This window comes from Jaculus jaculus, chromosome 14, assembly GCF_020740685.1.
Source record: "Jaculus jaculus isolate mJacJac1 chromosome 14, mJacJac1.mat.Y.cur, whole genome shotgun sequence".
Classification (NCBI taxonomy): domain Eukaryota; kingdom Metazoa; phylum Chordata; class Mammalia; order Rodentia; family Dipodidae; genus Jaculus; species Jaculus jaculus.
Genome location: NC_059115.1, coordinates 67888834 through 68150348, shown reverse-complemented (window position 1 = coordinate 68150348; position 261515 = coordinate 67888834). Strand labels below are relative to the sequence as shown.

Here is a 261515-nt window from a genome sequence, read left to right as displayed (position 1 = left end):
GTGCAAGAGAGGCAGGGCGGGGGGATTCCTCATGTCCCCTGGCTAGCCAGTCTGACCTAATGGGTGAGTTCCACAGCAGTGGCTCCTATCCCAAAGAAGGTAGATAGATGGCTCTTCAGGAGTAACATCCAGGGTTGTCCTCTGGCCTTCACATGCATGCACACACATAAGCCTCTACACATACATGAATGCACACACACACACATGCACAAAAATGTGTACAGATATGTATATGCTGAAATTTAAAATAATCTTCTTTACCACAGAAATTTTAAAACTAGGCTCTGATGGGCTGGAGAGATGGATTAGCGGTTAAGCGCTTGCCTGTGAAGCCTAAGGACCCCGGTTTGAGGCTCGGTTCCCCAGGTCCCACGTTAGCCAGATGCACAAGGGGGTGCACGCGTCTGGAGTTCGTTTGCAGAGGCTGGAAACCCTGGCACGCCCATTCTCTCTCTCCCTCTATCTGTCTTTCTCTCTGTGTCTGTCACTCTCAAATAAATAAATAAATAAATAAATAAATAAATAAATAAACAACTAGGCTCTGATATCCTAACAACTTCAGATGGTTTCTTAGCTCTTTCTGAATAGTTAATGAGCCTTGTGATATTATCATTGATGGATTTTTAATGAGCAATTAATTTCATCTTTATTCCTGGCAATGAATGTGGCAAAAGATGTCAGGTACATATCATAAAACAAATTCCAAATCTCTTGTTTCCAATGAGCACTGCCTTCCTTGCCATCAATTCAGAGCTTTGGCTAGAACTTAATAAATTTAACTAAATGTAAGTACTATCATCAATACTGTCTGAAGGGGTCAGGTATGTTCAAGGCAAAATAGCATTTGTTTATAATAGAAATAAAAATTTGTTGACATTGGGGCTCAAGAAATGGCTCAGCAGTTAAGGCTCTTGTCTGAAAAGTCTAACAACCCAGGTTCGATTCTCCAGTGCCCACATAAAGCCAGATGCACAAAGTGGCGCATGCATCTGGAGTTTGTTTGCAGTGGCTGGAGGCCTTGGTGCTCTCTTACACTCTTCCTCTCTCATTCTCACTCTTCTTGCAAATAAATAATTAAAAATTTTTGTTAGCACTCTCCAAAAGTATGCACTGCAAATTGAATAAAAACTTACTGGATTTTAAATTCTACCTTCATGAAATGCTGAATCTCTGGTGTCATCAAAGAGGCAATCAATATTCTATTTTCAAGGTACTGACAAGAAAAATACATTCTAATCATGAGTTTTTCACAATGTATGTAATCTTCCTATTAGCAAAGTATATGTGCTTGTTCATGTTTTTTTTAAACTTTTTAAAATTTATATTTGAGGCAAAAAGAGGTAGAGAGAGAAAGGCAGATAAAGAGAGTGAGAGAATGGGCACACCAGGGCCTTCAGCCACTGCAAACGAACTCCAGAAGCATGCACCACCTTGTACACCTGGCTTACGTGGGTTCTGGGGAAGTGAACCTGAGTCCTTTGGCTTTGCAGCCTAGTGAGTTAACCACTAAGCCATCTCTCCAGCTCTGTTTGTCTTTTATTTTTCTTTTTTCTTTTTTTTAAAGGAAGATATTGACAGAGGTGCTTACAAAAGGTTGGCTTCAGGGCTCCTAATTTCCATGAACAAGCAGAAGTGCTTTCAAATGATATACCAAAATGCAGAGGTTTAAGAATGCCTGTAAAACCAAACATTCATTTAAGGTACTTGGTATATGCTTTCTTTTGTTAGCAGTATCCTCAAAACTTCAATGTTTGCTAGCAACTCACAGTGATTTATATAAACTATGGGATGGATATAAAGCAGTCTTGAAAAAAAACACTTTTCCTTATATATCTATATAATATCTATATAACCAGAAGAAAATATTGTCAATATCCCCTTAAAAGTTAAAAAGACCATTTTATTAATAAAAAGGTTCTGCAACATTATAATATTGTATATGTCTAGAAAATGGACTTTCCCAAATAATGAAGATAGGTGAATAAGATAAAATCAATATTTCTGTGTTTCATTAAGCTATAAAGTGAAATTAAAGGAAACTGTTTTACGTGAAAATATTGGCTAAGCATGTGTTTTTAAGAAGTGACAGAGTCTAAGGAAGACATCTTAAGTTATTTATTTTTAGTTCTCAAACCACCACATTCAATAGATGTAAAAAATAGACTTGTGAGTACAATTGTGTTTGGGCTCTTGGGTGACCCTCCAGAAGGTTCACGTGTTAAAGGCTTGTTCACAGTTGGTAGTGTGACGGCGAGGTGATTCTCGATGGTAAGGGCTCTTCTTACCGGCGGATTGTGTTCCTTCATTCACTGAGGAGTTCATAGTTAAATGTCCTGTATTAATAGGTAGGTCCATGTTGGAGGAAGTGAGTCAGTGGAAGTATGATGCTGGTACAGTATGCCTGGACCCATCCTATCTTCATTCTTTGCTTTTTTGACCACACAATGGAGTAAAAAGAACCCCTACCCTCAGCCACATCCTACAGTGTCCACGATGTTATACCTGACCACAGGGCCCTAATAACTGAGCCAGTTGATTCCTGACTGAAACATCTGCTAAAGTAAAGCCTTCCTGCTTTCAAGCTGGTTTTCTAGGTATCTTGTTAGACCAATGAAAGGCTAACACAACTTTTGTACCCCCATCACTCTATCCTATGATGTACTGCAGAAGCATATCTTCACATTCTTCATAAGGATATCTTTTCTTTTTTTTGAGGTAGGGTCTCACTCTAGTGGAATTCACTGTGTAGTCTCAGGGAGGCCCCGAATTCATGGTGATACTCCCACCTCTGCCTCCCGAGTGCTGGGATTAAAGGTATGTGCCACCATGCCCGGCAAGGATATCTTCATTTATTTAAATGTATGCCATACACTGAAAATCTTGGCTAAGACTTCAAAACAGGATATATATTCTTAAATTCATAAGCGCACATCCTTCCAATTTCACAATATTTTATCACCTATTGGTGACTCTGCAATGACTTCTTGGCAGAAATCGGCAATGGTGAGGCAGAGGTAGGAGGATAGCTATGAGTTCGAGGCCACCCTGGAACTAAGTGGTAAATTCCAGGTCAGCCTGAGCTAAAGGGAGACCCTACCTTGAAAAAAAACAAAAACAAAAAAAAATTGGCAATATTGAGTCATTTATGGATTAAAGAGCAGCCAAATGAAGAGATGAGAGAGAAAACATCCCCTACATGCCTGGGGATTCATGGTTCTCCAGTACAACTTAAAATGAAGGTATTTTGGATATAGACCTGATCAGTTTGCTCTTTCAGAAGAGACAGTCCAGACAAGTTCCCAAAGGAATAGGTAACACTCAAATTAGATTTATCTGAGATGGGCTCTACATGATTTTTTAAATTTTATTTACTTAAGAGAGGGAAAGAGGCAGAGTGAAAGAGATAGAGAGAGAAAGAGAATGGGCACACCAGGGCCTCTGGCCACTGCAAACGAACTCCAGACACGTGCGCCACCTTGTGCATCTGGCTTACGTGAGTTCTGGGGAATCAAACCTAGGTCCTTTGGCTTTGCAGGCAAACGCCTTAACCGCTAAGCCATCTGTCCAGCCCTGATTATTTTGTTGTTGTTGTTGTTGTTACAATGGTTCCAGGCTAGGTGTAAAGGAAACACAATACTGCCACGATTGATGCCATCAGCTTTCTGTTACGGCCCTAGTCCTGGTGCATGCTAGGAAAGTGTTAGCAGAGCCCAGAGAGAGACTTGCCATGGACTGTGGGCAGAAGAGTCATCTCCCAGGAACTAAGATTTCCAGTGGAGACCAGCCTGAGGCTGGCCACATGGGAACAAATAAATCCCTTCACGTGTTTCTTGGCTGTGCTAGCTCTGCAAGGCAGGCAGAAGCTGGGAAGAGAAGGCGGTGGACAGCGGGCCTGACCGCTCTAGCAGCCCTGTTCTGGCTCAGCTATTGATCCAACCTCACCATCCAAAGTCTTGGGGAGACACTGATGGAAGAACTGCTTATGAACGACAGCTTGCGGGCACATTGATGGAGCTGCTCATGAACGACAGGGGTTTCTGTACTGCAGGGCTGAAGCGCAAGAGATAAAATGCATGTGGGACCCAGCACCCGGCTAACATGCAGGGCAACACCTGCCAGTGGAAAGAATAACAGCCTATCTCTTTATAGAAGTGGTCAAACGCAGTCAGGTGAAAAGACGGGTCTTCAAGGGCGGGGGGGGGGGGCATCAAATCAACTGTCTTTAGTTTGGAGATACTCAAATTGAACAAGATTTTGGCGACGATACAGCACCAGGAACTTGGCCAGAAACTGTCACGGCAGTCCAAGGTTTTCACTTTGCAGCCAGATTCTGATTTTATCAAAATTCTTGTCCATCCAACGGATGTTTTCCTCGATGGTTTCGATCGTTTGTTGAACACAACGGAGCTGAGAACCATTTTCTTTCAAAGAGCTGAAGAATTCTTTTACCTTGTGAAGAAAAATAGGTGGCTTTTTTAAAACATTGATTTTGTTGCATTAAGCAAATGGTAACAGGCTCATTAAAATAAAAACCGAAACCAGGATTCTAGTATTTGTCAAAATTATATAGAAGGTTGTCCCAGGTGCCTGGATGTGATTACGCATAAATCCTAAGCTCCGTGGAATGAGCTCACGCCCCATGATGTCAGGGTGGGTGTTTTTCTCTGAGACTCTTATTTATTCACAGTTGCCAGGCTTTGAAAGGCTTCACTGTTTATCATTTCATAATTAAAGTTTAATTGAGTGTGTCTATTTAATATGGATTCTGTTATGTACACACAGATGCAGACTTGAGTTTTTAAAATATGATATCTCAAAAAGAGTGTCTTCCTTGCCAAGCCAAACAGTATTAGCCATTTAAGCGCAGCCTTTCCCTATGGGGCTGGCCTGGTGTGTTATTTCAGGTACACTATAGGGAATGGCGCTCTTAGCAAGCAGTGGTTATAAGAACCCCCCAAGCCTTGCCAATAGTTTTTACCCTAATCCACAATTCCTGTAGTTTTGACCCAAGATAAAAATCTACATAGATTTTTTTTCCCATGGTTTTAAAGAGATAAGAGTTTTCGCTTTCTCCTGAAAAAAAAAAAACTTTGTTCTTGTTTCAGCTCTAGGTATCTGAGCCCCTTAAGCTCATGAGACATAGGCTGGTTTTGCCCTAGCACTGAAAATTGTGCTATTTCCTATCACCTTAAAGACTTAGTAATCCTTGCCCATAAATTTCCACAGCATTAACCCACCAAGTTTTAATTTTATAGTCAGGAAACAAGCATAGGCCAAGATGTATTATTTATTTAGCATGAATTCCAAATGGCTAATTCCTTAAAACTCCATATCATAATAACATGTTATGAGTTTGAGAATAAGAATAGGTTTTAGAAGGATCAAATTCCAGTGGGCAATGATGCAAAACTGTTCTAAAATTACATGTGAGAACAGTTCCCTTTGGCTGGCCACATGGGGTCCTGCTGCAGTGACCAAGGGAACATCCCTCCACCCTGCCTGCTGGCCCATCCTGAACTGAAGCTGTGTCTACTGGGCCCCCCAACCCAAGATCAATTCCTGTCAATTAGAAATTATTTTGGGCCGGGCGTCATGGTGCCCACCCTTAATCCCAGCACTTAGGAGGCAGAGGTAGGAGGATCTCTGTGAGTTTGAGACCACCCTGAGATTGTATAGTGAATTTGAGGTCAGCCTGGGCTAGAATGAGACCCTACCTCAAGAAAAAAAAATTATTTGGATTGGGGAGCGCTAGAGAGATGGCTCTATGGTTAAGGTGTTTGCCTTGGAAGCCTAAGGACCCAGGCTAGACTCCCCAGAACTCATATAAGCCAGATGCACAAGGTGGTACACACATCTGGAGTTTGTTTGCAGTGGATGGAGGCCTAAGTGTGCCTATTTTCATTATCTCTCTCTGCCTCTTTCTCTCTCAAATAAATAAATAAAATATTTAAAACATTTTAAAATCACTTTGGGAGCTGGAGAGATAGCTAGCAAGTAAGGCATTTGCCTGCAAAGCCAAAGTACCCAGGTTCCATTCTCCACATAAACCAGATGCACAAGGTTGCCATGAGGCTGGATTTCATTTGCAGAGACTGAAAGTGTTGGCACGCCCCCTCCTCTCTCTGTCTGTCTCTCTCTCTCTCTCTCTCCATATATATATATATATATATACACACACACACACACACACACACACACACACACACACATATATATATATATATAATTTGCCTCTCCCCACCCTTCAAATAAATAAAAATATTAAAAGAAAATATATTTTAAAAAATCACTTTGGGGGGGTGGAGAGCTTGCTCAGAGGTTAAGGCACTTGCTGCAAAACCAAAGGACCTAGGTTCAATTCCCCAGGACCCACGTAAGCCAGATGCACAAGAGGGTACATGCGTCTGGAACTCATTTGCAATGGCTAGAAGCCCTGGCACGCCCATTCTCTCTCTCTCTCTCTCTCTCTCTCTCTGCCTGCCTCTTTTTGTCTGTCTATAATAAATAAATAATTTTTAAAACTCACTTTGGGCTCTCTTTATGAATTGACATTCAAGAGCTCACTAGATGGCTGAAATGTTTCATTCATCCTAAAGGAGGCCATGATGGCCCACTAAAACGCAAGAGTTCTACATGACGGGAGCAAAGCCAGCTATCACCCTAAACTGCCGCTTCTGCCCTCATCTGCCTCAGGCCTGCAGCAGCTCAAACCTGCCTCTCGAAGACATTCCTGTGCAGCAGGCCCTTCGGGACTGAGGAAAGGCTGCCCTCGTGCCCTTAGGTGAGCTCCGCCTGCGCCTTCTCACCAGACCACGGCAGGGCCGCCCAGCAAGTTCTCAGCTGTGCCGCCACTAGGAAGCTCTGTGATGTTTAGGGCACCATTGTAATAACTGTGCCGCTGTGGCTCCCTCAAGCAGTTATCTCCTGCAGCTCTGTACTCTTGAACACTTATTTTATAGGTGGATTTAAAAGGGTCCTAAAATTCTTTTTATTTATTTATTTGACAGAGAAAGAGGTGTGCGGGACCTCCAGCCACTGCAGACAAATTCCAGACATCACGTGGGTCCTGGGGAATCAAACCTGGGTCCTTTGGCTTCACAGGCAAATGCCTTAACCACTAAGCCATCTCTCCAGCCCCTAAAATTCTTTAATAGAGTAGATTATATATATAGTAATCTACTTCACTAAAGAATTTTATACATATATAGTAATCTCTTTCATATATATATGTGTGTGTGTGTGTGTGTGTGTGTGTGTGTGTGTGTGTGTGAAAGAGAAGATTATATATATATCTCAGGAAAAACGTGACTTTAGACCTGTACCCGCAGAGAACCACTTTCAAAACAGCTGGGTGGTCACCTCAGTCACCTGCCCATCCAGTGCTCTTTCAATATACTTACATCAGGAATAATTGTGCCAAATAGCTTTTTATATCCTAAAGTTTAAAATGCAGAGAAAAGGCCTTTCGTCATGTCTAGGAGGCACACACAGTTTGCACTAGCTTATCTGCAATATTCTTGTGTCAATAACATGGGGTTAAAAACAATGCTTTTAAATGACAAGATCCATTTCTAACATGTCACACTTTTATCCTGCCCCATATTTTTTTTGGCTAATTGTCACTAAAGTTTAAAAGAAAGGGAATATATATATATATAATTTTACCTCTTCAAGACGGTTTCTTGTAGAAAATTGATTTGTTGTTCCCATTACCATTTGAGATAAGGAAGCTGAGCCAAGTCCAAACCTAGAAAGGGAAATTGTCAAAATGGACTTTGAAATATTTATGAACTCAACATATTTAAGTGTGTCACATACGCTATAGTATCTAAAGGCTGGTGAGGCATAAGATACACAAGCTGATCTCTTCCCTCAGTTAGACAGAGGCACAGTTGTACAATACGATCCATGCCAACTGCTTCATTAAAGGTTAAGAATCAAAAAAGCCGAGCTGGAGAGATGGGTTAGTAATTAAGGCACTTGACCCACGTTAGATCCCCCAGTACCCACATAAAACCAGATGCACAAAGAGGCACACGCATCTGGAGTTTGTTTGCAGTGGCAGGAGGCCCTGGTGTGCCTATTCTCTCTCTCTCTCTCTCTCATATATAAAAGATAATAATTTTTTAAAAAAAGATTCAAAAAGCAATGGTAGCAGCAGCAGTGCTGTAAGAGTTGGACAAAGGCAGACCTGGGAGAGAGAGGCTCCCCACAAACCCGAGGTACAGGAAGGAGCAAAAGGAATTAGAAACAACGCCATTGAGGTGCACAGGCTAGCACTGAACTTGGGTTGTTTTTTATGTCTTATGAGGGTATTTTAATTTAAAATAGTTTCTTCAACTTAAGAAATCTTTTTTGATGGGGCTGGAGAGATGGCTTAGCGGTTAAGCGCTTGCCTGTGAAGCCTAAGGACCCTGGTTCGAGGCTCGGTTCCCCAGGTCCCACGTTAGCCAGATGTACAAGGGGGCGCACGCGTCTGGAGTTCGTTTGCAGAGGCTGGAAGCCCTGACGTGCCCATTCTCTCTCTCTCCCTCTATCTGTCTTTCTCTCTGTGTCTGTCGCTCTCAAATAAATAAATAAACAAAAAATATTAAATAAAAAAATAAAAAGAAATCTTTTTTGATTATTATTATGCTTATGCAAACAACAAAGCCAAAACACAGCAAGGCAAAAACTCAGTCCCTGCACAATTTCTGGCACTACTTACTTTTGTATGAGCTTATTCCAATTTTCTCTGAGAAACTGCCAGGCTAATTCATAGCCCATCGGGTTTCTGCCAACGAATAGAAGAATATGTGGAAACTCCTGAGTTTTTATTATATCTCCCTTTAAACTTTGGTCTAAGAGCCTGCAATGAGGAAGAAGAAAAATAGTAGCAATGAAATATAGGTGATAAGAAAGTTATTTTTTTTTTATGTGACAACATAAAAGGGGAAAAAAATCAGTTTGCCAGCAATGAAAACCACAAAGGTAAATTGGCAATGAGAGTCCTGATAAATAAACCCATGACTGCTACATAATAATACAAACGTCATATAATGTTGTAAGATTGATTTTATATGTTCTCTCATTTCCTCAAAGAGAGTTAAAAGGGTATCTCCGGTAAATATTTCAAGTATGCTATTGCTTTAAGGCTACACAATGCATACTCATTTACATATTTTCCCAACACTTGGCTCTCTCCCCAACCTTTTGCTGTCCTCATTAGATATGTGCCCACTTGTACATCATGCCCAGCTGAACATGTGACTCAAGGCCAGGCGAACCAAAACAGGTGCCAGAAGGATGTGTGTGCTCTAATGTGGTTTCACCTGGCCACCAGAACGCCATGAATGACTCACCACTGAAGTTTCTCCTTCTGTTGGCTGGTGCAGAGGGCAAATTCAATTTGGCTTTTCTCAGTACTGGACAAAGAAGTCTGATATTTACTGTAAAGAAAATCCCAGCCTTCGGGGTCCTGGGCCCCCACCACAAACACTGCCAAAGTCACGTCACTAGGCAAGCTGTGGGAGAAACCGTGCCGTGAGCCTCCGGCTGGACCCAGCGCTCCTCCCGCACCGTGGTCACCAACCCCGCCCTGTCCTGCCCAGAGAGCCTGCCTGGAAACAGAACCGACCTCTGCGGCCCTCCTGTTGTGCTTTATGAAAAGAGGCAAGAGAAACTAGCTCCCTCCAGGTTTTAAATAGCCTCAGAAACATAACAAATATTACTCCTATAAATACTTATGTATAGACTTTAAAAAAATAATGCTGAGTGACTCCCTAGATGGTCGCTTTTCAAGCACAGAAAAAATTCAAATGACTTAGAAGCTACTTTATGAAGACACCAGGAACTCCACTAGAGCACTGCTAGTATTAATACACGTTTCTTTTCTTTTCTGTTAATGCAAGAGTGGCGGGGGGGGGGGGGGAGAAAATTGGCACGCCAGGGCCTCCGGCAACTGCAATCAGACTCCAGACTCATGCGTCCCCTTGTGCACATGGGTGACTTTTTACCCTTGTGGCACTGTGCGTCTGGCTTACGTGGGATCTGGAGAGTAGAACATGAGTCCTTAGGCTTTGCAGGCCAGTGCCTTAACCACTAATCCATCTCTCCAGCCCTGGTAGGCATTTCTTTAAGTGGAAGCACGTACCAGGCTAGCTCAAGTGTTTCCTCGGTGGGATTTAAGTTCCAAATACATAAGGACTGAAGGAGAGCAGGAGTAGAGATTTCCAGACGTGGCTGGATCCTGTCTTCCCGGACACCGTGAGCAATCACTCAGCATCCTGAGAAGCTTCTGTAAGGGGCATTGTTCTCAATCTAGCGCTGCCATCTCAGTCCAGTGAGGCTTTGTACTGGCTCTACAAAATGAGAATTATTATCCCGTTCCAACTCCCCAGACACTCAATGCTTAGACCCAGAAGTTCTCTCTAAGCATTTTCTTTGAAAACAAACAGTTGAGAACTATTGGGCTGGAGAGATGGCTTAGCAGTTAAGCGCTTGCCTGTGAAGCCTAAGGACCCTGGTTCGAGGCTCGGTTCCCCAGGTCCCACGTTAGCCAGATGCATAAGGGGGCACACGCGTCTGGAGTTCGTTTGCAGTGGCTGGTAGCCCTGGCGCGCCCATTCTCTCTCCCTCTATCTGTCTTTCTCTCTGTGTCTGTTGCTCTCAATAAATAAATAAATAAACATTTTTTAAAAAAGTTGAGAACTATATAGATAAATTTTTAAAAAGAATTCTCAGCCAGGCTCGGTGGCGCACACCTTTAATGCCAACACTCGGGAGGCAGAGGTAGGAGGATCGCCGTGAGTTTGAAGCCACCTTGAGACTACATAGTGAATTCCAGGTCAGCCTGAGCTAGCGCAGGACCCTACCTTGAAAAACAAAAACAGTTCCCCTCCCATAGAAAGAGAATTTTCTAGCCCAAGAGGCACAGCGTATTTGTTGTTCCACCCAGTGGTTAGCACCGGTGATGGGAAAGAGAAAAGGTATCCTTCGCACCAGGGACTTGGTTATTTGGCAGGGACTGACCTGAGGTTTCCGCCAGACTCCTTCCACTTTCTGAAATAGCCTTGTGCTCTCTGCACACAGGGCTCATAGTTGCGCACACAGGCAAGGAGGAGGAGCCGGCTCCTCAGCATCCTCTCTGACATGGAGCCCTCATTGGCCCACACCTGCTTATCAATGAGCTTCTTCAGCAGCCTGAGGAGGAAGGCCTGGAGTACAGGATCAGGACAATGACACAGGTCATGAGTATTGTCACAAATCATTTCATACTCCTATAATCCAGCACTCCTTTGGGTGATAGGGAGTACACTTTAAAGCTTAATCTAACTCCTTTTCAATTTTGCAGCTCCGTATTTATCAAAATGTTCAAAACCAAGAAATAATGATGAACGGTTTCAGTGTGTGCATAATAATCTTTCCTAAAACTATCATGTTTACTTAAAATCAGGATAACTTCAACTCAAACTAATAGACAGTTCATAAATAATTTAGGAGCAGAGCCAGGTGTGGTGGTGCACACCTTTATCCCAGCACTTGGGAGACAGAGGTAGGAGGATTGCTGTGGGTTCGAGGCCACCCTGAGACTACATAGTGAATTCCAAGTCAGCCTAGGCTAGAGTGAAACCCTACCTACCTCAGACAAAAGCCAAAAAATCAAACAAACAATAACTTTGGAGCAAATTGTGTAATAAAGTTTTTTGGTATTTTGTCAAAACTACCAGTCCTATGCCTCCTCCTCAAGTACCAGTAAGAGTCCTAGGAAAAGCTTAATTTTAGTCATCATGATAAAAAAAAAAGTTTAATAACATAAAAGATTTGTGGAGAGCCTAGCGTGGTGGCACACGCCTTTAATCCCAACACTTGGGAGGCAGAGGTAGGAGGATCAAATTGAGTTTGAGGCCATCCTGAGACTACACAGTGAAATCCAGGTCAGTCGGAGCTACAGTGAGACTCTACCTTGAAAAAACAAAAGAAAACAAAACCAAAAAATAAAAAAAGATTTGTGGGAAAATATCTGTGATTTCTTTGTTAAAAGTACAGAATCTAATATTAACAAGCCTATTGGGAATGCCAAATAAAACTCAAATCTATGCTATTCGAAAAGCAAACTGAAATTGCACTTTATTTTACTTAATGTATATGAACACACACACACAATCTAAGCACACTTTTCCACCTACAAGAAAAACAAATATATATATATATATATATATATATATATATATATATATATATATATATACATATATATATATATATATATATATTTCAGCCTTTTACCTTGAATGCAGTTTCCACCTCCTTCATATCTCTTTTCTCCATTAACTTATACATAGGTATGAGCTCATTCAATCCCTGGAACACGGGCATTATTTCAGTTTCATGTTCCAAGTACAGGGTTAAATCCAAGGCTTTCTCAATCGACAGCTTTCCAATGCTGAGCAAGACACACCATGGTTATACATTTACAAGAAAACCCAGGAGATTGCCTCTTTTGCATACATAAATTGTAACAATATTCTAGCAAAGCAGATATGTTCTTTTTTATTATTAATTTTTTGTTTATCTTTATTTATTTATTTGAGAGCAATGGGCAGACAGAGAGAGAGAGAGAGAGAATGGGCGCACCAGGGCTTCAAGCCACTGCAAAAGAACTCCAGATGCATGTGCCCCCTTGTGCATCTGGCTAACATGGGTCCTGGGGAATCGAGCCTCGAACTGGGGTCCTCAGGCTTCACGGGCAAGCGCTTAACCTCTAAGCCATCTCTCCAGCCCAGATATGTTCTTTTTAACAATGTCTTTTACACGATAATCTTTTCTTATGCATACCTTGCCAGGCAAGATTACACAGGGGAAGATATTTCTCAACCACAGAGCAAGGTCTCACTTCTGGTAACAATGAAATGGAGTTCGTTAGTGCCTCCCATCTAAGGTATATGCCAAATTGTGGAATAAGAGAGGATTTTGATTCCAAGTCAGAGACACTGGCATTCAGCAGACGTATGAGTCCCTGATGTAAACTTGTCTCCTCTGCTAAAGAAGAGCTGATATGTGCAGAAACTGCTCATGACAGAGAGCTGGTGTAAAAACCTCAGTGGTAGGATCTATATGCAGACTCCTTCGTGAACACAGACTCCCTGATTCAAACAGCAACAGGCCATCAGAGGTTATGTGTCAGGAAGAAACAACTAACTAGATAAGCAACCTTTAATTTCCTCCCATTGCTTTTTGCGACCTTGGAAGGCTTGGTGTGGTGGCCAAAGACGCAGAAGACAGCGATCCGGGTAGAAGGGTGAGATCTTCAGAGCTGCCTCGCCCTACCTAACACACACCTTTGGGACTTCAATTCTGCCTAAATGCTGAAGAACTTTACATTTTAGGCTTGGAAAGTATTTCTTTTCCCCCCCGGTAATGGGAGAAAAATGAATAGTGTTTACTCTCTCCTTAATCACTGAGAGATCATTTGGACAGGCTAAAATTTAAGACCTATATTCCCTAAAGATGCTGTCAAATTCAAATATCTTTCTATTTTTTTAAAAAAATGTCTCCATCAGGACAAGAGATGCAATGCAAACAATTGCCGTGGGTGAGGCTCCTAGAAGAGCTTCGACGTGGCTAAAAAGACTTGGAACGAGAGGAACGCCATGTGCTATCAGGGCAGGAAAAAGCTGCAAGACACAGCTTTCGCAATGGGCCAGGCGGCTCAGTAGGATGCTGTCTCTGGGTTTTCCACACATTGACCTTGGTGCTGTTTTATTTCTTAATGAAAAGATTAAAATGCACATTTTGCACTTCCAATTTTCTAGTAATCACAGACAGGTTAATCACAAGGCTGAAAGCAATGTTACGTTGGTAGAAGAAGATGGGGGGAAATCCCATGCAATTTCTCTTTTATCAGTCGATCAATCACTCACTTGCACCTCCAGAAATCAAGGCCTGAATGGTGACCGCTTCTCGTGTAAATAAGCCACAGCTTTGAGCCACCCGTGATTACCTGACAAGCTGAAATGCATTGTTAATGAGACTCGCCCGATCATTACTGCTGATGGCGGTGTGTGCTCCTTTTAAAAGGTCAGTCAAGGAATCCCATCCATTGTCCTCATAATGCACAATGTAATAGCCGTTCATGCCCACGTTAAATTTGATCCATTCCACCTCTTCTGGGAGGATGAGCACATCTAGGGCAAATAAGGTCAATTATAGTTCCATTTGCTCTTGACAGATAAAAGCCTTCTTAACCAGAGACCACAGCAGGAAAGTATTGTAAGACTTTAGTGCTGAACAATGGAAATCACTTATTTCTTTTAGAAAGCAGACGATAACACAATGGAGAAACAGCTTAAGGCACCATTCTTTTTTTTTTGAGGTTGGTAAAACTATGAAAACAATGCAACCACATTTCTGACCATTCATATGGTATTCCCTAGTCATGTTAACAATTAATGAGAATTTGCATTGTTAATCCCTCCTTTTCAGCAATAGATATTTCAGCTGTTTGAATTTTTATTTGGCATTATATCGGACTATAAAAAGTATTAGAAATTTTTGTTTGTTTTTGTTTTTTGAGGTAGAGTCTCACTAGCTCAGGCTGACCTGGAATTCACTATGTAGTTTCAGAGTGGCCTCGAACTCACGGTGATCCTCCTGCCTCTGCCTCCCGAGTGCCTCCCAAGTGCTGGGATTAAAGGTGTGCGCCACCACACCTGGCCCAGGTTTGTGTGTGTGTGTGTGTGTGTGTGTGTGTGTGTGTGTGTGTGTGTATGTGTGGTTTTTTTCTTTTTAAACTTTATTTTTATTTATTTATTTGAGGGGGGAGCAGAGAGAGAGAGAATGGGTGCACCAGGGCCTCCAGCCACTGCAAATAAACTCCAGACATATGTGCCCCCTTGTGCATCTGGCTTATGTGGGTCCTAGAGAATCAAACCAAGGTCCTTTGGATTTGCAGGCAAATGCCTTAACTGCTAAGCCATCTCTCGAACCCATGTGTGTGTGTGTGTGTTTTAAGGTAGGGTCTCACTCTAGCTCAGGCTGACTTGGAATGCACTATGTAGTCTCAGGGTGGCCTCTGACTCATGGCAATCCTCCTACCTCTGCCTCCCAAGTGCTGGGATTAAAGGTGTGTGCCACCATACCAGGCCCCAGGTATTATTTTTAATCTAGTCCCTTTTACTTTAACCAAGATAAAATGGAAAAAGAAAGGCGGTTTTTAAGTCCTATGCATTTCCACACTTCTTCCACGAATTAAACTGTTATTTCAACAATAAATTACCTGTCTTTGTCTTCAGCAAAAATCTCTGAACTGAGTCAGACTTGCTAGTAATGTATGTCAATGGAACATGCCACAGGTACCTAAAAGAAAAAGAGGCATTGCTCATTTTTCTAAAATATTTTTTTTATTTATTTGAAGGAGAGAGTATGGGCACGCCAGGACCCATTACCACTGCAAATAAACTCCAGACGCATGTGCCTCTTTGTGCATCTAGCTTTACACTGGTACTAGGGAATCAAACCCAGACCATCAGGTTTTTAAGCAAGTGCCTTTAATTGCTGAGCCATCTTTTTTTAATTCATTCAATATGCAGCTATTAAATCATCATCGTGTGCCAGGCCCTGGCTGGTTCAGAGCAGGATGTACTGAGACTGCTATAGTGAAGATCTCAAGTCATCCAGCCTGTTTTCCAGCCCAGCTACTATTGATCCTTCTTGGGTTCTCAGTACAGGAGTTGGAATTTAGGTTCAAGTGACTGATGACTGGGAGGCAGAGATCTGACTACAAACAGTGGTCACAAACAATGGCACATGTCCTTCTTAAATCATGCCCCAAAGGGTACTTCCTCCCATGATGTGCCACCAGAATCTAACCAGGAAGAAACAGTAGAACACACAAAGTGAAGGATATTCTATACAAATAACTGGCCTAGCTAAATCTCTAAAAATGTCAAGAAACACAAAGAGAGATGAAAGAATTGCTTCAGAAAAAAAAAAAAAGTGAAACCAAAGCTATGTGGTATTTAAGTATGACACATGACATTATTGAATCTTGAATCAGAATTTTCTGTTTTGACATAATGTTATTACTGTTATCATTGTTATTATTATTATTTGGTTTTTCGAGGTAGGGTCTCACTCTAGACCAGGATGACCTGGAATTCACTCTGTAGTCTCAGGGTGGCCTCAGACTCACAGCAATCCTCCTACCTCTGTCTCCTGAGTGCTAGGATTATAGGTTCATAATGTCATTTTTAAGACAACTGGAAATGCTGACCAGGTTTTATAGATTAAATAATGGTACTGTATCATTGATTTCTGAGCTTCTTTGGTAGTAGTATAAGTATACTAATGAATGTGCTTGTTTGCTTTTTTTTATTTGCAAGCAGAGAGAGATAGAGATAAGAGAGAGAGAGAGAGAGAGAGAGAATAGGCACACCAGGGCCTCCAGTCACTGCAAATGAACTCCAGACACATGTGCCCCTTGTGCATCTGGCTTATGTGGGTCCTGGGGAATCAAACCGAGGTCCTTTGGCTTTGCAGGCAAACACCTTAACTGCTAAGCCATCTCTCCAGCCCCCTTGTTTATTTTTTGAAAATGCATCCTCTCTCTGTCTCTCCTCCCATTCTCTCTGTATATGTATGTACACAGAATATGTATAATACATATATTGTATATTTCTTTATTTATTTTTAATTTTTTATTTATTTTTATTTATTTATTTGAGAGCAACAGACAGAAAAAGATGCAGATAGACAGAGAGAGAGAGAGAGAATGGGCACGCCAAGGCCTCCAGCCACTGCAAACGAACTCCAGACTCATGTGACCCCTTGTGCATCTGGCTAACGTGGGTCCTGGGGAATCGAGCCTTAGGCTTCACAGGCAAGCGCTTAAACGCTAACCCATCTCTCCAGCCCCACATTGTATATTTCGATGCAAGATCTATATTATGCATACAATGCAATGCTTTCCATATATGTACTCATATAGAAATATAAGGCAAATGGAGTACAGAGTGAGCATATATATCTGAGTAGAGCATATATGGAAATTCTTTTCACTATTATTGAAACAACTTCAAGAGTCCGAAAATAGTTTAAGACAAAACAAATGTTTTCACATGGAGTCCAACCAGTACCAATCAAGTTTCACATCTCATCCCAAATGTCCCTCTTTTGAAGATTAAGCTGACCATTTCCAGTGTGGAACTCACACTTCCAAGGCTCAGAAGTGAGTCTCTCTTAATTCCCAGAAATTACATAAATTCTTCTGTCAACTCCAAACTAAATGCCAGCCACGGCTTTAATTTTATAGCAGCTGCTTAGGTTGGAACTGATTTTTAAGCCAACAACTAGAAATTACATCCTTTTAAACCACATAATATTAGAATGTGAAAATAAGTAGAGATCACCAGCTTTTCCAAGATGACCAAAGCTTCAAAGCCCCCTTAATCCTTCAGGGAACAGACGTCAGCTACATAGAGGTAAGTACGCTAAATCAAAACATTCTAGGGACTGAGGTGAGGGCGTGACTTCAAAAGGGCGATCTTATCCCATCAGGCAGCTGGCTTTCACTGTGAACATTACCCGGACTCGGAGGCGCCGTCAGACCCCTTCATGAAGCGCTCCTGCTTCATGAGCACGCTGCGTCCTCTCACGGTGACGGTAATCAGGGGGAAGCCCTTCTGCAGCGTCCACGTGCCCATCATGGTTTTCACATCCACAGCATCCTGACGCCAGTGCTGGTTCATACACACACACAGAAGCAGATGTGTCACCTTGGACTCACCTCCAAGACAGGAAAGGTCAGCCTGGACTCTGCGGCTTCCTGGCTCCCTCCCTTCTCTGTCCCCAAACACTGCACCCTGACTGTCTGCCTTCTAACCAACTCCCCTACACGTGTTTCAAAAGGCAGTGCATCTGGATCCACTGAGCAGAGCCAATGGCCTGAAGTAGCCCTGGTCACCAAGCAGGGATGCTTGCAAGTGAACGAGGGGACAGAAAGGAGAGAAAGTTGCCAGATTTTTAGCACATGCATGACTATACCGCCTCTCACATCTAAGGCAGGAAAAGTGTTCAGTGAGGAGCCTGGGCTTCTAAAGTAACAACAGACAGTTCATACTTGATGAGTGGAGGTAAATGCAAAGGAAGGCCTGTTCCTTGATGCTGCAAAAGTATTTAGGAAAAGATTGAAGAGAGAGTAAAAGAATAAAATATGCCATAGGATAAACTAGAGACTACTGAACAATTTCTGAAAAAGGAAAAAGAAAAAAGAAAGAAGTCACGGGGCTCAGTGGGCAAAGTGCGTGCTGTGTAAGCATAAAGACTGAGATCTGATCCCCAGAGCCCACATGAAAGCTCACGGGGGAGGAGCGTGCCCATAAGCCCAGGCAGGGAGCTTCAGGATTGGGAAACGATCGTGTATCATCATCCACTAAGGGGAAGAGCAGCCAAGGACGGCACACAAAGTCAGCCTCTGTCCTCCACAAGCGTGCATGTACACCTGCACTCACACCTGCCCACACACCTGCCCACACACCTGCCCACACACCTGCCCACACACCTGCACTCACACCTGCACTCACACCTGCACACACTCCTGCACTCACACTTGCACTCACACCTGCACTCACACCTGCACTCATACCTGCCCACACACCTGCACTCACACCTGCACTCACACCTGCACACATACCTGCACTCACACCTGCACACACACCTGCACTCACACCTGCACACACACCGGCACACACACCTGCACTCACACCTGCACTCACACCTGCACTCACACCTGCACACACACCTGCACACACACCGGCACACACACCTGCACACACTCCTGCACACACTCCTGCACTCAAACTTGCACTCACACCTGCACACACACCTGCACACACACCGGCACACACACCTGCACACACTCCTGCACTCACACCTGCACTCACACCTGCACACACACCTGCACACACACCGGCACACACACCTGCACACACACCTGCACTCACACCTGCACTCACACCTGCACTCACACCTGCACACACACCTGCACACACACCGGCACACACACCTGCACACACTCCTGCACACACTCCTGCACTCAAACTTGCACTCACACCTGCACTCACACCTGCACTCACACCTGCAGACTCACCTTCATGCACACCTGCACATGCACCTGCACACACATCTGCATGCACACCTGCAATCATACCTGCATTCATACCTGCATGAACACCTGCATGCACTCCTGCACACACACCTGCACACACTCCTGCACTCACACTTGCACTCACACCTGCACTCACACCTGCACTCATACCTGCCCACACACCTGCACTCACACCTGCACTCACACCTGCACACATACCTGCACTCACACCTGCCCACACACCTGCCCACACACCTGCACTCACACCTGCACTCACACCTGCACACACTCCTGCACTCACACTTGCACTCACACCTGCACTCACACCTGCACTCATACCTGCCCACACACCTGCACTCACACCTGCACTCACACCTGCACACATACCTGCACTCACACCTGCACACACACCTGCACTCACACCTGCACACACACCGGCACACACACCTGCACTCACACCTGCACTCACACCTGCACTCACACCTGCACACACACCTGCACACACACCGGCACACACACCTGCACACACTCCTGCACACACTCCTGCACTCAAACTTGCACTCACACCTGCACACACACCTGCACACACACCGGCACACACACCTGCACACACTCCTGCACTCACACCTGCACTCACACCTGCACACACACCTGCACACACACCGGCACACACACCTGCACACACACCTGCACTCACACCTGCACTCACACCTGCACTCACACCTGCACACACACCTGCACACACACCGGCACACACACCTGCACACACTCCTGCACACACTCCTGCACTCAAACTTGCACTCACACCTGCACTCACACCTGCACTCACACCTGCAGACTCACCTTCATGCACACCTGCACATGCACCTGCACACACATCTGCATGCACACCTGCAATCATACCTGCATTCATACCTGCATGAACACCTGCATGCACTCCTGCACACACACCTGCACACACACCTGCACGCACACCTGCATACACACCTACATGCACTCCTGCATGCACACCTGCAAGCACACCTGCACGCACACCACAAACACAATAAATAGCAAAATCACCAAGAATTAAGACACGGAGGATAAAGCTCTGTTGTGTGCAGACTGGCTGCTGGCTGTCCACAAGCCCAGCGGAGCAGTGACTCGGATGGTCCGTGTCCCTTACGGCTGAACAGGAGCTCGAGCTAAATTTAAATCGCCAGTCTGCAGTTTGCCAACCACGCGCTTTCGGCTCTCAGAGCTGCGGGGCTGCAGGTAAAGTCGGGGACAGCAAGAGCACCCGACTGGCAGGTTTGTGGAGACGTTGCACGGTGAGCTTAGCAGGGGCAAGCGCATGCTTTCTCCCACCTGCAGACTCTGGAAATGCCTGCCGTGTCTCAGGAGCTCGTCTTACATGCTCTGCATTAGAGAACCGAGCGGAAGGAATGGTGTCTGCAGGAAGGACTGTGGCAGGCAGCCGCGCCGTCTTCATAGACACACTTAAAGAAAAACTGTACGAGGCGGTGGGGCTGCGATTGTCTGAATGCAGACTTCTTAATTTTTATTTTTTGGAGTGAGGGTGAGACGATCCAGGACCTTATAAAGTCTGGCACAGAAGCACCCTGCAAAGCATACGTAATAAAAGAAATGTGTGTGCTGGAGAGATGGCTTAGCAGTTAAGCGCTTGCCTGTGAAGCCTAAGGACCCCAGTTCGAGGCTCGATTCCCCAGGATCCACATTAGCCTGATGCACAAGGGGGTGCACGCGTCTGGAGCTTGTTTGCAGTAGCTGGAAACCCTGGGGCGTCCATCCTCTGTCTCTCTCTATCTGCCTCTTTCTCTGTCTGTCACTCTCAAATAAATAAATAAAAATAAAAAATTATTTTAAAAAAGAATGCGCTTGGGGGTGTGGGTGCAGAGGGAGAGAGTTACCGAGGATGAAGACGAGTGTTGGCTTCTAGAGCAAAAGCCCTCTACCATTTCCATGCCATCTGTGGGGCAAATCTAAAACACACAGACAAATCAATCAATACACAAGCGCATCGCCCTCATTTCTGTAACGAGCACTTATGGTTCTCAGAAAAACAAAACGAAACAATTAATGTGTCAGTCCCACGTGCAGACACACAGTCATACTCACACTGGCTATGCTGTTCCACAGGTCCTCATTTTTTGCATTTTTATAGCTGTACTGACGGAGATACTGCACAATGCCACTTTTAAATGCATCGGCACTCAGATAATCTCTTAGCATATTCAGAATACAAGCTCCCTGGAGGGACAATGGAAAGAATTCTTACTTATCGTTTTGTCACACACCTCACTTCATTTTGCAGTGATCATGCAGCTGCATTGCATTTTGAATGTTCAACCCAAGAAAGAGGAAATAACGAGTTGGCCATACATAGTCTTTAGGGCCATGAACCACACGGCAAGGCTGACGTGAAAGAACTCAAATTGACCAGCACGCTCAGCAGTGAAATCATCATTCGATCTGGATTACCTCTGGTGGAGGGAAAACCGCTCCACGATCTTACCTATAATCTCTCCATTCCAGTATTGATCAAATTAGTACCCAAGCTACATGATTGCAATCCACTTTTACCTTTTCATAAGAAACCTCATCAAACATCTCCCGAATCTGAGTAGGATTCTCCACAGGTGAGGACACAGGATGTGAGGAATTCAATGCATCGACCTCCATCGCATTAAAACACTTGCCAAAGAAATACTCTTCCTGTTGACAGTGGAAAGAAAGGAAGGAAGGAAGGAAGGAACACACGCATCATTTCTAGCCTACACTTGGACAGGAAGCATAAAAGGAGGACAGACTGGTCTGGGCTAACAGACCTGTATTTCCTGTGTCAACCTATTTTCTTATTTCCAACACTTGCTTTCCAGAGAACAGTAAAGAAACGATATATTTAATTTTTTTTCTTTATTTAATTGAGAGATAGAAATAGGCAGGGGGAGGGAGAGAGAAAAAAAAATGGGAGCACCAGGGCTCCCAGCCACTGCAAATGAACTCCAGATGTATGCACCCCCTTGTGCATCTGGCTTATGTGGTTCTTGGGGAATCGAACCTGGATCCTTTGGCTTTGTAGACAAGTGTCTTAACCACTAAGCCATTTCTTCAGCCCAAGAAACAATGATTTTAAGAGAGCATCTTAGATCATATTTATCTTGGCTACTTACTATTTAGAATAAATAAAGTTTTATATTAGCCTAAAAGCAGGATCATTTCACCTGTAGCCAAACCAAGCAGGAAAATAAGATGAATAGATTTTAGCTTTTCTACTCATGCTTTGCAGTATTTCTAACAAACAAACAAACAAACAACAACAACAAAAAAAAAAAACTATGGGGCTGGAGAGATGGCTTAGCGGTTAAGCACTTGCCTGTGAAGCCTAAGGACCCCGGTTCGAGGCTCGGTTCCCCAGGTCCCACGTTAGCCAGATGCACAAGGGGGCGCACGCATCTGGAGTTCATTTGCAGAGGCTGGAAGCCCTGGCGCGCCCATTCTCTCTCTCTCCCTCTATCTGTCTTTCTCTCTGTGTCTGTCGCTCTCAAATAAATAAATAAATAAATAAATAAATAAATAAATAAAAAGAACTATGTTGCTCTATGAACATGTCATGAAAAAAAAGAACAGGTTTCAATCTCAACTTCCTTTCTTTGAACAATTGAATTATAATATGCATCTACAATCCTTTTCATTAGAGGTTATGTAGAAATAGGAAATATCTTCGAGGCATTCTATTATAATAATGTATATCCTATACTCATAACTATATATAAATAAATTTGGATACAAGCAGGTAAAATGGGAAATAATTGTACATAAATGTAAAGAATCACAGTAGACAGACTGGAGAGATGGCTTAGTGGTTAAGGCTCTTGCCTACAAAGCCTAAGGACTCAGGTTCGATTACCCAGTGCCCACATAAGCCAGATAGATGCACAAGGTGAAGCAAATGTCTGGAGTTTGTTTTCAGTGGTTGAAGGCCCTGGTGTGCCCATTCTCCCCCTCTTTCTATCTGCCTCTCTTGTGTGCACTTTCAAAGGAAGTAAATAAATAAATAAGATTTTTAAAAAAGGATTACAATAAAACAAAGGATTGCCTTTTCACATTGATTTTTTTTTATTTTGTTGTTTGCAATTTTCTCAAGATTAACGTGATTTTAAGTAAATAGATGAGTTCTAAAGTGTGAAATTTGTGCTCCATGGGTCTAGGTTGATAGACAATGTAATGTGCAGTTGCCTTAATTATAATTAACATGATTTGTCATTATGTTTTATTGAGATAGTAGCAATCTGCACCCAATGCCAGTGATGAACAGCTTAAAGGTTGGAAAAATGGTATATCACATTCAGGCAACTGGCATTTCTCTAATGCTAGGGCAAGATACAATTTAATAAGTAATTTCACAGCAATCAGATTCATACTTCAGTCTGGAAATAAGTTTTTATAATATATCTTAAAGCATTTATTTTGTTTTTTTTTTTCAAGGTAGGGATTCACCCTAGCCCAGGCTTGAACTCACTTCAGTCCCGGGCCAGCCTCAAACCCACAGTGATTTTTATACCTCTGCCTCCCCAGTGCTGGGATTAGAGGCATGCACCACCATGCCCAGCTGGAAAACATTTGTGAAATATGATTCATCTGTAAGCTTATGGGTTACCTGTGAAATTTTTCTATATACTCTATATAATAAAAGATTGCTGAGTATATTCCAACAACATTGAAGAAAACAATAACTCAAACTGAAGCAAAATAAATAGCAACTTACAACTTTGAGTTCGGGATGGGTCACACTGACAGACACGAACTCCATAAACTTGGCAAACCCTTCATTGAGCCAAAGGTCATTCCACCATTCCATGGTGACCAGATTCCCAAACCACTGGAAGGAAAGCATGATTGTTTATTCCCACATTTCCAGGGAGATTGAATTACCTTTTATCCATAATGTCAGGCAAACCCCGGCACACTCAGAAGGAAACTTGTAAAATGACTATTACCAGTTTATGAATGTGAGAATATGTTTCATACAATGAATATTTTACCAGGAAAAGTGAAACCTTAGCTGAGCGCGGTGGCACACGCCTCTAATCCCAGCACTCGGGAGGCAGAGGTAGGAGGATCGCTATGAGTTCAAGGCCACCCTGAGACTCCATACTGAATTCCAGGTCAGCCTGGGCTAGAGTGAGACACTCCCTTGGAAAACCAAAAAAAAAAAAAAGAAGAAGAAGAAGAAAGAAAGAAAACTTTTCAAAATAAATTATAAAAATGAAATTCAATGCTTTCGGTAAATAACAAAAAGGCAAAGAAAATTCAATAAATACCCTTATATATCTCCCAAAGTGAAATGACCAGAAATTTAACCTCACTTGAAAAGCATGACTGGGATGGAATACCTGGTGGGCGAGTTCATGGGACACAGTCATCGTGATGCCTAGCTTACTGGACGCAGAAGCCTCCTCTTTGTCAAACAACAGAGCGGATTCTCGGTATGTGGTCAGGCCCCAGTTCTCCATAGCACCAGACTGAAAATCGGGAATTGCAGCAAGATCTTGGGAAGAAAGTAGTACCGTTTGTTGAATCTCAGAGCTACACATTTTCCTAAACATCAGAATGGCTGGGCATTAGGATCAAGCCAATGCTAAGTAAGTATGCAGGGTCAGAGAGGTTCAGAGGCAGAGCTTTCCCCATGGAGAAGAGAGGACTGAGTCACTTGGAGTCATCTTGCTACCCGCGTGACCAAGTCAGACTTGGGTCTCAGGCCTTGACTCCATCCTTGGTGTTCTTTTTTTTTTTTTTTTTTTACTTTTCATTCCCTTATTTCTTTTTCAGTACTAAAGATTGAACCTAGAGCCTTTTGCATACTAGACAAGAGCTCTATCACTGAGCTGTATGCCTACCCCCCTTGGTACTGCTTATTTTGAATTGGGGTCTCACGAGCTAACCAGGCTGACTGTGTATTTACTCCATAGCTCAAGCAGGCCTTGAGCTTGCAGGCCTCCAGCCTCAGCCTCCAAGTATGTGGGATTACAAGCCTAAACCACCAGGCTTGATTCCGTCTCAAGTTTTCTGACCTTCAGTTTGCAGACTGGACAACAAGTACAGTGACCTCAGTATCCCACTGTATCTTGGATTCCTATGACCCCCATGTACCTAAAAACTCAAGTATGCAACAGGTTCAAGGGCTCAGATGAAAATCTCCATTTTTTCTTATGCTAGGTAAATTAATTAATTACAGAAGTTTATTGCTGGGCTGGGGAGCTAACAGTTAGGAGCAATGCTTGCCTAGCCCTGAGTTTGACCTCCAGCATTGCATAAAAACAAACAGGGATTGGTGGCTCATGACTGAAATCCCAGCTCCTGGAAAGCAGAGGCAGAAGGATCAATTCAAGTTTGAGACCAGCCTGGTCTGCCTGAACCAAGTTTATTGAACACTTCCTATGTCCTGACCAATCATGTGCCAATAATGAAAAACATGGCACCCTCTGCTCTGCTGCTTGCCTGCCTGCCCGCTATTACAAGCAGCCAAAAATCTTCCCAGGCCAAGTGTCTCGGGAAGCGCATCATTATTAGAAGGTCACTGTGTAGAGCAGAGGTGATGAGCTGCTCATAAGAATCAACCTGATGCTTGACCCTAACTGGGTTTTTAGGACATGAGGGATGACTCAGGGAACCTTAGTGCTGTGTCAACTACGAGGATATGATCTATGACCAGGGTCATCAAATACCGCCTCATAATACTCGCAGTATTTCTACCTTGTTTGGGTAAAGGATATGGGATGCTGAAATAATCCTCGTAAAACTCCAGAAGAGTCACTGCGGCATCCAGAGCATAGTCTGCTTGGTTTAATTTATCTGGCACAGCATACACGGAAATCTAAAGAGGAAGGCATAGAAGAAAATTCAAATGTCACAGTGGCTCCTCCCCAAAACTGGCCTCTCACTGTGGGAAACTGAGGCCCACATTAAAGACGACAGTGATGGGGTGGAACCACCCTGTCATACCTCAAAAGGGCCTCAGCTGAAAGTAAGAATAATTGGCGAAACTGTAGAAAGTTTTAACCAGATGCAAACTTAGAAACTATTGCCCAACTTAGACACTTGAGAGAAACATGGCCTAGGGTCCAGAGGGAACGGTGTCAAAGTCAGACAGCCAGTTAGCAGTGAAGTCAAGTGGATCATGACAGAGGCAAGGGCAGGCTCTCGTCATGCTTTTTTTTTTTTTTTGAGATTTATTTTTATTTATTAGAGACAGAGAAAAGGAGGGAGGGAGGGAGAGAGAGAATAGGCGCACCAGGGCCTCCAGCCACTGCAAATGAACTCCAGACACATGCACCACTATTGTATCTGGCTTACATGCGTCCTGGGGAATCAAGCCTGGGTCCTTAGGTTTCGCAGGCATGAGCCTTAACCTCTAAGCCATCTCTCCAGCCCTCTGCATTTTATTTATTCATTTATTATTTTTATTTTATTTTATTTTAATTTTTTGTTTATTTATTTATTTAAGAGCGACAGACAGAGAAAGAGGCAGATAGAGACAGACAGAGAATGGGTGCGCCAGGGCTTCCAGCCATTGCAAACGAACTCCAGATGCGTGCACCCCCTTGTGCATCTGGCTAACATGGGTCCTGGGGAATCGAGCCTTGAACCGAGGTCCTTAGGCTTCACAGGCCAGTGCTTAACCACTAAGCCATCTCTCCAGCCCTTTTTATTTTTTTTTTGTTATTAGAACCTCACTATAAAATTTAGCATCTGCAACAACAGAGCCACTGACTATCCTCTCAAGATTTGGAAGGGTCCCAGGACGTAAGGTCTCCATTGTAAAACCAGGACAGGTTGGTCACCCTAGGAGTCAATCACAAGTTCACCTTGACTCCGCTCTTAGTCATCTTGCTGACAGACTCAAAGTCAGAAATGATGAAGGCCACCAGGTAAGTGCTCATCTTCACAGTCACATCAAAGTGGTCTTCTAGGAGCCCTTCAGCGACAGCCACTGATTTCACCTGCAGTCAGAGGAGCTCAAATTACCAAGTAATCCAAGGATCAATGATAACGCATGTGACAGAGAAATTTCCCTAAGTGCCAGGCATGACATTTCTATAATTACTTTAAAATGTCTTTATTGAATATTGCTTTTTTATTAAGACATAATTCACAAAGCACAAAACGCTCCTCTTTAAAACATGCAACCTGGGAAAGTGTTTGACAGCACCAATAATAAAACCCTTAAACTTATGTTCAGGTATACGACCCACGGGGTTTAGAATAGTCACAAAGGAATAAAATCACGAACAAGTTCTTCTAAATACTCCCGGTGACTGCAAACTGACTCACATTTGGTAAGTGTACATTGATGTGGGTGTAACAAAGCAAAACTGGTTTTGCTTGTTTTATCTTTAAATCCAGATTTAAGAATTATCTAGAAAATGCAATGTTTGGACAAATATATAACTACAAACTACCAAAAAAAAAAAAAGAACATTTTCTTTCTACACAGTTGGAAGTGCCCTGGGCCTGGGGATAAAACCACCCTGAAATTCAGCCTTGCTTCTTTGGAATCAGATTTTAAGCGGAGTAGCCTTGCAGATGGGGTGGTGTGTTTAGGGTGCAGTGTAAGAGCTCTGCTTCAAGGAGGGGTGCAGGGCATCTAACACCTCAGCAAGAGGAAGCACTAAGGTAGATCTTGAAGATGGAACCGGCCTAGGGAAAAGCCATGTGAACAGACATGCTTTTTGCCATCCCACATCTGTTTCTGAGCCCTTGTCCTTAATGCCCACTAGCCACTAGCCATGGTGTTTGCTGGTCACCTTTTGGTCATTTAAATTTAAAACCTGCTAAACCATCTAAATTTACTCTTAAGGGATCTTAAATTTTATTTTCTTTTTCAATGCCTCTACTTACTCCCAACCAAAATCTTTTCACTTTTGATGCGCTATTTAATAGGAAACTAGCCTACAATTTACATTATATTAGTTTAAATTAAAATATACTTAATTCCTGCCCACTATCTGAACTTGTTCCAGTGGCATGCAGTACCTGACTTGCTAGTCTCGTAAATTATACCATTGTCCTTTCTCTCATCTCCTCATCTGTGTGGGCGGTCAGGCCATTCCTATTAGATTCTGCCAGTGGGAGGCTTCCTGTCTGAGAGGCAGATGGTATTGGAGGATTCCCTGTGCTCCACTGATGGGTGCTGGAGATCCATGGATATAGATCCATGGATATAGGACACTGTGGAGTGTCCAGAGCTCGTTGCCCTCCCTCTATGGATTTCTCCATAAATCCCACCTGGTTCTTCAGTGGCACCATACCAATCTGTTCTTTCACCCTCCCAGAGCGGAGCCATGACTCGCTAATGAGAAAGCTCACTCCTGTGCCAGCCAGCAATAACACAACCTTGCTCGATGGAAGGGTAGGTGGTTCAAAAAGCATCTTTTCTACCTCAGATTTATATCAGGAAGACAGCATAATTGTTTCTTGTCTTTCCATATACAATAAATGGCAGCAAATAAAAGTTCTTGGCTAGTGTGGGCTTGCAGAAGAACAGAGCACTTTAATTTTGGTGGGCAGAATTTCGCTTGCGGGAGGGAATGGTTAAAAGTGCTCTGAGGCAGGAACAGAGTTTTAGGTTTGAGAAGTTGGTTTGAGGTGCTGTGTCCCTTGATGCCAAGATAATGCTCCCATGGTCATCATATGGAACAGCTGAATACACTTTAAAATTCTGGCTTAAAGACCACCTTGCCCTTTTTCACTCCATCTCACCCAGGTAAAGGTGTTAGGAACAATGACAAAACTACGGGCTTCCTGGAGTTGATTTACACCATCTACAGGACACCTCACTGATGCTTTTTTAAAATATTGTTTCTCCTTTTCTAATACATTTCCAGACTCTTATCTGTTTATTTTATTTATTTATTTATTATGTTTTTATTTATTTCTTTGAGAGAGAGAAAAAAAGAAACGGATAGTCAGAGACAATGGATGTGCCAGGGCCTCTAGCCCTGTAAACGAACTCAAGACGCATGTGCCACCTTGTGCAGCTGGCTTACATGGGTCCTGGGGAATTGAACCTGGGTCCTTTGGCTTTGCAGGCAAGCGTCTTAACCACTTAAGCCATCTCTCCAGCCCACTGAAGCTTATTTAGTCATGAGATAATGGCACCTGATGACTGGTTTTATTTCTTTAGCATGGCCATCTTCCCGCCACTCTTAGGAATCAGAGGGAATACTGTCCACTTAAGTTTGGGAATGAAGAGTAAAACAGCATCTACTGAGAGACCTGACCTGTCATTACTCACCTTCAAAATGTTTAGGACAAAAGCACTTTTCTTTTTGATGCCTGACCAGTTTTGTACATCCAGTCATGAATTGTATAATTATAGAAGGAACTTATCTTTAAAACTATATAATAGGACTACAGCTGTATTTGACCAGTCATCCTCTTACAGGATCATGTGAGAAAAGGAGGGTGAACGTGCTCTGCGAAGGGCCCTATCATTTAAACCCAGCTGGTCTTTGGATATCTTCCTCCTTAGCCTTATCGATAACCTGAAATGTCATTTTAATTGAATTTTTTAGGGGGCATGTTTTCTTTGATTACCAGTAAATTGTGGCATTAAACAAAAGCATCAGTTGGAAATGAGCAAGGAAAGTTAGCAACCACCTGTCAAAAAAATTAAACAAGCTTAACAGGTGAGGTAAATGTTACTGGGAACTGGATATCACAGAGAAGGACAGGTCTTCCCTGAAAGAGAAGCCGGTTCAGACTCACCAGGGGCATGTTGGAGATGGCTGTGTGCCTTGGCTCCCTTCTGATCTTGATTGAGAAAGTCGCCTTCAGGGCAGGCTCATCAAAGCAGGGGAAGGCGGTTCTAGCAGCCGTGGGTTCAAACTGTGTCGATGCAAGTATCCTGTCGGCACAGGGAGGGAAAGGCAACTGAGCATAAGGCACAAGGGACTCCGAAGTAGGAGTTTGGCTTTTAATTCCTGGGGTTAATGTAAGATCTTTGGACTTCACTACTAAATAAATATGAAAGAAAAGATAAGAAGAGAAAGGAAAGGATGGAGGGAAAGAGGAAGCAAAAAGAGGGAAGAAGAAATGAAGGAAAGAAGGAAGGAAGGAAGGAAGGAAGGAAGGAAGGAAGGAAGGAAGGAAGGAAGAAAGGAAAAAGGAAGGGAGGAAGGACTGTATCTATGATAAACTTTACTTCAAAAACATTCTTTTGAGTTGTGGCTCTTAGCCCTAGCATCTACGAACATGACCTTCCTTGGAAGTAGTTTTTGCAAATGTAATAAAATTAAGATGTGGCCACCCTTATCTGGACACTAACCCAATGTAACGGGCGTTTTGACTGGGTGATGGAAACTGGACACAGGGGGGCACGGCAGCAGGGGTGAGGACACAGGACAGCTACACAGCTGTGACAAAGCTACGCAGCAGAGTGACAAGGATCAGTGCCTCCAGAAGATATGGGCGGGCGGACGAGGGAGGACTGCCCCCACACTCCCAGGGAGCACGGAGCATGGGCTTGGTGACCGCTGGGGTTCAGAGTGCTAGCCTCCAGCTGGGGGGAAAAGAATGGTTATTTTTTTAAGACGCCTAGCTTGTGGTACCTACCTCAAGGGAATAAATGCATTGTCAAAAAATTAAGTATTCGTGATAGTTCAGCAATCTACTTAGACAACATATTCACTGGCCTAGAGCTGAAGGAAAATAATTTAATAGAATAGAAAAGTGCGCTTTCAAAAGCAAATGGGAAAGCTAGCCATTTTATTACTGTTTTGCTTTTCTTAAAAAAATATTTTATTCGCACACAAAAAAAATAGATTGTATTATGTTGTATTTCAAACAAATTTTATTTTTTATTTCTGGAATTTTCCCCTGCTCTGGCCCCGCCCCCTGCACGCTCCTCCACCATATCCTCTCTTTTGCAGCATGCTTCACTTTGTTTTCCACCCCACCCTTCTCACCACTTCCTGTTCCTCTCTCGTGGTCTCCCATCTTTGTTCATAGTGGTCACCCATCTTGGCTCATAGTCTACACTCACCCTCATATCTCTTCATTTGCTTACACACAGGCATTAAAAGTTAGGATCTGGGCTGGAGAGATAGCTTGATGGTTAAGGCACTTGCCTGAAAAGCTTAAGGACCCACGTTTGATTCCCCAGTACCCACATAAGCCAGATACGCAAGGTGGCACATGAGTCTGGAGTTTGCCTGCAGTGACTAGAGGCCCTGGTGTGCCCATTCTCCTTCTCTCTCTCTCAAATAAATAACTAAATAAATGAAATATTTTCTTTAAAAAGTTAGGATCTACACATGAGCAAGAGCATTTGATGTTTGTCTTTCGGGGCCTGGGTTACCTCCACTACAAAAATGTAAAGTGTACCTCTAAAGAGTTCAACAATACAGGGAATTTCAAAACAAACAAACAAAAAGAGCCAAAAACCAATTCATTTAAATACATTCTTAATCTGGGCATGGTGGTGCTTGCCTTTAATTTCAGCACTTGGGAGGGAGGCAGAGGTAGGAAGATTGCTATGAGTTCGAGGCCACCCCGAGACTACAAAGTTAATCCCAGGTCAACCTGGGCCAGAGTGAGACCCTACCTTGAAAAGCCATAAATAAATAAATAAAATACAGGTGCTTTTTTTTTTTTTTTTTTTGCGGGGAGGTGGCAGCCTTCGAGTTTAAAACATTTTAGATTACCTCACTTCCCCGTCCTTGCTCCTGTAGGTGCTTTTGTAAAACCCGTGGAAGTTTTCGGACAGGTTGGCAGCGTAGTGGATGACAACGGTGTACAGGGCCCCAGCTAGGAGTGGCTCGGGAGTCAGCAGCGCGACCTGCTCCCGAGGGGCGTTCTCCAGGACCGTCAGCGCCTCTTCAGCCAGCCCTGCGCCGGCTCCTCTCCTGAGGGTGGCCTTGGTTATCTGCAGGTGGTGACTGTGCATGATGATGGCACTGGTGGGCTGGCTGGCCATGATGTCCACTTCCGTGGTTCCCCAGAAAGTCAGAGTGCTGAGGTTGGCATGGATCGTGAGATCATAATGAACTGGGGTGACATGCTCAGGAAGTCGCATTTTATCCCAAGGGAATGGAGTCCCACGACTAGCTTTTGGAGATGCGGCTTCACCGCGCCAACACCATGAAGGAGAAGACACAGCTAAGACGGTCACCAGCGAGAAAACGAGAGACAACATGCTTGCAAATGGCAGAGGTTCCATCTTCTGGCTGCAGCTACCTACGGGTCCAATGAAAGCACGGTGTGTAAAAGCCGGTGGAAGGTCACTAACAAGTCATCGAGGCAGCAGAATATCAGCATTCATCTACCCGGCACGAACAGATACAGATGTCATCTTACTAAAGTATCAGGTGGTTCCTTGAAAATAAAATTGCCTCTCTCTTACTAATTCACAGAGTAAAGAAGTTGCCATTTGGTAGCACTCTTTCTGTTCCCTTCCCTTTTCTTTCCCTTGCCTTTCTTCCCTCCTATTTCTCTATTCCCCTGTCTTCTGAGACGATCTCACTATGTAGCCCCACATGGCCTAGAGTCCACTACAGGCTGGCTTTGAACTTGTGATCCTCTTGCCACTGTCTTCTAAGTGCTGAGATTAGAGGCATGAGACACTACCCGGGGCTAGAAGCACCCTGTACACCTACTAGAAAGCATAAGTTCCCCTCTCTTAGCTGGGGTTCTTGGTTGAAGGTAAAAGAACAGGTCTGGCTAGAAAGAGAAATACTAGTGTATATACAGTATTGCTCACTAATCAAATGTCCAGAGTCACAGTATATTTGAGAAAATAGGCTCATGAAACAGGCAAAGATAGTCAGGCAAAGACAAAGTGGAGAAGCATGAGATCAATGTACCTCTCCCCATCAACTCTGAGCCTTGGAAGAAGCTACTGGTCTTCGCTGGGGCGGGGAGTGGGGGGCAGGGGCGCTAAAGGCTGGGCTGCTGCAGCCATAACTACAATTGTGTCTTGCTGCCCCGTCACTCTCTATGACTTCTTTCATTCCAGTTGTCCCAGTTGAGATGAGGTGTCCACAACACCAAGCAGCCGGGAGAAAAATCAAGCATCTAGACTGTTCAGCTTCCTCAGGCGATGGGCCTTGCATCCCAGCAAGCCTCATAAGGTAGCACGCAGGGCGACTGGGAGGAGACTCAGATGCTGAGCAGAGGTCATGGCAAGAGGCAACGGTCCAAAGCACTACCCTTGAGTCGCATCAGTGCCACTGGCAAATGATCATGCCAAAACTTTGCGTTAGGGTTGGGGAGATGGCTCAGTGGATAAAGACCTTGCCGCGTAAATGTCAGTACCCGAGTCCAGATCCCCGGCACCCACACAAAAGCCTGGGGCAGCAGTGCTAGCATGTGCAATCCCAACATGTCCAGGACGGGGAGCGTGGCAGAAGCAGAAGAAGTGATCAGAAGCACCTGCACCAGCTAACGCAGTTAAGGAGAAATCCTGCCTCAAACAAGGTAGACGACAAGGACCGGCCAGACACCTTGGATCTCCACATGCATGCGTGGTATGTGTGCACCCACGCTCCCACATATGCGCACATCACATTCTCACACACGCATACCAAAACAGCTAAAAGTTCTAAGTGGCCCTGAGTTCAGAGAAAGGCTTGCAAGCAGATATCTGAAAGAGTGGATGGTGGGGCTTCACTTTAATCATTTCACAAGGCCAGCTCCACATCAGGGCTGAGAGAACAGAGCTGTATCTTGAGGTTTCAGCGTTATGAAATAAAAATGGGAAGTAATACAAACAGCTAAAATATCAACATTCATTCATGCACAGTCAGTGGATAAAATGAGGCAAGCTTCCATAAGCCCTGAGTCTTGTCTAAAAGGGAAATTACCTACCTGATACCCTTGACATAAGTTGGAAAGTTTGAAACTAGCAAAAGGCATTTAAGAGCCAATAAACTTCCTGTTGCATTGAGTCCAGGGCAGAATTCTGTCTTAGAACTGGTAACATTTTTATTTATTTATTTATTTATTTATTTATTTATTTATTTATTTATTTATTTGAGAGCAACAGACACAGAGAGAAAGACAGATAGAGGGAAAGAGAGAGAATGGGCGCGCCAGGGCTTCCAGCCTCTGCAAACAAATTCCAGATGCGTGTGCCCCCTTGTGCATCTGGCTAACGTGGGACCTGGGGAACCGAGCCTCGAACCAGGGTCCTTAGGCTTCACAGGCAAGCGCTTAACCACTAAGCCATCTCTCCAGCCCACTGGTAACATTTTAATGGCCTAAATGTTTACTTGTCTGTTTCTTGTTATTGAAGTGTCCTGTGTCTTATTGATCTGGTATACCATAGACATTCACAGGAAGTTTGAAAGTGAGATGCAAACTACTCTCCTAAATTGCCACACAGAGCAAATTCCATCAGCTGACTTTTCCAGAGGCTCCTCGTCACCTTACACTGCTCCTACGTCCCTGATTCTGGGAAACCAAGGCAGCTCTAGACCCACTACATTCATCTTAGACTTTGACTATTACCACACCATGCCCGGCAACTTTCTTTCTATTCAGTTCTCTGTTCAGCGACTCTCTCCCTCCAACTGAACATCTTTCTCCTGTCTTTCAAAGTCTGAATCAAATAAGGCATCCTTTGGAACCCTTTCTGGAATATTCCAGACACAAAAGTAACTTTCTGCTTTGATGCTCAGCACTTTCTTGGTTCTTCTCATGGCAACTTACCACACCCTGCCTTATAATTCTATGACTAATGCACTTATAATACCTTCCCTACTGAAATGGAAACTCCCACAGAGTGGCAATAGAATTATGTCTGAATTTTCATCAGCACCTAAAAGTCTATCTTGTACCCAAGAGCAATTCTACACTACTCAAATGTAGTATAAAGATGTAGTATAGTGAAAAAAAAGGGGGGGTTCTTTCTGGTGAACTTCCTTGGTTAACCCATAACAATCTATAATCGTGTTATAGTGTATTTGGCTTTTCCCTTGACAACACAGATTTGCCTGGGCTGGAGAGATGGCTCAGTGGTTGAGTGTACTTCCTGTATAAGCATGATGCCCTAAGGGCAGGGGAGGGGGGTGGTTCTGAGATCACCTGAGTTCCAATCTCTAGGACCTATGTAAACAGCTAGATATGGCCACACATATGCGTAACCCTATTCTTGTGGGGAACAGACGCCAGAGAATTCCAGGCTTGCGAAAAGCAGGTATGGAATCAGTAAGAGACTCCACTGCAATGAGAAACAGGCAGATAAGTGACGGAGGGGGGATGTCTGGCATTCTCCCCCAGCTGCTGGTGAGTGCCCAGGTCACCCCATCAGCACATACATGTGCATACACCACACCCACCACACACAGAGCACACACACTTTACATAACTAAATTAATTAATAAAAGCCAGAAATATTAGTGCTTTCCATCTGTCTTCGCTTTTGTTGTGTGTTCCAAGTTCAAACCCAGCGTTTCATAGTGCTGCCCGATTTCCTAGGACCTAACCTTATTGACCATTCTCTAAGAGGGATGCAGGGAAGGGTAGCTCTCTAACAGCAGTCTTGGCAATATATGTACCCCCTTCACTAACACCTAAAGGGACAGAAGCTGAAGAGAAAAAAGAACTGGCATCTTTTGAGTGGCTACAAAGTGTCACTTTGCACTTGTACCTCTCTCCAATAATTTATAATTCCCAGTTTTTCTCCACAATCACAGACACATTCATGTACCTTAGTCAAGTTCACAGTAGAGTACAACCAACCCAAGGCTGCGTGATTGTTGACCGCCTTTGTACTTCACCCAGTTCCTCTTATTTTCTGATTTACAATGTGATACAATGTCATTCCCCCATTGTATATTGTCTAGAAGAACAATGCAATTTTATTGAAGAATTCAAACACACGTACACACACACACACACACACACAGTTTCGGGCACGTAAAGCTTATGTGGCTGAGAAAGGGACAAAATGTGGCTCTTAGTTCTTGCTCCACTACCTACTGTGTGACCGTGGACAGGTCACTTAATTTCCATTTCTTTATGGGTGAAATGAAAAAAGCAACCACCACTTCCCTGGCACATGTGGTTGGAGTTTGTTTGCAGTGTCGGGAGGCTCTGGAGCGGCCACTCTCTTTCTGTTTCTCTCAAAAATAAACATAGTTAAAAATATATATATATAAAGGAGAAGGTGGGTTAGAGGGATGACTTAGCAGTTAAGGAGTTTGCCAGTAAAGCCAAAGGACCCAGGTTCGATTCCCCAGGACTCACATAAGCTAGATGCACAAGGTGGCACATGTATCCGGAGTTTGTTTGCAGTGGCTGAAGGGCCTGGTCTCACTCTCTCTCTCTCTCTCTCTCTCTCATAAATAAATAAATAAATAAATAAATAAATACATACATACATACATACATAAAGGAGAGCGGGTCTAGTGGTTAGTTGTTACTTTTTTTTTTTTTTTTTTTTTTTGGTTTTCTGAGGTAGGGTCTCACTCTAGCCCAAGCTGACCTGGAATTCACTAAGGAGTCTCAGGGTGGCCTCGAACTCACGACGATCCTCCTACCTCTGCCTCCCGAATGCCAGGATTAAAGGCGTGTGCCACCATGCCCCGCTTAAAGTGTTACTTAATAACACTTTAATTCAAGATGTCTATGAGATATCCAAGGAGAAATTTCAAGCAGGCAGCTGGGACACAAATATAAGGATATTAAAGGACTTTCCTGTACTTCACCATAATCCTAAAGTATTTTCCCGCAACACCTATTGAAACAAAAGTGCCATCCATGTTTAATGTGTGGCAGGCTCTGTCACCTGCCTGCTTCAAGCCAGGAAGAGTACAATATTCCAATATTCTGTGAGTCTTCTGCCAGGTGTCTTTGGTCATTTTGACTGCCTGCTCACCAAGCAAGTCAGAGGCAACAGGTTGAATGACATCCCACTTCCCTTCATCTTATGAGACACTATGGAATGCAAAATTGATTAAATGCCAGCAGCATGCTCACTTCCAAAATGTATTCAACCATGAATTTAGCCAGCACTGAAAATAGCTTGTCATCATTACTGGCAAATTATTGAAAATTTGTTTTTCAGTTGTGGACCATGTCCTTAAGTTGACAGTCATACTAGGGGCATTTACTAGAAAATAGGGTATTTCTTTATGAACCAGCTCCCCCCAACAGAAATTTTAAGGCCATGTGTCCTCTTTTCTTTATTCCTACAAAACTAATCCCCAGCAGGCCTAACTTGAGGACAAGAAACTTAATGTGCTCAAATAGGAGAGCGTTAGCAGAACCAAGCCCTGGTAGAACTGAAGCAATGTGAGGTGGGAGAAATGCTGGCACGAAGTTCAGGAGAGAGGGCTTAGGGGTTGGAGCGCTTGTTTGCAAAGCTTTAAGGAGCCAGGTTCGATTCCCCAAGAGTGCCCATGCAAGCCAGTGGCTTGGGGCCCTGGTGCATCCATTCTCTTTCTTTTTCTCTCTCTCTCTCTCTCTCTCTCTCTCTCTCTCTCTCTCTCTCACACACACACACACACACACACACACACAATAAAAACAAAAATTAAAATTAAAAAGAAGTTCAGGAGGGCAGAGAGGGAACTCAGGGCCCAGTAATTCTCTCACCCCCAATAGCCCCCCCCCAGAACCACCAGCAGAGGCAAATTCTCCTCTCTGGCCACAGCAGCAAGACCAGGCGCCCTCCTAGGCCGTCCCCGAGGTCCATCCCTGTCCTCCGTCCTTGGAGTCCAGCGGGGAGTCGGGTGGCAGCGAGGCGAGGCGGGCGGAGCAAGAGCGCGCGCGCCAGGCCGACCGCGCGGACACTCCGCGGGCTCCCAACGGCCTTGGCCTTGACCTTGGCCTTGACCTTGGCCTTGGCCGGGACCAAACGAGCCGGAGCTGCCGCCCACCGCGGGGACCCCAGCCCGCCCCGACCCCGGGCCCAGCTCAGCGGCTCCCCCGTCCCACGCCGCGCCCTCCTCCTCCTCCTCCTCCGGGCGCGGCGCGCGCTGAGGTCCGGCCGGTGCGACCCGTGCGCTCTACCTGCACTGCCGGGAAGACCCGGGCCCGCCTCTCCTCCGCGCCGCCGCCGGCCTCGCGCCGCGCCCGGGACCCAAAGTGAAAGTGAAGCTGAGCCCCGCGGGCGGCGTCGCGGCCGAGGCCCGGGCTTTCCCGGCCCAGGGCAACCGCGCACCGGGGCCTGCCTGGGGGTCCCCCCCGCCGCGGCCCCGGGACCCGAACCGGTGGATGCACTGCAGGCCCAGGACCGGGATTTGCTTATCAACAAGGGACCTGACATGGAGGAGCACCCTGTCAACGCTTCTTTATTTTTTCTTTTTTTCTCTGTGTCTTTTGAGGTTTTTCAATATCGTTCTGTTTTGTTTGCCAGCAGGTAAAGAGTGTGCACAGCTCGGAGTTTCAGTAAGGAATTAAGGCTGGCCTGTCCTCGGCGCCTAGAAGAAAATCTATTGCACGCAGGTGGTGTTTTTCATCATCTGGCCTCTGCAAATGGACTGAGCGCTCTAGGCCCCAGACACCAGAGAAACAAGAACCTAAGATTTTAGGGAAATTGAAGCCCTTGGGGTTTCAAGGTAGTGTGGGGACGACTGGGTGATGCGATCATAGAGCACGAGGTTTAAAGACGGTCCAGAATGTTCCTGCCCTTAGCAATCCTTAAGCACGGCCGGCTTCCTGCGTTGTAATGTCCCTTGGTTTTGTTTCAAAGCCCATGACAATTTCTTCAGTGTTCTTAAGAATGCCAAGAGTGCGCGGAGTGTCCAAAGTGTCAAAAATAAATTCACATTCACTAAAGAGTTGATGTGCATCCGGGCCCTGTCCAGGCAGGACCCTTCTCATTCTGTTCTGAGGTTTTGACTGCTACAGCCTCCTTCCCTTGCAGAACTCAGGGGTCCAAGTCACTGAAAAGTATTTACCAGCTTTTCTTTTTCAGTCTCCTGCCTCCTGAAAAATATATTTATCCTGCATATTCTCTTCAGGCAGATACATTTTGCCATATGAAAATTAGAAGCGTTCTGTGCCATCTATAAACAAAGTGGCATCAAGGGAAGTGTTTTCACTGAAATCCAGCACGATGTGGAGACTTGGGGATCTGGTAATCTCTGTGTGTTCATTGCATGGCGGTAGGTATCACTGGATACCTTTGGCTCTGAGGCCTCCAGGCATCTCTCTGATCACTCCCAACTGACTTAGGGCAGAGGGTTCTTCAGAACTCATGCATTGCCTCGCTTCCTTTTGTGGGGAGGTGGGTGGGAAGGTAAAGGTTTCCCTTTTGGTTCTAGTTTCTTTTAAAATAAATCCGCTCCCTTCTCCTCTTCCTTCCTGTGTGGGTGGAAGTCTTTGCACAAGCTAAGCAAGTGATCTATGGCTGTGCTATGACCCCAGCCATAAAAATATTTCTTTTTTAAAAAATACTTTTATTTATTTATTTGAGAGCGACAGAGAGAAAGAGGCAGAGAAAGAGAGAGAAAGAGGGAATGGGCACGCCAGGGCCTCCAGCCACTGCAAACGAACTCCAGATGCGTATGCCTCCTTGTGCATTTGGCTAACGTGGGTCCTGGGGAATCAAGCCTTGAACCGGGGTCCTTAGGCTTCACAGGCAAACGCTTAACTGCTCAGCCATCTCTCCAGCCCCATAAAAATATTTCATGACAAACAGAAGGGTAGGAGCAAATGAACCAACAGACTACAGACTGTGGGCTAGAAGACAGCTAAAAAAGTAAGAAGAGATCGGTGCCTCTGTGTGAACTTGGGCAGAAATGAGCTGACCAGTGGGCAAGGAGAAATATGATAACGCAACCCACCCACCTGGGCTCAGACTTACATTCAGGAACAGTGGCTGCGATGTCCTCTTCAGTGTCCACACGCACTGCAAACAGTAGCAAGAGAAAGGATTCGGAAGCCAGTACTGGGGCTCCCAGTACTAGCTGGACTGTAGGAAAGGCCAATATTGGAATGAAGACTCTTAGTTTCAAGGAGGCCCATTGTAGTCTGTCAAATCAAAACTTAGGCCTGGCATGGTGGCGCACGCCTTTAATCCCAGCACTCGGGAGGCAGAGGTAGGAGGATTGCCGTGAGTTCGAGGCCACCCTCGAACACATAGTGAATTCCAGGTCAGGCTGGGCTAGAGTGAGACCCTATCTCAAAAAAAAAAAACAACTTAGTAAACTCTCAAGCTCAAAAGCGGTAGAGGGAAGCGGGCAGAGAGACGACCAGTGGGTTTTTATGTTATTGTCTGGTTCTGTGTGGTGAATGTAAGGGGGTGTGTGCACATGTATGTGATATTTACTCTTTCTGGTTACCCTTTGATCCATGCATTGTATTTTATAGTTGAAAAGAATAAGAGAGATTGGCAGTTGGCTCAAAGTGAAAGAGAAAATAATGAAACCTAGTTGGGTCATAGGCAGGTCTCTTTGACCCCAAGGTCCATATGGTTACCGCCACATCGGTTTCCTTCACTGGTCGTTATTCCCCTCCTCCCCCCGTTCACCCTGCTTCCTCTTCACCCAGTGTCTCTAGCTTTGCTCCTACAGCCGGCCCCTGTGAATTGCCCACCCTGGAAATTCCCACTGGTCTTCAGTGAACCCTAGTATGTTCCCTGTTAATTTTTTTTTTTTTAGGGTAGATTGTACTTAATTTTTTTTATTAATTTTTTGTTTTATTTGTATTTATTTATTTGAGAGCAACAGACAGAGAGAGAAAGAGGCAGAGAGAGAGAGAATGTGCGCATCAGGGCCTCCAGGCACTGCAAATGAACTCCAGATGCATGTACCACATTGTGCATCTGGCTTACGTGGGTCCTGGGGAATCGAGCCTCGAACTGGGGTCCGTAGGCTTCACAGGCAAGTGCTTAACCACTATGCCATCTCTCCAGCCCCCCTGTTAATTTTTGCTATTGTAAAAGGTAAAATACTTAGCTTAAACACAAAGCTAGCTGACAATCATTGTACACAGTCATTATAGTTAGACAGTGTCCTCTACACTGGGCAGTTGCCCAGGCCTCAAGGACAAGGGCTCTTCATCTTTCGATACATCACCTGAACCCTGGCCTGGATCCAAATGGCAACAAAGAGGAAATGAAAAGAATTGTACAACTTTCTATAACAGGGTTTTGGGGGTTCAGGAATAGTCTTTGAACTCCAAACCCTGAGTTCATATCTGTTTTTAACTAGAGATAAACCAGACTGAGGATACTTTATAAAACATCACATGGTATTCAGGAATATACCCAGGAAGAGGGAGGGTTCTCGAACACAGGAAGAGAGAATGGATACACCCACACAATCCATGAGCTCATCTGGGAGAATAAACATAGACCCTGGAAATATGAAAAGGAAGCTTTTTTTTTTTTCTCTAAAAAAGGCATATGCTTTCAGAGAAGCTAAGAGACTATAAAAATTGTAACAAATAAACATGCCTTCCCAATAACATCAAGCTGTCAGAATAAGAAGGACATACTACAGGTCTGGAGGTGTGAGCTGTCAAGGAGCCAGAAAGGACATTTCCTTCTGTTAGCCCAAGTAAGATATTTGGAATCAGGGCTCTGGAGGAGATTGGCACGCCTGTGTCAGGTGATTGGCCTGGGCTCACAGAAGGGGTCCACCCACACCTGGGTGGAGTGTGCATGAGAGACAGAGTGAGCAAGAGAGAGAGAGAGAGAGAGAGAGGGAGGGAGAGAAAGAGAGAGAGAGGTGGGGGGAGAGATTGGATGAGATAAGCAGAGGAGGAGTTCAGTGCTGAGGCAGGCAGGTAGAGAGGGCTCAGAAGACACAGGCTGAGATTTGAACACCCATATAAGCCTTCCCCCAGCTTCTACCTAATTATCATGTGATCTGACTAGTTCTGTCTCACGTATTCCCTCTCATGAGGAGACACTCTAACTGCTGTTAGAGGGAAGAGGGCCATGGTGTCAGTCTTAAACTGCTTTCAGCTGAACGGGGGCATAGAAATATGGTGGTTAATGTCTGGGTGGGAGGGGGGAACTATCTGAAGGCCCAAAAGAGTCATAAAGCCATAGAGTCTAGGAAGGCCATTAGAGCCTATTGTTTCTGGGGCTTTGCAGTGTCCTTAGTCCCATATGATGAAGGAGGGATGTCCTTCTCAGCCTTAAGTTATTGAAACATGTACACATTTGGACGATTACTGATCCTTTTTTTTTTTTTTTCAGAATTGGACTCCAAATATTAGCAAGTGGTGTTCAGCTGTTTGCTAACTGATGAAGTCACTTTTGCCTTCGTTAGTTTTCAGTCAATTAATGGCAGCTTTTGGCTCATTTCTTCTGTTCAGTTGCCAAAGCTGTAGTTATTTTAATCATATCACAACTGGCCTTTTGCAAGTAAAATCTTACCAGAATCGTGGAACAGAAGACAGGTAAGAGGAGGGTTTCCCTGGTTAATGAGGACAGCCCCGCCCACTGGTCCCCTCTGTCCCCTGTCTCCTGCCGCCGCCTCCTGCCGCGTGGGCGCATACATGCCAGCAACTCCACCGGCTCCCGGGGGCTCCAGAATTCAACTTGTAAAATGTGAATTTAAAAGGGAATAGCAATATGCTTCATTCTTGATAGTCTCTAACAAAAAGGATAACACTTTTTTCTTATAAGGCAAATTGCAGGGCAGGACTGCCAAACAAAATCCATACCATCCTATGTATAATTTTATCACCAAATTAAAAGGCTACTCCAAAGCCCACTGAGCCTAACAGTAAGTTCCTCTGCACTGTGGCCCTCTCACGCCCTCACGTACTGATAGAAGATAGAAATTGGCTAGGCAGTCAGGGTAACAGAACCCCCAAAGTGATTTTTTTTCCCTTGACCTAAAGCAGGAAATGGCACTAACCTTGCAGAAACCTGGATGTTAACATCCTCTAAGAAAGATTTCTAAATTAAGCCTTTACCCTTGCTAGATGATAAAAGCTCTGATCCTTCCCTTAGATTACTGGAAAAGCTGTAAAATCTGGTCTTTGTCCATAGTAACCTGTAAACCTGGGCTTCCTCACACAGCCACTCCTCATTAAAAAACCCAGATCTGGGCTGGAGAGATGGCTTAGCGGTTAAGCGCTTGCCTGTGAAGCCTAAGGACCCCGGTTCGAGGCTCAGTTCCCCAAGTCCCACGTTAGCCAGATGCACAAGGGGGCGCACACGTCTGGAGTTCGTTTGCAGAGGCTGGAAGCTCTGGCGCGCCCATTCTCTCTCTCTCCCTCTATCTGTCTTTCTCTCTGTGTCTGTCACTCTCAAATAAATAAATAAAAAATATTAAAAAAAAAAAAACAACCCAGATCTGAGTCTCGAGGTGGGCTTCTCAAATCCCTTCTTGCCTTCCTGGGCAAGAGCTCTGCTTTCTTCCCTCATGAAGCTTCTCAACCCCCTTTTGCCTCCCTGGGCAAGAGTCCACATTGCCTCCTTCTCTTATGTTCTAGGCTTAAGCCCCAAACCCTCTATTCTTCCTCCGAAAGTTTCAAGCCACTATACAGTATTTCTGAACCTTATCCTCTTGTCTGTACATCTCATTCTTTGAATTCATAGGACAAGGATCCAGGATCACCACAAATTATGTGTGGGATGTATACAAAGAACCCAAAGTTTCTGTATCAATACGTTCTATGTCAATAGATCCTCACTGTGGACTTGCGCAGATAGCTAGAATCGACATTTTTCTAGAATGAGGAAAATGAGGGTGTAAGATGGCAGGTCACCTGCCAGGGGTCACCACATACAGTGGGAGCTAGCTTCAAAGTGAAGCCAATTCAAAGCAACGAAGAGCTGGCAGACAGAGCACAAAGCCCTGGAAAGGCCTCTGTGACGGCTGGTTTTGTCCACTTGACTAGGCTGAGGATTGGAGAGATTAGTAAAGCACACTCCTCGGTGTGTCTATAAGGGTGGGGCGACTTTAAGAGGGGACTAACTAAATGGGGATTACCTATCCTGACTGTGTTGGCACTATGCCTTGGCTGGCATCCAGGATGGACAGAAAAGGGAAAAGGAGAGAACTTAAGTGCACAGGCTCCCGAGCAGTTCCTGGCTGTCACAGTGAACTATTTCCTTCCATCAGACAGAAAAAGATGCAGATAGACAGAAAGAGAGAGAATGGGCACGCCAGGGCCTCCAGCCACTGCAAACGAACTCCAGACTCATGCGCCCCCTTGTGCATCTGGGTAACATGGGTCCTGGGGAATCAAGCCTCGAACTGGTGTCCTTAGGCTTCAAAGGCAAGCGTTTAAGTGCTAACCCACCTCTCCAGCCCCACATTGTATATTTCTATGCAGGATCTATATTATGCATACAATGCAATGCTTTCCATATATGTACTCATATAGAAATATAAGGCAAATGGAGTACAGAGTGAGCATATATATCTGACTAGAGTATTGCCAATCTGAGCACATTGAACCTGACAACCAAGCTTCGTATTGGAGACAGCTCCCACTACCACAGCAGTTGCTCAGAGAATGAGTTTCCAGACAGCAGTGGGCATATTATTTGCATATGACTAAAGCAATGATAAAACATATTGAAATCACAAAAATAGGGTTTTGTTCTCCTTTTGTTTCTGGAGAATTATAATCTTGTACTGCTAAACAGGTCTTACATCTTTGTTATACCAAATGTATGTGGTAATAATTACATATGGGAAAAGATAAACTTTCTTAAAGTTTAGTTTCTGGATGGTTAATGGCTTTTATTACATTGAAGTATTATGAAGTATGATATAAAAAGAAACTAATAACCTTCTAAATGAAGTCTTGTAAGTACCTGTACATGCAGTGCCTGAAAATAGAAACTGTGGTTACCACAAGGCACAGTGAAGTTGACTTGCATCTGGCTTTGAGGACTCTGGTTTTAGCAATGCTTGCAGCCTAATTAAACATCATTCTGGGGCTGGAAAGAGTGCTTAGTGGTTAAGGCATTTGCCTGCAAAGCCTAAGGACCCAGGTTTGATTCTTCAGGTCCCAAGTCAGCCAGATGCACAAAGTAGCACATGTGTCTGGAGTTCATTTGCAGTAGCTAGAGGCCCTGGCATGCCATTCTTTCTGTCTCTCTCTCTCTCTCCCCCTCCCTCTCTCAGTCTCTAATAAATAAATTAAAAAATAAATCTTTAAAAAATATTCTGATTAAAGAGGAGATGCTGAAGTAGTCTCAAACATCCAGCTACACTACCCCTTTCTCTCCTTTTCCCCTTTCCCAACACTTCCTATGAGGCAGGTCGCCTTACTCTATTTAAGCTCATGGATTTGAACTAAGAGGAGGGAAGTAGAAAAAAGACCTCTTACTCCAGAAATTCCAGAGTAAGTCCCAGTTCTTCTGATGGCCCACAGACCACTTCCTTTACTTGGGTGGGGTGGGATGGCTTGTTTCATTTGCAAAGGTGTCTAATGGATGAATAAGCCAGGTATTTAGAGAAGCATTGGCTCTAATACTACAGAGAAGGGCATCAAAATGAAAGAAGCAAAATAGTAAACTTAGAATAACTATTCAGGAGGGTTAGATTAAAAATATATTAATTAGCCTGTATGCTAACTTGATCACTCATTTGTCCTTCTTTGCCTACAAGGGTTACTCTGTAAGTTTTATTCCAAGCAGAGACTTCGTTCAGCTTAACGACTACAGTGGCAGACACTCTTAGCTACCTACTCCATTCCATTCCCCTTCATTTCATCACTAGTAGGCTTGAGTGTACTTCAGTGAAGAACCCAAATAAAACTCTAGGATTTGGATAGTCTGTGTTCTTGAGGTGGAAGAGACATATACCAGAAGGGCCAATCTATTTGTAGTTTTTGATGTACAAGCTCCCAAGTACATAACAAAATGGAGAATCAATAACTATTAACTGATTAGAAAATAAAAACTCTATGAGAAAGATGACCCAAAGATCAGATTACATCATAGCACTTACTAAAGAGAAAGTGAATGGCAACTGAATGGAGGGCTGAGGTTTAGGCAACCTGCATGAAATTAAGTTTTCCCACAGTATTCTAAAATTGTCTATGTGATGTTGATGCTCTCTAAAACATTGTTCTTAATTATTTTTAAATTTTTATTTATTTGATAGAGAGAAAGAGAGGGAGAGAATGGACACACCAGGGCCTCAAGCCACTGCAAATGAACTCCAGGCTCATGCACCCCTGTGTGCATCTGGCTTACATGGGTCCTGGGGAATTGAACCTGGGTCCTTTGGCTTTGCAGGAAAATGCCTTAACTGCTAAGCCATCCCTCCAGACCCCCCCACACACACAAAGCATTTTTTAAAAGACTGAACACTTAACATACTTTGAAGTTGTAACATCCTCACTGAATGACCCAAACAAGTTGATTAATAGAACACACTACTGAAGAACAAGGAAGGCTGTAACTTCTGGTCAGTGCCAAGGCATACAAGAGGAGAGAGAAGGGTAGAGGATGGAGATGGCAGGGTAAATGAAAGACCCTGGCCCAGGCATGTAGACACAGGTGGCCCCCATGTGTCTGACTGACCACATATCAGTTTGAAACTGTAAATAATCTTCTTATCTACCTACTCATTAAAGACAACAAATAATGCCAATCTCATTTTATGATTGGGGTTCATGCAATAACACAGAAGGAAGAAAAACAGTCAAAACCCGCCAATTTTTTTTTATTAATTTTTATTTTCTATCACTCAAGGTTCAATCACAGAAAACATCATCCATTCAAACCACTTAATCCAAAGAGAATTTACTCTAGGTTATTTCACAACCTGTGTAACGTTTTATAAGGTTTATGATACTGGAGCTTCCAGAAACAAATTCCAAAGCCACAGGACAGAAGTTGGCCACCAATGCGGCTGATTCACTTGCCACGATTCGGAGGCCATCTGCTGGGCCGGGCGACTGCCGCCGACATCGAACATTCCAGAACCAGGTCACGTGTGCTTCAATCTGTTGTAGCAAAATGAATACCTCCCAGCCGCCTCCCTCCCCACTGAACTCAGTTCCAAGGGCTTCCACCAATGCTTCTGTTTGGCACATCGAGAACCAAGGAGCAAAATGGCTGGGGGGAAAAAAATGCTTATTTTCAAGCCTACACCGTGCTGGGAAGAATTTAGAGAGTTTGAAATAGATTCAGAGACTCCAGTTCCCGTATCTGCGTGCCACAAATGTAAAACTGTTTTGTGATTGAACAAAAAGAATCAGCAAGCAATTAGGTGGCAGCCTCAAGAAATTTTGGATTCTGATATAAGCAAAAATATAATTACAGTTGGAAAACAACTGTACACTGAGACTCTGCAATGCATGGGACATTGAGATGAATCTTTATGACATAATCCTAGTATCAAAAAATGAGTTATCACCAGGGGTGGTGGTGCACGCCTTTAATCCCAGCACTGGGGAGGCAGAGGTAGGAGGATCACCATAAGTTCAAGGCCACCCTGAGACTACATAGTTAATTCCAGGTCAGCCTGAGCCAGAGTGAGATCCTACCTTGAAAAACAAAAACAAAAAATAAAAGAGTTATCATTTGGAATTTCTCTGGGGTCTCTATATTTTCTTTTGGCTGCTATATCTCCTCTTTCCTTCCTGATAAGTGAGTAATAGTAAACTTATTCAGTCTCAATCTGGGATGAACATTGCACCTTTATTCCCTGACCACAGTAATTGGCCAAGAGTTTACACAGAGCCCAAATCAAGCCAGAATCGTTGCCCAGGACTGTTCTTGCCCCAGTGGCCAAGTTCCTGTGTTGGCAACAGCTGAGAGAACAAAGCCAACACCAATGAAGAAAGGACACATGACAGAGCACAAGAGACTCCCTCTTGGACAAACTCTCTCATTCCACCCTTCAGACCTGCAGCTGCCTCTGTCCTCCAGCGGTCTCTGGAGTTCTGTGAGCTGTCTGGATCATTCAAATAAGTCCTCCGTTATGAACGGAGATGATCCGATTAGGTTGAGGATCAGGGGGATTCAATATTTAGAGGCCATAACAAATTTCAGCCTTGGTTCCATATATGACTCTGCACTGAATGAATAGGGTGTCCATCTTTGTCCCCAGTAAAAAGGGAGAATCTTTTCTTCTTCGCTTTCCCATACATTGGTGATCCATCTCAATTGCAGAGAAGCATAAACTTGGACTGCTCGTTAGTCAGCCACTTTCATTTGCATAATGACTTATATATATTACTTGAGAAAGAGAAAGGAGAGGACGTGAAAGAGGGAAAAAGGAGAGAGAACAAGCACTTCAGGGTGTATGGCACTTTGTGCATCTGCCTCTAGGTGGGTACTGAGGAATCAAACCCAGGCTGTCAGGTTTTGCACGCAAGTGCCTTTAACCACTTAGCAATCTCTCCAACCCCTAGGAGTTTTGTTCTTCTTGCTTACGATACTCTGCATGGCTTCTCTTGGTCTTTTTTGAGATTTATAAGACCCAACTGAACAATCTCTGCCCATCCTTCCAAACAGCTCACGCATTCACACATCTCTTATTATTTTGGCTGTTGGTATTATAGTTACATTTCAATTCCACAAGTGTGCGCAACAATTTTCTGCCTCACATCTGCTATTCTTACAGGCTGGGAAGGTTTTTTTCCTGTTGAGAATCAAATTACAACTTAAATGAAAGCACTATATCAAAATTAGTTAGTAAAACTAATATATTCAGGTCTAGTCATATTTTTATTTTTATTTATTTATTTGAGAGGGGGAGAGAGAGAAAGGGAGAGAATAGTCATGTTTTGTTTTGGTTTGGTTTGGTTTTTGAGGTAGGGTCTCTCTGTAGCCCAGGCTGACCCGGAATTCACTATGTCATCTCAGGGTGGCCTTGAACTCATGGCGATCCTCCTACCTCAGCTTCCCAAGTGCTGGGATTAAAAGTGTGTGCCACCATGTCAGGTTAGTCATGGTTTTTTGATGTTGTACCATTACACTTGTTTTCTATTTACCTGGTCATTGTTCCGTATCCTCCGCTAGCTTGTTGTGGTAGTTTGAATGGATGTCCCCCAATACATTCAGCAGTTTATTAAAGTTTGTAGCTTAGATCTCCAGAGGCCTGGCTGGAAGAGACGTCACTGTGGGCAGACCCCAGGGTCCAGCCCTAAGCGTGGGGGTGGACTTGGAATTGCAATCTAAATCAATGCAAAGTGCCGGAGCTTTATCTGGGGCTCCTGCAGTGTGTTTGCGTGCTGACGGTGTTGGTGGCTCTGCTCTCTCTCTCTCTCTCTCTCTCTCTCTCTCTCTCTCTCTCTCTCTCTCTCTCTGCTTGGGTCTGTGAAAAGGGGGCCAACCTCTTCTGCCATCATGGATCTTCCTCTCTATCCTAAGGTTCAATAAATCCCTTCATCCTCCCATGAACTGCGTCTGGTCCAGAGGTTCATCTCAGCAATGTGAGGCTGACTGCTACACTTGTAAATTCCATAAGATCAGAACTTGGGTGTTTTCTGTGCTCTACAAATTGGATAGGTTGTATTTTCATTTTCATTTCATTCTAAATACTTTGCAATTTCTTGAAATATCTTCTTTGAACTGTGTGTTACTTACCAAGTTATTGTTCAGTCTTCAAATATTTTGGGAGCTTCCAGCCATCTTTTCTGACTGACTTCTTGTTTAAGGCCACTAATCTAAAAGCATACTTTGTGAAAGAACCACTTTTAAATTTGTCAAGGTGAGTTTTATGGTCCAGAATGCAGTCTGTCTTGGCAAATGTTCTATGTGTACTAATGAAGAATGTGGATTCTGTTGTTGTTGGATAAAGTAGTCTATAAATGTCAATTAAATCCAGTTGATTAATGATTTTTGTCTCCCTTTTTCATCTTCAAATTCCTATGATCTAATGAAGAACTTGGCTGATGAGATGCACTCCATAAATTTGCATTGAAAACTGGTAAAAACTAAGGACAAGAGGAAAGAAAGAATGGACACAGACATATTGCATGTCACTCCCCTGATTAAAACCTTTCAATAGTTCACTCTTATCTACAAGATATTTTAACCATTGTTCCTTCTACCTAGTGCTAATATTTCATGTCTGTTTACTTTATTTCCTCTGTTGCAATGCACAGTTTTTTTGTTTTTATTTTTTCAAGGTAGGGTCTCGCTCTATCTCAGGCTGACCTGGAATTCACTCCGTAGTCTCAGGGTGGCCTCGAACTCTCAGTGATCCTCTTACCTCTGCCTCCTGAGTGCTGGCATTGAAGGTGTGCACCACCACATCCGGCTCTTGCACAATTATTTTTATGTAGCAGTATACAAGGACGAACAAATGCTGCTAATTTCAAATGTGCTGAAACGTGGAAATTTGCTGAGAATTGAATGTGGAACTCAGTAGTAGCACGCATGACTGCCATGCACAGGGCATTCAAGATTGTGACGAGTCATGCAGAGCTGAAGCATGACCTACCTGACGTACGGATCTGTGCTTGTTTATCCTTGTGTTGCCAGCCCCTGTCACGGCAGCTGCCACACGAGATCAGCGATGTCAGTCTAGGGTTCTTTATCTGTTTGTTCTGCACCACCAGACAAGTGACTTCCCTTCGATCTCCAGCCCAAGTGCAACCTGTTGGCATCTGATACTGACCAAAAATTTTACTTTCTTAGGCCGGGCATGGTGGCGCACGCCTTTAATCCCAGCACTCGGGAGGCAGAGGTAGGAGGATTGCTGTGAGTTCGAGGCCACCCTGAGACTACAGAGTGAATTCCAGGTCAGCCTCGGATACAGTAAGACCCTACCTTGGCAAACCAAAAAAAAAAAAAAAAAAAAAAAAATTTACTTTCTTTTGATATGTTTTTGCTCCATAAAAATCTTTTTTATTTATTTATTTTTAACCTTTGCCTCACTTTGTCATAGGCTGCCAGATGCACCCTCAATATGTGGCAAGCGTATTCTCGATGTTCTGCTTGTACTGTTCTGGTTCCTCTGACAATTACATTGAGTTTAGTCATTTTACGAGTGTAGGTTCTGTTGCTGGACAAGCCAGAGAGGACCAGAACTGGAGCTGAGACAACGCTGAGAGTTTCAAGTGAATTGCTAATTACCACTGCCTAGTCACAGGAATTTCCTTTTGTTCAGGTTTGTTTCTATATTTATTTATGCCTTTGTTCAGCTGTTCATTTTGCAGGGCTGGGAATGGAACCATGGCCTTAGGAATGCCAGGCAAGAATTCTACCGTGTCGGGCTGGAGAGATGGCTTAGCGGTTAAGCGCTTGCCTGTGAAGCCTATGGACCCCGGTTCGAGGCTCGGTTCCCCAGGTCCCACGTTAGCCAGATGCACAAGGGGGCGCACGTGTCTGGAGTTTGTTTGCAGAGGCTGGAAGCCCTGGCGCACCCATTCTCTCTCTCTCCCTCTGTCTTTCTCTCTGTGTCTGTCACTCTCAAATAAAAATAAATTAAAAATTTAAAAAAAAAAAAAAAAAAAAGAATTCTACCGTGTCCCCAGTGAGTGTCACGGTGGATGAATTCAGCCAATGAGGTCTTAATCTAAACACGTGAACTGGCCACACACTCGGTCTCCCTTTTGACTAGCACATCATTCTACAACCATGTCACTGAAGACTCACACGCACCCCCACTTTCCTGCTGGACCCTTGATGCTACCTGAAGTTTTGGTTGTTTTCTTGTAGAATATTTTGGTTATTTATTTGCAAGCAGAGAGATACAGGGAGAGAGTGTGGATGCACCAGGGCCTCAAAACCACTGCAAATGAACTCCAGATGCATGCACCACCTTATATATCTGGCTTATGTGGGTACTGGGGGATCAGACCCGTGTCATTAGGCTTTACAGGCAAGCGCCCTAACCACTAAGCAATCTCTCCAACCTGCTACCTGAATTTTTGACCCCTGTCTTTAATGTTGCCATTGTCTGTCTCCAGGAGAAATTCCAGCTCTCTAGTTTTTTCCCTTAATTTTGTTCCCCTAGTTTTAAAATTAATTGCCCATTAGAGATAGATCAGTTCTTCTTAACAGCGGGATAAACTGTCCAGTAAATCTAAAATAAGCCGGACATAGAAATGTTTATTAGGTCTCTTTATTGGTGTAGGGAATAGTCATAAAAATAATCTTTGCTTCTAGTCCCATGGGATCAAATCTCCATGGCATTTATGAGGCAGTGTGAGGAAGGGAATATTTTTTCTTAAGCAGTAATCTCAACATTTAAGGTTGCATCAAGAGTGCTGAGATCTGAGACACTCTAACAAATCTCTCTAAAACGATCCTGCTGATGTTTCTGCCTTGCTGTTAGCAAAGTGAAGGCAGAGGTGTCAGTACGGGAGGAAACCACAAAATCAGAAACCAGGGTCAGTGAGTGAGGGCTGTGAGTCATAGCCACACGGGTGGCCAGAAAGCAGTAGATATCATTTAAAAATTAAAAATAAAATCGAAATGCATCTTTCTAGTTAAAAACGTGGAAGTATTTTTCTTGGATCTGCTGGGGGTAAGGGGTTGTTTGTTATTTAATAGTCATTTTCAGTTCAAATTCTTTTTCTGCCTCAACTCTACCTTCACCTCCCCCTCCCGAGTGCTACCCTAACCCTCCTGGAAAAAAAATATGGACATCCCCAATGCTTATCTGGGGAATATCTTCATGTTGACTAAAATTCCATGGGAAGAATCGATAATAAGTGAGCTCAAAAACACAATTATTGGGCTGGAGGGATGGCTTAGTGATTAAGGCGCTTGCCTGCAAAGCAAAAGGATCCAGGTCCTAATCTCCAGGACCCATGTAAGCCAGATGCACAAAATGGCACCTGCATGTGGAGTTCATTTGCAGTGGCTGGAAGCCCTGGTATTCCCATCCCGCCCCCGCCTTCTTCTTTTTTTTTTTTTTTTTCCTCTCTCTCTCTCTCTCTGCATCTTTCTCTCTCAAATAAATAAATGAAATATTAAAAAAGAAATACTATTACTTTTTTTTCCTACTATGCCAATTTAATGTCAGATTCATTAGGCTTCATTATGACTTTGCAAGGAAGACTTCTAATCCCCACAGTAACCTACTTAAAGCTACTGTGGTAAACTATGCCTGTTAAAAATGAACCACGGGGGCTGGAGAGATGGCTTAGTGGTTAAGCGCTTGCCTGTGAAGCCTAAGGACCCCGGTTGGAGGCTCGGTTCCCCAGGTCCCACGTTAGCCAGATGCACAAGGGGGCGCACATGCGTCTGGAGTTCGTTTGCAGAGGCTGGAAGCCCTGGCGCGCCCATCATTCTCTCTCTCTCCCTCTATCTGTCTTTCTCTCTGTGTCTGTCGCTCTCAAATAAATAAATAAAATAAAAAAATTTTAAAAAAATGAACCACGGTAATCCTGTAAATAATTTTAAATTTTAGTCTGGAATTCCCTGAGCACTTCCAAAAAAGTTAAAATGGTCCAATTAGTGGACAAAGAATGGAACCAAAGAAAACACGGCTTAGTAGAGGAAAGAATTTACTTCAGGCTCAGTTTCCAGGGGAAGCTTAATCACGGAAGAAGCAGCTGGCTCCAATCATCACACGTCCGCAGCAGAGAGACAACAGCGCCCATTGGCTCTGAATATATAGGACTGGACTCAGCCCCAAGGCCCAACCCTGGCGGCACACTTCTCCCAGCAGGTCTCCCCAGCTCGGTGCTCTAGTAAGTGAGGGTTAATTAGGAAGCTTAATCACAAACACCTGAGCTTATGGGGGCATCACATTCAAAACCACCATATTGGACTGCCTAGCCCACGTCTTATAAGCTTTTCTAATAAATCCCTTTGTAACACACATTCATTCTATCAGTTCAATTCCTCTAGAGAACCCTGACTAACACAGAGGTTATTTACAAGATTGCATCTGACAGAAGTCCATACTTTTGGCATTCTATTCTATTCCGATTTGATTTCTTTTTCTTTCTAAACCTCAGAATGCCCTTGGAAGGAAGGAACTGAAACCATCATTTCCCCACAGCAACAAATGAACGAATCGTTTCTCTAACTTACACTAGTACTCCCTGACTGAGTTCTTCCCAACCCTGTGATCTTTGATTCTGCTAATCTGGTGAACAGAATTGTTTTGGAATCATCTGTGCATATAGACATCATCATCCATAAACATTTTTCTAGGCTGGCATGGCAGTCAGACAATAACAAATCCAAGAGCCCACAAGGAAAATGACTAAAGCAATGACAACGTGTGCCTTCATTTCTTGAGGACAAGTTGTCAATCAAATTCATTTTTTTTAATTTTTAATGGTTTATATGCATTTTAAAATGCATAATATATGCCAAGAACATGAAAGGCCAAGTGCAATAAAGGGTATGTGCAGGAAAGTAGATCTCTGTCACTGGACAGGCTACATAAAATGTGATCAATGCAATTGTAAACTGCTTCACAATGCAACCAAATCTTGATTCCATAGGTTTGAAAGCATGCTTATTATATACTTATACATATTATTATATTCACTGGACATGCATATACCCAGTAAGCTTTCTGGGCGGCAAATTGGTACTAGCTATTAAGGTTGACAGTGGAGCTTCCATTTCTGATGTGTTAGACCAGGTAAGTTGAACCAGTTTTTCCCACTGACAATTAATAAAGCTCAAAAGACTATAACGGAATCTGCTCAAAAACATCAAAAGAGCCGACAAGATGTTGAGGAATGCCATCTGGGATTACTCTGAAAGAAAGTTCAGAAAAGCTGTAGCTCATGGCCACTCCAAGGAAGGGTTCTGTAAAGCCTGTGTTGCTGTATTCTAGGAACGAGGCTCACCTAGAAGGGCGGGAGCCTCTCTATGGACCCCAGACATGACCAAGTCCTCCAGGAGTCTATGGGCGATTCTCTGAATGGCTGCTGCTTCCAGGTCATGCGTAGAAGGGAGGGCAAAGTCCATCCTGGAAGAAAATAGCATCATCCTAGTCTCAAATGGTCTCTAAGAAATAAGAAGACATGCACAAGAATGGCAGACATAGTATCACGATTACTAAAACCTGGAAACAACCACAGTTTTCATCAAGACTGAATATATAATTTAAAAAGAGCAAGAAAAAAATGAACAGCTAATGCAAGTAATAATACAGAACTCACAAATATCATATTCAACACAGGTCGAGTCAAAGATATAAAGCATAGTGCCAATAATACAAAAAAAATGCCAAAATGAGTAAAATAATAAGAATATACATATATCTAGGTCAAACTTTTAAAGAAAGGGAGGACTGGGGAGATGGCTCAGTGAATAAGGTCCTTGCTATACAATCATGGATTGCCAGAATCAGCATAAAAAGCCAGATGCTATATAGCAGGCACCTGTCATTCCAATATGCACGTGGTGAGAAGAGAGGCAGAGACAGGAGACTCCACCAGAAACCAAAGGAGGTGGAAGGTCATGACCGACACCCAAAACTTGTTCTCTGACCTCTACATACACACTTCACATACATACACAAAAAGGAGGGAAGTAAATATAAAATACAGCATTCTTGTTGGCCCTGTTATGTTCCATATCATTTCCTCTGCTGCGCATGTTCCTTACCATGATGCACCTGATTTTTCCCCCTCTCAGGCCCGGCCCGAAGAGAGGGCAGCACCACCACCCCACTATTGAGCAATCAGAGATGCATCGGATTTTAACTGGATGGATGCCCAGTTATGCATAAGACAGAAGATAGGAGTTTCTCCCTAAAAGTTCACTTATAGGACACATCATACCTTAATGTACCCCAAAAACCAATCCAAGCTGTTGTGATCCTGGAACCATCTAAGAATAGAATTCAGCGGGTGCCGATCACAGAAGAACAATAGCCAAGAGGAGGAAAACACCAGCTCATTGTAGATAGAGGGGTGTATGTGCAGCTTGGTACAGGTGGGGATCCCAGGTTCCCAACAGGTTGCTAGGTGCATTGTTTAGGAAAAGGGTGTGTGTATTGCTCATCCTAGCAGGGGCTCAGGTGATTAACCTATTCCCTATGTATGCCTGCCTCGATAATACATATTATCATGATTAATGATGTAATTAGTGTACAACAAGTCCATTCTTTCAGAAGAGTTACCCTGCTATTTCCAATTTAGGAATTTTAAATTAGTTCCTAAAGTTTGGCATAACAATTAACAGTTCTGGATTTCTATCATGTAAATCTATACTGAAGCAAAACTTAAGTTTAACCTGATTCACACTACAGAATACTTGGAAAATACAAAACGCTTTAGGATTATAATCACAATGAAACCAACCCAAATATTTGGTAGCTTCTATTTACTGAGTTTTCTCAGTAAAGAACATAGACAGTAAACCAGAGAATGTGATCTTTGCAAGTGTTCGATGCTATGTGAAGGAATAGCTTTCTGGTTTCACTATGACTAAATCATTGCTGCATTGTTTTGCCCAGAGTGTAAATTATTGACTATGACTCCATCTCTGCCATGTTATTATTTTAGACATGACTGTTGATAGCACAAAGAAACATGGAACAGTCTATAATAAGCTCTTCTTCAAGCCTATGGCATCACAAGTTGATTGCATTGTAAAGCAGTTGCATTGATCACGTTGTAAAGAAACGTTCACTTGATTCTTACGCACACAACTAGTTTGAACCCTCCAGGATAAGGGCTTTCAGTAATTGCTATGTGCTGAACCCTCCCAGATCTTAAGGAATCCCAAGGACTTATCAGAACTGTCGGGACTGAACCCTCCCCCTTTATTGGTGGTTATATCTAGTAGAATGCCAGCCAGAATGGGGGTTTCCATGGAGCTGATTCCTGTAGTTTCGTGTAATTTCCTCCCCACCGCCCTGCCCATCACTCTAAGCCCGCCCACCTCCAATGCTCTGCCCCTCCCTAACCTGTCAGGTAACTCTTCTCCTCTCTCCTTTATTTCTCTGTAATTAACATTTTAAAGTGTTGAGGTCATACATAGTTTATCAAAATTATTTTTAAGACACAGGAAGAGACTCCTGGAGGATCCAATTTCCAAATTGCCACCAGTTGCTGGGATGTCAGGAGTTATTTAATGCCTGTAAATGCCAGCGTTGTCAAGAGGATTGTCAAGAGCTGGAGAGATGGCTTAGTGGTTAAGACCCTTCCTGGCAAAGCCAAAGGTCCCAAGTGCAATTTTCCAGGACCCACGTAAACCAGACGTACAAGGTGATGCATGCAGTGGGTAGAGGCCCTGGCGCAGCTATTTTGTCTCTGTGTGTCTCCCTTTCTCTGGCTCTGTTTTTCTCTCTCTCCCTCTCTGTTATTTCTCTCAAGTAAATAAATGAAAATAATTTTTAATGTTTACTAGTATTATTATTATTATTAACAAGATGTTTCATATGGACAGTTGGTACCCGCTTTTCCCTCATCCCTGCTCCCACTCCATCAGGGACCCTCCTCAGTGGGGAGGATTATCAAGACTGCTAATGCCCAGCACTTAGTTCTACCAGAGTGTGGAATGGCATAGCGTAAAGATGGACCAAAGTCCTGGAAGGGACCAGTGCCCCTCAGGGGAGTTCTGATTCCAGTAATCCAAGGACTACACTTGAGATGTGCAACACTTTGATCTTTAATCTGGGTCTTCTTCCACCTGAGTTTGGAAATATTCTGTAAATTTAGCTATACAAGTGGTACAGTAGTAATATTTTAGTATTTACCTTGTAACTTAAATTCTTAAACTTGTGGGATAATTTTGAATACTTGGTAACTAGATGTGGGTAATTTGGAAAGGTGTGGACCCTTGGAAAGGTAAAGTCTTGCTGGAAGAGGTGTGCAACTGGGGGTGGAACCTTGAGGTGTATTATTCCAGCCCACTGGGTGTTCACAGATAGCCCACTCAGACTACTTCCTTTCCAGTTGATGTGGAGATAAACTTTTTTTTTGCGGGGGGGGGGGTTGCTTGGATGTTTTATCCTGGCAACAAAAAGGTAACTATAACTCATAGGATGCACAAAACCTCTAGGTTTAATCTCCAGAACCACATGAACTTGGCATGGTAACACAGACTATAATCCCAGCACTCACTAGGGAGGTAGAAGCAGGATGTTCAGAAGTTCATTGTTAATCTCAGCTGCATAGCAAGTTGCAGTTGAGCCCCAGCCTGGGCTACAGGAAAGCCTGACTCAAAAATAATAATAAAACAAAGATGAGCATAAGAAAGAAGCATCTGGGAGAAAGACTGGATACCTCTTTCCACAAGTGCTACATGTAAAAGACTATGTGAGAGCAAAGCCCAAGGTATACAAATGCAGGAGAAGGCAGGTAATGATACGGGAATAACCTGTCAAGGACCAGAAGTTATGTGGAATGGGGCTTCCGAGGATGGGTCTTCCCAACTGCTAGTTCACGTCCACGCTTGGGAGCACCTCTTTTCTTTTCTAACAAACTGCCTCTATTTCTATCCCTGTCCATGTGTCCCTGGTCCAATTTACTGTTCCAGGACACAAAACCCAGAATCTTCAGCAGGTAAGCTCTGGACTCAAATCTGTGTCTACAACACTACCATGCAGTTAATTCCTCCCAAAGTCCACAAGATGACCACATCTTGAAGCCATGTGAAGTCAGAAAAGCTTCACAGAGAGTGAGTAACAAAGCTAAGTTTGAGCTCCAAAGTGCAACATGGAAGAGGAAATGAGATCACTCATCACTACACACACACACACACACACACACACACTCCAACTTGCAATGCATTTCTAATGTCAGTGACTCAAAATTATAATCAGAACCTCCTATATGGATTGGCCTTACTTCAGACACAGGTTGGGTCTCCTATAACATCACCTTCACTTTAGACACCAGTGCCAAGCTTAGGGGTTCCTCAGTCTACCCCAACTTTAGACAAATTGTAAATTCAGAGATTTCCATAGGCCTGTTACATTTGATCATTTGCTAGAATTACTCACTCTGGAAAGTAATCCACTCAGTACTAACTGATATTTATGACACACCTTCCAAGGCTCAGGGATGATTGAGGATAAGGGAGTAGAAAGAATTGAAGAGTCACAACATGAGAAGGTGAACTTTGAGGCATTGCCCCCCACAGAGACCAGTGCATACATGACCCCACAGTGAATAATGATAAGGTCACTGAGGAGGACCCTCAGTGTAGTGGGGGTGGGGGAGAGGGACCCTAAGAGTATAAGCAGAAGGGACTATAACCAATCTGTAATATATTTAGGTATTGAAGTTTTCAATTAAAAACATGAAGATTCCATAATAAAGGACATAAAATAATCGATGTCCAAGTTGCTAGATGCAAAAGGTGAAGTTTGAGAGTTCCTGAAATGGAAGATTTGTGCCCAGAGCATTCATCTCCACCCTTTGGGCATAACAGCTTCTGTCACCAACGGAAAGCTCACCCAAGCATCAGATATCTAGAGCCTTTACTGGCGTTTTACTATCTAAGTATAACTGGCTTAATCACTGGCTACATGGCTGAACCCCTTGCCCTCCACAGAGATAGAGCTACTACATGGCTCAAAGCCTCAACTGTCAAATTATGTGACTAGCTAGGACTGGCTACATCAGAATCATCTCATTATCACACAGTCCAGTGTGGCCCTAGGGTGAGTGATCTTACTAAGTTTTTCCCAGAGTCACTGGTCCCTCACCACGAGTAACTAAGAAACTCCTATTACAAAGAAAAATCCAAGGATACAGAGGCTATGACACAGGAACAAGAAACAAGCACGGGCCAGATTATCACGTGACACTGTGCTCAAAACTTCTTCATTATTTCTTATTACCCTACTTGGCCCCACATGATCTTTTTTTTTTTTTTTTTTTTTTTTTTTTTTTTTTTTTTTTTTTTTTTTTGGTTTTTCGAGGTAGGGTCTCACTCTGGTCCAGGCTGACCTGGAATTAACTCTGTAGTCTCAGGGTGGCCTTGAACTCACAGTGATCCTCCTACCTCTGCCTCCTAAGTGCTGGGATTAAAGGCATGCGCCACCACACCCGGCTCCACATGATCATTTTTAATGCCTTCTTCCCATTCTGATTTTCCCTGCCTCTTGGCCAGCAGATACCCTGGGCTTCCTTAAATTCCTCAAGTATATTATTTTCCTTCCTGTCAAATGTCCCTATTTATATAATATTTTATCTTCATAAAACAATCTCTACATACAAATTTTCTTCTCTTTTCTTTTTTAAGTAATATTTTTACTTTTTAAATATTTATTTATTTAATTTTTTGACACACAGAGAGAGAATGGATGCACCAGGGCCTCTAGCCATTGCAAATGAATTCCAGATGCATGCACCACCACACGTACCTGGCTTGTGTGGGATCTGGGGAATCGAACCTGGGTCCTTAGGCTTCACAGGCAAGCACCTTAATCACTAAGCAATCAGCCCTACATTCAGATTTTCTTAATAAGCCCCACAACTATTCACATCATAGTAGATATAATGCTTCTAAAAGTTTCCTATTTCATCTGAATTCCCAAAATAAGCCTCAGGTCTTCCTCCTGTTATACAGTCCATTAAAATCTGTACTATATCAAAACACTACTTACATCTATAATTAAATGATTAAACTTACAATTAGTCATTTATTGCTTTTCCCCTCTACTGGGATGCAGAGTTCATAAAATCAGGTATAACATATACCAGGAGCCTTATCCAATGTTTTGCATACAATAATTTCTCAGTAAATAATTGTTAGATGAAAGAATGAAATCAATGATAAAAAATGTTTTTAGCTATTCCTAAAAACTCTCATTTTTCTAATAGTAAAATCTTCCTAGATTTGTACTATCTGTCTTAAAACATTTTTAAAGAAGGTGGCTCAGGCTGGTCTGGAGCACAGGTCTGCCTGCCTCCACCCCTCACGTGCCACGATTACAGACTTGAACCAGAATGTAGAGCTGCAAAACTTTGGAAGACTTCTAAGTCAGAACTACATGACTCAGTGACCCCAGTGGGGTGCCTGAAACAGTATTGCCAAGTCACTATGGTCATTTCCATCACTTCATCAGACCCAAATTACACTCTCCAAAGAGCGAGCTTGCCCCTGAACCTGGAGAAAATGCCAGCTGCTTTAATTTCACCTCCTAGCCAGTAAATCAAGTCCCAATCTAATGTGTATAATATAAAATTTAAGTCTTTCCCAGTCATTTGTCTATAGATAAAAGTTTGTAAGAACCATTTTGTAAGAACAATTATGTCTGATTCCACATCCCTGGCTGTGGCACCAAGACAATAAATGACAAATATGTAAAAATATCACTGCCCTAAACCCCTTGATGATGTAAATTTATAACTTTGGTTGTTCTTAATGCTAGTTACATGTTAAAAATTTCTGAGTATTTTTAAAAATAAAGTAATGCGACTTCCGGTTAAGATGGCGGCGTAGGTACCACGCCAAAGCAGCCTAGGGGGGGAAAAGACCAAAAAAAACTCAGCAAAATACACACTTTTACTAAAAAGTGAGGTGTATAGGAAGTTGAGGCGGCAGCGGAGAAGTGGAAGAGTTATAGAGCATCCAGAGCCTGCACAGGCGGGAACAGCGGCTCCGAGGCGGCTCGGCTACCCGCCGCAACCGCGGAGCGGCAGAAAACCGCCGGACTCTCGGCTCGAGCCGCAGGACAAGCCAGGTGCAGGATTTTCCCTCACACCGCGTTCTCCGCAACTCGGGAAACGTGAGGGGAGAGCGGCAGCGAGCAACGGAGGGAGGAGCAGACCGCGAGGTAAAAGCACACGTGGAGAAGCGATACAACCAGAGCAGCCGCGGCTCCCTCCCCTCCCCCGCCACCTGAACCCAGCTCCAGCGAACACAGCAGCGGCCCGGGACCCGGCCACGCCAACTTGGGCTGACAGTGGGACCCAAGCAGGAGCAGAATTCAGCAGCAACTTCAGCGGCTCCAGCACCGGTACCAGTGGCCCCAGCAGCAGCGGACCCAGGAGCGGCAGCGGTGGCAGATCCCGCAGCAGCGGCTTCGGGGTGAGCAGCAGCAGTGGACACGGCAACGGCAGCTTCAGCAGCGGTGGTGGCTCCGGGGGTGGCAGCTACAACAGCTGCAGAGGCGGCAGCAGCGGCTCAGTTTGCCCCGTAGGAAAAGCAAGTGCCCAGCTCCAGAAATCAGAACAGCAGCCCGACGACCCAGGCAGCAACTTGACTGAGACCACAATCACCCAAGGTAACTGGGATTGCACCAGGGAAGGGTCTCACTTGGTCACAAGCTGACTTGGATACCTCAACAGACCAGAAATCTAAACCTCTTTGTTGATAGAGGATCTGGTCATTATAATAACTACTCTTGCATACATACTCGGGGCTGTTTTTGATGGAATGGGTACAGTGTTTAGTTAAATTTTAGAATCTACCAGTATATTATTCCACTCAGCCTGCTTGAATACTCCTATAGCAGGGAAACTCAACCCCTAAGAACATCTTTGTAGATACTCTGAGAGTCTTAAGAGCCACACCTAATACCTTAAGGTCCTACCCTGAAAATATATTACATCAAATCAATTGATACAGCTAAGAATACACAGCTAGCTAGAAAATCCAAGCATTAACTTAATCCAAGATGCAAAAATATATACATTATAACACAAGAAACACTAAAAAGCAAGACGATATAAATCCACCTAAAAGTATTAATGCATCAGAAATGTCCTCCAGTGAGAAAGAGTTAGAGGAAATGCCTGAGAAAGAGTTCAAAAGAATAATTATAAATATGTTCAAAGAGGTCAAAGAACACATGAAAACAATCAAAGAAGAAATCAAAGAGGAAATCAAAGAGGAAATCAAAGGAATCAGAGAAGAGGCAGGACACCAATTTAATGAAATAAAGAAGGCAATACAAGACATAAATAGAGAAATAGAAATAATAAAGAAAAACCAGTCAGAATTACTAGCAATGAAGAACACAGTTAATGAAATAAAAAACTCTGTAGAAAATCTCACCAGTAGGATGGATGAGGGAGAGGACAGAATATCTAAACTAGAAGATCAGGTGGCAGACCTAATGCAGTCCAACAAAGAGAAAGACAAACTTATAGAAAAGTATGAGTGGGAATTTCAAGATATTCGGGACACTATGAAAAGATCCAATATAAGAATTCAGGGCATAGTAGAAGGAGAAGAACTCCACTCCAGAGGCATAGTAGGCATCTTCAACAAAATCATAGAGGAAAATTTTCCCCAAATTGGGAAAGAGGTGCCAATACAGATACAGGAAGCCTTTAGAACCCCAGCCAGACAAAACCCAGAAAGAAACTCTCCTCGCCACATTATACTCAAACTTCCAAACACACAAACCAAAGAAAAAATATTGAAAGCAGTTAGAGAGAAAAATCAAGTTACCTACAAAAGCAAGCCCATCAGGATTACAGCAGATTATTCAACACAAACTTTTAAAGCCAGAAGGGCCTGGAGTGATATATTCCAAGTTCTGAAAGATAACAACTGTCAACCAAGGTTACTTTATCCTGCAAAGTTATCCATCCAAATAGATGGAGAAATAAAGACATTCCATGACAAAAGCAGGTTAAAGGAATATCTGAAGACAAAACCAGCTCTACAGAAAATACTTGATAGAATCCTCCATGCTGAACAAAAGGAAAAGCACACATATAAGGAACCTAGAAAAAACCAGCCATACTCAAATACCAGTTAACAGAAGAGAGCACAGGTAGAACAAGTAACACACACACACACACACACAAATGGCAAACATAAATACACACCTTTCAATAATATCTCTTAATATCAACGGTCTCAATGCCCCAACGAAAAGACATAGATTTGCAGACTGGGTTAAAAAGCAGGATCCTACAATTTGTTGTCTCCAAGAAACTCACCTTTCTACAAAGGATAGACATTATCTTAGGGTGAAAGGTTGGAAGACGGTGTTTCAAGCAAATGGGCCTAGAAAACAAGCAGGGGTTGCTATCCTAATATCAGACAGGGTGGACTTTAGTCCGAAGTTAGTCAAAAAAGATAAGGAAGGTCACTTTATATTGATTAAGGGCACACTACAACAGGAGGACATTACAATCCTAAACATATATGCACCTAACATGGGGGCTCCCAAATTCGTCAAACAAACACTATTAGAACTAAGGTCACAGATAACACCAAACACGGTGGTGGTGGGTGACTTTAACACCCCACTCTCATCAATTGACAGGTCATCCAGGGAAAGAATAAACAGAGAGGCATCTGGACTAAATGAGGTCATAGAAGGAATGGACCTAACAGATATATACAGGACATTTCATCCAAAGGCTGAAGAATATACATTCTTTTCAGCAGCACATGGAACATTCTCTAAAATAGACCATATATTAGGACACAAAGCAAATCTTAACAAATTCAAGAAAATTGAAATAATTCCTTGCATTCTATCTGACCACAATGGAATTAAACTACAAATCAGTAGCAAGAAAGGCTATAGAGCATACACAAAATCATGGAAACTAAACAATACACTACTAAATGATGAGTGGGTCAATGAAGAAATCAAAAAGGAAATCAAAAAATTTATAGAGTCAAATGATAATGAGAACACAACATACCAAAATCTCTGGGACACAATGAAGGCAGTTCTAAGAGGTAAATTTATAGCCTTAAGTGCCTATATTAAGAAATTAGAAAGGTCGCAAGTAAACGACCTAATGCTTCGCCTTAAAGCCTTGGAAAAAGAAGAACAAGGCAAACCAAAAAGTAGTAGACGGGAAGAAATAATAAAGATTAGGGCAGAAATTAATGAAATAGAAACAAAAAGAACAATCCAAAGAATTAATGAAACAAAGAGTTGGTTCTTTGAAAGGATAAACAAGATTGATAAACCCTTAGCAAATCTGACCAAAAGAAGAGAGAAGAGACACAAATTAATAAAATCAGAGATGAACAAGGTAACATCACAACAGATTCCAGAGAAATTCAAAAAATTATAGGGACATACTATAAAAGCATATACTCCACAAAGCATGAAAATCTGAAAGAAATGGATGATTTCCTTGATCTATATGACCTACCTAAATTAAAGCAAAATGAGATTAATCACTTAAATAGACCTATAACAAACATGGAGATCCGAGCAGTTATCAATAATCTCCCAACTAAAAAAAGCCCAGGCCCGGATGGATTCACTGCTGAATTTTACCAGACTTTTAAGGAAGAGCTAACACCATTGCTTCTTAAGCTTTTCCAGGAAATAGAAAAAGAAGGAATCATACCAAACTCCTTCTATGAGGCCAGCATCACCCTGATACCAAAACCAGGCAAAGATAGAACAAAAAAAGAAAATTACAGACCAATCTCCCTCATGAACATAGATGCAAAAATTCTCAACAAAATATTGGCAAACAGAATACAAGAGTATATCAAAAAGATCATTCACCCTGACCAAGTAGGCTTTATCCCAGAGATGCAGGGATGCTTCAACATACGCAAATCTATAAATGTAATACATTACATAAATGGGTTGAAGGACAAAAATCACATGATCATCTCATTAGATGCAGAGAAAGCATTTGACAAAATCCAACATCCCTTCATGATAAAAGTCCTACAGAGACTGGGAATAGAAGGAACATATCTCAATATAATAAAGGCTATTTATGACAAGCCTACAGCCAACATATTACTAAATGGGGAAAAACTGGAAGCTTTTCCACTAAAATCAGGAACAAGACAAGGGTGTCCACTGTCTCCACTTCTATTTAATATAGTTTTGGAAGTCTTAGCCATAGCAATAAGGCAAGAGACACACATAAAAGGGATACAAATTGGAAAGGAAGAAATCAAGTTATCATTATTTGCAGATGACATGATTCTATACATAAAGGACCCTAAAGACTCTACTAGCAAGCTGTTACAGCTGATCAAAACCTACAGCAATGTAGCAGGATACAAAATAAATACACAGAAATCAGTAGCCTTCGTATATGCTAACAACAAACACACAGAGGATGAAATCAGAGAATCACTCCCATTCACAATTGCATCAAAAAAAATAAAATACCTTGGAATAAACCTAACTAAGGAAGTAAAGAATCTATACAATGAGAACTTTAAGACACTCAAGCGAGAAATTGCAGAAGACACTAGAAAGTGGAGAAACATCCCTTGTTCCTGGCTTGGAAGAATCAATATTGTGAAAATGGCAATCTTACCTAAAGCAATCTACACATTTAATGCAATCCCTATCAAAATTCCAAAGGCTTTCTTCATGGAAATAGAAAAAACAATCCAAAAATTCATTTGGAATCATAAAAAACCTCGAATATCTAAAATAATACTGAGCAACAAAAAAGAGGCTGGTGGTATCACCATACCTGATTTTAACCTATACTACAGAGCCATAGTAACAAAAACAGCATGGTACTGGCACAAAAACAGACATGTAGATCAGTGGAACAGAATAGAGGACCCAGATGTAAGCCCAAGTAGCTATAGCCACCTGATATTCGATAAAAATGCCAAAAATACTCATTGGAGAAGAGACAGCCTCTTCAGCAAATGGTGTTTTGAAAACTGGATAAATATCTGCAGAAGGATGAAAATAGATTCTTCTCTCTCGCCATGCACAAGAATTAAGTCCAAATGGATTAAAGACCTTAACATCAGACCGGAAACTTTGAAACTGCTAGAGGAAAAAGTAGGGGAAACCCTTCAACATATTGGTCTTGGCAAAGACTTTCTGAATACAACCCCAATTGCTCAGGCAATAAAACCACAGATTAACCACTGGGACCTAATGAAATTACAAAGATTTTGCACCGCAAAGGACACAGTGAAAAAAGCAAAGAGGCAACCTACAGAATGGGAAAAAATCTTCGCCAGCTATATATCTGATAGAGGATTAATATCTAGGATATACAAAGAACTCAAAAAGTTAACTAATAAGGAATCAAACAAGCCAATCAAAAAATGGGCTAAGGAGCTAAATAGAGAGTTCTCAAAGGAAGAAATACGAATGGCATATAAGCACCTAAAAAAATGTTCTACGTCACTAGTCATCAGGGAAATGCAGATTAAAACTACATTGAGATTCCATCTCACTCCTGTCAGATTGGCCACCATCATGAAAACAAATGATCATAAATGTTGGCGGGGATGTGGAAAAAAAGGAACCCTTCTGCACTGCTGGTGGGAATGCAATCTGGTCCAGCCATTGTGGAAAACAGTGTGGAGGTTCCTAAAGCAGCTAGAGATTGATCTACCATATGACCCAGCTATAGCACTCCTAGGCATATATCCAAAGGACTCATCTCATTTCCTTAGAAGTACATGCTCAACCATGTTTATTGCTGCTCAATTTATAATAGCTGGGAAATGGAACCAGCCTAGATGTCCCTCAACAGATGAGTGGATAATGAAGATGTGGTACATTTATACAATGGAGTTCTACTCAGCGGTAAAGAAAAATGAAGTTATGAAATTTGCAGAAAAATGGATGGACCTGGAAAGTATTATACTAAGTCAGGTAACCCAGGCCCAGAAAGCCAAGCGCCACATGTTCTCCCTCATATGGGGATCCTAGCTACAGATGACTGGGCTTCTGTGTGAGAATGAAAATACTTAGTAGCAGAGGCCAGTAAGTTGAAAAGGAGACATAAAGGGTGGAGAAAGGAAGGGAGGAGGATACTTAATAGGTTGATATTGTATATATGTAATTACAATGATTGTAATGGGGAGGTAATATGATTGAGAATGGAATTTCAAACGGGAAAGTGTGGGGGTGGGGAGGGAGGGAATTACCATGGGATATATTTTATAATCATGGAAAATGTTAATAAATATTAAAATAAATAAATAAATAAATAAATAAATAAATAAAGTAATGCTCCATTAAAGAAGAATCTGTCTATGGAACTCAGTTATTTGTTTCTTTTTCCAAGATCTTGGGTCATTAGAATGGGCAATGCAGTGAGACCCAGCATGGTTGTGGGGGCATCAGTTCACGGGTTATGCAAATGCCAATGCCTTCCTTATCATTGCTTAGCCCCATTTAGGACATACATGTATTATCTGGAAAGATAAAGTGACCAAACTAAAAGCTCTTGAGTGGCTACCCAGGTCACCAAAATCCCCTTTCCTGAAGATACCCCTGATTACTGGGCTGGTACATGTCTACATAATAATCCTGTGCTGCTCTCATTCAAAACTAACTTAGAAGCAACACTTGGGCTGAGTCATTCCCATACTCTCTTTGGAATCTGATGTTTACAGCAAAGTCAGACATGAAAAGGCATGGAGGACTGCTCTTTGCGGTGCTTCCTAATTTTCTTGGTGTAAATATAACACGTATTTCTTTCAGAAAAGTAAGAGGGAAAACTTTATGGCTAGGTATACAGCTCCGCAGCAGAGTGGATGCTTAGAACGCACAAGATCCTGGGTTGGCTTTCCAGTGCCCAACTGAGAGGGCAAAGCCAACAGGAGAGCCCCCAGTAGGGGATTTCTGAGCAGCCGTAGAGTTTGAAGGCTCTGCACCTTGAAGAGACATAGAAAGAAGAGGGCCCCAAGTGGACCAGGAGGACAATAGAATGACAAAAACAAACAACATGCAAGCCCTCCTCTTTCAGACTTCTGCTCAGCATGGTTTCCAGCACTTTCTACCTCCTTTGGAGAGAACTGTTAGTGCACTCTGAAATCCAAACACTAGGGAAGCGAACATTATTGATTTTCAAGCACTAACTAGATTCTTTAAAGCTGAGATAGTGAAGCATTGAGGAGTTGAAAAGAAAGGCAGAAAGAGAGGTCAGGGACAAGAAGCTGGGTAAGGAAAATTATGTCTCCAGAGAATCTGTGGTACTAAAACATTATGTCTTTCCAAGTTTGCAAAGTTATATATAGAATGATGTGGGCATTAAATAAAAACTATATTTGTTACTGGACAGAAATTTATTTTTAACGTTGATCATATATATATGAGTTAAAGTGGAAACAGAAAAATTAAGAATAGGGATATTGGTATAAAAGATATATAAAAATAGCCCGGGCATGGTAGCGCATGCCTTTAATCCCAGCACTCAGGAGGCAGAGGTAGGAGGAGCACCATGAGTTCAAGGCCACCCTGAGACTCCATAGTGAGTTCCAGGTCAGCCTGGGCTAGAGTGAGACCCGACCTCAAAAAAAAAAAAAAAAAAAAGATATATAAAAATATATATTAATCACATTTACTTATTCATATTCCTCACTATTTGGCCTTAATTATGTTGCAACCTGTTAATTTTATACACATCTATAAATACATTACCTATAAACCTGGCTCTTGTGTTTGACTAGCTTATCTTTATAGCACTTACCCTACCTTCTTTAGGCTAATGCTTCACTACTCAAACTTTATACAATGATCACATGTGGAGAAAAGGGAACATCAGTGTGGGAATTGGCATGGCCACTATGAAATGTATGATGTTTCCTCAAAAACCAAAAAGGAAATTACCATATGTTTAGACAATCCTTGTGGTGTTTAACCCTCTCCCCCACAAAAAAAAAAAAATGAAGGGCTGGAGAGATTTCTCAATGGTTAAGACCCTTGCTTACAAAGCCTAATGACCCAGGTTCAGTTCCCCAGTACCCACATAAAGCCAGATGCTCAAAGTGGTACATGCATCTGGTGTTTGTTTGGAGAGGCTAGAGGCCCTGGTGCACCCATTCATATTCTCTCTCTCTCTCTCTCTCTCTGCAAGTAAATAAAATATTTTAAATGAAATTAATATATATTAAAGAAATGTCTGCTTTCCCATGTTCCTTGCAACACTGTTCATAACAGCCTAGTTATGGAATCGACCTAAGTGTCCATCAGCAGATGAATGAACAAAAAACTGGAGCATATACACAATGGAATCGTGTTCTGTCTCTAAAAGGAGATTTCACCATTCCCGGAAACACAGATAGAATTGGGAGATCCTGTGCCAACGTAAGCTGGTACAGAAAGACAAGTGCCGTGTGTTCTCATAGATGGGATCTACAACAGTTAACCTCGCAGATCAGCAGGTGGAATGGAATGGTGACTACCAGAGGCTGAGGCGATGAAGAGACGACAGTCAAAGGGTTCAAGGCTTACATAAGATGAACATTTTTTTTTTGAGATCTGTTGTATAGCATGGGAATAAGAATTATATATTGTACATTGCAAAATGACTAAGTAAATTTCAAGTGTTCTTATCACAAAACAAGACAAATTTAGAAGGACTGATGTCACTTATTTTAACTTAATTATTTTGCATGTTACTCATAAATCATGACATTACTTTTTACCCAGTAAGTATACATAACTACAACATGTCAATATATAATTATAAATTAATTTAAAGGGACAAAAAGAAGGAAATAATAAAACTGGCCAAGCCATTGCTCATATTCTGCCGTTCCCTGTGTGACCTTTGAGAGGTTACCCAGTCCCTCCAGCCTCCTGTTCCCTCCCCTGAGGACAATTGGGCTCGAGTTTTCTCTAAGACCTATTTATGCTCTAGCAAGGCTACAGCTTTAAACATAAACACATGCAGTTTCTCACATACATTATGAGGAAAGAGTGAAAGAAATTGTACAAATATATTATTTAAACTTTTGGAACTGTTTTCTTTGACTATCCTCTTTGAAAATAGTCTTATTGGTAGAACCAGTCTAGTATATGACCAGAGTACAATTCAATGCTTAGAAGAACCATTTCTTGACAGATACTAGAGAATAAAACAGCTAGGTAACTGAAAAGTTAACACAGTGACAGCTGTACAAATGTCTTAACTCAGTCACAAAAAGAACCTTAAGCAGGTTCCTAGTATCCTAGTAATCTCTGGGTCCAGAAAGCTGCCCAATTCTTATCTTTCCCTAGCCCAGTAGTTCTTTTTTGTTTTTTTGTTGTTGTTGTTGTTGGTGGTGGTGGTTTGTTTGTTTGTTTGTTTTGGTGTTTTGAGATAGGGTCTCACTCTAGCCCATGCTGACCTGGAATTCACTATGTAGTCTCAGGGTGGCCTCAAACTCATGGTGATCCTCCTACCTCTGCCTCCCAAGTGCTGGGATTAAAGGCATGTGACACCACGCCTGACTCCCAGTAGTTCTTAAATGTGGGTTTTTTTTTTTTTTTTTTTTTTTTAGAATTATCCAAAAAACTTGATATATACTGAGAACTGAGTCCTACCCTACTGAACAACCTGGCCATCCCATTGCCTTCTTTTGTAGTGATGTTTACTAAAGTTTGAGAATCAATATTCTAATCTATTTATTTTACTGTCCTTTCTTAGTGGTTCTTGGGGTTTCTTGTACACTTGAATCATGTCAAGATGCCCGGGCCACACCTCTATATCAATTTAGTGAAAGTCTCTGCACAGAGAAGCCAGGCACCAACACTGCTCGTAACTCCTAAGGCAATTTCAAACTTGCGAATTGGCCACCTTTACCCATGTCTCTTGAACTTCAAAGCAAACATGTACTTCCTAGGACTCTTGCTCCTGGGTAATTTTGACAAGCAGGTTTGAAGCTTAAGATTCTCTGTTTCTAATAAGATCATGGGAGGAACTGTTTTGGTAGGTCTAGGGATCCTATCTCGTGTAGTAAAGTTGAGTTTTATGTTTATTTTATATCTTGCTTTTTTATTTTTATTTTATTTTATTTTCTGGTTTTCTGAGGTAAGACCTTGCTCTAGCCCAGGTTGCTGACCTGGAATTCACTATGTCATCTCAGGGTGGCCTCAAACTCACAGTAATCCTCCTACCTCTGCCTCCTGAGGGCTGGGATTAAAGGTGTGCACCACCATGCCCAGCCCTATACCTTGCTTCTTTTCCAGACCCTCAAAATTTCTTCTCTCATCTATCTAACCAAAAGATGAATCAAAAGTATGAGTTCAGAGGTAGAAGACTCATGATAAAGAATAAATGTCTGGTTTTGAGGGAGTTGCTGGTGATGTAAAGAAGTTTAAACTGGAACATCGTGCACTGAAGGATGATGTGGTCAACTGACTTCACAAGCACACATTGAATGTCCCAGAAAATGCCATTTGGAAGTTAACCATGAATATGACTTTAAATAGATGATGTGCTTTCCCGGGGTGGTGCTACATGCCTACAATCCTAGAACTGAAGAGGCTGAGGCAAGAGGATAGTAATAAGTTTGACTTTAGTCTAGGCTACATAGTGAGGACTTGTCTCCACCACAGATCTGTAGGGAGGTAGGTAGATGGGTACATGACTGATAGATGAATGGATGGGTAGATGATAGATAGATTGATTGAGACATAGATAGGTGATTATAGATAGATAGGTATGTAGGTAGATTAGATAGATAGATAGATAGATAGATAGATAGATAGATAGATAGATAGATAGATGATAGATGATAGATAGATAGATGATTATAGATAGGTAGATAGATAGACAATAGATAGATAGATGATAGACAGATAGGTGATTATACATAGATAGGTAGATAGATAGACAATACACAAAGAGAATGTTTTACTGAGCAATGATACTCTGGAAAACCAGTACTTTTAAAAATGTATTTGCGAGGGGGGAAGAGGCAGAGAGAGAGAGAATGGACATGAAAGGGTCTCTAGCCACTATAAACGAACTCTAGGTGTGTGCGCCCTCTTGTGCACCTGGTTTACGTGGGTCCTGGGGCATCTTACCCAGGGTCCTATGACTTTGTCTTGGCAGAAAAAAAACCTTAACAAGTAAGACATCTCCCCAGTCCTGAAAAGCTAATGTTTATACATTAGAATAGTTGAGAGAAACAAAGAAATGATTAAGTATTGATTATGAGAACTTCCAACTCATGAAATCTTTCTATTATACTTAAGAACTCAACTTCTGGAAGGAAAGCCCTCTGAGATTCTGTTGTTGTTTTTCAGTAGCAGGGACTGAACCGAGGGCTTTGAACATGGCAGGAAGAATTGTACCACTCCACTGTATCTCCAGCCTTTTTCTTTTAATATGGGACCACACTAAGATACCCAGGCAGGCCTTGAACTTGCTATTTTCCTGCCTTGGTCTTCCAAGTAGCTGAGACCTAAACCACCAGGCCCATCAACCTCTTAACTCTAATTTTATACATACTTTGCATTGTATATTAGTGCAATTTCTATTGATATAACAGAAATAATATTTAAGATTATTTACGAAGAAGCGAGATTTTATTTTGGCTCTGGCTCTAGGGACTGGGCACAGGAGAGCTAGGCCAGCATTTGGCCAGTTTCTGGAGGTGGCCGCATGGCAGAGGACAAGCTGGCTTGTGCAGAAGGGTCACATGATGCAGGAGGAGACAAGATGACACTTAGGGAACACAACTAACTTTGCAGTGACTCACTCTTGAGGTAACAAATCCAGTACTTCTGAGAGTGACTGCTCGCTCCAGAGGACGGCATTCATAATCAAGAGAGCTCTACGGACACCAGTGAACCCCCTTCCACTAGGGCCCGTCTCCCAACACTGAGGAATTAAGCCTCGACATGAGTTTTGGTGGGGGACAAACCACATTAAAATGATTCCCATACTGCCACATTGACTTAGACATTCCTCCAGTCTATTTAAATAGACTTTTACCTGCTTGGATGATTAGAAACTAAGCAAGATTGACTTCCATTACATCTTGCAGGTGTTTAAATAACTTGTCTAATTTTCTGGAACACGTGCCCCTTCAACTTCGTATGCTCAGTGTAACAGTCTAGAAACACTAATAAGACTGTACAGGTTATCAGTTCCTAGGAAGTGCGCCCCGTGTCATTGTGGCCTTGTGCGGCGCTGTCTCCAACTTTTGGCCTTCCTGTTTGCACCGTGTTCTGATGATGATCATTGTTAGTTACAGGGTGTGGAGTCACCCTGCCACTGTGTTGAGATGTCAGGAAATGCTGCACGTATGCCTTTCTCTTGAAGTTTACATGGCCTATTGGCACGTTTCTAAGATCTCAGTTATGAAAATACCTTTATAAAAATAAAAAGAGAAAATTAAAGCTCTAAAACTTGTGTAGACCATTTTCTTCTCAGCTTATTACTCTGTAAAATCCTCATGGCCTCCTTACTACCTCAACATTCTATAACATCTCAGCGTGCATAACTATGAAATCTGCTCTAGAGTCAAGCATCTAATAGTAAAGTTTGGAGGAGTCAAAATGTATTTTTATTTGCTCACTTTTTTAAAAAAAGAATTCTTTCTTAAGATGTTTTGATTGGGCTGGAGAGATGGCTTAGTGGTTAAGTGCTTGCCTGTAAAGCCTAAGAACGCTGGTTTGAGGCTCAATTCCCCAGGACCCACCTTAGCCAGATGTACAAGGGGGCGCACACATCTGGAGTTTGTTTGCACTGGCTGGAGGTCCTGGTGCACCCATTCTCTCTCTCTCTCTCTCTCTCTCTCTCTTTCTCTCTCTCTCTCCCTGTGTTTGTGTGGTGCTCTCAAATAAATAAATAAATAAAATAAACAAAAAGTGCTTTTATTTTTATTTATTTGAGAAACAGAATGAGCTACCAAGGTCCCTAGACATTGCAAACAAACTCCACACACATGCACCACCTTGTGCATCTGGCTTACTTAGGTCCTGGGGAATCAAACCTGGATCCTTTGGCTTTGCAGACAAGTGTCTTAACCAAAGGCAAGTGTCCAGCCCTTTCTCAGTTTTTTTTTTAAATCCCATTTTCTACTCCATCCCAAAATATCTATTTAAATTTATAAATAGAATCCACAAAAATTGCTTCCAATATAAAAAAAGGTTTCAGATAATTAAATTCCTAGTATAATTAAAGCAAGATCTATAATTAGTGATTTATAGTAATTAACTGAACTCTCCTCCTAATTGAACACATGATTTTGAGAGCAGATAATCTAAAAGTAATTTTCTGGTGTGTGTGCATGTGCGTGGGTTTATGGGTATGCGTGTATGCAGGTATGCATGCCTGTGTGGATATGTGGAGAGCAAATGTCATTCCTCAGGTGCTAACCTTTTTTTTTTTTTTTTTTTTTTTTTTTTTGAGACAAGGTCTCTCACTGGCCTGGACCACACCAAATGGAACAGGCCAGCTGGGGTACTCTGCCTCAGCCTCCTCAGTGCTGAGATCACAAGTGTGCACCACCATGCCCCAGGGATTGAACTTGGGTCCTCATTCTTGTTAGGCAAGGACTTTATCCTATCAGATATCTCCCCAGCCCAAAAAATAATTTTCTACGCTAATTCTTTCCTGTTGAAAAGTCACCATTAAATTGTACCATGCATCTGGTATCGCCTTTATTGATGACAAGTGACATCAAATCCACAAGGTACTTAGATCATCATATTTAACTCCACAAGGAAATCCAAGTCCAGAGCCCTTACAAGCTCAGGAAATAAGTCAGTGTTTTCGCCATGGCCAGATCGCTTGGCTCACGGGAACATTACGTCCAGCATCTTTTCATCCTGCTTTTTCTTTCTTTCCCCAACCCAGGTCTTGTGAACAAACAAGCCACAGGACGAGCGGCAAACCCCACGCTGAGTACTGAAGAGCTGCTGTTTGGGGGGCAGCCTGCTCGTGCACTCAGAAAACTGGGGAGACGTTATCACAGCAGGCCGCCAGCAGCCAGCAGCAGACGCACTGTCACGGGGAGCAGAGATCGCAATTGCGGGACACGCGCTGGGACAAAGCAGACCCTGCGATCTCCTGCGGCTGGAAACTGGCAATGGAGGAAAGCCGAGACACAGCGAAAGGACCCAGGTGAGAGAAGGAGCGTGGTGGCAAGGGCAAGGGCAGCACAGACGAGACAAGGTCTTCTCCCCCAGCAGTCCTCTCACGAGGGCGGGAAAGGTTGCCCACAGCCTCCGGGCGCTCACACGCAGTGGCAGTGAAGCCATTCACTCCTTCATGCCACATGGGAGGAGTCTTACCACAATGCACTTCTTTTTTAAATGTTTTTATATTTATTTGTTTAGTTGACAGAGAAAGAGAGGGGGGAGAGAATGGGCGAGCCAGGGCCTCCAGCCACTGCAGACGAACTCCGGACACGCGTGCCCCCTTGTGCATCTGGCTAACATGGGTCCTGGGGACTCGAACTTGGGTCCTTTGGCTTTGCAGGCAAACGCCTTAACCGCTAAGCCAGCCCTGCAGCCCAACCCCCAACGCACTTCTAAACTCCTCCTTCTGTTATGATGAACCAAAGCAATTAGCATCTCTGATCTGTTGCAACATGGATAGAATCACCTGAATTCTCTGACATTATCTACTCAGAGCAGAGACACATGGGTGAATAATTATACTTTCATGAGAAGGAATGCCAGCAAGGTTTAATGCGGACTCTGGGCTGGGATATGGTCTCCAAAACTTCCCTGCCCATGTGCAACATAAACCACCACACTATTGCCACAAGTTCAAGGCCAGTCTGGACTACCTAGTAAAATTTTGCCATATACGTAATTTTATAATATGTATCCATACTTTTTTTACATATTAAAGTTGAGGGGCTAGTAAAGTTTTGTGTGAATTGAAAGAAATGTTGAAGGAAACTTTCTCAGCAACAAGAAAATACAGAATACAGTGCCCTTATGCAACAGCAATGGGATTAGTATCCTATGCCCATAAATTTAGGGCATTCTTACTTTTGAAAGAACAACTTATTTTAGGTATGGGATTTCACACTTAAGTCTGATGATTGCAACAGACTTAAAAAAAAAAAAGTAGTATATTACCATAGCTTTTAATTTGATTTTACAATGCTCAGATGGCGATAAGAATAAAATGATGACTCAATTACTTTTCAAATGAAGTACCTCAATGATCATACTCATTTTCCCTGACAGGGAATTGTTATTGCCTTAAATTTAATTTTAGTTCTTTACATGCTACCAGAATTTTCATGGCTAAACTGTCGTAGCTTATGACTTGTCCTTCATAGAAAATGAATGTACAGTACCTATACTGACACAAAAATGATGTGCAATAGACTGTGGATGACTTTCAATTTGATTTTCTAGAGATATTTTATGGAAGCATATGTCCTAGGTGGCTCAAAACCGGGCCCTTGGGCTGAGTTCGTTGGCAGCGTTGGGGGCTGGGCTGCGCTGGTGTGAGCATGCTTGTTTATTCGCTCAGCAGCCTCAAAATTAAAGAGAAAGAGGGTCCAAACCAGAAGCTGTGCTAAAGACGAGAGAAAATAAATGTTCAGGTCTGGAAGTCCACTAAGGAAGGAAGGGCCAAGCGGTGCTCTTTAAGGAAGGACTGTGGCTAACAATCCCAGGAGAGATGAACTGCTACCTGACTAAGTCTGAAAAAAGCCGGAAATGAACAGGAAGAATCTATAGTAGAAAGTGATTTAAGGAGGGCAGGCCTGCGTTAGCCCCACACCTGTGCGTGAACACTACAGAAGTGCAAAGAGACCACCTTTCACGGCCACTACTAATGCCTTGTATATATATCTCTACTCGGAAGTAAGTGCAGAGAGATATAAAGCCACCTTTTAAGGAAAAGAGACAGACATGCTCAACTTAATTTGACACAAAGAAAGCACTTTTTGGGCTGGAGGGATAGCTTAGTGGTTAAGGCGTCTACCTGCAAAGCCAAAGGACCCAGGTTCAATCCTGCAGGACCCATGTTAGCCAGATGCACAAAGAGGCGCATGCATCTGAAGAACTTCGTTTGCAGTGGCTGGAGGCCCTGGTGCACTCTTTCTTTCCTTCTTTCTCCCTCTCTCTCTCTCTCTCTCATAAATAAATATTTGTTTTTAATAAAAAGAAAGGACTTTTCCTAGCAAAGGGTGATTTACTCATAAACCAAGGAGCAAATTCAGAATGGCAAAGCTCCTGCCACACAGGACCCTGGTGGGTATGAATTTAAAGCTCCAGGAAGAGGGATGGTCAGAAGATTGCCCTCCTGTGTAGAGTTTTAAATTTTATGTGGTGAGTAAAGCACCTAAGGTAAAAGGAGACAGAGTTTTGGGTTTGAAGATCAAACAGCCTCAAGATCTTCAGAAGTTCTAATAAAGCAAGTGACCTTTAGAAAGGGTAGAGTACTGTCGACTTGTAATAGTGATGGCAACTATATTTCTGCCTCTAGATAAGGGAACTTTCACTTATAAAAGACAGGTAAAAGGGACTGCTTTAAAGAAAAATTACCTTGCTAGGAGAAATCTGTTATCACAGCCATTTGTGTCTTCTTTCAATTTATTTATTTAGGGCTGGAGAGATGGCTTAGCTGTTAAGCGATTGCCTGTGAAGCCTAAGGACCCTGGTTTGAGGTTTGTTTCCCCAGGACCCACGTAAGCCAGATGCACAAGGGGGTGCACGCATCTGGAGTTCATTTACAGTGGCTGGAGGCCCTGGCATGCCCATTCTCTATGTCTCTCTGTCTCTCCCTCTTTCTCTATCTGTCACTCTCAAATAAATAAATAAAAATAAACAAAAATATTTATTTATTTATTTGAGAGAGAGAAAGAGGCAGGAAAGGGAAGGGAGACAATGGGCCTGCCAGGGCCTCTAGCCATTGCAAATGAACTCCAGACACATGTGCCACTTTCTGCATCTGGCTTATATGGGTTATATGGGTTAATTAGTTATTAGAAGAAACATATGTTGTGAGAGAACAGTTTGTGTGTTTGCATCATCATTACTACAAGTGGATAATCGTGATACTTGTTGCCAAGTCAAGTTGCCTCTGGAAAACCTATTCTAATCAGTGATAAGGAATCTTCAAATTGCTGTGAAGTTAGATACAAAGCCAGTGACACTAAGCTATAAGAATGTAAACAGGGATTCTGCGAAAAGACTACAAACTGTGTATCTGGAAGGCTTTGCAGAAAAAGTCAACCCAAGTGGGTTTAGCCAGGTCAACGTTCCCTGTGGGGTTTCCCTGGTGATTTCTTAGCAAACTATAATTTCAGGTTAAAGTGTGCTGGCTCCTTTCCATGGTTTATACAGACCAGGCAATCTGTTCCAAAAGAAAAAAAGAGTGATTACATTTTCTAAACTCTGCTTCACCCCAGAGGCAAGTGCAGCAGAATATTGGCCCACACTGGACCATTTCCACCTCTCCCTGACTCACTGGACAGTATGAGTCACACTGGATCTGCTTTCACTGTCCATGAGCCGGAGTCCTCACTTCTTGCCTTCCTTGTTGTGTAGGTGGGAGACTAAAGAGATGGAGGGGAAGGAAGATTCTAGTCCTCTGATAATAACACACATACACATGCACACACATGAGTGTATGCGGGGATGTTTTCATTCTCGATAAACAATATGTCACAGGCGGTTGGCTATGCATTGTGCATCTGCTTTTCTGCAAATCTCTTACCATCGGGGCTGGAGAGATAGCTCAGCAGTTAAGATGCTTGCCTGTGAAGCCTAAGGACCCAGGTTCAATTCCCTAGTACCCATGTAAGAAAGATGCACAAAGTGGCGCATGTGTTTAGAGTTCACTTGCAATGGCTAGAGGCCCTGGCGTGCCCATTCCTTCCCTCTCTCTCTCTCCCCTTCCCTCCCTCGCTCACTCACTCTTTTTCTCTCCTAAATAAATAAATAAGTATTGTTTTAAAAAATCTCTCAACATCACCACCTAGCACTCAGAAGTGAGATGGTAAAATCACAAGTTCAAAACCGGAACCACTACATAGTCACATAGAGGGAAAATAAAAACCTTCAGCATAAAAATCCTCATAACTGAACTATAATAGATATGTATAGCACAGCTGTTTCAGTCAATAAAATGTTAAGGGGGGACTAGAGAGATGGCTTAGTGGTTAAGGCACTTGCCTGCAAAGCCTAAGGACCCAGGTTTGACTCCCCAGGACCCATGTAAGCCAGAGGCACAAGGGTACACGAGCATCTGGAGTTTGAACGCTGCCTCCCCTCTCCTGCTCTCCCTCCCCTGCCTATTTCTGTATCTTTCTCTCTCTGAAATAAATAATAAGAATATTTTCTAGCACCTATGCCATCATCCTTGTCTCCCTAGTTACCCCCTGCGACTTCCACCTCAAACCCCACCCCCACCCACTCTGGGACGTTATCAACAAGAAACAAGAGGTTTCATGCCTACCTCAGCTGAGTACCCAGGCCTTGCCCTTGGCCAAGGCAGCAGCCATTGGGATCCATCTGTGGTGCCCATGAGGCATGGCTTATCAAACAGTTTTAACACTGCCCCTAAATAAAACCACAGTGGGAAGGTCATAGGAAGGAAGAGATTGCATTTGCTGGAATTTTAGTCAAACAGACAACTGTGTGACCCTGGGAGAGATGTACCAAGCTGCAAAAAGTTGAGAAGAGACTTCAAGATACAGGATCAGGCCCAGATTGTGTTCATTGTAACGCTGACAGTGGTTGTGTGTGGCCTCAGAATTACTGGAACAACAGAGCAAAGACTATTCTCTTCCCAACTTGCAACAGGCAGCCTTCCCTATAGATACAATTTTGAACAAATATTTGAAGAATACTATTTTGAAATGGGATAAGCTATTAGTCTTTCTGAACATATTTTAGCCCAATACAATTTGAATAATTTGCCACCAACCTCTTATCTTACTGCGTCAGAGCCTGGCATCCATCTGGCCCTCAAAGAACGTGAAAGAAGCCAGTTTGCTCTTATCACTAACTGCCCAGACCACCCAGGCTGCCGGCCCTGCCTCCTCCCGCCCCAGCCTTGTGCTTTCATGCCACCGCTTAGCTTCTGGCTGTGGATCCGTGACTGGCCCCCTCCTCCAGCTTCGCATGCTCCCAATCCCTCTCCCTCGGGTGCTCATCACTGCTCTTTCTCAAGCGATGCCATGACGATCGAAGCTTTCCTCATCCACATCTTTGCATTTTACCGCTTCTCTCCTTATTCTCCATCTGCTCTCTCCTCTTGGGCTCTGTGGACGCTGACCATCCCCTCCCCGTTTCTTTATATACTCTGGTACCCAGCCTCAGCATCCCGATGCCTCGGTTTAGGCTGCTTTCACCAGAGCCTCGTCTTCAGCAACTTTAGAGCTCAAGGAGTCGGTCCACCGAACCCCGTGACTTGCACTCAACCGCTTTCTCCTCTGTGCCCACTGCTGGCTTGGCTGAAGGCGGGATCGCCGCTTGCTGCTGGGCTAAACTCTTCGTTCGGACACAGCCCCGCGCCCTTCCCTCCGGTCTGGATTCAGCTGGCTTCCCCTGAGCTCAGCCCTGCTCGCCACGGTGGGCTGCTGGGACCTTTTGGTTCGACTGCTTCACACACACACACACACACACACACACACACACACACACACACAGAGAGAGAGAGAGAGAGAGAGAGAGTCTCTCAATAGAAATTTGCATAGGAAAATAAAGGGATGGCTTAGCAGTTAAGGCATTTGCCTGCAAAGCCAAAGGACCCAAGTTAGCCAGATGCACAAGAGGGTGCACACATCTGGAGCTTGTTTGGAGTGGCTGGAGGTCCTGGTGTGCCCATTTTCTCCCTCTCTCTCTCTCACACATACACACTTTTGCTCTCTCTTTCTCTCTGTCAAGTAAATAACTAAATAAAATTAAATATTTAAAATATAGTAGAATGGTGGTTGTTTCTGATGCAACTCTGTGAGACAGGTGTAGCATCATCAGACCCACTTGACAGAAGAAGAAATTGAACACGAGAGAACCTGGAAAGGGAAAACACGTTAGTAAATGAGTTAACTCAGGTACAAAAAGACAGACACTACATGTGCTATCTCATAGGTAGGTCCTAACTTAGAACCTTTATAAGTGTGTGTTATGGTGAAAGAGGGTGTTTATAGATTCCAGGGAGCTAAAAAGGGACCCATGATAAGGTTGGGAAAATCAGACTTTGAGAAAGAAGAGTAGGGAGGAGATCAGATCTTACGTGATAAGAAAGTCACAGGGGAAGGCCAAGGGTAGGAGGGTAAAGCCAGGTTAGGGGAGAAGGAATAGGGGGTAGAGGAAAGGCAAAAGGAGCACTAACCAAAACTATGTGTGTGTGTTAGTAAGGAATAACAATAATAGGGTTAAAGAGATGGCTTAGTGGTTAAGGCACTTGCCTATGAAGCCTAAGGACCCAGATTCAATTCCCCAGTGCCCACGTAAGCCAGATGCACAAGGTGGCACATGCATCTGGAGTTTGTTTGCAATGCTACAGGCCCTGGAGTGCCCATTCTCTCTCTCTCTCTCTCTCTCTCTGTCTGTCTCGCACACACACACACTGTTTTCCTCTCTTTCATAAATAAATTTTAGAAAATAATAATCATCATCATACAAAAATTAAATGACTCCAAAGTCATTTAACACAGAATTATAGCTGCAACTTTCATATCTAGACAGCCTAGCTTCAAACCCCATGGGCTTAACTGCAACTTTATAATCTATTCCTCTTGCTTTTCCATTAGGATTGCACCATAGCAATATCACTTGCCATTATTTTAAAATAAGACTAAATTTAAAAGTCACAAGTTGGGTAAGAGAATATGTTTGATACTCAGGTTTTAATCTTGACTAAATTTCCATATTTTGTTTCCAGGACTAGGTGTCAGAGTCCTAGGGTCCAGAGTACAGAATAGGAAAATAAGTAAGATCGGAAGGAAAATACAAAAACTCTTGAGCAAAGGTACACCAACATCAGGGCTTTTAAAAAGTGTGCTTGGCCGGGCGTGGTGGCGCGCGCCTTTAATCCCAGCACTCAGGAGGCAGAGGTAGGAGATCGCTGTGAGTTCAAGGCCACCCTGAGACTACATAGTTAACTCCAGGTCAGCCTAAGCCAGAGTGAGACCCTACCTCGAAAAACAAAATGGAAAGTGTGCTCATGGTGGATTATACCCCAAGGCTGCAAGTGGGAACTAGCCACCAGGAGCCACAACAGCACACCAGAGAGCCAGAGAGGCTGAGCCATGGATCCCACCGACATATTGTTGGTATTAAGCCCCTCTAGGAGGTGACTTTGTATCTAAGTGACTTGTTTGCAGAGAACATTGAGCTACTGTTGACAATTCTAAGTGCCCCTTAACTTTATCACACCTAATAATTTCAAAGTAATAACTTGACACCATTTAATTTGGTGTTTATGAGAAAGAACACTGGGTGTTTTCATAAATTCTTAGCAGTCCTCAATTTGGATGACCACATTTCTCTTCAGCAATAAAGCTAGTTGAATTTATAGCACGTGACACTGTGCCATGACTCACCGCCATCGCACCGGTTATTCATGCTGCCTTGATAGGGTCCAGAGAGTCCCTAAGTTGGGTTAGTCATGTTCTGCAGGCAAATAATAACATCTCATGTCCTGGGTAGAAACATAGCAAGGAAATAAAAATGATAAAATTAAAAACAACTTTGTGAAACATCAGGAAGGTGGTCTCATCATTATTAAGTGTGCACATGTCCTCAGTTCATAGGCGTACATGAATCAAACAGCATCAGCCAGCAATGGATTGGTTCCCTAATGGCTGCCTCTGAGAATTTGGCCTTCCAAACAAGCCACTGCTCTGTAACAGCACCAAGTCAAGAGAATGCTTCTGTTGGCCAGAGTACTATCTCGGGTTTCCAGACTGTTCTGGAATACAAGATTGTCTGATTTAAAGGGGGACATACTCTGTGAGTGGAGAGTCCCTTGATGTACCTTTTCATACCTGAGACAATCATGACTTGGTGTCTGTGGAGGCTCCAGGGAAGAGATGAATGGCTGAACTCTGTCTTGGCCTTTCACTGTTCAAGCCTCGGAGAGGGCTGGAGAGATGGCTCAGCAGTTAAGACACTTACCTGGGAAGCCTAAGGACCCAGGTTCAATTCCTCAACACCCACATAAATCAGATGCACAAAGCAACTCATGCATCTGGAGTTTATTTGCAGTGCCTTGAGGCCCAGGGGTGTCCATTCTCTATCTGTCTGCCTCTTCTTCTCTCTCTCTTTCAAATAAATAAGTAAAATATGTATTTTTTAATTTATTTTGTTTATTTTATTTATTTGAGAGTGACAGACAGAGAAAGAGGCACATAGAGAGAGAATGGGTGCACCAGGGCCTCCAGCCTCTGAAAATGAACTCCAGACGCGTGCGCCCCCTTGTGCATCTGGCTAACGTGGGTCCTGGGGAATCAAGCCTCAAACCAGGGTCCTTAGGCTTCATAGGCAAGTGCCATTTCTCCAGCCCCAAAAATATATTTTTTAAAACTCAGAGAGGGGCTGGAGAGATGGCTTAGCAGTTAAGCACTTTCCTGTGAAGCCTAAGGACCCCAGTTCAAGGCTTGATTCCCCAAGACCCACGTTAGCCAGATGCACAAGGGGGCACAGGCGTCTGGAGTTCCTTTGAAGTGCTCTATCTCTGTCTGCCTCTTTCTGCCTGTTGCTCTCAAATAAATATATAAAAAATGAACAAAAATAATTTTAAAAAACTCAGAGAGCTGGTCATGATGGCTGACTCCTTCAATCCCAGCACTTGGGAGGCAAAGGTAGGAGGATTACTGTGAGTTTGAGGCCAGCCTGAGACTACTTAGTGAATTCCAGGTCAGCTCAGGCTACAGTGAGACCCTACCTCAAAACAAAACAAAAACAAAAACAAATTTAAAAATAAAACCTTAGAGAGTCATTTAACCTCACTAACCTTCCATCTCATCATTTTAAAGATAGTTTAATGGGACTGAGATTTCTCAGTGGTTAAAGATGCTTGTTTGCAGTCTGAATGCCAAGGCTCAATTCCCCAGTACCCATGTAAAGCCAGATGCACAGAGTAGTGTGTGCCTCTGGAGTTCATTTGCAGGGTCACAAGCCCTGACAGGCCCATGTTTTCTCCCTCTCTCCCCCTCTGTCTTTCCTTTCTGCCCCCCTCTCTCTTACACAGAAATAAAAATATATTTAAAAAATAAATCCCAGAAACCCAGTACAAGTGCTGTAAAAGAATGGACAACATTTTGCCTACTGTGAAAAAGGCTTGCTTAGTTTAGTTATTGACATGGAATGGCATCCTTTCTTATGATTTAGCACCAGATTAGATAAAATGCAGCCTCAAAATACCTAATAGTGTGGCTAGAGAGATGGCTTAGCACATATGGTGATTGCCTGCAATGCCAAAGGGCCCAGGTTCAATTCCCTAGTGCCCACGCAAAGCCAGATGCACAAGGTGGCACATGTGTCTAGAGTTCATTTGCATTGGCTAGAGACCCTGGTACACCCATTCTCTATCTGCTTCTTTCTCTCTCTCAAATAAATAAATAATTTTTTAAAAATTTAAAAAATACATATTATTCACCAGTGTGACAGTGGTGTGCCAATCAGCACACCAGCTCACAGGCAAAAACTCCTTGAAATCACACACACACACACACACACACCTTCTATGTGTACTATACCTTACCAGCTTGCTAGGTAGTCCTTAATCTAGTCATATTGACATCTAAACTTAACCATCAGCAAGGATTTCCAGTCAGACTCTCTGTCCATATGGCGTCACACAGTGGCCTTTCCATTGCAGCTTCTCTACAGCACAGACTCCACAGAGCCAAGTCACATACATTCCTCCACTCACCCCCTCTCAGCTCTTCCCAGCAGGCTTTGAGCCTTCATCCTTCTCTGAAGCTAAGTGGTCTCTCCCAGAGTGAGTCACCAGACCCTGGTCAATTTCTCTCAGCCCTCAGACGCAGTCAACTTTCTTTAACAACCCCTCTTTTGGAAAACTCTGCTCTCAGAGTAATAGGTATCTCAGCTCCACATTCCATAATTTTTCTGGTGCATTTCCCCAAGCAGAGAGAGGTAGAAAGAAGAGAGACAGAAAGAGAGAATGGGCACACCAGGATCTTCAGCCACTGCAAACGAACTCCTGATGCATGTGCCATTTTGTGCATCTGGCTTACGTGGGTCCCGGGGAATCGATCCTGGGTCTTTAGGCTTCACAGGCAAGTGCCTTAACTGCTAAGCCATCTCTCCAGCCCCATTTTCCTCATTCTTATTTTCCTAAGTGTAAGTTCCCTCATCCCCTTCCTCGTACTATTCTGGAATTTCTCTTTGCGGACTAATCCATGGCCATGATTTTATGGCCTTTTTATGTGATTTCCAACGTGAATTTTTCAAACATTCCTATATTCTCACTAATTTAATTTCTATATGAAATTTCCTACTTGTTCTGTAATTAGAGCCCAATAATTTATCACTCTTCTCTAGTGTACATCCTAATTTTATAAGAAACTTAGAAATCTCATCTTTAAAAAAAAACTTATTGTCCATTGAGTAACATTCCTATGTGTTCTATCTTTATTTTTAAGTTCTCATGTAAGGTATAATTTATATTCCATCTTCTCCTCAAAGGCTTCCTTGAGCCCAACTACACTGAACATTCTACACTGTACGTATGTGAATAGAGGTCATGGGTTAGACAATATTTTCTTTCTCATTATATTCATCTCTATGTGTCCCTATTCCATCTACCCAACACTTCGTAGCTTTCAAAAGTATTGCCTGAGCATAAAAGAAGAAATGAATGAAAAAAATCTTCAGATATTTGATATGCTTTTGTTTTCAAATATTTAGAAATGCATCCTTCACACATTCCCTGGATCTTCTGGGAGCATTTACATAGTCATTGTATGTAAATGTATTTTTTTTTTTTACCTTTAGAATTGACTTATGGGAAGAAAAAGGAGATTTAAATATGATTATACAGAAAGTTATATTCTCTATTTAGATACAGCAAAAGTAAAAACCTCGGTTGATAGGAGATAGGGATGAAGTGGGGAGAAGAGATGGAGGGACGTTCAGGGGCACCAGTAACATCATGGGGAGGGTTGGAGACTTATGGGTCTGTTAGACTGACTGTTACCTTTCCTGCATTGTGACATCAGGCAAGTTATCACCCATTCCCCCATGCCTTAGTTTTCTTATCTGTAAATTAGAAATATATAGCATAGAAAGATAGACTAAGATAATTTCTATAAACAACTAAAACAGTATATGGTCCATGGTTAGTATCTAGTAAATTTTAGTCATAATTATCTTACATATTTGAATGAGACAAGACACAAGTTAAAGTAGATAGAATCAGAAACCAAAGCTTGCATATGCTGCACAAAAATATAAAAGATGGACTAGAGAGATTTCATGGTGGCTAAGGCACTTGCTTGTGAAGTCTAAGGACCCAGGTTTGATTCCCCAGTATCCACATGAGCTAGGTACACGAGATGGTACATGTGTCTGGAGTTCGTTGGCAATGGCTAGAAGCCCTGGTGTGCCCATTCTCTCACTGTCAGTCTCTCCCCCACCCTCTGTCTCTTTCTCTCTCTCTTTCTCTCTCTCTCTCAAATAAATAAATAAAAGATAATAGAGAAACTAAAATAAAGCAATGAAAACCCTAAAGTTAGAAGATACCTTGAGGAGCATAGAAACAAACTAGCCTTCTTATTTCAAATAAAAGATTTAATAAATTCCTTTAAAAAGATAATAGCTAAAAATATTATCAAGAACTTGGGAAATAAACATCAGAAAACAGCTGCAATAACAAAAGCCAGAAAGGCTTCTAACTGGTTGCTTCTGAGAAATGTGACTTGAAATAGGAAACACTAGCAATTTTATAGGTTTGCATTACAACTCTTCTATTTGAATATTTTTACCTTGTGCATATATTATTGTAACTTTAAAAAAAAACCATGAACTCATCCGTAACATAGGCACACTTACATACCCACAATATTCTTCAAGCAGACGTATTTGGTTACTTTATCCCCTGCCAGTATCTAATATGACACTCTGCAAATAAACACACCCAGACAGGGAGCGAATGTTTCTACTCTTACGTACATTGAAGTAAAATGTAGGGATGATTTGACTGTTGCCAGATAAGATTGCCTCACTATGAACATAGTAGCTAAGGTGAAACTATTGTGACTTATGCCAATCAAACTCACACGTCTTTGGTTTTTCCTTCAGATTGGCAGACAAACACTTCCTTATTCTCTGAAACTAAAATGCATTCTTCTAAACACTTCAAGGAAATGAATGCACCTTAAAACGACATGGATCTCAGCACAGCAAAGAGGTCAGTGAAGAAGTCAGACTGGCCTGGCTGCCTTCTGTATGTGTCTGGTCACTACAGTGTGCATAGGGACAGTCTATCTGATAATAGGCACACGTAATGCTTCAACGATGGTGGAAGATTGGATGATTATTTTTCACCAAACAAAACCAGTCATGAAGAAAACATTGAGTCAATTATTTACCAAAGAAGCCCATGTAATAATTTGAAATGATACAATGGTTTGAAAGACACTCTATTGCCTCAGTCAGTTGTACAATACTGAGTACTTTGGACTTGTTTTTCTTGAAGATGTAAAGGAAATGGCAATTTCTTTAAATTATTGGCTCGATTTGGTTAGTTGAACAAGGGAATAACACTTTTTGTTCAAGGTGATCCATTTATATGTTAGCCGAAAGTATGTATATTCGATCAGAAATCCCATTTATAGCCAGGTGTGGTGGGGCACTCCTTGAATCCCAGCACTCAAGAGGCAGAGGTAGGAGGACCCCCACAAGTTTGAGGCCACCCTGAGACTACATAGTGAATTCCAGGTCAGCCTGGGCTAAAGTGAGACCCTACCTTAAAAAAAAAAAATCCAATTTATAAAAAGGTCTGCCTTCAATGGGAATCTTATAAGTAGATATGTGCACATCTAAGCCAGTAATACAGATATTTTATTAGGCAGAAAGTTCAAATAGAAATCATGGAAACACTTTAGTATTTTGATTATTTGATTTTTGTGTATCTTTTTGGAGCTGTGCTTATTTATTTATTTATTTATTTATTTATTTATTTATTTTAGCCAATAACTATTAACACTAGTACTTGAACTAAAATGATGGGATATGGTCTGTAAAAGAATGCTAGGTTCTTTTCCCTGAGCTGATATGTACCCCTCTCTATTGTCCCTATATCTTCTAAAAAGTGAGATTCTTACCCAAACCATGAGAAAGGCCTCTGAATATCCTTAGACACTGCAAAGTTAATTGTATTATGTAGAATTTTTCGTTTAAAGCAATGATTAAAGCACTGAACCATGACAGGTTGGAAGGGAAGTCCATTCCCCCAATTTCTAATTTCTTCACCAGTAGAATGAAACATGTTAGCTTGTGCTCTGGTTCTCATTGTAAACATGTGTTTGAAAGCTCTGCCTCTTTCCTAAGTTTAAAATCCTTGTAAATTAATGAAGAAATGGCAGATGTGGCTGGGCATGGAGGCGCACGCCTTTAATCCCAGCACTCAGGAGGCAGAGGTTGGAGGACTGTCACAAGTTCAAGGCCACCCTGAGACTACATAGTGAATTCCAGGTCAGCCTGAGCTACAGTGAGACCCTACCTTGAAAGACGAAAAAGAAAGAAAGAAAGAAAGAAAGAAAGAAAGAAAGAAAGAAAGAAAGAAAGAAAGAAAGAAAGAAAGAAGGAAGGAAAGAAGGAAGGAAGGAAGGAAATAAGGAAGGAAGGAAGGAAGGAAGGAAGGAAGGAAGGAAGGAAGGAAGGAAGGAAGGAAGGAAGGAAGGAAAGAAGGAAAGAGAGAGAGAGAGAAAGAAAGAAAGAAAGAAAGAAAGAAAGAAAGAAAGAAAGAAAGAAAGAAAGAAGGAAGGAAGGAAGGAAATAAGGAAGGAAGGAAGGAAGGAGGAAGGAAGGAAGGAAGGAAGGAAGGAAGGAAGGAAGGAAAGAAGGAAAGAGAGAGAGAGAGAAAGAAAAAAGAAAGAAAGAAAGAAAGAAAAGGAAGTTACAGATGAGTTTAAAGTTTGTTACCTATATACATACTGTCAGAATAATCAGGTAGGGATATTTGCTTAATAATTATTTGTTTTCTACCAGAAATATAGCTAAGGTTTAATTTCCTAAATTTGGTAAGTGATAGTGTGAAGCACATAAATAAAAACATAATCTTCAAATGTTTTTAATCAACCAAAAACCAAGGTAGTTCATATCGTATTTGGGCTCGCTCCCCTCCCTCATCTCTTCTTCTTCTCCCCTCCCCATGTGGAATAAACTCAGGGCTTTGTGGCCTTGTACATTTTATGACTTACTACATTCCCACTGTGGGCATGCAACCTTCTTAATTTGGACTTAACTTATGTAATTTATTTAAAAAAACTTATTTCCTTGCCACCCAGTATATCACACCTCCTAATCTAGTTCCACAGCATACTTAATGAACAGTTTCTGAATGGATGTGGGACCCCAATTTACAGATTAGCATATAATATATGATTCACAGGTTAAATAGAATACTGTCTCCCAAACCTTGTTGCTTTCATAAGGCTTTGCCAAGAACATATCTTTCTCTGATACAGTGTATCTAGAATGGTAGAAAGTTGGGCTGGAGAGATGGCTTAGCGGTTAAGAGCTTGCCTGTTAAGCCTAAGGACACTGGTTCGAGGCTCCATTCCCCAAGACTCACGTTAGCCAGATACACAAGGAGGCACATGCATCTGGAGTTCGTTTTCAGTGGCTGGAGGCCCTGGCACACCCATTCTCATTCCCTCTCTCTCTCTCTCTCTCTCTCTCTCTCTCTCTCTCTCTCTCTCTCTATCTCTCCCCCCCCTCTTTCTGTCGCTCTCAAATAAATAAATAAAAATAAAAAATAATTTTAAAAAGAAAGTTAATTGTGCATATTTGGTCTAGACTGTTCCACATAAAACTTTATTTTCTGTATTTAGCCTGCTATATATGCATACCAACTGCAACTGGCCACATACATTAGTAAGCTTATTTTACTGCATACTTATAAGTAGTCATACTAGAAAATGAAATACTGTATAGTTGTCAACTTAGAACACTAAAAGGCACAATCATACTGTGTGCCTCATACCTCTGGCCTCAGGCCTTAGTCTTTGCACTTTTTCTATTGACCATATATGATCATATTTTCTGAATACTTTTCCTACTAAGGGCCAGCATGTTCTGAATGATCTGTGTGATCATTCGTATTCAAATTATCTAACCTGTCTCTAATTAGGGCCTGTGACGCTTGCCTAGAAGAATCAAGTTCCAGGCAAATCCCTATGTTGAATGTTCATATTCATTTCAGTAATAAAAGCATACCTGTGTATGGAAAAAAACTGACATAAATACATCATGTCCGTAATGTATGGCATGATATTAATAGATATAACCAGCATTTATTAAAGGTGTTTAAAGCCAACCCAGTTTATTTGCTCCACCTGCTGCCTTGCTGTCTTGTGTCCGAGCTGGTGTCGCCTTAGTTACAACCAGCGCCCTTCCTGAAGTTATAAAGTCCTGGTTTCTACCACTGCAGCCATCACAAACAGAGAGACCACACAAGACCCCTTCTTGTGAGCAAAGACCTCGCTCCTGAGTACTCTAGCCACCCTAGAGGCTCAGGAGGTGCCCGGAGGGACCCGCTAACTTAACCAGGAAGGGCTGGCAATTATTACGATGGCGCCAACCAACTATTGGCAGATAGATGGGAAATAAGCCAACATATGAGTAATTTGCCCTCCCTTTCCTCCTTAAGTGCAGCATTCTGAGGCCCACTGGTCTCCTGCACCTTGGGGGGGATTTCCTCCAGGCCCAATAACATCAACGTGGTCCCTCCTCTTTCCCTGCCTTGTGACCTCCCTTCTCAGCTTTCCACCATCACACCTTATGTTTCAGTTACTGTGATGTGTAGTGACCTGAAGCTCACTGGGTTAAAATAATAATCTGTGCTGGAAAGATAGCTCAACAGTTAAAGGTACTTGCTTGCAATGCCTGATGGCCCAGAGTTCCATTTCCCAGTACCCATCAAACACCAGACACACAAAGGGAGTGGCACATGCATTTGGAGTTTGTTTTCAGGCCCGTTCCCTCCCTCCCTCCCTCCCTCCCTCCCTCCCTCTCCTCTCCTCTCCTCCCTCTCTCTCTCTCTCTCTCTCTCTCTCTCTCTTTCTCTCAATGTTTCCTTCAAATAAATAAAAGTATTTTTAGGAAAACAATAATCATGTATTATTGGTCACAGTTTCTATAGCTTGGGTATTTCCACAGGGACAGTGGGATGACTTTGCTCCTCAGCTGGAGCTCTAAAGGTAGGGCTGGGGTGAATGGAGCCTCATTCACTCAGGTGGTGGATGCTGGATGTCACTTGGAAGAACCCTGCTGGGATTATCTGTCAGGATGCCAACATCTAGGTTTTACTCATAACACTGATCCTGGGTTCCAAGGATCAAAAGAGACAGAAAAAGAAAGAGGACTGAGTAGAAGTAATAGTTCTGGTCTGATCTAAGATGCCTTAATAGACATCTTTCCCAGCCACAGTTTTATTTACCTGGTGTGGTGGTTTGATTCAGGTGTCCCCCACAACCTTAGGTGTTCTGAATGCTAGGTTCCCAGCTGATAGATTTTTGGGAATTAATGCCTCCTGGAGGGAGTGTATCGTTGGGGGTGGACTTATGGGTGTTATAGCCAGTTTCCCCTTGCCAGTGTTTGGCACACTCTCCTGTTCCTGTTGTCCGCCTTATGTTGGCCAGGGGGTGATGTCCACCCTCTGCTCATGTTGTCATTACCCTTGCCATTGTGGTGCTTCCCCTCGAGCCTGTAAGCCAAAATAAACCCTTTTTCCCCTCTTGTTTAGGTGATTTCTACCAGCAATGCGAACCTGACTGCAACAGTAAAGAGAGTGGGATTGCTGCCAGACACCTGACTGTGGAGCTTTGGCCTCTTGGAGCTGATTTTTCAAGAGGAACGTAGAAGGATTTGAAACCTTGGCCTAAGAGATGCCCTGCAGTGCTGTAAGTACAGCTTGACGGACTATTCTGGTCAGAGTTGAAAGACCTGAATGCAGTAAGAACTATGGACTGTGAGGTTTGGCTTATGAGGGTGAGAAAGAGCTTGGCTTGGACTGGGCTGGGGCAGTTTGTGTGAGAAGCTTGCTATTATGCCTGCGTCCTGAGAAGCTGTGCAGGGTTGCTTAGCGTAGAAATAAACTGGTGTGAGCAGAGGGATATGGCACAGAAAAAAAAAAAAAAAGTCTTTGGGTGAACTACCATCTGTTCACCTGCAAATTAATGCTCAAGGAGTGTCCTATTCTTCAAAGTCTGCTTTATTCCCCCTAGATTAACAAATTGGCACCCTACCTGGTATTGTGGAGTATAAGAAATACAGAAAACAGAGCGTCATCGAGTTTGCAACACAGTCTTGTGTTTTGGAGATGGCCGTAGGCAGTGTGAAGCAGGTTTCCTGGTTGACTGCGTGGAGACCCCATGGGCCCATGAGGATGAACCTCGGATTGCAGTGGAGACCCAGCGGAGATGTGAGGACCACAAGATGGCTACTTAGGAAAGCTGCCAGCCCCAAGGAAGTTTTCCAGGATTTTTCAGCCTAGCTGGAGGGGTGGAATTGGAATTCCAGAGACTTACTGCTGGTTAGAATTATTGAACTTGGAGATTTTTCACTGGCTAGAATTGTTAGACTGGAAACTACAGGGTTTGATGTTTGCCCTGCTACGCCCAATGTCAGCTTTTATCATGTGAATATTTATTCTGTGCCATTATGGGTTTTTTGAGGTTAGTTTTTGGTATTAAGGCTCAGTTAAAGACCTTGGATTATGGGGATGTATGCACATCATTGGGATTGATAATAAAATTGGGGACTTTGAAAGTTGGACTGAACCCATTGCATTTTGCATCATGGATGGTTATCAGTTTATGGGAGCCAGGGGCAGAATGTGGTTTGATTCAGGCATCCCCCATAAACTTAGGTGTTCTGAATGTTAGGTTCCCAGCTCATGGATATTTGGGAATGAATGCCTCCTGAAGGAGTGTATTGTTGGGGGCGGGATTATGAGTGTTATAGAAAGGGGAAACTGACTTGAGGGGGAAGCTCCATGATGGCAGGGTTAATGACAGCATGAGCAGAAGGTGAACATCACCCCCTGGCCAACATAAGGTGGACAACAGGAACAGGAGGGTGTGCCAAACACTTATATAGCTCTGGGCACTTAAAGGATTAGCAATAGACACCCATGCCTGTGGCGGTTTGATTCAGGTGTCCCCCATAAACTCAGGTGTTCCGAATGCTAGGTTTCCAGCTGATGAAGATTGGGGAATTAACGCCTCCTGGAGGTAGTGTGTTGTTGGGGGCGGGCTTATGTGTGTTATATCCAGCTTCCCCATGCCAGTGTTTGGCACACTCTCCTGTTGCTATGGTCCATCTTATGTTGGCCAGGGGGTGATGTCCACCTTCTGCTCATACTATCATTAACCTTGCCATCATGGAGCTTCCCCCTCAAGCCTGTAAGACAAAATAAGCCTTTTTTTTTTTTTCTTTTCCCACAGGCTGCTCTTGTTTGGGTGATTTCTACCAGCAATGCAAACCTGACTGCAACACCTGGTGTTGGTACACGAGCCACAGGTTTCAGCCACCTACCGGAAGTCACTAATTCCAAGGCCAGGAAGAGCTGTACAGGGTCAGTTCTCACAGTGAGAACTCCACTAGCCCAGAAACCATCTCCCCTGTGTGATTCAGCTCTGAGACTCAATGTCACATCTACTGCCTCTGTGTAAGGAAAGGGAGAGCTCACTGAGAAAGCATTGGGGGGGGGGGGTACAGACCATCTTGGGAGAACACAGTGGGCCACAGGCTTTAGTAAAGCACCAACACCTTCACTTTTCTCTAGACTCAGGTGGGATGGGAGCTTCTTACTGAGACATCAGGGGAACTGTCCCGTTCTCACAGAGGCTCTCTAGAGTTTTCGCTGCTTGTTTCTGCTGCATTGGATAGGTGGGGAACTTGAAACTTAAGAGAAAAGCCATCTTGCTCAAGGCCACGCAGACATTAAGGAACTGAACTGGGATATGATGAAGGGACACGGTTTTATTTAAGATCCTGACCTCCTAGATTTAAGGTAATAGTCATCGTTTTTATTTATATCAGTATCCCTCAGAGTTCTCGTTTACACATGGGTTTCTAGATGTCATGAACTAGGACTGAGGATTCACACGTAACAAAGGCTCTCCTGCTGCTGATGTGTTGGGGGTGGAGGCCCGATCTTACTCAAGCATCCAAGTGATATTTAGACATGGAATCATGAGTTCTGACCCCTGAACCCTCAACATCATGCATCTGAAATCCAAGCCTATCTCTAAATTGGATTCCCTTGGAACTGGGGTCCTCTTAAGCAGAGGCACCATTTCCAGGGCTGTGTGATTTGCCAGAGCACAGTTACCCTCATGACCACTAGGTGGCGCTCCTCATGCTTGGCTTTCTTTGCTCCGAAGCAGTTGATGGTTTTCTACTGGATGACACTGATGGAAATTTAACCTTTGCCACCAGAACTAGTCAAATAGCTTTGTTCTGGGAGTGAGATGACTAGACTTCTCTGGTTCCTTTCAATACAAATTCAGAAATCTGGGTTAAAGTGGACATGTGGGCCTCAAGGCTATAATGTATGATATGTGTTGATTTTAAAAACACAATGTGAATTGAAACCTATAAAGATAGAACCACAGGCCTGAAGGGATGGGTTAGCGGTTTAAGGCGCTTGCCTGCAAAGCCAGAGGACCCAGCCTCCACTCCCCAGCACCCACGTTAGCCAGATGCACAATGGGGCGAATGCGCCTGGAGTTCGTTTGCAGTGGCTGGAGGCCCTATCACGCCCATTCTCTCTCTCTCTCTCCCCTCTTTCTCTGTCAAATAAATAAAAATAAGATAGAACCATAACTAAAGGTGACTATAAAGAGATGAGCTGGAAGAGGGGATGGGGAAGGGCAGAAGGACGCGCGGGACACAGGAGTGAGGGGAGTTGTAGGGAGGGGGAAGAAGGGGAGAGGAGAAAACGGGGATGAGAGGAAAAAAATTGTACTTGAAAATGTCAGAATCAATGATACCTACATGCCACCTTTAAAACTGAATTCTTAAATAAATTAAAACATACCCCTACCTTCCTCTGCCCTGCACTGACTGTTTTTCTATGAAGCGTTAGCTTCCGAGATGCAAACAAAGGCCGTCATGGGGAAGAGAAACCCTCTGTCTCCTCTCAGATAAAAGTTGGCCAGTTGGGCTGGAGAGATGGCTTAGCGGTTAAGCGCTTGCCTGTGAAGCCTAAGGACCCCGGTTCGAGGCTTGGTTCCCCAGATCCCACGTTAGCCAGATGCACAAGGGGGCGCACGCGTCTGGAGTTCGTTTGCAGTGGCTGGAAGCCCTGGCGCGCCCATTCCCTCCCTCTCCCTCTATCTGTCTTTCTCTCTGTGTCTGTCGCTCTCAAATAAATAAATAAAAAATGAACAAAAATATATTAAAAAAAAAAAGTTGGCCAGTAGCTTGCTGAACGTGTTTCACAAGTCTAGCCTTGAACCCACCGACGTTTATTTAGTTTACAGAGTTGTTAAAGGACAGCAGATAGACCCATGTGCGTGTGCATTTGCATGCGTGTGTTTTACTAGGGATTAAGCCCAGGGTCTCAGCTCTGGATCTAGAATTTCTGAATGACAGGGACAACAATCTGGCTGGAAGAAGTTGTCCAAGGGGGTGGGGGTTTGTTTTATAGCTGTAGGTACACATCAAAAAAAAAAAAAAAAAAGTCCAGCCACAAGAGATTTAGGGACAGAGACGGAATACTGGATTAGGGAACTCAGCAAAGTGTGGTGAAAGTTCCCAGTAATCCAAACGTACCCTTGGAGGACTGCTGTGAAGTGATCAGACATTTGATAAGGTTTAGGTGGCTTGCATTAAGTGGAGATGGGTGCCTAGGCAAGGCCTAGAAGTCCCTTTTTGGAGGCTCGAGGAATCCCGTGAGTGCGGTAGGAGGGTCAAATGGAAGGCACCTTCTTCAGGCATGTCACCCTGCATGATTGGGCCAGTCTTCCCACAAAGGGCAACTCTGAGCATTACTAACGTGAAGAATGATGCAGCCAATATTCCCAGAAGTTAAAAGCAGAGAGCCGTGGAGCCCTGGGTACCTCGGGGGCATTTGAAGCTTTGAAAGGGAAAACTAAGCCTAACATTCTGACAGCCTCATAGGTCCACGAGGTGCAAACTCGGAGTCTAAGATCTGCTGTGATTAGGGAGGAAAACATTCCTGGGAACTGGCCCAGTATTCAAAGCCGGGCCTCAGGTTTCTGCTGAACATAAACATTTTCACAAGACATCAACATCAGATAAAACCACTTTGTGACTTCAGTGGACAAACACAAGACAACTCCATAATCATGTCTGAAAATGGGTGTTTTGTATAATCACTGTCCAAACCACAAAAATGACCCAACGTCTCCTTACCCTCACAAACAAGTGGTTGTTGTTTCTTTACCAATGACAGCTGTAGCATCAGTCTGATCTCTTCCCTCTTCTCCAGATGCCCAGTTATAGAAGTAACCCATTTCTGAGCACATTTAAATGGCAATGAAGTCTGGGATCATTATTGGCCTGTCACTACCAATCACTAAACACATCCTCAGATAAACTCTTCTCAACATTTCTTGAGATACTCCATAATTCCCTGTGGTGTGTATATCTATATGAGTGAGTGCATGTGTGTGCAAATGTGTACACGTGTGTGTGGTTCTCCTGTGCCTCAACCAGTAGCAAGCTAAGTCCATTAAAAGACTGGGTGGGTGTTGCAGTCCTCTCTATTATTGTGAGTATATGTAAACTGTATGCAGAGACACAAGTTCTTGCAAATAATTGATCCTATTTTATCTTGTCTTTCAGATTTTTTTTAAGTAGATCTGGAGCACAGTTTGATCTAGAAATGACTTCTCCCAGTTATGGATGCAAAACCCTTAGGTGCTCTTGATCCTCTAGAATTTTCCAGTCTGCCTGGTGGGCACAGGCTCTACCTCTGTCTCTGTGTACCTAATCCTTCCCAGTAGTTCAGTCTCCAGCGCAATATTTCTTGCATGTGGATGTGGGTGTTGCTCACTGGGGATTCCAGAGCCTCCAGTTCCCCCTCCTCCAGTTCTTTCCTCTTGGGTAGCTGTCCTGTGAGCTCTAGTTTTCCTTTTCTCTCAGACCCTAGCTCTATTTCTTCTCCTCAGAGGGTCTAGTGGTTTCTGCTTCAATTCTCCCTCTCTAGAAAATAGCCAGAAGGATCTCAAGGTAGGCAGCAGGTTTGCCACATTTGTCTTGCCATCTCAGGGATTACTGTGTTTAGTTGCCTGATACTTATTACACTGCAACAGACATGGACTTTCACTGATCATTTAATTAATTGTTAATTAATTTACTTAGTTATTCATTTATTTTGGATGCTCCAAGTATGAAGGTCAATATGGGTCTCAATTTCATCTTAGCTAGAGGCAGAGAGGTTTTTTTTTTTTAGTGGAATATTTAAGTAGGAAGATGCCAACACAATACTGATTTGATTTAACCAGTTGTTGTTACATTGGTCAGAAACAAAATTTTACTTTCAAGAGAAGTAGCAAGGAGATGCTTTGTCAGCGATTATAGCCCAAGTTCGTCTTATTTTTGCTTAATCAAATTGCCTCATGAAAGTCACCCCCCACCCCCAGAAAATGTGAACACACATGTATGCACCCCAGATAGGGCACAAACAACAGACCAAAAGCAATGTTGGGTCAAAAATCAGTTTGGGTGAACCAGTGAGTTTACTGGAGTTACAGAACAGTATGGAGGTTGCGTCCAGGAGGAACAGATGACTCCAAGACAGCTTGTCACCAAAACTCCTACCCCAGCATTCATGAATACTCCGAGAAGCTCCATCCTATTCAGCACACGCCACAACTTGCAGGCAGCTCGACCGGTCAGAGTCTTCCCAAGCAGGTGGTCACCCCATATATATCCCTACGGAGGGGTCTGCACGACATTGCTACAAAACAGGGAGCAGTCGTCCCCTGAGCAGCTTACTGCTTCTCCAATCTGGGGGAGTGGTCCTGTAACCACTTAAGTTTCAGCTCTCACGGATTTGATCTCTTGACTCCCTCCTCCCTCCAGGAGAGAATATTTCAATTAGGACAAATCTTCTCTACAACACAAATAAACAATAAGGGGTTTCCCATGGAAAAAAATCAAAATCATAAACTATTTAGGAAGCTTGGGGTAACTCTGAGGTATTTTTAAACTAGCTTTTGTTTGGAAGCTCACCATCAGTTGTATAGGTAGTTTTTAACAGGAAAATGGCAGAGACATCAGGATTTTTCATTTAGCCTTTTAAGTTAGAATTTAAAATATGGTGCAAATTTCAGTTATCCAATGTCAGTCTTGTTTAGTATTCTGCTCTATTTTAATAGTATATAATTTTCATTACTGAGTGCTTCCAGTTTTGGTATTGTGGAAGGAATATCAACAGTGCCTATTTCTGAAAAACCAATTTCCTATCAGTTGCTAATCTAAAATTCTGAATATATGTTGTCTTAACTTTTTTCTGAAACAGAAAAGCACTACCCTCTGACCCCCATCTCTGAAATTTCACATAAGTCCCTGGGCATTTGGGCTAACAGAGACTATTGTTTTCTTTAAGTTGAAAAATGTAAACCATGTTATAGATTCTGCCAGGAACATGAGGAGATAGAAATAGTTATGTGATACATTTAATGGATTTTTTTTTTTGGCTTTTAGAGGTAGGGTCTCACTCTAGTCCAGGCTGACCTGGAATTCACTATGTAGTCTCAGGGTGGCCTTGAACTCACGGTGATCCTCCTACCTCTGCCTCCTGAGTGCTGGGATTAAAGGTGTGTGCCACCACGCCCAGCCATTTAATGGATTTTTTGAGGTAGGGTCTCACTGTAGCCCAGGCTGACCTGGAATTCACTATGTAGTCTCAGGGTGGCCTCGAACACACAGCAATCCTCCTACCTCTGCCTCCGTGTCCAGCTTTAACAGATTTTTAAAAATATTTTTGAAAATGAAAAGCAAAGACAAGATAACCATTAAATTTGCTCCATATTAAGAGGGCTAGAGAGATAGCTCAGCAGTTAAGGTGCTTTCCTGTCAACCTAAGGGCCCAGATTCAATTCCCCAGTACCCACATAAGCCAGATGCACAAGGTGGTGCATGTATCTGGAGTTTGTTTGTGGTGGCTAGAAGCCCTGGCAAGCCCATTATATTTGTCAAATAAATAAAAATATATTTTTTAATTTTTTGTTTTTATTCATTTATTTGACAAAGAGCAAGGCAGAGACAGAGAAACAGAAAGAATGGACACACCAGAGCCTCCAGCCACCGCAAACAAACTCCAGACACATGTGCCACCTTGTGCATATGGCTTACGTGGATCCTGGAGAATTGAACCTGAGTCCTTTAGCTTTGCAGGCAAGCGCCTCAACCTCTAACCTATCTCTGTAGCCTAAAAATATTTTGAAAAAACAAAACAGTAACAAGCATCTCACACTGACAAAGGACAAGCCATGTCCATGCTCAGGGGGGAAAATTCAAAAAGGAGAAAAATTAATGTTTTATTGGCCAGGAAGTCATTCGTCATTTTACTTACCATGAACTAAGCAATACTAGGAAACAGTTTTTCTGGCATCTGAAATAATGTCCAACTAGCATTACTTGTTAATTACTCTGCTTTAAGCTCATTAGAAGAAACAACTTTGAAACAGGTACAGGTTGGAGGTTGAGAATAACCAAAGGTGACAGCATAGATAAATAAAAATTTGATAATAACGGAGGAACTGGGATAAATTTTCTAGACTGGTCCTATGAATTTGAACAGATAACAATGCGGACTCACTTGTTACCTTTTGTTTGCAATACAATACAAACAGGCTGTTATCACAAAGGTCACTGATGCAAGTACACAAATTAAAAACTTATAAAACATTTATAAGCTATTTTCACATCATACATACACACAATCCCTCTTCTTCCAGACCTATCATTCCATTTGAAACAATGCTATATGAAAAGCTCCTCCCCCCCCCCCGAAACAAGATCATTTAGATTTTACTTATATTCATGTATAAAGTGATGGTTTAAATGAGCCTTTCTGGGCCACAGACAAAATTCAGAAGCAGCTAGAGCAGCACTCCTCACCCTTGACTGTTCAGATGAAGCACAGACGATCTTGTTAAACCCAGGTTCTGATAAGCAAGTCATAGGACCAAGCTCAAAACGCTGCTTTCCTAACAGGCTCCTTGCCTTTGCAGCCGCTGCTGACTCGAAACCACAGTTGCTACTGGAGGACCCACTTGCACCCTGCCCATCCCAGTTCTGGAAGATTCTGAGACCCTGAGCGCTTTAGTGGAGTTTACAATCCCTTCTCCATTTTATTCTTTTTTTCAATTTTTTTTTTGTTTATTTATTTGACAGCGACAGACAGAGAAAAAGGCAGAGAGAGAGAGAATGGGCATGCCAGGGCCTCCAGCCACTGCAAACGAACTCCAGACACGTGCGCCCCCTTGCACATCTGGCTAACGTGGGTCCCGGGGAACTAAGCCTCGAACCGGGGTCCTTAGGCTTCACAGGCAAGCGCTTAACCGCTAAGCCATCTCTCCAGCCCTCCATTTTATTCCTTAAGCTCCGCACGTAGTTCTTAAAATAATTTATGAAAACTATTTGACTTCTTAATACAGATTTTCCATGGAAGGAGACGTCGCCCTGGAGGAGGGGCAAGCACAAAGACTTTAAAGGGGTACAGGAGATTCTGAGCTTCGTTTGACATTTGCTCATTAGCTATGTGCTCTCCATTTGTGCTGTGAAAAAAGAAAATGTGAAAGATGTCTACACTGTTGCTTGAAAAGCAATATAGAAGCTTTCCTGGTGGATCATCAAAAAGGTGGCGCCCCCCCAGAGCAGCCAGGGCAGTACCCCACAACTGGCTCTGCGACGGCTTCCCTCGGTGCTGTGCACATGACCAGCCCTCTGCAGATGAGAGAGAGGGTCTCACTCCAAAATCTGCACTTCCTATCATATCTGTTTAATTCTAGAAAAAGGGATTTTCTCAGAAAGAGTGGCAAAGCCGCGGGTGACACATGCCTATCATTTTCCACCCTCAAGCGGACAGCAATTTAATTTTCCCTCTCACTTTCAGTAATGCTTCTCCGCTACCTTTGCCCTGAGTCATCTTCCCAACACTGCATTCATATAAGGGCAGTAAATCATGTCACTGCCTCTCCTGGAAGCATTTTATTCATACGTTTGCCCATGAATGGTCATGGATGGTAAATTTGCAGTTTGTAAGGCCTTGTAGTTAAATGGTGGTGCAGAAACCAATTGCTATTATATTATATTATAATATTAAATTTGTATTTATATTAAAATGTAAACTTTCTATCTTAAAAAGAAAAAATCTCTGCTGGGCGTGGTGATGCACGCCTTTAATCCAGCACTCTGGAGGCCAATGTAAGGTGGTGGCTGTGAGTTTGAGGCAAGCCTGAGCCTACTTAGTGAATTCCAGGTCAGGCTGGGCTAGAGATAGACGCTACCTCAAAAAAAAAAAAAAAAAATTTAATCTCTAATAATGTCTCACCCTTACAAAAAATAAGCAAGTAATTGAAAATATCTAAAATAATCCTTAAGTCTTTACATTACTAGACATACTTGGAGCACTTCCCCGAATCATCATCTTTCCAGTGAATATGGGTCAGACTTTCTTCTTATTGACATTCTCAACCGAACCTTTAATAGTTGTAACCATGCTCTGAATAAGAGAAACAGCATGTAAGATGAGTCAGGATCTGGTAGGAAGCAGTTACACACTAAACTCCCTATTTGTTTAGCTAAAACTGTAGGATTAGGGGCTGGAGAGATGGCTTAGCAGTTAAGGTGTTTGCCTACAAAGCCAAAGGATCCCGGTTCGGTTCTCCAGGACCCACATAAGCCAGATGCACAAGGAGGCGCATGTGTCTGGAGTTCGTTTGCAGTAGCTGGAGGCCCTGGCACACCCATTCTCTCTCTCTCTCTCAAATAAATAAATAAAAAATATTTTTTAAAAATGTGGGATTAAGGACAGTAGGGAGCATGCTTGCCCTAGCAGAGGCAGTATCACTTTCGGGTCTTCATCTGTACCTCTCATCCATGAAAGGACACCATCTGCTTGGGAAAACAAGGCACTCCTGTGCAAGTAGAGTCATCATGGCACTAGGGGAGAAAAAGCTAAATTCTTCAGTAGCAATACATGTAGTGCCCTCGGATTACATCACTGTGGTGGGCTTTTTCTTTAGCTTGAGCTTGAAACCTGCGTCTCCAGGAGGTGCGGTCCTGCTCTGGGCTATTCAGGTTTGCTGACGGTGTGGCAGTATCTCTCTGCTATGATCTAAGGGAGTGAGCCGGCTTCCACCAATAATGGTGTTTTCCCCTGGATTCTGTAAGCCTGAAAGAAATAAACCCTTTCCTCTCACAAGCTGCTTTTGGTCTGATGTTTGTCCAGTGGCTCGAAGGTAACTGCAACAGTCACCGTCCGGGGACAAGAATACATGTCTGCTTAAGGAAATGCTAGTCAATGTGTGTGTGCTGGTCGCTTTTCTTGTAGCTGTCATCAAATACCAGGCAAGCAGCAAATGAAGGGAGGAATGGTTTCTTTGGGCTTACACTTGAAGGGGATACAGACCATCACGGGAGGGGGACGCGTGGCCACAGAAGGCAGCTTCATGGTGACAAGAGTGTGTACCTACTCACCTACCTGGCAGGAAAGAAAGCAGAAAGTGGGGCCAGGTATACAACCTCAAGGCCTCCCCGCAATAACCGACTTTCTCCATCATTGGCTCCACCTCCTAAGAGTTCCACAGCCTTCCAGGTCAGGACCACCGACCAGGAGCAAAGTGTTCAAAGACAGTCTAGGAGGGACCTTGCACATTAAACCTCCACACTGGGCCACTCCAGACAAAACTCCACCTCCACGAACTGTCTTCCTCTGGAGACAGAAAGCAGAGACACTGTATGAACTGTCTCCTAAGCACCTCCGCCACCAACTTTTGTGTGCCCAGGCTCTCCCCACACCCATACAGAGCCTCACTGTGTGTTTCGCCTTGCCTTAATGGCTTTGCTCTGAGTTTGGGCAAGGGCCACCGTCATATTTGCCGTTTTACAGCCAACATGAGACTGCTCCTTTGGTGGTGCGTTTTCACAGAACCCTGATTAGATACGTTTTTTATTAAGTTATTGTTGGGCAAAATTAATAAGTTGAATAGAGTTAAATATGACTGTGTGCGCTTATCCTTTTTAGACTATCTAGGTAGTGTCTCCTCCTCTTTTGGAATGGAAGCGAATTTCATTAGCATAATGGTGTAGTAGTAAATTCTTTAGAATCAATGGTGCAAACATATGTATTGGAGTAGGCTAGGAAGTTTATGGTAATGCTTTAAGCTATTATCTCTGGCCAAAGCAAATGATAATTTTATCTAACACATAAAACATGTTTGATAAATCATGATCAATGATGCCACAGCCTGACTTCTTGAAGGGGGTTGGGGACGAGAGCCAGGAGAGCTAGCATTGTGACCAACTTGAAGTGCCTCTTTCAGATTAGTAGATCTGTATTTAGGAGCACTGCACCACAGTGGAGACCATTTCCCAACTCCGGGACAAGCTACTCAGACTAAACCAAGATAGAATTCAGTAATTACCCAGTGAATTTGATGGATGTAGCTGACCAGACTTCAGGCTGAAAACTTCCTTCTTCCTCAGTAGAGGTGCAGAATCTTAAGTTACTAATGACCTTTTTTGGCCTGACTGCTTTCATTGCTGCATCAATGAAGCAAAGATAAAATAGGACTATGACTCAGACTGTCAGGTAGCCAGTGAAAAAATGAGCAATGTCTATGTCTCTGGAGTCACATGGCCACATCCACATCTTGGTTCTGCTGTGACACTAGTCCTGTGACCTCTAAGCAATTCAGTTAGCATTTCTGAGTGTGGATTTTTTTGTTGTTACCTCACCTGTGAAATGACACATGCCTCACACCCACAAAATAAGAAAATTCAAAGGTAATGGGAAGCGTCTAGAATAAAATTGCTTCCCATTCCCTTCTGCTTGCAGAGGTTAATTCATTGTACAAAAAAACAAAGTGAAATGGCCCATTTTTACTGAAAAGCCCAGAACTTGAATTTATACCAACGTTAGAGGTTGTTCCATTTTAAGAAAATGGAGCATCTATCATGTTTTTGTGATTTCAGGCAACAATGCATCTTTTGTGGTTCCCAAGGCAGCACTTTGTGCCTTTGAGAGAGGAATCGAAATAATCGAGCTACAAAAAGGCCACAGAGAGGAGAAGCCATTGGTTTAGAAGGGCGCCATAATTGTTTCGGGAGAGGGCTTCCCTCAGTCTCCTGCCGTACATCAGGAGCAGCCAGGAAACATTGTGGTTTTCAGATATTGATCCCTTTCTGTAGGTCAAGGTGATTGAATTTGGAGGAGACCTGGTGGAAGACCACTTTGAAGCTACTGTAAGAAGTAGTACATACTTTGTAGCCTACTGAGTTTGTAATTTCAACTATGAGTGGTACAACCCCATCAGGAGTCACGGTAGGATAGAGTTCTGACTTTGTACACAACGTAGAATAGTGTCCTGAGATCCATGGGTCTTTATCCTTATTATCAAAGTTTGTGCTTCTGTTACAAAATAGGTTAAAGAGTATATTTAAAACAATCCTGAATCTGTCCCCATGGTATAAGTACTGAAAGTAGCAGGCTTCCACTCCACTTATTTTCTGTGTGTGTGTCACTATAGATGTTGTACATAGTAACAGTATATACTGTATATAGATATCCATATGATAATGTTAAATGTCATTAATTAGTTTTCTATGATAATAATGTTTGCATAGATGTTCATAAGTGTCTTTTTAGTCAACACCTTGTTTAGGAAACTCATGTTGTTTCAAATTGTTTTCTACAACTTCTTTCCCTCCGTGAAACAAGGCCTTCAAAATTGTTAGTATCTTTTTTCATTTGCACCAAATTGTCACAATACCTGATGACTATCTTTTAGTTAAAATTTTACTAACATCACTGGAGAACACTAAAGAAAATTTTAAAACAAAAAACATTCCTTACCATGATGAATTCAGCTATAGATATAAAAAATTCTAAAAGATCCTTAACACCATGCTACTGAACATGACTCTAAAAGGGCTATTGTAACATGTATCAATATATATATCCATATATATGATGGTTATGGATATCTTGATACTATCATGAGTTGTGTGTGTGCATACTTACAGCATGTCTTCTCATAGATATTTTTGCACACAGACATAAATGTGAGGGAACTCAGGTGGCACTTAACTTAGAGACAAGATTCTGTCTGCTCTCTTGGCTTCATATCCCAGCTCTACAACTTCCCATCTGGATCATCTGAACACACGCTATTAATCTCTTATGTTTTATTTCCTTTGCTCCATCTATAAAACAAAGACAATAGCTCTACTTCATGGGAATTATAAATTTTACATTTATAATATACACGTCTAGCATGGTGAAAGAATAAAGAAGAAGGAAAGAAAGGAATGGAGGCTGGGAAAATGGTTCTGTTAACCTTGCAAACATGAGGACCAGAATTTGGGTTCCTAATGCCTGTGGAAAGCCGGGTGGGGGGTCGGCCCTCTGCAAACCTGGCACTAGGAAGCCAGAACAAGCTGGCTTGGCCAGACCAGCTAAACTGGTGAGCCCTGGGTTCAAGGGAGGGGCCTCGCCTCAGTGAATAAAATGGAGACACCTAACATCAAACTTTGTTGTCCATATGAGCACACACATGCATGCATGTACACCCTTTCACAGGTGCACACATAGGCATACAAACACACACACATGTACAGCACACTGCACACACACAATTGCAAAAAAAAGATGGTCATTTATATAACTTCTGCAAGAAAGTTCTAAGAGACTTCAGTCAATTCAGAGCATGCAAAAAAGGACATGAAATTAAAATCACCCCACACGTGGAAAACAGGAAAATTATTCTTTTAAATGAGCAGCTGGTTACTTGAGGGGAATTATGGAATACCTTGGAACATTTTTAGTTTTTTTTAAAATTAATTTGTTATTTTTTACTAACAACTTCCATAATTGTAGGCCCTTGATAATTCCTTCCCTCCCCCCATTTTCCCCTTTGAAACTTCACTCTCCATCATATCCATTCCCCCTCTCAATCAGTCTTTCTTTTGTTTTGATGTCATGATCTTTTTCTCCTATTATGATGGTCTTGTGTAGGGAGTGTCAGGCACTGTGAGGTCATGGATATCCAGGCCATTGTGTGTCTGGAGGAGCACGTGTAAGGAGTCCTACCCTTCCTTTGCCTCTTATGTCTTTCTGCCACCTCTTCCACAATTGGAAGGTGTGACAGAGATGTTTCAGAGCTGAGCACTCCTCTGTCACTTCTTCTCAGCACTATGGTGCCTTACGAATCATGTCAAGGTCACCATCATCTCAAAAGAGAAGTTACTCTAATCAAAAGTGAGAATAGCATTAATACATGGGTATGAACATTAAGAGAAGTGCTTACTGGGCAGTTTGGTGAGCATAGTATAGACATTTAGCCAGAAACCAGAAGATGTTATACCCTTAGGGCTCATGTCTATAGACCTGTTATAGGTTTTCAATATCAGGGACGTATTCCCTCCCATGGAGTACACCTCCGTCCAATTAGAGAGTGGTTGATTTCCCCCATAACAGACATGCCACTATTGCACCCATTGGTTTTTCCAGGTAAAGTCTCACTCTAGCCAAAGCTGACCTGGAATTCAGGGTGCCCTCAAACTCAGGGTAATACTCCTACCTCTGCCTCCTGAGTGCTGGGATTAAAGGCATGTGCCATGATGCCTGGCTAACTTTGAACTTTTTTAAAGCTTAAAACAAAGCAGGGCTGGAGGGATGGCTTAGTGGTTAAGGCATTTGTTGCAAAGCCAAAGGACCCAAATTCAATTCCCCAGGACCCAAATCAGCCAGATGCACAAGTTGGTGCATGTGTCTGGAATTCACTTGCAGTGGCTAGAGGCCCTGGCACACCCATTCTCTCCCTCTCTCTCTCCCTCTCTCTCTCTCTATCTTTCTCTCTCCTCCCCCCTTTATCTTTGTCAAATAAAAAATAAATAAATAATTTTTAAATAGTAAATGGAGGTGGACAGTGGATACTATATATATGCATACATTTTTTGGTTTTTCAAGGTAGGGTCTCACTCTGGCTCAGACTGACCTGGAATTCACTATGTAGTCTCAGGGTGGCCTCGAACTCTCGGTGATCCTCCTACGTCTGCCTCCCGAGTACTGGGATTAAAGGCATGCACCACCACGCCAGGCTTAGATCCTATAAATTTTTGAAAGCTCTCTCACATAGCTCTTGAGAACTATGTGTTATTTAAATTCTACTTATGATCAGAATTTGGAAATGCAAGTTCTCAAGTTTCACAGTATATTATAGGGATGAACTCTACTGGGTTTTCATAATGGGTTACTATGACTTGTAACTTATAGATGAGTATGTAAGACATACTCATCATGCAGGACTGTTTATAACTTTAAGACTGGCATTTGCTTTAATTCTTCAGAAAACCTATTATCCCTTATTGACAACATGCCACAGACATCGCAAATACTGTCTTGAAAAGTTGAGTCTTCCATTGTCAGTTGCTGTGAAATGAGCTAGAACTTGTCCATTGTTCTGTTGTTCACATTGTTTGCAGGGTTTGAAAGAGAAGACTGGCATGTGTACCAAACACACTGGGAAGAATAGACAATTTAATGCAGATGTGGTAGTAGGTCTTCATGTGCGACAATACCAATTGCCTGTCTTGGTTTTAGCTCTCTATCTTACAAAAAGAAAAGATGTAATTCTTTGTGCGCATGTGTGCTATTCAAATGTGTGTGTGTGTGTGTGTGTGTGTGTTCATATGTGTGGGCACACGTGTGTGCAGCTACACATGTACATATGTGTGCAGACATAACAAAGGCCAACCTTAGATATTGTTCCTCGCATATACCACACACACACACCCTTTTTTTTTTGGCTTTTCAAGGTAGGGTTTTCTTCTAGCCCAGGCTGACCTGGAATTCACTATGGAGTCTCAGGGTGGCCTTGAACTCACAGTGATCCTCCTACCCCTACCTCCCCAGGGCTGGGATTAAAAGCATGTGCCACCACACCCAGCCTGCACACCTCTTTTTGAGACAGTGACTCCCAACAGCCTGGAACTCACCAGTTACACTACACTAGCAGACCAGTGAGCCCCAGGGTCACCATGGTCTCCTCCTCTCCAGCACTGGGGTTACAGGCACCAGGCCTGTGGAGTCTGGCGGTTGAACTCATATTGTAATGCTTGCAAGACAAAGTGCTTTAATTAAGCTTTTTTCCCCTCTGGCCAAAAGGTGCCATTTTTATAACGTCAAAGAGCACGTGAAACATACCCACATTTCATAACCGCTGGCAAGGTGTCCTTAGAGAAGCTAAAAGAATCCATCAAGGGGACCGGGGAGGAGCTTAATAGTTAAAGGCTCTTGCTTGAAAAAGCTGCAGGCCCAGGTTTGGTTCCATAGAACCCACATAAAGCCAGACACAAAGTGGCACGTTTGTCTGAAGCTCATTTGCAATGGCAAGAGGTCCTGGCACATTCATTCTCTTTCCGGCTCTCTCTCTCTTAAATAAATAAATAAAAATAGTTTTAAAAAGAAACCATGAAAAAAAAAAGGCATGTCCAGGTATTTTGGGGGGTAATTCTTGAGTTTCACTGTATTATTATATTAAAGATTCTAAATACTCTTCACTACAGACTCTCAATAATCTACTATGATTGTCTAAGTCAAAAGTTTAGGAAGAATGTCTCACACTTCAGTCAAGCCACAGCTGAAACCACAGAGGAATGGGAGACAAGCAAGAGAGCTGCAGCCATGCTGAACCTGACAATCAGCGCCAGGGTGGAGGAGACGGACCCTGAGGACACTCAGCACCTACCAAAGCAGAGATCCAGAGGCTCCTAAGAGCTCATCACTGAAGTAGACCCAACACTCACCCACCACAGCTCAGGGAATTTTGTGAAAGAGGGGGCAGAAAGACTGTGTCACAGATTGTTACATCATGTCCAGAGGCTCTGCCTCCCTCTAATAATTAACTGCTGCTCCCACAATGCATAGCTCACAACCCCACGGGGAATACCAGCAACCCCACATGAGGAATGGGGACAGAGACAAGGGAAAGAATGGTACCAACACATGATGTCCATAGTTAGTATGTGCATAACTAATTATATATATATATATATATATACACATATGGATATTTAGGAAAAAACTGACAAGCACCCTCAAAAATCTTACCCCAAGAATGCAATCTTGCAGATATGTGAAATATCTTTTAAAACTAACTGAAGAGAAGCATACAGCTGAAGAAAAAGTCAAGCAGATGTCAGCACCATTAATGGCTATGGGAAATAATCCAACTCATAAAATCATCAAGGCAATTTACAAAGAGTCTTTCTTACATTCGCAGTGATAATGAATACTAATGTTTATTAGAGCTAATTTAGTCTTTCCATTGTGTTACAAATACTCATTTTTATCCAGGAGAATTAACTAACATTAGTTCCAGACAATGTAATTATAAGACTTGGTCCACTTCAAACTTTAAAAATAATTCTTGTCCTTTTTGCTTAATTTGTGTTTCTAAACAAAGATAATTTGTGTTTCTGAAAAAAAAAGTTCTGGTAAGTATTACCCAGGAATTTTCTTTTTTAATATTTTCTTTTTATTTATTTGTGTGAGAGAGAGGGAGAGAATGGGCACGCTAGGGCCTCCAGCCACTGGAAACAAACTCCAGTGCATGTGCCACCAGGTGCATCTGCTCACATGGGTCCTGGGTCCTTTAGCTTTGTAGACAAGCACCTTAACTGTTAAGCCATCTCTTCAGCCCTACTCAGGAATTTTCTTTTTTTGGGGGGGGGGGGTGTTTTATCATTTTTTCAAGGTAGCGTCTCACTCCCATCCAGGCTGACCTGGAATTAGCTATGTATTCTCAGGGTGGCCTTGAACTCACCACGATCCTCCTACCTCTGCCTCCCAAGTGCTGGGATTAAAGGCGTGCACCACCACACCCAGCTTACTCAGGAATCTTCTAACCTACATGAAATTTGACAAAGGATGTACACATATATGGGTGGTGTACACACATATATAATACCAATTAATGTACACCATGTCTGAGTTGCCTAAAAGTTTACTTCCACTCTACCCCCTAAACTTCTTAAAAGGCAGAGGGCATACCAAGGCTGAAAAGAAAATTGAAGTCAGGAAGGATCAATGCCCATATTTTGTTTTGTTTTGTTTTGTGTTTCCTCCACTGTCTTTGAAGGACACTTACTCATAATAGTGACCATATGTGCATTGCTGAGCTCTCTGAAGTTCATTGTCCCCATCTATGAAATAATAATAGCTTCTGTTTCATAAGACTTTTGTCAAAATTTAGACAAAGGAAATTTCAGTGCCTCTCACATAAACACTCAGTGTTCCTTATTGCTACAACTTCCTAAAGAACAGGACATACGGTGGCTATCCACCAACACAAAATTACTTGTAACTCTGAAACCCAAAGACTTGCTCCACAGATATTAGAGACTATTTCCACTCTATTTCATTTCTGAAAGCTGGAACAAGGCAGTAAATTATTGATAGCTTTATTTTTTTCTTTCACTATGTACAAAAATATCCCCAGAGAAGTTTATGTCTTCAGAGACTGTGTCCAGTGAAGTAAGTAAGTTACAAAACAATCCCATTTCTCCCAGTGTTTAATAAATATGTTGGCAATATATTAACAGTTTTTTCGTTTTCTTTTTAAAATCCATTTATTTGTTTTAAACAAAGACAGACTCAAAATCACAGTCTTCTTGTCTCCTACATACTGACTATGGATTTAACCCTAAAGCTTTGTAAATATTTTCAACATCTACCCAGTGCATCTCCCTTAAGGACTGCGGATGAGGCGTCCTAGCGCTCAGTAAGAACTCACTAAAGAGAGACCATTGCTCTGGCTTCTGCACTCAAGGCAGAAACACTGTAAACACTCAGGCCAAGTCTAGAGGAATATTGAATTTGTACTATTTTTAGAGAGTTAAGAGAGGGGGACAATAAAAAGAGAGAGACACCTCACAAGAAATATTGATTTTTTTTTTTTTTACCTCTAAGAGCATATTACTCAATCTAACATTTTCTACTGCTTTTTTATAGTGTCCAATAGAAACTAAAAAATCTTTTTCTCCCTGATTTAGAATAGCTTTGTGTTTTTTGTTTTGGGTGGGGGTTTTGGGGGGTTTTTTGTTTTGTTTTTTTGAATGTGTGGTTTGAAGTAATTTTGAAGTAATTACAAAGAGGACCATTGAATTCCTCGGAGTCTGTCTTCAAAGCAGCAGAAACTTGTATTCACATACAGGAAAGAGTTGACGATCTCCTCTATGAAGGCAGCAAATGCCTGGTCCAGGTGGAAGCTCTGGTTTTAGGAGAAATATAAAGCCAGGGTAAACTCAGCAGGGCAAGTCACACTGCCAGCATTTTGCTCCCTTGCTCACTTTTTATTTCCCATTCATCTTTCAGAAACATACATGGTCCAAAAAATTTAAGCTTCCTTTAAAAATATGTTGTTCTGGGGTGGAGAGATGGCTTAGCGGTTAAGCACTTGCCTGTGAAGCCTAAGGACCCTGGTTCGAGGTTTGATTCCCCAGGTCCCACGTTAGCCAGAGGCACAAGGGAGCTCACGCGGCTGGAGTTTGTTGGCAATGGCTGGAGGCCCTGGTGCGCCCATTCTCTCTCTCTCTCTCTCTCTCTCTCTTTCTCTCTCTGTCGCTCTCAAATAAATAAATAAGAATGAATAAAATATTTTTTTAATTTAAAAAATATGTAGTTCTGCCTTTTCTATTTATTGCTTTCTTTTTTTGTTTTTATTTCAGGGAGCTTATATTCTGAATATGTGCAAAACTTAGGGCTTAGGGTTCAAGGGTTTTTTCCTGACCGCCTAGCACCCTGCTACAATTTGCTATGCATATTGAGGACAAGGGTGCTGAGAGTAGCCCCCCAGTAAATGTAAACATCTTGAAAGACAAAACAGATATGTTTACCCCATGGTTTTGTTTGGTGTTTGAGACTGTCTCACTTTATTGCCCAGCCTGGCCCGGGAACCAGGCAGCTGAGGCTGGCTTGAACTTGTGGCTATCCATCTGCCTCAGCGTCCCAAAAGCTGGATGGCAATGAGTCACGATGCAAGGCTGGGTGACTCCATGTTGACAGGTGAGAGAACGAATCCTGAGATTTTCCAAGGTCCCCAAGTCAGCGATAGAGTAAGGGCTTAAAAATTTCTCTTCTGAGGACTGGAGAGATGGTTTAGCAGTTAAGGCACTTGCCTGCAATGCCTCAGGACCCAGGTTCGACTCCCCAGAACCCATGTAAGCCAGGTGTACAAGGTTATGCATGTGTTCAAGTTCCCACGTACACACAAGGTGATGCAGGCGTCTGGAGTTCGATTGCAGTGCCTAGAGGCCCTGGTGGGTCAATTTTCATTCATTCTCTCTCTCCCTCCCTCCCTTTCTCTCTTTCATGAAAAATTTGTCTTTTGGGATGGAGAGATGGCTTAGCAGTTAGGTGCTTGCCTGTGAAGCCTAAGGACCCCAGTTCGAGGCTCGATTCCCCAGGACCCACGTTAGCCAGATGCACAAGGAGGCACACGCATCTGGAGTTTGTTTGCAGTGGATGGAAGCCCTGGTGCACCCATTCTCTCCCTCTCTCTCTCTCTCTCTCTCTCTCTCTTGCTCTCAAATAAATAAATAAAAATTTTAAAAAAAAATTTAAAACTTGTTTTTTGACTTAAATCCCAATATTTATTCTTTCAATTGCATCAGTTACTTCCTAGTTATCAGGAAAGTTACCTATCTTCCTTCAGGTACCAAACAGCATCATGATCCACTAGGGAAAAGAGAAAAAGGGTTGTCATGGAGTGGGATGAGGCTGGAGGAGGGAGAGAGCTGTGAAACTCCTTCCGTGGACTGTTTCAGAGAGAGGTTCAGCATCTTCCAGTGATCAGATCTCTTCCAGAAATAATGGAGAGTGGGCTGGCGAGGTGACTTAGTGATTAAGGTGTTTGCCTGCAAAACCAAAGGATCCTGGTTTGATTCTCCAGGACCCACATAAGCCAGATGCACAAAGGGGCACTTGGCGTCTGGAGTTCCTTTGCAGTGTCTGGAGGCCCTGGCACGCCTATTCCCCCTCTCTCTCTCTCTCTCTCTCTCTCTCTCTCTCTCTCTCTCTCTCATAAATAAATAACATGTAAAAATAATGGAGGGTAGGGGTTTTGCCCCCCCATGCAATAAAATATACTCTACCACTATAAAATTGTTCTGTTGCTCCCCCGGCATACATTTCATTCCTAAGCCTCACCTCTTAGAATCCATAGTCACTAAGACACATATGGGGGTCTGCTTGCTTGCCTATTTTTAATCCTTTTTTGGGGGGGTTTCAAGGTAGGGTCTCACTCTGGTCCAGGCTGACCTGGAATTAACTATGTAGTCTCAGGATGGCCTCAAACTCTCAGTTATCCTCCTACCTCTGCCTCCCAAGTGCTGGGATTAAAGGCGTGTGCCACCATGCCTGGCTTTGCTTGTCTATTTTGAAAGGAATGGGAAAGGAACTCCCAGTTTCAAGGCCTTCCTCACTGACTTTTCTTGCCACATGTTAAAGCTGCCCAGGGTCATCTGCAAGGCAGTCCCGGAGCGGCCAGCCTGCACCCAGCTGCCGAGTCCTCATTTGGTCCCCCTTCCCAAGCTTCTGGTCTGTCTTTGGAGTCTGTCTCTCCTTTCTGTTGAGCTGGCCGCTTGTCATTGAAGTTTAGCTGTCTGGAGGAGAAGGCAGAGGTTATCAGGACTCAGCAGAGAGGAATGCCCCAGTGATGATGGAACAAGACTGGTATTCACTGAGGCTCCTGCAGGATTGCTCTCTGAAAAGGGTTCCCACAGAGGTCCCCTAAGGGAGCACTCAGCAGCAGTAGTAGTGGGTTTTCTTAATTACGTTTGGTTTGCTCATGTCAGTGCGCTCGTGATTTCGTTAGCTTTCTTTTAGCTCCTCTGGCAACTCTATGGGATGTCATTTCTACACGCAAGAATAAGCCTTGAATAAGCCTTGGCAACAGATCGGCACAGCTTCCAGTGGCCCAGTTGGCGTTGCTCGGCAGCCTTGGTCTTAAGCATGCAAAGCCTCTGTCCTGATGCAGAGAATGGCTGGTCACATTCCAATGATCTTGCACTGATGTCTGGGCACTACACCTAGAAGATATTGTGACAGCCATGCTTGTCACCATCAGAGAAAAGACAACCCTAGGTGATAAACTGGATGCTAAGACCTCCCATTGCCTTTTCTTTTTCTGTCATAGACTATAAATGCAAAGTCTGAAAACATAATATTCTTGGTAATAATGAGATTAAAAATCCAGTTGTCTCATCAACACTCTTATCCGGTTCAGCAGCCTATCCTGAGAAGACCTGTCAAAGGCTTCGATGAAATCAAGAAACACAACGCTGTCCACATCTGTCTGGCCTCTATCAATAAGGCAAATGAAGTTAATTTAAGATGAAATAATATAAGAGAATCTGCGCTGCCACTTCTGAGGACTGTTTCTTTTTCTAAAGGCCTGTTTAATAACCAATCCTCGAATTTGTGTGAGCGGCAGAAGAAAATGAAGGTCTTAAACACATAGGATCTGCTATCTTTTCCTGTGAAAATCAGCTGCACATTCCCGATCCCCTGGCCATCCTGAGGGCGCTGTTCTGTGAACCCCTTGTTCTCACTTTCTGTGTGCTCTGCTGCCGTGTGAACCTCAGAGTTTGGACAACTTACAACCCAGCACTGCCGTCCAGTAAATTGAATGCTGAATCAACGTTGGGAAAGTATAAGTTACAATTTTGCAACTTTACCAACATTGAATTGAGGCGGCCTTGAATAAGAAATAGCTGACCCGTATTTTTTCTCTGTTTTATTACATGTTTTTCTTTTTTATTTATTTATTTTTAAACGGGTAATGTTAAAACTTTTTTTCTTATTATTGACAGCTTCTACACTTACAGAAAATCAACCATGATAATTCCCTCCCCTACCTTACTTTCCCCCTCACAGATCCACACTCCATCATATCCCTTCCCTCTCTCCATTAGTCTCTTTTATTTTGATGTCATCATCTTTTCCTCCTGTTATGAAGGTTCTGTGAGGATAGTGCTAGGCACTGTGAGGTCATGATCTCAAGGTCAATTTCTTTCTGGTCAGTTGCATTGTGAGCAGTCCTACTCTTCCTTTGGCTCTTACATTCTTTCTGCCACCTCTTCCTCAATGGACCCTGAGCTTTGGAAGGTGTGACAGAGATGTTTTAGTGCTGAATATTTCTCTGTCATGTCTTCTCAGCACTATGATACCTTTTGGATCATCCCAGTGGTCACTGCCACCTGAAAAAGAGAAGCTTCTCTAACCAAGAGTGAAAGTAGCATTAATATATGGGTATGAATATTAAGTAAAGTGCTTACAGGGCAGTTTGGTGGTGGGCATTATATGCATTTAGCCAGACAAGAGTAGGCATTACACTCCTAATGCTCATGATCTCCCCCACCATAGGCTTTTGATTAGGTTTGTCAGTACCAGGCTTACATTCCCTCCCATAGAACGGATCTCCAGTCCAGTTAGAAAACAGTTGGTTTCCCACATAACAGACATGCCACTATTGCATCCGTTGACTCATTTGGCCTGGCTGGCCAAACTTGAGGCTTCCAGTGTTCATTGTTTTCACCACTGATAGATTCTGTCTCCCATAAGGCTGCATGTAGTGCAGCTTTTTCCAGCTTTCTGTCAGCTGGTCTACTGGGAGAAGGTTTTCAGCTCAGCCCCCTAGTTTGATTTCTTGATGACATTGCAGACCAGGCATGTGGAGCCTTCAACAATAAGATCTTATCATCTATTCCTGGTGGGAAACTAAGAACCTTGGCATTATCCTGTAATAATTTCAGGGCATCAAGAACCTCCCTGCTGCTGAAAGATATCCCACCCCTGGCACTGAAATTTTTCTAGTCTATGGCTTCTGGGTGTGCCATTATCCACAAAAGTAGGTTATCATGTGGCTTATTCACAATATCCTTGATTTTGATTATCCCTCTCCCCACATTCTTTTTACTTAATCTCTTCCCCTGACCTCACTTAGGCCATTCCACCCGCAGTAATCTGTCCATCTACTTACATATATACAGTACCATCCCCTTAAGCCCACCCCTCTCCTCCCTCTCCCTTATGGCCCTTTTCTAGCTTACTGGCCTCTGCTACCTATTTTTACTCCAATCACACACAAGACTGAACATTTGTAACGAGGATCCACATATGAGAGAAAACATGCAACGGCTTCCCGGATCCATGTTACCCCACTTGTATAATCCAGTCCAGATTCATCCATTTCCCTGTAAATTTCATTTTTCTTTACCAGTGAGTAGAACTCCATTGCATAAATGTGCCACATCTTCATTATCCACTCATCAGTTGAGGGACATCTAGGCTGGTTCCCGTTCCTAGCTATTGTGAATAGAGCAGCAAGTATCTCTAAGGCAGTGAGACGAATCCTTAGGATATATGCCTAGGAGTGCTATATCTGGGTCATATGGTAAATCTATTGTTAGCTGTCTCAGGAACTTCCACACTGATTTCCATTTTATATATTTATTTGCAAGCAGAGAAAACCAGAGAGAGAATGGGCACACCAGAACTTCTAGCCACTGCAAATAAACTCCAGACGCACGTGCCGCCTTGTGCATCTGGCTTACATAGGTCCTGAGGGGAATCAAACCTGAATATTTTGGCTTTGCAAGCAAATGCCTTAACAACTAAGCCATCTCTCCAGTCCACCATTTCAGTTTTTAAACAACTCTTTTAGCTAGATAGAGTTGGCAAGTGTTCTCTTTGTTTATAATTTTGAAGGACTAGCACATACTTCCTGCATACTCATTATGATTTATACCTCTTGGTGTCTTCCAGCACATAATTTTATAGGCATGTGATCATTGTAACTAAGATATCTATCTTGTTTTAATCAAGGAAATGAATTCTAGAAGCTTCTACAAAACTAATTAGAAAAAGCAACCAATTTCTACTAATTGCTATGGAAGGCCCATTGGTTAGTAATTGAAGCCTTGTTCTCCAGTTCTTGCAAATATTCTACTTTCTCAACTATCTCCTCTGCATTGGTGACTGCTTACTTGCAGTATTTAGCAGTTGGGGGAGCGGCTCTGTTGAGCAAGATGGGAAATGAGAAGTTGTACTTGAAGGAGTCCTCCACCTTTTGAGGATTTTTTCCTAAACTTCAACAATGTAACTCAACAACAAGTTGTTAGTTTGAAGAAGAAAAAAAAATTGGCTTTATGCTCTCTCGTGTGCGCTCTCTCTGTGTCTCTCCTTTTGCTCTGTGACCTGATCTGAGTCTATCCCGTGTGAGTCTATCCCTCCTTCCCAGCCAGGCTGGGACCAACCTGGCTGAGAAGAGGAAAGTAGTATCTTGACCTTGGTAAATTGTTTTTGTTATTTTTATTTATACATGTGTGTGTGAGAGAGAGAGAGGCAGATATAAAGAGAGAGAGTGGGTGTGGCAGGGCCTCCAGCCAGTGCAAACAAACTCCAGACACATGTGCCACCTTGTGCATCTGGCTTACATGGGTCCTGGGGAATCTGACACCTGGGTCCTTTGGTTTTGCAGGCAAATGCCTTAACCACTAAGCCATCTCTAGCCCAGCCTTGGTATTTTTCTTCTTGCCTTCTGTCTGTGTCCTGCTTTGAGGGATCTTCTCACTTTGATTACAGATATGATTCAGCTTTATCTCTGAGTCCTTCACTATTTCTTTTTCTTTGTGGGGGGGGGCAAGCCCAACCGACTGGCCTTTTTGTTTTGTTTTGCTTTGTTTTATGTAAGAGAGCAAAAGAGAGCGAGAAAGAAAGAGAATTGGTGAGCCAAGGCCTCCAGCCACTATAATCGAACTCCAGATGTGTGCACCACCTTGTACACGTATATGAGCGTGCACACCTGTGTCACCTGTGCGTCTGGCTTACATGGAATCTGAAGAGTCAAACATGGGTCCTTAGCCTTCACAGGCAAGTGCCTTAACTCCTAAGCCATCTCTCCAGCCCTTCCTTCACTATTTACTAATCCTCTCTTGTCTGTATTTGAAGGGGCTTCTACGTCCAATCTTCCACATGTGTGCGAAACTGCTCCATCTTTTTCCTAGATATCAATTGCCTGTAAACGAACCTCACAAATTATTTCTTCCTAAAAAAAAAAACTCAATAACTTGCAATTTAGAAAAGTAGAATTTGTTACTGCAAAGATTTGGACAGAACATGAGATCGTCATTTGTGGAAGAATCATCGCGTACCAAGTCACGCTGGTCTGAGTCTCTGTATTTTGCCCGGCGCCTGGCCAATGGGAAGGATGAGCTCTTCCGAGCCTTGCACAGCCTTCCGAGTCTGAGAATGTGAGAACTGGAGCGGCCACTCCCTGGCTCTGAGGACCTCTTCACTCTCTAACACAGCTACGGCACGTCCTAGTGACCTAGTGCACCAGCTCCTCAAACGTGGCACCAACGCATTTTATACTCCAGAACAGCTGGTGGCTGCATGAGTGCTTCGGTCTTGAGTAAAGGAAAGTTACTGTAAGTAAATCTGACAATAAAATTTTGGTTTTGAGGGCTGGAGAGATGGCTTAGTGGCTGAAGCGCTTGCCTACAAAGCCTAAGGACCTAGGTTCAGTTTCCCAGTGCCCACATAAGCCAGATGCACAAGGTGGCACATGCGTCTGGAGTTAGTTCACAGTGGCTAGAGGCCCTGGGGTGCCCATTCTCTCTCTCTCTCTCTCTTTCCTTATTTCCCTCTCTCTCTCTCTCTCTCTCAAATAAGTAAAATTAAATTAAAATGTGGTTTTAACTTTTGGGAGGTACACCCAGTCGTGGTGATGCACACCTTTAATCCCAGTACTCGGGAGGCAGAGGTAGGAGGATCGCCGTGAGTTCGAGGCCACCCTGAGGCTACATAGTGAATTCCAGGTCAGCCTCGGCTAGAGTGAAACCCTACCTCAAAAATAATAATAATAATAATTGGGGTGGGTTGAGAGTTCTTGTTTATCTATATATTACTTATCACAATAAAAGTCTGAATTTTTCAGCCGATGGAAAGTTCTGGGTTTTTTTTTTTTTTTTCATGTGTGGGGACACATTTGTGTGCAGGTGCACATGCATGTAGAAGCCACAGGACAACCTCAGGTGTCATTCCTCAGGTATCCTATCCAATTCTTGTTGAGACATGGTCTGTCACTGGGCTGGAACTCACCAATTAGCTTACACTGTCTGGCCAGGGCACCCTAGTGACCTTCTCTCTCTGCCTCCCCAGGATTACAAGCACAAGCCACAGAGACCAGCTTTTTGCTGTGAGTTATGGGAACCAAACTCAGGTCCCAACACTTGCAAGGCAAGCACTTTACTCACTGAACTACCTCTGTACCTAAAAGCCTGTGCATTTAACATCTGGCTCAGGCTGACCTGGAATTCACTATGTAGTCTCAGGGTGGCCTCGAACTCTCGGAGATCCTCCTACCTCTGCCTCCCGAGTGCTGGGATTAAAGGCGAGCGCCACCATGCCCGGCTTGGAAATAGATTTCTACAACAAGTTGGGATCCTATAGTATATGTTTTAATACCCACTAATGCAATTTTATGATTTATGTATGCAGCAAAAATGTTTATTGGTACAAAGTACATACCTCAGAATTCATTGGCCTTGGATTCAAATTTTCTCTTTAATGAAAGTCATCTATTAGATGTGTAAGACTGTCAGAAACTTTAAATCTCCTCCTGAACTTCAATTTTCTCACCTTATTTTTTTTTTCTTTTTCTTTTTTGGTTTTTCCAGGTAGCTCTAGCCCAGGCTGACCTGGAATTCACTATGTAGTCTCAGGGTAGCCTTGAACTCACAGCAGTCCTCCTACCTCTGCCTCCCGAGTGCTGGGATTAGGAGTGTGCCACCATGCCCAGCTCGCCTTATTTTCAATGATGACTGCACCTCTCAGGGTGGCTGAAAGTTAGTTGTAATTTAACTAGTTGGTATGATGCTTATCCTGTTAAAAATACAAGATGTAAGGGCTGGAGAGATGGCTTAGCTGTTAAGCGTTTGCCTGTGAAGCCTAATAATCCCAGTTCAAGGCTTGATTCCCCAGTACCCAGATGCACAAAGTGGCACATGTGTCTGGAGCTTCTTAGCAGTGGAGGGCCTGATTTGCCGATTCTCTCTCTCTCTCTCTCTCTCTCTCTCTCTCTCTCTCTCTCTCTCTGTCTGCCTTCTCTGCCTCTCTTTCTCCCTGTCTATTGCTCTCAAATAAATATTTTTTTAAATACATGATGTAATTTTATTTTGGGTGTGTGTATGATATGTGTGCCTGTGAGTGTGTGCAGGCACATAGGTGGGGTCAGAGGATGAATTTGAGGTACACCTTCCCCTTCTACCTCATTTGAAGTCAAGGATGTTACTCACCACTGCATTCGCCAGACTAGGTGGTCCCCGAACTGCCAGGTGATTCTCTTGTCTCTACCTCCCATTTGGCCACAAGTGTGTTGGCATTATGAAAGTCCAGCACAGCTTAATGGCTTTTACTTGGGGCCTGAGGCTTTGAACTCAGGTAATGATGCTTCAAGTGCTCTATCTTCTGAGCCAATCTCCCTAACCCAGTTTTGTTATTGTGAAACTTATGTAGCCCAGGATAACCCTGAGCTCCTTCTTGATCCTCTTCTCTCATCTCCCAAGTACTGGAATTACAAGAATGTACAACCGTGTCTAGCACATGGTATAATTTCACAATAATGTTTAAGAGCTTTTCCATAGTAATGTTATGGTCAACGCAAGCCCTTCGCCATAACAAGGAGTAGCAACTGGTGACTGGTATCAACCTTGAGAAAGGGCACGGTCACCGTCAGTTCCACGCTGCTGGGATGAACCTCCAGACCAGACACAGATTATGGGAGGAAGGGAATTTATTTGAAGCTTACAGATCCAGGGGAAGGTCCATATTGACTGAAGAAGCGGGCCCCTTTCACAGGTCCCTGCAGAGAGAGAGAAGCCATCACCACTGGCACAAGCAAGCTCATTGCCAGCACCCTGGGGGAAACTCAAGCACTCCACATCTCTTAGGCTGAGATTCAGGTCCACCCCCAGTAACAAACACCTTGGGGCTGGACCCCACAATGACACCTCCATCCAGGAGGCTGGAAAACTAACAAGCTTTAATAAAACTGAATCGGCTGGGTGACATCCATCCAAACTACTACAGCCACCAATACTTTAGGTCAAATCCCAGTTGCGGCCCAGCGTGGTGGTGCACACCTTTGATCCCAGCCCTTGGGAGGCAGAGGTAGGAGGATCTCCATGCATTCAAGGCCATCCTGAGACTGCATGGCTAATTCCACGTCAGTCTGGACCAGAGAAAGACCTTACCTTGAAAACACAAAAACAAACAAACAAGCAAAAATCCCAGTTATGGCCATCATCTCCTCACTAGACTCTTGCATTCCTCTTGGACCTTCAGACTATGAGAGGAAATTCAACAGTCTTAATTCATTTACTTAATCATTAAGTGAGACCACATTCCCCCAAAGAAACTGTTCATATGAAAATGAGTATCATCACATGTCTTAGAAAACTCAGTTTTTCATTACTAGTAAAAAATATTTAATAGTTTTGAACCAGGTGTGGTGGTGCACAGGTGTGTAAATTCCAGTATTTGGGAGGCTAAAATAGTAGGATTACAAAAGACTGAGTCCAGCCTGAACGACCTAAGTACCAGGCCAGCAGGAAATGTCTAGCAGGGGCATGTCTCAGAAATAAAGAAAAATGGGAAGAAGAGGAAAGAGGGAGAGAAGGAGGGAGATAGGGACAGAGGAAGGAAAGAAGGGAGGGAGGGAGAGAGGGAGGGAAGGAGGAAGGAAGGAAGGAAGGAACGAACGAACGAACGAAGGAATGAAGGAAAGAAGGAACGAAGGAATGAAGGAATGAAGGAAGGAAGAAAGGAAGAAAGGAAGGCCTAACAGTTTTGAAGATGTTTCTGGCACATATATTGCTAGTGAAGTGCCTATGGCGATTTCCTCCTTTAGATATGCTGGATTTACCTGAAGAGACCGGTTGGCTGAAATTCAGTGTGACCCACATGGTCACTACCTTCTCACTAGGTGTGGCAAGGATCTGCCCAGCTGACTGCGACAGCTGAACCAGAGCCACAACTTCAAAGACCTAAGGACAGAATCATTCTAACCCATGATGCCTTCCAACTGGTTAGAGAAATGTCAAATGTCAAATGCCATCTAACTTCACAGAAAATAACTGTCCCATGATCAGATATGGTTGATGTCAACAACAAATATTCAATGTTGACCCTTCCTGTAATCTGGAGCTGAATAGGGGGTCAACACTGGCCACTATGGCCACTAATCAAAACTATTGATGAATGAGGTATTTTCACAATAATTTTCAAATTTGGAGATAGATATATATATATATAGATATATATCTATATATATATCTATATCTATATATATATATATATATATCTATATCTATATCTATCTATCTATCTATCTATCTATATATATATCTATATCTATATATATATATATGAATGACATGAAATTTGGGGCTGGAGAGATGGCTTAGCAGTTAAGCACTTGCCTGTGAAGCCTAAGGACCCCGGTTCGAGGCTCGGTTCCCCAGGTCCCACGTTAGCCAGATGCACAAGGGGGCGCCTGCATCTGGAGTTCATTTGCAGTGGCTGGAGGCCCTGGCGCACCCATTCTCTCTCCCTCTTTCTCTCTCTCTCCCTCTCTCTCTCTCTGTCTCCCTCCCTCCCTCCTTCTCTCTGTCACTCTCAAATAAATAAATGAAAATAATTTAAAAAAATACATAGAACAAATCAGGTTTCAAGATTGCCAAAAGAAAAAAAATTCTTGAGGATCAGATGGAATGTTGTACCTTGTAAGCTACTGTGATTCTGAGAATAACTCCGAAGCACAACTCAGTTTGTTCCAAGTGACGTATTGTCTCCTGTCAGATGCTTACTCGGGTCAACATGAATGAATGTCACCCGCAGGACATCTCTCAAGTGCAGCTTCTCCATCAGACAGAATCGCCCAGCCTGAAAGGGGAAAAGAGTGCCCCTTCTTCTGCCCTGTTGCCCTTGAGCAGCAGGATGGCACATCACAGAAGAGGCCACGATTAGGCAAAACAGTGTCTTACGTAAGAGCAGCTGATTCCCCAGGTCCCACGTTAGCCAGATGCACAAGGGGGCGCACGCGTCTGGAGTTCGTTTGCAGTGGCTGGAGGCCCTGGCGCGCCCATTCTCACTCTCACTCTCTCTCTCTCTCTCTCTCTCTCTCTCTCTCTCGGCCTCTTTCTCTCTCTGTCACTCTCAAATAAATAAATAAAAATGAACAACAACAAAAAAAGAGTAGCTGCTGGGTAGGAAGTAGGCTACTGCCAGTTGAAGGAGATTCCAGAGAAGGTAAGCTTAAAATTTAAGGACTTGCAAGAAAAGAAATGAGGAGTATAGACAACCCAACTCACGGAATCTACTCTTCACATTATGCAAAAATCATTTTTTGCTGGTCCTAATGAAGGAGGATAGGAGAAAGCTGGCTTTTCTTTTTAGGCAGTTTCAGTGAGGGATTGAGGCTCAAAGAGAACCAGGAGGTGCCTCCTTACATGCCACCAACCCCAGGCACAACAACAGAATTCTTGGCAGAAGCAGAACTTGGGTCTGATGAAGAGTGATCGACAGTGCCCCCTGCTGTCCAGTCTGCTGCACTACCTGGGTGGGCTGGCCCAGGTGGACTCAACCAGTGGGTCCATCCTCCAAGTATACTAGCCAATTAGGTCTTCCCCTTACATACCTAAATCTGCTCCTATACAGACTGTGGCCTTCCACCCCTTCCCAGTCTCTGGTCAAGACCCTCTGGTGTGTGTGTGTGTGTGTGTGTGTGTGTGTGTGTGTGTGTGTGTGTGTGTGCGTGTCTGAAGTCCCCTCATCTCCTTACACGCTAAGATCGACCACGTGGGTGCATTCTCTAACTCTAGGCCCATTATCTGTGTAATTACTCTAAACTCAGGTAACCATGAATAGAATTCTTTATTATATTTTCTCTCTGCTATTCTTCCTTAAGTCACTTTCGCCCTTTTAACTTTCTTCCCTGGGGAAACTCAGGGTGGTTCCTCCTAAGCCTCCTGACACAAGCAAGCTCCCAGATTCTACTTTCGACATGCTTGCAGCTCTGCTCCAGTCTTTCTGCAAAGGCTGCAATTTCTCTTAAATGAACCTTATAAATTCTGTGGTGTTTTCACATGCCAGCGTGTTCCCTACTCCCCACGTGCTTAGCCTCCCTTCCTACACCCCAATCTCCTTAAACAAACCCCACAATTTGTGATTTCCCCCTACGTAAACTCAACCATTCATAATTTATTATTTATAAAATAATAAAAATCCATCTTGGGGCTGGAGAGATGGCTCTGCGGTTAAGCACTTGCCTATGAAGCCTAAGGACTCCGGTCCAAGGCTCAGTCCCCCAGGACCCACATTAGCCAGATGCACAAGGGGCACACGCGTCTTGAGTTTGTTTGCAGTGTGGCTAGAGGCCCTGGCATGCCCATTCTCTCTATATATATCTGCCTCTTTCTCTCTCTGTCGCTCTCAACTAAATAAATAAAAATGAGCAAAAAAATTTTTTTTAAATCCATCTTTATTAATTACCCAAGGTAGGACAGAACCCAAAACTTGGGGTTCATAAATTCTGGAGGACCGCACATGAATCCCCAAATCCTGCATCACTATCTGTGGTGATATGTTTCAGCTGTTCCCCATGAATTCGTGTGTACTGAATGCTAGGTCCCCAGCTGGTGGCAATTTGGGACTTGTCTCCTGGAGGCAGTGGGTTGTTGGGGGCGGGCTTATGAGAGTTACAGCCAGCTCCCCCTTGCCAGTGTTGGTACATTCTCCTGCTGCAGTTTTTCACCTCATGGTGGCCAGGAGGTGATGTCCACCCTTTGCTCATACCATCATATTCCCCTGCCATCATGGAGCTTCCCTTCAAGTCTGTAACCCAAAATAAACCCTTTCCTTCCACAAGCAGCTCTTGGTTGGGTATTTTCTGCCAGTGACATGAAGCTGACTGCAACACTATTCCTAAATGTATGAGGAGTTAAAACTCAACAGGGAGAATTATAATTATTGATGTGTCTGTGAAAATAATATTTTCTTTACATGTTTTGAATTCCAACAGGGGAGTATAAACACTACCTATTCTCTTATTGTTCAAGCTTAGGCAAATTACTTGAACTTTTTTTTAGCCTAAATATCTTTAAAGCTCAAGTAATAATGTCTGACATATAGTAAAGTTTGGAGGGATGCATTAGATAAAGCATTAAGGATAGTGTCTGCTCAGTAAACATCAGCTGTTTCTAGTATATGGGCTATTTACTACTTCTTGTTTGAAAAATCACATACCAAGCCGGGCGTGGTGGCACACGCCTTAAATTCCAGCCCTCGGGAGGCAGAGGTAGGAGGACCGCCATGAGTTCGAGGCTACCCTGAATTCCAGGTCAGCCTGAGCTAGAACAAGACCCTACCTTAAAAAAAAAAAAAAAAAAAAACTAAACAAAAAATCATGTACCAAATAGAAGAGGTGACAAGATAGAAAATTTCATTTCAAACAATATGTAGTTGGGAAAAAGCAGAACATAAGGCTATGCGTTATTTTGTTTGCAACTACGTAAAAAATTATAATTGCGTGGAAGAAACAAAAGCCAATTGAAATTATCCCAAAATGTTGCCAGTAGTGGACATTTAAGAGAGTGACAGTAGGGGCTTTCCTCCACTAATTTATAGTGATTTTTGAAGTCTGTTTCTGTTTGCTTAATTGCTTTTATGATAAAAGTACATTCATTCATCTGTGTTGGTTCCTGGACTCTCTTCAATATGAAAATTTGCAGATGCTCAAGTCCCTTATATAAAATGGCGTTGTATTTGAATGTAACCTGTGTATATCCTTTTATATACTGTGAATCATCTTTAGAATGCTCACAATTCCTATTATGGTCTAAGAAGGTATGTATAAAGTTGCTATACCATCTCATTTAGGAAGAATGACCAAAATGTCTGTATATGTTCAATATAGACACAATTTTCCAAATACTTTCTATCTAGACTTGGGTGAACTCATGGATATGACTACAGCCTACAGATATGGAAGGCCAAGTATAATTTGTCAGGAGCAATTAAAATTCTCATGATTTTACATATTTTATTTGCTATTCCCTCTCAAAAATATATGCATCTTCCCTCCCTGCATTATATAACATCAATTTAAGAGTCATTGTATTTAATCAATGATTATAATTAGTTGATATATATGCTTTTGCTCTTTTTAATGGACTTTGTATGAGTCAAGAAGAATTAAAATGCCAACTTTAATTTTCTATAAAAAAAAATCTTTGTTTCCTTTAGTTTGCCAGCTCTAAAAGAAACCTCAAATCAACTTTTCAGAATACCGCTTTATTTCAGAAGCATAAAACTTCCCTGAAATTGTGCATATACACATGTAAATTTTTCTTGTTAGGCTGAAATCTTTATTCTGTAAATTACATCCTGTGTATTGATTGAATCATAGGGCAGGTGGTGGGTGCCTGGAGTTTTATTACATAAGTTAATAGCTCTGCAATAAGAAAAGGTGTTCCTTATAAGTAAATGTTAAAATAGAGTATGTAGTATGTAGAATATGTATAAAAGTAAAGATTCCTAGCAATGGTAAGAAATCAAATAAGAATCTAATTAGGCTGGCCTGAAAAAGAAAAGGTTCATGGGCCCACGTTACCGGCAGCTGGCCAAGAACTGAAGTCCACGGTGGGCATGTGGGGTGCCGTGGGGCTGGTGTGAGCCACTGCCTGCGGGCTGACCCTGGATTGGGTGTCCTACATCAATGGCAAGCTCAATAAGGACGACAGATTGGCCAGGCCTCTAAGCCCCTCTCCGGTGCCCCACCTTGGACCCTGCCGTCCGTGTCGGGAGCATCCCAGCCCGCGGATGCCGATGCCCAGGAAGCGGCTTTGCTGCTGGACACGGTAGCATTAAACCTCCTTCTGACGCCAGCCTTGCCTGGGTCCTGGTCTTGTGGTCGCCAGCCAGCTCCCTCCACTGCTGTAACCCAAGGGTCGTTTATACTGCGAACGTTTCTTGAAATGTAGAAATAAATCAGAGATCCTTAAAAAGAGAGGGGGTGGCTGGAGGGATGGCTTAGCGGAAGCCAGATGCGCAAAGGGGGCGCACGCGTCTGAAGTTCTTTGGAGTGGCTGGAGGCCCTGGCGCCCCACCCTCCTTTCTCTCTTGCTCTCACTCTCTGTCTCTGTCAAACAAATAAATAAAAATATAATATTAAAAAGAGCGAGAGAGTTTGTTCCAAAAATGGTCAATGGTGGAATAGGAGACCCAACTATCAAGCCCGGCGCCCATGCGCTGTAATTGGGGATACTGATGGGATAAAGGAACAGCGTGGCTGTAATGTAAGGAGCGGTGACTGGAGAAGAAGCTCGTCATCAAGCTTCACGGCCCTTCATGGGCTCATGTTGAGGAAATGGCCAACTTAGCACGACCTGAGTGTGTCATTTTCAGTCTCTTCATGAGGAAAAGTCGTCTACATAGCCCAAGTGAAGTGGCCTGTGGTTTCGAGTTACTGAAAAGTCCTGGAAGAGCAACCTAGACAACCATTATCACAAGAATCCAGGGCTGGAGAGATGGCTCAGCTGCTAAGGCGTTTGCCTGCAAAGCCATAGGATCCAGGTTCGATTCCCCAGGACCCACTTTAGCCAGATGCACAAGGGGGCCCCCCCGCATCTGGAGTTCATTGCAGTGGCTGGAGGCCCTGGTGCGCCCATTCTCTCTCTCCACCGCCCCCCTGTCAAATAAATAAATTAAATAAAAACAAAAAGTGAGGTCATCCTGGGATACAGTGTGAGTTTCCACTAGAGTGAGACCCTGTCTCAAAAAAAAAAAAAAAAAAAATCTACAAGTCCGGGATTATCTACAACAAAACTAGAGAGACCAATAGTGTTTAGCTGTATTACCTCCAAAACTAAAGGTTTTTGGTCAACTCAAAGCAAGTAAATAAAAGCAAATGAAGCTAGAGGGCTTGCTAAGAGTTCCCATCAAATTTCTCGAGATAAATACTAGTTTTAAACGATATGACATCTGTCCTCGAAGTTCCAGATTTGCTTAGAGAATCAAATCAAGCCCATAAATGAAATGATCGGAGAATGAATTAATGCGTAAAATTTGTGGTATTTGTTCCTAATAGAGAGTAGGCAGAAGAAACTTGTTAGGCAGTTAGGGAAGGGCACTAAGAGAGGGAGACCTGTGTGCTGCGTGCCCTTGGCTACGACTCAGCTACTCCTTGGCAATAGTTTTGTCTTTTGTCTTTGCCTTAGGAATGGCACAATCAAAGTGCATGCTGGGGTTAATATGGTAAAATTAGGGGCACTGGGGGAGAAGAACAAGGGGGCTTTCCGCTGAGTATGAGACAGCCCGGCTGGCCAGGTTAAGAAAGACAGGGCCCTGAAAAAGCCTCAAAAGCCAGTCTCGGGCTGGAGAGATGGCTTAGCTGTTAAGCGCTTGCCTGTGAAGCCTAAGGACCCCGGTTCGAGGCTCGGTTCCCGAGGTCCCACATTAGCCAGATGCACAAGGGGGTGCACACGTCTGGAACTCGTTTGCAGAGGCTGGAAGCCCTGGCGCGCCCATTCTCTCTCTCTCCCTCTATCTGTTCTTCTCTATGTGTCTGTCGCTCTCAAATAAATAAATAAAAATTTTTAAAAAAAAGCCAGTCTCTGGTGGCCCCCATAAAATTATCCCCCTTGTTGCACAAGCTTGATCCTGTTTTGCTTCTCCCTCACCAAGCTTGAAGGTGGCCACTGAACCCTCCTGGCCCAGTCACTGAACCCCAGAAGCGGGGTCCACACTCTTAGTCTTCACCCAGGAATTTAGAGAGGACGTGAAACCCAAACCTTTAAGAGCGATTTTGTTGTTGTTGTTGTTTTTCGAAGTAGGGTCTCACTCTAGCCCAGGCTGACCTGGAATTCACTATGTAGTCTCAGGCTGGCCTCAAACTCACAGCAATCCTCCTACCTCTGCCTCCCCAGTGCTGGGATTAAAAGCATGCTCCACCACGCCCGGCAGGAGCGATTATTTTTAACAGCAAGAATGATCAAAGACAAGTGCTTCAAAACTGAATAACAGCCTCCCCATCGGGGAATCGAACCCCGGTGTCCGCTGTGGAATCACCCATATCAGAGCCCCTCGCGCAACTTCTTCTATGATCAAGTTTGCCTTTTCTCTGCAAAAGTCCTCTCTCTCTAAACTTGCTTTCTGTCTGTCATAAAATCTTGACTTTAAAACTCATCCTTCATTGTCTGTGAGTTCCTTTCTTGAATTTGTGCCACAAATAATGCGGAGCGTCTGGCTCGGTAAGAGTTTTGGAGAGAGTTGGGAGCCCGGCACCCCAGTTGCTGAGTTAAAGCCACCTAAGAGCTGATATATCTCTCTTTTGCTATCACAGAGACCTGTAACAGTACTGAAAGTGAAAATTACCATCTACTAGCTTCTCACTGTGTGCCAGGCATTGCTCGAAGTGCTTAAAGCAAACGCATTTAGTCTTCGCAGCAGGCTAACAAAGATGATGAGGGTCTTGATCCCCTCTTACAGGGGAGGCAACTGAGGTGTGGGTAGCTTAGGGAATTTGCTCAACATGACACACAGCTAATGGCAAGGCTATGATTTAAACCAAGTGGTCTGGTTAGAATGGACTCCGTCTGTCACTGCTATCTCGTAGGTGCTTAAATATGAATAATGTTGCCATATGCACCAACCACCTACATTGGTTTTAAACCTCCATGCAAGAAGGTTGACCCAGGACAAAAGCTTTTGACCTGATCCACTATCTTCCACAGGAAAGAAGCAGCCTTGCATTCTCAAAGGCCTGAGACACTTAGAAAGACGTTGAGCAAAGCCGGGCTCTGTGGCGCACGCCTTCCATCCCAGCACTTGGGAGGCAGAGGGAGGAGTTCGAGGCCACCCTGAGACTATATAGTGAATTCCAGGTCAGCCTGGGCCAGAGCGAGACCGTACCTCAAAAAAAAAAAAAAAAGAAAAAAAAGAAAGAAAAGAAAAAGAAAGAAATATGATAAGAATAACATATCAGGAACTTTTGCAACAACTCTGAGCACCTTAGGGTTTGGGCCACTTTCAGAAAATTTGTTAAGTAAATGTGCCATGTGTGAACTGGCGAGGCTCAGAGCTTTGAGAAGCTGAGGGCACTGGCCAAGAGCTCGGCCAACACCCCAACACCTAATGGTTATCTAACTCTTTGCCATAGTCAATCTTGAGAGCCAAATGCAACAAATCTGTCAGAATTATGAGCAAAGTATACACTAGCAAAACGTTTATCATATATCCATCGACAGTCTTTGCTCAGGAAACCACCACATATTTTTAATGTGAAACCTCCGTTGCTTAGGTGTAGTGTTTGGGAGCCAGAAAAAGATAAGTGAAACAGGAAAGTAAGTCGTTTTGAGTTTGGAGAAAGATTCGTGCAGAAAGTTCAGAGTTGAGGCCTTCAGAGCTGTGAGTAAGAGCCGTCGAGAATTAAATTTAGCCCTTCTGTAAACCATCTTTGGTTTTCTGCACTGTTACCTTCTCTGGTATTTTAAGCCAATGATGGACACGCAAAGCTGGAGCGATGAGGGCATTGCACCATCTGGGACAAGATGCCTCATGTGGCTGTCTTGAAACTGGCCTGTGACAGGCTCCTGGCATTCAAAAGGCAGCTGGGCTCTTCTCTCAGTGGATACACTTAGGCAAATTAAAGTGGATACAGTCTTCGGTCCTGGTCCTCTGTTCTTTTCCCTTTCATGTAAGAGTCTTTAATCAAGACATTTGATCTAAAACCTCTCAGTGAGAATAGAAAGGAAAAAAATCATGTCTTGATTCATATATAAATTTGATTTTCCAAAAATAGGACAGAATTAGATTTTTCAAAACAACATAAATCTTATGTTGGACAGAAAAAGAAAGCTTACATCAAAACATAAGTAGAGGGCGGGAGAGATGGCTCAGCAGTTAAGGTGCTTGCCTGGGAAGCCTAAGGACCCAGGTTTGATTCTCCAGGTTCCCAAGTAAGCCAGATGCACACAGTGGCACATGCATCTGCAATTCGTTTGCAGGGGCTAGAGGTCATGGTGTGCCCATTCTCTCTTTCTCTCTCTCTCTCTGTTTCTAATAAATAATAATAATAATAAAAACTTTTTTAAAAAGTAAGTAGAGAAGCCAGGCATGGTGGTACACACCTTTAATCCCAGCACTGGGGAGGCAGAGGTAGGAGGATCACTGTGAGTTCGAGGCCACCCTGAAAATAAAGTGAATTCCATGTCAGCCTATGCTAGAGTGAGACCCTACCTCAAAAAAACAAAAACAAAAACAAGTAGAGCTGCCGGGCGTGGTGGCTCAGGCCTTTAATCCCAGCACTCAGGAGGCAAAGGTAGGAGGAATGCCATTGCTGAGAGCTCATGGCCATGAGTTCAAGCCGCCCCCCTCCCGAGACTACATAGTGAATTCCAGGTCAGCTTGAGCTAGTGTGAAACCCTACCTCAAAAAAACAAAAAAAAAAAAAAAAAGTAAGTAGAGTCTGCAAGCATCTAGGAGGTACAGCAGCTAAACAGATCTGTTGCATCACTGAGAATCTTTCTGATTATAATCACCAGAGGGCTGGAGGGGTGGCTTAGTGGTTAAGGCATTTGCCTGCAAAGCCAAAGGATCCAGGCTTGTTTTCCCCAGGACCCACTTTAGCCAGATGCCCAAGGTGGTGCATATGCCTGGAGTCCGTTTGCAGTGGCTGGAGGCCCTGGTGCTTCCATTCTCTCTCTCTTTTTCTCTCTGTCAAATAAATTCAAATAAATAAATTAAACTATAATCATCACCAGAATTAATTTTGTCAGGACACCCATACTTCCAATGGCCCAGACCATCAGTTTCCCATCAACATTGAAACATGGAGCCAAGATAGAGCCTTTGGTATTGGTTAGTAAGAGAGGAAGCATGTTTTAAAAATTGTATCCCTCCTTTTTAATGTTTCATCAAAGATTCCCTAGTGATTTAATTATATGTGTCCTTCACATTGTTTCTTCTAAAATTTTTCATTTACAAGGGTTACTCTTAGAGGCTGAGCTCCTCCCGTACCAGCGCCCTGGCTACCTTTCTACTACCATGCCATAGTTTGCCTCTCCCCTACACGGTTCTTGCTTCCCGCAAGATATGTTGACCACCTACTATGGGGTACATGGACCAGGGTGAGTATAAAATATTTTTTAAATATTTTATTTACTTATTTGCGAGAGGGAGAGAGGGAGAGAGAGAATGAGTGCATCAGGGTTTGCGAACGAACTCCAGATGCATGCACCACCTTGTGCATCTGGCTTACTCGGGTCCTGAGGAATGGAACCGAGGTCCTTTAGCTTTGCAGGCAAGCGTCTTAAATGCTAAGCCATCTCTCCAGGCCTTAGAAAGTAATTTTGTTGCTGGGAGTGGTGACACACGTCTTTAATCCCAGCACTTGGGAGGCAGAGGTAGGAGGATTACAGTGAGTTTGAGGCCACCCTGAGACTACAGAGTGAATTCCAAGTCAGCCTGGGCTAGAGCAAGATCCTACCTCAAAAACCCCAAAATCATTTTTTTTTTAATTCATAAGAAGAGAGAGAAGAGAGAATGGCTGTGCTAGGGCCTCCTGCCTCTGCAAATGAATGCCAGTCACATGCGCCGTGTTCCTGGGTCTATAGTATCTCTCAGAGCAATCATGATCAGGTGTTCTTGAAATATACAAGATGGTAGCTCTCTCTTCCTCTCTCTTTCCAACCTCCCCCTGTACAAGTGTATAAAGGTACAGGTGATTATGCACACACACACACACACACACACACACACACACACACACACATATACACATACACACTCCTAAGACATTCATCCATTCATCCAAATTGACAATGTCACTTGTGATCAAATCCTATAGCTGTGTGATTTGCCTTATCTGTCTTAGTTTGTATCTCTGATGTAATGTTCTCCTACAGTTTCTACTTTATTTCTTAGAAATGGATGATTCAGAGTTCTCTTACGTAGCATTGTATATTGGAAGATAGATAGAGATACCCTTTCATGTTGTGACACACAACTTTAATCCCAGTACTTGGGAGGCTGAGATAGAAGGATCACTGTGATTTTGAGGATAGCCTGAGACTACATAGTGAATTCCAGGTCACCCTGTGCTAGAGTGAAACCCTACCTCTAAACACCATGAATAAGTAAATACAAAAAAGAAAGAAAAAAGAAAAAAATACCCTTTCAAAACTGAAAAATTGAAAGAAACTAAGATGGGAATAGGGGAACCATTTTAAACAATTAAACAATGGTCTTTGTGCACAAGTTTTTTTGGTGTGTGTAATTTTATTTTCTTTCTAGTCACACCTCCAGATATAGCAACAAAGACTGAAAAAGCAGACTTAAACATCTTGGAAGGACAGGTGGCTTTTTAGCTGGTTAGAGTAAATTGATAGAGAAACGTGAGCTGGGTGATCGAAGAAAAAGATCCAATCTGAAACAAAACAAAAAAATCCACACACTATCTCTAGGAACCATGTCTATTGGTCAAGCCCACGGTGGTCACACCGGGGCCTGAGTTAGGATTATTTAAGTAGCAATGAGAACACTGTAGGTCCAGTAACAGCTCAAGACTTGCTTATCTAACTAGAACTCATGTATTATCTATAGGGAATAGAAATGAGTATAGTTTAAAAATGTTTTGTCTTATAGAACTCTTATTCTTCTAGGTTCAGATGCCTGAATCTCTAAGAAACCTAGCTGTTTGGATTGCAAAGCCAAAGGGAATACATTAATTGCCAATTCTTCGGTCTCAAGAATCACAAAAATGGTCACGAGCAGTGTTGGCCTGGCAAAGACCTACACAGGGCAGTCTGCAAAAAGGGAAATCTGGGCTGGAGAGATGGCTTAGCAGTTAAGTGCTTGCCTGTGAAACCTAAGGACCCTGGTTCGAGGCTTGATTCCCCATGACCCACGTTAGCCAGATGCACAAGGGGGTGCACGCGTCTGGAGTTTGTTAGCAGTGGCTGGAAGCTCTGGCACGCCCATTCTCTCTCTCTCTCTTTCCCCCTCTCCCTCTCTCTCTCTCCCTCTGTGTGTGTGTGTGTGTGTGTGTGTGTCTTTCTCTCTCTGTCACACTCAAATAAATAAAAATGAACAAAAAATTTTTACAAAAAGGGAAACCTCGTAGACATATGTCAAAAGACATATCCCCTTAATCAGTTGCCTTCATTTCATAATTGCATCATTGCATATTTATTCCTTTGGGCTAAGAAAAGTTAAAATATTAAATTGTAACCCACTTGCCATTTTAATGTGACTTTAAAAAAAGTGATACCTATTTCTTTACATTTGGCTGACAAAAGGGCCCCTTGAACAAGAGGGAACCCTGAAAGTAGAAAATGGGCTGGGGAGTAGATTCTGGGGTGGAGTATCCCAGAAAGTACCCGCTGTGTGGGAGGGTCTGGAGAGTGGTACGTTGTCAGTGCCAGAAGTGTGCAGATGTCATTTGATAAGCTTTCTGTTGACTGTCAAGCAGTGCCTGGAAGTCAAGAAGAATATAAGAAAGTGGATTTAGGAGAACTCAGAGACAAGCCTACTCAGCAACTTGCTTCAGCCTAATCCTGCTCGTACATGATCACAGCGAGGCATTGCGCATGTCTCCTGCATGCATGTCTTGGTTGGCCCAGTGGATCACACATGCCTTAAAGGCAAAGATTTAGCTCGTGTTTGTTTTTAGCTCTTTTCGGGTTCCTGCACACACGTGGGTCTTCTATAAATACTGCTGAGTGATTGGCAGTCTGTGCCTGAGGCCAGAGGGAGGAGAGAAACAGCTGAGTCAGCTGAGAGTCAGCCAAGAATCGCAGTCAAATGTAATATTCTAGATAAATATTTCAGGAGCTTCTCATGATTAAAAAAGAAAAAAGAAAAACCAGCAAGCTAAAGGACGAATCCTTAGGCTCTATTTCTCCATAGCTCTTAGAAGTAAAGGTAAAAGAAAATTGAATCAGGAGCAAAAACATCTCCCCAGAGAGATAAGACAAGCAAAATTTCTGGCTAGAGATCATTTCTGAAAAGAAATGCTTTTGTATCTTCTGCCTCCTATAGGAGAGGAGTTAGGATTCATTTTCATGGCTATAGTTGGACCCATTGCCCCTGCCATTTCATAGCTTACCTGAGCTGCTTCTGATGCAGGGGTCAGGCGAATAACTCAGTACTAAAAACAAGGCTTCCTTAGGACATCATTTTAAATGATGAGCTTGAAATAAAATTAGCATTACAGAAATTGGAATTATAAAAAAGATAATTTTTTAAGCCTAAATTTTTTTACATGCAATCTACATTGTATTAAAATTTCATAATTCACCTTTTAATAGTAATAGCAAATACATCTTTAGAGCTGAGTTTCTGGCAGTTTCTGTTCTAAGTGTACCTTAGGGATGTTAATTCCTCTTATCCTCATATCAATCCAGTGAATGGGGTCTTAGGCCTCAGTTTACACAGAAGACATTAAGACCCAGGGGGGTGAAGTGACTTGCTCAGTCTTAGAGGTCGGTAGGAGGAGAGGCAGACTTGGACCGCTGTGAGTCCCAGAAGCATGTTCTCCACTCAGTCCTCATGTCCCTGAGGAATCCTATCATGTACAGTGAACTGGATACAACCTAAAATATCACTAGCCATAATTAATTTTTAAAAAATGCAGATTTTAGGCAATATCTCAGACCCACTGAATCAGAATTTAGAGAGACAAGGCCTATGAATCTGTTTATAAACAAGATTCCTGAGAAATTCTGATGGTCGTCATACTTCTAGAGCAAAGATTTCTTAAGCATATCTAGTAGGCTGCGTAACAGTGTATCTGTCCCACAGAATTTTCTTCAGCATTTATTTATTTCTAAATAAGCCAATGTTTAAATAAACGAATCTGAACCTTGGTACTCTTGTTTGAGAGCGGCATCCAGAGCCGGGAGAGAAAACTTGCTTGCGCAATGGGGGAGCAACATAGAGTGTAATATGATTGCTACTTAATTTGAATCAAGCCTAACTATAGCTATCTTAAAATCACTACTTTGTGTTTCATCTATAGGCCATAAAATCCCACCCATTTAAAGTTTACAAGTCAATAGTTGTGAGTCAGAAGTAAGTGCCTATCAAAAGTTTTACACTGCTAGAAATGGAACCAAAGTCTTCATACATCTCTACTACTAAGCTAAATGTCATTTTAGAACATCTCTATTTTACCTCAACAAGAAACCCTGCATCTGACGATAGTCACTTCTTATTTTTCACTCCCTTCAGTATTAGGGGGTCAATAATCTTCTTTCAGTTTATCTAGATTTACATATTCTGGACATTTTATAGAAGGAGAATAATAGAATGACTTACAGATGAGAACCTATGATTTGTTTTTTGTGTTTTTTTTTTTTTTCTTTTTGAGGTAGGGTCTCACTCTAGCCCAGGCTGACCTGGAATTACTATGGAGTCTCAGGGTGGCCTCGAACTCTTGGCAATCCTCCTACCTCTGCCTCCCAAGTGCTGGGCTTAAAGGCATGCCCCACCATGCCCAGCTTATGATTTGTTTTCGTAGCTAGAGTGACTCCTTTCTTTTGTGTCTAGGTTCTTTCACTGAACATAACCTAAGAATATTTTGCTACTTTCAACTGCTGAAATGAAATGGATATTACACGTTTTATTATCAACTGAGCATTTCTGTTGTTTGTACTTTGACATGAGTAATGCTGCTAAGAACATAAATGTACATATTTTTGAAGGCATCTGTGACTTTAATTCTTTAGGGTACCTATCTGGAAGAGTTGCAGGTCTTGGGAGAATTCTATGTTTAATCTTTTGAGAAAGTCAGGTTGCTTTCCAAAGAAGTGGCATCATCTTCTATTCCTATGAATGATGTAAGAGAGTCCATTTTCTCTCCATTTCACTAACACTTATTATTGTCTGGCTTTCTGATTTCAGCCATTCTAGCAAACGTCAAACAATAGCACACAGAGGTTTGGCCTCACATTTCTTTGATAGTAGTGTCTAAATCCACCTTGTGCTGCTACCTAAGATACTAGGATGTGGAGGTAACTTAACGAAAGGTTTACACAGCTCATGAGCCTAGTGACTAGAGTGTTTAAACAATGTGCTTCTGGCTTCTGGCCACGTTATCATATAGCAGAAAAACAGAAAGAGAATCTGACTAGAGATTGAGGTGATATGGCAAGACAGGAAGTAAAAGACTGTGGGGAAGCCAGATTCACTTTTGTATTTTATTTTTATTTGTTTATTTGACAAAGAGAAAGTGGGAGAGAGATACAGAGAGAACAGGTGCACCAGGGCCTCCAGCCACTGCAAACAAACTCCAGACACATGCACCATCCATCTGATTAACGTGGGTTCTGGGGAATCAAACCTGGATCCTTTGGCTTTGCAGGCAAATGCCTTAACTGCTAAGCTATCCCTTCAGGCCCCAGATTCACTTAAAAAAAAAAAAAAACAATTTAGCTGGGCATGGCGGCACATGCCTTTAATCCCAGCACTCAGGAAGCAGAGGTAGGAGGATCACCATGAGTTCAAGGCCACCCCAAGACTACGTAGTGAATTCCAGGTATGCCTGAGCTAGAGTGAAATGGTACGTTAAAAAAAAAAAAATGACAACTTGCTCATATGGAAAAAAAATTCAGTCCGAGAAAACTTGATCTATTTCTTGCTAGTCATGAGGATGAAACCTTCATGACCTAATTATCTACCGAAGGACCCACCTCACAAAGTTTCCATCACTTCAACACAATTCTGCAACAGTTCCAAATCCCAGCAAAATGAACTTTTGGTACAGACTCAAACCATGCCCAAATCATAGTAAATGTTAAACTTTTCTTGTGTTTACTGGATAGTTGTAAACTCTATTTAAAGAAAGGATTCAGATGCTTTGTCTCAGTTTAATTGGATTATTTTTTAGTATATGTGCTGCCAAAGTAAGCATTATGCCAGTTATTTTTTCCTTCTTTGTCAGGGTTCTTTATATAGTGTCAATCATGAAGTGCAGTGATTTTTAAATATTTTCTCCCATCTGTGGGTTGTTTTCTCGCTGCTGAATGCTATTCTTTGAAATCAAATGTCTTTATACCTGACTTCAACCTTACTTCTGCCACAAAGACACTGTCATGAGTTGAATAATATTTCCTAAATTCCCAAAATTTGTATGTCAAATTCATAATTCTCAATATCTCAGAATGTGACCTCACTTGCAAACAGGATGGTTGAGGATTAAAATTGTTAAGGTCACAGTGGAATAGGTTGTGCCTCTAATCTCATTTGACTGCAGTCTTCATATGAAAGAGAATATTGGGTGTGATATGTACTCTGGGAGAATGGCATATCCTGCCACCAGGCAAGAAACTAGCAGAACCTAAGAGAGAGAGGCCTGACATAGATCTTTCTATAGTGCCTTCCAAGTATGCCCCTGACAGCACCTTGAACTGAAAGATTTCTCTCCCTGGAAGTTTGAGACCATTTCTCCCTAGTCAGATTACAGTGGCCTTTACAATAACCCTACCAAACCTAATTTATGCTTAACATGAAAGTTAGATTTATTTTCAATGTTAATAGTTACATAAAATCAAAATTCAAGGTTTAGTTATAAGTATTTCTTTTCTTGTTGTTTATTTTTATTTATTAATTTGAGAGCAACAGACAGAGAGAGAAAGAGGCAGATAGAGAATGGGCACGCCAGGACCTCCAGCTACTGCAAACGAACTCCAGATGCGTGCGCCACCTTGTGCATCTGTCTTATGTGGGTCCTGAAGAATTGAGCCTTGAACCAGGGTCCTTAGGCTTCACAGATAAGTGCTTAACCGCTAAGCCATCTCTCCAACTCCAAGTTATAAGTATTTCTTGATGTGTAATCTCAATTATAATCATACATTATATGAAAAATTACATTGTATTTAGGTGTTCTAGCTTTGTTTTTCTTGTATAAGGGTCATAGGCTTTTTAAAAATTATCAAAATAGGGCTGAAGAGATGGCTTAGCAGTTAATGTGCTTGCCTGCAAAGCCTAAGGACCTAGGTTCAACTCCCTAAAGCCTATGTAAGCCAGATGCACATGGTGGTGCATGTGTCTGGAGTTTGTTTGCAGTGGTTAGAGGTCCTGGCGTGTACATTCCCACCCAATAAATAAATAAACAAACTACTTCTTAAAATTATCAAAATAGTATAAATATGTCAACCTTTAGGGGACATACTTTTTAAAAAAAATTGTATTCAAATTCCCACTCCATTTTTATATATGAAACAAAGATAGTAAACTCACCACATTAAGACTGTTTTGGCTAAAAACATCTGCCATGGTAACATTTTCCTTTCCAGTGATTGGTTTAGAAACATACAAAATATACACAAATGGGAAATTTCTTGTTCATAAGAAATAGACATGAAAGAGAAAGTTCCTTCATTTTCTACTGCAGGTGCCTTGTGACCACATGACAGTTTCATTTTTTTTTCCAGAAAATTGGTCACATAGATGATCAGAAGGTAGAGACTGAGAAATTGGGTTCATAGCTCTAGTTGTTATAATCCAAAGCATCCGAACTAGAAAGTAACTGCCCCTTGCTATCAACAATTTACTTTAGTTGACTGAATCATCTTGCTACTGTTTGAATTTTACAAGAGTTCTGTTAGAAAATGATTCTGTTTTCTTTTGTGCTGCAAACATGTTTTTAAAATTATTAGTGTGTGTGTGTGTGTGTGTGTGTGTGTGTGTGTGTGTGTGTGTGTATACACATGCCACAGCATGTGTGTGGAAATGAGAGGTCTATTTTCAGGTTCCTGTGCTCTGCCTTCTTGCAGACAGAGTCTCTTGCCACAGCCAACAGACAGCCAGACTTCAAATAAAGATCAGACTGGCCAGCCCATAAGCTTCAGATTCTCCTGAAAGTGGCCACTTTACATCAGGCTTTATGTGGGTGTTGGGGAATTGAAGCAGACAGGCTTTGCAAGTAAGTGCCTTTAACCACCAAGGCATCTCCCCAGTCTTCTGTAAACATTTCAGCTGGGTATCATCACCTCAAACATGATGAAGTGATGGAGTGGGTATGTCGGGTGGGGGTGGGGGACCATGAGCGCCCCTCTGCAGTCCTGAGAGTGGAGACCTCCCAGCAGCCCTTCTTGCTTTGGCAGCAAGCAGTGTCCTTCTTTCATTCCAGACTTCGCAACAAAGAACACTTTCAAATGTGTGTGTCCAAAGGTTGTATTGCTCATTCCCTTTCCAAAATAATTATAAAGATGACTTAATGGTCCTGAATCCAAATCTGATACAGAACATCAATGAGTTAATCCAGTTTAGCAGCTGAATGTTAGCTCTGATGGGCTGCTGTCATTGAGCCTCACTTGCTTGGGGGGGGGGTCAGGATGGGTCAGCACCATCTCTGGAGCACTGGTTGAGAGCTCAGCTGGCCCCACTTCCAGTGTCTGCCTTGCCCAGCACTGAGTAACTCGTCTGCCCTCTCTCAACTGAAATTGTCTCACCTGCTTAACGTGGAGCTGGGATTAGCTGATGCACGGAAGACTATGTGTTGTAGTTTGATAAAAATTTCTCCATCAATTATCCAGCTTGTTGGCTCTTAAAAAAATTTTTTTTGCACTTTTAAATCAATTGATTTAAATGGAAATATAAGAATTCTAGAGCTGGAGAGATGACTTAGCTATTAAGATGCTTCCCTGGGAAGCTTAAGGACCCAGGTTTGATTCTGTGGTACCCATGTAAGCCAGATGCACTAGGTGGCACATGTGTCTGGAGTTCCTTTGCAGTGGCTAGAAGCCCTGGTATGCCCATTCTTTCTATCTGCCTCTCCTGTCTCTATCTTTCTCCAATAAATTAATAAAATATCAAAACAAGATATTTAAAGAATTCTAATTTTAGCTCAAAACTTTAAATGTCCACATTTTTTGTTAAATTAGTTTGTGTACATTTATGGGGTGAAATGTGGCTATTTGATACATGTATACATATACTTTGTGTAATGATCAAATCAGGGCAGTTAGCATTTTTAAATCCTTGAAATACAAAAATGATTAGTGTGATAGTTAAGGTGTTGTCAACTTCATCTGTTTAGTAATCCACAGGCTGCTTCTAGGAAGGATCAACTAAAGGAGGAGGTCTTTCTCCCAGGGTGAGCCCTTCCCCCAGAGTGGGCCCCGCTCAGAGGGGGACGTGATATAAGGAAGCTCTGGGTAGAAGAGTTCCCTTTTTTCCTTCCTTCCTTCCACTTGGCTGCCAGAGCTGCTCCCTACCTTTAGCGTGGATTGAAGACCAGTACGGACTAAAGACCAACATCAACTGAAGACGCACGTGGATCGAAACCCAGCGGCTCCTCAGGAGGCCTCCAGGCTTTCCTGCGCCATCTGCAGAGCCGGGTCCGGACTGCTGAGGCATCTGGCCACGTGGACTGAGCAGCTACCAGGTTCAGTGATTCTCGGGCCTGCAACTGCTATTGGACTACTGTAAGCTAATCCAATAAATTCCCTTTTTAAAATAATTCATTCTAGTAATTCTGTTCCTCTAGAGAACCCTGACTAATACAATTAGTAAGTGATAACTACACATATTTATGAGGCATAGTGATATATACACACGTGATGGTTGCTAACCAAGTCGGAGTAACTAATGAGTGTCTCATTATTTGGGGTTCGGAAGCTTTACGCTCTCCTACTTATTCCTGAAAATGGTAACACAATGCCATGAATCTCTCAGCCCACTGGGCTGCTACTTTCGGCTTCTCTCTAGAGCATTTTGTATGTGTCATCCAACCTGTCTGGATGCCCCTGCCTTTCACCCATCTGTATTTGCCAGGGTTCTCTAGAGCAACAGAACCAATAGAATGAATTGTATTAAAAGGAATGTTATTGGACTAGCTTACGGCAGTCCAACAATAGCAGTTTTCAGGCCCGAGAGTCAAGGAACCGGGTAGCTGCTCAGTGCACAAGGCTGGAGGCCTCCGCAGTCCCGATCCCGCACTGAAGGCCTGGAGGCTTCCTGGAGAGACGCTGCTCTTCAGTCCCTGCTGGAAGGCAGCAAGAAGCAAAAAGCCAGGAGGAAGGAGGATACTTTCCTTCCCTGAGCTTCCTTAGGTAAAGTGCCCCCCAACTCCCAGCTGCCCACTCTGGCAGAAGGGCTCACCCTGGGGGGAGGATTCCTGCAACCTCAGAGACTCACTTATGGGTAATGGATTCCTGAGCAGATCAAGTTACACAAAACTTAATCATCACACCATTCTAGTCTCTAGTAATTGCTAGTACACATTTATAATGACTTTTAAGCATGCTTATATGTGAGAGAGCATATGGCTTCTGTTATTCTATTTCTGACTTATTTCTAGTAACATAATGACCTCCAGTTCATTCCATCCACTTTGCTGAGATGACAGGGCATTACATTTTTATGATATCCATGAAATGAATGAAAACAAAATATATATATATATATATTCACCTTTTCTTATCCCATTTCATCTGGTGGTGGGAATTTAGAATGATTCCATGTCTTAGCTATTATGAACAGTATAGTAATAAACATGAATGTCCCCAGCTATTTCTGTGATATGCAGATATGATTTTCTTTGGTTGTATATACCCAGAAAAAAGATAGCTGGATGATAGGCTAGATATGTTCTTAGTGTTCTGAACAGCCTCTGTATTACTCTCCATAATGGCTATACTATTTTATACTTCCATTGTTCGATTCTTTATAAGCAAATGTGTTGTTCTGGGTGCTTAATTTTTTTCTATCATGCTACTTATATACCAATTCAAATATTATTGAGGCCAGATTTTGGAGTTCAGGTGGGGTTTCCAAATTTACAAACACTAATTTTGGGTCATGTCCTATTTTTAACAAAGAATTGGTTAAAAATGGACTCCAGAAGGATGAATTATGAATTATTGAGTTTATTTAGGGAAAAAATCACAAATTGAGGGGGTCTATTTAAGGGAAATTGGGATCTAGGAAGAAGGCAGAGTGATAAGCACTTGGAAAGTGGGAAACATGTTGTGGTGGTTTGAATAGATGGCCCCCAATATACTCAGTTTTTTGTTTGTAGTTTACATCTGCAGCCACCTGGCTAGAGGCGATGTCACTGGGTGGATCTTAAGGTGTGGTGGTGGGTTTCAGATTTCATTCTAAAGATATGCAAAGTATGCCTAGCTGGAGTTCCTGAAGTGTGCTGTGGCTTTTGATCTTTAGGCTTGTACTTCTCTCTCTCTGCTTGGTCCTGTGAAGGCAGGCCAGCTTCTTCTGCCATTATGGAACTTCCCCTGGATCTGTAAGCTTCAATAAATATCCCTTCCTCCATAGCTCTGCCTGGTCTGGAAGTTCATCTCAGCGAACCTGAATCTGTCTGATACACATGTACTCATGTGGAAAAGATTCATTCAGAGCAATGACTGGGGCAGAGCCATATAAACACGTGGAAGACAGAACCCAGGTACTTATGTATGGAAATTTAAAAGAGACACACAGCACCCAGCTTGAGCTTCCACATGGAAGAAAATTAAGAGGGCAAATGGTGTTGGCTTAAGGAAGAATAGTAGGGAGAAAATAACAAAGCAGAGACCAAGAAATTCAGATGATAAATAACTATGAAAGATAGTTATACCCATCATTATCCCAAGTTTAGATAAATTATACAGGTAGCAGTTCCAGAGCTTAGAAGCAGCACTCAGGTGGTAGGATCTAAAGTGTAAGGGAAATGTGCACATGGTAGATTCGGAGACCAGAGGAAAATCATACACGTAGTTAAAGTGAGAAGGTACACCAAAGTATGAAGCAGAGGGAAGCAGGACATTACCCAGGACAAGAAGTACTCTGCCCTCCCCCACTCAGTCAGACTCCTGTGTATCCATGACCAGAGCGAGGAGAGACAGAGAAAGATTAAGGAGCCCAAACAAATACAACCTTCATAGTTGACAGAAATGTATTCTTTCATCAGATTCAGGTATGTAAAGGGGAAGACCTGATTGATTGATTGGCACATTCAAAGGGGTGGGCTCTTGGACCAGCCTACCTAGTGGTCATCCATGTAGATCGTGTGCCAAACTGTGGGAAGGAGCAGGGCGGGGGCGGGGGACATTGCAGCTGTTGTAGATGAGTCTTGATCAGACACCATTCCCTTTCCTGACTTTCATTCGTGCCAAGGCAGGTTGGTATGTGGGATGGTATCTCCTGGTTCTCTCGTTTGGACTTCTGTTCCTAAGGGAAACTGTCTAAAAGAATGTAGCTTTCTCCTATTTCTCCATCAAGATTCTGAAGATGGTGGAATGGCCATACTAGAAAATGTCACTCCAAATCTTATGATGATAATAAATAAGTTTCATAATAATATCAAATGTTACACCTCTAAACAGGAGGTTCTGTGTAAAATGATAGGAGTTAAAGATAGAAACGATGGATTTCAGAAGCAAAACTGTACTTCTCTTCACTCAGAAAGGCTTTGTGAAGTTCAATAGTATCTGACAAGACAAAATCATTGGCATTCATTTGAGGCTCAGTAGGATTGAGACATGTTGGCTTTGTCAGTCTATTTGCCTTCAATACAAAATCATACCTCTTTAAATGGCCCTCAGTGTCCTTGTGTGTATGTTTGGAAAGCTGAGAGGCAAGAGAAGTTGGCAAAGAAACTGCTTGTCAACAAAATCTCAGAAAGACATCTTGATCCACCTATATTTGTTAATACAAACTGTACAATGCTTTCCCCCAAGTCTGCAGAGCTGAAAATTTTAAAACAAAACATACTTCACACTTTAAGCATGGAAGACTGTAGCTTACTGTTGAGATGAGCTGAGGTAATTTAACAAGCTATGGGGTTTTAAATAGCTCTGATACTAAGTGCTCTGGCTACAAAAATAACTTCAAGGGGTCTCCAAATGACCTAAAATAATGAGGAGTGTCATATCTACGTAATACAATGTGAGAGGTCAATTTAACAAATTCCAGCTTTGTAATATACTTTTTTGTAATAATACTTTGTAATATGGTGACAACAGATTCATTCAGAGTTGTGTGAACATAGATTGTACTACATGATACCTGCCTATCAATGTTAGCCTGGGTGATTCACTTCGTGTGTGTGTGTGTGTGTGTGTGTGTGTGTGTGTACGCGCGTGTAAAGAGGAACAGCCTAAGGGCTCAGATGATCTTTCGCACAGTGGGAAAGAGCAGCTATGAGGTATCACAAGATAGACATTTTTCTCTGTACTGGCCACAAACTTCCCAATTACAGACATTCACCAGAAGTGTGTTAGCAGAGGTAGTTATTTAGAATGCTAAATGCCATTGTACTTATCCAAAAAGTATTCACTGTATACTTCTCTACGCATCAGGACACAGCCCCAAGAAAAGGCAATAACCTGCCTTTATGAAATTTGCTTTCTTGAGAGCAAGCTTGATGATCAAATCGCAAACCACAAAATGTTGCTTTAGACGTCAGAGTGCTCTGAAGAAAACAAGGCGGGCGAAGTCTTTGCAGAGCAGACCATGTTTGTGGTCATTCTAGGTGTGTGGCCAGAGGATTGTCTGCAGAGGTGACCACTGAGCTAAGGAAATGACAGGAATAAATAAGCAAAATACCAAAGTAAGAGTTAACGGCTTTTTTTTTTCTGCAAGGAACTTTCATAAAAGAATGAATAACACCACCGGACTGAACTTAAGTTGGCAACTTCAAGGAATCCCTTTGAGAGCTTCTGTGGCCAGTGCAGGATGAACATATTGATGAAGTCCCCAAGTTAGCTAAGAGGTTCCGCTTTCATTCTAAGGACACGGTATTCGTTGGAAGTCTTCTAGCAGGAATGGGATGCAAGTGACATTTTAAAATACAACACTGCCTTTCGGATCTACTTCGAATCTAGCTTCTCAAACGCTGCATTGGTCCAAAACATCCCTGGGCTGCCCCTTGCTGTCAAGAAGGCAAGACTCCTAAGGGCAGGCCCTGGAGATCTGCGCCAACCTAGGCTTGTGTGCCCCGACGCCCCGCTGTCGACAGCCCTGGAAGAGCCGGTGACAGCTGGCAGGCGCTGGTCCGAGCCCAGTCGCTGCGGGGGCTCCGGGAGGAGGGAGAGGAGTGGACGGGGGCGGGGGGGGGGGGCGGCGGCTGCAGCCTGCGCGGGCGGAGGCGAGCGCGGCGGCGGCGCGCACTCCAGGACCGGGATGAGGACGCGCCCGGGACGAGCCTCCGCCGGGGCTCCCCGGGCCGCCGCAAGGTCGGTCTTCAAGCCTGCCACAGGCTGCACGGATCTGGCTCCGGAGACAATGGTGACTCCCGGGTAGATGCATGGGCGCAAGAGCTGGGGAGGGGGGGACCGGGACCCCGGAGAGAGCTCGCAAGGGCCTAGTTGCGGGTGGGCGCCGGGGCCCGGGGCCCTCAGGTGTGGATTTCGGGCCGGGCCTCTATCTACATCATCGAGTCCGCGCTCCGGGATGACCGCTACCCGCGCCGGCTTTTGAGATCCGCCCGCATCCGCAGGCCGCGCCCCGAGCAGCCCTGGGCGCCTGGGATCGCGGCTCCGGCCCCGCCGCGCACGCTCCGTGCGCCAGACGAGAAAGCGGCTCCGGCCGAACCGACGCTCCGCGGTCCTAGCGCCGCCTTCTCTGCCCCCGCCCCCGCCCCCGCCCCCGCCCGCCTCCCCCTCGGTATTCCAAGCTGTGCTCCACCAGAGGCCGTGGCCCTCATCGCACCGGCCGGCGTGGCTGGCGCTCGCGCGTGCCTCGTGCGTGTTCCGCCTCGGGGAAGTCCATTGCCACCCGGGGCACGGGCGGCGTTTCCTGGCTCAGCGCCCGTCCTGCCGCGCCCGAGACCCGGCGGGGACGCAGCGGGCGCCCTCATTGGCTGAAGGAGTGGCGTGGGCGGGGCTAGGGAGGCCACGCCCCCCCACACAAGGGCTCCAGGAAGCTCCTCCTCCTCCCGTCGCCTCTCCCTGAGCTCTCGCCGCGCTCTCTGCGGCGGTTGCGAAAACCCGGAACGGAGGCGCTCGGGAGCGGCGCCCCGGTTCTCGCCGCACCTCGTCGGCAGCCCCGGGAGACGTCGCTGGGCATGCTCAGTCGGCTGGGCCGCTTCTGCTCTCTGCGAGTCGGAAGCTCGGGCGCTCGGGTTGGAAGACACCGCGGCGTGGGCCGGGGGCAAAGATGGAGCCCTTCACCAATGGTGAGTGTGGACAGCCCGAGACGCTGCTTCCCGGGCCCTCGGGGCAACCCCCGGGGTCGTGGACGGTTGTGACACGCCGGGGTGGCAGGCTGCACGACGGTTCCCTCCGCGGGGCTCCCACGAGGGCGTTGGGTGTGTGTTTATGTGTGTGAGGGGGGGAGCTCCGGGGCCGGTGCGGACGGGGGACCCGGCGTGCGTGCGTGCGTGCGGGCCGGCGGGCGTGAAGGTCAGCGCCGCTGCGCCCCCCGGGTGGCTGCGGACCCCCCCCCCCTCCAGAGCCCCGTTCCGCCGCGCGGCCAGGTGAGCGAACCATAAAGTTTGCGCGCCGAGGAGGGGGCGGCGGGCAAAGTTGGCAGCGGGGTTTGCACCCCCGGAGGGAGGAGGCGGTGACGGTTCCCTCGCGAATCCCGGCTGGGGATGTGCGCTGGGAGCTGTCCTCCACCGCCCCCCCCCCCGCACCCCCACCGCCGGCGTCGCCGCCACCGCCAACCCCCCTGTCCTCCAGCGAGTTGCCCGCGTGCCTTTCCGTAATCGGACGGGGTGGGGCTGCGGGGCTGGGCAGGCTCATGGCAGGGAAACTTGCAGAAGAGCATTTGCTCGGCCCTCCTGCCGGGGCACCGAGGTGCCGCCCCGCGTTGGCACCTTCCTTGGCTGCTGTTGTTTGCTCCGGCCTGGGCTGGGGAGGGAGGGGCGGGTAGGTGTGCATCGAGCTTCTTTTTCTACCCGGAGAACCGTGGAACATCCACCGTCCTCGTCTCGGGGATATCACTGTAGGACATGGGGTGACAGCCAAAGTAGCCTGCGCCCTGAAAACAGCCTTGGCCCTGTTACTCAGAGGAGCGAACACAGCCCATCCCCGTTTGGAACGAGGGCTTTTGTTTGGCCCAGAAGTGCTGGAGTTATAATTTAATAGGGGTGAGATATCTTAACCATTGTGTGGCATTGAGTGCATGGATTCCCCTTTAGGATAGAAAGTAGGAAAACTGTTAATAAAGGATAGTGCGTATCAAAATGAGGGGGTTCGCTTTCCAATTGTGTTTTCTTGTGGATGATAAGAGTATGAGATTACTAAAAGACAAGCCCATCCCTGGCGCGGTGGGCTATTTGCAACCCAAGAGAGACATTGCCCGGTGTATTGTAGCCCAGCCAGACCTTGTTGCGTGCTGTTTTTCGTTCCTGGGCCCGTGAGCTGTTCATTTTACTCTCCTTGTCCCTAATTCAGAACGCTTTATCCTACAGCCATATTTCTGCCTTTGCTGTTTAATTAGACTTAATGATGACAACTCTTAATTTTTTTTTTCTCATCGGATTTCTATTTGTAATTACCAAGACCCAGAAAATAAAGGAAGACTTCAGCCGAAAAGCACCATCTAGGCTATTTAGTACTTGAGTGTAAAATAATGTTTCATACAGGTGTTTAGGTCCTTGCAAATCAATATTCTTTGTTTGGGGAAGAATACTTCCATGTTTTCAGGGTTTTAAAATGCAAAATTTCCTGCAGTTAAAAAATTCTTGACAACAAAGGCTGAGTCACCCAGCTGGTTTGTTGAACCTTCACCTACAGAATTAAAGCTCATTCTCATAGCTTAACAGTTTAGAACCTTCTCTCATAGAATCTTCTGCATTAGATGTGTGTCTGCAAATTACCACATTTCATTGGACAGTGGAAAAATCCCAGAGATGAGAACGGAAAAAGCAGCAAGGCTTCAACTTTCATGTAGCAAATTGAATTTCTGACTGCTATCTCTCTGCTGATTTTCAGAGTTGATGCTGGAGACAGATTGGCAGTGTATCATTTTAGTTAATGTGATAATCTCCTTGGAGTCTTCTCCACCGTCATTTACCAAGGAAATTAGAAACTACAGCATATGAAGTCAGCAAGGCATTAAGATACTGGTAATGTTAGATGCTTTGAAGGTAGACTAGGTATTTACTTCAAAACTTAGGAGAGTTTGCTGCAGAATTTTCTAGTGCCTCCAAACATAACCTGGTATAACAGAAAACATATTTATTGTTTTACTTAATCTTTTTCAGTGCATAATATGTGCATGTTAGACTCTCAGCTCTAGATTTCTGTTGCAGACCATTTTATCATCTTAGAATTTGTGTTTTGAAGGATTTATCACACTTGATATTGGCTTTTGTCACATATCTGTCCTCTTTTAATAAAGTCTTTCCCACTTACACTTTCTTGCATATCCTGGCATAAAGAGATAGGTGTGTGAGCTTAACAGAAAACAGTTTCAATAATTCAGGACCACATAGCCTTCAGTTAAAATGTCATCAATGGTTTCACTCTTTGGCCTATAAAATTGCAAAGGAAGTGAATTTCTGTCTTGTCATTCTGGTTTTGGTACTCATTTCTTTAAGCAGAGCTTTCTGTAGTTTCCCTGTTTTCTGAGAAATGTGTTGCTGGTAGGGCCCATTTTTTTTTGGGGGGGGGTTGCGCTCTCCCTGCTGGTGATAGGTTTGTTTGTTGAATATCCTATGCTCATCTGTCCAGTTAACACACTGCTACAGCCCATTTAAAATGCTTGCCTCCAGAAAGGGCTTGCAAGGATGGACTTTAGTGCCAGGAATTCCTCTTTGGCTCAGGCGATATTTTTGGCCTTGCCCTTGGGAAGGACTGCTATTACACTGAAAGCTGGACATCTGGTCTAGCTTTGGATTTCTGATGACTTCTTATGAGAAGATATGGATGTTGGGCCAGTGCTTACGGTTGCTTTGGCAGTAAATACCACCTCCTCCCGGGCAGGCATAGATGTAACTTTTACAGACTAGTGACTTACATACTTACCACCACAACAAAAGGAACTTTTGATTAGAGATACTAACTTAGGACAAGTCTGTCCTCTTCATTTGCATGCATGCATACAAGGAAGCTTGGAATATTTCAGAGTAACTTAAATTCACATTAAGTCAGGGCTCAACTCTCAGAATCTGAAGAAGTCCAAGATTGAGCCTATTATCTGAGACTTTGATTTGAGGATAATAGAAGTATTCTCTAGAAGGGAGCTTGGGGCAGAAGCAAATATGATGAATACATTTCTATTATTTAGTACATGTTTTGCCTTGGCTTTCTTGTTGGATGATCACAAGTAAATCTAGAGATTGAAAAGGCATGCATTGATATTTTGAAGTACTATAAATTGAAAACATAGAGACTCATTTTTTATTAATATAACCCACATACAAATCGCTTCATTATTATAGGCTGGTACATAATCAAATAAGGGAAACTTTCCTGTCTTACAAAATTGTTGTTGGTAGTGTTTAGATTGATAATTCATATTCAATTTAAAGTTTTGGTTTTTGGTTTTTCAAGGTAGGGTCTCACTCTAGCCCAGACTGACCTGGAATTCACAGTGTAGTCTCAGGGTGGCCTCAAACTCTATAATTCACCTACCTCTGCCTCCTAAGTGTTGGGATTAAAGGAATGCTTCCCCTCACCCAAAAAGTTAAAAAGTATTTTCTGTCTTCCAAAATGGAAAGTCTTGGCAAGAAATTTAGTATTATGGGTAGCAGAGCAGTTTAAAATCATAATATCATCTTTTTATCTTACAAGTAAGTTTTTTATAGGTGTATATCTTTATTTAAAAAAAAACTATAGCATCATCTCTCACAAATGTGAGCTTACCAATTCTGTTTATATATACATGGAAACATGTTTATATACATATACATATATTTCTTTTGTTCTGTGGTAAATCACTACATTGTAAGAAAATTCATTAAACAAAAGCGTATAGTTTCTTTGTGATGGAGCATAAGTTAAGTTCTGTTTTTGTAGTCTGTCTTTTTTTATTTCAGGTAGGGGAAATCTGATAAAGAAATTGACAGCTTATATCAAGCAGTCTACCTAGGAACCACCCAATTTTAACTAGAAAGCAGTGATGGGAAAATTCTTTGCTATTGCATACCCCTTTCCAAAAGTGTCTTGAGATGGGATAAAAAACAGACTGCCTATCTTAGAAACTGTTATAGCCAAAGATTGTCATTCATATATATATATATATATGCATGTGATTTTTGAGAACTCAGAAGGAAAGATAGAAAACCAAAAAAATATTGGTTTAAGGAACTATTATATAGAAAACAATCCAAGGGTGATTTTGTGCTCAGTAATTCAGGACAACCTCCCTTGACTTCTCACCTAACAGGTAGATTTTGTACTTAAACATGCTTATGAACAACTCCACAAAGCTGTCATTTGATAATAAGAGAAATGAATTAGAAGAGTGCATTTTTGTTTTCATGCTACTATAAAAATACAGAAATATAGAAGAAACAGAGCAGTGCAACTTTGTCTAAGACAGTGTTCTTATTGTGAAAGAGGGATATACAATTATCATTTTAACCAGTCCATTTAATAGTTGTCACTTATAAGCACCCGTGTCTACTAATGTAGTCTTAATATTCCATCTGCCAACAATAGCATTTTTATCTTTGCCATGAAAACATTAGGACCCTTAAATATGGAAAAATTTAACCAAGATTACCCCTATAGTTCTTGGCAGTTGAGGTGTGGAGAGTGGTTGCCTCCATGCTACTAGGCAGTTACCTCATGTCTTGAAAACCACATAGGGTTGGAGTGGAGCAAATATGGCTGGATTTTCCATAAAGCATCGGAGCACACAGAAAAAAAAAAAAAACTTACATCACTTTTAATTTGAATCCCTACTGGTTTTTAGTGTTCACAGAAAACCAGAATTGGTACTGGAAGGAAGTTTTGGAGCTCTTACGGGGGCACAGCTCCTTATGCATATGCTAGTGACCCTTGTACCCAAAGCTGGCCATTCTTCTAATGATTGTGATCACAATAGTTTTTGCAGCCATGCAAGGGTGGTTAGGAGTCATCCTGTTACATTTTTCTCACCCATTTATATTCATCCTAGGATCACCTGTAGGACTTGGAATCCTATACAGATCTTGGGGAAAAATCTGGGGCTTAAGAGAAAAAATACTGATGAAGATGAAGGGAATGTGGAGAGTTGGGGCAAGGAAGGAAGTGCTAGACAGAGATAGTCAAAATGGTCATGCCTTAAGCTCAAGACAGGCCTGTGTCAGGGTACAGGACACTGTTGTTTGAGGACAAAAGATAGGGATGGACATGGGGAACAGGTGAATTTAACCATACTCCTCTCCATTACAGAAAATGCATAGTCACTTGTAAGTTAGGAATCTTTACTGAGTATTCTGGATTTCAAGAAAACAAAGCATAAAGACGACTCTTGAGCCAACCATGGTAGCAGTGTCTGCTCTCACTGCCTGGTTTTGGGTCACTTTACTCCTAGTGTTTGTGGTTGAACAATGAACCCATTAATTTTAATTCCAACCTTAACGTCTAAGCTAGGAAGAAACCAGCCCATTTGCCAAATAAAATTCAGACTTCCAAGAAAGGTTCTACAAACAATAGAGAACCAAGTTTAGTTGTGGGAGACCTTTTGAAGTCCGCTTGCTTGAAGTCCTTTTCCTTCTCCTGGAAGTCCTCCTGGGCATTCCACATATTTCCAGAATGTAGTCACTGAAACAAAATTTGACTCAGTTATTTGTGCTTCTCCAGATTGTGGGGGGGGGGGGAGGCGGGGTCACAGTTAACTGTACCCAGTTATCTGTACTTCATCTCTGGGGTGCTACTGGGTAAGGCCAAACCAATGATGTGGTTTGGAGGGAGTTAAAGATGGCTTCCTGATGTTTCTGTAGGAAAAGTATCTTCAGGTGAGGGAACAGGGAAAGGGAGGGTGCAATGAGAAGACACCTGTGGGCTAGGGTGTCCCCTTCCTCTTGCAGCATTTGATGGCTCTGTGATAGTGCTTCCCAGGGTGACTTGGGGTTGTAGTGGAACTTTGTGATGGCAAGGCTTTGGGGCGTGGTCTTTCTTACAGCTGGAGCTGCTATTTTGTAAGATTGAAACAGCTGTCAGCACATTCATTACCTGAAGAGCACGATGCCATCTAGGGCCTTCTGTAGAGGATGAGTGCAGAGATTACTGAATGAGATTGGGACAAGTAAACATTTTTTAAAGAACCTGAAGTTGGTAACAGGAGTGTGACAGGAAGACAGTGTAATGCTTGTCTGGTTTTGGTTATCAAGGGGGCTCCATGGTTCAGTAAGGGAGGTCATTAGAGACTTGGTGAAAGGAACTGGTGTCCCCAGATTTACCAAGATCTGGTGCGGTGCAGGAATTTGGACTGACCCATCCTTAATAGGAGTAATTTCTCTGTTCTTTGAACTGTATGTTAAGTGTGTCTGTCCTTAGGACCACTGATACTGCCCTCTAAGTATGTAGACTGGGGTGACTAGATTAAGAAAACATCTCAGGTTCAGCACAGAGTTGAGTGGCAGCCCGGGTGATAAAGAGCATATTTTTCTTTCAAACAGCAACTTCACTTATGTCTGCATTAGGAGTCCCCAGGAGGCTGTTCACCTTCCATTTGGAGGTAGCACACAGAAAAGTCGTTGACTCCAAAGAGGACAGTCTGCTTTGATTTGGGGATTACGTCATACAATATAGAGTCTTGACGTAGAACTCAGAACAGGTTGGCTGTGGTGTGGTGAGCTTTGTTCAAGTCCAGGTGAACTCTGAAGCTGAGCACATAGTTATATTTTAATGGATTGCCGATTTGGGAAGTTTTCTTGAGAAAAAGTCGGAGAATTCATATATTCATTCAGCTCACATAATTAAATGGCAGTGACAAATGTTACAACCCACACCTTTTGAAGAATTACAATTTTTAAAAATGAGTTAATAATGAGGAAACTGGCCCATGGACAGTTGTAAATTGATGGGAAGGTTGTTCTATAAAAATTTAAGAGTGTCTTATACCTTGTGCTTTATTGGTCTGAAAATTTGGATAGCATTTCAGAGAATTATTACTTGTACAAATCTATCTAAGATTGGGTCTGGAAACTCTATTCACTACCTTATATATTTTCTAACTCATTTGCTCTCTGTTTACATTGAGGAGCTGTTACATATTTTCTTTGTCAGTCCCATTCGGTGCTATGCATTCACTGTTAAATAACCCATACACATGTGTTATGCCTAATGCAATTTGTCATTTTAAGGAATTATGAAAGATTAAGATGTTCTTTTGAAACTGTATTCAGTTGATTAAATTAAAAATAAGCTTTTTAAAGCCGGGCATGGTGGCGCACACCTTTAATCCCAGCACTTGGGAGGCAGAGGTAGGAAGACTGCTGTGAGTTCGAGGCCACCCTGAGACTCCATAGTGAATTCCAGGTCAGCTTGGGCTAGAGTGAGACCCTACCTCAAAAAACCTAAATAAATAAACAAAATAAGCGTTTATGTTTCCATTTTACAAAGGTTTTATGACATGTATTTTTGCCTGAGAGATTAATAAACATAAATATTTAGGTACCATTGACAATTTCAGTTAATTTTTATGGCTAGATCCAAGTGATGCCACAAGAATCATTAAGAACTTTTGATACTGAATTAGGAGGGAATATTTATTCAAAATGTTTCACCACATCAAGGTTGTTGGTTTGTCTGTTTGTTTGTTTTTTTTTAACAAGAATATTGGCTACCTCCTAAATGAATAAAGTGTGGTATCTTCATGTGGATTTTTGGTGAGTGTTGCAAAATACGAGGGTAAAGCAATCGAATGCTTTCATGACTCACTCCTGTACTTACTGTGTTGTTTTATCTGTGGGTCAAATGATGGACTCGGTGACAATTTCATAGATGTCAAACCAGAATTTAAACTACAGCATTGCTCTTGCTAGGTTTTTTTTTTTTTTTTTTTAATTTCCTTTCTCTTTTCAAGGCAGGGTCTCACTCTAGCCCAAGAACTCACCCTATACTCCCAGCCTGGTCTTGAACTCACAGCGATCCTTCTCCCTCTGCCTCCCAAGTGTTAGGATTAAAGGCATGTACAACCGTGACCAGCTTGAGCCAAGGCACTTCTCTATGGCAGGGGCAGTATTTCTGTCCCAATGTTTTGTGATATTCACTGTGTTTTAAAATGCCTCTTTGTTCAAAGGGCAGTGATTATTAGAATGCTGTATGCTAGTATACTTTAAATTTTTCATCATTATATATTCTGTTACAGATAATGAGATGGGGCTAGAGAGATGGCTCAACGGTTAAGCTAAGAACCAACTTCGATTCCCCAGAACCTATCTAAAGCCAGATGCACAAAGTAGTGCATGTATCTGGAGTTTGTTTGTGGTGGCTGGAGGCCCTATCATGCCCATTCTCTCTCTCTCTCTCTCTTCTTTCTATCTCTCTTTCTGCTAAATAAATAAAAATAGATAATGAGATAAAACAAATACAGATATGTGTGATATGTATTGTAAAAAATCTTAGTGGATAAATTAGGGCTTAATTCTATTTTACTAAAGTTAGAGAATACTAAAGTTCAAATATACTCGAATGGTTTTTGTTTTCATTCTCTCTCTCTCCTTCTCTGTTCCTCTTTTTTTCTCATTTGTTGAGATAGGGTCTCATTTAGCCCAAGCTGGCTGAAAATGACTTTGAACTCTTGATCCTTCTGTCTTCTCCTTCGTGGTGCTGGGGTTATACAAGTGTGTTGCCATGCCTGCCCCCCCCCCTTTTTTTCCCTTACTGAATTTCTTCCTTTTTACCTCCTGGTAGTTCATTCTACTTCCTTTATTTTATTTCCTAGAATAAAAATAGGACTAACCAAAATTGCTTCTGCGTTTCTTTTTGTTCCATCTTATTTTGGGGGTGGGGTGGGAAGAGAGAGCAATTTTGGAAGTAGTGATTAGGAAAGAATAAAAAGGAAAATTGTGAAATGCAAGTTTTATTTCAATGCTATTTAAAACTTCGTCAATTCATGAGTATTATATATATTAATTGGACAAAATTGGTTTCATCATGATGTTTTCAAGCATGTATGATACTTTTATTTACCCTTTCTCCTATACTTATCCCCTCTCCCTACTCTTTCTTTTGTTTAAAAATATTTTATTTATTTATTTGAGTGAGAGACAGAGAGAAGAGGCAAACAGAAAGAGAGTATGGGTCTCCTGCAACTGCAAACTGCAGACATATGTGCCACTTTGTGCATCTGGCTTCATGTGAGTATTGGGGAATCAAACCTGACTGTTAGGTTTTACAAGCAAGAGTCTTTAATTGCTAGACCATCTCTACAGCCCTCCTCTCTCTACTCTTGTTGATCTTAGTCAATTATCAATTTTTAATTTATTTATTGACAATTTTTATAGATGTATATAATATATTTTTATCATAATGCCCTCCCCTTTACCTTTTTTTGTTATTTTAATTTGAGAGTGACAGAGAGGGAAAGAGGCAGAGAGAAAGAGAGAAAATGGGTGCATCAAGGCCTTCAGCTACTGCAAAAGAACTCCAGATGAATGTCCACGTTGTGCATCTGGCTTACTTGGGTACTTGGGAATCGAGCCTCGAACTGGAGTCCTTAGGCTTCACAGGCAAGCACCTAACCATTAAGCCATCTCTCCAGCCCCCATTACCTTCTTTTTAAAATATGTATTCATTTATTTATTTGCAAGCAGAGAGAGATATAGAGGAAAGAGACAAACAAAGAGAGAATAGGCACACCAGGGCCTATAGCCACTGCAAATGAACCCCAGACGCATGTACCCCTTGTGCATCTGGCTTATGTGGGTCCTGGGCAATCGAACCTGGGTCCTGTGGCTTTATAGGCAAACACCTTAACTGCTAAGCCATCTCTCCAGCCCCCCATTCCCTTCTTTAGATGTCTCTCCTGTTGTCCTGTCCACTGGACACCTTCTTCCCACCTAGTCCCTCTTCTATTTCGACGTGTTTTTGTTTTTTCTTGTATGTGGCGTGACCCTCTGAGAGTTTAATTACGGCTGCCTCCCCGGGCTTGTGAGTAGTGGATCCTGCCAGTGGCTGGCTCTCCTAACCGCCGTGAACTGCTCCTCAGAGTGGGGTGGGAGGCCTGTCGTTACTTGTGCCCGTATCTTTAAGTGTAATATATTTTTAAAATATTTATTTATTTGCAAGGAGAGAGAGAGAAAGAGAGAAATAAAGGCACACCACAGCCCCTAGTCACAGCAAACAAACTCCAGATACATGTATCACCTTATGCAGCTGTCTTTATGTGGGAACTGGAGAATCGAACCCAGGCCTCCAGGTTTGGCAAGCGAACACCTTAACTACCAAGCATTCTCCAGCCCCGAGTATGATTTTTTTTTTTTTTTTTTTTTTGGTTTTTTGAGGTAGGGTCTCACTCTGGTCCAGGCTGACCTGGAATTAACTCGTCATCTCAGGGTGGCCTTGAACTCATGGCAATCCTCCTACCTCTGCCTTCCAAGTGCTGGGATTACAGGCGTGCGCCACCACGCCCGGCTCCCGAGTATGATGTTTTTAAAAGATGCTTTCACAGGTAGAACATTAAATCTTTACTGTATGGTAACTTATTGCAGATTCTGTTCTTAATTCGGAGTATAAGCAGCCCTTATAGAGCTTATGTCCTGGCAGAGCTTACTTTTAGGAGAGAAGTGCCCAAGTTAGTATGCTGTCCTTGAAGCTGTCGGCTTAGGGTCCCAACCCACATCTCTTCCTGCCCTCTAGTGTATTTGCTTGTGTATTTTCTTGATTCATTATGGAGATGTGTTAACCTGTCTCATTTTGTGAAACTGCTGCAAGTATAGTAAATGACGCAGAGCAGTCAGAGTGCCGTGGTCACCTTCGGGCCTTTCAATCCTCAGCTCAGCAGTTTTAATGTAAGGATGTTACAAAGTGCTTTCATTAGTTTAAAAACTAAGTTGTATGCACAAACTCACAGATGTTTCTGATATTAGCCATGATCTGAAATATATGATAGTTTGGGCATATTCCAGCCATAGTGAGATTTTTGAAAGTTTGGGAATGAGTTTTATTTCTTGTGCTTAAATTTTTGTTTTGTTGTGCTTAGCTTTTTCAAGGTAGGGTTTCACTCTAGTCTAGGCTGACCTGGAATTCACTATGTAGTCCTAGGGTGTTGTCAAAGTCATGGTGATCCTCCTACCTCTGCCTCCCGAGTGCTGGGATGCAAGGTGTGCGTCACCATGCCCGGTGTCGTGCTTGGTCCTTTACTAGAGACGTGAGACCGAGTATAAGAAAACTCATTTCATATATATTCACAATTCCTATGAATTTGCCACACTCTCCAGGAAGTGTTGCTTAAGAGTAGAAAACCCTTTCATTCCCACATCTACTTTAATTCTGGTGTAGGTAGTTTCTTCTGGTTCCCTCAAGCAAATGTAATGAATAATAATAACTTATTATTCATGCTTTCATCTTAGATGAGGAAGTAAATAAGTAAATATGATTTGTGTGTGGAGCTGAGATAGATCAAAAGGGTAGTCTTACCACAGAGCTAGGAGATAATGGTACCTCACCTGGCTTCAAGACCTGCGCTTTACAGGCATCAGGGATGCAAATAAACATGTCTGTACGAGAATGTGTAGTTATGTCCAGTTATCTTGTCATGTTTCCTCACAGGAAACTTAATAAGCTGCTTACTAATTAATTTGTATTTCTGCTTGTGACTGACATCTTATTATTATCGTTGGTTTTTTTTTTTTTTTCTGAATGAGTGAAACTTGGCAGCAGCGTTTGGCAGCGAGCGTCTCTTACGAGCTCTGTAATTTACCTCCCTTCTTCCACACTGCCATGAGTCTGAATCTGTTGGTATTTTTTTTCTGCACAGAGATAAGATTTTGAATTTCTGAAACTTAAAGACCAATCAGTGAGAAGAAAGACATGAAAGCAGCCGTTGGCCATGTGGTACTGTACCGGGTGCGTCCCATGGGAACAAAGTAGAGGCTGCCTCCCATCGGAATACGTTGTTGGGGAGCATGGCAGTAAAGAGAGGGTCTTTTCCAGAGCAGTGAATTGGAGCATGTATTCCTGTATTCTGTCCCAGGATGGTTAAAGAAGCACACATGGTATGTTCTGAGAGAGAGGTGCTACATGTTTAGTATTCTGTTTTCTAAATGGGTAGGACTGTTTGGTGGGCTCCATATTTAAAAAAAAAAAAAGTCCATGCTTATTTAGCCAGGAGCTGTTAATTATGTACAGCAGATATGTTTAGAAACTTATCTGAGCCTGCAGTGTATATCTCTACACTTGGGTAGCTGAGGCAAGAGGATCTCCAGTTTGAGACCAGCCTGAACTTCATAGTGAGACATTGTCACAAACCAACCAACCAGAAGCAGTGAACCAAACATACGTGCCCATCAAAACCCAAGCCCACCCACGCTGTGCATGATGTGTGTGCTGCTCGAGTCGTCATCTAGTGGTGTGTCTCACCTGCTTGATCAGAAACTTCTGAAGTCGGGCTGGAGAGATGGCGTAGCAGTTCCGGCTCTTGCCTGCAAAGCCTCAGTGCCTAGGTTTGATTCCTCAGTACCCACGTAAGCCAGATGCACAAGTGGTGCATGTGTCTGGAGTTGGTTCACTGTGGCTGGAGGCCCTGGAGTACCCATTCTCTCTCTTTCTTCTCCTCTTTCTCTACCTCCCAAGTGCCGGGATTAAAGGCATGCGCCACCACACCTGCCAACTTTTTCCTTTCTCTGTAAACCTTCCCATAGCAAATGAATAATTCTAGAAGACTTTTTTTGGAACAGGGTTTTGCTGTGCAGGCCTGAAACTCGTTATATCGACTGGGTTAGCTTCAAACTTGCAGTGATCCTCCTGTCTCTGCCTCCCAAGTCCTGGAATTACAGGCGTGAGTCACTAGCGAAATGTATTTAATGATCCTTTGCCAGATTTCATACCCTGTGCTGTGTACAGAAAAGGCAATGTCAAATAAGAGACCATCTCAGAGTTTGAGGGGAGGATTATGACATGTGAAGAGGAATCCATTTCTCTGAAAAATGTTCAAAAGCAAAATGGAAGAGTGACCCAATATTTTCTTTCTCCATTGCTCGTCTTATGTGCTTATTTCATGGCTGGAGTGCTGCTCTCTGTTTGCAGCCCAGCTGGTGCACTGAAATCAGTTCTCTTCCTGCAGGGCTGCAGGGCCTTTTAGGGAACCTGTATGGGACACTTTCCCCTTCATTAGAGAGCCACCAAAGCAATTCCCAACCCAGTGAAACTTACCTTTGAAAGGGAATTTTCTGGTATCCCACAGAGTTGGTAAGAAGGCATGAATTTTTCTCATATAACTTTTCAAGTAGCTTTATAAGAGATTAAAGGAGGCGAAGCTGCGTTAGCTTTTCATCAGCTCAGGCCAGCTAGAGACCCTGCCTCAGGGAATCAAGTGGAGAGCAGTCAAAGGAAGCCCCTCAGTGTCAACCTTTGACCTCCATGCATATGCTCACGCTGCACACCTGCACCTCTGCCCATGTGAACACACAAACAGGTGTATACCATACCTATATACATATGCAAAACAATTCCATATCTTCCTCCCCTTCTTATTACATAGAAATAAATAAAGCCACAGTGACATAACACATTCAACAGATTTTGAGACGAGTTGTCCAAGATCCTAGTGCTGGCATGGTTAGCTCTGGTGAGAACTCTGCCTGTGTGCAGGCAGCCGTCCTGTGTTCCCACTCAGTTACCTGCACGTGGAGAGGGAGCCAGCTTGGGGCCCTCCTCCTCCTCCTCCTCCTCTTGGAAGAACACCTCTTCTCTCAGACTTGGACCCTTCTCGGATGGCCTCACTAAACCTTAATTACCTCCTTAAAGTCTCTGTCTTCAACTACAGCACATTGTAGGACCAGGCCTTCAACAGATGAATTTGAGGAGGATGCAATTCGCTCCATAACAGGAGCCTTCTCTTTGCACAGTTTGTGTCTAGAAACCTCAGGGAGAAGAGATTGTGTTTTACCAAAGGGGTAAATTACTAGAAGTTATATTTGTACCTGGAGATGCCCCAAAAAAGCACATATGGTTAATTTCTATTTTGACCCAGGTGTCCAAGATGAACCAAAACCTTTGTGCCATTCCTCTCTTGCTATGGAGCGGTCTTCTGCATTTGGTTTTATAAGTTGTATATTACTTTTTTATATTTATATCTGTGCCTTCTATATTTAGCTACTTTATATATTTATTCTGTTTGTGTTTTCAAACAACATACTGGGATTGGCATGCCTAAATCTAGATATCTAGAGAGCTTAGGAATTTTCTTTAAAGGCAGAGTTATACTTCTTAACTGTTTTGTTAGCAAGAGCCCTTTTATATTCTTAAAAAATATTCTGGGCTGGAGAGATGATGGTAAAGGCACTTGCCTACAAGGCCCAAGGACCCAGATTTGATTCCCCAGAACCCATGTGAGCACAGCATCTGGAGTTCGTTTGCAGTGGCTAGAGGCCCTGGTGCGTCAATTCTTTCTCTTATAAATAAATAAAAATAAAAATTTCTAAAAAATGTTATTGCTAAGGGCCTTTATTTGTTTTAGTAAAATATTTAGATAATTACTGTATTATAAATTAACACAGCAATTTTTAAATATTAGTTTATATAATAACCCTTTTATCTATATTACCATAAATAATATTTTCATGAAAAGTACTATTTTCCAAAACAGAAAGATAAGTGCAGAGTTATAATTCATATTTGCAATTCTCCTTAATGTCTGACCTTTCAGATTTACATCTGTATTTACTATGTTGTAATGTCATGTATCATACATGACATGTGAAACTGTTCTGTACCACTTTATGAGAACGAGAATGGAGATCTAAAATAGCATCTTATTATGAAAATACCACATAGCTATACCACATCTTGTGAATTGTTATTCTAAACATTAAATCAACCTTGTTTGGAAGCTGGAGAATAACTCAGACATCCACAGCAGGCAGAAAGAGGAGCTGTTAGATGGGGTAGTCATTTCTGAGGCCGATCCCCACTGCAGAGGCATAAAGGCTCAGGCAGACAGGTCTGACCAGCTGCATTATCAGATGCCTTGCTTATTGGAGAGTTCCCACACCCATTTGTTTCAGCGTTGGATGTTTCTGAAGTGGGGAGGACACAGATTTATTTTTCAAACTAATCATCTTTTAAGAATTTATGTTTATCCTTGCTTCTGTTTATGCCTAAAGGGTTTTCAGCATTTACAGACTTGTGACTAACTCACCCATAGTAGAGATGTATTATTTAATTTTTTTTCAACCCTTTGCTGAGTTCTTAAATTGAAGGTTTCTGAGGCTAAGTTCAATTTTTTATACTTGTCCTGATTTGAGGACCCAGGAGTGGATGATAATATAAACTCTTTGTCCCTTACCTTCCCTTACAGTCATCTAGACCTTGAAGAGAAGTAGTCATCTCTCGTCTTGTCTCTCTGGACCATAAGTGACTAGAATTGATCAGTGTTCCTAAATTTTGCTTGGGGCCTAGCCAGGTCAGTTGGGACCGTCCTGTGGGGTTTGACTAGAACAGAGAAGGTAATTTGTAATTAGCTTGTTTGTCAAAACTAGTTTGTTTGGCTGCTAGTGGGAGAGGAAAGCACGTCGAGTGAGCTACTTACTGATTTCCATCTTCAGTTTTCTCCACCTAAGTCAGCTCATTCCTGGCTGACATTTTGTGTGTGTGTAAAATGCTGGGAAGGTGTAAGCACAGAGCAGGTCTCATCACCCACAGAAGGACTGGACTTCTTTTACAGCAAACTTAATAGAAGAGTTTCGGATATAAGGCACGTAAATGTCCAAGTTACTAATTTGTTCGTTCCACCGTCAGCTACTAGCTACACTGCTGCCATCCACATTTCTTTCTCACACAAATAGCAGGCCATGTAAGGTTCAGTTATCTCGTAGAATAAAATGGGATAGAGAGGGGCAGTTGTTCCTCATACTGGCTTCCCTTCTATGGAACATAATACATAGCTCAATAATATTTTCCATATCTAGTGTCTGGTTCCTATATTTTTAGGACCCATATGTGTTTTAGTTATTGGTTTGAAAGTGTTCTCTTGCCAAATTGTATTTTGTTATTTTATTTTTTACTAAACTATTTACGGAACACAAACCAGATCTATGCCTTAGTTTTTATAAGCTATATCTTATACCCCAGTTGTGTTAATAGGAGTTAATACAAAAGTATTTGTGTGGCATAGCTGTAAAAGTTATTTCTTATTCTGAAACTGTAGTCCTTACTAACCAATATTTGTCACTTTATGCTTGTCTTTATTGTTAAGGTTAAGGAATACTCACCAGATAATTAAAAATATTTGTCAGTTCTTTGCCTGTCAGACACATTGCAGAATAAATACAATTGTTGCTGGTTTATGTTCTGTATTGGTGTGGTCAGAGCAGGACTGCCATGGACTTAAAGTGCTCTAGAGATACTAGTATTGTGTTATGGTATGATAACAGGCACGGTGAAGTTTAGTTTAGGTTGTCAGTATCATTCTAAAACTGCGTTCTTGCTACAATAAGCTGCTGTGGCAAACTGTGATCAGATGTAAGCATGTGCATTCTGGACTCTGGCATGGTTCAGCTGAGTTGCATACACTTAGAGGGTACAGCACTCACCCTAACCCACCCATTCAGAGCATCTCAAAATACCCACTAAGACGCATAGACATTTAGCTCCCCTCTTTACTTTCACTCGGCAGACTTTGATGGTTGCTTTGTGAGAGTTGACTGTAAGCAACTGGGAAGCAGAGATCTGGAGCCAGCTTGTGAATATGTAGCCGCTGTTCAAATGAACAAGCCTCTCTAACTGACTTTGTAAGATTAAACTCAGACTAAAGCACAGCAAATTATATTTGACATTTTCTAAACTTAAAGTCAAGACAAAACAACAGCAATTAAAAAATAATATATATATATATAAGGGCTGCAGAGATTGCTTAGTGCTTAAGGCTCCTGCCTTTGCAAAGCCAAAAGACCCAGGTTCAAATCCCTAGGACCCACATAAGCCAGATGCACAAGGTGGTGTATGCATCTGAAATTCATTTACAGTGGCTGGAGGCCCTGGTGTACCCATTCATTTTTTTCACTTTCTCTTTTTCCCCTCCCCCAATAAATAAATAAATATTTTAAAAAACAAAAGATAAAAAATTTTACAACTAACCCTTCGCTCCCCACGTGGGCCCATTGTGAAGGTTTCTTAAAGTGGAGGAGGAAGGCAGGCAGTATGAGAGAGATGCAGTGTGAAAAGGCTCAGTGGCCATTGCTGGACTGGAAGATGGAAGTAGGGCAGAATCAAGGAATGCAAGAAGTTTCTAGAATCCGGAAGGTACAGAAATGGATTCTTCCCAAGAGCCACCAATAAACCCATGGCACTGTTAATACCTTGATTTGGGCCCACTGAGACCTATTTTGGACTTTTTACCTCTATGCGATGATTTGTATAGTTCTACGCTTTTAAGTGTTATTAGAGCAACGTATGGCCTGAATGTAGAATATTCCCTGTGGGTGCATGTGTTTGAACCCATGATCTTCATATGGTGGTTGTTTTGGGAGGTTAAAGCCAAGGCTCTTAGATGGTGGATGGTGGTCAGTAGGGAGAAGACTTTGAGGGTTAAAGCTCTACTTCACTTCTAGAACTGTTCTCTACAGCCCAACTGCCAAGATGTAACAGGATATATTGCAAGCTTCCACTGCCCACTTCCAAACCCATGCCAGGTGCCATGCCTTCCCTGTGTTAATGCCATGATGGACAGGCCTGCTGAGCCAAAAATATATCTGCTTGTTTTTGTTTTTTGGTTTTTCAAGATAGGGTCTCACTTGCCCAAGCTGACCAGGAATTCACTGTGGAGTCTCAGGGTGGCCTCAAACTCACAGTGATCCTCCTACCTCTGCCTCCGCTGCCATGCTCGGCTATATCTGCTTTTAAGTGGGTTTCTGTGAAGTGTTTTGTCACAGAAATGAGTAAAGTAACTCACAAAGTGGCAGTATTCACCTAATACACTTGGCTGAATTTGGTTTTGATCTGTTCTACCCATACGCTGTCAGCTGATTGTGCGGCAGGCTTTGCAGACGTGTTGACACGTTGGGGCTCCTCTCCTGTGACTGTGCCTCTGGCATTCCTTCACTGAGCAGCCTGCAGGGGCCACGCTTCCTGGTTCCTCCTCGTAGAAACAGGACTCTGGTATTTTCCCTAATTGGCTCTGCCACACTTCTCTGTTACCAGTTCTTGTCCCGAGGGCATAGTAGACAAAGAACTATGTTAAAGTTGGCACTCATCCCCATGTAGATTGCTTCACCATGTTTTGTCAGAATTTTCTGCCATAAAGGTGAAGTGAACTGTGGAAAACTGATGTAATGTCAGGGCAAAATCTGTGTACATTCATAATCTTCCCAGCCTCTTAAGAGTTGTCTCACACCTAATTCAAGAACAGTTTTAGTACCTTCTCTTATTGAATTTTTCTAAAAATTTCAACAAACTTCTCAAAATAGGTTTCTTCATCTGTTTCATAAGCTAGTTGAATTACCTAATAGCTATACCAAGTAAGACTGGAAATGTCACAGTGAACTTTGGGTATATTCCTAACTATACTTGAGCCCAGAATAGTTTCTACAACATTGATTTTTTTCTTTATAATTAGCTTATAGTTAGTGTAAATGTCACTTTATTTTTTAAATATCTTATTTATATTTATTTATTTGACAGAGAAAGAGAGAGAGAGAATGGGCACACCAGGGCTTCTAGCCACTGAAAAGGCACTCCAGACGTGTACGCCCCCTTGTGCATCTGGCTAACGTGGGTCCTGGGGAATCTAACCTGGGTCCTTTGGCTTTGCAGGCAAGTGCCTTAACCGCTAAGCCATCCCTTCAACCTCAAACATCACTTTATTTTTGTCCAGATACTCTGTGTATAGAATTAAAAGATGTGAATGGGGTGATTTTTAACACGACTCATGATGATATCCTTGGTCAGTTTACCCAGATAGCCTGTAAGTGTACTCACCTAATTTATGAACTGATGAACTCTTTAGCTTTTGATAAAGTTTGGACTCTGTTTTTATTTGGTTCTTCGTTTCGGTGTGCCAATAATGAAGGCCAGGCATCATGTCTGCTAGGCAAGCACTGTGCCACTGAGCTATGCCCCAGCTCCAACAAGGTGATTCTTTTGAAAACAACTTTTGAGGAATTTTGTAGTAGATACGATTTTTTAAATATGGTTTTAGTGTTCATTTATTTTTTATTTGGGGGAGAGAGAGAGGCAAAGAGAGAGAAAGAGGAAGAATGGGCGCACCAGGGCCTCCAGCCACTGTAAACTCCAGATGCATGTGTTCCTTTGTGCATCTGGCATACATGGGTCCTGGGGAATTCAACCAGGATCCTTTGGCTTTGCAGGCAAATGCCTTAAGCACTAAGCCATCTCTGCAGCCTCCTAGTTTTAGTTTTAGATTTTAAAAGTTGATTAGGGCTGCAGAGATGGCTTAGTAGTTAGAGTGTTTGCCTGTAAAAACCAAAGGACCCAGGTTTGATTCCCTGTTACCTACATAAAGCCAGATGCACAAGGTGTCACATGTATCTGGAGTTCATTTACAGTGGCTGGAGGCCCTGGTGCGCCTCATGAGAATTTTTTATGTATTTCAAAATACAATTTTTATATATGGCTCTAATAGCAAAGACAGTAATAAATATACATATTGAGCCATTTTAATCTAACTTACTTTTAAAATTTATCTGTTCTATATAAACTTTATGAAATAACTACTTTTTAAGTAGAAATAGTAACTATCTGATAATATAAACCATGATCAAATTGGGTTTTAGTTGAACTTATAAATTCCCAGAGAATTCTAGGGGTTATAAACACCCTGTGAAATTCAGTGTTACCAATAAATCTGTTGAAACTTGAAATTGATGTACCAAGCATACTGGCTCAGAGCACTGACACAAGAGAGGAAGGTCAACATGACTTGGAGACCAGCCTGAGCTAAAAGTGATATCCTGTCTCTGTGAAACAGAGCAAAAGCAATAAAATCAATGCAATATAATTTACTATAAGTTATTTTTATTATTATAAGAATTCCGCATGCCTGTGTCTCCTTGTGCATCTGGCTTACATGGGCAATGGGGAATTGAACCTGGGGCCATAAGCTTTGCTGGCAAGCACCTTAACCACTAAGCCATCTCTCCAGCCCTCACTATAAATTTTAAGTTGCAAAGTGAACTGCACTTTAGGGGAGTTGGCTAAATTCTGGGGAATTGGCTAAGAAGTGTCATTAAAATGTACACACACAGCATGTGTACACGCGCATATCTCTTTCCACCATAGAATTCTGTGTCCCCCCCCAAATATCAGTATAATAATTGATTTTTTTCTTCAGTGATGATAATATGTTTGGACTAGTACTTTTTAAGTTTTTTAAATTATTTTTATTTATTTGAGAGTGACAGACAGAGAGAGAATGGGTGCTCCAGGGCCTCCAGCCACCGCAGATGAACTCCAGATGTGTGCACCCCCTGTGCATCTGGCTAACATGGGTCCTGGGGAATTGAGCCTTGAACTGGGGTCCTTAGGCTTCACAGGCAAGTGCTTAACTGCTAAGCCATCTCTCCAGCCCTGGACTTTTAAGAGATGGGAAATAATAAAATGTTCTTAAAATGTTTGCAATAAAATCATTTTAATTATTAGTAAGTACGTAGAATTTTGCCACTTAGGCCAAAAGCTTTTCTGTTAGAAAATTACAGTCTCATACCAAATGCTTCCTTTTACTATACTAGAAATCAACTGATACTATGAGGAAAAACAAACAATGGAGAGACCTTTTTCAATCAAGTATAGTACATGAAAAATCTCTAAAAATATGTTTTCCCCCAAATCATTCCCAGTCTCCGTTTTGCCAGAGATCAGTGGGGAATTTTGTTGCTTAGTCTTGAACCACAAATTTATCTGTTTCTGCTGCGATTTTTTTTTAAATTTTTTTTATTTATTTATTTGAGGGCAACAGACACAGAGAGAAAGACTGATAGAGGGAGAGAGAGAGAATGGGCACGCCAGGGCTTCCAGCCTCTGCAAACGAACTCCAGACGCGTGCGCCCCCTTGTGCATCTGGCTAACGTGGGACCTGGGGAACCGAGCCTCGAACCGGGGTCCTTAGGCTTCACAGGCAAGCGCTTAACCGCTAAGCCCTCTCTCCAGCCCTAATTTTTATTTTAAAAAGAGCAAGCCAGCGAGAGACAGTGACAGAGAAGGAGGAAGAGAGTTGGCGCACCACATCCTCAGCCAATGGGGCTCCAGACACTTCCGCCACCTAGTGGGCATGTGCGACCTTGCACTTGCCTCACCTTTGTGTGTCTGACTTACATGGGATCTGGAAAGAGGTCAGACATGGGTCCTTAGGCTTCACAGGCAAGCGCTTAACCGCTAAGCCATCTCTCCAGCCCTTCTGCTGCGATTTTTACTGTTGTGAGTTGCTTTTGAAATATTGAGGATTCATTTTATGTAAAAATAAAAATTCCTTTAAAAATTGAATTCCTAGAGCCGATGTGGTGGCACACATCTTTAATTTCAACGCTCCAGAGGTTGAGGTAGGGGGTTAGCCATGAGTTCAAGGCCACCCTGAGACTATGTAGTGAATTCCAGGTCAGCCTGGGCCAGAGCGAGACCCTGCCTTGAAAAACAACCACCACCACCAAAAAATTCCTATAGCTCTTTTTAAAGGAATGGGACTATTTGAAGTAGTGAGGAATAGTAACATTATGTAGGCTTGCTTTGTTGATGAATATTTGAACGATTCTGAAATATTGTACTATTGAAAATAATTCACTTTAAAAAAGTTGTCTGCCTTTCAAAAGCAAATGACTTCTCTGAGGTTGCTTAACCATTTCCTGTGAGTCTGGGAAAGGAGCTGTTTTCAGACTCACGCTGCTCAGGCTAGGTAGAACTCAGCTCAGCAGAGCGGCTGAGGGTTGAACCTGGTTACGGTTTCACTTCCATATTTCTGTAGAGAATTCAAATTTTAAACATTAAAAAGATCTTTTTGTTTGCTGTCATTTTTAATAACTAGCTGAATATCTTTGAATAGCAATTGTTTTATGCATAAAATATCAGAAGTTCTCTTTAAAAGCTTTTGAATGCCAGTGACATCTTTCAAAAGCATCTAGTTTTCTAACAGGAAGAAATGAAGTTTCAGTACAAGGGACGTAACCGCAGAGAGAGGGAACGCCCCCCCCGCCCCCCCCCCCCCCCCCCCCCCCGTCTGTGATGGAGCGATGCTGCAGCAAGAGTAGTGGACGAGCAAGCATCGTTTTTTTGAATATCTATGAAGTGCTTGACTGATCTGGAAAGTTGTGGAAACCAAAAAGTCAGCGCCTGGCACTCTGTGGTTTTGTATGTCTCTCCTGTGGGTGGAACTAGCCTTTTGTAGCTCTTTGAAACCACTTAGCTGACCCTGCTCTGAGGCTACATGAATATGAAACGTTTCTCTGACACTGGGGACCCGGTTTGATAGTCCTGGGTGATTTGAAATCCCAAATTCATGTCATGCAGTAAGGAAGGGTTTAGGCACTGAAATCAAACATGTGGGTTTAAAACTTGCTGTTTACTTACCTGAAGGCTTTTGTTTGTTTGTTTTGTTTTTGAGACAAGGACCCATGTAGCCCAGGCTGGGCTTCAACTTGCTAGGTAGCTGAGGATGAAGTTAAACTCCTGATCCATCTTGCTTCTATCTCCCAAGGGTTGGGATTACAGTCATTCTCCACCATGCTTGGTTCTTTTAACCTCTGTAAGCCTCACCTCTTCACTTGTGAAATGTAGGGATCAAATGAGATGCAGATACAGAAAGCTGTAATTGTTAAGTACTTACTGTGTGCCTCGGTTGTGTCCTGCATGCCGTAATTCTAATAGCTCAATGATATGAGAAGCCAGCTACTCCCAGCGAGGTGGCTGTAGTGTTATGTTCCCCAAATGGGTACTTTCATTCATGCTGTTGACAAGTGAGCAAACTGATGTTGGAAGGGTGAGATAACTTGCCTTGTCTTGCACAGGAAATGGCTGAGGATCTGGTTCCAGGGTTTGTGGATACTCCCCTCTGTCTCTGTTGCTCAGTCCAGTGTTGTAGTCAGTTCATGTTTCTGGGTTGAACATACAAACCAGAGACAGTTATGAGAGGAAGGGGTTTATTTCAAGCTTGCAGATCGGGGAAGTTCCATCAGATGACGGAAGAAGCTGGCTCCCATTCATCAATGCAAGCAGAAAGACACCACCCAACAGCACAAGCAGGCACAGCCAGAGCTCGAAACCTCTCTGCAAAGCTTCAGGCTGGAATTCAGATCCCCCCCAGTGACACCCCCCGCTGTAGCAGGAGTCGGCCTGCTAGGGGCTGAAGCTACAAACCCAGTTTTAATAAAACACCTCAGTCTATGGGGGACATGCATTCCGACTGTCACATGTGAAAGAGCCCTCAGTGATGGTTGTGGTGGTATTAAGGCATTGTTGATGACAGTGTTCTTCAGTGTTAGATCGGTTCTGTGCTGGGATCCCAGGCACTGCTTCATCACATCTGTTGAGGGAATAGAAATCTATGAAGTTGTGTACATCAGAGTCCTTAGGGTTAGTAAAAAAGCCTATAGCTACACACAGGGATTTCTCTACAAAGAGTGCCTAGTGCTCTGCCCTCTTTTCGGTTCTGTGAAGTCTAAAGTAATCATGAGGACTTGCTTATGTCCCCATTCCTGCAGAACTGTAGATCGCATATATTAAGTTTTCCTTTAGGGACAAATTGGTCTATAAGTACAGTTCAGAGGCCTTAGGTATAGCTCAGTGGCAGACAACAGGAGGCCTGGATTGAATTCCTACCACCACCATAAAAATTTTTTACATGAAAACCTCATTGAAATAGCGATAGTAATACTGTGTAAGGAATAATGAATAAGGAATAAGGATAATGAATCACTAGGCAAAACAGCAACTTAAAACAACAACCATCTTCTTTTGTTCATGATTCCTCAGGTCAACAGTTGGATTGGGCTTAGCTGAGTGTTTCTTCCTCTGATCTTACCTGCGGTCACTCTTAAATGGTCATGGGTGAGCAGCTTGACTTGGGGCTAGGTGCTGGGAATTGGCTTGATGTGTCTATCCATGTGGACCAAATAGTTGTAGGCATTCCATGAGTCCTTGGTATCAAAGAATATTTTACAAATGAAATGAAGAACTTTGGTTAAGACTGGGGAAGTGGCTCTGGCTAAAGGCACTTGCTTGCAAAACCTGCTGGCCCAGGATCAATTCCCTAGTACTCACGTAAAGCCAGGTACAAGTGGTGCAAAAGTCTGGAGTTGGTGTGTAGCAGCAAGAGGTCCTGCTTGCTCTCCCCATACACATATGCAAGCAAGTAAATAAACAAACAGAATATTGGTTAATGTGGAGTTTTGTTAAGTAGTCATAAGTTAGGAGAACTTCCATCTTCTTTGGAGAGGCAAAAATTTCTTCGCTTTCTAAAGGTGTAATGTTTTTTCCCTTTTTATTCTTATTTTCCAATTATGGTTTGTGTTACACTACAGGTGTCACTTTGTTTCTCTTTGACCCTTCTCCTTAAATTCTGTATCCTCGATGCATGATTCTTTTTGTGATACAGTTCTTGTTTCTGTCTGATAACTCTGTGGACATTGAGACATTTCTCAGTAGAATTACTTTTTTCTTTTGTCTTAAATGTTCTATTCATAGATGTTAAAACAATATGTTCCAGGACTAAGAAGTTAGCTCAGTCAATGAAGTGCAGGTCTTGCAAGCATGAGTACCTCAGTATGATTCCTAGTTCCTATGTGAATGTGGGCCTTTTGCAGCATGCACCTGTCATCCCAGAAGAGGCAGAGGAGACAGGAGGATCCCTAGAGTTCATTGGGCAGCCATTCCAGTCTATTCAGTGAGCCCCACGCCAGAGACTGTGTCTCAAAATAAAAACAAAGTAGATGGCATACCTGAGGATGAGCCCCAAGGTTGTAGTCTGGCCTCCTGCACGACCCCCCCCCACACACACACAAGGACATGTATGCATACCACACACACACAAAAACGAGTTTCATAGATATAGGATTAACTAGTAGTTCATCCTTTTGTACCTCTCCTGTACAGAAATTTTACTTCTGCCCATAGGACTGTAAAAGTACAGAAATTAGGGGCTGTGAGTAGACTAAATATAATTCAGTAGAGAATTTGGAGATGGTAGAAAATGCACTGCTGTTTCAACATTTGAGTTTGGTAAAGCATATTTGATGTTATGAAATGCTGTCCTTTAGATTATCTTAGCCAGAAAAGTTGAAGATTGTGTAAAGTTAAATTGCTTCCTTACAAATTATAGCTGTCCTCAGATATCTCAGTTTTATTGTATAATAAGGCAAATGAGCATGACTAGGTAAATGTGATACTTTGGTATGTTGGGAACATTAGATGCATCTTTAGTTAGGGAGATCATTTGGCAAGTCCCTTGGAAGTCAGATAAATTAAAATACAAAATGTGTAGATTAAAATTGCTAAGAAGCAGATAATACCAGAAGTTCTATGGTCACTGAGGTCCTATGAAAACACTTGCTCTATCTGATCCTAAAAGACAGCAAGAGTCCAGAGTTGAACCTTTGGTGTTTATGGGGCTCAAGGAAGAAGTGAGATTTCTAGACTTCTCATTTTTATGAATTTGTCGCTAATGTGAAGCACTGTCTTTTAAAGTAAAAGTATGAGGGAGGAAATTATTATGAATCTTGAAGGGAAATAATAATATACTTGGCAAAAAATTTGGAGGTTTCTACCTAATATAATAGCAGTGAACCCATTATTAATTTGATACTTTATAGTATATAATGTATTATGACCCACTTACCTTACCCTATAATAATCTTCGGTAGACAGTTACCCCATTTTTCCTATGTAGAAAACTGAAGTGCCAACATACACCAAGTGGTAGAGACAGAAATAGATTTCCTAGGTTCCTTTGTGCTATACCAATGCCTCATAAGCCATGGCCAGTTTAAATTATATGCCAGCCTTGTGGAGAGAAGAGGAAGTGTAGTGTATGGTCTCAAGTATTATTATCCAGTGGCAATGAAATGCAATGACTCTATTTAAGCCCTGAAATATTAGTAAGCCCTGCTTAAGACTCACAGGTGCTAGAAGGAGCTCATTAATTACATAACTAGCAGATGAATTCTATCGTAGTCCAAGCGTCAGCAGGTCTGGATTCGGCCTTTGAAGAATTAGCACATGGGCCAGCGCCGATTTTCATGAATTACTACTTCACTTTAGGGTGCTGGGAACTGCTCCTTTGTGGAGAGAGGAGGAAGTGTAGTCTCTGAAAGTCTTACTTGGTTGTGAATATTTTTATGTCCTATGTTCATGTCTTTATTGCATCCTTTCATCTTTCTGACAGGTATCTTTATTTTTATAGTGTACTTTTTTCAAGTCTTTTGACAATTTCCTGCACATACATATTATGTTTTTTGTGTAAAATACGGATTTGTTTTCTTGGTTTCCCTTTTAGTCCTTCTTGAATTGTTAGCATAAGAAGCTGAACTTCGTCACCAGCTCTTTGAAGCTTGGGTGGTAACAGTCACCCCTGAATATATTACATCTTGATCATGTGAATTCCACATCCCTCTCTCTCATGTCCCCACAGTCCTGCTGTGCTCCTTTTTCTTCCCACCACTTACCAGTGACTGTACCAATGAAGAGAACGACTCCCCCAACAACCGTTGTCGTTAGCTCCTCAGGGAAAGGTGGGACCTCATAGCCCCTCCTCTGTCCAGAACAGAATATCCCATCATGTGAAAGATCCACATCTGCTGTGAGTTCATGCATGCAGTGGCCTCATGTCTAAATGAGAGTTTCATGGGGCTTCTCCCTATCCTCCACCATTACATTACATTCTTTCTGTTCCCTTTTTAAAAAAAAAAACAAAACAGCATTTTCAAATTCATTTGTTTTTGATTCCTGTCTTCTCAATTCCCCTCTCCCTGTATTTTCTTTCCTTCTGTTACAATTGTATGCATCCTTTTGCCCATCCCTTCCCCTCTTCCAGCTGTTTTCTTTATATTCCTGGTGACCGTTCTGTGTTTATAGGTTTTATCCACATTTCCCCAATGTATGCACACCTACTGATATTGCAAGTTAAGACCTCCATATCAGAGAGAACATGCAGTTTTGCTCTTTCTGAGTTTGAGTCACTTAATATTCTTTCCAGATCCATCTACTTTCTTGCATGTTTCATTTTCAGTGGTGCTGGATAGAATTTCTTTGTATATTTGTACCACCTTTTCATTATCCATTATCTGTTGTTGGACGTCTAAGCTGTTTTCAAATCTTGCATATTTTAAGTAGTGCTGTATTAAACATGGATGTGCAAATATCTCTAGTGGTGTGATCTTTAGGATATATGCCCAGGGATGGTATGACTAGGTTGTTTAGGAGATCTGTTTCTATCCTTTTGAGAAACCTCCATACTGATTTCCACAACGTCTGTATTAGTTTGACCTCCTACCAACAGTGGATGACGGTTGCTCTTTCCCTGCATCCTCCTCAGCATTTCTTGTCTGTTTTCTTGATGATAGCCATTGTAACGGGTAAGATGATAATCTCAAAGTTGTCTTAATTTGCATTTCCCTAGTGGCTGGGGATGTGGAACATTTTCTTAAGTACTTGGTGGCAATTTACTTTTCTTATTTTGTGAGTGTGTTCAGTTCATTAGCTCATTTGGTGATTGTCAATTAATTTTTTTGGTTTAATTTTTGTATTTCTATGTAAACACTGATTATTAGCTTCCTGTCTGGAGTACTGGTGACAAATATTTTCTTCCTTTCTGTAGTCTGTCTGTTCACTTTGCTAATGATTTCTTTTGCTGTGCAGAAATGTTTTAATTCATACAGTCCCATTTACTGATTCTTGGGGACTCTTTCCTGTGCTGTTGGAAGTCCTTGCTTATTCTTATATCCTATATATAATAGGGAGCATACCCCTATTCTTCTCTGTAGCACTTTCTGTGTTTTGGTTTTAGATTGAGGTCCTTGCTCCATTTTGACTTGATATTTGTGCTGGGAAAGAGGTGTGGATCTGCTTGCATTCTTAAGCAGGTGGATATCCAATTTTTCCAGCACCATTTGTTGAATGAAGGTGTTTTTTTTTTTCATTGAATATTTTTGGTCCATTTATCAAAGATTAGGTAGGCAAATTACTGTGGCTTAATTTCTGGACCTTGTGTTCTGTTTCACTGCTCTGAATGTCTGTGTGGTGCTCTCACCACGCTGTCTTCATTACTAATTGCCCTTGTGCCATCAGGTACTGTGAGTCATGTCCCCTCCCCCTTAGGATTGCTTTGGCCACTTGTGGTGGTCCTTGGTGGTGTTCCATAGGAATTCCTCAATTAATTTTTCGAACTCTGTGAGGAGCATCATTGGAATGTTGATGGGAATTGCATTAAGTCTGTGGATTTTTTTTTTTTTTTTTGGTAGGATAGCCGCAATGTTAATTCTGCCAATTCAGGAGCATAAGAGGTCTGCCCGTCATGTAGTATCTTTTTGATTTTTTTTTTTTTTTTTTTGTGTGTGTGTGTTTGTGTCTTCAAATTTTCCTTGTAGAGATCTTTCACATTTTTGGTTAGGTTTATTCCTAGGTATTTGGTAATTATTGTGAATGAACTGTTTTTCTTTCTTTGATTAATGGTCTGCTATTTTAAGAAGAGGAGAGTTAGAATAAGATAATTGTTCTAATAATAATTGTATTGCCTTTAAAAAGATGAAAGAAACTAGGGATTTGGAAAAAAAATGAAGTTGGACTGGTATAATCAGTACAGAAGGAAAAACAAAGAACTCCAGCAGCCATCCATGCCCGAGGGAAGCTGAGGGGTGTATACCACGTGCCAGCCTCACTCACGTGCCAGGCAGAGTAGCTCTGCCGGGTCCTGTGCATTACGGAGCTGTGGACGCTTGGCTGAGCGCCAAGGACTGATTGAGTTAGCTTGTATAGGTTTGACCAGTGGTTTACTGAGACTCAGGACAAAGGTGATAGATGTAGGTTCATTACACACATGTAACTGAAACAACTGTGTAGAATGATTGTATTTCTGTAAAATGAACCTCAGAATTGTTACCTTAAATGAAGAATTTTTAAAGAGATGCTTACAAATGAGCCCCTCCTCCCTCTTCATATCTAGAACTACATAGCTAATGTGTTAAATGGACACTTAGAAGAGGTTTTCCTTTTTTAAAAAAAAATGTACAGGGAGCTGGGGAAACGGCTCAGTGGCTTCCGGGCACTTCCTTCCTTGCAAAGCTCGCAGGCGCTGGGAATCCTTCCCCAGTGCTCATGTAAAGTCAGATGCACAGCATGATGCGTATGTCTAGAGTTTGTTTGCAGCCGCAAGAGGCTCTGGCATGCTCAACCATACACACACACACACTCTCTCTTTTAAAAAAATAAGTAAACAAGTAAATTAATATTTTAAAAGTACAACAATTCAAATGCAGAGTTAGATGAGGGCTCTCCTGAGGCGTGTGGTTTTTCAGGCTGAGCCTAAGTAGCATCGTCACTGGCCGAACGCTGTGCTTGCAGGGGTCCTTGGGAGAGGGTCAGATGCTCTGTCTGTAGCCCATGACCCAGTTCCAGTTTGTCCCTTTAATGAACCTAATGAGACATCTGAGAAGTGAAAAATTAGTATTATAGCTCCAGCAGGGCTTCATATTTGTGGATTTTTAGGCCAGTCTTGAGTAGAATATGACATGATGCAAAGATCTTTGCTTTCCTGCCCTCAAGCAATGTTTTGCTTTAATTTTTTGTTGTTTCTCTATTTTGTATTTCTCTGATTTACATTATTTTATATCACCTCTTTTAATTATACATAATTTACTGTTTTTTCTAGCAGCTTAGGCTGGAAAGTTGTAACATTGGGTTTAAATATTTTTCTAATGTAATTTAAAATAAGATTTTCTCACATTTTAATGTGCTGTGCTGTTGTTGTGTATTTTAAGTATTTCCTAAATTCCTTGGCCAATGGATTATATAGAATTTTTCCCCCAAATTTCTAAAGATTACCTATATAATTTACTAACTGAATTTTTAGTTGTTTTGATTGGAATTAGAAAACCAGAGTTTCTAAAAGACTGTTTCCTGGTCTAGGGATATAACTCAGTGATAGGTCAGGTGCTCAGTTTGCTTGAGGCCTGGGACTTCATCCTTGACATGAATAACAACAATAGCAAGCAGAGTCATTCTGTCTTTTGAAGTTTATTCAGATTTATTTTATCCATCTTAACAAATGTCTATGTGTATCTACAGCTGTTTGCTTTAAAGTTCTCCAGATGTCGTCTGATCAACTTAGTGGTTACCTGTTCATACCTTCTGTGATTTTATTATCATATAGCGAAAGCTATATGATTGTGGGTAGTTCTTTGTCTCTTGAATTGTATTTTCCTTGTGAATTCTTGAAACGATATTTATACATATATGTATTTAGGAATGATATTTAATCCTGTCAGATTTTGCTTGTTGTCATAAAATTTTCATCCAGTTAACCTATTTGTGTCTTTACATATAAAATATATCTCTTGTAGACAGTACACAGCTGGTTCACCACTATGCCAGGCTCTGCCATTTAGTTCATTTACTTATAATTTATGTATTTATATGGTTTGATTTAAGTCTACCATTTTGTCATTGTTTTCATTTTTCCCTTTTGAGTTCATTTGTTTCCCCTATACTGTATTCTTTTGAGTTAGTTGGGTGTTTTTATATTTATTTTCTCTAATATTCCTTTATTTTTATTTTATGTTCTGTTCTTAATACTTCATTTTATTTTCTCTACTAACTATCCATCTTTTAAAAATTGTTAGTGTTTGTTCTGTGGGTAATAATATATATCTGTGACTTAACTGCAGTCTGTATGTATTATTGTATAACTTACTATAGTCTGTGTATGGTATTGTACAATATACTGCAGTCTGTGCATAGTACTGTACATCTTACTGCAGTCTCTGTGTGGTATTGTACTACTTATTGCCGTCTATATGTGGTATTGTACAACTTAACTGTAGTCCCTGTGTGGTATTGTACAACTGCACATTTTACACTTAACCGGATTCATGTCCTATTTTATATTTCTTAACACATCTCATTTCTCCTTTTTAATTCATTATTTAATTCTTTTTCTTTCCTTTTATTTATTTATTTTTTTTTTTTGAGGTAGGGCCTCACTCTATCCCAGGCTGACCTGGAATTCACTCTGTATTCTCAAGGTGGCCTCAAACTCACAGTGATCCTCCTACCTCTGCCTGGGATTAAAGGAGTGCACCACCATGCCCGTTTGAAGTAAGGTCTCACTGTAGCCCAGCCTGACCTGGAATTCACTGTGTAGTCTCAGGGTGGCCTCAAACTCACGGCAGTCCTCCTACTTTTACCTCCCAAGTGCTGGGATTAAAGGTGTGTGCCACCATGCCCAGCTCATAATTTGATTCTTATCATTAAACTTCTTTTGTTATTTCTACATGTTTTTGTAAACTATCTACAGTGTGACTTTAGCGTTAAGCATATAGTTTTTTATTTTTATTTATTAGAAAGAGGCAGAGAGAGAGGGAATGAGGGAGAGAATGGGTATGCCAGGGCCTCCAGCCACTGCAAATGAACTCCAGATGCATGCACCACCTTGTGCATCTGGCTTATATGGGTTCTGGGGAGTTGAACCTCGGTCCTTTGGTTTTGCAGGCAGCACTTTAACCACCAAGCCATCTCTCCAGCCCAAGCTTATAGTTTTGTTTTGTTTTGTTTTGTTTTGTTTTGAGGCAAGCCCAACAGACTGGCCTTTTTTTTTTTTAATGCAAGAGATATAGAGGGAGAGAGAGAATTGGCGCACAAGGGCCTCCAGACATTGCACTCAAACTCCAGACGCATGTGCCAGTGCACTTGGGCAGTCTGTGTGCTTGCGTCACTTTGTGAATCTGGCTTATGTGGGCCCTGGAGAGTTGAATATGAGTCCTTAGGCTTCGCAGGCAAGCTCCTTAACCACTAAGCCATCGCTCGAGCCCAAGCATGTAGTTTTTAAAGATGGTCTTTTCAGAATGAATGAAGAATGTGTATTTCTATTTTTAACACTTATGTATCATTTCTGGTGTTTAATTCATTCTGAAGGTCTGAGTTTCTGTCTGGAATCATTGCTGTTCATTCTAAGAAGCCTCCTTTATGATTTCTTACGTACGTAATTTCTAGAGATGAGTCCTCTCTGAAAATGTCTGCACTGCACTCTTGTTTCTGGAGAGTGCTGGCACGAGATGTGCAATATTTAGTTGACATTTGCTTAATTTTAGCATCTGAAAACTGTGACGTGATTTTATGTCCCGTCTCCCACCCATTGTGAGACATGAGAGCTGTTCACACTGGCCTTTTCTTCTATAGGATGACATGCTGTTGTCAAGCTCCTTTAAAGATGTTATATTTGGTTTCAAGCATTTTTACCAGGATATACCTAGATGTGATTTTCTTTGAATTGATTCTGCCTGGGAGTGTTCTGAATATTTTTGAAGCTAGTAAATGTTGTTTTTCATTAAACTTAGAAAATCTTAATGCTCATATCTTTTTCTGCCTCTTTCTCCCACAATTACATTGGGACTCCTAGTACAAATGTGTTAGGTTACCTGGTGTGACTCATTAGTACCTTATGCTGTGTTCATTTTTCTTCAGTTGTTTTCTTCCTCTAATTGGTAATTTCTCATGACTATCAAATTACTGATGTTGAGAAGAGGTCTCATATATCCCAGATTTCCCTCCAACTCACTGCGTAGCTGAAGATGGCCTTGAGTTTTTGGCCCTCCAGAATTCGGGGAGTGTAGGCATGGTGGCACGTGCCTGGTTGGTGTGGTGCTGAGAATCCAATGCAGCATTTCTGCATGCCAGCTGGGCGACATCCCAACTCCTGCCCTGGATCTCTTTTATTAGCCTCAGTTTTTCTGGTGGAATTCCATCCTCTTCACACAGTCTACTTGTTTTTTCAAAACCTTTTAATTTATTCTTGGGACACATTTACATAGTTGTTTTAGAGGTTTTGTTAAGGGCAGTATCTGGGCAACCTTAAGGTTAATTTCTAATGATATAGATTAGATTAGATAGATAGATAGGTTGATTGATTTTGTGGGGGGTGGGGAGTGCTAGGTAGAGTCTCACTCTAGTCCAGGCTGACCTGGATTTCACTATGTAGTCTCAGGGTGGCCTTGAACTCACTGAGATCCTCCTACCTCTGCCTCCTGAGTGCTGGGATTAAAGGCATATGCCACCATGCTCGGCTTCTAATGGTAGTTTTATGGGTCACATTTTCTTGTTTCATTAAATTCTAGGTCCTTTTTATTTTTTAATTAATTAATTTATTTATTTAAGAAAGAGAGAGTGTGGGCATGCCAGGGTATCTAGCCACTGCAAACAAACTCCAGACGCATGCACTACCTTGCGCATCTGGTTTATGTGGGTCCTAGAGACTCAAATCAGGATCCTTTGGCTTTGCAGACAAACGCCTTGACCGCTAAGCCGTCACTCCATCCCCCAAGTCCTTTTTTAATTACATAGTGGACAACCCTGATGACTTAATGTAGAGATGCTGTATTTTTAAATTTTTCTCTGTGGGGGTTGCTGTTTGAGAGGCAGTGTAGCACTGGCTGGTCCCCTGGTTGTAGGGTTAGTCTTACACGTAGTTCAGATCCGTGAAAATCTCAGGGTGACTCTCATGTCCCTCTTACTGGGTAGATCCAGTCTGGCCTCCCTTAGCTCCTGTGTATTTCACTAGGGCTTGGCTTAGAATTTGGTAACCCGGATGTATAGTGGGCTTTGCAAGTGTGACTCGGGACGTGAGCCCCTCCCTGTTCTTTCACGTTGGTGCTAAAGGTGTTGGTGAGTTCTTTCTCCCGTGCCGGGGTTAGACTTCCCATGTTGTCCCACACTACTTTCTGTTCCCCCATAGCCTTACTGCAGCCACTCTTCGCCTGCCTTTCCTGTCCTGTGCTGCATCTGTGCAGTCTCTGTGGTCACCTGTTTCCAGCTCCATTCTCCCAGTGCTTGATATCTGCAAGCCTTGCTCCACTTGGATTGCAGCTTGCCATAGTATAATTGAAAAGATGTCCTAAGGCAGAGAACCGGAGTGATTTGGGGATCACTGCCATGTGGGACAGAGGCAATGGGCCAGTGATGCTGGTGGCAAAAGAATTCACCAAGACAGCAAGGGGCAGCCGATCGCTGACTACATTGCCGTATAGCTGCAGCAGGCTAGGCATCAGGTGAGGTTGTATAGGAGCACTCTAAGGGGCTTGCTTTATTGTTTTAAGGGGGAGGATTCCATGTGGGCAGTCAGGCAGTGTTTGAATGTCAAGGTCTCTGAAACAATTGTAGTAGGGTCTTATTGTGGTTAGTAACGGCCTGGCCTTGGAGCAGTGACCCTTTTCCCCTAAGACAGAAATGGCTCAGCATAGCCAGTTGTCCTAAATTGGTCTCTTTACTCACCGTTTTTTCCTCCCAAGGGTCACCTTCTTGATCTGTGTATTGTACAGTGTATGAAGACATGTGCATCATTTTGTGCTTGATAATAGTTGTTTATAAGATGAGGAATATATTGGCCAGTTACTGTGTCATATTTACCAATTTTGCTGTGTTGAGGTAAACACATGGTAAGTGGTAGCTTTAAAAGAAGACACAAACCAGCCAACTTTCCTCCCTCCTGCCTGCCTGCTGCCTGCCTTCCCTCCTTCCTTCCCTCCTTCCTTCCCTCCTTCCTTCCCTCCTTCCTTCCTTCCTTCCTTCCTTCCTTCCAGGGGTTGTGCTATATTGCCTAGGCTGACCTTGAACTCCTGGGGCTCAAGTGTTCTTCCTGCCTCAACCTCCCAAGTAGCTGGAACCACAGACACATGCCACTGTATCTCCCATGGTTAACCAAAATTAAACTAATTCAGATTCTGTCATCTATTTACTTCTTCATAAGAGACAAATTGTGTTGAGCATGGAGGGTAGCCAGAAGAAAGAGAAAGACAGAAAAGGAGAGGGGCTGACCTTGGATCCTGCACGTGGGTTATGTTCCTATTGCATCTGACTTGGAAACCTGCAGCTTGCTTGTGAACGAAATAGCCCTGTGTACCAGGCCTACCAGGTCAAACAGCCATGCATGTGGGCCCTTCTGTGGTTAAGGTATGAGCAGATAGGCTGCGTTAGGACAAGTGACTACTTAGTTCTTTTAGTAACTGTCCTTCAGTTCTGGTGTGACATACAGATAATCTAAACTTGCAATTTAACAGGAGCACTGGGACCAATGAGGAGAGGTTTTCTTAAGGCATGGGTTAAGGAAGTTGGTAATGTGCTGTCTGATTAGACCTGAGCAGCAAAAGTATCACCTTGTTTTTGATTCCAAGTTCTCAGCCCCCCCCCCCCCAATAAACCAAAGAGTATTTAAAATAAAAGCCTTTGATTGAAAAGGATTCTTACTGGGGAAATGATTTATATGTCACTTTGAAAATTTAGTCATCACTTTGGAAGTTTAAAGAAGTTTCCAGTTGGAAATGGTGTAGAAGATGTAGCAGTGGTTTCACACTGGCGTGTTAAGCTGTGTCAGTAGGTCGACAGGCCCTCAGAGCTCTGCAGAGCTCTATTGTTGGGGCCTTGTTTAGACCTAGCAGCTGTGTCTGACCAAGACTTGCTTAGATTAGACCTATTTTTTTAATTTATTGATTTAAAAATGCTTCCGATTTCATTTTCTCAGAACATGGGATGGCAGTTTCAGGGGATTGCAGTCTGTGGGGGGAGTATGACCCTTTACTTTCCAGTGGCTTACCACATAACTTGTCATGGCTTGCATTTTGTCCTGTCTTCCCAATTGCCACTTTCTTGCCAGCACCCTCTGTACACTTACCCTTGGCCTCTTACTACATCCTTCCTACATTTGTAGCTGTAGAGTAATGATTTGTTTGAACAAGTTAGCAAATCTCTTTATTGAGGTTCTCAATGCCAAGGAGTCTGTCCAGAGACCACAAAGTTGCCCCCTTGCTACCTAAAAAGAAAGCAGTCTGTTGACTTATGATCTCAGGAAGGCTGGCCATCTCAGACAAAAGAAGTTTGCTTCTGTCAATTGCTAATCCATCTCACCCTGCCACCCACCCACCAGCATGACCCAACCCTTTTGAAATTAAAAAAAAAAAACCTGCAAAAAAGCCACACATCGCCAATGGCTGGGGAAGGCATGGTGGCATACGCCTTTAATCCCAGCACTTGGGAGGCTGAAGTAGGACGATCACTGTGAGTTCGAGGCCAGCCTGAGACTACATAGTGACTTACAAGTCAGCCTGGGCTACAGCTAGACCCTACCTCAAAATAAATAAATAAATAAATAAGTAAACATATTTGCAAAATAAACATACATGGTAGCTCACGCCTTTCATCCAACACTCAGGAGGCAGAGGTAGGAGGATCACCACAGGTTCAAGGTCACCCTGAGACTACATCGCAAATTCCAGATCAGCCTGGGTTACAGTAAGACCCTGGGGGTGTGGTTCTGGGCAGCGGGAGAAGCCACACAGGCACTGGATGTCTCCAGTCTTAGGACTGCAAACGTGTGATGTGGCCCTCAACTACCTGGGAATAAAGCCCTAGCCCTGCCAGCAACATCCACTTGCCCCTTCCTCTTAAACTCGCCTCTAAAGTCTTTCCCTTATGTTTATGGTACTGAAACGTGGACACAAGGACACGCTTACAACCCAGGGAACACTGGGCATGTTGTTCTGAGCTAAGCCCCCAGGCCTGAGGTGTCCTCCATGTCCGCCCTTTCTCATCTCTGCCATCTCTCCCAGTCTCTTCCTCTCCCTCCCCACCCCCCCCCGCACCCTTGCCTTGATGAATTGCATGAGACTTGCACCTGCCCTGGGCCGTACTGAGACCAAGACCCAGGCTTCTCTTCAGTGGCTCTCAAAACTCCCAAGTGGCCGGAATGATTCCCAGACAGCCCTGCTAATTCACCTGCCCGAGAGCTTTTCCTCCTCCATTAGAACCAGAACGAAGCCTGTCTCTGCTGTTGAGCCAAGTCTTCTCTTGTTTCATTTCCTGCTTTTATTTATGTATTTTTGGTTTTTGTGAGCAGGATGTCGCTCTAGCCTAGGCTGACCTGGAATTCATTCTGTAGCCTCAGTGGCCTCAAACTCATGGTGATCCTCCTACCTCTGCCTCCCAAGTGCTGGGATCAAAGGTGTGCACCACCACACCCAGCCCCACTTTTTCTAACTCTACACCTTTCCTGGGTCCAGCCATACAGAGGCCATTCACTAGATCCACTGGATCATCAAACACCGGACCATCTTTATTTCAAGGAAATAGCGAGTCAGCCTCTGTCTCTCTTCCTAGCATATCTGGGAGAAACAGACCTGGCTCCCTTGTCCTGTCCTCAGAGGGCAGTCTGGAAGCTTCTAGCCAGAAACAACTGCTCAGGAATGTCTGATGCCCCGGCACTTCCCATTCTCCATGGGTTCCCAAATTTCTAAAACTACCCTGGCCTCCCTGATAGATTGTCTCCTGTCCTATCTTAATAAACTCTTAGATCAAAAAAGCTATCTGTTTTGGTCCTCCACTGTAAAACCAGAGAGGGAGGTACCCCAAACCTCACTGCTTCACTCCTCCCCTCACTTCCCTGCCTTTTGCTGGGGCTCTTCTTATAGGTAATACTAGCTCCATTCTCTGACAGATCAGCTGACTGGGACCAGGTCTCTTCAGGCAGGGCCCAGGACCCCATTGTTCTCTTCCTGATTCATTTCCAGAGCCTAGAGCCCCTCACACTCCTCCCCAGACATACATCCCCCTCATTCTGTCCCCTTGGACAGAGGTCCAGGACCACCTTGCCCCAAGTATGCCTCAGCCAAAAGGAGACATAAAGTCCAAATGCTTCATTTTTTTAAATTATAGTCCAGCCACAATATAAATTGGACAATAATTCCCGCTGGCCTGAAAATGGCACATTTCAGTTCCAGATTTTTCAGGGTCTTGGTAATTTTCATAAACCAGAACAGCTGTGGCAAAAAGTCCCATATTCAGGCATTCTTCTACCTCTGGTCTCTTCCCGCTCTATTATCTCTGCTGCCTGACAAACGTACTCACTTCCTCCCTCCTTTCCTAATTTTGCCATTTCTGGAATAATATTCAGTATTAGGCATGCTTTACCACAGCCCAAGGAGTTACAGGTAAGGGCCCTTCCATCTATTTCCCAGTGGTGTCCTGGGACTCTGTTCATTTCCAAGACCCCAGGGGTCTTTCACATCTCCTAACAGCCATGGGAGGTCATTCACCAGGAGATTTCTTGACAGCCTTTCCCCTTTCCCCTGACACTTGAAAAGAACTCTCAGGGATTCAAGGTAACCCTTTTAGCCTTGGAGGATGACGCACCAAAAAAAAAAAAAAAAAACAACCCTCCAAAATGGGCACTTCTTCCTCCATTCCACAAGACAGCCAACAAGTTAATTTGACACAATCAAATCCACCGTCTTATAGGACCTCAATAACTTTTTCCAAAGATACAGCAAAAGGTAAGGGACTTCTGTCACTTACCTTCACTCCCGTCTCCCCTGTGCTCCTCAGCCTCTGCCTTACCAAGCCCTTCTGGTCAAACCCACTGCAGCACTGCCAGACTCCCAGGACCCTCTCTGGGCCCAGCCGCAGCCTGCAGGGCCCTCCCTCCCCCGCCACCTTTCTTCCACTTTCTCCTCTGTTTTAGTTCTTTTCTTCTACTCTTGTATTTTGTGATAAAATGCCCTGTACAGTCTCTTTCTAGGCTGCAGCTGGCATGCACTGTTGGTTTACAAATTCCATAGAACTCTGAATGTCTCAGCCACACCGGGTCCTGGAGTCACTAGTCCCTGATCCTGTCAGGGGACCTGTTCTTTATTTTTCTCCTCAAGTTCCTCCTTTCCCACCATTGCCTGTGGCTCTCAGCAGATGGCCTTGTTTTCCTGTCACTGTGAACACAGTGGCTCTCTGCTGGGCCGCTCCCAGGAACACGGCTTTCTGCCTCCACCTCCAGCCTTGCAGGTTCAGAAGAGCAGCTGGGCCGGTCACCATCGTCCCCTCCTTGATGTTACCCAGGGTTACTCCCACTCCACCTCCCCTCTCCATCTTGCTTTTCTGTACTTTTCCTTTCTCAGAGGCATACATGCTCAAGTCGCTTCCATCATAAATAGAGACCAGTAAAAAGCAAAGAAGATTGTACTTTTTTCTACACCATGTTTCCTTTTAGTGTGACCTGTGTTCTTCCTTAAAAGCAAATGTACCATGAGAAGAATAGCCTGCAGCTTTGTCTTCTTTCTGTGGGAGGTTGGGATCAGGCTTCTGCTCCCATCACTCCACTGAAGGCACATCACATTGACCTAAGAAACATATTTGAGTGTTTGAATGTATGTATGTTGTGTACCGCCGTGTGTGTGTGTGTGTGTGTGTGTGTGTGTGTTTGTGTGTGTGCGTGCGCGCGCAGGAGTGTGGAGGGCAGTGCCCAGACCTACCTTAGTCACTCACAATTTTGTTATTTTATTTTTTTCTGAGGTAGGGTCTCACTCTAGCTCAGGCTGACCTGGAATTCACTATTTAGTCTCAGGGTGGCCTCGAACTCACGGCAATCCTCCTGCCTCTGCCTCCTGAGTGCTGGGATTAAAGGCATGCACCACCACGCCCGGCCCATTTTGTTACTTTTTTTTTTTTTTTTTGGTTTTTTGAGGTAGGGTCTCACTCTAGCCCAGGCTGACCTGGAATTCACTATGAAGTCTCAGGGTGGCCTCAAACTCATGGCGATCCTCCTACCTCTGCCTCCTGAGTGCTGGGATTAAAGGCGTGTGCCACCATGCCCGGCTCCCATTTTGTTACTTTAGATAGTCTCTCTTCCTGACTCTGAAGCTCACTCATGCAGCTTGTCAGTGAGTCCCAGGTTTCCCGGACTCTGCCTCCCCAGCTTTGAAGTTACAGTACACACCAGCACCCCTAGCATTTATGTGGGATATTGGGAGAGCTCAGGTCCTCATGCTTCCTGAGGAAGCACTTGACTCACTGAGCCATCTCACCAGTCCTTAGGTATTTAAAAACAAAAAACATAAATCCTTTAATCTGTTGCAGAAATTTTGTAGTGTATAATAAAATAATCATTAAAAATGAAATGAAATGTGACATACAAAAATAAGACCTATTTTGAACATTATTGAACTCAACAGATACAAAATTTCTCTGTCAGATTGCAATAGATGTTTTGAATACTAATTTCTGTGTATACCTGTCATAGATGGGTAATAACGGTTTGTAGTTTGGCTCTGACCCGCAAACTCATCAAGGAATACTAGCTCACTGGGTCTGAGGAAAGAAATGCCTTCAGTTTACTTAGATTGTTGCCACATGAACCTGTTATTTAAAAGATTTCAACTGGGAATTTTTGGCTTATAAGTAGCTTTTAGATAGTTTTAGAAAGTTCCCTGCTGCTTTAGGATTCTGTGTTTTAGAAGTAAATCCCACTCTAGTAAGGAGTAACTGTGACATACGTAATAACTTATGCTGACATTAAAGTGTAGTGACTTCAGAATCCAACCAGCATTTAACAGACATGGCTTGAAGTGCACTCTTTATGAGCTTCCTCTAATGAAAACAGGTTTCCTTGGCTTAGACTTAACTGGAGTAGATGATATGCACCAGTGTGTTTCTCATAAGCCTTACAGCATGGCAGATGATTGAACATGGTTTGTTTCTCAAGTACTTAGCTTCTGTGTAAGTTTTAATCTGATGAGATACTAAATTTGTCAGATGTGGCATTATTGAAGTACAGGGAAGAGGTGGTAAATGGTCAACTGTAGCACACTCGAATTCAGAAGCTAAGTTCTAAGCAGACAAACTTGAAGAGAAGTGTAAATATTAAGCTGGGACTGTACCCAGAATTAGATAAGAAAGAATTTACTAAACAAATCCATCCTGATGACACCATTGTTGTCTGCATAGGACCAGCTCTGAAGAAAGCCAGGGGACAGATGCCTAAGGAGTTGTAGTTTTGCCTGAGGTGAAACAGATCAAGCTTTTGTAGATGCTTTTAACAGACAGAATAATTTATAGCACTATGTTGGGTAATAAAAACTGCTACACAGAATTCCTAACACTTAAGAGTTTATTAAAGGTTTAAAAACAAGTTTTTTAAAACACTGAAATAAGGCAGTATTTTCTGTATGAATGAAGTGATCCCAAAGCACAATTAAGACTCCACTGGAATGAACCTTGTCACCAGGAGATGGGGCATTATTGGAAGCTTAGAAAATTACATTCTCAAAAGCAAGATATTACAACCCCTCTTACACACAGACCATTCCCAGCAGGTGGGTAGCCTACACCTACAAAAGGATTAAAAATTTTGTTATTCAAATGAAACTTTTAAGTTCGTGTATAAACCTTTATAGAACTCAGAATGGAGAAGAGTTAGGAGAAGGCTGCTTTACTAGTCATTCCGTGCTTCCTAAAGCAGAATTGGATAAAGTATCAATTACTATTTACCTTTAAAAAGGAATAAAGGTGAAGGCAAATGACTTTTCTTGATTTATATTGTAGCATGTTGTTCCCAGATTGCTAAAGTAGAAAGGAGAAACGTGACATCGAGGCAGAAGAACTGGTGGGGGCTGGGGGTCACACAGGGCACAGCGTGCAGCAGCAGCCTGGCTTGTGCTTGAGTCTGTAAAGCAGGCTGTGGTACCTGGAGCACGCCGGGACGAACGTGTGCAGTGCCGATCGGGCCTGACTGTGACCAGCCCTGCCAGACCAGCGTGTCCCACACCGACATGCCCATCCGTCACCAGAGTTCGTGACATTCTTATCTAGGAGGGGACTAACGTCATTGCCAGATGCCAGATAGTTACAGCTCTCATCAATGGAGTTGGAGGATGCAACCAAGTAATGGAAAAGACTAAAATTTGAAATTCTATCTTAAGATTTAGGCTGTAGTATCTGTCAGTTGTATGACTAAATAAGCTGTGTAAGCTGTGTGTCTCATGCCTGAAATTGACAATTTATAGAACTTCTGTGAGTGTTAGAGATTATGTGTGCAAAGTGCCCTGTAGGGAAAGGTTAATGATGATTTCATAATTTTTGAGATCCCTTACTCTAAAAAAGTTATAACTGTTAAATAAATAACTTAGTGGTTTAGTTCTAAGAGCTATTGGTAGTATGTAGGATAGTAGACCCTTATACTTCTGAGACTTTGTCCTCAGCGATTCTTAGCAACTCAGAGAGGTGACTCTTTGTAGCTTGTAAAGCTCCCACCCCTTCCCCATCGCAAGATCTACCAGCGCGCATGACAAGTCAGTGGAGGAGAATATGCTAACCTTGTGGATGCAGTGCAAGTGGGGAAAACAGGTCGAATTGTAATAATCTACTTTTCATTGATTTGTGTCTTACTATCTCTTGCTTACAGAAATTTTATAGGTACTTTGAATGATAGCCCATCTTGTTTGGCCACCACTTCAGCCTGGAAGCAGACTAGTGAGTTGGTGTTACTCTCTGGGGAGCCTGACACTCATGACCCACAAAGGTCCTGTTACCTTGTTTGGAACATTTTGGCCAGGAATTCTAGGGTCCAGGTGCCCAAACTCCAGAAGAAGCATGGACTTTCCATCCCACCCACCTCTTGCCTTGTGGGGACAGACACAGGCAGGCACTCTGTAAAGCCCAGAGCGGGGCCTGGGTTGTGGAGTGAGGCTTGCACTCGGGAAATTCCTGTATAATTTCTACTGTCACCTTTGATATTGGCCTGTTTATTTAGCTTTTTGGCTTTACAACTGCAAACTTTTGTTTATGCTTGGGTTAAGGTTGACTCAAGAATGTCATAAGCATCTTTCTCAAGGGACTTCGTGATGGAAATGAGTTTTAACAATTAAGATTTTAAGCGACTTTACAAAGTGCTAGACGAACTGTGATCTCTCCAGGCAGGAGTCACTGTACTGTGCTCTCCCCTAACTCTGTCTTGTCCTTTGTTTTAATGTTTATTTTTAGATCGGCTTCAGCTCCCAAGGAATATGATTGAAAACAGCATGTTTGAGGAAGAACCAGATGTGGTCGATTTAGCCAAAGAGCCTTGTTTACATCCACTAGAGCCGGATGAGGTGGAATACGAGCCCCGGGGTTCACGGCTGCTGGTGCGAGGCCTGGGAGAGCATGAGATGGACGAGGACGAGGAGGACTATGAGTCGTCTGCCAAGCTGCTGGGCATGTCATTCATGAACCGAAGCGCGGGCCTTCGGAACAGCTCAGCCGGCTACCGGCCGAGCGCAGAGGGGGCTTGTTCGGTACCCTCGGCAAGGACCTTGGTGGTGTGTGCTTTCATCATTGTGGTTGCAGTCTCTGTAATCATGGTGATCTACCTACTGCCTAGATGCACCTTTACCAAAGAAGGATGCCATAAACAAAACCAATCAATAGGACTAATTCAGCCACTTGCGACAAATGGGAAATTGTTTCCATGGGCACAAATTAGGCTTCCCACTGCCATTATGCCACAGCGCTATGAACTTAGCCTGCATCCAAACCTAACCTCAATGACGTTCAAGGGTTCTGTGACAATTTTACTTCAGGCTCGTCAGGCCACGTGGAACATTATTCTTCATAGCACTGGTCATAATATTTCAAGAGTGACTTTTATGTCAGCAGTTTCAAGTCAAGAAAAACAAGTTGAAATCCTAGAATATCCATATCATGACCAAATTGCCATCGTGGCCCCTGAAGCTCTGCTAGCAGGGCACAGTTACTCTGTGAAGATAGAGTACTCCGCAAATATATCCAGCTCTTACTGTGGGTTTTATGGGCTCACCTACAGAGACGAAAATAATAAGAGAAAGTATGTAATGTCTTCAGTGAGTCTTGTTCTGTGCTTTTCTACATATGACATTTGTCCACATCAGAGATAATATGTACTCTGTGTGTGTGTGCATGCGCGTGCATGCGTGTGTGCATGCGTGCGTGCATGTGGAGGCCAGAGGACAGCCTTGGGTTGTTCTTCCTCAGAAATGCCATCTACTTTTTAAAAAACTTACTTTATTGAAAAATTCCATAATTATACACAATAAACCATGATTATTCCCTCCTCTCTCCCACTTTCCCTTTCACATACACACCCTCCATCATATCTCCTCCCCCTCTAAGTTAGTCTCTTTCATTTTAATGCTATTTTTTCCCTCCTAATATGAGGTTCTTGTGTGGGAAGTGCCAGGCACTGCAAGGTCATGAATATCCAGATCATTTTGTGTCTGGAGGAGCACGTTGTAAGGAGTCCTACCTTTCCTTTGGCTCTGACATTCTTTCCGTCACCTCTTCTGCAATGGGCCCAGAGCCTTGGAAGGTGTGATAGAGATGTCTCGGTGCCGGAGCACTCCTCAGTCACTTCTTCCAAGCACTGTGGTGCCTTCTGAGTCATCCCAAGGTCACTGCCATCTGAAAAGAGAAGCTTCTCTAACCAAAAGTGAGACTAGCATTAATATATGAGTATGAACACTAAGAAAAGTGCTTACCAGGTAATTTGGTGAGCATAATATATGCATTTAGCCAGACACCAGCAGGCATTACTTCCCTAGGGCTCATGACCTCCCCTGCCATTGGCTTTTGACAAGGTTTTCAGTACCAGGCATGAATTCCCTCCCATGGAGTGGGCCTCCAGTCCAATTAGAGAACAGTTGGTTCCCCCCTAACAGACATGCCACTATTGCACTAGTTGGCTCATTTAGTCTGGCTGGCCAAACGTAAGGCTTGCAATGTCCACTGTCGTCTATCATACCATCTACCTTTTCTTATAGACAAAGTCTCTTATTGGCCCGGATCTTGCCAGCAAGCCCCATGGATCCACCTTCTTCTACCTTCCCAGTACTGTGATTACAGGTGTGCACCACCAGGGCCAGGATGTGTAATTGTTTTTAATTTTAGAAAATGATGTGTAAAGTAGCATGGTAATTTGGAAGCATGTACCTACATGTGCACATGCATGGCGTTGAGCATATGTTACAGAGTGACCGCAGTAGTACTGGTTGGCAGCAGGGGTAAATGAAGGTCCTATTCTTTGGCACAAGAGCTCAAATTATCTTGAGCCTGTCATGTTTTGTGAGGTGATCATTTTATGAAATTTGTGGGAAACAGAGGGCATGGATTTTTCTTTAAGATCTGTTTTTCTGCTGATGTGCAGAACTTTGAAGAGGTCCTTATGAGATGGAGAAAGGGTGTGAAATGTGGTATGTGTACACATATCATTTTTAATAATCCTTTATCTTTATTGCTTAACATCTTTTAAAAATGCTGGTGTGACTATGGGTTTGTGATGGAAAGTTTCAGAAAGCCTAGGGGACAACCTTTAGCAGCAAAGAAAACAGTAAGATATAAATAAAAGAATCCAGCACCTTGTTTGCGTTATATATATACATATATACATACATATACATATATATATATTAATCTTAGCATCTATAATATGTAGCTGGAATTCTTGGAAATGTGCAGTGCACATTGTCATAGGTTATTTCTCACATGTCACAGTATCTTTTGCATTTCCTTTATGCAGTTGGTATGCTCTTAGAGTGTCCTGGAAACCATATGTGGATTATTGACCCAGACCAGTTAGTGTATGTTAATATGTTGGGAGGGATAGTGAGCGTGCGTATCTCAAACCTATCTTAAGGAAACAGTTCTTCTTAAGTGGGGGGACAGAGCGGACTGTTGTCCTATTCTGGTAGGCAGTTCATTGTTGTTTTCCTTGTTGTGGGGATGTTCTTTCAATTAAACTCACTGACAGACAAATTATATTAGAAACATAGAGTAACCTCACCACCAACTGAAATCCAGAAGCAAAAAGAACTAGCTAGCTATACAATAGACTTCCTAGCTTCTGTAAAACAACCTAAAAATTCTTTTCCCTCCTGTGAAGGCCTCAAAAGGCACTTTAGTGGGTTGTTCAAGAACAAAATTTTAGCCCACTGATTAAGATTAAGAAATATCAAAGCTGTTACAGTTGTCTTTCTTTTAGCATCAAATCTTATATACTCCTGCTTTTTACCTAAATTTAAGAGCTTGATTTTGAAAAAGTCTGGCCATGCTTGTAAAATCTTACTTCATAAAAATAAGTAAAGGGCTGGAGAGATGGCGTAGCGGTTAAGCGCTTGCCTGTGAAGCCTAAGGACCCCGGTTCAAGGCTCGATTCCCCAGAACCCATGTTAGCTAGATGCACAAGGGGTCGCACGCATCTGGAGTTTGTTTGCAATGGCTGGAAGCCCTGGCGCACCCATTCTCTCTCTCTCTATCTGCCTCTTTCTCTCTCTGTCACTCCCAAATAAATAAAATTAAAAAATGAACAAAACAAATTAAAAAAAAAATCTAAGTAAATAAAATAGTCTTAATTCTTTTCATTTTGTATAATACTTTAAAGAATAAATGTCATGTGGTCAGATATCTGAAATTGAACACAGATTTCTGATTGTAATGATAACCTTTGAGTTCTTAGCTTTAGTCATCTTTCTACAATATCTATTTCCCTAGGAAATGAAAAATAAATAAATATATGTGCATACATACAGTGACAATATGCAAACAGATCTGTAAGACAAGCTCCATTGCCATCTTGTCTAATCACATTACTATGCTGTAACCTTTGGAAGCATTACAGTTTCATGTTTGTGGAGAAGAGTAAGGTGACTTTTTTTTTGTTTGTTATGACCACTTGCCAACTCTTTAGTATGGGTTGGATTGAGTTCTGTCACATGCTAAAAAAAAAAAGAAAGGAATGTAGTTCCTTAAGACTAAGAATAGAGCTGGAGAGATGGCTTACTGTGAAGCCCAAGTACCCAGGTTCAACTCTCCAGTACCTATGTAAGCCAGATGCAGATGTGGTGCATGCATCTGGAGTTTGTTCACAGTGGCTAGAGGCCCTGATATGCTCATGTTCTCTCCCTCTCCCTCCCTCCCTCCCTCCCTCCCTCCCTCCCTCCCTCCCTCCCTCCCTCTCTCTCTCTCTCTCTCTCTCTCTCTCTCTCTCTCTCTCAAATAAATAAAAAAGTTCTATTTAGAAAAAGGAAATAGAGCATTTAGGGAGCTGGAGAGATTGCTCGGTTTTTTTTTTTTAATTTATTTATTTGAGAGCGACAGACACAGAGAGAAAGACAGATAGAGGGAGAGAGAGAGAGAATGGGCACGCCAGGGCTTCCAGCCTCTGCAAACGAACTCCAGACGCGTGCGCCCCCTTGTGCATCTGGGGAACCGAGCCTCGAACCGGGGTCCTTAGGCTTCACAGGCAAGCGCTTAACCGCTAAGCCATCTCTCCAGCCCGAGATTGGTCAGTTTTTAATGTGCTTGACAGCAAAGCCTAAGGACCTGAGTTCAGTTCCTCAGTACCCACGTAAAGTCAGATGCACAAAGCGGCGCGTATGACTGGAGTCCATGTGCAGCGGCTGGAGGCCCTGGTGCACCCGTTCTCTCTGTCTGCTATCTCTACTTGCAAATAAATAGAAATACTTAAAAGAAAGAAACATAATTTAAAATAGCATGTTAGAGTCTTAAAATGGCATATGAAAGTTACAGAGGAAGTGTAAGTCTGTCCGTGTGAGGTGAGTGTGTCTTGATAAGGAGGTAAGAGCTGAGATCACTTACACCTTCAAATGTGTCTGAAAACTATTGATTCTCGACATTTTTTTACTTCTCTCTCACTGGCAATTTTTCTTCTATGAGATGTTTTATACTCTACCCTCCCTCCCCAGTATAAGTAGAATAAATACTTAAGCTTAAGATAATTAGAAGATACATTTCTTGTTGATTAGAAAATCAGAAAATCTATAATGTCAAGAACTTCATTTAGGCACTGCTTGTAGAATTTTGCCTCTTACACACTTAGGCTGACCAATTCTAGGCTTATTCTTATTTCTGTACTTGTTTCCCAGAGCGTGGGATATTGGCCTTTGGACTCGAGCTTTCCGCCGTTCCTTATTTTTCATATGCCGTGGTTCAAGACCCTTCATTATCTGGCCTTTGCTTTTCTTTCACTAACAGTCTTCTCCCCACGCTTTTTTTTTTTTTTTTTTTTTTTTTTTGATTTTCAAGATAGAGTCTCACGCTAGCCCAGGCTGACCTGGAATTCACTATGTAGTCTCAGGGTGGCCTCGAACTCACGATGATCCTCCTCCCTCTGCCTCCCGAGTGCTGGGATTAAAGTGCACCACCATTCCGGGCTCTTCTCTTCACTCTTCTGCCACCTTTAGTTTCATGTGCCTTTTTCTAAAAGCTGAGAATAACAATAGCCAGTATTCACTGAGAGCTACTGTGCATGCACATGTAATGGACGTGGGAAGAAATTTTAATTCCTCTCTGAAAAGAGAAAAGCAAAGCAAAGCACTACAGGACACCTGGAATTTTCAGTCCTCGTCAAGGTGCACCTCGTAAATGTGAGGCGCACAGTTGAGAACCCAGCGATTAGTAGCAATCAATGACAGCCACTCTGACTGACTTCTCAGAAACCTTATTAAGAAAGCAGTGGCCAGCTGTAGTCTATCTGCGTGGCTTCAAATCCAACCACACCCGACGGCCGCCCCAACCCATGGCCGCGTACTGCTGTCTCTCCTTCCCCCTTTCCCAGTGTTCTCTCTTCCCTTGTCTCTTTCAAGTATTCCTTGTGCTTAAGGCCCCTGCTAACTGTACAAGTTTCTTTACAATGTTGTCATCCTCTTGCTGAATTTTTTTTTATTTTTTGAAGTAAGGTCTTGCTCTATCCCAGGCTGACCTCGAAGTCACTATATAGTCTCAGGGCGGCCTTGAACTCACGGTGATCCACCTACCGCTGCCTCGTGAGGGCTGGGATTAAAAGTGTGGGGCTGGAGAGGTGGCTTAGCGGTTAAGCGCTTGCCTGTGAAGCCTGAGGACCCCAGTTCAAGGCTCAAATTCCCCAGGACCCACGTTAGCCAGATGCACAAGGGGGTACACAAGTCTGGAGTTCATGTGCAGTGGCTGGAAGCCCTGGCGCGCCCATTCCCTCTCTATCTGTCTCTTTCTCTCCCTCCCTCTCTGTCACTTTCAAATAAATAAATAAAAATGAACAAATATAAAAATAAAAGTGTGCACAACCACGCCTGGCTTTCAGAATTTGTTTTGTACCCTTTGTTCCAATTGCTGGTTTCAGTGTCAGGACATGATTTGTAGCCTGATACAAGTCCACTGTATGGACCTCTGCTTTACCCAGTCAGATGTGGGTCCATTAATGACTAGGACTGTAGTATATTTATCTTATATTTATCTTGGTGTTCCTAGCATTGGGCAGGGTGCCCAGTCTAGTAGGTATTCAGTGGCTATTGGATTGATTTTTGTGTTTGTTTTAGGTACTTTGCAGCCACTCAGTTTGAACCTCTGGCAGCAAGATCTGCTTTTCCTTGTTTTGATGAACCAGCGTTTAAGGCCACATTTATCATCAAGATCATAAGGGATGAACAACACACTGCTTTATCAAATATGCCTAAGGTATCGTTCCGTTCCGTGGAGGTAAAATCTCTGACTAGGTCTCTTTAAAAATGGTTGGATTCCTCTTTATCTGGTTGTTCAATGAGAATGCTTAAATACATCAGTATTTCTGAAAACAAAATAGAAATAAGGGAACTTTGGGGATCACTTTGGAAGTTAGAGGAACATGTGATGAACGAGAAGACTTGGAACGTATGAGTAGGAAATGAGAAGTGTCTTCTGTATTCTGAACTGTACAGATTTTAACTCTGTGAACTACACACAGAACTGTTTCCTGGGATGTGATGAAGTTGTTATTTGATAGTGTTGAATCACAGTTGTTTTGGTGTTTTGGCAGAGGAAAAGTTGATGTTGTAATGTGAAGATTGACAGCATGATCAGCAGCCTCTTTCTTGAGAATGGTCTGCATGGGAGGCAGTAGGAGTAAAGCAGGCAGAGGAGCGCTTGTTACACGGAGCCTCCCTCCCGGAGTGGCTCTGCGCAGCGTCGTGATGGCCTCCCGAGAGCCGTGTGGGCAGGGGTGAGGGGCAGCCCCAGCCAGGCCATGGGCTCCCCTGTAGGTAGCAGACACAGTCTGTCTCTAGTCAGGATAGCTGCACTCCGAGCCACATTCCTCATGAGCTTTCTCTAGAAGTAAGCACCTGCTTGCCTGTATCCCAGAACATGACTTACTGCATGGCTGGGAAATCCTGAGAGATTCTGGCATTCCTTCAGAGTCTTGTGCCTCCTACAGACCTCTGGTGGATTAACACCTCTATCACCTGTGACCACTAGGCTTTTTTTTTTTTTACATTTAGGGTTTCTCCCTAGCCCAGGCTGACCTGGAATCACCATGTAGTCTTAGGCTGGCCTTGAACTCACAAGGATCCTCTTACCTCCAAAGTGGGTGAAGAGCATGTGCCACCATACCTGCCCTCCCCCCCCCCCCCGGCTTTCTTCAGGGCCCTCAGCATGCTGCTCTGTAGAACCCTGTCATCATGTGGAGGGTAGCACCAATGTAGCCCCTTCTTATTGAAGTGGGGAAGATTTGGTTTTGGTGGAATTTTAACAGGGAGAGATAGGGCCACTGCCACTGTCTGTAACGAAATTATTGAAAGCCATGTTGGGGCTAAAACTCTCAAGGACTTGCACGGTACTCAGCATATCCTCCTGATGAAGCGTGAAGGAACAAACTGAGCTTAAGGGCCATGCTCCCTCTCCAAAATGGCTAAGAGATTAAACTACTTGAAGTGTCGGTTTCTCCATGTGTTTATCGTTGCCATTTACTACTGTAATCATAGAGCTGTCACTTGTTTTTTTTTAGAAGTCCTCAGTCTCCATGGAAGACGGGCTTGTTCAGGATGAGTTTTCTGAAAGCGTGAAGATGAGCACATACCTGGTTGCTTTCATTGTTGGAGAGATGAGGAACCTGAGTGAAGATGTGAATGGAACCCTGGTATGTATTGTGTAATGTGCGGTCTTACAGAAGTCCCAGAGGAATTCATACTTTCCTGGTGACTCTCCTGGTTTGTGCCTGGTAAAAGGAAAGACACTTTACACCACCAATACTCTCCTTAGTGGCCATGTACTGATCATTTAACACCTAAAAGTCCGTAGCTTTCTAGTTTCTCATTTTATGACAATTCCAGCAAGACATCATATTATATGAAAGTTTTGAGAACTGTGCTATATAAATCTGGTGGTCACTTGCCTTTTGTAACTATTTGGATTTCAACTAAACCTAAATGAAATTGAAGATTCACTCTCTGTTTCACTTGCTATATTTCAAGGGTTATAGAACCATGTATTTGGCTAGTGGTTATCATAGAGGACTGGCTGGAAAGACTGAAGTGAATACCCTTAAGAAAAAGTCCTGGGAGCTAGGGTGTAGCGCAAAAGTTTGGCCTGTGTTTAAGCATATAGAAGGCCCAGGTTAAGCCCCAGAACCAGAAGAAGAAGAAAAGCCAGTCCTGATTGAGTTTCTTATAGATAGGTGTGGTGGTTTGATTTAGGTGTTGCGAATGCTAGCTCCCCAGCTGATGGATATTTGGGAATTAATGCCTCCTGGAGGGAGTGTATTGTTGGGGGCGGGCTTATGGGCTTTATAGCCAGTTTCCCCATGCCAGTGTTTGGCACACCCTTCTGTTGCTGTGGTCCATCTTATGTTTGCCAGGGGGTAATGTCCACCCTCTGCTCATGCCATTGTTTTCCCCTGCCATCGTGAAGCTTCCCCTCAAGCCTGTGAGCCAAAATAAACCTCTTTTTCCCAGAGGCTACTCTTGGTTGGGTGATTTCTAGCCTAAGAGATGCTTTGCAGTGCTGTAAGTACAGCTTGATGGTCTATCCTGGTCAGAGCTGAAAGACCTGAAGGCAGTAAGAACTATGGACTGTGAGGTTTGACTTATGAGGGTGAGAAAGAGCTGTGCCTGGACTGGGCTAGCGGTTTGTGTGAGAAGCTTGCTCTTGTGCCCATGTCCTGAGAAGTTGTGCAGGGTTGCTTAGCGTAGAAATGAACTGGTGTGTGCAGAGGGATATGGCACAGAAAGGAAAATCTTTGAGTGAACTCTTGCCCATTCAGCTGCAACTGAAAGATTACAACCTTTGAGACTGGGCTAGCTGACTTGTGCTGGGGCAACAGGAAGAATGTAGACTCTTTTGAAGGGGCCCGTGCTCAAGGAGTGTCCTGTTCTTCAAAGTCTGCTTTATTCCCCCCTGGATTAACAAATTGGCACCCTACCTGGTATCGTGGAGTATAAGAAATGCTGGAAAGAGGGTCATTGAGTTTGCAACACGGTCTTGTGTTTTGGAAATGGCCATGGGCAGTGTGAAGCAGGTTTGCTGGTTGCCTGCATAGAGACCCGATGGGGCCATGAGGATGAACCGTGGCTTGCAGTGGAGACCCAGCGGAGATGCTGGGACCATGAGATGGCTGCCGAGGAGCTGCCAGCCCTGATGAAGTTTCCCAGGACTGTGAGTAGCCTAGCTGGAGGGGCGGAATTGGAATGCCAGAGATTTGTTGCTGGTTAGAATTATTGGACTTGAAGATTTGTCACTGGCTAGAGTTGCCGGACTTGAAGCTACAGAGTTTGATATTTGCCCTGGTTGTTTAAATCTTGTATTGGTTGAATGTTTCTTTGCTATGCCCAATGCCATCTATTGCAGTGTGAATATTTATTCTGTGCCATTATGGGTTTTTTGAGGTTATATTTTGGTATTATGGCTCAGTTAAAAGATATTGGACTATGGGGATGTATGAACATCTTTGGGATTGATTAAAAACTATGGGGACTTTTAAAACAGCCTGTGAGCCAAAATAAACCTCTTTTTCCCAGAGGCTACTCTTGGTTGGGTGATTTCTACCAGCAATGCGAACCAGACTGCAACAATAGGGAATGAGTAAAATTGCTTAACTGAAGGGCCTAACGAATATTTTGCCAAAATTGACTGTTTTAACAAGGCTTCTTTGTTGTTCTTGTCATAGTTCCTAGCTATAAATGATTACAAGGCTGGACTTTTTATTTCATAATAGAGATCTAACAAAGCCAGTATTTGCACACAGTGATGATACAGGAGAAAGGATTCTTTCAAAGCAGCGACTTCACTCTTACCTTCCCTGCTTCCTCTTTAGATCTGCCTCAGTACTGCCTGTAGGATTGCACTAACACTCGTTATTTTGATAGTCAACACTTTCCTTATAAGTTCAGCCATAATTTCAATTGCTCCAAAGTGAATTCTTCCATCTAGCCAAGCTGAATTACTTATTCACATCCATACCCCATTCTCATGTTTGGGAGGGAGGCAGAAGAAAGGTTGAGAGGAATTTCAAGTGGTTTTTTTCTCTCACTTTCCTGCATTGGGAAGAGTGGACTGCAGTCTCCCTGGTCAGAGTCTCTCCCGCACAGTGTGCCGGGAGCACTTTGGAGACGCTGCCTTCTCCTCTCTCAACCTCCTCCACAGCTCTACTGTGCGCACGCATCAGTATGTGTATATACTACATGTATATACACATACGCGCAGAGTGTGACTCTTTTTTTCTCCTCTGTAACTATGAAGTGGGAGAGAGCTCTGTGGGATTACAACTCCCACACCAGCAGCTCTCAGTTCTTAAGGTTTTATCCACATTAGTAAAGAATTGGAAAACATAGACTCAGAAAAGACCAAATTACTAAATTGATCTTAGGGAGACTTAAGATTAGAGGGAAAGCAAAGCAGAAAAATACCCAGGCCAAAAGACATTCTCCCCTTGCCATGGGAGAGGAGATGGAGAGAAGAGGCTCAGGTCTGAGCGTGTGAGTCACACATCACATTAGGTGTGTCATCACCAGGCTCAGGTGTGTAGGTTAGAACCTGATTGGCTGGCAGACCTACCCATGGGTATTAAAGCCCAGAAAAGTTGAGAAAGAAACAGGATGCTAAGAGTTTTTGCCATTAGCCATCTTAGATGATCCTGGATCAGACGTGGGTTCTAGTCCTGCCAGGGCAGGCAAAGGGGCATCCATGGTTCTATGGGCCAGTCTTTGACTCACTACCTGTCAGTAAAAATGTTTACTTTGCTGAGCTAGAGTGAGACATCTCAAAAAATAAACAAAAAAAAGTCTACCTTAGTTCTAATCTATATCAACTAGACTATGAAAAGCTTTACTTGCCAGGAGATAGAAATAATCGCATCTTTGGTGCTGTCCAGTAGTAAATGGGGCTCTTTTTAAATACTACGTATAAGCAATAATTTTACTAATTTTCTCTTACTAGGAATTGGGGAGGGATGTAGCATTCCTGGGTTATACTTTAACCAACAGCTGTTGTAGACACTTGTTTATAAACATTTTTTATTTTATAATCTGCAGGTGGCCAAAGCATTAATCCCATATTGCTGAAAGAACGTGTCTCAGCTATGTTAAGTAATTAACCTCAATCACAGAGCCAGTGAGAAATAGTCAGTTTATTCTTCACCACAGTATGCTGTTGCTTTCACCAAAAGATATTAATAACTTGTGTAGTCATGATAGCCAGAAACTCAAAAATTAGAATTTGGCTGGCCGTGGTAGCGCACACCTCTAATTCCAGCACTTGGGAGACAGACTTAAGAGGATAACTGTGAGTTCGAGGCCACCCTGAGACAACATAGTGAATACCAGGTCAGCCTGGGTTAGAGGGACACCCTACCTTGAAAAAAAAAAAAAAAGTAAAATAATTTTAAAAAGAATTGGAATTTAATGGAAATAAAGAATTTTTTTTGTTATGCTAAGATGCACAAGATATAAGATTAAAGAGATCAAGTTTTACTCACTAATGTGATTCTGATCAGCCAATTAGAAATGCCAAAGTCAACTATAGATTACCACATGTGCCCTGTTTATTTGTGATAACTGCTTTGATGACAAAGCCTTAAACAGGGCTAGCGATCTAGGTCGGTGGAAGAGTGCCTGCCTAACACCCATAGACCACAGGTTCCATACCCAGTACCACAAACAAAACAGAGCAAAGCAAAATAAAACACATTTATGTTTGTCATTTCTGTTCAGTCTTAAACTTCTCACTTCCTTCAGTAAAATGTGCAAGATCTATTTGGCATGAAGAGAAACTGGAGTGGATCTCCCTCCTCTCAGGAATGTCAGATTTACTCAGAAAATTGTGGTCCCGTTGTGAAATACACTATTTTATCTGTTTTTCTTGAGGTTTTTGTTTTGTCCTGTTTTGTTTTTCTACTTCCTGCTTCATTCATGTCTTAGATGGGTTGGATGGTAGAATCATTTTAATCGTGGTTAGTCAGATGTAAATACCACAGCTGTCATTCTGCATTTAAATAAATCCCTCAATAGTATTTTTTTTTAACCAGTTTGGTTATAATTTTATTTTATCCACATTTAGTCAGGAACATGTTTTCTTCAAAATTTCCACTTGTAATGGCTGGGCATGGTGGCACATACCTTTAGTCCCAGCACTTGGGAGGCAGAAATAGGAGCATCGCTGTGACTTCAAAGCTAGCCTGAAACTACATAGTAAATTCCAGGTCAGCCTAGGCTAGAGGGTGACCCTACCTTAACAAAACAAAAAACAATAACAACAAAAAACTTGTAATGTTTTTCTGTACTTACAGATTATATGTGCCATGTTTTATTAATTTTATTTATTTTTGGTAGGGATAATTGCATTTGATTCTATTTCTTTTTTAAAATTGGTCTCTGTTAAGTTAAATCTGACAAGTCTGTTCTTCAGTCTTAAAGAATCCTTTCTCTGTGAGTTGATTAGGGACCTTTATAGATGTAGTCTTAGAAATCTCCCATAAAGTCCTTGTAAGACATGACAAAGAAACTTGTAAGCTTAAGTCCTGGATGATAGTATACTTTTGGTGTAGGATTTTGAGGTTTGGGGGGTTCCCCAGAATTTATGAACCACAAGTTTTGGGTTCTGTCTGACCTTTAATAAATAATTAACAAAGACAGACTCAAGAAGGATAAATTATGAATTAAGTTTATTTAGGGGGAAATCACAAATTGTGGGGTTTACTTAAGGAAGATTGGGGTCTAGGAAGGGAGGCTAAACATGTGGAAAGAAGGAAACACTGTCCTGTGGAAGTATTGTACAATTTATGGTGTTCACTTAAGAGGACTCTTTAGAGAAGGCCTAGCACACGAAGGTAGAACTTAGCTGTGCGTGTGGAGAAGCTCAGAGAACGCGCATGGCATCCACATGTCTTCCTGAAGAGGGGAGGTTTCAACTCAGAAGAGAAATGGAGGCTGTCTGGGGATACTGGACTAGAGCCACAGCATGTGGACTTGGGAGAAACTGAGGCTTTCAAAGGACGAAATTAGGGTAAAGCTGCTGCACGTGAAAAGCGGAATCTGGTAGCTTATGTAGGGAGACTTGGAAGGAACCCACATGGCAGCTAAGAGGACAAACAGTGAGGCTCAGGAGAAATACTGGGAGAGCAGAGAGCAAATACATACTGATGAGAGTTACGCTCATAGTTGCCCCAAATTTAGAGAAATTACACAGGTAGCAAACCTACAGTTGGTGAGAACACCCACATGGTAGATTTGGAGTGTAAGAAAAGTATATCCGTGTTAGATTCAGAAACCAGAGGAAAGTCAAAGAGAATAGTTACCGCAAGCTGTAAAGCAGAGACAAGCTGAGAAGTTTAGGTCAAGAAAACAATGCAGTGTTCTCCTGCCTGACTGTGTATAGAGACCAGACTCACTGGCAGCTCAGGATAAGAGCTGGAGAGAAGTACAGAAAAGAGAGGGTGAGGCTGAAGGGCCACAGCATTTATAGCATCAGATTCTGATATGCAAGGGGAAGACCTGATTGGCTAATAAATTTGGAGAATGAACCTGAGAGTCGGCCCATTTGAGTCAGCTCACCCTGGTAGCTCAGTAGACTGTGGGCAGTAGGGGGCGCTGTGGATCAGTCTCAATCAGGCATTTTTGCCAAGAGTTTCTAGTACAAGGGCGAGCAAGCTAGCAACTCCTGGTTCTCCTTGAGCCTCAAACCCTGAGACTGCCTAAAAAGGGCTAGCTTTCTCCTATCCTCCTTCACTTTTGTTTGCTTAGGATTTTTTATTGTTTATATGTTGTTTCCTTCATTTTTTTATTTTTGTGTATGTTAAAGACCAACCCAGGGCCTTAGGAATGTTAATCATCTGCTCTGCACCTGAGCCATGCCCCAAGTTACCATTCAGTAATGTTTAGCACACTCTCAACCCAAACCAAATGCTCAAGACATTTTACTCCTGGGCCTCATGGTGCAGGCCTGCAATTCTAGCTGCTCTGGAGGCTGAGGCAGGAGGATCACAAATTCAAGGCCTGCCCAGGGAACTTTGTGAGACCCTTTCTCAAAATAAAAGGTAAAGTGTGTGCTGGGGAGATGGCTTAGTAGATGAAGCGCTTCACAGGCACCGCAGTATCTGAGCTTAATCCCAGAATGCGGCAGGCTTCCGTAACCGCAGAGCACCTGCCTCGTGGCGGGTGATAGAGACAGGGAAGTTTCTTGGAAGCTCACAAATGGCAAGACCCTGACTCAGAACCAGGTGGAAAGGGAAAACCTACCCAAACCTTGTCACAAGTTAACATTACTTAAAAGGTGAAAAAAAAAGGCCGGTAATCTAATCAGTGGCATGTGCAAAGCCCTAACTTCAGTCCCCCAGACTACAGAGGCATGGGGGCGGGGTGGAGACTTTCCTACTGAAACAGATAGCTCTCTGTGGTATTTTTCACTATTTGCTTGCTGTTAGAATGCACTTATTAATTATACTGATTAAATGACCTATCTCTAGGAAAAACTGATAGCACATTTTTAAAACTTTTTTATTGACAACTTCCATAATTATAGACAATAAACCATGATGATTATTCCCTCTGCTCCCCCACTTTCCCTTCACAAATCTACTCCCCATCAAAACCCCTCCCTCTCTCAATTAGTCTCATGGAGGTCATGGATATTGAGGCCAATCTGTGCCTGAATGATTGCATTGTAAGCAGTCCCACCCTTCATTTGTCTCTTACATTCTTTCTGCTTCCCCTTCCACGATGGACCCTGAGCCTCGGAAGGTGTGATATAGATGACTCAGTGCTGAATACTCTTCTGTTACTTCTCAGAACTGTGGTGCCTTTTGAGTCATCCCAGTGGTCACCACCATCTGAAAAGAGAAGCTTCCCTAACCAAAAGTGAGAATAGCATTAACATATGGGTATGAACATTAAGAGAAGTGCTTACAGGGCAATTTGGTGAGCATAGTATAGACATTTAGCAAGATGAGAGCAGGCATTGCACTCCTAGGGTTCATGATCTCCCCTACCATAGGCAAATATTCCTTCCCATGGAGCAGACCTCCAGGCCAGTTAGAGAGTGCTTGTTGTCCCCCATAACAGACATGCCACTGTTGCACCCATTCCATCTTTTGTCCTGTCTGGCCAAACTTAAGGCTGGCAGTATCTACTGTTTTAATCGCTGATGACTTGTCTCCCATAGGGATGCATACAGTGTAACTTTTTCCAGCTTTCTGTCAGCTGTTCTACAGGGAGGTTTTCAGCTCAGCTCCAGCAGGATTTCTCAGTGACCCAAGTATGTGGAGTCTTCAACAATAGGGTGTTACTATTCCTGGTGGGAAACCAAGGGCCTTGGCAATGGCCTTAATGTTTTGGGGGCATGAAGGACCTCCCTAGCCAGCAACTCAGTGGCAGGTATCCCATCCCTGGCACTGAAAATTTTCCAGTAAGTCTATGGCTTCTGGGTGCACCATTATCCAAAAAAGTAGGCTTCCATATGGCTTATTCATAACATCCTGAATTTTTATTAATCCTCCCCCTATATTTTTTTGCCAAATGCTTCATATAATAGCTTAATGTTACTTTGTGCTTTTTTAAATTATGAACTTTACTGTATGAACAAATTACATGTTGATCACCTTCCCCTCATGCTAGCCTTTTATATGCCCTCTTCCCTACCCTCTTTCCACTGAGGAATGAGGGGTTTTGGTGTTAGTGGGGTTATTGGTATTTACTATGGGGTTATGAATGTATCAGTCAGCTTTGATGAAGGGGAGGTGGGGGAGGGACAATGCCTCAAGCTACTCCTTCCCACCCTGTGGCTCTTACATTCTTTCTTTATATTTATATTTTTTGGGTTTTCTGAGGTAGGATCTCACTGTAGCCCAGCCTGACCTGGGACTCACTCTGTAGTTCAGGCTACCCTTGAACTCACAGCGATCCTCCTGCCTCTACCTCAGGAGTGCTGAGATTGAAGGCCTATGTCACCACACCTGACTCGTACAATCCTTTAAGGAAAAGGAAAAGAAATAGTAGAGAAAATCCTGACTACTTTTTCCCTGATCAGTATATTTGAGAAAAGTGGATCGTTTGGGCAGACTTCAGCTTCTTTTTAAGATTTTTTAAAATTTATTTATTTTGAAGCAGAGAGCAAGAATGAATGGGTGTTCCAGGGCCTCTAGCCATCGCAAATGAACTCCAGATACATGTGCCACTTTGTGCATATGGCATTATGTGGGTCCTGGGAATCAATCCAGGTCGTTAGGCTTTGCAGGTAAGCACATTGCCTGCTGAGCCATCTGTCCAGCCCCAGAGTTCAGCTGCTTTTATAGTCTCGTCATAGTTATCTAACTCATGCACTTAGCCCAAAAAAGAAAGAAAGAACAGTTATTTAAGTGATGTGTGTGATTCCATCTGCTTTCCCCTTGAGCATGTGCCCTGGAAAATTGATGCATTATTTTGACATTCAGAACGGGTCCCCCAAAGTTATGAACTACAAGTTTAGGTTCTGTCCTGTCTTTAACAAAGAATTGATAAAGATGAGTTCAGGAGGGATAAATTACAAATTATTGTTTATTTAGGGAGAAATCACAAATTCTGGAGTTTACTTAAGGGAGATTGGAATCTGGGAAGGCTACAGCAGATTCATGAACACGTAGGAAGTAGGAAACATGCTCTCGTGTGGAAACGTTGCAGTTCATAAGGTTCATTTAAGAGAAATTGAGGTTTGGGGAAAACGAGTGGAGCTACAAACACGTGGAAGGGAGTTAGGCTAAGGCTTTCACAGAGTGATTGGGGTGGGGCTGCAAGCATGTGGGGATGAGTTAACAGGGTAAACGGTGAGGCTCGAGGGAAAAAATCAAAGCAGAGACCAAGAGGTTCACAGGAGAAATGAGTAATGAAGAGAGTTACATTCATGGTTACCCCGAGTTCAAAGAAATTACAGTGTAGGAAGCTTAGAGTTGGTGAGAGCACCACATGGTAGATGTGGGGTGTGTGGGAAATGGGCACATGGTAGATTCAGAAATCAGAAGAAAATCATGTGCAATCAAAGTGAGAAGGTACCCCAAACTATAAAGCAGAGGCAAGCCGAAAAGTTACCCCAGACCAAAAAGCAGTTTCAGTACCCTCCCGCCCAGCCAGCCAGGCTGAGCTCCCATAACTCCTTGGGGCCCAAGTGAGGGCAAGCAAAGCAGAGCAGAGGGCACTGGAGCTGAGTGAGCAGAGAACAGCCGTGATAGCAAGGGAGACCGCCGCGCTGTGGATGTGGAAGGCAGACCCAGCGCCGGCCCAGCTGGCCTTGCCCGCCTGGGCCATCTATCTGGATAGCACACTAGACTGTTGGCAGCAGGGACCAGTATAGAGTCACGAGTTCTACTTCTGCCAAGAGTTCTAGTCTTGTGCCAGGGAAAGGTGGCATCTCCTGGTTCTCTCTGGGGCCTCAGTCTATAAATGAAACTAAGTAAAAGAAGCCAGCTTTCCCTTACCCTCCTTCATAATGACTGGGCAAAGTGAGACCAGAATTTCTCTAACTTGTGGTTTAGTTACTGTGTTCTACTAGCAGGGTGATGGTTTCATGATGTGATTTCTTTTTGTCTTTTTGTGTTACATGAGCCGTAACAACAGGCCAACTGAGCTAAATAAATAAGCAAGCTGCCATAATGCTAGAAGAACTGCCCAGCCATACTTACTGAAAGAGAGTATGTTGAGCTCTAATCATTTTTTCCATGATACATTTTAATAACGTCTGGGTTTGGCCTCATGTGTTAGCTTTATAACTACATCAGTGTGACTTCCCTGAGCACAGTACCTGCTGGTTGTCACTGTAATAGGTTCTGAAAGGATTAACACCTTAGCTTTATAATCCAGGTAACTCACCATCTTCACAGCTCATGAGAAGTGCAACTGTAGGTAGTAGGAGAGAAAGAATATAAAATTAGATGGAAAATTTATAAATTACCTTAAGATGATCTAAACTAGTTGTAACACATGATAGATTAAAATAATAAAAGGAATCAGTAGTTTTTTACATTATTTTATATGTGAAGGGATTTGCTTTGTATGGCCTGAAAGAACTATGTATCATATAAGCAAGAGTTTGTATTCTGGAGCCGGGTGTGGTGGCGCACGTCTTTAATCCCAGCACTTGGGAGGCAGAGGTAGGAGGATCACCATGAGTTCGAGGCCACCCTGAGACTACATAGTGAATTCTAGGTGAGCCTGGGCTAGAGTGATACCCTACCTCGGGGAAAAAAAAAAAAAAAAGAGTTTGTATCCTGAAAGATCTCATTTAAATGTATTTCTCAAATATGTTGATCTGAACAATATTCAAATGAATACCATAACATTTTAATTTTATTCATTCTTATATCATGTATTATATTGTGTTTATCTCTAGGTTTCTGTATATACTGTACCAGAAAAGATTGGTCAAGCTCACCATGCCTTGGAAACAACTGTGAAGCTCCTTGAGTTTTATGAAAACTATTTTGAAATTAAATATCCACTTAAAAAATTGGGTAAGAATTACACAGCACCTTAGATTCTTATTGCAATTTATAACTGAGATTTGCCTTTTCAGTGGTTTTAAGGAAGACCTTCTGTCAGTTTTTTTTAACGGAGAAGCAAGAAGCAATGTTTGTACTGTAATAATTGTATTTAAGATCACTTACATTCTATAAATGTCTCTGAACTTGGAGCTTAAGTTACCTAGATGTTTTATAAGTTTGTGGGGTGTGAGGATTTGCTTAGGGCTTAGTCTGGAGCTTGACTAACTCTAGTTTTCAAGAAATTACAGATGGAAGCAATAACAACGGTCTTAGGGGCTCAGACATACATGACTCCCGCATCCCTCAGTGTGAAGCTGTCCTGGGGAGTGTAAGGGAAGCGGCCCGAGCTCTGGCTGGCCGGCTCTAGGCGCTGACTCATTGTGAAGGAGCTGGGCAGTTTTTCCTTTGTTAAGAGACAGTGGAACTGTTGACTATAGGAGGATCTCATCAGGTCTTTCTCAGCAGATGCTGCACAAGCAGTGTGTGAGCTAGAAAGCCGAACTGCCCTCACTGTAGTGAACAACCTAGTGAGCAAGTTAGGCGTAGTTGTCAGCTTCAGATTGCTGAGATGAACTTCCAAAAGAGGCACAGTTATGGAGGAAGGGAATTTATTTGACGCTTACAGATCATGCCCACATCCGGAGAAAAGCCACCACCAACACCATAAGCAAGTGCACTCCAGGAATGCAGGCAGAACTCTGGACCCTAGAATCTACCCACATTGACACCTCCTCCAGCCAGGAGGCTGGAGGTTGTAATTATGAGCTTTAATAAACTCCTGAATCTGCTGGGGGACATCCATTCAAATCACCACATTAGGTGAGAAGTTGACGACTTTTTTTCCTGTTATGTCCAGATTTGGTGGCCATTCCTGACTTTGAAGCGGGAGCGATGGAGAACTGGGGCTTGCTCACATTCCGAGAAGAGACGCTGCTGTATGACAACACCACTTCTTCAGTTGCGGACAGAAAGCTGGTGACGAAAATCATTGCTCATGAGCTGGCTCATCAGGTAGTAAAAGCCTGTGGTCTCCTTGTGTCCTAGAGTGTTACGTACATGTAGATGTTATTAGGTATTCAGTGTTTTTTAGTATTGCTGTCATAATAAAAGAATGTTTTTTAAAATACAAACTTAATTTTCAGAGGAAAATTAAACATCTGTACAGGAATTTATGGTTTAAATCACATCTGTTATCTAATCTCAGAGTCATTCTTAGGTGGGTGATCATTATATTGTACAAATGTAGAAATTGAGACTTGGCTGAAATAAATGATTTGCTGAAAGTCACATACCTATTAAAGGGTAGTATTGGGCCTGGAAGACTCACTGTGTCTGTAGTATAGCTTTCCTTTCCTTTTCTTTATTTTTTACTGGTACTGGAGCTGAGCCTTGTGCTTGCTAGGCAGGTGTGCTGGCACTGAGCTAAATCCCTTTGTTCCCCTGATCACATACACCTTCCTCACCTCGAAAAGCTGTTAGGTACTTGGTATCGTATTGTAGAGAAGAATCTCTGCTCTGAGTGTTAGGTACTTGGTGTAGTGTTATAGGGAAGAATCTCTGCTCTAAGTTGCACTTTCTTCTTGATACAAACCTTAATATTTTAGCCCAGGCTGCCTCCAGGTTACTCCTTGGTTCTCGCTGCCTTCTGAAAAAGAAAAACAGATTCTCCAAATGAGAATGAGGTCAGCATAGGTTCGATGGGATAAGATTATTAATTAAGAGAGGTTGCGATGAGAGTAGCCTCTCTTTTGGCTAAAGACTAGTGGGGGCCTCTTGTTGGAATTCATGATCTTGGTCTCCATAGGGTTCTGAATCAGTTCCCAGTTTCAGCTAAGGATTCCTTTCCAGTGAGCAAATCTCTTAGCCAATCAGAGAGCCTTTGGTGGCCCACCCAGACTGGATGCCGCCATTGCACAGTCATTTCCGTCTTGTCAGGCCGGTTGCTTTTGTGCAGCAGTGCCCCTGTTAGTGCAGGAGGTTGTCGGCCATCTTACCCCAACAGCTCATGTAATGGTTTTCAGCACTGTACTGGCAGACCATCTGGGAGCTGGATTCCTTCCAGATTCCAGCCAGATCTCTTGTTCTTTGTCAGCAGCTCATGTGTATTCACAATGGCGTCTTACCTTTACCTCTGGCAGGTGAGCTAGTGCTTTGGCAGAAGCCTGTCTTGTTTTGGAGACATTGTAGGTCTCTCCAATCAACAGTTCAGTGTAACCGATTTCTAGTACTGGGAGTTAATAAGCCACAACCAAATGTTTTAGGGTTAGACTTCATCCCACCCTCCCCGAGGCCCTTCTTAGCAGACACTCCCTGCATATTCCTGTTGAGGGTTGTATCATTTAGTCTGCTATTGAAGAGAAAGATTCTATGGAACAAATTCATTTTGGAATTACTTTTGTGTATATCCTACCCCACTCTCCCATCCCCATTCCCCAAAAGACTTCCCTCCATATTATCTGACCCTTGAGTTGCCTGTCAGGTATACCTGCATCTCAAGGTTTTATAGATTAGGAACCACACATGAAAGAAAACATGTGGCATTTGTCTTCCTGTGCTTGTGTGAGTTCACTTGGTATGACTGGTCCCAAGTCCATCCATTTTTCTACAAATTTCTTTGTATCATGTTTCCTTCCTGCTGAGTAGAATTCCATTGTGTGTATTCCCAATCTTAGTGGGAATTCCTTGAGCCTTTCCCTATTAAGTATGATTTGAACTTTAGGTGCTTTATATATAGCCTTTATTATGTTAAGATATAAACCCTCCATGCCTGTTTCTCCAGAATTTTGATCATGAAGTGATGTTGTATTTTGTTGAAGTCCTCTCTGTATCTATTGAAATGGTCATGTGGTTCTCATGTTTAAGTTTATTTATGTGGTAAATTATGTTAATTGATTTCCATATGTTGAGTCATCGCTGGAATGAAGTCTGCTTGATCAAGATGGATAATGCTTGTGATGTATTATTAAATTCAGTTTGCAAGAATTTTGTTGAGGATTTTTTTAAAAAATAATTTGTTTATTTATATATTTATTTGAAGGGGGGAGAAGAAGCAAATAGAAAGAATGGGCACTCCAGGGCCTCCAGCCACTGCAAATGAACTCCAGATGCATGTGCCATGTGCATCTGGCTTATGTGTGTCCTGGAGAATCAAACCTGGGTCATCTGGCTTTGCAGGCAAGCACCCTAACCACTAAGCAATCTCTCCAGCCCCTTGTTCAGGATTTTTGCCTCTATAAGTATATAGTTTTCTTGTATCTTTGTCTGGTTTTGGTATTAGAGTAAAATAGCTTGAAGAAAAGAGGTTACATTCCTTCCATCTAAGAATCCATCAGGTCCTAGACTTTTTCTTTGGGGGAGGTTTTTTATTACATTTTCAATCTCAGTGGAAGAATGGGTTTGCTTAGGAGTTCTATCCTCTGTGTGCTTAGTTTTGGTAGATAGTGTGCTTCTAGGAATCAGTCCATTTCCTAGTTTTGGAAATAGGTCCTTGTGGTTTTTCCAATTAAATTGATGCCTGTTGTGACTTCCCCCTTTTCATTTCTAATTTTGTTAATTTGTAACATCTCTTGTTTGTTTGTTTGATAAAGTTGGCCAGGGGGTTATTAATCCTGTTTTGTTTTTCAAAGAGCCAGCTCTTTGTTTTACCAATTTTCTTAATTGTTTTCTTAGTTTCCAATTCACTACCTTCTGCTCTGATCTTAATATTTCATTCTGTATGGGATTCTTAGGGTTAGCTTGTTCTTGTTTTTGCAATGCCTTTAGGTGGATGGTTAGGTTATTAATTTGAGTTGTCTCTGTCTTTGTTAAGAAGACATTTAGTGCTATAAATTTTCCCCTTAAGACTATTTTCATTGTGTCTCGTAAGTTTTGGTGTGTTGCATCTGTGTTTGGTGTATATAGGTTTATGATTGTGATGGCCGCTTATTCATTTGATCTCTTGATGAGTAAAAAGTGACCCTTGTTCTTTTAAATTGCTTTTGATTTGAACTCTATTTTATCAGATATTAATATAGCCACACCTGCTTTTCCCATTTGCTTGGAAAATCAGTCTTCATCCTTTCACCCTGAGGAGTTGTCTATCTTTAATCTGAGGAGCTGTCTGTCTTTATTGGTGAGGTGGGTTTCTTGAAGGCAACAGATTGAAGGGTCCATTTTTCTGATCCACCCTGTTTAACTTGTGTCTTTTTATTGGTGAGTTAAGTCCATTAATATTTAAAGTTATAATTGTGAGGTTTGATTTAATCCCTGCCATGTTGGGTTCATGGAGTTTGGTGCTTTCAATTTTTTCATGCCTGCTCTACTTTGGTTATGTGTTCATCCTCTTGTAGGCTCTTGACGCTGGTTGCTGTACTCTTCTGTGTGGAATGTTTTCTGAAGCGTTCTCTGTACATTGGCTTTGTGTTCATGTAATCATACAGCTGGTTTTGGCCATGAAAAGTTTTCCTTTCTCCATCTACTATGAGGAATATTTTCACTGGGTACAGTAGTTTGGGCTAGAAGCCATAGTTTTTTAGACTTTGAAGTGTTTCATTCCAGGCCCTTCTGGCCTTCATGGTTTCCATTGAGGAATCTGAGGTAAGTCTCATGGAATTGCCTTTGTATTAGTGAGTTGTTTTTCTCGTACAGCTTTTAGTACTCTCTCTTCGTTTTCATTGTTAAGAGTTTAACTATGATGTGCCTTAGAGAGTTTCTTCTTTGGTCCTGAATGTTTGGTGTTCTCTGTGAGCTTCTTGGGTCTGGATGGGTCTCTTTTTTCTAAGATTGGGAAAATTGTCTTCAGTAATTTTGTTGAATGTATTCTCTATACCTCTGGCCTGGAATTTTTCCCCTACTGGTATGCCTATGCTCTAGATGTTTGGTCATTTTAGGGTATCCCATAGTTCCCTCATATTCTGTTTACATGATTTTTTGAACTTAACAAAGGTTTTGGACTCCCAGTCAGTTTCTTCGGTCTTCTCTTCCAGCTCAAAGGTTCAGTCCTCCACATGATTGATTCTATTAGTGAGGGCTTCCAGAGAAGGTTTTAAAAACTGTTTGATTTTTTTTTCTGTTGTGTTTTTTTGCATCATACCCATCTCTTTTTTGAGGTCCCATTTCAGGTCAAAGTTTTATTTTCTTGATGCTTCTTTGAATTTATTCTTGCATTTGATCATATATTTATTAAGCTGAATCAGCTAGTTATTGAGATTCTCTGTTGACATATCTTCAATTTATTTATCTCTTTTGAGGTCTCTCAGGATTTCTTCAATTAAGTTAAGCCTAGTAACGAAAGCTGTGGGCATTTCATTTGTGCATTTGTTGTTTTTTTACAAAAATATTTTTTATTTTTATTTATTGATTTATTTGAGGGGGGGTCAGTTGAAAGAGAGAATGGGCATGCCAGGACCCCTAGCCACCACAGACAAACTCCAGATGCATCCACCACTTTGTGAATCTTGCTTATGTGAGTCCTAAGGAATCAAACCTGGGTCCTTTGAGTTTGCAGGTAAGTACCTTCCCACCAGCCACGAATGTTGGTTTTTTTGATGATTTGCCTCCAATTCAGCAATTCACTTGGTCAGGGTCACATAGCTTATTGTGTTTTCATTTCAACATTCAATTTCTCTTCTCTGTTTTCGTTGGAGATTTCCATTGTGGAAGTAGGCATCCTTAGTGGAGACCTCTCAGTTTTCTGACTTTCCTTGGTTTTTCTTTGTGTTGGGGGTCTACCCATCTTGCAGTAAAAGTCTTAATTTTATTAAGGACAAAGCAAGTGTTATCCTTGTAGGGTCTTCAGTGAGTGTTCTGATTTAGGTTTGAACTTGATTGGGATGGGCTGGGGTGATAACTGAGATGCACAAGTTGTGGAGGTTTCAAGTACAGTGGGGATCTTGGGGGTGGGAGGTGACTGGGAGCTCAGGCCTACTCACTTCGCTGGTGTGAACCCTCCAGCACGGAGGAATTGGGGGTTAGGGAACCAGGATTCTGGAAGCCGGAGAACCCAGAGCAAAAGGCCTGCTCCGGTCACAATGCATGCAGTGCCCAGCAGCCCCACTCTAGCAGCAAGGATGCCAGAGGTCAGGAAACTGGGGGGTTGGGAAGAAACTAGGAACTCAGGCCTACTCACCTGATACCCTCCACCCTCTGGCACAGGGGAACAGGCATTTGGGGAGCCAGGAGCAAAAGCCCTGCTCCCACTGCATTGCATGTAGGGTCCAGGCAGCCCCACACCAACAGCAGGGGCTCAGACCTGCTCACCCTGCATGTGCACACCCTCTAACATGGGAAAGGATTTTTATTTTACCTTTAACATGCATTTATAATAACTATAAATATAGTGTGTATACCTGTTATAGGTTTTTAAATACTTCAAATATGGTTTATTTGAACTGTAATGCCACTATGTTTTGAAGATATTTTAATCTGGTTATGGGCAATTAATCTGACAGTTCATCCAATTATTAGAGAATTCCTGAGAACATAAATATCATGTTGGTTAATAGTTTATTTTTCCCACAGTGGTTTGGTAATCTTGTAACGATGCAGTGGTGGAATGACCTGTGGTTGAATGAAGGTTTTGCCACTTTCATGGAGTATTTCTCCTTGGAAAAAATATTCAAGGAGCTGTACAGTGTGAGTACAGTGTTTCTTTGTCCTTATGAGGCATGCTAAGAGGAAAAAGTAGTTAATCATAGTTACCACATATTTTCTATGCATTTAGAGTAATTAAAGTGTGTCTAGAATGCCAGAGTTAAATTGGCCCTTGTTACTGGTATCTTGATATTTGACAATGAAAATTATACTTTTATTTATTGATGTATTTCATTGAATGCCAAAATTATGTATGATTATGTTTTTTCTTTAAGATGAGTATTTTAATTTTCTACATTTAATTTTTAACAGATGTGATCCCTCTGCTTTGAGGAATTTAAAGACATTGAATTTTTTTTTCATAAAACAAAGGTTCTTTTTTTATCCTTGTAAGAGAAATAAAATGAAGACAACCTTTAGTAATAGTTTTTCTTTGTTACACCGAGAGTACTCCTACAACAGTCACATAAGTTGATAAAAATAAACAACTAGCTCTACTACATACAAAGCACACATCATCCTGCTTTAAAGACGTGGAAGGGGGCTGGAGAGATGGCTTAGTGGTTAAGCACTTGCCTGTGAAGCCTAAGGACCCCGGTTCGAGGCTCGGTTCCCCAGTCCCACGTTAGCCAGATGCACAAGGGGGTGCACGCGTCTGGAGTTCGTTTGCAGTGGCTGGGAGGCCCTGCTGCGCCCAATCTTTCCCTCTCTCTCTCTCTCTCTCTCTCTCTCTCTCTCTCTCTCTGTGTGTGTGTGTGTGTGTGTGTGTGTGTTTCTCCCTCTTTTTCTCTCTGTCACTCTCAAATAAATAAATAATTTTTTAAAAAGACATGGGAGGGCTGGCATGAGGCTTAACAGTTAAGGCCTAAGGACCCAGGTCTGATTTCCCAGTACTCATGTAAGCCAAATACACAAGGTGGCATATGTCTAGAGATCATTTGCAGTGGCTGAAGGCCCTGGAATGCCTAATTTTTATCTCCTCTCCCCTTTCTCTCTCTCTTCCCCTCTCTCTCTCTCTCTCTCTCTCTCTCTCTCTCTCTCTCTCTCTCTCTCTCTCTTCCTCTTTAATAAATATTTAAAACTTAAAAATGAAAAGTCATGGGATGCCATCCCATTATAGAGAACTATAATAATGCTGACTGTGTTAGTTAGACACTGAGAGATTTCTTACATTAAGGGTATTCAGATGTAGAAGACTATGATGTGACAGGTGTGGCCAGAGTTATTCAAGCACTATTTGGCAACTGGGAGGAAACATGAAATATGGACCCTGATTGTAGGAAATCTTTTACATGGAAACTTTTCAACCCTAAAGCTCTGTGACTTGCTGTGAACCATCCTACAGACATTATTCAAGAACTCACAGAACTACTCTTAACAGCTCCCATTTCAAAATGTCTGTGTAGGGCTTCTTAACGATGGCAAGTTAATTTTTAGCCAGAATACTATGTAAGATAGTTTAAATCTACACATGTCACTTAATTAAACAGTTTCACCACTTGGTGGTGCCCAGAATGTTTAAAACCCTCTGATACATATTCTAGTCGAGTTCATTGGCTGAACTCTCAAAGAATTCTGTGTAAGAATTATCTGTCAGAAATCACTTAAGGTCTTAGTTTGTGTTCTAAGTTTCAGATTATAATTTTCAAAATACACTTTAACCATTTTAAGTATTTATCTTACATATACAGACTTGGTCTTTGTTTTCTTTAGTAATAATTCACCTTTGTGCTGTTCTTTAGGAAATGCTGATTTTCATGTGACTACATTAGGAGTGTATTTTAAATTAGGTATTATGTGAACATTATAATTTCAATAGTTTATGTTCTGAAGTTCATTGAAGGTGGTTATTTTTCAGACTTCAGTAATTGATATAAGCAATTACTGCATTGCCTTCTCCTTAGATCTGCTCATGATTGTCTGTTGTCCCTCCTCCATGCTAGTATGAAGATTTCTTAGATGCTCAACTTAAAACCATGAAGAAAGATTCCTTGAATTCATCTCATCCAATATCATCATCTGTCCAGTCGTCAGAACAAATAGAAGAAATGTTTGATTCTCTTTCCTATTTTAAGGTATTACTGTGCACTAAAATGTAACTGTAGTAGGCTTCAAATTAATTTCATATGTAAACAAACTGTCTGGTACAGATTATTCTAAAGATTAAGTATTACTCTCAGGTCTCCCATTGAACTTTAAATTCTTTAATCTTTGAACATTTAAGTTTAAATTTTTGTCTTTTACAAGTTTTTCTTTCTTTATCTTCCTCTTAAGTTCTATAACTATTATTATGGCAGTTAGCAAGATCCCTTGAGAATGCATCTTTTAAAGTTTTGCTCTACAGATACATAGGTAGGCTGTGTGTTAGGACTACTGAGACGGTCCTGAGCAAGCCTTTTGGTGTGTTACTTGGAAGAATTAAGTAAAAGGAGATTTTAAGAATTAAATGTTAGAGTCACAAGGTCATCCTCAGCTACATAGCGCCAGTGTGGACAATATGAAACCCTGTCTCCAAAACAAAACACAGAAAGAAAGCTTATGCTATAGATTCATTAACCCAAACTCTAGTTTGGGGGATAAAAGTAAAAACTGGTGGGATCACTGTAGAGAAGAGGGGAATGGAGTTATCAGTGCCAGTGATGTTTATGGAAGGTGGGAATGTCATAACTGATTTGCCTCCTTATTTGGCTCTCAGACTACTTGTTAATAAATACCTTCACTAGATAGAGAACAAAATGCATTATCCATGTGAGGGTAGAATTCACATTAGCAGAAAGCTCAGAATTGGGCGGCAGTACTGGGCTGAAGTCGTACAGAAAATTTCTGCCTGGGATGCTGAATCTTAGAACGTAGGTGAAGAGCTTTGGGGACAAGGGGATGGAACTGTGTGATCTGCAAAGAAAAACAAATTCTGAAAAACCGATGGGTGAGGCAGGAATGTTTGTTCAAAGACGGAAGCCAGTGAACGTATGGGAAAGATGAGCCAGGCTGATGGGGCTCGGGTGTAGCAGGCCCTGAATGCCATAAGGAATATGGATGTTTTTCAACACAGAAATGAATTGGTTAAACTTAAGTTTTAAAAACAAGAAATAAATCAGTTTCAACTTACAAAGTGGATTTCAGTGTAGACAGGCCAAAACTTAAGCGATTGCTGTTGGAGGTCAGGCACGTAGTGGTAAAGCTTTGACGTAAGGAGTGGCAGTGACAGCCGACAGAGACAAGAGGTATAAAGTCAGTGGGGTCAGTACTTAAAGGACTTAGCTACAGCGTAAGGCGGCTACAGGAGAACGCAGCAACGACTTCCAGGTCCAGGCTGGTGGAGAAAATTACAGTTCTTTTGAACAAAGAAGGAATTCAGGAGTTAAATTAGCTATATTGAATATACAATAGTTCCCCCTTATCTGTAGTTTCTCTTTACGTGGCTTCAGTTACCAATCATGAGTCGCCCTGTAAGAAATATTAAAGGAAAAAGTCTAAAACCAAGCAGTTCACAAGGCTTAAACTACTTCTGAGTAATGTGAGACGAAAGCCCATGCAGCCCTGTCCTGGTGTGAGCCGCCCCTTGTCCATTGTAGCCCTGCCCTGTACACTTCCCATTGCTTAGCCACTAAGTGGCCATCCCAGTTACCAGATCATCTGTCTCAATTCAACAGTACTTGAAGTTAATATATTTTTTATTTTACATAATGGCCCCAATGCACAAGAATTGTGCTGTGGGCAATTTAGGTATTCCAAAAAGGTACTGTACAGTCTTCTTTTAAGTGTAAGGTGAAAGTTCTTAGCTTTACAAGGAAAGAAAAAAGTGATAGGCTAAAATTGCTAAGATCTCCTCTGTAATTAGATATTTGGAGAAAAGACTATATTCACATAACTTTTATTAAAGTATATCGTTATAATTATTCATTTTATTATTGAGCATTGTTAATATCTTACCATACCTAGTTTATAAATTGCACTGAATTACAGGAAAAACATACAGCATATGGAAGATTTTGTACTATGTGATTTCAAATAGCCACTGAGGGTGTTAAGAAACATCCCCCGTGGATAGCAAAACTACTATACTCCATTTATTTACTGCAGTGGTTTTTAAAGCCCATATTGGAGCTGTCATTAAGTAAGAATTTGAAACTTTTGGTTGTTTTGTGGCAGAGCTCTGACCTCAGCTCAGAATCCATTGTCTTCTGATGATGTGATTTCTGTAGCACACTTAACCCCTGCCAATATAACTACTACTTATTTCCCAACTGGGAATTTGGCAAGTATCCTACATCATGAGAAAAATAGAGCACTGGATAATTCTAATATGTTGTGAATGAGAAGTAACTAGGGACCTATGATTGACAGATGTGCTCTGTTTATTCTTTGCAATTGCCAAGCCTAATACTGAAGTAGGCTGTCTTGAGGATTCCTTTATTCCCAAGTCTTGAAAGTGTCAGCCTGTGCCAGCTGTTGTTCCAGGTTCTAGAGGTGCTTCAGGAGCACAGTGGACTGTGTTTCTTTGGATCCTCCGGTCAAAGATAAAACCAGATATTATATAGACAGAGTAATAATAAGTACTGTGGTAGATAAAATAAAACAAGGTAAGGGAAATGAGAATAACAAAGGAAATGCCATTTAATAGAGCTGGGGCCGGAGCACTTGTGAGGTGTGATTTGCACTCCATGCGAGAAATGAGCCCTGTGGGCTGCGGGGAAGGATAATCCAGGAGAGGACCTGACCTAGGCGCGGGTTTGTGCAGAGGTGAGTTAATACTGCAGGACTGAGCCGGCTGCCCTTTAGTAGGGTTTACAAAGCCAAGCTTGGCTGGCATCTGACAGTCTTGATTTGGGGAGAATATCTACTATTCTGTGATAACAGTGGTATACTGTACTAAACATCTGCTATTCTTTGGAAGTTCTGAACTTTTGGTATATGCCAGTCAGATTGTACTTCCTTGCAAATCCCTGTCCTCAGGCAAAACAAACAAACAAAAGTCCTGGATGCTGAGTGTCTCATGAGCAGTCCTGGTGGACAGCGTTTCACATGTGTTCTCGCAGCTTGCTGGAAAAATAAGTGCATCCTGTCCATAGAGAAAGGACTCAGGAGAACTGGTGCCTGCTCTCCCACGCTTCACCCCATTCCGTCCTCCCATAGCTGACTTGCTGTGTTTCCTTTGACTGTAGTACGCATAGTAGCTATGCGTGTGGCTGTCAGCTGAGTTTCTGAGAATCCTATTGGTGCCTCATCAAAACTGAGACTTGTCTTGGGGACTGCCACACAGCTTAAGATGACAGATCGTTTTTCTGTACAGGCCTCAGAATGGAGCACTGTTTTTGGAGTGGTGCATTTGAGGTAAACATACAGAAAAGGAGAAGACAGGGTTAGCAGAATTCTGAGGTCAAATTACTGTAGGGTCTAATAGGCCATTAGAAACATCTTACTTTCATTCTAAGTGAAGTATAAAGCCATTTGATCAAGCTGGAGAGATGGCTTAGCAGTTAAGGCCTGCAAAGTTATTTGCCTGCAAAGCCTAAGGACCCATGTTCAACTCTCCAGGTTCCACGGAAGCCAGATACACAAGGTGATTAACTGAATGTGAACATGGCCTACATCTAGCTGTGTATATATAAGGTGTACTATAACTGTGTTGCATGCATAAGATGTATGTTTACAACAATTAAATCTTTAGTTTTAGATTCTTGATGCTATAACCTATAATATTCTGTTATTTTCTCCCCTCTTCTCACTGTTTTTGAATAGGGAGCTTCTCTCTTATTGATGCTCAAAACTTTCCTCAGTGAAGATGTATTTCAACATGCTGTTATCCTTTACCTGCATAATCATAGCTACGCGTCCACCCAAAGTGATGACTTGTGGGACAGTTTTAATGAGGTAAGTGACCTGGGTAATTGAGTTTCATCTTCTTCTTGTAAGAGGTGTTCTGTATATTTTTATCACGTAAACAATGTCTGTGGTGTCAAGGATGGTTATTTAAGAAAGGGGGTGGAGCTTGATATATAAAACATAAGTAGAATCTGAATTTTAAGTCAAGAAATGTGAACACATTGGAGGGCTGGAGAGATTGCTTAGCAGTTAAACACTTGCCTGTGAAGCCTAAGGGCCTTAGATCGAGGCTCAATTCCCCAGGACCCACGTAAAGCCAGATGCACAAGGGGGTGCATGCATCTGGAGTTCATTTGCAGTGGCTGGAGGCCCTGATGTGCCCATTCCCTCTCTCTCTGTGTCTGTCTGTTGCTCTCAAGTAAATAAAATAAAAATAAGCAAAAAATTTAAAAAGAATTATTTTTTAAAAAAGAAATGTGGGGCTGGAGAGATGGCTTAGTGGTTAAGCGCTTGCCTGTGAAGCCTAAGGACCCCGGTTCGAGGCTCAGTTCCCCAGGTCCCACGTTAGCCAGATGCACAAGGGGGCGCACGCGTCTGGAGTTCGTTTGCAGTGGCTGGAAGCCCTGGCGCGCCCATTCTCTCTCTCTCCCTCTATCTTTCTTTCTCTCTGTGTCTGTCGCTCTCAAATAAATAAATAAATAAAAATTTAAAAAAAAAAAAAGAAATGTGGACACTTCTCAAAGCTTGAAAGAATATGGATGATAGTGGGTAACCATTCTTATTCTAAACCTTAATCTCTATATTTAGTTGATTAGGCAAGGGAAATTTGATGTTTCAATATTGGTAAGTTTTACTTTTTTTTTTTTTTTTTTTTTTTTGGTTTTTCGAGGTAGGGTTTCACTGTAGCTCAGGCTGACCTAGAATTCACTATGGAGTCTTAGGTTGGCCTTGAACTCATGGCAATCCTCCTACCTCTGCCTCCCAAGTGCTGGGATTAAAGGCGTGTGCCACCACGCCCGGCAAGTTTTACCAATTTTTGATGCTTGATTTATTTTCAGGTATCTCTCCTTATTCCTCTTCTAGCTTTTCAACCTCCTGTTCATGATTCTGTCCCATGGCCTATATCTACTCTTGTGTTTTGGGTCCAAATTCCTCTCAGTAGACTATATATTACAAATTGATAAGTCACAGGCTTACTACCATGAATTGCTACTGCCCTTGAGTCATTTAGCTCTTGGAATTTTATTATACCTGCACATATTGAAACAAGCCATGTTATTCACAGCAGTGTATGAACTCTGCCTGCCTCGTGCATGTGTGCTGACTGCCCAACCCTGGCATGTTTTTAAGTCAGTTACTCTGATGTAGGTTGATGGTACTTTTGCTCTCAAAGGTCAAGATTGAGCCAGGCATGGTGGTACATGCTTTTAATTCCAGCACTTTGGAGGCAAAGGTAGGAGGATCGATATGAATATTGAAAGCCACCCTGAGACAACATAGTGAATTCCAGGTTAGCCTGGGCTAGAATGAGACCCTACCTTGAAAAAAGGGGTGAGGAAGGAAAAATCACAGTTGTATTTGAGAATCTGATGAGAGTCCCTCTATGCTCAGGAAAAGCCACGTGGATGCAGAACATTACTCATGGTTTCACAGTTTCATAGATGCTGAGTGAGGATTTGTGCTGTGGGTCTTTCTTTCTGTTTATTTCCCTCATCTAAATACTAGTATTTTGTAGTATTTATCAAAGTATAACAACCTCCTTATTCTCTAAGTTCTCTTTGAGAAGAAAAATCAGTTCTTACTTGCTAAGACTTTTTTCATCTCATTGTTATTTTCTTTAGTCATATTGTAGCATTTAGTTGAAAACAATATTGTCTACTTTGTACCCTCTGACATCTCTTGACATTTAGGACATCTGTCTATCTTCCTCTCTCTCTGATAATTTTGCATCATTGTGTTGTCCCATTCCATCCTAATCCCTAATGTGCTTCCCAGTATTATGTACGTCCTTAGCAAGCTGTGCAGTGGCCACTTCCCTTCAGTACTGCTTCAGACTCCCCAAAACACCTTGCTTACCATACTCTTGTCCAGAAATGCATAGCTGAAAGCCATCAGGAATATAAGATTGATTATGACAATGAAATTGGGAAAATTGCTACATACTCTTTTTTTAGATTATTGGGTTTTTTTAAGTTTTTTTTTAATTTTTTTTTTGTTCATTTTCATTTATTCATTTGGGAATGACAGAGAGAGAGAGAGAGAGAGAGAGAGAGAGAATGGGCCCGCCAGGGCCTCCAGCCACTGCAAACAAACTCCAGACACGTGCGCCCTCTTGTGCTGGCTAATGTGGGTCCTGGGGAATCAAGCCTCGAACCAGGGTCCTTAGGCTTCACAGGCAAGCACTTAACCGCTAAGCCATCTCTCCAGCCTGGTTTTTTTAAGCTTTTGTTTATTTTTATTTATTTATTTGAGAGTGACAGAGAAAGAGGCAGAGAGAGAGAGAGAATGGGTGTGCCAGGGCCTCCAACCACTGCAAACAAACTCCAGATGTGTGTGCCCCCTTGTGCATCTGGCTAATGTGGGTCCTGGGGAATTGAGCCTCGAACCAGGGTCCTCAGGCTTCACAGGCAAGCGCTTAACTGCTAACCCATCTCTCCAGCCCTAATACTGGTTTTTTAAGGTGGGGTCTCACTTTAGCCCAGGCTGACCTGGAATTCACTGTGTAGTGTCAGGCTGGCCTTGAACTCACAGCGATCCTCCTACCTCTGCCTCCTGATGCTAGGATTAAAGGCCTGTGCCACCATGCCCAGCTTACATACTCATATTTTAAGTAAGTTTTCGTTTGGTGATTGAGGTACAGCCAGCCATAGTGCTGTAATCTTACATAATTAGGGATGTAACTTGGTGGCTGGCAGTTCAGATACATGTGCAATCCCCCCCCCCCCAAAAAAAGTCTGAACCATAAACTCAACCTTCTAGCTTTAAAGAGAAAGGTTTTCATGAATTGATTCTACTCTAGATGTCTTTGGGGCAGTGAGCTTTAAGAGGGTCTGTAAACCTCAGACTCTACCTTTTAGATTTTGCAGAAGTTTATGTGATTTGTGGGAAATGAGGTCTTTGATGGTTAAAGTTGACTGATGTTCTCTAAGGACAGTCAGGAGAGTAGGCGCTGCTGCCGCCAGGGCACGAGCGCTTCCTGAGACAGGCACCCACGTAGTGGAGGGCATGGGCGGTGGGCGGGGGGAGTGGGGAGAGGCCAAGAGCAGCCTGGGCAGCGCTGAGGCTCAGCACTGGGGGCAGTGCTGTCCATTCTGAGATGCACAACCTTAGTCACATCTTACCTAATGGTGCTTTGGCCTGAAAGGACGCTGACACTTTCTTATAGGTTCTGATCTTGAACCCTAGCTGCTTGATACCACAAATGCTGCTTTTCAACATGGTGCTTCCTCCATGCCAGTAGATAACAGTTACATTCCAAATCGTCAGTTCTTTTTTGAGCATTTGCTCACTTAGCTTGGTTAAAAATGTAAACTCAGCATTAAGGCTTCCTTTCTGAGTTAACAACAATATGTAGAATGTGCTAGGGAAAGAGGGGAGTACAAACAAACTAAACATTGCAAACTCGTTTTTAATCTTTAAGCAAAAATAATTCTTTCTTTTAATAGGTGACAAACAAAACTCTAGATGTCAAGAGAATGATGAAAACCTGGACCCTGCAGAAAGGATTTCCTTTAGTGACCGTCCAGAGGAAAGGAACAGAACTTTTTATACAACAAGAAAGATTCTTTTCAGGCAGGAAACCTGAAATCTACCCTGTGGATGCAAGGTACCTTCCCTTTCTTTTGGAGGTGTCTCCTTTGTGCCCTCAGGTTGGAGATGTGTGTGGTTTTTTTCCTTTCTCCAAAGGAAATGGTGTATGGTGTCACTCTAGCTCAGGCTGACCTGGAATTCACTATGTAGTCCCAGGGTGCCCTCAAACTCACAGCGATCCTCCTACCTCTGCCTCCCAAGTGCTGTGATTAAAGGTGTGCGCCACCATGCCAGGCTTCAGGTTGGAGAATTTTTAAATTTTTTATCATCACCACTTCTTCTGAAACCTAACAAGATCACCCTGCCCAGGAAATGGTTTGAAAAATTGTGTCCTCCTGCCCCAAACCAGCACATCACCTGTAACTAGTTAAAATGATGGAGAAATAATCTGCTAATGTTTTCTTGCTGCAGCTACCTTTGGCACATTCCCATAACCTACGTCACTGATGGGAGAAACTACTCAGAATATCGAGCAGTGTCGTTACTGGATAAGAAATCAGGTTTGCCTATAATTAACACTTTTCTGCTGAAAAATTACAAATAATATAATTTTTTTTAAATTTGACCAAAGAATGCTTAAGAAGTTGCATTTTCCAGTGTTTGCATCCTGTGATCTGGTTTTATAAATCAGATATCTAACATGTGACTAAAGTGGAATTGATCTGTATACTCACAATATTAGCCTTTACTTAGAAGAAAATAAGGTACATGAAATTTCAGGGCCAGGTGTGGTGGCACACACCTTTAATCCCAGCACTCAGGAGCCAGAGGTAGGGAGATCACCATGAGTTTGAGGCTAGCCTGAGACTACATAGTGAATTCCAGGTCAGTCTGAGCTAGAGTGAGACCCTGCCTTGAAAAACCAAAAAAAAAAAAAAGAAAAAAGAAATTTCAGGAAATGTCCCGGCAGTTCTAGTAGATAATAGCAAATGTTTTGATTTTAAGTCCTGGATAACTATTTCATATTATAAAATAAGTAATGGAGTTATAGCACTTTCTTAAAGTATTATTTGCTCTCTATTTTCTAGGGCTTGTCTGGGGTCACAGCATTTTAACAAACATCCTAGATAACTGATATCATTTAACGATTGATTCAAGACCTAGATTTACAGTAAATACTTACTATAACATATTCTGCAAACATACCTATTTTTGATAATGATAAATGGGACAAGAAACTGTCACACTATGGAGGAGGGAGAAACCAGAGTGTGAAGGTGATACAGGCTGAAAATCTCTAATTGAAAACCAGAAATCTGAAACCTTGCACACCAACATAACATTCATAATGTTCCAAATGTGGAGCTAGGAGATGGTTCTGCGGGTTAAGCGCTTGCCATACAGACAAGAGACCTTTAATCCTGCCACTGAGCAGAGCAGACATGGGCCGGTCTTCAGGGCTGACTAGCCAACCAGTCTAACCTAACTGATGAGCTCCAGGTTCTGTGAGAGAGTTTCTCAAGTAATAAAGTGCAAAATGACTGAGGAAGACACCTAATGTTGACCTCTGGCCACTACATGCACGTGCACATGTGTACGTACCCACACACATATATACAAAATTGCTTCAGGTTATATAGATCCTTCAGGTTTTAGATTTTTGGATTAGGAATATTCACCCAGTAAAATATGTGCAAATGGCAAAAGGCCTTTAAAACTCCCCAATCTATGCCACTTCTGGTCCTAAGCATTTCAGATAGGGAATAAATAATGTGTATATATTGACCCATAGGAAGTTTTAAGAATAACTGTTGAGGTGAGATAATGGCTCATTCCATCAAAGCACTTACTACACAAGTACTTGAAGGTCTCTGTTCAGATCCCCAGAACCCACATAAATACACGAGGTGCTGTGACATGTACCTGTAATCTTAGAACTGGGGAGGCACAGACATGGAGTCCCTGGGCTTCATGGGCTTGTGTAGCAGAATCAGTGCTTCCAGGTTCAGCAAAAGACCCTGTCTCAAAGAAGAAGGTGGAGAGCATGGGGAAGACCCTCAAAATCCCCTCTGGCCTCCGCACTCCTATACATGTACATGGACACACACACACACGTGCTCACAAACAAGAACATACATAACATATGCATGAATATCACATATACATACACACACATAAAAAAAAGAAACTGTTGAAAACTGGTTGCTAACCATCTGTTAAATACCACTGTGGTATGCCACACCATGTATTCTTATTTATAGTTTCAAAGAACATTGTTAGTAATATTTAGATTTATGAAGAAAAGGAAAACTTGTTGCTTGAACGTGGATCTGGCATTCAGGGCTGCATTTCAGGCCCCTTTGAGAGGTGAAGGGACCCTAGTTGCCTGGTTCACTTACTTCTTGGCTCTCCTGTTTACCAGGGGTCTGATTTTAGGTGAGGTATTTGACTTCTCTGAACCTTGTCTGCTCAATGTTAGGACGGAGGTAGTGATGCCTTATAGGGGTATGTGAGGATTGTATGCATTCGGTTATTAAAGGAAGCCCCTAAAGGGTGCCTGGCATGGGTAATGTTAATGTTAACCAGTGTTGCTACAGTTGTTCTTATCAAAATAAACCTTTAACCTTAGGATGTCCATGTTGCATAATACACTATCATAAGTACTCTCATGATTGTTTCTTTTTATTTTTTAAATTTTCTGCTTAAGCTGGGTGTGGTGGCACATGCTTTTAATACCTGCCCTTGGGAGGCAGAGGTAGGAGGATCACAATGAGTTTGAGGCCACCCTGAGACTACATAGTGCATTCCAGGTCAGCCTGGGCTATAGTGAGACCCTATCTCAAAAAAAAAATCAAAAAAAAAATATGAAATTGTTATATAACATGATTTGCCTTGCCTTTTTCAAAAGCATACATACAGTAACTGACTTAGATTTCCCTAATTATTATATGCTTGATTTACCATTTGCCTACACTAACAAATATTCCCCAATAAAAATTTTAGATATTTTTATACTGTATGAACCATTTTATTATCGATGTTTCTCAAGATGAAAGCTGTTGTCACCCTTCTGGTGTATGCAGAGTGGAAGCTGCCACTGCCATGTGTGACATACCATGTCATCGCATTGTAACCACAGACTGCAGCAGAATGCTACCATGGCAGCAACAGCCTCGCTATTGAAAGCCCAGAAGCAGAAAATGGGTCAACATTTGATTAATACGCAAGGAAGTGCTGCCTCCCTGGTGAAACATTAAGGGTGCTCTCTGGCCCAGGGAGAAGAATTAACTTTGCTCTCCTTATATTCAGCAGCATAGCCAATACAGTGGGAACATTTAATGAGACAATAAATAAAATGCAAATCTAATAATGTATTTATTAATTTTGCTGGCATTAGAGATAGTTAGAAAGATAAGAAACTTGTATGTTTATTCTCTAGCTCAGATTATATGTGAGCATGGTAAACTCTTTTTGAGATTCATGCTGTGTAAACCAGCTCAACTTTTCTGGCTTTATCCATTTATTAACTATTTATTACTGTGAGATAATAATTTAAACACTTTAAAGGAAGAAAGGATGAGGGTTGGAGAGATTGTGCAGTGGTTAAAGGCACTTGCTTGCAAAGCCTGATGGCTCAGGTTCAGTTACGTAGTACTCATGTACAATCAGATGCACAAAGTAGTGCATACATCGGGAATTCATTTGCAGTGGTAAGAGGCCTTGGTGTGCCCATCCCCCCTTTCTCATTTTGTCTCTCTCTCATTCTCTCTCAGTGTTTACAAATAAATAAAAGGGAGCTGGGTGTGGTGGTGCACACCTTTAATCCCAGCACTTGGGAGGCAGAGGTAGGATCACTGTGAGTTCCAGGCTACCCTGAGACTACATAATGAATTCCAGGTTAGCCTGGACTAGAGTCAAACCCTTCCTTAAAAAAAAAAGGAGGAGGAGGAGGAGGAGGAAGGAGGGCTGGAGAGGTGACTCCAGTTAAAGGCACTTGCTTACAAAGCCTGATGGCCCGGGTTCAATTCCCCAGTAACCAAATAAAGCCAGGTGCACAAAGTGGTGCATGCATCTGGAGTTTATTTGCAGTGGCAAGAGGCCTTGGTGCATCCATATTCATTCATTCGTTCTTTCTCTCTCCTTCCAAATAAATAATAAGAATATTTTTAATTGACAAAAGAGAAGGAAAGATGTATTTTGGCTCATCACAGATGTCCATTGCTTTGCAGCCCATGGCCAGGCAGGTTCTTCTGAACTGTGTGGCAGATGGAAGAGCTGCTCATCTCATAACCTGGAAGCAGAGTGAGAATAAGAAGAGGTAGCAGCAGAACGTGCCTTTTACACCCCATGGTGACCTGCTTCCTCTACCAGTCCTCACCTCCTAATATGCCATTCCATATGAATTAATTATTGGGTTAACTATTGATGAGGGTTATAGCCTCATGACTCAGTTACCTCTCAATGATTAGATCCTTCAGCTAGAGACCAAGCCTTCAACATATGAGCCATTTGGCAGATGCTACATGTATAAACCATAACAACCTTCTCCTCTTTTGCACACACCTGATGTCATCTGGTCTTGCTGCTCAAATACCCTTCCAGCACCTCCCACAGGCTTGTAAGGCCTCTTAACCATGGACCTTTGTAGGTCTCTCCTTGAATGTCCTCACCTCCTCACTCTCTATCTCTTCCTATTCATGTTTGAGATCTTAGCTCAGCCATTGCTTGCCCTGGGAAGCCTTCCCAGTTCCCAAGACGAGGTAGACACCCACCTTACATTTTTAAATAACATTCTCTACTTCACCACTCATAAGGTTCCATAGGTACTGTTTAAATATGTCTATTCCTATATTACATGCATCTCTCATTGAGAGTAAATATCATGGCTTTCATAAATCAATTTTGCAAAGTTATCACTTGGTAGGTGCATAAAAATTATTGAATGAATATATGAAATCACTCAACTTTATGGAGTAAAGATCTCAGGAAAATGAATTTAAAGCCTGTTGAAATAGCTTACTTTCCTTCACTTGAAAAGGTTCTCACTGAAAGGAAGGTTCAGGATGAACCGTAAAACTGTCTAATCCAGAGCTGCAGCTGGGCCGCTCTGACGAGAGCAGCTGCGACTCCTTCGGCTGCTGCTGCCGTCACTTCTGCCCGTTCGGATTTTAGGAGTCCGCACTGAAAAGTGCCGTTGTTATAAACAGTAACCTCAAAGGCAGTTGAATGTTCTTGTTTCCTGATGCTCCAAAGATAATGGCAGCTACTTGAGTTGCATTTTCATTTTGTCTCTTATCAGAATGTAGGAGAGAAGGTGTTGTGGGCTATTTTATGTCACACAGCTTTACTGCAGTGTGGTATCTCTAGTTTGGTAAATGTACAGTCGAGTTTCTGGATAAGTCTGTTATTTCAGTCTCACATGAAAGTTACATGTGATTAATTCATTTGTCTCTTACTCATATGCATGATTCTTTAATTGTGCATATCAAGAGCTAAAAGCCAGTATTTTGCACACCAAGTTTTTTTTCTGCTTTTTCCTGTCTTCTAACTTTTCTTTTACCCATGTCGTGTTCAAACCTAAGCTCTCACTGCAGGAGATACCTAATTCTAATTGAATATCTATATTTCTGATAAGCACACTATTGTCCCAGAAATAATTTATCACATGTCATTCTCTATTGTCACCTTTTCCTTCCTTAATAAATGAAGGAGAAAGTGTTATTACAGAGGGAATGCCTCTTAACCCAGGATGTAGCTCAAGGAGAGTGCAAACTGGATGCTAATTTCCTAGCTTTGTAGTAAAACCATGGTTTCTTGTTTGAACGCTTTAAAATTTCTTTATAAAACAGTAGTTGATTTTCATAGCTTCTTGACAAATGGCTTTTTAAAATCACAACTAGATGACTTCATCTGGGTGTCTGCCATTTAAGATTAGAATTGCTCCTTCTTTTTTACTGCCCAACAGACTGCAAATTGAACTGTTAATCTGTTAATGATTATGATAAATTAAAAGCATATGAGGTTAGCCTCATCCACATTTGAGCTGTAGAATGCAGTTATGTCCCTTGTGTGCAAAGCTGCTTTTTCTTGATACCTGTGGTTTTGAGGTCCGTCATTGGAGTTCAGTGAGGAGACATGAAAGGAACTGCTGTGTTGATTCTTTGATGGTAACTCTCCTGGCTCTTTACGCTGCTGGCTACGTTGCGTATGTTCTGTCAACTTGATGACAGTGGTAATTTCCAATATGCTCCCAACTGCACTCCTCCTCTGCCATCTGGAGTTGGCAAGGTTCACAGCATAGCAAGTGCTTATCAGCCAAATTACTCAAATGTTTCATAATTTCCCACATTCTGTGGGATAATTGCCATGCTTATTTCCTTACCTTGTTTTTTGAGCTGTGGAAATTTGGGGATCTGTAACCCTTCTTCCCAAGGATTCTTCTTGAAATCCCCTGTAGAAGATTGTCTGCTGACATAGAGAATGCCAATACTACTTGGATTAGTTAATAAAGTCAGTCTTATTAATTATAAGTTTGTTTAAAATGGCCCTAACTTGAACAGCTACTGTTTCCATCAAAAATATTACATAAAACTTAATTCTGCTCAGGAAGAAAGAACAAAATTATTGAATCTAATTTTTCCCATCTGTTGTTAAGTCAAGACACAACTGAAGTTTATATTGAATTTTAATGAAAAAGATTGGCAGTTCTGTGAAGACATGATCAGAATCTATTGTAGACAGCTTTCACAGAGTTGGTAGAATTTGAGTAACAAAGAGAATCATAAATTTGAATAATTCATGCTTAATGAACTTGATATATTGTAAGGTTGCAAGTACTAACATATCTTTCATTTTAGACTATGTTACTAAAGCATTTTATATGTAAAAATTCACTTCAGCATTGTTAGAGTAGCAACAGTTTTATGTTTTTACTATTACATTTTCTTTATTGACAACTTCCATAACTATAAACAATATCCCATGGTAATTCCCTTCCCCCACTCTCACCTTTGAAACTCCACTCTCTGTCATATCCCCTCCTCTCAATCAGTCTCTCTTTCATTTTGATGTCATGGTCTTTTCCTCCTATTATGATGGTCTTGTGTAGGTAGTGTCAGGCACTGCGAGGTCATGGATATCCAGGCCGTTTTGTGCTACCCTTCTTTTGGCTTTTACATTCATTGCGCCACCTCTTCTGCAATGGACCCTGAGCCATGGAAGGTGGGATAGAGATATTGCAGTGCTGAGCACTCCTCTGTCACTTCTTCTCAGCACCATGGTGCCTTCTGAGTCATCCCAAAGTCACTGCCATCTGGAAAAAGAAGGTTCTGTAACCAAAAGTAAGAGTAGCTTTAATATATGGGTATGAACATTAAGAGAAGTGCTTACTGGGAAGTTTGGTGAGTATAGTATATACTTTTAGCCAGACACCAGCAGATGTTATATCCCTAGAGCTCATGACTGACCCTGTTGTAGGTTTTCAGTATCAGGGATGTATTCTCTCCCATGGAGCGGGCCTCCAATCAAATTAGAGGGCAGTTAGTTTCCCCAATAACAGACGTGTCACTATTGTACCTGTTAGCTCATTTGGCCCGGCTGGCAAAATACAAGGCTTGCAGTGTCCACTGTTGAATATCTTCACTAGTGATTTTTCTCTCTCCTATTGAACTTCATGCATTGTGTCTTTTTCCGGCTTTCTGTCAGCTGGTCTACATGGAGGAGGTTTTCAGCTCAACTCCAGCAGGATTTCTCAGTGGCCTTGCAGCCCACAGCAATAGGGTCTTACCATCTATTCCTGGTGGGAGACCAAAGGCCTAGGCAATGGGCTATAATGTTTTGGGGTCATCAGGGACCTCCCTGGCCAACAATTCATTGGAAGGTATCCCATCCCTGGCACTGAAAATTTTCTAGTAACAATCTATGGCTCTTGTGTGCTCCTTTGTCCAAAAATGTAGGTTTCCATATGACTTGTTTATATCCTCTTAGGTTTTGATTAGTGCCCCCTCCACCTTTCCCTTACTCAGTCTGTTCCCCTGGCTTCACTTAGCCCCCCCCCCCCCATTAACCTGTTGTTCTACTTACATTTCTGTTTCAAAACAAAAGGTTGGTTAAACTGTGGTAGGTCTTGAAATGGAATGTTATAAAAATATTTGTGGGATGAAGAGATGGCTCAGCTGTCAAAGGCACTTGCTTACAAAGTCTGACAGCCTGGGTTCGATCCATAGTACCCATTTAAAGCCAGATACACGATGGCACCTGCATCTAGAGTTCATGTGCAGCAGCAGAAGGCCCTGGCACACCCGTCCACCCTCGCCCTCCCCTTTTCTCTCCCCTGTCTCTCAAATAAACATGTAAACAAATAAGCAAATTTTACAAAAAGATACTTGAGTTACTTATGAAGACAGTGGAAAACGGGAGGAGGATTGTGGTAGGTACAAAGCCGGATAAGCATAAATGCATATAGATTTACTGTGGGCATTAATTAAAACATTGTATTGGAAAAAGCTTGACAAGAAAGTTACTCCCAGGGTGGAGAGAGAGCTCAGCTGTTTAAGTGTTTGCCTATAAAGCCTAAGGACCTAGGTTTAATTCCCCAGTACCTGCCTGAGCTAGATGCACAAAGTTGCACAAGCATCTGAGTTCATTTGCAGTGGCTGGAGGCCCTGGTGTGCCCATGTATGCACACACTCTTGCTTGCACATTCTCTCTCCCCCCCTCTGTATCTCTCTGCTTGCAAATAAATAAATTAAAGAAATATGCCCCAATATGCTATCATTGGATTTAGATTAATTTAATAATCTCTATTCTTTTTCTTATAAAAAAATTACTTAAACTTGGGAAAATCATCAATAACTACAAACTCTGTTTAGATATGATTTGGAACTCTACTATCACATACTCATTATTTATTAATTTAGCAAGGTGGGGATTTTTGAGCACCTTATAGGGGCTAGGAGATATTAGTAATGAGTAAAGCGGTAGGCCCAAGGGCTTATATTCTGGTCGTCAGTGTCAAAATGCTTCCCTTAACCCTCATTGTTTTATGTCCACATCTTTGTGTCTAACTTTAATGGACATTGATTGGTAATTTTCAGGCTGCTTAAAAAAGTCAAGTGTATATTTATAGTCAGTTAGCTCCTTGCTGTTGGTGTATACATCGAAAAGAAGTTCATAGAAATTCATGATGATTCTCTCAGCATTTATGTTTATAATGGTAAGCGTCCAAAATTTATCACTTAATTCAAATAATTTCTTATTTTTGCCTTAAGAAAATCTTAAGCTTTCCCTAATGTTTATTTTACCAGCTTTAAATTCTGTGGCTTTTCTAAATGGTTTTGTTTGTTTTTCTTTTCCTAAGACAGCAGGAGACAAAGATTGTGAGGAGACCCACTTTGTAGTTTTCCGTCACTCACCCTTGCTGCTCTGTACTGCACACGCCTCCCTTTTCTCTCCCTGCTCTTTCCCACCTGTCACCAGCCTGGCACCCAGTGCCGTGTGTGGGCATCATGCCTCATTTCTCTTTGGGTCTTGAATGCTTAGTGTCCTTACTATACAAAGTTGCTCACGTACCTAATACCTTTCTTTCATGAGATCACTTAGAATGACCGCTTAGATGTCATTTCTTTCAAGAAGCCTCTCCTGACTTTCCCACAGGGTAGAACGGTTCTGTGTGCTCTCACTGGATATTGCATTTTCTTTTATATTGATGGCCACGTAGGTGACAGGGTACTTACCTGGTTGCATTAGTCTATGAGAGCAAAGATGAACAAGTGCTGCGACCATTCGCTCTCCTGTGCATAGCCTGGAATGAATACTGCGTGATAAGTAAGCAGTAGTTAAAGGGACAGGCAGTGTTTATTCTTTGTTAACATGAAAAATAGCTGTACCAGCGTGCAGGCATTTAGTTTCTTAGTAGAATGATTAGATAATCATTAAATTAAATAAATCATATTAACTTTGAAACAAAGCACTTACTTAGATTTTCCTTGCTCTGTTGCCTTCTCTCAGTGTTCCATATTTTTGGTGTCTTTCAGATATCATCAATCTTACAGAACAAGTGCAGTGGGTCAAAGTCAATACAAATATGACTGGATATTACATTGTGCACTATGCAGATGATGATTGGGCAGCACTAATCACACTGTTAAAAACAAATCCCTATGTTCTGAGTGACAAAGACAGAGCCAACCTCATCAACAACATCTTTGAACTTGCTGGGTCAGTATTCTTGGCTTGTGCTGTTTGGGTTTCAGCAACGTTGTTAAGGTAAAGAATAATTCAGGGAACAGTTGGAAATAATTCACATCAGCCAACTGTGGAACAGTTCATTTGAGAAAACTAGGAAAATGTAAGACATTCTTTACTTTCAGGGACTTCATAGTCTGTTGAGAAACATAAGATTACAAACACACAGCAAGCACGACAAACATGAACAGTTCAATAGCATGAAATAGGATCTACAGGATCTAACAATTCAAGACCAGATAAACAAGCAGGAGACAGATGGATGGATGGATGGATGGATGGATGGATGGATGGATGGATGGATGGATAGATGGATGGATGGATGGATATTACAGGAGCTCAAGCTCTGTGTCACTTCATGAGCGAATTCTCCTCAAGTGCTTACCCACTGCCTTGTCAGCATGTCTCCTTACCTGTGTGCATTTGTTGCCCAGTCTCCTCATACGTCACAAAATCTCCAAGACAAGGATGGCCTTCTCCAAAGATTCTTCTGAATAGTTTACCAATTCAGATTGATGTCAGGCTTAGAAATACAAGGACACTAACAATGGTGACTTCCACTTTTTTTTTTTTCAGTTAGGGTCTCGCTCTAGCCCAGGCTGACCTGGAATTCACTATGGAGTCTCAGGGTGGCCTCAAACTCACGGCGATCCTCCTACCTCTGCCTCCCCAGTGCTAGGATTAAAGACATGCACCACCACGCCTGGCTACACTTTTTTTTTTTTTAATAAGTGGCCTTTTATTTCAACTGTTGTTGCTACCATCTCTACACACTGGCTCATTTTTAAAATGTATTCACCACAAATTCACAATAGACCTTACCTAACAAACTTAGTAGACAAGTGTCTGGGCAGCAACAACAACAAAAGAAGGTTTTTGGTGGTCTTTCTGTTTTTCTGATTCAAATAACTCTCTGTACACTGCAACCTATTATGTAGTGAATATAAGTAACTAGTAAATAAAACTAGTAGTATTCATTTTTTCTCTTCTAAAACATAATAATGCTTTTGCTGAGATGGTGGCAGTAAATAACTTGTAGAATAAAAAAAATGGGTTTGTTTTTTTTTTCTGTTACGGTGCATTCTTACCCGTGGGTTACTACGGATAGCAGCTTGAGTCGAACCTTGCGGAATGCTGCTGCAAGCTTAGACTTCTGCCTAAACTCGCAGTCTAGCAACAAAGCTTCCCTCCAGCACGCAGAGTTCTGTGTGTCTCAGAAGACTTATATTTCCTGCTCACTTATCCTTTAGCCTTGGCAAGGTGCCTCTTCAGAGGGCATTCAGTTTGATGGATTATCTTATTAATGAGAACCAGACTGCACCCATTGCCGAAGCCCTGTTCCAGACGGGCCTAATCTATGACCTCCTGGAAAAGCTGGGGCACATGGACCTGGCCTCAAGACTGGTGGTAAGTTTTCCCTTTTGCCAGTCCCTCTTTTTGCCTGCCTTTAATTGTTATTCACAATTTCATTCCGTTTTTAGTGCTAAAAACGGGGGTGGTGGAGAATACCAGTTAAACTCCATTGCCTTTACTTTCCTGATTGTTACTATCTGGATTGTTACGTTGTTTCCTCTGACTCAAAATGCTGTTGCTTACTTACCATAAAGAGTTGGTAAAATCTTAGTGTGAGCTATTCTTGTTTGAATATCAAAATACAGACTTTTCACACTGATGTTAAAAATGGGGTTGCATGAAAAATAAAAGCCTCTTGGAATCCTATATTATTTCCATGCAAAGAAGATTTAAAATAGGCCCATTTGCAAAGGCTGCCCCATGCTCTGCAGCGGTCACTGTGAAGGGCTTTTGTGGTTGGGCTGAGAATACCCCGGGGCGGCCTTACCCACTGTCTCGGGTGATGGTGGAGACAGGTGGCAGCGTCTCCACAGCGACCAGGCTTTCCCGTCTTCAGCCTTCCCCTTCTTGAAGTCAGGCACCTAATTTAGCAGTTGTTACTCTTGACACCTTCACTATTAAATTGTTGGTTGACCCTGTTAAAGCTTGGAGGGCCTGATAAATTCAGCATGTTTATTCAGTCCTGTGGATCAGCACATTTTGGCAACAGGGCTTGCTATTTATTTGGGGTTTTCTGACAAACCAGGCAAAAAGCCAGCTTGAAGAAAAGGAGAACTATATCAGGCCAAGAATTAATCACTTCGGGGGGTTTGAGAAATGGGAGTGGTTGAATTAAATATCTTTTAAAACAACCTTGTTTTCTGCCTCTGCTGTTCTACCATAAACATTCAGCAATAAGTTCTCTCATTATATGTATTATTGTTATAATACATATTATTCTCAATGAGGGGAGGGGAGGAAAGCACTCTCCTCTTACAACTTTGTCCATGAGTGAGATGCTTAAGTAAGGTAACACCTAAAGTCTCTCCTGATAGTTGAGATTTTTATTGTTCCATATTTCATAGACCTTTCAACAGCTAACTCTAACAAGAAGCGTCGGGTGTGAGTCCCGGCCTGTAATGACACCAAGTAAACATCGAATGAAGAAATGAGTGAAAGACATCAAAAGCAAGTGTGTCTGACTCCATCTCCCGTTCTGAACACCATGCTTGGTACTCAGTGTAGACTTCCTCCTTTAATCTTCACATGTAGCCGAAACAGACGCTTCTGCTCCTGTGAGCGAAAGGTGCCACAATGCTGCTCCACAGTCACTAAAGTGCGAGGTGGCGATTCAAACCCAGGACGGTTTCACTCCAAAGTGTACTCTTCCTGTTTTGTTCCAGTATTTCAAGTGAATTTGTTTTCCAGCAATATCTTGTTGAAAAAGATATCCAGGTTATCTTTTGTTGAAAATATATACGCTTACTTTCTCCCTGTCATTTTCTTGCCTTTTAAAACTGAGGTTGGTTTTACATTAAAAGAATCCGAAAAGTGTGTATACCACTCATTAATAAACTGATACTCATATGTAGCAGAGAGCTTCAAAACTAAGTCATCAACATAGAGTTCTTTTATACCTATAACAGTGATAACAGTTTTTTAAGAAGTGTTCTAATGTGCATTTCCAAGAAGTATGCCAGTAACTTGTTCTGTTTAAGGAAAGCTTAAAATCTGACACTGGTAACCCAGGATGGCCTGTTTGAGCTTACTTACTTACAAAGACATTATTCCCAAATAAAATTACATTCACAGGTTGTAAGTAGACATGAACTGGGAGAGGGGACGCTATGCAGCCCAGCAGCCGTAGCAGTAAATGAGATCAGTATATGCCACTCGTGAGCTGTTTGTTTGTTTTTTCTCTCTACTCTTGAAAAACAGCGTTGGTTCTGAAGACCCCCTGAAAGCAAGAAAATGGCTGCCTTCTCTAGTGCTGGCGAGCTAGCTAGTGTCACGATAGCAGAAGCCACCCTTGCCCCGCGCCTCTCCATTTACCCCATTGAGAACTAGTTCTGGGAAGCACTAGGGCCTGGTCTCCAAGTATCTGTTGCTGAGAACACAGATGCTAAACTCAGAGTTGAACCTTTGGAATATCCTCCTGTTGGCACTCGGGTAACTTTTCTTCTTACTGTGTCTGCATCCTGGGTAGATTCCCGTCTTCTGGGCAGGCACGTGCTAACTAGGAACATGCTGCAGGGAAGGACCCAGGGGACTGATGGGTGAGGACAGTGGCACGGGGCTTGGGGTCTCTTTCAAAGAACCTGGACCTTTCTCTGCTGTAGTCTCCATAATGCTAGCCAAAAGCCACCACGGCTGTAGTTCATCAAGAGGGAAAACCTGTCTCTTTAAAATTCTTACTCAGATTTTGGGGTGTTCTGGTAATTTGGAATTTCTGAGTCCTTGAATCCAATATTCAAGTATATTGGTGTTCATAATTGGCACTGAATTAGTGTTTATGTCACTGTTTTGACAGTGCTGCTCTGTGTGCTGTGGTGGTGGAGGTAGGCCTGCAGGAACATTTGATTTGTGTTAAATTGCTCACATCTGATGTTCATGTCTTGTCTTAGCCATACTCCTGTTGTATCACTTACAAATCTGTCATTCTTTTACATAGGAGGCAGTGGTGAGATAAACCTTTTGTAATAAAACCTGACATTTCACTTTTAAGAAAGTCAGAACTCCCTGAGCATGTTGGTATAAAATTAAAGCAGTAAATCGGAACGTACGTAGTGTGCAGCATTAAGTGCCAGCATCTTCCCTGCCTGTTGGATTTGTCCAGTAATCTGTTGTTGTTGCATACCCAGGGTCTGTATTCACATGACACATCAGTTCGTTCTCCCTCCCCTCTTACCATGTTTGCTTTATAATATCATACAGCTAAGTTCTATTGTTTAATGATTTAAACATTTTTAAAAAAAAACTTTAGAAAGTTAATCTGGAAACCTTGAGAAAGCAGATTTAATCTTAATGAGAGAAGGACAAGGCAACTGGAAGCCCCAGTTGTGCTTTATTAATATTAATTATTACTGAAAGAATAACCTGAACTACATATTCAAGTGATCATATTTGTAACAGCATGATTCTTATAAAATCAAATTATTTTAATAAAACTTAATAAAACATTCATATAATATATACACTTAATATATTTATATATTAAAACATATGCTTAATAAAATAGTAAATGCATAAACATATAAAATACTTAAATTTTCATAGACTTAAAATCTGTTTTGTGACATTTCCTTACTTGCATGATGTGAAGACCAGCAGAATTGCACCTCTGGTTCCTGTGCTCTGAGCGTTAGAGGCTTGGCCTCAGCATCTTCAGGCTGTGGGTTGTCTTTGCTTCCAGGACATTGAGGCAGCATCTTCCTTGGCTCCTTTGTGTTTTAGAGATGGCCTAGTAAGAAAGGCCATGTTCCGCGTGCTTTATTTTTTCCAGCATGTAACTTTTTTCTCACTTTGTTCCTGTGTTTCTATTTGACATTTATGGGTAGCTTTTAAATTTTGTTCACTAGCCATTTGAGACAATGTGCCATCTTGATGCTGTTAAGAAATCAGACAGTTGAAGGCAGCAGACAACACAGGGACCAGGGGACCGCCTGCACTGCTTTAGATGCCCTTCTCCTGCTCAGCAGTCAGCACGAGGCACACACCCTCCCGGTCACTCACACCACAAGGTGTCTGCCTTTAAACAAACAAAAGCAACTTGACTGTTCACCAGCTTTGAGTCCTTGAACAATTTCTTTTTTTTTTTTATTCTCCTGTTCAGCTCTACCAGACACTGACTTAGTGAAGATATGCTAAGAAAAATGGCCTTAGTTTAAATTCTCAAAGGAGATTCATTTCAGGGATTGACAATGGCACTCAAGGAGAAAATAATGTTTTGTAAAGAACTTGAACTAAATTTCTGGATTTAAGAGGCTTTTCCATTACTTCAGATAAGATACCGTGGTGGCACTGGGGAGAGCTCCACACCTCCCCAGCTGAGTTTAGGGGAGAGGTGCCTTTTAAGTTTTTAACTTTTGATTCTTCTGTGCAGCATAAAGATTTTATTTACAAAACAAAAACAATCAAGACTATCAGAACTTTCCTCCTCGATTGGATTTTGTAAACACTTCTCTCATGGCATTTTTAGACTATCTGTCTTTTCCTCCTGATGTGCAGCACATTGTGGCATGGAAGTATTTCCACACACTACAAATGGTGGTTGTGCTTTTGTTGAGGAGAAAGACAAAAATATTATCTGTTGATTCCTTAGTACGAAACTTGAACCATGACTTTCCATTCAGAAGTAAGTGTTAGAATGGACTGGATAGTGTAGCAGATGATGGCACTGACTCCAGTGTCCATTTTCTAAAATATGATAAGGTATTTTGGATAGAAACTGGGTATGTATGAATGAAACTTCATCACATCTATAAGGTATTCTCATATAGTTTAGCTAAAGCCAGAAAAAAGTATGTGTATTTTATACACACTGCAAATAAAAAGTATTTAGAATTGATACATCTATATTAATATCATACTAATGCTTATCATGCTATTCTTGCATCTTTCCATAGGTTTGAAGGGGTTTTAGCATAAAAATAAAATAGGACTGGAGAGATGGCTTAGTGGTTAAAGTGTTTGCCTACAAAGCCTAAGGACCCAGTGTGATTCTCCAGTACCCACATTAGCCAGATGCATAAGGTGGCACATGCATCTGGAGTTCATTTGTACTGGCTGGAGGCCCTGGCATACATGTAGATAGGTTAATTCAGTTACACTAATTTGTTATAACATGAAAGTAGTTGATATATTAAATATACCTTTTTTTAAAAATTTATTTATTTATTTGAGAGCGACAGACACAGAGAGAAAGACAGGTAGAGGGAGAGAGAGAGAATGGGCGCACCAGGGCTTCCAGCCTCTGCAAACGAACTCCAGACACATGCGCCCCCTTGTGCATCTGGCTAACGTGGGACCTGGGGAACCGAGCCTCGAACCGGGGTCCTTAGGCTTCACAGGCAAGCGCTTAACCGCTAAGCCATCTCTCCAGCCCTAAATATACTTTTAATACTGAATTCAGAAACATTTAAATACTACCCTTCAGTAAAGAAGTATATTTTGGGCTGGAGAGATGGCTTAGCTGTTAAGGCATTTGCCTGCAAAGCCAAAGGACTGCCATTCCATTCCCCAGGACCCACGTAAGCCAGATGCACAAGGGGGAGCATGTATCTGGGGTTGGTTTGCAGTGGCTGGAAGGCCTGGCATGCCTATTCTCTCCCTCCCTCCCTCCCTCCCTCTTTCCCTCTCTCAAATAAATAAATAAAAAATGAGCCTGGCATGATGGTGCACACCTTTAATCCCAGCCCTCGGAAGGCAGAGGTAGGGGGATCACCATGAATTCGAGGTCACTGAGAATACATAGTGAATTCCAGGACAGCCTGAGTGAGAGTGAAACCCCACCTTGAAAAACCAAAATAATACTAATAATAAATAAAAGTAAAAATATTTTTAAAAAGAAGTATATTTCAACTGGATATGGTAGCACATGCTTATAATCGCCGCACCAGGGAGACGGAAGCAGGTGGGCATGCGTGCGTGGTTAGCCTGGGCTGCGTCGTGAGGCCTGCCTCCACAAAACCAGCTTAAACAAGGAAGGAAGACGAGGCAGAGGAGGAGGAAAAAGTAGTAGCATTTGTTTGTTTTTGTTTTTGCTTTATAGACTCATGGATTCTAAAGGCATAAGGTCAGGAAATTCCCACTTTCTTCCAGCAGTTACAGGTTTCTGGTAACCCTTTTTGGTAAAAAAATAACTTGTAGCTGAGTATATGCAGAAACCAGGTTCCTGCTGTGCAGGCTTCATTGATTCTTCCCAAGTTACACTTCTGCCTTGTTTGTAGCTCTGTTATCAGTTGGTTTCATGCCAACTGTATGTGGGCTTCACTGTCAGCTAATACTCAATGACATCTAATCCTTTTCTTCTTTACTGAATGAATGTTGGGAAGAAGACGTGTAGTTGCCCTGGTTTTCCTGATACCCGAAATATTCTTACCGCATGGTAACCCACTGATCCCGATAAGCCGCTTTGTCACTACAGAGCAGAGTACACAAGTTGCTCCAGAGCCAAATCCAGCGACAGGCTTGGACCGACGAAGGCACGCCGTCTGCACGAGAGCTTCGCTCAGCCTTGCTGGAATTCGCCTGCACCCACAGCCTGGAGAACTGCACCACCACTGCCATGAAGCTGTTCGATGACTGGGTGGCATCAAATGGCACATACAGGTGAAGTGCCCATCTCCTGAAGTAACTCTCTTCATCCTCTTTCCCTCACGTTGTGTGCTGAAGTATGCGTGACTGCTGCAGATCTCTCGACTGAGATGAACTGTGTGGATCTTAATGTCAAACTATGATTTAAATTGTGGAAAAAGACATATGACAAATTTGCCATTGTAACTGATTTTTAATGTGTATAGATTACTAGTGTTAAGCATATTGACATTGTAGTACACAGGTTTCTAGAACTCTGTTGCAAAAGAGTGACTGTCCTCTGAGCAGCTCCCCACTCCCCGCCCAGCCTCGGGCAGACAGTTCTTTGCTGTTTCTGGGAGTGTGACTACTGGTACCCTCATGTCAGTGGAATCAGATAGTGCCGAGCTTTCATGGACTGGCGTAGCTCAGCATAGTATCTTTCAGATTCATGCATGGCATAGCATAGTAAGGTTTCCTCCCCCCGCCCCCATACAAGTTAGGGTCTCACCATAACCCAAGCTCACCTTGAACTCGCAGTGATCCTCCTGCCTGGAATTAAAGGTGTGCACCACTACATCCAGCTTAAACTTCTGAGGAAGAAAGAAATAATATTCCATAGAACAAGATACTATATTTTGTTACACATTGACTCATGAATAGCCCTTTGAACTGTCCCCATACCTTGGGCACCGGGAACAGCTCTGCCGTGAACATGGTACCCACAGAGCGGGTAGAGGTTCTCTCAGTTCTTCTGTGTGCGGGTGTCTGAAACTGGTGTTGCTGAGTCAGCGTTAGACCCAGTTTCAATTCTGAAGGAAGTCCTGTGTTCACCGTAGCAGCTGTGCCATTTTACACTCCTGCCAGAGGTACATGAGCATCCGGGTTTTCGTCATCCTTGCCAGCACGTGTTTTCTGTTTCTGTTGCATTTGCTTTACCCCTCCTCTTTGGTACTGGGAAATCTAGCCTCATACTTGCTGGACCACAGACTTCTGTCCTCTGTCCCTGTTTTTCGGGTTCTTGATGGCAGACACTCCTCTCTCTAGGTTTATGGTGACAAGTGTCCCCTTTAAGTTAGGGGTAAAACAGCAGGTGGAGTGAGCCATGAGTCAGAGTGCTCCTGCATGTGGTCATTGAGTCCCTCCCGGCCCCCTGCTGGGCATCATGGAACAGTGACCCAAGTGCCAGGTGGAAAGTTGAGGTGGGAAACCAGATTAACCCTTCAAAGTTTTTTCCAGCTCCAAGATCTCAATAAAGACAGTATACTGTTTTCATCCCCTCCTTGCACACACACCCCCACACACATTTACTACTATGTATCTAGCATGGAACTTACCACACTGTGTTACAATGCATACAGGTGTTTTATACTTCATGATAACCTGTGATTTCCTACATCACAGGGACTATATCTCATTCCTCTGCCCCTCACCTCATGCAGCCAGTTGTCTCCCTGATTTATTGTGAATGCTCAGTGAATAATTATCACATTAAATTGAACTACAGTTCTTTAAAGTTATACTTGTAGGAAAGGAGCAATCATTATCTTCTTTTTAAAATATATATATATTTTATTGGGGCTAGAGAGATTGCTTAGTAGTTAAGGCATTTGCCTACAAAGCCAAAGGATCCCAGTTCAATTCTCCAGGACCCACATAGGCCAGATGCACAAGGAGCACATGCATCTGGAGTTTGTTTTCACTGGCTGGAGGCCCTGGTGCGCCCATTCTCTCTATCTTTCTCTTCCTCTTTCTCTATCAAATAAATAAAAATAACTTTTTAAAAATATATTTATTGGGCTGGAGAGATGGCTTAGCAGTTAAGCGCTTGCCTGTGAAGCCTAAGGACCCCGGTTCGAGGCTTGGTTCCCCAGGTCCCATGTTAGCCAGATGCACAAGGGGTGCACGCATCTGGAGTTCGTTTGCAGAGGCTGGAAGCCCTGGCGCGCCCATTCTCTCTCTCTCCCTCTATTTGTCTTTCTCTCTGTGTCTGTAGCTCTCAAATAAATAAATAAATAAAATTTAAAAAAATATATATTTATTATTTATTTATTTGAGAGAGAGAGAAGGAAAGAGGCAGATAGAGAAATTGAGAATGGGCACACCAGGGCCTCCAGCCACTTCAAACGAACTCCAGACACATGTGTCACCTTGTGCATCTAGCTAATGTGTGTACTAGGGAATCAAACCAGAGTCCTTAGGCTTCACAGGCAAGCGCCTTAACCGCTAAGCCATCTCTCTGGCCCCTTAATCTTCTTCTTAACTCCAAATTGTGTAAAAGCTTGTCATTTATACAGTGAACCCTAAGCTCCCAACACAAGCTTCTTCCTTTTGTAATCATATTTTCCCCTGTATTTTATTCTCTCTCCTTTAGCCTACCTACTGATGTCATGACTACTGTCTTCAAAGTTGGAGCAAAAACCGAGAAAGGCTGGTCATTCCTGTTAAGTATGTACATCTCCATAGGCTCTGAAGCAGAGAAAAACAAAATACTTGAAGCTCTTGCCAGCTCAGAGGATGTGCGGAAGCTTTACTGGTATGGAACCACCCAAGGCATCTGATACAATGAAATCAAAAGAGATGCATGTTTGGCTTCCAGAACCAGAGCTTTGCCGCCTCCTTTCTGTCATAAGCCAGACCTGGCTTGGACAGCGTGGTGAGGGCTGGGCTTCACATTGGAGGTTACAGCTTTGCATGTGGGCAGAATCTACTCTGCTCAAGAAATTCAGGGATGTATAGAATCCTAACCTCTACCTAACCGTGCTTGGAAATGTACTCCTCCCCTTGGCATGTTGCCTTGAACCCCACAGTTAGTATCTCATTCTTCTGGGCCAAGGCATTACTTTGCTTAAACCATCATTTTTAAAATTCAGACACTCCAGAAAAAGATACTGTAGAATCCTGGAGGCTCAGTCCTCCCGTGAATTTGTCAGGCTTCTCTGCAGGGTCCAGCTAGGAGGCCTATGAATGGGAGCTCCACATAGGTGAGAGAGCAGCAGCAAAGAAACCTGACAGGAGCAGGCAAAAGGCAAGCTTAGGACAGACATGAAAGCTACATCAGGACGAGAGGAAGCGCCTGCTTCTCTTAACGCTCAGGGTGACAAAGTAAATTCTGACATTGTACCAGAGACATCCTGGCCTTTCCTCAGACTCATTTCTAAAAAGCACTCTGTAAATTGACATTTTTATAAAGCAGTGGCCAGCCTGTGCTTTATAGAAATATGTTATAAACTATCATTACAAACATCACAGTGTCTAAGCATAGACAGTAAAGTCTGCAAGTACATCAGGATCCTTCCCTCCATGCTTGCTTGCCCTGTCTGCTAACGGTGGCAGCCCTGGCCTGGGAATTCGCCTGTGGAAATACACAGGTTGAGTATTCCTAATGGAAAAGCAGAAATAAAAACACTCCCTCTGGTTGCAGGCATTTCAGATGAGCAAAACTCATCCTGCAGGCGCACACACCATGCACAAGGACATAGTCACATTTTAAAGCAGGTTGTGCCCGCTGTCTTTCTACGTGCATTTAGTGAATGGCCGGTCTTCTGGATTTGCCATATTGTTCCATAAATCCTACTTCATTTGTTTTTATGACTGTGCAGTATCCCACAGTATACTCTGTTGATGGTTTCTTTAACCCATCACTTCTTGCTGGACATTTAGGGCTTTTCTCACTAAGAAATGCCACATGCTTTCCTGGGACTGTGCGGGTCTCACCGCAAGCAGACAGCACAGTGGGTGAGAGCCGCCCACGTCAGATTTCAGCTTCCGGGGTTTGTTCGCTTTGAGCTGTGGGATGATTACCTGACCCGCAAAGCCTTCACTCTAACGTGGAAATAGCTCTGCGCCCACATCAGCATTGTTTAGTGCAAAGCACAATAAATGTTGCCTAGTAATAGTGTATATTGTCAAATTATCTAAACAACCCAAGTTTTTAGAGCCTACTCAAGTCAAATGAAGTTTGTACTAGAAAACTGTACCAGACTCCAAAACTGTTGTAAGTTTTAAGAATATTTCTTAAATATCTTACTACAGTAAACTCTCATTATGTGATGGTTGTGATCATACCTATCATGATGAGTTATTCCTTTATTTAAAAACGGACAAGTTTTCAATTTATATACTGATCTAATAGTTTAGCACCGTCTACCTTGAGTTGATACAGATTTTTAGTTAGGAAGCCAGTACCAATTTAAGTTCGATCATCATTTCTTCATGAATAGTGATTTTGGAGGCTAATTCTGTATTCTTCTTCAGGCTAATGAAAAGTAGCCTTGATGGAGACATCATCCGAACGCAGAAGTTGTCGCAGGTCATCAGAGCAGTGGGCAGACACTTTGCTGGACATTTGCTGGCGTGGGATTTTGTCAAGGAGAACTGGAATAAGCTTGTGCAGAAGTAAGTTCCTCAGGGAGTGACTGACGGCCAGTGCTCTCGGCAGCACACGCCAAAAGTGCTCCCCGGATTTTGTGGTTTCACAGGAGTTACAGTGTGCTCTAAGAGAAGTCCTTAGGCTGCAGAGGTTTTGCATCGTGAACGTGGCTCCACAGCACAGGGCATGTCCCAGTGGTGTCCATTCGAGGACTGATCAAGGTCATCCATGTCAGACACCCTCTTACTCATCCCTGCCTGGCTCAGACCTTATCAGAATGACTACTTGTTTATTCACGTTAGAAAGACCTCGTTATTGCCAAGGCATCAGTTAAGGAATCAGGCCAAACTAGATAGCCCTTCCCCCCCCCCCCCCGTTTTAAAGCAAAGATGCTAGTTCTGGGAATATGTAATCTTGAGAATTGAGTGGAAATTTATCTGGATATTCTAAACTTTGCCCCCTCCCCACTCTTGCTCAGTGAGGGTAAGTGTGTGGAGATCCCCTGACTCCCTGCACTGCGGTTCTGGGAATCAGACCCCGCTCTGCCTGGCCCCCACTCTTGCTCAGTGGGGTAAGTGTGTAGCGATCCCTGGATTCCCAGGACTGCTTCTGCCCTTGTCTTAGAGCATTTCCTTTACCCTGAAGACCAGTACTTGCCTTGCCAGCAGTTGCCTCATCTTCTCTCCCATGTTTCTGTCCTTCAGGTTCCATCTGGGGTCCTATACCATGCAAAGTATCGTTGCTGGATCAACTCACTTGTTTTCAACAAAGGCACACTTGTCTGAGGTGGGTTATGTAACACACTCACAGAGATGGCACAGCTGTGCCCCTCGGGCTGCTCAGCTTAAGAGCAAATGGAGGCTTTCCATGCATCCCTGCCCCTTCCCTGTCTCCTTTCATCAGCTTTGATGGCTGCATCGCGGTTACTTTAAGAGGACTGTATATAGGGCAAGGAGGAAGAATTCTGATTTCGTTCTCAGCCCTATGCCCTTGTCTTCCTGAATGAAGCAAATTGTTTAAATGGGAATAAAAATTACTTGGAGGAATTCCATTTAAAGGTGATGGACTAATAAGAAGGAGTCTCAGCATGTAAAAGTACTTGCTTGCAAAGCCTGCTGTCCAGAGTTTGATTCTCCAGCACCCATGTAAAGGCAGACACAAAATAGCACATACATCTGGCATTCATTTGCAGTAGCAAGAGACCCTGGCACACCCATACACACACCAGCAAAATTTTAAAAAAAATTTAAAAAGAGCAGCCATCCAAAGGATGAATTTATCCACCAAACCTTATTTCAAATTGTATTTATTTTGTTCTTCAACAGTTTTTCCTATTTAAAAAAATCCGCCGGGCATGGTGGTGCATGCCTTTAATCCCAGCACTTGGGAGGCAGAGGTAGGAGGATCGCCATGAGTTCGAGGCCACCCTGAGACTACAGAGTTAATTCCAGGTCAGCCTGGACCAGAGTGAGACCCTACCTCAAAAAACCAAAAAAAAAAAAAAAAAAATCCTTATATTCGTGTGAGAGGATTATTCTTTGCAAGTAGAGAGAGAGACAGAATGAGAATACGGGTGCCCCAGGGCCTCTTGCCAATGCCCTCAAACTCCAGATGTCTGAGCCACTGTGTGCAACTGGCTTTACATGGGTTGTGGGGAATCAAACCTTGGCTGTCAGGCTTTGCAAGCAAGTACCATTAACCACTAGGTCCCAATATTTTAAGACCCAAGAAAACGAAAATAGTAGGTAGTAGACACAGGGAGTAGAGGGGCACCAGTAAGGAGAGGTGCTTTTACGTCACTTTGCATAGGAGTGTGCATTGTGATCTCTACGAGGATGCCTGGACTGTTGAAGTCTTTCTTCCCTCCGTTTCCACGGCGTCAGTGCCACCATCACAAAGGTCAGCTTCTTTAGAAGGACGGCCAGGGCTACTTCACACACTGCCCTTGCCATCGTAACACTGCTTTGTGGACCTTACTTACAGGTCCAGGCATTCTTTGAAAGTCAGTCCGAGGCAACCTTCCGGCTGCGCTGTGTCCAGGAGGCTTTGGAAGTCATTCAGCTGAATATCCAGTGGATGGAGAAGAACCTGAAAGCTCTCGCGTGTTGTCTGTAGTTGCACAGCCACACGTGTCGCCCACTCGGAGCTGTGGCCGGCGTGGGCGGTGCTGCTGTTTTTGCAAACGCCAAGGTGGAGAAGCCAGGACAGCTGCTAAGATGTTGCACTGCTGAGAGTCCTCGTTAGCTCAGGGCCCAACCAGTTTGCATTTGTGGTTCTTTTAATGTCTTTTCTTAAATGTCTTTAAACAGTATGTAGTTATTTATTGCAAAATCATACATCATCTATCTTCAAAAACGAGTATTTTTTTTCTACTTAGAACATACAAACGAGGAAAGGATTTCAAGATTTAGAATTCTGTTCTATTTCTCAGTACCTAGCAAGTTACTGACAGAGTGAAAGCAGGCCAGGTCCGCCGTGAGAACCGCCGTGTCCGCAGACTGCTGACCTGTCAGCCTGGCGGCTGCGCGCTGACAGAGGCTGTTGGGGGGGGGTTCCCTTGGCCTTGAGGAGCTCAGGGACGAAGACAGTGACACGCAGCTGTAGACGGCGGATCTCAGGAGTGCGGGTCCACTTTGATTTGGGGTTCTGTGTTATCCCTGATTTTCTTTTAAAAAATGTCTAATAACTATAACTATTATACTTTATCCTGAAGAACAGCCAGGTGCTACAGAAATTAAAAATTTTTTGGTTGGGTTGAACAGCTGAGTGACCAGGCCAAAAAGTTAAAATTTCCAAATATTTAGCACTTTCTGCTTCATCTTTTATCACTATAGGAAAATGTTCCAAACCAAGTTAGTTTTACTTATAAATGCCAGTATTCCCCAAATCTGTGTTCTGTCATCACTCCTGTCCTCAATAGACCTTATGTATTCCTGTATTTCTGACTAATACTCCCATTAGGCACTGGTGTCTCATGTCATAACTTTTATCACTAAGTTTAAGTTATCACAGTTTTAGTTGGTTTTTGACCTTACAAATCACATTCACTTTCTGAATCATATTCGCATAGGTTTTCATTTTATAAGATACAATGGTATATTTGAAGCATTTTTAAAATGGAGCCTTCACGAATTTTTTTTCATTTAAAGTTCACCATAGTACCTTAAAGGAAGAAAAAGAATGTGATATAGAAGTAATTTGAATTAATGTTTAATATGGTGGGCTTTGAACTTTTTTGCACTATTGAAAGCAGTGCTTTTGCTTGATTGACAGAAAAAAAAAATGTATTTTCTTCTTTTATCATGGCCAAACTACCATTAAATGGAGTGGCCAAAGAATGAAAAAATAAGAGAGAAGGAAGATGTCGGGCTAGAATGGCATCTTCACTCCTGCAGAAGGAGAAATACTGTACTTGAATTTTTTGAGCTATGCAGACTTATTCCTAGATTGTGTGTTCCTTTGATTCATAGGAGAGTTTTCTTCCTAATGACTCATGGGAAGTTTATATTTTGTTAGAAAACTGTCTGTGTACATAAGGGGAGCTGCTCAGTTGTGAGCACTTTAAAACACTCCACCGAGCCTGACAGCAGATAGATTGCCTTTACTTTCAGCAGATGCAACGCTAGAATGTGGAGTTGTATACAAAGTCTTATTTTAGTAAAATATTTTTATATAACAAAATTTTAATGGCTGGCAAGCTAAAAGATAGCGCGCTTTAACTCTAGTGTGTTTTCTCCCAATTTAGTCTTTTCTGAACATTTATCTCTGTTTTCCTTTTTTTGAATAGAAAATATTATTCCTGAGAATCCCAGAAACATCTGAAGATGTCTTATTAAAACAAGTAACTGTAGATCTTTATTTCCATTGTGCTTTGGGTAAATGAATGATAGCTTAGTTGGTATTGAAAGAAGGGTTTTGTGCTTTCACAGTGAAGGAAACATACCAAACTTTCGAGGGGGTTAGTTTGTGCTTTTTTTAACCATGTTCTATTATAAATTCTACTTTGAAACCAAGTTTAAGTTTTGCTACTTTTCAAACTAAGTTAAGATACTTCAATTTTACCTACGCATCTTGACATTGCTCCTAAAATACGTACTATCACTGCATATGGCAAATCTTGTCTTCACCTACGTATTTTTTCTGTTTGTGTGTGAATATGTGTGGTGGTATTATAAAATAACTATGTCAAAACTGGTCTACAAGAGTTAATTCGTGTTCCACTATCCGCTCTTGCTATACTAAACGCTATTCATTCTCATGTGCTGCTTCCGTATCTTTTCAGTTATTGTAATAGGCCTTACCTTAATTTTCCCTTGGAATTTCATGATTTTTAATGTAATGTTAACCCATTTATGTAGGCTCTCTTAGGACCAACTCTTAAGTCACGGATATAAGGTTAAGAGGTAGCACTTATTGTGGAAGTAAGTGGGCAGCTTTCAGATTTTCACCCCCAAATTTTAGTGGCCGTAGTGCATTTCTGAAAACTCAGGCTGTGCGCAGAGGTGCGGCACTCGCTGGATCGGCGCACGCACGACGCCGGCCGCCTTGAGTACTGCTGGGTAAGCTCGCTACCGAGAAGCTGTCCGCCTGAATGCAGCGTCAAAGCCGCCAGGCACGAGGTTACTCTGAAAGACAGAACTGCAAACCTAGACTTGTTGAAGGAAAAATTATGCTCTGTAGATCTCTGAAACGTTATGAGAATCGCAATAACACTGAAGTTATTAAAAAAAAAAAAAAAAACAAAGTTGCATCAACTTCCAGCAGAAGCTCACATCTTCCTTCCTCTGTCTTGTTTTATTTCAGCGTCTTTAGTTTGAAACTGGGCTTGTTGTGGTTTCGCTGCTGACAAGCTTGCTTCCTGCCACACGTCTACCTGACTAGTTTTTACTATACGTGTGTTTTCACTTAGGGGATTTTAGCCACTGTTGCAACAAAAGAACTGTCCAAAGAATCCTCGTTATAGAGAGCAAACCTGCTCCATCAGTGTACTGGGAAGCAAACAGAATCCGTTCTGAGTATCAGAAGGAAATTTAAGTGCTGAGTTACTGATAATAGCCTATTGTGGAATGGTGTCCTGAGTCTCTTTAAAGCGCTTGGAGCCATAATCTGCAATCAGGCTGTCTCACACTTACGTAACCCAAGTGTTTCGTGGGGCTGGGGGCAGGATGGAACCTCTGAGGTACACCATCAGTGAGAACAGCAGCTCCTGCACGGCGCTCAGTGCCACACCCCGATGGTGTGGCACAGGCCTGCCTGAGACCTGGGTCGTGAGTGACACGCAGTCTCCTCACCTCTGCCTTACTTTTGTTAGTACTGAAATGAATTCTCTTTAAACAGCTTTCTCTCCCTCCCCTCCGATTGTATGTTTTGATACTGAGAGCATGCTTTTGCTGGATTTCGTGATACTTACTTCTTCAGTCTCTGCATCGACAAGTAGGTACCAGTGAAAAGTGGAGGTCCAAAAGTCTGATAAGTCTGCTCTTCATCCCCTATTGCCAGCCTTGGCAGCAGCTTATAATAAGTGATTTAAGCTTTAGAGGGCTTTAGATGTGTGTGTTCATGATTTTGTGTTTCATTTATAAATTTTGTCCTGATGACGAGTGAGTGAAATGCCATCCTGTGGGACTCTCCTCATGTTGCCTGAAGTGGGTCACAGCCGCAGACAGGATTTGCCTGGCTTTGCCTGTTGAGAGAAGGTGGTGATGCTGGGAAGAGAGCAGGGGTCTTCTTTTCAAGGTGGGTAGACGTGTTTCGTGATTTGTGCAGCCCTTCACTCGTTCTTCCCAAAGGCATGTGCAGCGGACCTTACTGCATGCGTGAACAGTAACAGTTGTTTAGGGGTGTTGTTTTGGTCGAGCCTTAAGAACTGGGGTTGTCCATCATTCTTTGAAACATCTTTAAATGTTACGCCACTTTTTATATTTCCCTTCATGGCAGTTTCTTTGCCTGGGTGTATGTAGGCTCATTGAAAACCGAGGCTGAGTATGACAGATCTCCTTTGTGCCCTTTCCCTGCGGCCTCCTTAGGCAGTAGCCAATAGCATAGTTTGTTTGAGGGTGTGAGAGAAAGTTGGGTGCGTCCTCAGTGTGCATAAGTGCACTTGTTACTACCAGTTCCTTGTGTGCTGCTTCCGCCCCGTGGGGGTGAAAGTACCTAATGAGACATGGGAGTGCGGAGGCCCGGCAGCCCCCCCCCCCACCTCTGTCACCCGCTTGGCAGTCGCTAGCAGTGGTTGTGGGCGTAGGGTAGGCGGTAATTCTGCGTGTCTGTATATGCATTCTGACTACCATACTGTATTAATTCATTGTGTGCCCAGTAGAAAGGTACCCAGTGAACCATGGAGTTCCGATGTATAACATTGTCCTCTTTTCCTTTCCCTTAATTGCCTGGGAGCAATACTTTTTAAAGTAGTTTGTTTGGTTTTTATTTTTTTAAAAATTTTTAATCTAGAACATGAAAATTATTTCAGGGTAAGGGTATATACTTTTAAATTGCATGTAAATATTTCTGCTTTTTTTTTTTTTTTTTACTTTCTTGCTTTCTTTCCTGGCCTTCTTGTGGATTCCTGAGGAACATACAGGATCTCTTTATCACAGGTCTCCTTTTCCATTGGCTTTGCAGTGTCTACGAAGGTGGATGACATGGTGTGTTCTTTTACTGTGCTTAAGGGCTTATACCTCATTATTACAGCATTTCCCTTGGACTTGTGGGTTCCTCATGAGCCATGGAGGTCTACATGTATAACAGTCTCCTCTCTCAAGTTAATGTGGGGGCAATAATATTCAAGTAGTTTAGGGTTTGTTTTTTAGGTTTAGAAGGGGACTAAGGGCAGGGCATATACTTTTTTAATGTATATAGTTTTGTTATTACAATGTGTTATTTCATTTTGTGCCGAGTCCTTTAATGGGCGCACAGGTACCTAATGAAACGTGGAGGTCCGGATGTATGAAACTCTCCCCTTTCCCCTTTCCTTATTGCCTCTGTGGGCAATAGCTGTAGGGTAGCATAGATTTCTTTCTATTCCACCCTAAGAGGGTGGGGTGTGTACATACTTCTAAATCTGTACATAAGTGGTTTTGATTTTTTTTTTTTTTGTTACTTCATTTTGTACCTATCTGGACACTTAGGTGCAAAAGGAAAATTGAGGTTCATTCTATGAAAACATCTCCCCTGTCCCCTTCCCTCATTGCCTGTCGGGGCAATGGCTGGTAGAGTAGTTATTTTGCTTCATTGGCTGGGGTGGTGTGGGGCGGGGCATTTCTGGGTCTGTACTTTTGTAAATTTAAACCAACAGTCACCCTGTTTTTCCGTCTTTCACCCCTTGCCGCCTCTTGTGCTTGAACGCGTCGGTGTCGAGCGTACCCGGGGTGTGTAGGCCCGTTTCCTTCCCCAGCTCTGCGCTGTCTCAGTGCTGCAATGCGTTAGCTCTGCAGGGCCTGCTTTCCTGCTTGGGGTGTTTTATGGGACGGGCTTAAGAGAGAAGGTAACTGTATATATTTTCTGTAAAGGCTTTGCTCCTTCTTGGTGTTGACTTCATGTTGAACCTAGTCATTTGCATGACTGCTTAGGTACATGAACAGTGAGATTAACTCTATGAAAACTCTCCTACATTCCCCGTCCTTGTTGCCCAGAGGGCAATGGTAGAGTAGATATTTGTCTGTCTGTTTGGGGGGAGGGGTCGATGTACATATACTTTTTACTGTATATAAATATTTGCTATAATCTGTATGTTATTTCACATAGTACCCACTCTTGCTGGGACTTGTAGATACACAATGAAATATGAAGGTCCAGACGTATGATAACTCTCCTCTGTCCCCTTCCCTTGTTGTCTACAGAGGCAATAGTTTTATAACTTGGAATCTGGGGGTGGGGGGTTACTTGGGTGGGTATTGGTTAGGGAAAGAATAGGGTGTGTACTTTTTAATATATATATGTATATTTGTGCTATTGATTAGGTGCCTCCTCCTCCGCATGGATAAGCAGGTACCTAGTAAAAATCGAGGATCAGTGTATGACTTCTCTCCCATTCTTCCCTTCCCCTTGTTGCCTGAATTGGCAATAGTGAGTAGAGTAGTTGGGAATTGCTTACTTGTTTGTTTGGGGTTTATATTTTTTGGCAGGAAAATATTCATAGTAAGTATAAATAGTTTCCATTTATTTGTTACTTCATTTTGTCTGTAGTCCTTTGCATGACTTTAAAGGGCATAATGAAAACTGAGTTTTATAATATGAAAAAGCACATCCTTTCTTGCGTATTGCCTCGTTTAGCAATAGTTGTTTTGTGCTTACTCTGTGTTATTCTCCAGAATACATGACTTTAACAATACCAGTGCATACCCATACAGGTAACTTGCCCCATTATACCCCATGACTTTTCTTCAGTTCTTAGTTCCTCATGGAGCTCTGAGGGCAACTAGCAAAAACGAGACCTCACTGCATCTCAGACATGTGTCTGGGAAGCATATACTTGCAGCACTATGTGTAACTATGACAACAGGCATGCAGCAAGTAAGAGGAAAGAGGACACGTAGTGTAGACATGGCTGAGTGTGGAATGTAATCAGCTCCAGCGTTCCCAGTGCCGACCTAAACCAAGACGGTAAAAGGCAGCCGGTAGTTCTGTAAACACCAGGAAAGCGGAGCTCTGAGGGAGCTGAACAAAGCTGTGTTGGGATATTGCTGCTGAGTACGTGTCAGACGACAAGCCTGTGCACGCTCCCCACGGCTTATCTGGAGACCCTTAGGAGTGACTTCTGGATGAGGCCTGGACTTCTGACTCATCTGTAGCAGCAGCATGTTTTTGTGTACCCAGGAGAAATTATTTTGATTCTTGGACTGAACTTTTTCAGTGAATTACAGACAACACGGGTCCCCAAAACCTGGGGAGCAAGCCCTTTGCATCTGTCAGCATCCACGTGCAGCAGGGCTTAATGTCTTAATGTCTCTCTTTCCCAGAACTCTTTAGTGTAGCAGCATTCCTTTTCTTCCATTAACTGCACCATTCCTGTTGTCCACCCCCTCCCCTTTAAAAATATATTTTATTTGAGAGAGAGAGAGAGAGAGAGAAAGAATGGGCACGCCAGGGCCTTTTGCCACTGCAAAGCAACTCCAGACATATGTGCCACCTCGCGCATCTGGCTTTACGTGGGTACTGGGGAATCAAACCTGGGTCCTTTGGCATTGCCAGCAAGTACCTTAACCACTAAGCCACCTCTCCAGCCTCATTTTTCTCCCACTTGCCTTTGGTACCCACAGCGTTAGACGTTATCTTCCTCCAGAAATAGAAAGAAATGGTGTAGGTGCCCGTGTGGTCACTGTCAGTGTTCTGTGTCATATCCCATGCCCTCCTCACCCACCACATGGTAAATGTTATGACTGTGTATTTGTCTGCATCAAAGAAAATGCATGTGCAAACCTTCTTCCTTCCAGGATCTTAGCTTTATTTGTTTTGTTTTCACATTTATAACTATGCTATCCCATGAAGATTTGCCATATCATTATTTTAAAAACATTGAGTGATAGAACTCCTAGAAAATCCTCAAATAAATGTTAATTTACCATCTCAAACTCTCAGGAACCTGTTGAAAAATCAGCCTAGTAACGTTGCTGTTATACCTGCTGCTGTAGGAAAAATAAGTTTGCTCATGACACATTTAACTTTGATCATAAGTAAAAGAGAAAGGGCCACCTTTTTGGAGTTAGTCATGGTAGTCATTAGTGACATTTCTGAACAGTTCTTAATTTGAAATACTTCAAAGGAATTGAAGGTCATGGCTTAGCTCAAAGAAATGCTCCAGAAGTTAGGCTGTATAAACCATCAGAACAATAATACACTTGTGTGTATGTGTATATAAAATGAAAATTGCAGCGTAATTGGAGCATTTGCATTAATCAACAAACTCACATTGAGACGAACCTTAGTCTCATGGCTGTCTTGATTAAAGCCAAGTGTTTCCTGTTGCTGTGAAAACTAGTCTCTTTCAAATACTTTGGAAAGCAATTACTGGGAAACTTACAGAGGTATTACATTTTTGTATTTAGACACCTATAGAGACCTTCAGTCTGAGCTTGTGGGTAGAATTCTAAATTTGTATCATAATCTGTCTTTTGTGAAAAATTTTGAAAATAGTATGTATATATAATATTGTATATGCAAATTGTGTTTCACTTGTAAAGAGAAAAGGCTTATTTTTCTTTATACTTCTTGTTTTGCATATGATCAGCACTGATTAAAAGGCATGTTTAACTGCAAACACTGTTGCTTTTTGTGAAATGAAAATAAAAGTATTTAAATACAAATTCTATAGTGTGAATTCTTCAGAGTAAACAAACTGCGTATAAAAAGTCATATTTCTCCTCAGATTATGAGCTTCACCAGGGCTGCTGTCATACATACCGTCTTTTCTAATTTACTTCCTACCTCACCAGTACTCTAGCGTCCTGAACAATGAAACTGAAAACAATCCCAGTTCACCCTTCTGACCTTTTGAACTAGATAATTCTTGGTTTTCAGGGACTGTTCTGCACATCATCGTGATGTTTAACGTCCACCCTGGCTTCCAGTGCCAATTGACACTGGAAATTAACTAGATACTTATATCCACCCATCCCTCCCCCCCGCCTCTGCTTGTCACAATAACGCATTGCCCAAATACTCCCTGTGGTCAGGGTCAAAACGGTCAGCTACAAGAGACCCAGGGCTCGGCAACGTCAGGGAGCTTCATGTAAGACGGCACTTCCTTTTGACCCGTGACAGTCGTCGTGGAACGCAGATCCCCTAGGCAGAATTCAATTCAGTGTTAAACCAGCATGCGACCTGTGGTGATTTCCTTCTCAACTTAACTGGCTCTAAGGTCCTATAGGAGACAAACCTTTAGGCGTGTCTGTGATAAGGAGTTTTCAGATTGGGTTAGTTGGGGTAGGAGGACCCGCCCTGAAGATGGCAGCACTGTTACGTGGCCGCCTGGGATCCCAGACTGAACAAAAAGGAAAGGCTGCGCACGCTGCCCATCTCATTGCTCCCTGGCCGTGAGCACACTGGGGCCAGGCTTCGCGCGCTCCTGCCACCACCCCTTCCCCGCCGTGGGAGACCGTTCACTTACACTGGGATCCAAAATAGACCCTGAAGTTGCCTTTGTCAGACGTTTGGGCACAGCAATAAGAAGAGTATCTAATACATCATATTAGTTGCCTTTTCCATGCCCATGACAGCAAGGAGCACCCTTTGATTTGCATGCAGCGGAGTGGGGAACAGAGCCCTTCTGGAGCGTCATTGCAGGTTCGTTCCTAGTTAGGTCCACAGGTGCAGGGTTTTCTGCCTCAGTGAGTAGTCTGGAAGGAGAATTGAATCAAGCATTTCTCAGGCATCCACATATGGGAACTAGATCCAGTGTTCATGCACATTAATTATTAGGGCTTGGGACTGGAGAGATGGCTTTGCGGTTAAGGCGAAGGATGCGTGCTCAACTCTCCAGATCCCACGTAAGCCAGACACACAAAGGCCAGGCAAGCGCAAGGTCGCAGATACCCTGGTAGGTGGCACAAGCATCTGGAGTTCAATTGCAGTGGCCAGAGCACTGGAGTGCCAATTCTCTCTCTCTCTCTCTCTCTCTCTCTCTCTCTCCCTCCCTCCCTCTCTCTCTCTCCCACACACACACACACACCTCCATCCCTTCCTCCCTCCCTAAAATAAAAAGGATGAATAAGTGATTAGGGCTTGATGTTGGGCATATGAGTACTGTAATTCTCCTAACTCACATACCCAAAGTTTGTGGGAATTAAAAACCCCTTGATGCATAATGCAGTGCCCTTTTAACAACTTTTTTTTGTTTGGTTGATTGGTTTGGTTCTGTTTTTTGAGGTAGGGCCTCACACTAGCCCAGGATGACCTGGAATTCACTATGTATTCTCAGGGTGTCCTCAAACTCATGGCGATCCTCCTACCTCTGCCTCCCGAGTGCTGAGATTAAAGGAGTGTGCCACCACAACTGGCCCCTTTTAACATCTCTTACAATGATCATTACCAATATATAGGCAAATTGTCCTAAGAATTGGCAAGATTTGATGTAAAAAACACTGGCTAAGGGATTATATATATGTATATATATATTGTTATTTACAGATGTCAATGAAGAGTTAAACTCAATGGAAAAGTGATGAGCACCAATTCCAGTATCTGGGTGAAGAATAGTGTACCTTTCACTGTTTTTCAAAGTCATGGCACAGAAAGAATTTGGCTTGGTTGTATCTTTCGACTTTCCTCCTTCAGTTCTTTGTAGTAAAGCTCTCCTCTCTCAACACAGTCTCCAGCACTTACTTAGACCCAGGTGTGAATTGAACACTGGGATATATGCTATTGTCATATTCTGTTTACACAAAGCCTTTAAATGAATTCGAATAGGATAATTGCTTACAGTTTAGATTGAAGCAACACTTGCAAGGAACACCTTTAACCGCTGAGCCATCTCGCCAACCCGCTTGAAACACTTTCTGGGTTTCTTTTAATTTTGTTTATTTATTAATTTATTAGGGAGAATGGGCACATCAGGTCTTCCTAGCCACTGCTGGCAAACTCCAGATGCATGTGCAGCCTTGTGCATCTGGCTTTACGTGGGTGCAGGGGAACTGAACCTGGGTCCTTTGGCTTTGCCAGGAAGTGCCTTAACCACTGAGCCCAGAACTTTCTAATCGCCAACAGAGCCATGTTCTATGGACAGCTGCACACCATTCACCTCAAAGACAAAGAGAAATTATTCCTAACCTAGATACACATCCAAATTTAATACATGCTGTTATATGTGATTGTTACAAAGGCAAAATCTCTGGTGTCCTTAATCTGTGAAATGGCAGAGGTAGATGAGACCATTTGTGGATGGTTCCTTCCAGCACTTAACAATCCAAGATTCTAAAACACTGGGCAGAAAGGCTCTAGAGGACACTCAATGTTCTCCTCTGGCCTTGTGCATGTATTCATACGCCAAAAAAAAAAAGTCATAATGTTGAATGGGAAGCTAAATTGAACTATCATAATATTTTTAAGTTGAAACGTAGTGATGATGTGAACCACCCAAATTTCAAGACTGCAAAGGAGTGTCCCTTTTGGGCACTTAAATGAAGTTCTTCGCATTGAAGTGGCATGCTGTCTCCAGGGAGGTACTGGTAGCTTCCTGCTCTGCACTACCAAAGAGAGCATACGGAGGAGAAACAGTGGTTGCCACCAATGAAGTGACAAGTGCCGCAAAGTGCAATGAACCAGCTCAAAGCAATATAAACACTAGCTTCACTGACTAAAGGTAGAAATTGAACTGTTTTCTTTTGTCAATATTTTATTTATGAGGAGAGAGAGAGAGAATGCTCCGGGGCCTCTAGCCACTGGAGACAA

General features: G+C 42.6%; 2 protein-coding genes across 8 annotated transcripts; one reads left to right on the top strand and one right to left on the bottom strand.

Annotated features, from left to right (window-relative positions):
- Positions 1-3484: 3484 nt before the first annotated feature.
- Erap1 (endoplasmic reticulum aminopeptidase 1) lies at positions 3485-38199 on the bottom strand. The gene is made up of 19 exons (XM_004651426.2): positions 38141-38199; positions 31831-32362; positions 29894-30032; positions 26992-27126; positions 25880-26000; positions 24520-24674; positions 23892-24005; positions 21707-21838; positions 21242-21373; positions 21034-21105; positions 17563-17717; positions 15257-15336; positions 13982-14165; positions 12268-12424; positions 11011-11195; positions 9342-9503; positions 8708-8848; positions 7666-7747; positions 3485-4449 (listed from the first exon to the last, which is right to left on the bottom strand). Exons 2-19 carry the CDS (start codon positions 32343-32345, stop codon positions 4294-4296), a joined length of 2817 nt encoding a protein of 938 aa, XP_004651483.2. The 5' UTR covers positions 32346-32362; positions 38141-38199; the 3' UTR covers positions 3485-4293.
- Positions 38200-147122: 108923 nt separating this feature from the next.
- LOC101611160 (leucyl and cystinyl aminopeptidase) lies at positions 147123-252876 on the top strand. 7 transcript variants are annotated; one of them, XM_012952408.2, is made up of 18 exons: positions 147123-147217; positions 190972-191812; positions 197313-197451; positions 198755-198886; positions 209593-209713; positions 210600-210754; positions 216242-216355; positions 218257-218388; positions 222056-222187; positions 225805-225965; positions 226361-226449; positions 235924-236107; positions 237385-237541; positions 243612-243796; positions 246135-246296; positions 248018-248158; positions 248837-248918; positions 250116-252876. In XM_012952408.2, the coding sequence occupies exons 2-18, from the start codon at positions 190995-190997 to the stop codon at positions 250245-250247; spliced, it is 3036 nt and encodes a 1011-aa protein (XP_012807862.2). In that variant the 5' UTR covers positions 147123-147217; positions 190972-190994; the 3' UTR covers positions 250248-252876. The 7 variants fall into 7 exon arrangements, with proteins under 7 accessions (XP_012807862.2, XP_044990398.1, XP_044990397.1 ...); XM_045134463.1 differs by having other exon boundaries at positions 147149-147165; XM_045134462.1 differs by having other exon boundaries at positions 147174-147228.
- Positions 252877-261515: the final 8639 nt, after the last annotated feature.

Coding starts and splice junctions, on each gene's coding strand:
- Erap1 (XM_004651426.2), bottom strand. CDS start 32,345: ATGGAACCTCTGCCATTTGCAAGCATGTTGTCTCTCGTTTTCTCGCTG. Junction 24,675..25,879: donor ATATCCTTTACCCAAACAAG/GTAGAAATACTG, acceptor TTTCTTCCCAAG/ATCTTGCTGCAATTCCCGAT. Junction 17,718..21,033: donor AACACTCGTCTTCATCCTCG/GTAACTCTCTCC, acceptor TGTATGAACCAG/CACTGGCGTCAGGATGCTGT.
- LOC101611160 (XM_045134460.1), top strand. Junction 210,755..216,241: donor CTCATGAGCTGGCTCATCAG/GTAGTAAAAGCC, acceptor TTTTTCCCACAG/TGGTTTGGTAATCTTGTAAC. Junction 243,797..246,134: donor GCATCAAATGGCACATACAG/GTGAAGTGCCCA, acceptor TCTCTCCTTTAG/CCTACCTACTGATGTCATGA.